We start from the raw sequence: 288,358 nt of genomic DNA on the forward strand, positions 1-288,358 counted from the left end.
TTGACATATCCTAATGTCATCCCTCGTTAGGACAAAAAAGTCCTTCCCTTCTGTTTGATTTGAATCTCTCGGATCCGCACACTTCCCTGTGTTCTCCACTATCCCGCCATAGACAGTTCCCGCTCAGGATAAGGGTTAAACCTGAACTTTCTGCAAAAGGTCTTTTATTGTTAAAAGCTATTTCAGTCTCAGCAATGAGGTGCCCCATATCAACCAATTTTCAAGCTTCAGTGAACCCCCATTTTCATCCTTTTGCAAACCCCTGTTGGACTTATTGTGCGTAGTCTAGAGGTCCCATCACAGTTTCCTCGCTCTTCGAGGATTTCGTATACATTCAGGCTAAAGATTAAACCTGTTACCTCGCTCCTCAAGGTATCACCCAAGCTTTCTGCAAGAGGTCGTTTGTTTTTAAAAGCTAATTTAGTCTCAACAATGAGACGCCCCAGATCATCCATTTTCCAAGCTTTAGGGAACCCCATCTTTCTCCTCTCGCAAACCCTTTTCAGATTTGTTCGTCTAAACTCCGAAGGTCCCATCATGGTTTCTTCATTCGAGGATTTCATATGGTTGCCCCTTTCAGGTTAAGGATTAAGCTTGAACCTCGCCTCATGAGGTATCTTCCGTTCAGGTTAGGGTTAAACCTGAATCTTGTTTCGGCTAGATGTTCTTTCTAGTTTCACCACAGTTTCTTCATTCAAGAATTTCGTATGGTATCACTCGCTCAGGTTAAAGGTCAAACCTGTACTTCTTGCGAAAGCTATTTAAAAAGCCAATTTAGCCTCAGCAATGAGGCGCCTAAGATCATCCCTTTTTTCAGCTTTAGGGAACCCCCATTTTCTCTCCTTTTGTAAAACCCCTTTTGGATTTGTTCGTCGAAATTTCAAAGGTTCCATCATGGTTTCTTCATTTGAGGATTCTGTATGGTCATCCCTTTCAGGTTAAGGGTTAAGCCTGAACCTCGCTCTACGAGGTATTTTCCCGTTCAGGTTAGGGTTAAACCCAAATCTCATTTTTGGCGATGTATTTCTATCGGTCCCATCATGGTTTCTTCATTCGAGGATTTCGTATGGTTGCCCCTTTCAGGTTAAGGGTTAAGCCTGTATCTTTCGTTCAGGTTTGGGTTAAACTTGAGCCTCATTTTCGATGAGGCAATCTTTCTAGTCCCATCATGGTTTTCCCCACAAAGGAATCCATGCTTTGTATATCCATCCAAGAAAGGATCATACTTGAGCTTCATCTCACGAGGCATGTCCCATCAAGGCTCTCATGTATTCCTTTCCTCATTTAAATCATCTTGATGTATCTTCGTCCCATCCAGGTTAAGGGTTAAACCTGAGTCATTCCAAAAAAAGTTGATCTTGTCTCACCCATGAGACTTGATCAAAAATTTCTATTTTCACCATTTTGAGATCTTTTTCCAAAAGTCCCATCACGATTTCCTCACTTTCTGTTATTTGGTCATATCATTTTCTAGGATTTTGTCTCTCCAAAGCCATTCAGGATAAGGTGTTAAGCCTGAAAGTGACAATTCTTCCACACCCAACTCAGATTTGCTGATTGGGGCATTTTTCAAAATTTGAAGTGTTTTCTTTGCCACTAAGCTCGGCTTTCAACCAACTTAGTAGCAAAGAGGGGCATCTGTGAACACCCCAAATTTTTCAAAATTTTGTAGATATTCTCTATTCGATTTATAGTGTCCTTCAGCAAATCATCATTCGACTTGCTACTTTCTTTAGCAAATTGCTATTTCGATTTGTGGTGTCCTTTGACAAATCACCATTGCAATTTGTAGTCCCCTTCAGTAAATTATTATTCGATTTGAAATATTCTTCAATAAATCGTAATTACGATTTATAGTGTCTTTCAGTAAATCGTTGTGTGATTTATAATTTTCTTCAGTAAATCCCTATTGTGATTTACAGTGTCTCTTAGTAAATCGTTGTGTGGTTTACAATTTTCTTCAGTAAATCGCTATTGTGATTTACAGTGTCTTCAGTAAATCGCTATTGTGATTTACAGTGTCTTCAGTAAATCGCTATTGTGATTTACAGTGTCTTCAGTAAATTGCTATTGCGATTTACAGTGTCTTCAGCAAATCGCTATTGCGATTTATGATGTTATTCAGTAGATCGTTGTGCGATTTGCATAAATCGCTACTCGAATTAGGACCATTTTGCTGGAGGCGTATCTCCCTAACCGGAGATCGTATTTTCAATCCCTAAAAAGTGGTATCTTTATAATTAAATCTAGTTTATTCATAACAATTTTTAGTGATTTTTATGATCATTTCATACCCCATTTTAATTGAAAATCAGACCTCTATCATTCTGCATTATTTGTATTGCACAGATTTTAGTCTATTTTGCCAAAGTCATATCTCCCCAACGGGAGATCATTTTCAGATCTGTAAAAAAGGTTTTCTTTCTTTATGAGTCTAGTTTATTTCTGTTAATTTTTATAAAGTTCTGTGTTGATTTGTCATTTTAATTCTGTTAAAAATCAAAACTGGTTACAGAACAGGTTCATTTCCTGAAACAGAATAGTGACTTCTCGGAGTCACCATTTCTAAAGGAAAACTGATTTTCCCATTCTGTAACTTGGAAAAGTTTTCTAATCATGTTAGAAAACTTTTCCCACAAATTTGGTACAAGTTGAATTCGTATGACCTCTGAAACATCTAAATTATAGAAGTTTGTTCAGTTTTCTCAAATTCCTGTTTTTGACAAAAAGCCTTCAATTTTGATTTTTCCTTCCATAATTTCTCAAAAATCTTCAATATTAAATGTTTTTTTAGATAAGCCCAGAGTCTTCATAATAATTCTGAGCATTTTAGTACATCATTTGTTTCATTTTTTTTTATTTTGGAGCTTGAAAGGCTTATTTTGGATGATTTCCTTCAATTTTCCAATATTGAAGGAAAATCCGACTAAGGCTACATTTATTACTAATATGTTTGCTCAATTTTGCAGGTATTTTATTTTTTTTGTTATTTTCCTTTTCAATTGTTGTATTCAATTCAAGGGTTGTAATTAAATACTTAATGCGAATTTTTACTTTATGCTTAGTTTAGGAATGAATAAGCATTTAGTTTAAGCTTAATTTCATGATTATCTTATTTCATTTTTTTATTTTATTTCAAATACACAATGGAAAAACATGAATGGCACGTGCACCATTTAATAGAGGATAAATAAAACTAAGTAAAGTTTATATTTACGGCCATAGTCGGAATATGAATAATACTTAAAATTATTATTCTTTATTAAAATACAAAAATTTACTTACATACATAAGTCAATTTCAAAATCATCATATTTTCAAAAATACATTTTCTTTCTTTATTAGAATTCAAAATAAAGATTAAATCAAAATATATTTGTGGTCATAGTCATGAATATATGAAAATTTAATCTTGTTTTAATTCTATAAAGGCAAAAAAATTTATTTTATTCTTTATTGGAATTTAAATAAAGATTAAATTAGAATATGTTTGTGACTATAGTCATGAATATATTAAAATTTAATCTTGTTTTTAATTCTATTAAAGATTGAAATTTGCTTTTAATTCAAATTTCAAATAAATTCTTTTAATGCATTCATCATTTAGGATAGAATTACATCATCATTTTATATTTTCTTTTAAATTATTCAAGTTATTTTCAAGTTTCCAAGTGATTTTTGAAATAATTTTCAAAAACAATTTTCATTAAAAATATTCAAAGTCATTTTCAATTTTCATTATCAAATTCAAAGTTAAATTTAAAATTTCATTTTCAATTTTGTCAAATTTTAAATGCTATTTCAAATATCTATTTTTAATTTCCAATTTTTTTATTTTATTTCGAAGTTTCTTATTTTCAAATTTCACATTCCAATTTTGAATTTCATTTTCAAATAATAAATTAAATTCTTTATTTCTTTCAAAATTCAAACTCTATTTTCATTTCAAATCCAATTTTAAAATTTCAAATTTAAATTCTGAATTTAATTCTAAAATTCAATTTCGAATTTCACTTTGAATTTCAAATTCCAAATTCAATATCATTTTTGAATCTCAATTATGATTTTTGATTTCCAATTTAATTTTAAAAGTTCAATTCCATTTTCAATTCTAAATTTTCATTTCAAATTTCTAAATTAATTCCAAATTCTGTTTCAAATTCAAGTTTCAATTTCAAAAATTCATTTCAATTTTCAGATTTCAATTCCAAATTCCATTTAATTTTTTATTTTAGATTTTAACTTCAAATTTCAAAACAATTTCAAAATTCAAAATAAAAATCAAATTCAATTCAGTATTAAATTACAATTTCAATTCTAAATTTCAAATTCTATTTTCAAACTTCAATTCTGATTTCAAGTCAATTTCAACTCTGATTTCGAGTTTCAAATTCAATTCTAATTTTTAAAATTCAAGATTTCCATCCTAAATTCAAAATTCAAACTTCAAATTCTAAGCTTGAAGTTTAAGTTCAATTTCACATTTTAAACCCAATTCTGATTTTCAACTTTAAAATCCTAAAAATTCTAAATATAATTTTAAAATTCCTAGTCTGATTTTTTAATTCAATTCTCAACTAAGCTCCAATTTTAATTTTCCTATTTCGAATCTATTCAGATTTCAAAATTTCAAAACTTAACTTTGAATTCAATCTTCAATTTCAAACTTTCAACTCAAATTCATTTCAAGTTCCGATTTTTCAATTCAAAATTGATTTCTGATGTCATTTCTTAAAAAAATATTCTCAAAACCATTTCAGAATCACTTGAAAAAATCTAAATTTTTGAAGCATTTCCAAAAGCATACATATTTTCAAGTTCAAAATCATAGCACAAGCCTGATTCTATGTGCATTTAGGACTTAAAATAATTTCTTAGACAAATTTATGGAAAGGAAAGGAATACATGTGATCCTTGGTTCAATTACCCTTGGTAAAGGCGCCAGGAACGATTGAACCTCGTATCAGCTTTTAGGGAGTTTTGTTTCTGCATCCTTGTTTGTATAACTTCGATTCTGTAATACTTACGTATTTTCTTACCTTTTTCAGAATAATTTTTCTCAAACCCTGGGTATTTCTTTCAAAATTTCCTTGCTATTTTCAAAACCCAGGTGTATATTTCTTCTTTCCTCATTTCTTCAGATTAGTTTTCTAAAAACCCTCGAAATTCTTTTTTTTTTAAATTCTCCTTTATTTTCCAAAACTCTAGGTGATTTTCTTCTTCCTTTCTTCTGGATCTCAAATTTCCAAACTTATTTTGATCCTGCTTGCTACTTTTCTCAAAAATCATGTGTTTTTCCCAGATTTTTCAATCTCTATATTTCAATCATATTTTCAAATCTCTTTATCTTACTTTCTTCGTATTTTCCAATAAATCCCCAGATTATTTCAGCAAAAAATTGTCAGCCCAAAATCTTCTATTTTTCTTTCATCATGGTTGGCGACCCCGCTTGGGTAACAAGGTATATTTTAGTTGTTTACTTTTTTCATGAGAGCGATAACGCAATTGTCACAACTTTCATGACGACTCAATCCCTGGTAATAGAATATTCTCTTCAATTGTCAACCTGATTCCAACTCTTGCTTATTTGTCATTTTTTTTACCAAACTCACTTTTTTGAAATCTTCTATCAGTTTACAACCATCACCTTTTTTTCTGTAGAAGGTATTTTGCATTGTCACGTGATTCAGACCAGATCTGGGAAGATAATAGTGCCACCTCGATAGAACATCAACAGAAGCAAAGAAGAGATGTATTCTCCAAAATCGGCCAGAGGTCAGGGTCAGACAGGCGACATCGATCCTGTCATGTATGATTTATTTCAAAAGATGGTGATCAAGATGCAATCAGATCAGGCCACAACAGATTCAGGAAAGAGGTCATCTAAGAAGAAATCTAAGGAAAATCTCATGAGGAAACCTGTCAAAGTTACCAAGAAAAAGGTTCAGCTTGACAGCAACTCAGAAGGGACAAATTTCAGAGAAGAAGCCTCAGATGAATAGCAGGAGGCATTTTTCTGAACTACAAAGCTTGAGTCTACCAAACAGTTGGGACCACAGCCAGTAATTGATGATTCGATCCAGCTGCAATTGAAAGATATGACCCGCATGGTCAAAGATCTGCAGGCTCGAGACAAAGGCAAAAGAGTCTACACCAGCGAGGATTTCTATGACGGCCTAGAAGGAGGTGACAACCTAGAGGACCTTATTTATAAATCATTAAGTTTGATGGAACTGCTAATCCAAAAGCTATTATCGTCGCGAAATTTTTCCCGTCTTCCCTTCTCTTGCGTGAGAGAAAGAGGAAAATGCTTTCGCGAGTCAAACTTGACCAGAGTTTTGAAAAATTGTTTTGAAATACTCGCCTACGTTTTGAAAATAGCGGGAAAATCTATGGGATGAGGCTCGACCTGTCGGTACGAGGTTCGACCGTTCCTGCCGCCTTTAACAAAGGTAATCGTACCAAGGACCAAAAATGTGCTTGACTTAGTGAAATCATCGAAATTGTGTTCTATCCTAAATGCACAGAGAATTCAGGCATGCGCTATGAGATTTTGTAAAATATAGGTTGGAAAAACATGATGTATGCTTAGAAAACATTTGGAGTTGAAAAACATTTCTTAGAAAAAAGATGGAAATCAATCTCTCAGGAAACTCATATGAAAGTATTTGGAAATCACCAGAAAGTTTATGAAGATGTGAGAAAATCCTGAGAAAATGGAAAGAATTCTTGAGAAAAGGGTGAACCTTTGAAGGGAAAATGTTTGTCAGAAAACTTCAAGTTTCGAAAGCTTTCTTTGGAAAATGGTTGAGATTCATTGGAAAATTCTTTGGAAATGGAAAATCAAAACTCGGGAAACTGAAATCCTGAGAATCTTATCCTTGAAATACTGGAAAATCGATTTTGATCTTTTGAGAAAGATGAGACTCTTTTTAAAAATCTTGAGAAAATAACCTTTTCCATGGAAAACTGTGGAAAACTTGACTTGGGAAAACCGATTTTGAATATTTCTCAGAGTTTCTTGAGAAATCGATTTTCTTGAAATGAAAGTTTCTTGAGAAAATCATGGGAAAATCAGATGATTTCATGATGCAAATGATATGAATGAATGTCACTTTGTAAAAACCTCTTTTCAGAAAATATGCTATTTTAGAATTAAACTAAGTAGAATTGTCACATATTCCGACTATGGTCGTGAATATGTTTATAATTTCCTTAGTCCATTCTAAAATATTTTGTAGAATTGGAAATATGCAGTGGAATTTTGGAAGATAGCCTAAGAGTGTAGGCTCGGTGTGGCTGGTAGAAAGATGATGGATCTGGGTCTCGTCCATATTCCGACTAGGGCCGTAAATATGGACTCTACCGAGTTCATCAACTCCCTAAGAGTTGGTGCACATGTCATTCGTGTACATCCATAGTGCTTTTGAAATAAAATGCATGAATTACATAAACTTGATATTGCATGAATTCAAACTATATGATATGCATCCTAATCTAAGCAGAAAATTAAATCTCTTATTCCAAAATTTACATTATTACATCACTAATTAAATGAAATAAAGAGAAATTGCAGACTTCAGCTCCTTCTTTTGAATGTCCCTACCAAGCTTGAAATAGGGTTAGCTCAAATATGTGGGTTTTTCCAAGATTTCCAAGAATATTCTGAAATTATTGGATTTAATTGGATATAAACCCTATTCTCATGCTTTCTTGATATTTGAAATGATGTAAATGCAAGAAATTCAATAAGAAATAGTTTAAAATTCTAAATTTTGGTCAAAATGATCAAAATACCCCTAATATTGAAGTTACACCTTTAAAATCAGGGTTTTTTGAAGGAAATTTTGGTAAAATTGAGATTTTTGAAATTCGAATTAAACCAAATGATGGCGAAATGCAATATGAGGCATGATGACATGCTGCTAAACACATTAAAACTATAAAATCAGAATTTTGACATGCTACTATCCATCAAAAATAACAAATTTCGCTTGTTTTTCGCTTGGATCAGGGTCTCGCGGGGCCCTGTTTTGATGATATGGCTAAACCGAGCCTCAAATGAATTCCAAATCACACCAAATTCGGTATGAAGCATCTCTCTATCCTGATAAACAGCCTAGAATGCTAAAACTCACAGAATGACATGATTTAGATGCAAAAATTTACAGAAAATCCTAAAATGGGCGAATTTCGCCTGCGGACCCGAACCAAATGTAACACTTAATGCAGTAATACGAGAATTCCACCATAGAAACATATGAGATTTTTCAGACTGCTAAATGACATGAAAATAGGCAATTTTTCCTCTTACAGTCCTGGGATTTGAACTACGGTGAGTTCGGTAACGAGAATTTGGTTCTGACGAAGGCAAAATCAACCTGATCCGATGTAAAATTGCATAAAAAATAGCATCTGACCATAGAAATTTCTGATATTTAATTGAGGAACTAACGACACAACAGAAACAACTTTCATTTTTATGATTTCGGCATTTGATCAACAGGAACAGAGATAAAAATGTGACATTACTTGCGTAAATCAACAGAACAGACGAATATGACAAAACAAGATACTAACAAAAAAAATCCGAAACTACTATTAAGACTGTTCTAAAAATAAAAAAATTTCAGATGCAAACAGATGACACCTCGGACATGACATTCACTTTTTACAAATTCGGATTTGGAGCAACACCCAAAGAGAACCCATCGACTTAAGTCGATCCTGAGTCTCAGAGGCCCAAATCAGGCTCTGACACGTGTCCCGAACTCTCGGATTTTTGTCCGACATAAAAAAAATTCATAAGAATCTAAGAAAATCAGATTAAAAACTAGACCTTATTCTGAGTTCAGAACATCTTTCGGATCGAAAATCGGACCTCATATGAGAGAGCTCGATTTTACAAGTCGGGGATAAATTTTCAAAACGTATCCCAGATAACAAAATCTGACCTACCATTTTGAACTTTTACCATAGTAAACAAATTCAAATCATTCTGAATTTTTGGCAGATTGTTAGGGACACCTGATGGCGCATACTATGATTTTCTCAGCATTTTTAATGAAAAATAAATGCATGAAATGACATGTGGACTGACAGACAAAAACAGGGAGTTACCTAAATGAAGCTGAATGCATGAAATATTAATAAAATTCATGGAACGTGCTATTTTAATGAAATAAAACGTAAATCTAACTTATTTTAATTCATGAACATGATGGAATACAGAAATTTAATCAAGAAAGCATGAAAAACATCCTTTGATATGTGTCATTTTATGAGAATAGCTCGATCCATCACTCGGATGAGTTCTTTCTTCAAAACGACAATACGAATCTAGTAAGGCTATTACTATAATGAAATTAATAGGAATAGAAGTGCACCTTGCATTTTCCTGCAGCTTTGGAACTCCCAAGGTGAGTGGGTATGAATGGCTGCTCTCGTTCTTCAATCCGAGCTTCAAAAGGTTCACAAAATTCGATTCACACGCCTAGATTGAGTTGGAATCGATGCGAGCAAGCTTGGTACTTCAATGCACCCTCTCCACTGAACCAAGGGGGGGGGGGGCGTGAATTCAAAACCTCAAAATCGGGTAGTAGAGGAAGTCTAAGTTGAAATGCCAAATCCAAAAGGAGCTCCTTAAGCTGGGAGTGAGACCTTGTATTTGTAGCATTTTTTGAGATTTTTGAATTTCAAACAGGCTTAATCTGAGCCTTCCATGTGGCGCCATCTCATAGCATGCCACTTGAATTTTTGAAATAAATAAAATAAGAATTTTGTAGGTGAGACACCTCAGCAGGGGAATTTGAAATTTTTTAAAAAGCTTGCTTGATTTTCTCTGCAGGAGTCTCCCAAATGGCGCCACCTCAGAGGGGGTTGCTTGGGGTTTTTGAAATTCAAACTCTGCTTTTCTGAGGCTTCTCATATGGTGCCACCTCATGGGGCTACCTTTATTAAAAAATAAAATAAATAAATAAAAAATGAAGCCAAGTGGGGTTCTGGAATGGCGCCACCTCAAAAGGGAGTTTGAGGTTTGAATCTAGAAGCAGTAGGAGCAGGCCATGTGGCTCCAGCTCTGAGGAGTTTTGAACATTCAAATTTCTGCTTTTTCTGGAGGGAGCAGAGGCTGACATGTGGCAGCACTTCTGGGAGCTCCTGCAGAGACACATGGCGGAAGGGGAGAGAAGGAAAAGAACCATGTGGCACCACCTAGGCCTTGTTTGAATTTTTTTGAATGGTTGCTTTTTCTGAAGAGAGCATAAAATGACATGTGTCATTTGCTTTTTCTGAGAAGAGCAGAGAATGACATGTGTCATTTGCTTTTTCTGAAGGAAGCTAAGAGTGACATGTGTCACTTACTTTTCTGAGAAAAGTAAGGAGAGACATGTGTCAGTCTGCTTTTTCTGAAGAAGGGAGAGAGTGACACGTGTCTCTTACAGAAGACATACTTCAAATGGCGCCACCTCAGAGGAGACAAGCTCTACTTTTTCTGAACAGGGCAGCACATGACACGTGGCATCTTCTGGTGGCATTGGAATGGCACATGGCACAGGGTGAAGATGGTGGATACTGACACGTGGCATAGAATGAAGAGAATGTCTAATGACATGTGGCAGCATCTTAAGGTGTCCCCCACATTGACACGTGTCAGAGGATGGAAGGAGAGAGAAAATGATATGTGGCGCTACCTCTAGGTGAACCCCACGCTGACACATGGCAGGGAAATGGGAGGAGAGAGAAAAAGACAAGTGGCGCCAATCTAGGGACAAGGCTCCTATATTTTTGGTTTTTTCAAAATTCAGTTTTTTCAAAAGAAAAGCCTATGTGACACCACCTCAGGGTGGGCCCCACATTGCTTCTTTATTGAAATAAGGACAAGACAGTAAAACCTCTTTTTGGAATTTTCATAAAATCTGGACTAATTGGCAAAACAGAAATTTTGAAAAGATTTGGCCCTTGTAGGGCGATTTTGTAAAAGGAAGATATTTGAAATTGTTGAAAAAAGGGCAAAATCTGAGATAAGGTGGCTGAAATCCATATTGAAAACTATCCAGATCATTTTCTTGAGAAAATATTTTGAAATTCAGAGTCCTTGGGGTAAAATGGGAAGAATTGAGAATTTTAAAGACCCATGGTTTTGAAATCGATTTTGAAAATAGTTGAAATTCGAATCTGGATTGAAAATTTTGAAATCGAGAGTTCTGGACCTCGAAATGACATGTTGTGCAGTGCAGTGATATGAAATGTTCATGCAATGCTATGCAATGACATGTCTTATGAAATGTAATCCTGAACCAGGATTTGGAGATTCCCGTCTCCTGTCAGGAGTAGAATTTTGAACATCTGAGCTAAAATAGAGAAATTTTGAGAGTTGGAGATGCAATTTGGACTTTTGCAAGTTCCAAGCTCAGAAAATGACCATTTTGCCCTTCGGCGATTTCAGAGGCTGGATGATGATGCTTGGTGGAAATGTCGGAGAGGTGAATGAAAATTTGGGGTGTTTACAGATGCCCCTCTTTGCTACTAAGCCGGCTTGTGGCCGAGTTTAGTGGCAAAGAAAAACACACCAAATTTGGGCTATATATAAAAAAATGCCCTAGTTAGAAGGATCTGACTGGGTGTGAGGAAAATAGCCCGACGAAGATGGTAGATATGGAATGGAGAATGAAGAGAAAAGATTCACTCTATAAGAGTGAAATTCAGATTTTTGCCCTTAACCTGGATGGGACAGAGATACCTCATATGGAACGAAGCTCAGGTTCGAACCCTTGACCTGATTGGGCAGAAAATGAAATACCTCTTTGAATGAGGCTCAAGTTTATACCCTTATCCTGATTGAGCGGAAAATGAAATACCTCTTTGAATGAGGCTCAGGTTTATACCCTTATCCTGATCGGGCGGAAAATGAAATACCTCTTTGAATGAGGCTCAGGTTTATACCCTTATCCTGATCGGGCGGAAAATGAAATACATCTTTGAATGAGGCTCAGGTTTATACCCTTATCCTGATCGGGCGGAAAATGAATGGAATCCCCAAAAGAAGAGACGATGATGGAACCTTCGGATTTTGCACAATAAATCCGACAGGGGTTTTGCAAAAGGAAGAAAAATGGGGTCCCTAAAGCTTGAAAAGGGGTTGATTTTGGGGCGTCTAATTGCTGAGACTAAATAGCTTTTGAAATTGCCTTTTGCAAGAAATGATTGGTGGTTCGACCTCGAACCGAAATGGGACTGTCTACGATGGGACAGTGGGGACACAGGGAAGTATGCGAATCTAAGAGTTCATGTTCTCAAAGAAGGGAATGACTCAAGTCCTTAAGAGGGATTTAAAATTTGGTGTCAGGACGTATCAAAGACGGACACCAAGCTCTCACTTCACGTCAGGATAGCTAGAAAATATTGTCAAAATATTGAGAATTCTGTTGTTGAGTCAAAGTATTTGAAAATGATGCATATTGTTGCAAAACATTCTTTCTTTTCTACCTGAAGCATTACCTCCAAACGGGCTTCATTTTGTAGAATCAAGACTGGGAATCCAAATTGCTTGCGATTGACCTTCGTTAAGGAAGCCATCAATTTCCTTGATATGAACAAGAAAGAGAATTTGATATTATGAAAGCAATTGATGAAAGGATATTAATAATAGAGTTTCATAAGTTTAAAGAGGATTCTTGATAGATTTGGCAGTTTGATATCCTGGGAGCTTCTCTCATGATAATCTTTCTGCACTCTTTTGGGTTCTCTCGGGTTCTGACTACATTCTTCTTCCTTTTGGAGATGTCTTGACTTTTTCTCTCTTTCTTTTTCCTCTCTTGCTCTCTTTTGGGTTTCGGTTACATTCTCCTTCATTTTGAAGCTGTTCTGACTTTTTCTCTCTTTTTTTTCCCTCTCTTGCTCTCTTTTGTGAAGGGTACGTCACAAACTCTTTCAACTTGGAGATGTTTTGATTCTTCTTTGACGATATTGGCTCCTGGGTTAGAGATCTTTGGATGATAGTTGAAATTAAATATCTTTTAGGGATTGTCGGAAGGTTCATCGCATCTACCTTCATCTCGACAGTGCTTTGAACTTTCCTTGGAAGGATCCGTCACAAACTCCGTCATCTTGGAGATGCTTCAAATCTTCTTTGGCCCCGGGGGTCTACTCGCTTAATTTGCCTTCATCTTGACGACAATTGCGAGATCCCTTTTGCGGATATTTAATTACAACTTAGGTGATTTTGAGGAGACAGGGCTTGGGTGAATTCTCTCTTTTTCTAGCGCTCAGGATATTTTCACTGCATCATTTTCACAAGAATGGTTTTTAAAAATGTGCCATTGACTGCGATCAATATCAATCATTTGTGGCTTTGCAATAACATTGAATCTTCTTTTCTGGCCATATCAAGGATTTATCCTTCATCCTTTTGGTTAGCCAATAGAAAGAATTTGAATTTTGGATCTCTTTTCGCAAAATCTTCACTCTTTTGGAAGTAATACTGAAGGTATTCTGAGGTAAAATTTTATGTAATTAAGATTTTGAAATCAACAAGTAATTGATTTGACAAATTGACAACATGTTCTTGAAATCCTTGGTGAAAGAGAGCATTTGAAATCCGTCTTAATGCATATGTGACGAAGACTATCATCTCCTTTCCAAAGTAGATGACTATCAGTTCACTGGGAACAATATCAGTTTGATTAAGAACGACCATCTTTAGGAATAATATCAGTTCAATTAAGAACGATCATTGGTTTGCTGGGAACTATATCAGTTCAAGGGAGAACGACCATCGGTGAGAATAATATCAATTCAATTATGAATGACTATCAGTTCTTTGGAAAACTATCATTTCGATGAAGAACGGCTATCAGTTCGATAAAGAACGACTATCAGTTCACTTGGAACACTATCAGTTCAATGAAGAACGATTATCAGTTCGCTTGGGAACACTATCAGTTCGATGAAGAACGATTATCAGTTCGCTTGGAACACTTATCAGTTCACTTGGAACACTATCAGTTCAATGAAGAACGACTATCAGTTCACTTGGAACACTATCAGTTCGATGAAGAACGACTATCAGTTCGCTTGGAACACTATCAGTTCACTTGGAACACTATCAGTTCAATGAAGAACGACTATTAGTTCGATGAAGAACGACTATCAGTTCGATGAAGAACGATTATCAATTCACTTGGAACACTATCAGTCCAATAAAGAACGATTATCAGTTCGCTTGAAACACTATCAGTTCGATGAAGAACGACTATCAGTTCGCTTGAAACACTATCAGTTCACTTGAAACACTATCAGTTCAATGAAGAACAGGGACCATTATAGAGAGTTGGATCGCTTCTATGAATGGTTTCAGGATTATTCCCTTATCCTGAACGGGGAATAGAAATTGGATGACCTGGCGGTCGAAATTGAGAATTGGTTGACCCAAAGGTTGAAATGGTGTGATTCGGAAGTCAAAATTGAGAATTGAGTGTCCCGAAGGTCGAAATTGGAAATTGGATGACCTGATGGTCTAAATTGGTAATTGGAATTGAAAATTGGAAATGGGGTGACCCGAAGGTCAAAATTGGATAATTGAATGACCCGAGGGTCGAAATTGAAGAATTGAATGATCCAAAGATTTAAATTGAAAATTGGTGGGCACAAGATCAAATTTGAGGAATTGACTGACCCTGAGAATTGAGTTGATTTGGATCAACAAAGGAGAATAAAGAGCTCGGGTTAGAGCATCAAATAAAGTAAAGGGTTCACGAGTCGGAACTTGGAACAACAAAGGAAAATGAAGAGCTCAAGTCGCAGCTCGAATAGAGTAAAGAGATCACGAGTCTGAACTCGGATCAATAAAAGAGAATGAAGAGCTCGGGTCAGAGCTCGAACAAAGTAATGAGATCACGAGTCAGAACTCGGATCAAAAAAGAAAAATAAAGAGCTCGAGCCAGAGCTCGAATAAAGTAAAGAGATCTTGAGTCGAAACTCGAATCAACAAAGAAAATGAAGAGCTCGAGCCAGAGCTCGAATAAAGTAAAGAGATCTCGAGTCGAAACTCGGATCAACAAAGAAAAATAAAGAGCTCGAATCTGAGCTCGAATAAGATAAAGAGATCACGAGTCGAAACTCGGATCAACAGAGGAAAATGAAGAGCTCGAATAAGATAAAGAGATCACGAGTCGGAACTCGGATCAACAGAGAAAAATAAAGAGCTCGAATAAGATAAAGAGATCACGAGTCGGAACCCGGATCAACAAAATAGAATGAAGAGCTCGGGTCAGAGTTCGAACAAAGTAATGAGATCACGAGTCGGAACTCGAATCAACAAAGAAAAATGAAGAGCTCAAGCCAGAGCTTGAATAAGATAAAGAGATCACGAGTCGAAACTCAGATCAACAAAGGAAAATGATTTAAAGGAAAACCTGAGTCGGAACTCAGATCTTCAAAGGAGAATGATTTAAAGGAAAACCTGAGTCGAAACTCAGATCTTCAAAGGAGAACCCGGTTAGGGGATCAAAATTTTGCAAATCGCCATTGTGGGGACTGAATTTCGGGAAAGAGGATTATATCTGAAGAATTTTTGAGGAAAATCAACAGAGATTGCAAACTGAAGTTAGGGATTGATGATTAGGATGAGACATCATTCATGGCCTCAGGATTTATCTCTTCTTCTGAATGGGAAGTGAATTGGGTGCATAATTAATGCAAATGAAATACACATGCACATGAAAATGCAAATGAAGTGCAAATGAATGGTGAGGGATTTTATTTGATCCTGCTTGCATAGAGCCCCAGTGTAATGGGGAAGAGACAATAATATTAAAAGAGGGCTCTTGAGAAGAAACAGAATCAACAAAAGAAGAACATCATAGTTAAATGAGAAAAGTTGATGATTTTATTGATGCCTTAAAAGGGATGACAACTTAAAAAAAAGGAAAACAACTAGGGCTATATCGTCCTGACAAAAATAAATATGACAAAAATGAGAAGGCATTGGCATTGTCATTCTTCCGAGTAATCTGGGAAAGGCTTGGTCAGGACTGCAACTCGTCCCTCTCTTTCTTCCGGCACCAAAATCTCTTTATCGATGTAGTCCTGCACAATATTTTTTAGAACGAAGCAACATCCAGTATCATGCCCCATTGCCCGATGGAATTTGCAGAAACAATCTTTCCATTTTCCCATGGTGACGGGAGGATCCACAATCCTTGGAAGTTTGATCATATTCTTCGTGAGCAGATATCCAAGAATTTCTTCGATTGGCTGACCTAAAGGAGTAAACTTGTGATCATAACTCCAACCATCATGCTTTATCTTCTTCGGATTGCTGGATTTCTGTTGAGTGTTGACTTCTTTCTGGGAACTGGACTGAACTTGCTTGGCTAGGGCTACTGGATGTTCTTCTTCTCTGTCTTCAACAAAGAGGTTCTTATCAATGCAGTCTTGCATAATATTTTTGAAGACAAAGCAATGATCAGTGTCATGCCCTACTGCTCGATGAAACTTGCAGAACTGGTTTAAAAATTTTCCCATGATGGTAGGAGGATCTGTGGCTTTTGGGAGCCTGACTAATCCCTTGATCAGCATGTATTCAAAGACTTTGTCGAGTGGCTCGTCTATAGGAGTGAAATCTCGATCCTTGCTCCAGTTTTCGCGCTTTTGTTTTTCTTTATTTTTTTCCTTTTGCTGAGGGCTGGATTTAAAAGGTCTATCCTGAATTTTGGAATACTTTCCCTTCCGACCCTTAGGCTCTTCTAAATTGCTGCTTTGATTGCCTCTGTTTTTGTTGTTGCTGGGTTTAGAACTGGTTGCACTGTTGTGGTCGCCAATGATGCTCATAGGGATGGTGATATATGCCTTTTCTTTAACAGGAACTTTTCTGAAATTGGCTTCAGCTTGCTTGGATAATATCTCGATCATCATTTTTTTGAACAACTGATATATAGCGGGATCAATCTCCTCCTTGATGGTCTGAGCTCCCTCTTTGACAGACTTTATGGAATCCATTCCTCACTCACTGTCTGTAACTAATTTGCTGAAGTAGCGCGGTCTTTGATCGCTTTTGGATCACACAACCATGCCAATGCCCTCTGCAAAACCACATGGGATGTTTAGCATGATGGAAAAAAGAATTTTGAAAGCAACAATCTTGAGAGAAAAACAAATGATGGGATCAGGCTGGCAATCTTGGAAGGAGATGATAAACAAAAATTTTGGATAAAATTTGGAAGATATACCGAAAGATATGGGAAAGTTTTTGAAGATATAAGCAAAACTTGAGATTTCAAAAATTTGCAGGCAGGATTGGAATGAGGCTGGAAATCCGAGATCCAGTAGAACGGGAGAATGTAAAATCACCTGGAGTTTTGAAAGAAATAGGATATTTGGAAAAGTCATCCAGGGTTTGAGAAAATAAAGGAAAAGGTGAAAAATTTGAAGAAATATTTTGGAGAAAAAAAAATGTGAGAGAAATAGAGGTAACATACAATCAATCACATCCTGCACAAACATTTATGCACATACAACACTCCCTAAAAGGCTGACTCTAAATGCATCATTTTGAAAACAGTTGTAGGACCCTAATCCTAACTCTAGGTTCAGATAATCTTTGTCCAATCCAGTTATGCCGATATACCCGAATTAAAATCCGAGGTACGTGGCATATAATCTCAACTCTGGTTCTAAGGTAAGGTTTTCCAACATCCTTGAGCACCTACCGATATACTTTGGACTGTGGCCCACGGTACGTGGTAGGGGGCATTAACCCAAATAAGTGGCCCAGTTGTGAGGCTCTGTCCTGAACTAGGGTTTTGGAAGAGAGCCCAGCAACGTGAAGACCGGGTAAAGATAGGTAAGGGAGGTTTGAAAAAAATGATCACATGAAAGAAATAGAGGGCTCTAAGTCCTAGAGAGATAGATTTTGCAAATCTTTGAAGAAGCATACATTGTTTGCATTCAGATCTTAAATTGAGGAGAGTTGTGTTTAGACCTAAGTCTATGTGAGCAAGAAAATTTCTCCTCAATCTGGTCTTACCAAACCATGCCTAGTCTATATGCAATCAATGTCAGCTAGGTCAGAATCTAGGCTCCTAGGTTCGCATGATATCAAAAGTAAAAGAGCTGATATTTTGTGAACACAGTTTCGATAATTGAACTAAGTCAAGCACAATTTAGGTCAGACAAGGACAGGTCCCATCACGGTCGCCAAACCTATTATTGTTGCAAAATTTTTCTCGTCTTCTCTTCCCTTGTGGGAGAGAAAGAGGAAAATGCTTTCGCGAGTCAAACTTGACCAGAGTTTTAAAAAATTGTTTTGAAATACTCGCCTCCGTTTTGAAAATAGCGGGAAACTCCATGGGATGGGGCTCGATCTGTCGGTACGAGGTTCGACCGTTCCTGCCGCCTTCAACAGTGGTAATCGAACCAAGGATCAAAAATGTGTTTGACTTAGTGAAATCATCGAAATTGTGTTCTATCCTAAATGCACAGAGAATTCAGGCATGTGCTATGAGATTTTGTAAAATATAGGTTGGAAAAACATGATGTATGCTTAGAAAATATTTGGAGTTGAAAAGCATTTCTCAGAAAAAAGATGGAAATCAATCTCTCAGGAAACTCAGATGAAAGTATTTGGAAATCACCAGAAAGTTTATGAAGATGTGAGAAAATCCTAAGAAAATGGAAAGAATTCTTGAGAAAAGGGTGAACCTTTGAAGGGAAAATGTTTGTCAGAAAACTTCAAGTTTCGAAAGCTTTCTTTGGAAAATGGTTGAGATTCATTGGAAAATTCTTTGGAAATGGAAAATCAAAACTCGGGAAACTGAAATCCTGAGAATCTTATCCTTGAAATACTGGAAAATCGATTTTGATCTTTTGAGAAAGATGAGACTCTTTTTAAAAATCTTGAGAAAATAACCTTTTCCATGGAAAACTGTGGAAAACTTGACTTGGGAAAACCGATTTTGAATATTTCTCAGAGTTTCTTGAGAAATCGATTTTCTTGAAATGAAAGTTTCTTGAGAAAATCATGGGAAAATCAGATGATTTCATGATGCAAATGATATGAATGAATGTCACTTTGTAAAAACCTCTTTTCAGAAAATATGCTATTTTAGAATTAAACTAAGTAGAATTGTCACATATTCCGACTATGGTCGTGAATATGTTTATAATTTCCTTAGTCCATTCTAAAATATTTTGTAGAATTGGAAATATGCAGTGGAATTTTGGAAGATAGCCTAAGAGTGTAGGCTCGGTGTGGCTGGTAGAAAGATGATGGATCTGGGTCTCGTCCATATTCCGACTAGGGCCGTAAATATGGACTCTACCGAGTTCATCAACTCCCTAAGAGTTGGTGCACATGTCATTCGTGTACATCCATAGTGCTTTTGAAATAAAATGCATGAATTACATAAACTTGATATTGCATGAATTCAAACTATATGATATGCATCCTAATCTAAGCAGAAAATTAAATCTCTTATTCCAAAATTTACATTATTACATCACTAATTAAATGAAATAAAGAGAAATTGCAGACTTCAGCTCCTTCTTTTGAATGTCCCTACCAATCTTGAAATAGGGTTAGCTCAAATATGTGGGTTTTTCCAAGATTTCCAAGAATATTCTGAAATTATTGGATTTAATTGGATATAAACCCTATTCTCATGCTTTCTTGATATTTGAAATGATGTAAATGCAAGAAATTCAATAAGAAATAGTTTAAAATTCTAAATTTTGGTCAAAATGATCAAAATACCCCTAATATTGAAGTTACACCTTTAAAATTAGGGTTTTTTGAAGGAAATTTTGGTAAAATTGAGATTTTTGAAATTCGAATTAAACCAAATGATGGCGAAATGCAATATGAGGCATGATGACATGCTGTTAAACACATTAAAACTATAAAATCAGAATTTTGACATGCTACTATCCATCAAAAATAACAAATTTCGCTTGTTTTTCGCTTGGATCAGGGTCTCGCGGGGCCCTGTTTTGATGATATGGCTAAACCGAGCCTCAAATGAATTCCAAATCACACCAAATTCGGTATGAAGCATCTCTCTATCCTGATAAACAGCCTAGAATGCTAAAACTCATAGAATGACATGATTTAGATGCAAAAATTTACAGAAAATCCTAAAATGGGCGAATTTCGCCTGCGGACCCGAACCAAATGTAACACTTAATGCAGTAATACGAGAATTCCACCATAGAAACATATGAGATTTTTCAGACTGCTAAATGACATGAAAATAGGCAATTTTTCCTCTTACAGTCCTGGGATTTGAACTACGGTGAGTTCGGTAACGAGAATTTGGTTCTGACGAAGGCAAAATCAACCTGATCCGATGTAAAATTGCATAAAAAATAGCATCTGACCATAGAAATTTTTGATATTTAACTGAGGAACTAACGACACAACAGGAACAACTTTCATTTTTATGATTTCGGCATTTGATCAACAGGAACAGAGATAAAAATGTGACATTACTTGCCTAAATCAACAGAACAGACGAATATGACAAAACAAGATACTAACAAAAAAAATCCGAAACTACTATTAAGACTGTTCTAAAAATAAAAAAATTTCAGATGCAAACAGATGACACCTCGGACATGACATTCACTTTTTACAGATTCGGATTTGGAGCAACACCCAAAGAGAACCCATCGACTTAAGTCGATCCTGAGTCTCAGAGGCCCAAATCAGGCTCTCACACGTGTCCCGAACTCTCGGATTTTTGTCAGACATCAAAAAAATTCATAAGAATCTGAGAAAATCAGATTAAAAACTAGACATTATTCCGAGTTCAGAACATCTTTCGGATCGAAAATTGGACCTCATATGAGAGATCTCAATTTTACAAGTCGGGGATAAATTTTCAAAATGTATCCCGGATAACAAAACCCGACCTACCATTTTGAACTTTTACCATAGTAAACAAATTCAAATCATTCCGAATTTTTGGCAAATTGTTAGGGACACCTGATGGCGCATACTATGATTTTCTCAGCATTTTTAACGAAAAATAAATCCATGAAATGACGTGTGGACTGACAGACAAAAACAGGGAGTTACCTAAATGAAGCTGAATGCATGAAATATTAAATAAATTCATGGAACGTGCTATTTTAATGAAATAAAACGTAAATCTAACTTATTTTAATGCATGAACATGATGGAATACAGAAATTTAATCAAGAAAGCATGAAAAACATCCTTTGATATGTGTCATTTTATGAGAATAGCTCGATCCATCACTCGAATGAGCTCTTTCTTCAAAACGACAATACAAATCTAGTAAGGCTATTACTATAATGAAATTAATAGGAATAGAAGTGCACCTTGCATTTTCCTGCATCTTAGGAACTCTCGAGGTGAGTGGGTATGAATGGCTTCTCTCGTCCTTCAATCCGAGCTTCGGAAGGTTCACGAAATTTGATCCACACACCTAGATTGAGTTGGAATCGATGCGGGCAAGCTTGGTACTTCGATGCACCCTCTCCACTGAGCCAAGGAGGGGCATGAATTCAGAACCTCAAAATCGTGTAGTAGAGGAAGTCTAAGTTGAAATGCCAAATCCAAAAGGAGCTCCTTAAGCTGGGCGTGGGATCTTGTATTTCTAGCATTTTTTGAGATTTTTGAATTTCAAACAGGCTTAATCTGAGCCCTCCATGTGGTGCCATCTCAGGGCATGCCACTTGGATTTTTGAAATAAATAAAATAAGAATTTTGTAGGTGAGACACCTCAGCAGGGGAATTTGAAATTTTTTAAAAAGCTTGCTTGATTTTCTCTGCAGGAGTCTCCCAAATGGCGCCACCTCAGAGGGGGTTGCTTGGGGTTTTTGAAATTCAAACTCTGCTTTTCTGAAGCTTCTCATATGGCACCACCTCATGGGGCTACCTTTATTAAAAAATAAAATAAATAAATAAAAAATGAAGCCAAGTGGGGTTCTGGAATGGTGCCACCTCAAAAGGGAGTTTGAGGTTTAAATCTAGAAGCAGTAGGAGCAGGCCATGTGGCGCCACCTCTGAGGTGTTTTGAACATTCAAATTTCTACTTTTTTTGAAGAGAGCAGAGGCTGACATGTGGCAGCACTTCTGGGAGCTCCTGCAGTGACACGTGGCAGAAGGGGAGAGAAGGAGAAGAACCATGTGGCGCCACCTAGGACTTGTTTGAATTTTTTTGAATGGTTGCTTTTTCTGAAGAGAGCAGAAAATGATATGTGTCATTTTCTTTTTCTGAGAAGAGCAGATAATGACATGTGTCATTTGCTTTTTCTGAAGGAAGCTAAGAGTGACATGTGTCACTTACTTTTCTGAGAAAAGTAAGGAGAGACATGTGTCAGTCTGCTTTTTCTGAAGAAGAGAGAGAGTGACACGTGTCTCTTGCAGGAGACATACTTCAAATGGCGTCACCTCAGAGGAGACAAGCTCTACTTTTTTCTGAACAAGGCAACACATGACACGTGACATCTTCTGGTGGCATTGGAATGGCACATGGCACAGGGTGAAGATGGTGGATACTGACATGTGGCATAGAATGAAGAGAATGTCTAATGACATGTGGTGACATCTTAAGGTGTCCCCACATTGACACGTGTCGGAGGATGGAAGGAGAGAGAAAATGATATGTGGCGCTACCTCTAGGTGAACCCCACGCTGACACATGGCAGGGAAATGGGAGGACAGAGAAAAAGACAAGTGGCGCCAATCCAGGGACAAGGCTCCTATATTTTTGGTTTTTTCAAAATTCAGTTTTTTTAAAAGAAAAGCCTATGTGACACCACCTCAGGGTGGGCCCCACATTGCTTCTTTATTGAAATAAGGACAAGACAGTAAAACCTCTTTTTGGAATTTTCATAAAATCTGGACTAATTGGCAAAACAGAAATTTTGAAAAGATTTGGCCCTTGTAGGGCGATTTTGTAAAAGGAAGATATTTGAAATTGTTGAAAAAAGGGCAAAATCTGAGATAAAGTGGCTGAAATCCATATTGAAAACTATCCAGATCATTTTCTTGAGAAAATATTTTGAAATTCAGAGTCCTTGGGGTAAAATGGGAAGAATTGAGAATTTTAAAGACCCATGGTTTTGAAATCGATTTTGAAAATAGTTGAAATTCGAATCTGGATTGAAAATTTTGAAATCGAGAGTTCTGGACCTCGAAATGACATGCTGTGCAGTGCAGTGATATGAAATGTTCATGCAATGCTATGCAATGACATGTCTTATGAAATATAATCCTGAACCAGGATTTGAAGATTCTCGTCTCCTGTCAGGAGTAGAATTTTGAATATCTGAGCTAAAATAGAGAAATTTTGAGAGTTGCAGATGCAATTTGGACTTTTGCAAGTTCCAAGCTCAAAAAATGACCATTTTGCCCTTCGGCGATTTCAGAGGTTGGATGATGATGCTTGGTGGAAATGTTAGAGAGGTGAATAAAAATTTGGGGTGTTTACAAAAGCCCATTTGACCATGTTCTTCATAGAGTGCAGTCAGTTCAAAAGGGACAACAGGGCCTTATTCATATGCTTTCTGCGCAGTCTGGAAGGCACAACAACAAAATGGCATGCAGAGCATATCAATTCTATAGAGCTGCAAGAGTTTAACAAAGTTGTCAACTTGTTCATCGAGCGATTTCTCTTTAACACTGAAGCTCTACCTACACTAAACCATCTCTGCAACCTCAGGCAGAAGGAAAATGAAAATGCCAGAGACTTTATTCACAGGTGAAGATCCATTTGCAATCGAATAAGGGATCCGATATTGAAAGGGCATGCATTGTCAGTGATCCTAAATAATTTCTCTCAACCTCTAAGGGGCCTAATCTCTATTTCCCCGACGCAATCCTTTATCGAACTGATAGAACGAGCTGAATGGTTCTAAATGGGGATAGAAAATGGTGTATATGAGAGCCTCACACTCTCAAAGAGCAGCACAGACACCAAGAAGAAGTCACACTACACCTTCTCCGCCAACTCTGGCAATAATAACAACAACAGTAGCAAGAACAACTGTGCAGCTCAAGGGGAAAAGTCTTCCAATCAGAGCAACAAGTCGGTTCAATCCAACTTTCAACAAAAAGAAAAGATAAAGCATGATGGTTGGGGTAGCGACCACAAGTTTACTCCCTTAGAGCAGTCACTTAAAGAAGTCCTTAAATACATCTTGACCAAGGGATTGGTGAAACTCCCAAGAGCCACGGACCCTCCCACGATCATGGAAAGATTCATGAATCAGTTCTGCAAATTCTATCGAGCAGTAGGGCACGACACCGACCACTGCTTTATTTTCAAAAATATCGTTCAAGATTGCATTGACAAGAATCTCCTTATTGAAGATAAAGAAGGGAACCAGCCAGCCGTCCTGACCAAGCCTTTCTCTGATCATTCAAACTGACAATGCCAGAGCTTTCTCATTTCTCAATTTTTGCTTTTGTTCTTTTAAAGGGACAATATAGTATTGTTTATTTCCTTTGTCACTCTTTCTTTAATGCATCAATAAAATTATCAATTTCCCTCATAGCTTGGTGCCATCTTCTTTGCTTCTTTTTCTTTCCGCAAAATGTCTTTTTGCGAGGAGTGACCTTATTCAGAGTATCTTCCGAATCAATCAAAAAGCTCATCGCCTTGTTATCTTCAAAATGCATTTGTCAATATCTCTTTTCCCCTGTTACACTGGGGCATCTTTTGAAAATTTGTCTTTATTTCAAAATGTCTTGTATACAGGCAGGACCAAGCAAAATCTTTCATTATCAATTTTATCAATTTCTATCAATTACCCATTCAGAATAAGGGATAATCCTGAGGTCGTCTATGACAATCATGAAGGCAAAGATAAAAAATATCCCATCACAACCACTAAGCATTTGTAGAGTATTGGTCTTCTTAAAATCAACCCTCGGGTTAAGTCTCCTTTCAAAAATTACCTTCACCAATCTTTTCTTAGAGATGAGTATTTTCTTAAAAGCCAGGCTTACCGGTTTCCTCGCTATTAATTTCCTTTTAAAAACTGGTCTCTTTTTCAAACTTCAACCCTGGAGTTGATTTTCTTTTTCCAAAATGGTCATTTTCCTTAACCAATTTTCAAACTAGGCCCTTTTCAAGAAAGAGTTGGCTTCTTCTTCCAATTTTCAAACTAATCCTCTTTTCAAAATACTATTTTCGAACTGGCCTTTTTCAAACTAAATTTCAGGACCAAAAATCTCTTTTTTGTGCTGGACTTCCCCTCCAAACCCAGCTTTGTGCTGGAATTCCCTTCAAAATACGGATTTATGCTGGAATTTCCTTCAAAATTTTGCTTTGTACTGGAATTTCCTTTCAAATCTAGCTTTGTGATGGAATTTCCTTCAAAATCTAGCTTTATGCTGGAATTTCCTTCCAAATCCAACTTTGTGCTGGAATTTTCTTCAAAATCTGGCTCTATGCTAGAAATTTCTTCCAAATCCAACTTTGTGCTAGAATTTCCTTCTAAATCTAGCTTTGTGCTGGAATTTTCTTCAAAATCCAGCTTTGTGCTGGAATTTCCTTCAAAATCTAGCTTTGTGCAGGAATTTCCTTCCAATTTCAGTCTTGAGCTAGACATTCTTTCAAATCCAACTTTCGAGTTGAAATTTCTTTCAAAGTCCAACTTTCAAGTTGACCTAACCTTCCTTCAAAACCTCTGCTAAGGATTCCATCGATTTAAATATCAAGTAAATTCTTTCACCAAGAATTCTAGGATATTTTGCTAATTTGCTACCAAAGCTATTTGTTGATCTCAAAATTTCATTGCACAAGAAGATCACCTTAAATTACCTCTAGTATTCATTTCAAAAGGGTGAAACTCTTTGTGAAAAGAGCAAAATTCAATTCTTTTTCTGTTGGTCAACCGAAAGGATGAAGGAAAAGTCCCTGATATGACCGCAAAGGAGCATTCAATGATTTTGAAAATCCAAAAGTGAATTGATATTGATCTTAGCTATGACACATTTCAAAAACAATTCTTCTGGCAATAAGGCAGTGAAGATATTCTGAGCGCTAAAGAATCCACTCAATTTTCTCAATAATGCAAACATAATTGATTATCCGCAAAAGGGATCTCTCCACTATCATCAAGTTGAAGATCGATAGGCGAGTTAGACCCCTGGGGACAAAGAAGATTCGGATAATCTCCAAGTTGAAGGAGCATGTCACGGATCCTTTCAAGGAAAAGTTCAGATCATCGCCAAGTTGAAGGTTGATGCGATGAACCTCCCGAAAAACCCTAAAAGATATTTGATTATCATCAAGAGATTTCAATTAAGAGACAATATCATCAGTGTAATTCCTGAGACAAAGAAGGCTCGGACCACCTCCAAGTTGAAGGAGCGTGTGATGTACCCTTCCAAAGAAAATCAAATCGCCTCCAAGTTAAAGGAGCGAGTGATATACCCTTTCAGAGAAAATCATAACATCTTTGAGATGAAGGATTTGATGTGATGAACTTCTCGCCAAAACCCAAGAAAGCTCAATGTCTCAAAAAGGAGTGCAAAAAGATCATCATGGGAAAATCCCGGATATCAAACTACCGAAGTTGCCAGAAATTATCCTTTCTTATGCAAATTCTTTCATCAATGTCCTTTCATCATTTGCTTTTATGAAACTGAGAATAATTCTTTTCTTTTCATATCAAGGAGATGGATAACGTCCTTGAAGAGTCTCAATAGCAAAAACAATTGAATTTAACCCTTGAATCAATGGAGTTAACCTCGTTGGAGGAAATACTCTAGGTAAAAGAGGGAATATCTTCTGCACATACGTGCACATTTTCAACACTTGAATCAGTTACAATTTTACTTTATTGGCCAAATTTTCCTGGCTTTCCTGATATGGAATAAGAACTTGATGTCCATTTTGATATATCCTAGTGTTGCCTTTTCATTCTTTTGCATAGTCGAAAAAATTTTCTTTCTCTCTTTCATAGAGTTGCCTTATTCATCTTTTGCATTGTCGAAAGAATCACCCCGCTCCTCTGGATTGCCTTATTTGTCTTTCGCGTTGTCAAAAGGATTACCTCATATTACCTTATTTGTCTTTCGCATTGTCAAAAAAATTGCCTCATATTACCTTATTCGTCTTTCGCGTTGTTGAAAGAATTACCTCATATTGCCTTATTTGTCTTTCTTATTGTCTAAAGAATTGCCTCATATCGCCTTATTCATCTTTCACATTGTCGAAAAGATTGCCTCATATTACCTTATTCATCTTTCGCGTTATTGAAAGAATTGCCTCATATTACCTTATTCGTCTTTCGCGTTGTCGAAAGAATTGCCTCACATTGCCTTATTCGTCTTTCACATTGTCGAAAGAATTACCTTGCATTGCCATATTCATCTTTCACTTTGACCGAAAGAGTTGCCATTTTCCTCTCCGAAAGGATTGTCATATTCATCTTTTGCTTTGACCGAAAGATTCGCCATGCTCCTCTTTGAAAGGATTGCCTTACTCATCTTTCGCGTTGTCAAAAGAATCGCCTGCTCCTTTTCGGAAGGATTTCCTTATTCGTCTTTTATGCTATCGAAAGAATCACCCTGCTCCTAGGATCACCTTACTCGTCTTTTGCGTTGTCGAAAGAGTCACCCTACTCCTCTTCAAAAGGATCACCTTACTCATCTTTCACATTGTCGAAAGAATCACCCTGATCCTCTTCAAAAGGATCACCTTATTCGTCTTTTGCGTTGTTGAAAGAATCGCTCTGCTCCTCTTCGAAAGGATCACCTTGTTCGTCCTTCGTATTATCAAAAGAATCACCTTACTTCGCTTTGAGAGGGTTGCCTTATTCATCTATTCACACTGATAATTTTTTGCCTTATACTTCTTCAAAGGAATTGCCTTATTCATCTTCCAAGTTGCCTCATGCTATCTCAATTTTCTTTCCTTTTTGCATCTCCTTTCAGATTCTTTGTGTAAAATCTGAAAGTCCCATCACGGTTTCTTTATTCGAAGATTCTGTATTTTTCATTCCCGTTCAGGTAAGGGATAAACCTGAGCCTCATTCCGATGAGGTATTTCATTTCTCATCCAGGTAAGGGTTAAACTTGAACCTCATTCTGATGAGGTATTTTTTTTTCGTTCAGGTAAAGGATAAACCTGAGCCTCATTCCAATGAGGTATTTCATTTCCCATTCAGGTAAGGGTTAAACCTGAACCTCATTCTGATGAGGTATTTTTCATTCCCGTTCAGATAAGGGATAAACCTGAGCCTCATTCAGATGAGGTATTTCATTTCCCATTCAAGTAAGGGTTAAACCTGAACCTCATTTTGACGAGGTATTTTTTTTCTCGTTCAGGTAAGGGATAAACCTGCGCCTCATTCCAATGAGGTATTTCATTTCCCATTCAGGTAAGGGTTAAACCTAAACCTCATTCTGACGAGGTATTTTTATTTCCCATTCAGGTAAGGGATAAACCTGAGCCTCATTCCGCTGAGGTATTTCATTTCTCATTCAGGTAAGAATTAAACCTGAACATCAGCTTTTCGAGGTATTTTTGTCTCATCCAGGTCAAGTGCTAAACCCGAATCTTTTAAAAAAAAACTCATTTTGTCTCTGTCATGAGACCTCTTTCTGGTCAAAATCTCTCTTTTCATAATTTTGGGATCCTCATCCAAAAGTCCCATCATGATTTTCTCATTTTCTTTTATCCAATTAGTTTATTCTTAAGGATTTTGTCCTTCTCAAAGCCATTCAGGATAAGGTGCAAAACCTTAACCTCATTTCGTAAGGTTCATTTTCACAATCAATTCTTCCACACTCAGTTCAAATTTTCTGACTGGGCATTTTAATTTTAAAATTTGGTATGTTTTTCTTTGCTACTAAGCTCGGCATTCAACCGGCTTAGCAGCAAAGAGGGGCAGTTGTAAACACCCCAAATTTTTCAAAGTTTTAAAATTTTCCTTTTTGCCCCTAGGACCCACCTTCTGAGTCATTCATAAGGACAATTGGATTAATTTTGATTATTTCTGAACTCGACCTCAGATCCATTTCATCATCTGATATCCGAGATCCGATTTCATTCTTGTTTTCCAATTTAATTTTCTTCTCTAAGCCTAATCCAAATCCAAATCCAAATCCAAATCCCAATTTTCATCACGAATTTGGGTTTTTCATTTTAATTTTCAGAAATCCATATTCAGGGTTCGATTGCCATTTCGGACCAATTTCCCTCAATTGAGATCCAGATCCAATTTTTATTCAAAACCTCAAATCCAGATCCTTTTTAAGATTCAAAACTAATCCTCTTATTCCAAAAATAAATCTAGTATTTTCCCCATTTCAAAATCGATATTTCAAAACTGGATCCATTTTGAAACCTTGATTTGAATTTTTAAATATCAAACTGGATCCATATCCAAAATTTATCCTAATTTCAAAACCAATTCTTGGATTTTAAAAGGCAACATTTTGTGAAATCTTTTGAAAAATATCTTGGATCCAATTTATAATTTAACCTGGATTTCGAAAATCAAAATGAATCTTGGATCCAGTCCAGATCCATTTCAAAATTCAGATTTTCCCTTTTTTATTTCTTTCATTTTCATATCTTTGTTAGTTTTGAAAAGAAAAAAAAAAGAAAAAATTCTATTTTATAAAGGGGGCACCACTTGTCATTTTTTTAAAATTTTAAAGTAGGTTTTCATTTTAAACTTTGCTCTAGCTTTAAAAAGCTCATTTTTTACTTGATTTTAACTTCCCCCTTTGTTTTTAAAAAAACCCACATGTGCCCACTTGGAAATGGTGCCATGTGTCAGTATTTTATCAAAATACCCACTTTACCCATCTCAAAAAAATTTAAAATACCCACATGAGGAGGTTGACCCCTCTTGTATCCTTTTTGAATGACATGTGGCAAGAGCCTTCTAGAGGCCTTGCCACATCGGTTTTACGCTAACCGTTTTTCAATGTTTAATGCCTAAACAACCCCCACTTTAGGCTATAAATAGAAGCCAAAAGGGAGGGGTCGATCAAAACCTCGATCATCTTGAATCCACCTCTCATTCTCATCTTTACTGTAATTTTCTATTGGTGGCTGAAGTGGCGAAAAAGGAAGCTCAGTCAAGGTGAGCTCTCTTCCTTTCTTCCAATTAGGTTTTTTTCTTTTTTTTTTCTCTAAGCATCGCTCCCCTCCTTTCTTCTTCTTCTTTCAATCTCTTTATGATTTCATAAGTAGCAATATAGATTTACTTCATTTCTGTATTAATTTTGATTCTATGCTTTTTGATCCATTGAATTTGCTATTTGATTCATGCATTTTTGTTTTAACTATTAGAATTATGAGATTTGATCTTCTATAGATCAAATCTCGTATTTGATCGGCCAAATGAATCTCAATTTATGCTCCAGTACTTTGATTATGTTTATGAATGCATTTTATTTTAAATTTTCATCATCCATGCATTTATTCATGATCTGAAACATCAAATCTCACATTTGAGCATCTACGCATGTGTAATTTGCTTTTATCATATTCTACTATCTTTAGATTGCATTTTCAATTCTGGTGCATTTTAGATCTGGTGATTCATCTGTAATTAGAGCTCATTTTGATCTAAATTTTTTACTTCAACTTTATGCATATGTTTTCAAAATCTCTACCAAAAATCAAATCATTCTTAGTTTGTTTGACCCACTTTAAAAATCGAAACTCAAAACCTGTTGTTCTGTACCATCAGGATTTTAGCAGAATCAGGACAGACTTGCTCGAGTAATATCTCTCTAACCAGAGATGACCTCTTCAATTCGTAAAAAGTAGAGTGTTCGATATTGAATCTAATTTGTTCATGCCAAAATTCAGAAAATTCTAGGGTGTTTTAATACCTGTTTTGGGTCAAAAACCACAACCCTATCACCCTATGTCATTTTAATGGCTCAAATTTTCATTCATTTTGTCAGAGTCATATCTCTCTGATGGGAGATCATTTTTTAATTCCGTAAAAAAGGTTCTCTTTATTTATATGTCTAGTTTAACTCTGCCAATTTTTAGCCATTTATATGGTCAATTTATATTTTATTTTGATTAAATACTAGAACCCTATATTTTGATTCTGTAGGAATAATTTTGTATGTATTTTAATTATGGCCCTATATTATAACTGTTAGTCTCCTTCAGCAAATCGTCATTCGATTTGCAATATCCTTCAAAAAATTATGGTTCAATTTATAATGTTTTTCAGTAAATCGTCATTTGATTTACAATATCCTTCAGCAAATCGTTGTTTGATTTGTAGTGTCCTTCAGCAAATAGTCGTTCAACATGCTACTTTCTTTAGCAAATCGCTATTTCGATTTGTGGTGTCCTTTGACAAATCACCATTGTGATTTGTTGTACACTTCAGCAAATCGTCATTCGATTTACGATATTCTTTAATAAATTGCAATTGCGATTTACAGTGTCTTTCAATAAATTGTTGTGCGATTTATAATTTTCTTCAGTAAATCGCTATTGCGATTTACAATGTCTCTTAGTAAATCGTTGTGTGATTTATAATTTTCTTTAGTAAACCACTATTGTGATTTACAGTGTCTTTAGTAAATCACTATTGTGATTTACAGTGTCTTCAGCAAATCGCTATTGCGATTTATGGTGTTATTCAGCAGATCGTTATGTGATTTGCGTAAATCCCTACTCGAATCAGGACCATTTTGTCGGAGACATATCTCCCTAACCTGAGATTGTATTTCTGATCCGTAAAATATGGTGTCTTTATAATTGAATCTAGTTTATTCTTGACAATTTTTAGTGATTTATATGGTCATTTAATGCCCCATTTTGATTAAAAACCAGACCCCTATCATTCTACATTATTTATATTACACAGATTTTATTCCATTTTGTCAGAGTCATATCTCCTCAACGGAAAATCATTTTTCAGATCTTAAAAAAGGTTTTTTTTTTTATATGTCTAGTTTATTCTTGTCAATTTTTTTAAGATTTTATGCTCATTTGTTATTTTAATTTTGTTAAAATCAAAACTGGTTACAAAACTTCAGGTTCTGTAATAGGTTCATTTTCTGAAACAGAACAGTGACTTCTCGAAGTCACCATTTCTAAACCAAAATTGATTTCCCCATTCTGTAACTTGAAAAAGTTTTTTAATCATGTTAGAAAACTTCTCCCACAAATTTGGTACAAGTTGAATTTGTATGGCCTCTGAAACATCTAAATTACAGAAGTCTGTTCACTTTTCTTAAATTCCTGCTTTTGACAAAAAGCCTTCAATTTTGATTTTTCCTTCCATAATTTCTCAAAAACATTTAATATTAAATGTTTTTTTAGATAAGTCCAGAGTCTTCATAATAATCGTAAGCATTTTAGTACATCATTTGTTTCATTTTTTTTATTTTGGAGCTTGAAAGGCTTATTTTGGATGATTTCCTTCAATTTTTCCATATTGAAGGAAAATCCGACTAAGCCTACATTTATTACTAATATGTTTGCTCAATTTTACAGGTATTTTATTTTCATTGTTATTTTCCTTTTCAATTATTGTATTCAATTCAATGATTGTAATTAAATACTTAATGAGAATTTTTACTTTATGCTTATTTAGGAATGAGTGAACATTTAGTTTAAACTTAATTTCATGATTATCTTGTTTGAGTTCTTTTTATTTTATTTCAAATATACAATGAAAAAACACGAATGACATGTGTGTCATTTAATAGAGGATAAATAAAACTAAGTAAAGTTCGTATTTACGGCCATAGTCGAAATATGAATAATACTTAAAATTATTATTCTTTATTAAAATACAAAAATCGACTTACACACTTAAGTTTATTTCAAAATCATCATATTTTCAAAAATACATTTTCTTCCTTTATTAGAATTCAAAATAAAGATTAAATTAAAATATATTTGTGGCCATAGTCATGAATATATAAAAATTTAATCTTGTTTTAATTCTATAAAGGCACAAAAATTTATTTTATTCTTTATTAGAATTTAAATAAAGATTAAATTAAAATATGTTTGTGACCATAGTCATGAATATATTAAAATTTAATCTTGTTTTTAATTCTATTAAAGAATAAAATTTGCTTTTAATTCCTATTTTAAATAAATTCTTTTAATGCATTCATCATTTAAGATAGAATTACATCATCATTTTATATTTTCTTTTAAATCATTCAAGTTATTTTCAAGTTTCCAAGTGATTTTTGAAATAATTTTCAAAAACAATTTTCATTAAAAATATTCAAAGTCATTTTCGATTTCCATTGTCAAATTCAAAGCTAATTTTCAAATTTCATTTTCAATCTCGTCCAATTTTAAATCCTATTTCAAATATCTATTTTTAATTTCCAAAATTTTTATTTTATTTCTAAATTTTGTATTTTTGAATTTCACATTCTAATTTTGAATTTTATTTTCAAATATTAAATTCAATTCTTTATTTCTTTCAAAATTCGAACTCTATTTTCATTTCAAATCCAATTTTAAAATTTCAAATTTAAATTATGAATTTAATTCTAAAATTAAATTTTTAATTTTACTTTAAATTTCAAATTCCAAATTCAATATCATTTTTGAATCTCAATTATGATTTTTGATTTCCAATTTAATTTTAAAAGTTCAATTCCATTTTCAATTCTAAATTTTCATTTCAAATTTCTAAATTAATTCCAAATTCTGTTTCAAATTCAAGTTTCAATTTCAAAAATTCATTTCAATTTTCAGATTTCAATTCCAAATTCCATTTAATTTTTTATTTTAGATTTTAACTTCAAATTTCAAAACAATTTCAAAATTCAAAATAAAAATCAAATTCAATTCAGTATTAAATTACAATTTCAATTCTAAATTTCAAATTCTATTTTCAAACTTCAATTCTGATTTCAATTCAATTTCAACTCTGATTTCGAGTTTCAAATTCAATTCTAATTTTTAAAATTCAAGATTTCCATCCTAAATTCAAAATTCAAACTTCAAATTCTAAGCTTGAAGTTTAAGTTCAATTTCACATTTCAAACCCAATTCTGATTTTCAACTTTAAAATCCTAAAAATTCTAAATATAATTTTAAAATTCCTAGTCTGATTTTTTAATTCAATTCTCAACTAAACTCCAATTTTAATTTTCCTATTTCGAATCTATTCAGATTTCAAATTTTCAAAACTTAACTTTGAATTCAATCTTCAATTTCAAACTTTCAACTCAAATTCATTTCAAGTTCCGATTTTTCAATTCAAAATTGATTTCTGATGTCATTTCTTAAAAAAATATTCTCAAAACCATTTCAGAATCACTTGAAAAAATCTAAATTTTTGAAGCATTTTCAAAAGCATACATATTTTCAAGTTCAAAATCATAGCACAAGCCTGATTCTATGTGCATTTAGGACTTAGAATAATTTTTTAGACAAATGTAGACAAAGCAAAGGCATACGTTCGATCCTTGGTTCAATTACCCCTGGTAAATGCACCAGGAACGGTTGAACCTTGTACCAACGAGCGTGCCACAGCACATGGCACCATGCACCTGCACTACGCACCACACGCAGTGCGTGCAAGGTGTTGTCCCTCATGCACCTGATGCAGTCATGCAGGTGCCCAACACGCGCAACAATGGCCCACATCACACGCAGCACCACTGTTGTGTGTGCCCAACGTGCGCAACAATGGTTCATGCATGCGCGTGACACTGTTGTGCACATCTGGCACATGCATGCTACTGCGCACAACAAGCCCTGCTTGCTACGAGGCTATACTGACGGCCCCATGCACGCCGTGGCCAACCAATTCATCTTCCCTAAAGGCATTTTCACCACACTTTACACACACAAGTACTTGTTGCTTCCTCTGCACTGCAAAACACCTGTGCACATGCCACACACTCTGCAAAGCTCATGCCAAACTCAGGCACAAGGCACACTCCATGGCATGCACACCCCTCTTCTGCACTATGCACCATGTCAAATCCCATACTGTGGCACACTACAAGACTCTCCGAGACTTTGTGTGCAACAGAGAGACTGCTATAGCGCATGAAAAGAGTGCAACCTTATCCATTTCCAACTCAACCTAAAGGTAAAACCTGGGGAGATGCCTAGCATGCCCTATTTTGGGCCAAGGCTCATGCATGGCCATGCTTAGCCAAGTCCAAAATTAGCTAAGCTAATTTTAGGCCAAGGTTTACTTGGGGTCTGAGTAATGCAATCTATACTCATTTGCAAAGCACCTTGAGCTTGAATGGATTTGACTTGGACCTAGTATAGTTAATCAAAACGATGTAAGGCTATCGTGAGGTATCATTTCTTTAACAAGATAATCAACTACGAACCGCCTCTGAAGACGAAGAAAGTAATCTGGAAACAAACCTTTCCTTCCAAAAATCATTTTGTGCTTTATAATTGATACAATTTACATAGAAAAATATCTTCATTAACATTTGAAATTAGAGAGTAACAGTTAATGAGCACGATTCTGTTTCTCTTATAAACATCATCCACCTCTAAAAAATGACATAAATTGATGAATTTTTGAGTGATCAACCTTCATATCCTTTTGTTCATTGTTAAGGTAATTGTTCCACCAGCTTTCAAGTTATAGAATAAATCCAGTTCTAAGGGCAACAACTTAGGTTTCAAAAAATTGAGGTTTGCCCCTATTAGCATACATTTAATGAGAAGAGTTTTTATCTTTAAAGATCTAAGAAGTCTCTTCAAACAAATTATTAACCAATTCAGCAGTGGGCTTGAAACAAGATTCATTTATTGTTCACTTCGAGATTCTAGATAAGAATTCAGAACTTAACTCCTCTAGATACTTCATTTCCAATTTTATTTAAAGATATAATTCTTGTAGCTTGAACATAGAAGTAGTTTTCTTTGAACTTGGGGTTTTAATCTGAACGAACAAGTTGAATAGGATATGCTTATCAGCAAATCATATGAAAAAATTGGAAGGTGGAGGTGGAAAATGGTAAAGTTGCTAAACATTTATCTCCATTACTCTTCCCAAAAGTAATATATAGTCACATAAAAATTTCCTACCCTTGAAATAGGGTTGCTATTATCAGGTTATATGAAAGTTTTGATCACAAAAAAAGAAAAGAAAAAGATTAAACCGACATCTTGCGGATGGAAAACACCCTCCGAATTATGCGTAAGCTTATTGTCAAAATTATACCCCAACCACAAGGTCATATACCATATGTGAAGGTGTTGCTGTGGCGCTGACAAACTTATGTCCCTTCTGTCAATCATATAGATGAGGTGAACCAAGCCAACCGAATTGACTTTTCTCCCATGAGGAAGACATTCACATTTCCCATTCAATCATTCATGTTTGCATCTCAAGGCAGTTTCATCTTTTACATCCAATATGCCATAATGGGGATCCTTCAAAGTCGACATGAACAGGATCTCATCAGAACTAGCAAGAGACCTTTATAGTAAAATAGGTGGGCAATTGAACATGCACAAGAATGCCCACTGAGAATGGCGGAAACCCTGCTCACCTATCCACTTCTTCTGGCAGCTTAGCCTTTCCCAAATAAACTAGCTGCATTTCTTCTCTCCAAATCTGTAAAGCAACATCCATTAAAATTCATCATCAGTACTTGGCATGCAAAAAAAGAGGCATAATTAGGAATCAGTGGCATACCATGTCACGAAATTCTACTCGGATGTGAGGGACGTTGGTCTTGTGAATATCGTTCCCATCAGGGCCTCGCTTATAATACTTCTTTCCGATCCAATGAGACTAATAAAGAAGTAATAGGTCACTGCTTCAACAAGTTATTAAAGATGCAGTGCAGCAAAATGGTACCATGGTTTATGGAAGCAATGAAGATCCCGACCATAGAAATGAGATTATAGCAAGATATGTAAAAAGAAAACACACACACACACACACACTCCAACTCATCATTTTGCTTGAGAGCCAATTAGACTACTTATAACAGCTCCAATCAGTATGAAGCACCAAGTACACACTCTCTTCTTACAACCCATTATTACTAGTTCGCCAAAAGTTAAAAAGTTAACTAAAAACAATATAGTAAATAATTGCTGTTTCAAAAAGAAATATATCTGGCATTTGCTAGTTACTTATTCCACCACCTACTCCGAGGAAAAGTTGCCTTTTTTCGTGATAACACTTATAAGAAAGAGATCATTATATAGTTTTTTTTTCTTATGTTTTAATCTTTCAGAAAACTGGTCAAGAGTTTCCATTAATTAATGCATGAACAAGTAAACTGTTCACGGCTGAAAGATGAAATATAAAAATATTAGATAATTAAAAAACGACCCAAATTTCCAAATTTCATTTAGTTACCTTTAAAGCATGTGAAAACCCTGATTGATAGACAGAGTTCCGTGCAATCTCACATAAATCACATGAACTTAGTTTCCACACCTGCAAAAGAGTCAGATTATTCAAATTTTATCTCGTTTTTGCTTCCATTCACTTGCTAATCCAGTTTTGCTATGAGAAAACAGCAATTCATACCGAAGCTGCTATACTGTATTCCTCGACCAAAGGTTCTTTTGTTAGGTGGATTTGCAAGGGATCATCTGTTGAGAGTGAGACATTGAGCCCACGTAAGAAAAAACTAGGGAAAGGATTCCGATGATAGTCAAGAAATAAGGAGTTGTTGCTCAGAGGGGACATTGCCAAGCCAATCTGACCAAAGAGAAATACAGACAAATGGATCAATTATTATTGGACAAATCATAACCACCAAATTTATTATAATTTTACACAAAACTGAGTCAAGCTTTTTCCAGTGAGCAAAAGACAAGCAACCTAAGCACTAACATGGTAATTCAAATCAGAACCAAAGAAAAGGAATGTAGCAGTCATAGAATCAAACTATTACTGGAAAATAGGAATCATTAAAATTGAAGCACTTACAAAAAGAATGAGAATCACATTCATTTTTCATGGAAAGATGGGATGATTAGATGCTCTTAATGGGCATTGCACATACTGAAACTAAAACCCAAACAGGAGAAAAACAAACAAGTATATGAGGGAAGAAGAGAACACATCAAAACATCATGGATGAAAGAATATAAGTAGCCATCTGCACACAAGATTTAGGAAACAAAACAGGTACACTATTAGTAGGTTGCTGAATAAGGTGTAGGTTATGAACCATATCAAGAGAAATTCTGGATTAAAAATTACGAACTTGGCAAAGTAGACAACGCAAGATGAAGTGAAATTTCCCTGGATAAACGGACATTGTAATTTTGTTGCCCTTAGAAAAAAAAAATCCAGAATGACAGACTTGGTGATCAACCATTGAACCAATAATAATTTTCTCTGTATCCAAGCAACAATTCACCAAGTACCTGTGCAAGATAATATAGGTACTGAAGGACTGGAGATTTTCTTAGATTGATTCCATGAGCAATGCTGTGTGCAACGAGAAATGTAGCAGCAAGATGGTCAATGTCCCCTGCCTGCAAAATTATATTAAAATAACCAAGTTAATACCCAAAAAATAAAAAGAATAATTTTCTATAAAAAACAAACAAGTTACTTGGATGCCTCACCTCGCCTGAATGTGGCCGGAATTTGATGGTTGTCATCCCTTTAGACTCTCGAAGCTGAAAAAGTTAACCAGAGACAAACCTTTAAAGGTAAAATATAAACACCGCAAAGGTTTCACAGTTTGTCTCATTATAATGGGGTGTGCAAAACATTTCAGATGCAAAAGGATTTGGAGAAAAGAAAACATCAAATTGATAAATTAGAGAGGAGAAGGCAACAAGAAGCCACCTTATTGAGAGTGTAAAGATTTGCATAACAATAATATACATAGTATGAAAAGGCAGGATTGAAAATGTTTGTCCATTCAGCTGGACTTGGCATGTGCTTTGTTGGGCGCCTTTCTGGCTTGCTTTCATCATCAACTAAATCGAAACCGACAACCTGGAAAACAAATAATCAAGTAAACAAAAATAACACACTCTAAAAAAAAACTGAGAGTTTCAGACACACACACACAGAGATATAGTAAATAAATGATGCCCTAACAGATGATATGCAGGACTCAGATCCTAAATGAATCATCAAATCTAGAACTCACAGGACAGAGTTTTATCTTTTTTTGAAAGAATATAAAATTTTAAAATTAATAGCTTCCATTGACAGAAAAATCATGACTGCATGAAACATGATTCACATCCTGACCATTGTGCATCAGATGGGATATCCCAGCCATTTATATATACATTATTACAAATTAGGCAGAATCGCGTTTATTTGCATGAACAGAAAAACTGAAATCTGTCATCTACATCTAAAGATACCCCAAAGCTGTGCAAGAGACAATATCATGTGCAGCTTGCACTTACAAGAGAATATGAAGTAAAACCTCAGTGAACTAGCAGTGCGACTTTCACTGTTAATCATAGTTATAAAAATAAAAATAGAAACTAAATTCCAGTGAGATTTTCAAACTAAGCATTTTCAGGATCATTGCAGAGAGCAAGGTTGTCTGTATTGTGTATCGTACGATATGGTACGTATTGTTGCTATGAAGGAAAACGATACGATACACAATGGTATCACGATACGAGTACGTATCGTATGTATTGTACGATACGGGGTGTATCGTACGATACAGGCTTGGCATACTTAAAAAAGGTCGAAAAGTAACTTTTTCATTTTTGGGTTTTAAAGACCTCTTGGGGCCGACTCCCTCATTTGTGTAAAGGCCATTAGAGAGGTATCCATACACCCTAAGACTCGTGAGAGCGATTTGTTAAAATGTATTAAATATAATTATAATTATAGTATTTAGGGATATGGACAGGGGTATTTTGGTCATTTCACATGTAATAGAGGCTGCCAAACAGTTTAGCTTTTTTTATAGGATTTATTTTCATGTCTTTTATATAAAAGTGTAAGGGCACTATGGCCATCGTGACCATAGAGTCGTTGGGATAGCTCCCAACGACTCTTGGGAGCTCCCCAAGGCCATCTTGAGTTGTATACAAAGAGGGCCTTCCCTCTCTTTTGGTTTAATGCTTCCTTAAGCATTTTGAAAATAATATTTATTTTTATAATGGTGCTCTTCCTCTCTTTTGAGAGGTTTATGTTCTTAGCCCTTTTGAAGCTTTGGTGTATTTAGCCCATTGGTGGCATTTGTATTTGTGTATGCACATTTGTAGCCCTTTGTGGCATTGTTGTAGTCCATTTGTTGTTGCATTACATGATATCAGAGCTTGGAAGCTCTTTAAAGCGTGTGGACTCATAAAGAAAAGGTGTTGAAGGAGGTGTTGAAAGCTTGGAAAGTGCAAAAAAGCCTATGGCATATCTACATCCACAATGGGCATCACCTCTTCTTATCTCTCTCTCTCTCTCCACTTCTTTTCTTCTTTTTCACTATAGTTGATAGAGAAGTTGTAATGGTTGTTCCCATCAAATTTGATGAGAAAAACTACAATATGTGGGCCACGACGGTCAAGAGAATACTTATGGGCAAAGATATGTGGCAATTTGTTGATGGTTTTGCATTGGAACCCCAACCAATTCTCACAAAATTAGTTGTTGGAGAAGATGGTGAGTCTAAAGAAGAGAGCCTTAAGGGAATTGATAGAGAAAAGGTTATGGTTGAACATAAAAAAGCCTATAAAGAGTAGGACCATGCCAAAGTCCTCTCCCTCTTCATGGGTAGTATGCATGAGAAGCTTTGCTCTGACATACTTAAATTTGAAAGAGCCGATGAGGCTTGAGAATATGTTAGACAAACATATACCCAAAAAGATGTGGCTCACAAGTGGGATTTCAAGGATAAAATACATAGTTTCAAGCAAGGTGATAAAACCGTGAGGGAATACTATAGTACCCTCAAAAGGATTTGAGATCAACTTGTCAAACTTGAGCCTACATGGGAAACTCCCAATGATGCTCAAGAATGGAAGAAATACAAACACGAGGAACAATTGTTCTAATTCTTTAGAGGTCTTAGACACGAATTTGAACAAGTTTGGGTCAATGTTATTCATAAGAAAAAACCTCTTCCCTTACATGAAGTCTTGGATCAAGTATGTAGGGAAGGAACAAGATTAAGATCTATGTTTGAATCTAAGAAGACTAAAGATAATGTGTTAGCCATCTCAAGACCGGGTGTCATTAACAACACTTACAAACCACCACATTTTTCAAAACCTTAATATGGAAAGCCTAGATATGATGATAAAAAAATGAGAAAATTAATGTTATAATTATGGAGAATCAGGTCAGATTAAGCCCTATTGTCTCAAGTTCAAAGAAAGAGAAAACAAAAAGGTGGCATCCATGAGAGCGTCTCACGAAGAAAGAAGTGGAACCAATGAAGATTCAAAATTCATTGGAACCATGTTCTCTCAAATCATAGAAGCCCTTCATCCACTAATAAAGAACTCTTCTTCCTCTCTTTCCTGAGTTGCGGTCTCTACATCTTCGACTCCAAGTAAGGTCTCTTGGCTTTTGGATTTCAGAGCTTCATTTCATATGACTCCACATTCCTCTTTGCTTTTTGAGTGTTGCACTAATTCTACGCCAACCAATGTTTTTACTGTCAATGGGTCCTCTCTTAACATAAAAAGCAATGAAAATTTTAAAAGTTCTTCAAAATTTTCCATTTCAAAAGTTAAACTTGTCCCAAAACTAAATTTAAACTTTTCTTTTGTTTCACAAATCACTGACCATGGGTATAATGTCTTCTCATCTAAAAAGTATTTTGTACAGGATTTTCAGTCCGGAAAGCAGATTAGGGAAGGACATAGAGAAGGGGACCTTTACTACTTGTTTGGTTGCGAATATTACTTGAAGACATGAGCATTCATCTTCGGACATCCTCCTGACTATGTTGTGACAATAAGAGTGCAATATACATAGGTTGCAACCATATATTTTATGAAAGAACCAAACATATAAAAATGGATTGTCACTATGTGCGTGAAGAATTCTAAAAAAGACCATTACCCTACTATATGTTACTTCAGAGTATCAACTAGCAGACTTCTTCACCAAGGCACTTCTGTCACCTAGATTTTATTTTTTTGTTTTTGACAAACTTTTTGTTATCACACCGTAAGTTTGAGGGGGGGTGTTAAAATGTATTAAATATAATTATATATATACTCAAATATATATATTTCTCTTATTTATTTCTTGTAATTATTTCAGCCAATATGGGTATTTAGAGAATAAAGTAGGGAGTCATTGGACCCTACCCAACGGCTAGAATTCTAGCCGTTGGGTAGGTCCCAACAGCTCTCAATGTGCCTCCTTGTATATAAAGGGGTATGTCCCCTCCCTCTTTTAATGTATTGTTTAAGGGTTGTTCCCTAATAAAATTCCATAATTTTTTATGTGTTCTCAGCCCTTAAGTGGCTTATTCTTGTGTTTTCTTGTGTTGACCCATAAGAGGTCATTCTCTCAAAGTATTTTCTAGCTCATAAGTGGCTCTTTAAAGCATGACATCAATTCGTGAGAGTACCTCCCGTCAGCCTGTGCACTTGTATTGTCCATGAGAAGCTTGGCTTAAAAACATACTCTAATTCCTTTTCTGAAGTTATTACAAAAGGATTAACTTTTGATACATCACATCCCAATATTATAAAATTTTAGTGTCTTCCCTAATCACCTATATTCTTTAAATTTGGACCATCATTGGGGGTGGGGGTTCTTTTTCTGAATTAAGTTGATAAAAGAAACTCATTTTAGGTCAAGTGGGATATTTCAAAATGACTGGGTCATGCCAACCATAGAGCATGGTTAGAACAGGACATTAGATAGACAAATTACCAAGTTTACTAAGCTCACCAAGGTTACACGAAATTGAAAAAACAATGCCTCATAATAGCTGAAAAGAAATCAATGTCTCCCGTAAAAACACGCTTCCATATTTGAGCAATTTCTACAAAATATCCAACCACTTTTCCATGTACCTAGGGCATGCATTCAACCATCAAGTCAACTGTTTACTATCAGTTCTGCTCTCCACTAAACTAACAGGGAGATACATGTGTCAAAATTATATGTTTTGTTTTCCTTTCCTAGGTAAAATTTGATTTGAATCCAATGTAAAACCATGCCACCAACACATAATTTGAGTATGTATTTTACTTGGATCCAACAACTTACCTGAGTCCTAACCAAGGATAAAATCAATTCATCCAGTAGGTCTAAACCTCATAAAAATCCACGTTTTAGATAAACCACACCTATTAGGTCTATTTAGATTTGAAGACAGTTGAGATATCCACAACCAAACCTGGTTCCAACCTAATGGTAAAGTTTCAAATAGTAAAAGAAATTTTCTTTTATTTCTAAATGTAGGTTGATTTGCAAACTAGGTTCCTAAATTTCAGTCAATAGCCAGAAGGGCATAAACTTTTTCTTCCCCAAAACAGATCTAAATAGATCCAATGGTTAAGCTAAATGTATAGATGCATATCCATGCACTCAACCTGTATGTAATGATATTCACTCAAGTTGAAATTCACGCAAACACAGATGAGAAAGGACCCACTGTGACTCTTAACCAAGCCCATTTTGGTCCAAGCCTAAGCAGCAAATTCCAATCCTTCTGGGTATAATATAATACACATGTCCAATGCAGATTCAACCTACATCAAATTATTTTAATAATATATAATATTTATAAAACCAACCAAATCCACGTTAAAACGTAAATTTTGCATCAATCAAAATTAGCAAAAACTCATTGGTTATGCATCAATGAATCCTACAGAAACCAACTTGGAAGATTTTGAAGTATGTTTTCACAAAAAGTTGGATCGAAGTACATTATGAAAAATCTACCATTTCACCAAAGAAAAAGAGCTACAATTCCAGCAAAGGAAGAACATTTAATGTTCTCAAAAGCAGTATCAGTAGGCATAATGCCAAAATAAGAGCAATGTGTTACCACTTGAAATGTTAAAAAGATAAAAAGAAAAAGTCAGATAAATTCACGAAAGAGCATGACTTTTCATAAAGTTGACAATATTCACAAAGCATATGAAGTCCTATTTAAGCAAAAAGATGAAAAACAAACCTGCTTCAAGAAGACATGCAACTGAGGATGCGAATCTGGATCCACAGTAACTTCAAACAAGGGGAGGAAAATATTGTCTAAGATGTTCTGAAAAGAGGTTACAATTCCCATCTCTTTGTATACATTATATAACCTTGGAAGCTACATAAAAACAAAGAAAAAACTAATGTCATGATGTTAAAGAAGAAATTTCCATTTATTCAAGTGTCAAAAGCCAGATGTCCAAAGAGGAAGCTTTAAGTGCAAAACATCAAGCTATCTATATGAAATTCCATAGCAACCATAAGTGCTACATGACAAAGCCCATGATCAGAATCTATATGAGAATTGAGAACTACACCTTCGTTCAAGCTCGGCTCATTTATTTTACGAACGAACTTGAGCCGAGCCCGAGCTAGCTCGGCTCATTGTGCATCCCTATGTATGCATGCATGTATGTGTGCATGAATGGTTTTTTCAGTCCAATGCAAGATCTATTTATGTACAAGTAAGAAAATGGTGTTATTAATGTTTTTAGTAAAAGAAGGGTTTGTGGGCTGACATTTTGAATAAAGAGGAGGGGGTGAGGGCAAAATGATATTTTTTAAAAAAGGAATGCATAAAAGAGGGAAAAGGGTGTGAGGAGATGAGGGGCCCCACGATAAAAAGAAAAGGGGAGGGGAGGGGAGATGAAAATGAGGTTTTTCATCTCTCTCTCTCTCTCTCTCTCTGTATTGGTGGAAAGTAGAATGAAAAAGGACAAGGAGCAGGAGGAAGAAGAGGAAGAAAAAGAGGAGCTACCCTTTGTGTGTGTGTGTTGCCGAAGATCAAGGTTAAAAAAAAGCATGTTCCTGACAGGTCCTTGTTGGACCCGCCACGGCCGGTATCTGCACCCATACCTGGGTGTGCCGATATGGGTTTTTTTTTTTTTTTTTTTTGGGGGGGGGGGGGGTCAGCCATGTGCCTATTGCATGACTTGCAACCCATCATTTTTGAGGTTGGCCTAGGTGCTCTGCCTCCAAAATGAAACAATGTGTGGCACCTCCAGTGAAGATGAGTGGGTTGTTTCTTACAGTGTAAGCCTAACAACAGAACAAATGTAGATTCACTCTGTATCTTATCTAATCTGAAAATTTTAAGCAAATTTTTCTTGTTTCATATTTCCTTTTTGTGTTCGGCTGATTTGACTCTGACTTGATTCACATTCCATTAGTTGAATTTGATAAATACCAAAATCCAACCCAAATATGATCATTTATGGGGAGATTGTTTTACTTATTTGTTAGAAGGGTTCTAACTTGATGTGTAAAGTACTCGCCTAAAACCTAACGGCCACAACATTTTGGACTACTTTTAACCTGTTCTAATGATCTTTGTAGGCCCGTAACGTATCATTATTACTTAGATATGTTCTCATTCCTGTAGACAACATTGTAGTAAGTAGTATCATCCTTATTCAAGCTCATTTACAAACACCAGCTTCTTACAATATTCTTAGTAAGGTTATGACATGTATTTCTTGCTCAAAAGGTATGTGGTTGTATTTCATTCTGCGATTGGAACTGAAAGTACAACTTTACTCTTTTCTAAAATATATTTGAGTGATTTAGAGTCACATGCCTGCCTAGTTGAACCATGACTTGTTATTAATTATCTTGATTCTCTAGTTCTCAATTCTCATATATTGTGTACAAATGGCTCGTAAACCCGATTAAGCTCAATTCACATAGTTATATAAAGAAATTGAATCTTATATGTATATTATTTTTCTTTACACAAATACAAAAAGAGGTGTTACCTTAGTGGGTAAGTCTTTGGACTCTTTTGAAAGTCGCTTGGGTTCAAATCCCACCACTCACGTTTCTTTCAAAAAGTGCTTTTGACACAAATTTTAAAAAAAACTTTGAATTTTTTTTATAAATGTGTTCAGCTCAAGCTGAGCAAAGCGTTGCTCGAGCTCAACTCAAGCCGATCGTGGGCATAGGCTTTTCAAGCTAGAGCCAGCTCGTGCGCATCTACATACATACATACATACATACATACATATAGAGTTGTACCCTCGTACCCATATTCTTAGAAATTGTTCTGTCTTACCTCCCATACCCTCACCCAAACCCACACGCATACCCATACCCATGTGATGTAGGTGGTAAGTAAACCTTTTGAAAAGTTGTTATTGATACTCACATCTGAAGTTCAAACTTCCTGAACAGCTATTTCTAATGTCTTAAAAGAAACTGCTCTGAATGCAATAAGAAATCTAACCCTGATCTGAATCTGATTGGATTCTACCTTCTAAACACAACATGATTATGTAAGTAGATCAATTTTTCTTCATCATCACGCCTTTTCTCAATTACATGAGATCAGCTTTATGAGTCCTATTTTTCCATTCTTTTCTATCTAGAACTATAACTTCGGCCACTTTACAATCTTTTATATTGCCTCTTACTGCCTCCTTCCAAGTCTGAATATCTTTATGTAATCCAAGGTTGTCGATTTTAGTATCCATGCATCTGAATATATAAAGATACATGTATGTTCAGATTTGTTGATTTTATTAATCATGCAAGGATATACATAACATCGATTTTTCTGTTCTTGCATTTGAACATATGAATGTGTTTCAGATTTGCTTATTTCCCATGATCATGCATATTGAATATATATATATATATATATATATATATATATATATATGTCGACTATTTGATCATGCTTTTGAAAGATATATGTGTTTCCTGATTTGCCGATTTAATATTCATATGTGTTTTATTTTTTCGATTCTATTGCTTCTGAAATATGTGCATGAATATTTAGTTCTGATCATGATACTTTTAGCAACTGTTTACATGTGTCCGGCAGACCCATGTACATGATTATGATCATTACATGGATCAGACCAGCGGTGTACATGTTTATTTATGGTTGGCCGATCAGGTACATGAATGAAGCAGCCCAGCTGAAATAAACTCAAGTCTGGTCGATCCATGTACATGAATCAGACCAGCCGATGTATTTTATTTATCTGTTCAGCTGTGAATATGTTATCTTATAACAGACCGATCCATGTACATAAATCTGAACATGTACATGGATTAGACCAACTGTTTATGAATTATTTTTTAGTAGTTAGTTTTTTTTTCTCCTGTTCAGCTGAATAGTATAAGTTTCTGGCCAATTCATGTACATGAATCTGTTCAGGTACATGAACCAGACCATATGCATTATATATATGTTTAGCTGAACCACGTACATGAACTTGTTTATGTACATGAATCAGCTCAGCTGAATTTAATACATGAATGCAACTGTTTACTTTTTTTTCTGTTCAACTGATTGTTAACATGCTTATTCATCCTTGGCCGATCCATGTACATGAATCAGCCTAGCTGATTGCTAACATGTTTATTCATGTCTGGTCGACCCATGTTCATGATTATGATTATGTACATGGATCATCCCAGATGTGGATATGTTAACTTATAAACCAGCCTAGCTGAATTTAGTTCAGGTTTGGCCGACCCATGTACATGGATCAGACCAGCAGTTGAGATGTAGACACGAGTGGCCGATCCATGTACATGAATCTGATCATGTACATGGATCAAACCAGCTATGGTCATGTTGTGATTGGTCAATCCATGTACATGAATCTGAATCGTGGGTTGTATTACCTATTGTGGCCGATCCATGTACATGATTCTGATCATGTACATTGTTGAGACATGCCTATAAGGGCATTTTGGGGTTTACGTATTATTATATATTGTGAGAGGGTTATTTTGTAATTTGGTGCTCACGTTTAATCTCTATTTAAGTAGAGATTAAACCCTAATATCAGATGTGACTTCCCCCCCCCCCCCCTCTCTCTCTCTCTCTCTGTGTGTGTGTGCTCCTGTGTGCTCCATTAAAGTTGTAACATGGTATCAAAGCAGCGTGCGACCTTGGGTGTCTGAGTTTCAGCATCATCTTCCTTCGAGCAACATCTCATCGGATAATCGGAGGAGATCGACATCATTCTCTGCTAATCAGAGTTCGGTCCTTCTGTGTGAAGATCAGACCTGGCGACAGATCTGCAGTCAAACCTAGTCACGACTATTGACTAGAGGTCGTGACTCAGATCTGAAGCCAAATCTGGGAGCAGTTTGGAAATCTATTGAAGATGGATTGTTGTGATTTGGCAAGCTGAAGCAGCTGGTTGATATCTGGGTGTTGAAGTCTTGGCGTTGACGATGTTGCAGTTGGTGGTGATTTAGAGCCTGTCGCATGGTGTGGACCAGATCTGTCTCCATTGTAGGCGTGTTAAAGATGTTGTGATCAGATCTGATATGTTGTGGTCGTGAGTTGTTGCTGTTAATATCGTTGTAGTGCTAGCGATCAACGGTCTCTGTGTTGACGTGGGTTGTTGTTCATGTGGGTTGACTTGGTGATGTTAAATCAGATCATATTCAGATCTGATATTTGTTTTTGGTGTAGTTGAAGTCGTCTATTGCAGATCTGCACCTTGGTTCCCAACTTGATGTGCTTGCGTCTATCAAATATTGATTTGCTGGAGTGTAAGCATCTCAATAGTTTTGTTGGGATCATCCAGAAAGTGGTTTATTTGTCTGCGTCTTCTGGTTGTTGTTGGTTTTACATTGGACTTTGGAACTCTTTGGCATGTCTACTGGAGATCGTATTCTTATCTGACATTTTCTGTCTAAGTTAGATCATATCTATGGTGGTAGCGTGGATGTCGAATAAGTCTGCTAAGTCCAGCATGAACCAGTCGCGTCACGGTCTTGGTATTGTCTAAGGTAGCAGTTGCTGAGTAGATCAGTTCTAATTCGTATTATTCAGATATGAAATGGGTCGTGATATTCAGTTTATTGTTGTGGATCTGATCTGAGTTTATATCAGATTGACTGTTGTGGTAGAGAGGTTAATCTACCATTGTGAGCTGGAAGTTTTGGCAGTTTCAGGTATGAACCAAATACATCTTTATCGTGTTGGATGTGTGGTATTGATATACATCCTATAGCAATCCTTTGTTGAGGTGGAAGGTTTTGGTCAAGTTCCTTTAAAATTATATTTGAAGTGTGGATCCAAACAGGCGGAAGTCATGTATCTCAGATTTCATTGGTAAAATCCAATTCAGATATAGTCGGTTTCATAGTTGGTTGTTGGTGTGCGCATGTAATTGTACCTTTTTTTTCCAAGCCCATTACTTTTCCTTATGGATGCAGATTACTCCAATGATTATGAAACTTTAGGCCGGGCAAAATATAACAAGCTCCTTACCTTAGGCTCATCCACATCAAAGTCTTCTGTGGCGACGGTTGCGTGCTCGACAGGTGATGGCCTATCTGTCCAAGGTGGTAGGTGGATCATTGATTCTGGAGCATCCAATCACTTGTGCGGAAATTTGAGTAACTTTTTAAGTTTAAAACCTGTGACTGATAAAAAAGGGGTAGTTCTTGCTGATGACAGCTCTTCCCCAATTGTAGGGCAGGGAAACATGTATATTTCCCCTACTCTTCAATTGTAGCATGTTCTTCATGCTCCTTCGTTTCCACATAATTTATTATCCGTCAGTCGAATGACAAAGAGTTGAATTGTAGAGTGATTTTTTATCCTATGGGGTGCACTTTTCAAGACTTGTTGACAGGGAGAAGGATTAGTGGCGGCTATGAGGAAGGTGGTATGTATTACCTACATCAACCAGAGGTTTCGGCTTATTCTGCTGTTACATCATCCTCAAGTCCTCTATTGTGGCATCATCGTCTGGGTCACCTTCCAGTGACAAAACTTCGTCGTGTCATTCTTCATATACCTCCTTCAGTTTCCTTTCAGTGTGAAGCATGTCAATTGGAAAAACATTGTCGAAGCTCTTTTCCCTCCAGTCAGAGTCCGTCAAGTCAAGGATTATGTGATCATCTTCATGTCGATGTGTGGGGTCCGAGTAGGATTCCTAATAGGACTTAGTGTCGTTATTATCTAGTTATTGTTGATGACTTCTCAAGGTTATCATAGGTGTTCATATTAAAAGATCGGTCTCAAGGTCCTGTCATTCTTAAATCTTTAATTGCTGAGATAAAAACTCAATTTGACGTATGTGTTAAAATTGTTCGCACTGATAATGCTATTGAGTTCAAATCCAAAGACTTACTTCAATTCTATTTTGCTAATGGGATTCAACCTCAAATTACATGTCTCCATACCTCCCAGCAAAATGGTGTGGCTGAGAGGAAAGATAGACAAATCCTTAATGTTGCTCGGTGCCTTATGATTCAATCCAATATGCCTGCTTCATACTGGGGTGATGCGGTTTTGACTGTCGGCTTTCTTATAAATTGCATGCCTTCAAACACTGCAGAAGATCAGATCCCAATTCAAATTCTCCATTCGGAGGCTCCTCTCTTCCCTATCCCCCCTAAAGTTTTTGGATGTGTGTGTTTTGTGCATAAGCTGGGTCTTGATCGAGATAAACTTGTTGCTTAGTCTATTAAATGTGTTTTCCTTGGGTATCCTAAAAACCAAAAAGGATACCGTTGCTACGACCCTATATCTCATAAAGAGTATGTCAGTGCAGACGTTACCTTCTTTGAGTCTATTCCTTATTTTTCGAGTACTACTCCAAGATTATAGGAGAGCCTTGGTGATATCCTTCCTCTGCCGATTCCTCCCTTTCCGTTAGAGTCGCTTTCTCCTCAGTCTTTGGCTCCATCCTCTGGTGTGTCTCGCTACCGAAACCCTCCCATAGTATACACTCACAGGGTACCACCTACCTCCATGCCACCATTATCTCCTTCTCCTGAGGTAAGTATTTCTGAGCATACTGCAGTCTCTGCTTCTGATGATGATCTTCTCATTGCTCTACGCAAGGGAAAGAGACAGTGCACTCTTCATCCCATCTCGCAATTTGTTTCAAAAGTTAATCTTGGGGCATCTATAAAGAATTTTATTTCAGCTTTGTTTGCCTCCTTTGTTCCGCTTCATCACAGTCAAGCTCTATTCAACTCCAACTGGATGCAGGCTATGCGTGATGAGATGGATGCCCTATGGTCTCGAGGCACTTGGGACTTGGTTGATCCTCCCACTGATGCAGATATTGTAGGCTGCAAATGGGTATATAGCATTAAATATAACTTAGATGGGTCGATTGAACGGTACAAAGCCCGGTTGGTTGCAAAAGGCTATACTCAGACTTATGGTGTTGACTTTTTTGAAACTTTTTCCCCAGTTGCTCGTCTTGACACTATTTGTCTTGTTCTTTCTGTGGCTGTGCACCATGGATGGCCCCTGTTTCAGTTGGATGTCAAGAATGCCTTTTTGTATGGGGATTTGCATGAAACTGTCTACATGCAACAACCCCCAGGCTTCGAGGTTAGGGGGGAGTGTCAGAAGGTGTGCAAGTTGAAGAAGGCTATTTATGGACTGAAGCAAAGCCCTCAGGCATGGTTTCACAAATTATTTGAGGTAATGTCGAGTCTTGGATTTGTCAAGTCAGCTTCAGATCACTCCTTGTTTTTCAAGAAAACCAGTGATGGAATTGTAGTTATGATGGTATATGTCAATGACATCATATTAACAGGGAGCAGTGCCCAAGATATTTCTGCAACAAAAGATCATCTTCAGAAACACTTTGTTACTAAAGATCTTGGTCACCTTCGATATTTTCAGGGTATCGAGGTTGCAAGAAACAAAGAGGGCTTAGTGTTGTCTCAAAGAAAGTATGTGTTGGATTTATTAAAAGAGGCTGGAATGCTAGGAGCTAAGCTAGCTAACATTCCAATGGATCCCAAAACTCACATGTTCGATGAGAAGTCTGACTATGTGGATAGTGCCAACCTTAGATCCTTGGTGGGTAAGTTGTTATATATGACTGTTACTAGACCTAACATTTCATTAGTCGTGAGTAAAATCAGTCAGTTCATGGACAAACCTACAAAAGTTCACTGGGATGCAGCTATGATGGTTCTTCGGTACTTAAAGTCATCTCCTAGTAAAGGTTTGTTGTTTAAACGAAATCCCTCCTTGGACGTTGTTGCTTACACTGACGCAGATTATGCGGGGTCTGTTGAAGATAGGAAGTCAAAATCTAGATTTTGTGTGTTTGTGGGAGGAAATCTTGTTACCTGGAGGAATAAGAAACAAACCGTTGTAGCCAAGTCGAGTGTTGAATCTGAATACCGAGCGATGGCCCAGACCGCAGCTGAGATTATGTGGGTAAAATCAGTTTTAACCGAGCTTTAGAAGAAAGTATCCCTACCTATGTTGATGATGTGTGACAATAGGGTTGCTACATATATTGCCAACAACCCAGTGTTTCATGAAAGGACTAAACATATTGAAGTTGACTGTCACTATGTTCGCGACTTGGTTCAGGCTGGGTATATCTGCACCGATCATGTATCTTCCGAAGATCAAGTAGTTGATGTCTTTACCAAAGCCCTGGCGAGGCCGAGTTTCTCTCACTGTTGTGACAAGCTGAGCATGATTGATATCTATGCTCCAGCTTGAGGGGGAGTGTTTGAGACATGCCTATAAGGGCATTTTGGGGTTTACGTATTATTATATATTGTGTGAGGGTTATTTTGTAATTTGGTGTTCACGTTTAATCTCTATTTAAGTAGAGATTAAACCCTAATATCAGATGCGACTCTCTCTCTCTCTCTCTCTCTCGCTCTTTGTTCCTGTGTGCTCCATTAAAGTTTTAACATATATGAATCTCAGTTATGGTAAATTTGATGCATAGTCGATTTGAGTACATGAAATTGAGCATGTACATGAATCTGATCGGCTCTTGAAAAATTTCTGCAGAGCCAATTGACGTACATGAAGATAGTCATGTACATGATTATGATTGGAATACGTATTTTCTGAATTGATACATAAATCAGATCCTAAATTGATCAGTTTGCAATTGTGCATATCACACACATGAATCTGAAAATAATTTGATGTTTGCATGACTTTGATCATATGCATGTTTGGTTTATTATATGCATGAAATTGATCATGAATGGTATGGTCTACGAGCATTGTATTCGCATGTGCATGTACTTGACTTAATGTGCATTCTTTTGTGTTGCGAATGTGTATTGTGAAGATATTTGGAAATTGTGTGTGAGTTTCATGTTCAATGAAATTTTCAATTGGCATAAATTACTTTTTGATATATGTTAGTGGTAATGTGTGAACCAATGTGGGCCGTATAGGCTAGAAGCATGTGTTGCTCTAATGCTGTTGATTTTATTTATGCATTGCAAAATCATTTCTGGAAATTATTGTTTTTCCAAACTTAATTATAATGTTAAATTGTGAGTGTCAGGGCCTGAAATTGTTTTTGCATGTGGATTTGCAAAATGGTTCTTGTGTAAAGAACTTAGAATTGATTTGAAATAATAAAAGAGACCAAAACAGTGTAATTAATCTCTCCCTTGATGTCCCTTCCACAGTGTGAGAATCTTGGATGGCGATCATGGAGGACCGTGAGGATACTAAAACTTCGTGTGCAATTGTGCTTAAGAACCCGATGTGTGGTTCACCTCCCGGTCACGGTTTTAGTGAACTTTCAACCACTTTGCCTGAAGTTGGTATTGTTGACTCAGTTGTAGTTATTTATCAAGAAAGTGAGGTCAATGGTTAAGGTTTTTCATTTATGTCCCGACATTAGGTGAATTCCTATTGTTTAAATGGAAGGTGATAATTCTTGATATTGATCAAGGAACAAGTGTGGAACCCAGTAATTAAAATACAAATTGTGTGTTAAGTTATGACTGAAAACCTAACTTGAGCTTCGAAAGTTTGTACCCGTTTTAAATATTTTCAAATTTAAGAAAAAGTGAAAATTAATAGGGATGTGCATACAAAAGCAACTCTGATAAATAACTTAATAAGTTATTCATGCAATTGCATTGAATCATGCATATTTTATTGTTCGGCATTAGTTCATACATCTATGTATATTTGGTTTTACATGATATTTGGTTCTACATGATATTTGGTTGAATGTTTGAATGGTCAAGTATTTGTTGTAAGTTAATGCTTGTGATTTCCGCTGAAATTTATGCATGAATTAGTTTATGCTATTTCCTTTATTGTTTGGATTTTTAAAGGAATTCGTACGAGGACTTCGGCTCTTACCTGTTTTCTTAAAATTGTTTTCCAGACATAGATGCTTACTAATGTCTTGGATTGGCTAGTTGGAGGCTACGAGACTTGTGATGGTGTTTGGGTTCTGACCGGATGACATGATTTGATATATAGTTGATTTTTATATTTTGAGACTTTTCGACTTTTGATTTAATTAATGAAGTTGATTTATTATTTCAAGTCGATTCAATTCATGGAATGGTTTGCGGTTTGGTTATATTAAATCTGTGATGTGCCCCGAATCCTTGGGAGAGTTTCCAGAATTATTTTAAAAAAAAATCCACTAATTTTCACGGGTCAGTTGGGGTCATTACAAAGTTGGTATCATAGCCATGCATTGGAATTACTTGGGGATACTAATTTGTCTTTAGATAAGACAAAGTTTGTATCAGAGCCATGTTTAGAATTACTTGAGATTTGTCAGAACTATCACCATTAAAGTCACAAACTTGTACTCCAGAAGCAGTCTCTACATCATTGGTAAGAGCTAACTTGTGAAATTTTGTTTGCTTATTATCTTGAAATTTAAGATTTTTTATATTTTGACTTTAAGGATGAGTATATTTAAATCAATGTGTTGTGATCGTTGTTTTGTATCAATCCTAAGGGTGTATGCTTGATCAGTTTTGTTGAATTTGTATTATAGATGTATTGCTCGTACTTGTGCTTCTTCTAGTGCTCCAGCAGACTGGCAAGAGCAAAGGGACTTCCTGATGAATGCCCTCAACACTCTGGCTGTGACTGTTACCACACATGTCCAGAGGCAGACGGCAGCCCACGACATGTGTTCATCCTGCATCAGTTACGGCAAACACTAGTGTGATCACGTACGAGAAGTTTCTAAGGTTGGATCCGCCAACTTTTTCAGGGAAGGCTGACCCAGAGGTTAATGAGAGGTGGGTTAAGGAGATCGAGAGGGTGTTTTGTGTCATACCTGTGCCCGAGGATAGATAGACAGATTTTGGCACGTATCGGCTGAAGGGCGATGCCAAAAAGTAGTAGGACACCCTGCACCGGGTGAAGTTTGCAGACGTCGAGACTATCGCCTGGAAGACCTTTAGAGAGGAGTTCCTGGAGGCGTATTTTCCCTCATTTGCCGGAGAGTATATGCAGCAGCAGTTCCTCAAGCTCATGTAGGAGAACATGAGTTTGGTGGACTACACCACCAAATTCAGGAGCTTGAAGAGGTACTGCCCCAACCTGTTCGCAAATGACAAGACGAGGGCAGCAAAATACGTGTGCAGGCTAAAGGACGGGTGATTCAAGTCTACTTCCATCCTGAATGAGGAGTGAGAGTGATTCAAGAGTGAACAACCGAAGAAAGGAGGCAATGGCAATGGCGGGGCGTGGAAGAACCCACCTGCGGGCAGCAAGACGCAGGGGGTTAAGAAAAAAAAACAGAAGACCTAGAAGGAGAACTAGCAGGAGACCCAATAGAGTCGACCCCAGTAGAGACAGCAGCAGGAGAAGGCTCAGTTCAGTTGCAGGAGATGTAACAAGAGTCATCCCATCGGCTATTGCCCTCTCTTTAAGGGGGTGTGCTACCAATGCCAGCAGTCGGGACACGTGGCATAGTATTGTCCTAACAAGTCAGCGGCTCAACAGCAGTAGCAGTAGAGACCTCAGCAGCAGCAAGCGTAGAGAAAGACGAATGGGTGAGTCTATGCTGTCACGGCCACCGAGCAAGGTGATCAGGCCAACTTGATCGAAGGTCTAAGTCACACCGACTCGGCTAAAAGGTCGACGCACCCCGTCGACACGCCCCAACACGGGTGCGACTTCGAACACGGGGCGGACACGGACAACTAAGTGTCAGACTCGATCAATGCACCGGGGCCGAGTCCGTCCACATTTTGGACTTGGTCAACTTTGACCAAGTCTATTTTTGTCCATTTATTTTGGTGAGTTTGTGTTACTTCAATAGAATTACTTTTTTATTTTTGCTTATAGTCGTGTCCCCGTGTCCAAAATTTTTGAAATTGCTTTGCACCCGTGTTGCACCCGCACCCGTACCGCACCCATGTGACATAGTCGAAGGTATTCTCGTAGTTGCTGACCATCTTGCTCGTGTAATGTTTGATTCGGGGACAACGCATTCTTTTATATCCTAGTCTTTTATTAGACTGCTTGGCCTTGTATCGTCTAGCATAGAGAAGACTCTTGATGTAATGCCTCCGATGGACGTGTCTACTCGATGTAGGAAGTATCTTCCTTTTGTCCGAGTAGTTATCGATAGACACGAGTTGTCTTCTGACCTAGTCATACTCGACATGACATTCTACGATGTCATTCTAGGTACGGACTGGTTGTCCAAAAATAATGTGACTCTTCAGTGTTGGGGTAAGAAGGTTTTGCTGGAGCGCCCTGATTTATCAGCACTGGTATTTCGAGCGACTAGGCATGAGAGTGAGGTGAAGATCATCTCGGCTATGAACATCTCGAAGTACTGCAGGCAGGGATGTGCGGTGTTCTTGGCCAATGTGTCCGCCACGGACAATCAAGAGACACCCTTAGAGCAGTTGGACATGATCTGTGAGTTTTCAAATGTCTTTTCAGAGGATTTACCGGGTTTTCCACCTCAAAGGAAGATCGAGTTAGTGACTGGCACGACACCAGTGTCGCGTGCACCATATCACATGGCACCTGTAGAGCTTGTTGAGTTGAAGAAGCAGCTGCAGGAACTTCTTGATAAGGGTTTCATCATGCCGAGTGTGTCACCGTAGGGTGCACCAGTTCTATTTGTCAAGAAAGATGGATTCATGCAACTCTGCATAGACTATCGCATGCTGAATCAAGTCACCGTAAAGAACAAGTACCTTTTGCCCGAGATTGATGATTTGTTTGACCAGTTATGCACAACAAAGGTGTTCTCCAAGATTGATCTTCGTTCAGGGTACCATCAGTTGCGGATCATGGTAGAGGATATCCCGAAAACGATGTTCAGGTTCAGATACGGGCACTATGAGTTCTTGGTGATGTCTTTTGGACTCACCAATGCCCCTGCAGCGTTTATAGACTTGATAAATCGAGTCTTCAGGTTGTGGCTGGATCAGTTTGTCATCATGTTCATTGATGACATCCTGATATATTCAAAGAGCGTGGAGGAGCACAGAGAAAACTTAAGGATCGTGTTGTAAACACTGAGAAAACATAAGTTGTATGCTAAGTTCTCTAAGTGTGAGTTTTGGCTCGACAGAGTGATGTTTCTCGATCACGTTATATCAGAAAAGGGAGTAGAGGTGGATTCAGCCAAGATAGAGGGAGTGTTGTCTTGGGAGCAGTCGAGGACTGTGTCCGAGATCATGAGTTTCTTGGGGTGGGCAAGCTACTATCGTTGATTCATATAGGACTTCTCGTGTATAACTGCTCCGATGACGAGGTTACTGCAAAAAGGGGTGAAGTTTGTGTGGTCACCTCGTTGCAAGGAGAGCTTTCAAGAGCTGAAGATAAGTTTGACCTCGACCCCAGTTTTGTCCTTGTCTTCTGAGATGGGAGGGTTCGCAGTGTATGGCAATGCCTCGGGGACCGACATGGATTGTGTCTTGATGCAGCACTGGAAGGTCATCGCTTACGCTTCTTGACAGCTGAAGGTGCACGAGAAGAACTATCCCATGCACGACTTGGAGTTAGCAGTTGATGTCTTAGTACTAAAGATTTGGTGTCACTACTTATATGAAGAGCAGTTCGAGGTTCTGTCAGACCACAAGAGCTTTAAGTATATTTTCATGCAGCGAAATCTGAACATGAGGCAACGCAGGTGGTTAGAGTTACTCAAGGACTACGAGTTTACCAGAGCTTGTATGAAGAGCAGTTTGAGGTTCTATCAGGCCACAAGAGCTTTAAGTATATTTTCACGCAGCGAAATCTAAACATGAGACAATGCAGGTGGTTAGAGTTACTCAAGGACTACGAGTTTACCATCGTTTACTACCCTAGTAAAGTGAATGTAGTGACAAATGCGCTTAGCGGGAAGACAAGTGATAGACTTGATTGGTCGGAGTTGGGACTTGCTTGAGGAGTTCGTCAAGTGATAGTCGTTTGCAGACGAATCCAGACGCATCTTTTGTGCAGGGATGAAGGCGCGACCAGAGATTATTAATTGTATTGAGGAGCTTCAATCGGCTGATCCAGACTTCGAAAGGTTGTTGATGAGTTCCCAGAAGCCAAGTGCACAGTTCCATCATGAGGAGGATGACACCATTATATTTGGGGACAGATGGTGGGTTCCGAAGGCACGACAGGAAGAGCTGATGAGCGATGCCCACAAGTCGAAGTATTCATTTCATCCGGGATCTACAAAGATGTTCAAGGATCTTTAGAGGACATATTGGTGGAACAGGATGAAGTGGGACGTTGTAGAGTTTGTGTCTCAATGTCTCACTTGTTAGCAAGTGAAGATCGAGCACTAGAGATCTAGTAGACTACTTCAGCCTTTGGACATCCCCGAGTAGAAGTGGGACATCTTGATGACCTTCATTGTGGGTTTCTCGAGGACCCATCATGAGCACGATGCCATTTGAGCGATAGTGGACCGATTGACGAAGAGTGCTCATTTTTTATCGATCAGGGTGAGTCAGAGCTTAGAGAGTCTAATAGATTTGTATGTGGATGAGATTGTTAGATTTCACATGGTACCACATTCCATCGTGTCAGACTGAGATCCTTGCTTCACGTCTCGTTTCTGGCACCAATTGCAGAAGGCTCTAGGTACCACATTGAAGTTTAGCACGGTTTTTCGCCCACAAACTGACGGGCAAACAGAGCGCACGATCCAAACACTCGAGGACATGCTTAGAGCGTGCACACTGGATTGGGCAGGAGATTGGGACAGGCATGTGAAACTTGCAAAGTTTTCATACAACAGTTACCATGACAGTATTGGCATGGCCCCGTATGAAGCTCTTTATGGTAGACCACGCAGATCCCCGGTGTGCTGGGATAAGGTTGGAGTGAGAGCAGTGGAGTGTCTAGAGGCGATCTAGCATAACTTAGATCAAGTGTGGATGATTCATAAGTGTTTGGTTGCAACGCAAATCAAACAAAAGAGCTACACTGACCAGTGTTTTAAAACTCGCCGAGTCAACTCGTTGACTCGGCTGACTCTGCTTGGCTCGACCCTCCAGCAAGTCAACCCGGCAAGGCAAACTCGGTTTGCCAAAACTCGGGCTTGACTCGACCTGACTCGGGCGAGTTCTGGGATGCTTGAAATTTGATTTTTTGGGTATTTCAGAATAAAAAAAAAATGTTTCTTGCATCAATAGGGAATAATTAATTGGCTTGTATAATTTGATCAGTTGTCTTGAGAATTTCTTCGTTGATTTTGTTATGGATTTTCTCACACATAGTATGTAACCCATACTTTCTCTCAAATATCTTTCTATTTTTCAAATTACTAAAATGGCAATAATGTTAATTTATTTTTTATGACTGAATAGGATCATGACTTTGAAAAGAACTTGTCTTTAGCTATGTGTAGTTAGAAGTGTACACTACATGAGCAAGTTTCATGTGCTTGTTATGACAGTGATTCTTGAGCCTATAGTATGGCTGAATTTCTCTTACAAAGCACATTGGATATCCTTCATAGTTTCATCTCAAAAACTATAAGACTCGGCCCCTCATTCTACTGTTCAATATTGTCTTTTATTAGATGATTTCCTTGTGAGTCTATTCTGCATAATCAGATATTGTGGCCAATTTTTTCTGGCAGTCATCCTAGTGCAGCTTAAAAGTGTAATTCTATATTATACATGGTTACTTTTGATATGTGGGCATGTTTCATAAAGCACAAGTCCAAAATTTTCTGAGCCAGGATCAAACTCTGATTTTGAAGTGGATTGGGCCAACAAAAGGTTGAACCTGGTGAACTGGCCATTACAACATTTATGAGTTGGTCAGGTCTCATCAACTTCAATACAGACCAAGCATGAACCATTTTAAAAAGTCCCAACTACAGACATATTTTGTTTAACATGAGCCCCTGTATATGAGTTTATCATCTCTTGTTTACTGAAAAACATGGTTTGAGACAAATTATATATTATTTTCTTTTAAAATCAAAAGTTAACAAAACCTGGTTCGAGTCACCGAGTTGACCCACCGAGTCACGAGTCAATAAAGAATGAGTCGAGTCCTGAGTCACGGGTTTTAAAACCTTGACACCGACCAACGATGCAGGGAGCTTAGCTTTGTTGTGGGCGATCACGTGTTCGGATATCGCCTACGAAGAGCGTGTTTAGGTTTGGGAAAAAGGGAAAGCTTAGTCCTCGGTACATTGGACCTTTTGAGATCCTCGAACGTGTTGGTGAGTCAACTTACAGAGTGGTGCTTCCTCCTCAGTTTTCCCAGATCCACAATGTGTTCCACGCAGTGTTATCAAAAAAATGCCTTGAGGCGCAAAAGGCGTGCCTTGCCTTGAGGCACGGCCCTCTGTACCTCAAGGCGAAAAAAAGTATCTTATTTTTTTTACAATAAGATTTCTGAGACAATCAACAAAGTTTTTGTAGGTTAATCTCATATATTTTCCAATTATTTCAGTTATGTAATAAGTTTCTTAGTATATTACTATATTTTAACTTTTGTTGGTTAATCTCGTATATTTTTCAGTTATTACAGTCATGTAATTAGTTTTTTAATATATTTTAACTTTTGCTGGTTAATCTCATATATTTTTCAGTTATGAAATCAATTTTTTAGTTACTTTTATATGTTAATTTCATATTTTTTAGAATAAGCTCATATATTTTAACTTTTGTAGGTTAATCTCATATATTTTTCAGTTATTTCAGTTATGTAATCAGTTTCTTAGAATATTTTAACTTTTCTTGGTTAATCTCATATATTTTCCAGTTATGTAATCAGTTTTTAGTTACTTTTATATGTTAATCTCACATTTTTTAGAATAATCTCATATGTTTTAACTTTTGTAGGTTAATCTTATATATTTTCCAGTTATTTCAGTTATGTAATCAGTTTCTTAGTATATTTTAACTTTTTTTGGTTAATCTCATATATTTTCCAGTTATATAATCAATTTTTTAATTACTTTTACATGTTAATCTCATATTTTTTAGAATAATCTCATATATTTTAACTTTTGTTGATTAATCTCATATATTTTCCAGTTATGTAATCGGTTTCTTAGTATATTTTATCTTTTGTTGGTTAATCTCATATTTTCCAGTTATGTAATCATTTTTTTAGTTACTTTTATATGTTAATCTCATATTTTTTAGAATAATCTCATATATTTTAACTTTTGTAGGTTAATCTCATATATTTTCCAGTTATTTCAGTTATGTAATCAATTTCTTAGTATATTTTAACTTTTTTCGGTTAATCTCATATATTTTCCAGTTATATAATCAGTTTTTAGTTACTTTTATATGTTAATCTCATATTTTTTAGTACTTATTTGAGATTTTCTATTTCTTATTGGTTGTTATTTCATCAATAAAGCATTTTTTATTTGTATTTTTATATATATTTTATAATTTTTTTAAAATTTTCAAAAAAAAAATTGAGGCTTACGATTTACGCCTCGCCTCGGTTTTTGGTGGAGCGCCTTGCTACACCTCAACACTTTTCACAACACTGGTTCCACGTCTCGATGTTGAGGAAGTATGTATCCGACCCTTCACAGGTGATTCACTATGAAGCAATCAAGGTACAACCTGATATGACGACAGAGGAGAGACCTGTGAAGATTGTGGATCGACAGGAGAGGACACTTCAGAGTAGGACGATTCCGTTCGTGATAGTGCGTTGGCAACATCACGGACTGGACGAGTGCACTAAGGAGCCTGAGACCAATATGCGTGAACACAATCCACATTTATTCGGTACGTTATAATTTCATGTATGAAATTCTTTTAATGGGCTAGGGATATAATATCTCATGATTTTTTTCATGATTTTTAAAGTATAAAATATATTTTTCAAATTTTATATTTATATTTATATTTATATTTAATATGATAAAATCATGAGAAATGTTTAAAATAGAGGTCATGTCAACTAAGTTTGGTCGTGTCCTAGAGCCCACTAACAAGAGATAATTAACTAAAGAATAATTTAAGAAATTTATTGTTTTTAACCTTTAAATTTGAGCGAAATTAAAGTTAAATTCAGGCAAAATTCGAAAGCAAAATTTAGCTAAGACTACCGTTAGATCCGCCTCGGAACGTAGATCTCGTAGGAGATATGCTTTTCCGAAATCGAATTACGGTTGGCCCGAAAATGCATTTTTCAAAAATGACTGGCTTTTATTTTAGAGCTTTTTTTAGATTGGATCGGACTGGATCCGCTCCATTTGATCCAAGTTAATATGGATTTGTACCCAATCCAAGATCCATATTGACTAGGATCTGGTCAAGGTTGGAATCCATATGTGTTTTGATATGGATTTAGATCTTGGATCCAATCTGGATCCGAAATCTATCCATGGCAATTTTAAAATTAAGGTAAATTTAATTAACTTTAAATTAAAATAAGGATGAGGTAGAGCCCATGAGGAATTTCTAGAAGGGGTGTTCCACTTGGAATATTAATTAAAATAAAATAATAAAAATATAAATATAAAAGAGATAAGATCAAGATAGATAAGAGAGTAGATTTCTACACATAGTAGAACTCTACTCTTATAGAACCATCTAGAAGGGAGGTTATCTCCCCTCTCTAGAACATTTAGAAGGCTTTAACATCATATAAAAAGGGGACTAGAATGCCTCTCTCTAGAACTCGTGTTCTAGAGAGAGAGAGTTGAGAAAAAAGTGAGAATGAAAATCATGGGAGGAAAAAAAAAGAAAAGAAAGAAAAGGGAAAAGAAAAAGGAGAAAAAGAAAATCCAATCCATCGATTTTTTTCTAATCTTTTGATCTTCGATTCAAGGTACAGGTATTTCTTTTAATTCGCATGGGAAAGGGAATCGTATAAATTGATTTGCGCATAGGATTAGAGGGCAAAAAGAGAAATCTGAATTTCAAGGCTATATATATATATATATATATATATATATATATATATATATATATATATATATATATATATATATATATATATACCAGGTTTGTCGAGTTTCATGCTCATGCATCTGAATATCTTTTTGTAATCCAGACTTGACGATTTTAGTATTCATGCATCTGAATATATAAAGATATATGTATGTTCAGATTTGTTGATTTTATTAATCATGCAAGGATATACATAACATCGATTTTTATGTTTGTGCATCTGAACATATGCATGTGTTTTAGATTTGCTTATTTCCCATGATCATGCAAACAACAACTGAAAGTATCATGATCAGAAGTGAATATTCATATGCATATTTCAGAAGCAATAAAATCGGCAAAATAAAAAACACATATGAATATGAAATGGGCAAATCAAGAAACACATCTTTCAAAAGAATGATCAAATAATCGACAAAACTGAATATATATATATATATATATGATTCTTATTATTTTAGTTTTGTCGATTATTTGATCATGCTTTTGAAAGATATGTGTTTCTTGATTTGCCGATTTCATATTCATGTGTTTTTTATTTTGCCGATTTTATTGATTTTGAAATATGCATATGAATATTCAGTTCTGATCATGATACTTTCAGTTGTTGTTTACATGTTTACGTGAGTCTGGCCAACCCATGTATATGATTCTGTTCATGTACATATCAGACCAGCGGTGTACATGTCTACATGAACCTGTTCATGTACCTGAACCAGTCCAGCTGAAATAAACTCAAGTCTGGCCGATCCATATATATGAATTTATTCATGTACATGAACCAGACCAGTCGATGTATTTTATTTATCTGTTAAGTTGTGAATATGTTATCTTATGACAGGCTGATCCATGTCCATGAATCGAAACATATACATGAATCAGACCAACTGTTTATGAATTATTTTTAAGCAGTTAGTTTTTTTTCCTGTTCAGCTGAATGGTATAAGTGTCTTGCCGACACATGTACATCAATCTGTTACCAGCTGAATGCTATATATGTTTAGTCCATCAGCTCAGCTGAATTTAATACATGAATGCAACTATTTACTTTTTTCTTTGTTCAGCTGATTGGTAACATGCTTATTCATGCTTGGCTGATCCATGAACATGAACCTGTTCATGTACAAGAATTAGCCCAGCTGCATGTACATGATTATGATTATGTACATGGATCAACCCCACAATAGATATGATAATGTATGGCTGACGACCCATGTACATGGATCAGCCCAAATGTGGATATGTTAACTTAGGAATCAGCCCAGCTGAATTTAGTTCAGGTCTGGCCGACCCATGTACAATCTGATCATGTACATGAATCAAACCAGCTATGGTCACGTTGTGATTAGTCAATCCATGCACATGAATTTGACTCGCGGGTTGCATTACCTGTGTGGCTGATCCATGTGCATGATTCTGATCATGTATATGAATCTGATCAACTGTACTAAATTTGATGCATAATCGATTTGAGTACATGAAATTGAGCATGTACATGAATCTGATAGGCTCTTCAAAAATTTCTGCATAGCCAATTTACGTACATGAAGATAGTCATGTACATGATTATGATTGGAATATGTATTTTTTAAGTTGATATATAAATCTAAACCTAAATTAATCAGTTTGCAATTGTGTATATCATACGCATGAATCTGAAAATAATTTGATGTTTGCATGATTTTGATCATATGCATGTTCGGTTTGATTATATGCATGAAATTGATCGTGAATGGTGTGGTCTGCGAGTACTATATTCGCATGCGTATGTACTTGGTTTAATGTGCATTCTTTTGTGTTGCGAATGTATATTGTAAACATGTTTGAAAATTGTGTGAGTTTCACTTAAATTTTCAATTGGCAAAAATTACTTTTGATATATGTTAGTGGTAACGTGTGAACCAATGCGGGCCGTGTAGGTTAGAAGCATGTGTTGCTCTAATGCTGTTGATTTTATTTATGCATTGCAAAATAATTTTTGAAAATTATTGTTTTTTCAAACTTAATTATACTGTTAAATTGTGAGGGTCAGGGCCTGAAATTGTTTTTGCATGTGGATTTGCAAAATGGTTCTTGTGTAAAGAACTTGGAATTGATTTGAAATAGTAAAAGAGACCAAACAGTGTAATTAATTTCTTTCTTGATGTCCTTTCTATAGTGTGGGAATCTTGGATGGAGGTCATGGAGGACTGTGAGGCTATTAAAACTTTGTGTGCAATTGCACCTAAGAACCCGATGTGTGGTTCATGTCCTGGCCACGGTTTTAGGGAGCATTCAACTACTTTGCTTGGGGCTGGTGGTGTTGACTCAGTTGTAGTTATTGGTATACCAAGAAAGTGGCGTCAATGGTTGAGGATTTTTATTGATGTCCCGACATTAGGTAGGGATTCCTATTGTTCAGATGAAAGGTGAAGATTTTTTATATCAGTCAAAGAACAAGTGTAGAACCCAGTAATTAAAATACAAATTGTGTGTTATGACTGGAAACCTAACTTGAACTTCGAGAATTTGTGCATGTTTTAAGTATCTGTAGGTATAAGAAAAAATGAAAATTAATAGACATGCATACAAAAGCAACTCTGATAAATAACTTAATAAGTTATTCATGCATGTGCATTGAATCATGCATATTTTACTGTTCAGCAATAGTTCATGAATCTATGCATATTTGGTTTTGCATGATATTTGGTTGAATGCTTGAATGATAAAGTATTTGTGGTAAGTTAATGCTTGTGATTTCAACTGAAATTTATGCATGAATTAGTTTATGCTATTTTCTTTACTGTTTTAATTTTTAGAGGAATTCTTACGAGGACTTTGGTTCTTACCCATTTTCTTAAAACTGTTTTACAGCACAAATGCTCATTGATGTCTTGGATTGGCTAGTTGGAGACTTGTGATGGTGTTTGGGTTCTGACCAGATGACATGATTAGATATAGAGTCGATTTTTATATTCTGAAACTTTTTGACTTTTGATTTAATTAATGAAGTTGATTTATTACTTCAAGTCAATTCAATGCATGGAATGGTTTGCGGTTTGGTTATATTAAATCTGTGATATGCCTCGGATCCTTGGGAGAGTTTTCAGAATTGTTTTAAAAAGAAAATTACACTATTTTTCATGGGTCAGTTGGGGTTGTTACAGCAAGTGTTGTTTGGTATTATAGCTGGACTGCATGTACTAGTGGATTTGGTAGCAACTTATGTCAGCTTTGCTTCGTTAACAAATGACAACCTGGATTTTCTCTCATTTGCTATTTTTTATCAAACAGGGTTCAAGACTATTGGAGGCTTCAAAAGGCAACGATCATCTAAGCCCATAGAAAATGACTGTTGTGTATTTACAGATGAGCTCCCTAGAGAAGTGCACATGCATGTGAGGACCAATAGCAAGAGATGGTTCAGATTGCTTCTTGTCGCTAAGGAAGGCAGACCGTCTTCCTCTTTAGCCGCGACTCTGTCCTCTTCACTTTTCTTTGATTTTATGTCTTGTTCATAGCCATTATTGGCTATGAGTTACATCATATTCTTGTTGTGGTCACGTAACGATCTTCTTTGGAAGGACAAGCCACCAGATTGGCTCCCCGATGTCGGCCATCAGATGTAATTGGCTCATTTAATTAATTAATAGAATCTGGGGCAACCCCCCAGCGTTATCCTTTCAAAAAAAAAGGTAATGGATTGAGTTTGCATTGTGTTGGATCTGAAATTGATCTGACCCATACTCGTGAAGTACCAGTACCAATGTCGACATGGGTTGACACAGGTACTAGGGGTGTCAATGAAAGTTAGAATCCATTGTAATGAAATGATGGTCTTCCATAAATGCCCTTGAAACACTCCAAGGGAAGTGTCTAAAAGACACTTTCAGCAAAGCCCCTTAAAAAGGGTAAAATAGGAACACACATAAATAAATATTTGTATTTATGTAGAAAAATGCTTAAAAAGCAATACAAATGAGTGAGTTTACAAGATAATATAAATTATATTAAAAAATAAAAATAAAAAATAAGAAAAATATATATAATAATAATATTATTATTATATATATGTTACATTTTAACACTCCCCCTCAAACTTACGGTACAATGAGCGAAAGTTTGTCTAAAAGGAAGTGGAATCTAGGAGCTGCAAGAGGTTTGGTAAAGAAATCTGCTAATTGGTATTCTGATGTAACATATGGCAGATCAATGGTGTCGTACAGGCACTCCTCTCTGACATAGTGACAATCCATCTCTATGTGTTTGGTGCGTTCGTGAAAAGTCTGGTTGCTTGCGATGTAGATTGCACTCTTGTTGTCACAGCACATGCACGAGGCTTGTGTTGCTTCAGCTCCCATATCAGCAAGCAGTCGCCTGAACCAAACAACTTTCATTGCGGTGGTCGTCATGGCTCTATATTCAACTTCAGTGGAGGAAAGAGAAGCCTTCTGCTGCTTCTTATACCTCCACGATATGAGAGATTCACCTAAAAACACACAAAAACCAGTGGTTGAGTGCCTATTATTAGAATCACCTCCCCAGTCAGCATCATTATAAGCAATCAAATCTAAAGATGACGATGCTGACAAGAAGAGTCCACGTGAAAGAGAGCTCTTTAAATATCTAATAATGCGTAAAACTACTCCCATGTGAACAGAGGTAGGAGCATGTTGAAATTGGCTACCTGTGTGTACAGCATGTGTGGTGTCTGGTCGAGTAATGGAAAGACAGGAGAGTGCTCCAACAAGTTGTCTAAATGGAATAAGATCCTCTAGTCATTCTCCATCATCTATGTCACATGGGGGCGGGTGCAGGTGCGACACGGGTGCGGCACGATTTTAAAATTTTTGGACACGGGGACTCTGTTATATATATATATATATATATATATATATATTTAAAAAAAAGTGCAAAGACACAGCACAGTCACAGTATGTGATTGTGCTGTGTGCACAGTCTGTGACTGTGGACAACACAGTCCATTGTGCACAACCCCCCAAGAATTTTTTTTTTAATTCTGTAGCCCAGAAATTAAAAAAAAAAATGGACCAAAATGACCCTGAGTGAGTTGACCGCACCTACGGTCGGGTTGACTAAGTCCGAGCCGCACCCGTGTCGGTGTGTGTCGACGCGGGTGTGTGTCGACGCGGGTGCGTGTGCGTCGACCTTAGAGTCTAGTCTGTGTGACATAGTCCATCATCAATTTTCATCTTAACATTAACTACTTCTGGAGTAACTACTTTCTTTTCATCTGTAATGTCAGAATTGCAAACAATATTAGAAGCAAATTTAGATTGAGATATCAAATACCTTCTAGGAGAATAAGCAACTTTTATTCGTAGGAAATATCGTAATAGTCCTAGATCAGACATTTCAGAATGAGTTTTAAGAAGAGTTTTGATATTGGCAACTCCCTGTTTGTCACCTCCAGTGATGATCATATCTTCCATATAAAGAAGAAGAATGATGATACCTGCATCAGATTGCTTGATAAGCAAGGCAGTGTCAGTTAAACAAGAATGAAAACCAATATCAATCATAACATGACTAAACATGTCATACCAGGCTTTTGGTGCCTGTTTGAGACCATAAAGAGCTTTCTCAAGACGAAGAATTTTACCCTTAGGAAGACTGATACCAGGCGGAGCTTCCATGTATACTTCTTCAACAAGACTTCCATTTAAAAAGGCATTTTTGGCGTCCATTTGAAATATAGGCTATTTTTTAATAGAGGCTAAAGCAATTAAAGTTTGAACTGTGGTCATTCGGGCCACAGGAGCAAAGGTTTCGTCATAGTCAATGCCATACTCTTGAGCATAGCCTTTGGCCATGAGCCGTGCCTTATATCTTTCAAGGGTCCCATCGCTTTTGGTTTTGACTTTATAGACCCATCTTCATCCTATAGGTTTATTTCCAAGAGGAAAGTCTTGATGGACCAAGTGTTGGCCTTTTCTAATGTATCTAACTCTTTTTTCATAGCTTCAATCCATTCTTCATGATTTTTGGGTTCAAAGTATGAGGAAGGTTCAACATAGGATTGAATTAATGCAAGGGTTGTGCCCTATACGAGGGTGAAAAAGATTCATAAGAGACAAATTTTTTGGCAGGTCTAGAGATTCTAGAAGTCCTGCGAGGAGGAACTTCAAAAAATCTTTCTAGCGCACATGGGGGTCGTTGCTCTCCAATTCTTCGTCTTGAATATTGTAAACTAACATCCCTACTGGTTTGGTCTCCACTATCATTTTCATAGATAGTAGGACTTTGATCATTATCAAAGTTACATTCAAAATCCTCTTCATTGGATTTTGAAGTTAAATCAATTAAAAAGGAATATTCAGTAATATCCTTGGACTTTTCGCTTTCAAAAAACAATTCTTTTTCAAGAAAGGTCACATTTCTTGACACATACAATTTGCTCTTTTGAAGATCGTAGCATTTGTACCCTTTTTTATTTTCAGCATATCCTAAAAAGGCACATGGGATTGCACGAAGAGAGAATTTATCGTTCTTGTCTGTAAATACAAAACATTTGCATCCAAACACTCTTAGTCTGGAGTAGTTTGGAGTTAAATCATAAAGTTTTTAAATCGGAGAGATGTTTTCTAAAGAAGAAGATGACATTTTATTTATGAGATAAGTGGCAGTTAAAGTTGATTCAGCCCAAAACCCTTTTGGCACTTGACTTACTATTAGCAAAGTCCGAGTGGTCTCCATAATGTGGCGATGTTTGCGTTAAGCAAGATCATTCTGTTGAGGGGTATTTAAACAAGATCGTTGATGAATAATGTCATATGAGTTAAGATAATTTTTAAAGTCTCCAGACATAAATTCTCCTCCTGAATCAGTGCGAAAAATGGAGATATTGTTTTAAAATTTGTTTGTGATCATTTTATGAAATATTTGAAAGTGAGCAAAAACTTCAGATTTATGTTTAAGAAAATAAATCCAAGTATGTCTAGAAAAATCATCAACAAAGATGACATAATATACAAAATCGCCTTTAGAAATAACTGGTGCGGGTCCCCAAACATCAGAATGTATTAACTCAAGAGATTTTATAGAGACAAAAGTTCTACTAGAAAACGGTAATCTTTTCATTTTACCAAGAATGCAGTCTTTACAAGCAAAATTTTCATATTTACAAAATTTTCCCAAACTTGAAAAAAAATGGATTTTAGACATATGAGGATGGCTAAGTCTTTTGTGCCACAAGTCTGTTTCCAATTTCTTAACATTTAAGCAAAATACATTTTTTGGTAGTTTCAAAAAGTCCATGTAATATAACCATCTTTCTCTATGGTCTTCCCCAATCAGCTTCCGTAACTGGCGATCATGTACCCAACAACCATCAGAAGAGAAGGATATATTACATCCATAATCAGAAATTTGAGAAACAAACAAGAGATTTAAATTTAATTTTGGGATATATCTAATTTCGGGAATACAAAAAGTTTTGGATTTTTTAAAACACCCAATTCCTTTTATTTCAAGAGATGTTTCATCTGCTGTAAAGACTTTTGAAATATTTGAGTTATTTTTAAGACATTCGGATAAACATTTATAATTTGGAGTCGAAATGAGGCACCAGAATCTAAAAGTCAAGGAAAGTTACCTGGACCGAATACAGATGCAACTGCTACTCCAGTTGAGGCTTCAACGGATGATGAGACCCCTTGAAGAAGGGGCTGAAGAATGTCCATAAGTTGAGCCATAGAAACTGGTGCATCTTGATCTTTTGGCTCAGCTTCAACTGATGCAACCTTCTTTTCATCTCTTCTCTTTAACTTTGGATATTAAGGACTGTAGTGCCCCGGTTCATGACAGTGATGACAAATAACTTTTCTTTTGTCAAACTCGTCATTATGCCTCCCAAAATGAGGTGGCCTATAGGTGCGAGTGTGATTCCCAGGCCTAGATACTGATAGGACGGAATCATGATCAACTTTAGAGGAACTCTTTCGAAGACGATTTTCCTCCATTAATTCTTCAATAGTTTCAACAATAAAAGGAATTTTTTCCCGGTGAAGAAGGGCTGATTTGGTGGACTCAAATTTCGGCCTTAAGCCAGTTATAAATTGGTAGAAACGTTTAGTATCGAGTTGCTTTTGGCAAAGCTCGATGTCTTTTGCACAGTGCCATTTAGGTTCCAAAAGGGAGAGCTCTTCCCAGAGTTCAGACAACTCATTGTAATATTCGTGAATTGATTTATCACCTTGAGTCATTATTCGAACCTTCTCTTGAAGATTGCACACATGTGCAATGTCTTTTAGGGAATACATATTCTTAAGGTATTCTCATGCCTTATCGGCATGTTCGAATTTGGCAAGACTAAAACATTTTTTAATGTCAACGCTATTAATAAGTCATGACATTATTTTCACATGTCTCATTCTCCACTCTTTCCATCTTTTTTCATAAGAGGCCAGAGCCTTGATTTTCTCCTCTTCTAATAATGGAACCTCTTTATCTCCCTCTTTTTTAGTAAGAGATAGTTTAGGTTCCGAATCAGAACCATCCACAATCCCCCATAAGCCTTTCCCCCATATATGATGCTTCATGATTGAAGCCCATGTTACATAATTTGTGGCGCTCAATTTCATAAGGATGATGGTGACTTTATCATTGTCATCCATCGATTCCAATGGGAGAAAAGAAAAAAAGAAAAGAAAAGGATAAACGAAAAAGAATGTGAAAAGAGAAAGAGATACAATACAAAGATGTAGAAGCCCTTTCAATGAAGTGATAAAACCCTTCTCTCCAAATGACGAAACACTTTTGCACAAGAGGCACGAAAACTGAAGCGACCTTTTTCCAAGATCTAATAATCTCGTAGCTCTGATACCATGTAATGAAATGATGGTCTTCCACGAATGCCCTTGAAACACTCAAAGGGAAGTGTCTAAAAGACACTTTAAGCAAAGCCCTTAAAAAGGGTAAAATAGGAACAACACACACATAAATAAATATTTTTATTTATGTAGAAAATGCTTAAAAAGCATTACAAAGGAGTGAGTTTACAAGAGGGGGCTGCACCCCTATATATACAAGAGCAAAGGGGAGAGCTCATAAGGAGCTCTCCCTTCTAGGGCTAGAAATCTAGTTGTTGGACTAGTTCCAACGACTAGACTGGTTGGTTAAGTTCTGGTTGGAACTTAACCAAACTATATTATCTAGTTCAATATGAACTAGATAATATAAATTACATATAAAAATAAAAAATATATATAATAATAATAATATTATTATATATATATATATGTTACATTTTAACATCCATGAGAGAGGTACTAGGGGTGTCAATGAAAGTTTGCTTTCATGGATGCACACAAGAGAAGGAAGGAGATGTGGAGAGGAGCAAGCCATCCAACCTCTCTAGGATTCTCTCTAGGGGTCGGCTACTCATATTAATGAATATAGGTGTTAGAGATACATAGGGTGATGCAGAGCACAGACGTCCCAGATCCAGCGGCAAACAGGAGTCGACTCGGGTCCAGGGCCAAACCCGGATCCAGCTGCACACGTTAAATACCCATCTTAGGGTTGTGTGCAACACAGACGATGAAGATTGGAATTAACGCAGCTCTTTTCTTTTTTGGGGTTCCCTGCAGTTTTTCTTTCTTTTCAGCAGCCTTTGTCATTCCTTTTGGTTTTCTTTATTACTTTTATGTCAGTCCATTATTGCTTTTGTCATTACTTCCCTATTGGTTATTATTTCCACTGTTTCTTTTCAGTTTCACGTCAGTCTTTGCAGCCTTTATTCACTTTGTTTATTTGGTATTCCAGTTGCAAGTTTCAGTTTTACTTATTACTTGTCATATTAATTGTGCTCCCTTACCGATCTCATAAATAAGTATTGCTCGGATTGATTGATCCGATTATGTTTTTTTTCTGGTTCACGTTTCCTGTGAATACTCATGGCTGATCGACTGGTTGTGGGTTGGAAGACCAACATCACGTCAACTCCTCGCTGCGTTGGATCGTGCCCCTACTTGTTGCACCCAAGTGCATCCCAGAACCCGATCTCCCACTAGAGTCGTGATTCTCACCCTCTGCTCCAGGGTGCCTCGCTGGAGTCCGGTCTTCTCACTGCAGCACATCGGCACCCATTAACGTGGGTTGTGTGCTAATCGAGTAGAATCAACGTCAGCCCATTAGTGTATTAGTGTTGGCCCCTTTGTTGCACCGAAAGCGTGTCCGGTACCCATTACGTGAAGGCTGACCTCGGGTTTTCCCCTCCGCTGCATCATAGGGTTTTGGTATTTTACCAAAAAACCCTTTACAACTAATGTAAATGAAATACATAAAATAGAAACATATCCCCTCTTAGTCCAATGTGTTTTCTTAACAGTCAATGTGTGTTTGACCTGGATCCAACCCGTACCAAACCCTATAGGGTCATGGTTTGGTAATAAAGGAGGCCCGATTAGAATCTGGGTCGGACTCAAAGGGTCAAATTAGTATATGGAGCCGGGTATGGTTTATGAAATTTCATATCAAACCCGGGTCTGACCAGAGTTCCGATTAAGCTCCATGTTTTTCCCATGTAAAAAACTTAAAAAATATTATTTTAGCGGGTATGATTTTTCTTATGTTAGACTCGATTGGACTTGGCTCCAAATTTGGTACCAGCACCTCAAAGCCAGATCCGGGTTTGAACCTACCTGGCTCAGAACTAGATCTGGCCTGTTGACACCCCTAACAGGTACAGCACCCTTCTGGAAGTACTCATGTCACATAGCTTTTGTTATTTGTTATGGTCTGGTTATTTTGTATGATTTGTACGCACGTAATATTGTCCTTTAATTATTTATTAATAATATACCTTTTAGGTAATTGAATATAAATAGAATTCCTTAGGAGCCATCATTCTCTTAAGCGCAATATTAGGGTCCATGACTCTTGTTCCATCAGTTTGTGCTTCTGCTGGATGTTTAACACTGTTGCAGGTATGGACTCAAATTTATAACTGAGATACAAAGTGATCAGATGGTTTTAACCTCCAAGTGAAAAATAAATTCCATCTGGATAGTCAAAGCGTAAGCACAAGCCGCATACAGAAAAAGAGCCCAAAAAAATCATAGAAGCAAAGCATCAGTTTCACTGTTTTAGAATGGCAAAGCAATGAAATCAATTGGGATATTCCAGATTAGGGAGTTCAATGCCCACAAACACGGCAAACAGACACAAGAAGGTTCCCGTTGCATAGGTTACATGAAACAGGTTGAATCTTAAACAAGAAGCATGTTGCTTTCACATTGCCTGAAATAAAAGTTAGCAAAGATATTGCATATACCTGGATCAGCCACACCACATTTTCACTGTACAATTCATTGTTCACGATCCAACTGGCAAGCTGGTCCCACTCACTTTTCTTTCTTCCATAAATGGATATTCTATATTCTGCCATCTACAATAAGACAAAAATAGATCAGTGGTATAGAACATGCAATGGAGCTGCGCAAACAAAAAGTTTCTTGTTTAATAGGCATGTCAGCGAAAATAGTTAAAAAAAAATGCATCAACCTTTGTTTAACATTGCATTGCGTATTTGTTACAAGTATCAACAAATTATATATAATCTAGTTATTAAAGCGTAAATCCTGACTTCAAAACATGCAATCCTGATATGATGGACACTAAATGAATTAATCAAAATCCATGATCACAATGACCAGACAAACAAAAAGATGCCAATGGAGACAAGCCTGCATGCAAACAACCAATGCAAGGTAAAACTTCAGCAAGTGCAATTTCAGTGATATAATAGATGACAAGTGTAAGAAAGGTAGAATTTAGCACATTATAAAAGGAAAATAAAGAAAAGATATAACATCAGAGTAGTCTAGACAATGTCGAAATGAGGATCTCAGCAACAAAAGATAAACATTACGCCTACATACTGTCACACGCACATGTGCATGCAACACGTAACACACGCATGCACATGCATATGCACACACATGCTCATGCCCAACGCCCACGCCCATGCCCACACAAAACACGCATGTGCACACACGCATGCAAGCAGCATGCCACACACGCACACGCCGGTTCACGCGCACACACACACACACACGGGCACACAGCACACAAAAGCACCTTCAATTTTCTTTCAGATTTCTAAAAATGCATATAAAGCAAAAGGCTTCACGCAGGCTGCAACTGGTTTTTCTTTATTCATCTACTAAAAGAAAGCAAGTATGCAATAACCTATATCACATGGATACAAGGAGAAGACAGGACATAATTTGGATACGCTTGGCATGATACGGAAATTCAAAAAGTTTAGGACATGCTGTAACGCCCCAAAATCTTGGACTTGAAACCTTTTATGAAAAAGGTTGAAAGTTTTGAAATCGATTATTTATCAGAGTTTGAAACAAGTTCAGCGGAAAATCATGTTTGAAATAACAAGTCCCTAGACCTTGAGCACATTACAGCGCAAACTTCCCGATACAAACCGATTTGCAACTCAAAAATATTTATTGAAAAGAGGAAACGGAGTTTTGGTAACACAGTTTTATAATTCAAGGTTTAAACAAAAGAGAGGCTTTCAAAGAAGCTTTATACCATATTTTTACCAAAATGTCCTCAAGAGCGAAACGTCAAGAAAAGGGTCTTATCTTGAACTCATCACGTCATCGTGCCATCGCAAGTGTAATGAAAGACGTGGAAACACCAACATGTGAATAGAGGAGAAGCAAGGAAGCCAACAACACAAGCACACAATGTGCAAAAGAGAAAACAAGCACAATACAAGTGCAAATAACCCACTAAGGGGTAAAAAGCCTTCAAAGGCAAAAATAACTTTATTGAAAGAGACAAAAGGAGAGGCTAAAAGCCATACATGAATGAGGGAGGAGCCCTCAATTTATAGAGAAGGGAGGACCCAAGGGACCACATAGAGGGGCTCCCTTCTAGCCGTTGGGAGACCCAAACGGTCATATTTATGACTGTTTGGGGCCCCAACGACTAGAAGGTGGGGCCCCTTTATGTGGTCCAAAAGAAATAAATAAAAGGAAAAAATAAAAAGAAAAAATATTTAAAAGTAAAATACATAGTGATATTACAAAAATAACCCTATCGGGTATTTTGGAAATACAACAGAAATATATACTTAAATATATATATTTAAGTATATAATTTAACACCCCCCCTCAAACTTTACGGGGAGAAGACAGAAAGTTTGTCAAGAAGGAATATAAATCTTGGAGTTGGTAGAGCTTTGGTGAAGAAGTTTGCTAATTGAAACTTTGAAGTAACATATGGCAACAAAATGGTCCCTTTGAGGTATTCGTCTCGAACATAGTGACAATCCATCTCAATATGCTTTGTACGCTCGTGAAAAGTGTGGTTGCTAGCAATATAAATGGCACTCTTGTTGTCACAACACATCTTGGTAGAAGTAGAAATGAAGATGCCCATGTCACTGAGGAGACTTCTAATTCATACTATTTTCATAGTTGTCATTGTCATCGCCCGATATTCGGCTTTAGTGGAAGAGAGAGAAACTTTTTGTTGCTTCTTACACCACCAAGAGATAAGTGATTTCCCTAAGAAAACACAAAAACCAGTGACTGAGATTCGATCATTGGTATTTCCTCCCCAATCAGCATCAGTATAAGCAATTAAGTCAAGAGATGAAGAAGAGGATAAGAAAATCCCTTTAGAGATTGTGTTCTTGATGTAGCGCACAATCCTCATCACAACCGCCATATGTACAGAAGTAGGAGCATGCTGAAACTGGCTTGCAGCATGAACCGCATGAGCTATATCCGGACGAGTGATGGATAGGTAGGTGAGAGAGCCAATCAGTTGGCGATAAGGCGTAGGATCTTCAAGGAGAACACCATCTTCAAGTCTGAGTTTTACATTTATAACTTTCAGGGTCTCGACAGTTTTGGCATCTGAAATTCTTGACTTAGTGCAAATATCAACTGCCAATTTTATTTGAGACAAGATATATCCACGAGGAAAATACGCCACTTCAATACCTAAAAAATATCTCAGATAACCCAAGTCAGACATATCAAAAGTTTTCTTTAGAACGAATTTAACCTCATCTACTCCCTTTTTATCATTTCCTGTGATGATCATGTCATCAACATACAGAAGAAGAATGATTATAAGATCACATGTTTTCTTGACAAAGAGAGCAGTGTCACTATAACAAGATATAAAACCCAAATTAATCAACACATTGCTAAATTTGTCATACCAAGCTTTAGGAGCTTGTTTTAGACCATATAATGCCTTTTTTAATTTTAAGACTTCTCCATTTAGATTCATAACCGGAAGAGGTTCCATATAAACCTCTTCGTTAAAGTCACCATTTAAGAATGCATTTTTCACGTCAAGTTAAAAAATGTTTCATTTCTTAATATAAGCAACAGCAATAAGAGCTCGAACACTAGTCATTCTAGCAACAGGGGGTAAATGTTTCATCATAATCTACCCCGTATTCTTGAGAAAATCCTTTTGCAACCAATCGAGCCTTATATCTTTCCAGAGACCCATCATTTTTTGTTTTAACTTTAAAAACCCATCTACACCCGATGGGTTTCTTCCCGCTATGAAAATCAACAATTTCCCATGTTTGTGCCCTTTTAAGAGCATCTAGTTCAAGTTCCATAGCCTTAACCCAATGATCATATTGTTTAGCTTCATGATAATGAGTCGGTTCATGAAAGGAATGCAAAGCTAATAAGCATGCCCTAAAATTTGGTGAAAAATATTCGTAGGATACAAATCTATTTGGTGCTCTAATTATAAGACTTGGCCTTCTTTAAGATGATTCTTCCATTGTGTTGTTTTGAAAGTATCTCTCAAGAGCACAAGGAGGATTTGCCTCTTCTCTTCTGCAATAAACTTGAATTTGTCTAGATATAGGTTCATTTACATTATCTTGTTGTTCAGAACCCAAATCATCTATATGTATTTCCTGTTGTTCATTAAAAGTTTCTTCATCACTATTATCACGCGGTAATAAATCAAACAGCAAAGAGTGATCAACATTTTCATTTGATTTGTGTGAAAATCCATTTTCATCTTCTAAGAATGTAACATCCTTTGAGACAAACAATTTGTTATTTGCTACATCAAAGCACCTATAACCTTTTTGTTTTTCACCGTACCCTAAAAATATACATACAATCGCCCTTGGAGAAAGTTTATCATTTTTGCAAGGCAAAACATTTACACCCAAAAATCCTTAGCCATTGGTAATCAGGAGTCATGTCGTAAATCTTTTCAAATGGAGACATATTCTTTAGAGAAGATGAGGGAGTTTGATTAATTAAATACACGAAAGTTAGAACCGCCTCAGCCCAAAAAGATTTTTGAATGTTTTTTGAAATCAACAAGGTTCTAGTCGTTTCAATTATGTGCCTATGTTTTTTTTCCGCAAGACTGTTTTGTTGCGGGGTGTTTGGACCAGAGTTACCAGTCGAGGAAGCGAGAGCGGGAAGCGATACGGGAAGCGGGAGTGGGAAGCGAGGCACTTTCAAAAATTTAGGAAGCGTGGGACCACTTAGAAGAAAATTCTGAACCGTCTCGGAAGCGACCTAGGAAGCGAACCGGAAGCGAAGGGGAATCGAAAAAAATGGAAAAATGGGGAAGCGAGGGGGAAGTGTGGGGGAAGCGCGCTTCCCAAAAAAGGGGGACGCTTCCCCTCACGCTTCGGAAGCGCGGCGTTTCGCGCTTCCGAAGCGCGCTTCCCCTTTTGCTTAGGCTCTTCCGGTAACTCTGGTTTGAACAAGAACGTTGATGACAAATCCCATTTTCTTTTAAGTAATTTTGAAATTCATTTGGCATAAATTTGCCTCCTGAGTCGGATCTAAGGATGGACAAGTTACCTAAGAATTGATTTTTTATCATTACATGAAATTCTCTAAAAAATGAGAAAACTTCAGATTTCTTACTTAAAAAATAGATCCATGTGAATCTAGAAAAAGCATCAATACACAAAACATAATATGAAAAACCTCCTTTGGATACAACCGGAGAGGGACCCCATAAATCAGAAGGAATTAATTCAAATGGCCTAGTAGAGACAAAATTTCTTTGAGGAAAGGGAATAGCTTTAGATTTTCCAAAGATACAATCTTTACAAGACATGTGATTGTTTTTACAAGAATTGCTCAAAAAAGAAAAGAGAGACATCTTTAAAAATTTAGGGTGGCCAAGTCTCTTATGCCAAATATCGATACTTTTGGCATTTACAAAATTACTTGGTTGGAAGAGACAAAAAATCCATATAGTAAAGATCACCCCTTCTATGGCCGCGCCCAATCAGCTTCTCTGATTGGAGATCCTGCACGGTGCAACCTTTGGATGAAAAAGAGACTTGGCAACCGTGATCGGTAATTTGAGAAACTGAGAGAAGATCTAGATTGATTTTTGGAACAACTCTTTTGAAATAAAATTTTGATTAAAATCAAGTGTCCCAATACAATCAATTTTTAAAGATGTCACATCAGCCGTTGAAACATATGAAGGTATTGTAATGAAAAGAGGCGGAAGCACCAATAGAGCAAAAAGCACTCTTTAAGAGTGACCACTAGAACCAAGAGCACAAACACTAAATGTGCACACACAAAACTCTCAAAAGTAGAAAATGACTTAAAGTCATAAGTTGGATATTATTGAAGAAAAGGAAGAGAAGGGTGAAAACCCAATACATTTACAAGGAAGAGCCTCCTCTATATATAAAGGAGGAGAGCTTAAAGGAAGACCATAAAGGGGGCTCCCTTCTAGTCGTTGGGAGCCCCAACGACTAGCTAGATGGGGCCCCTTATGGTCCTTTAAAACAAAAATTGAAAAAGTAAAAAGAAAAAGGAAAAAGGGGAAAAAGAAAGAAAAAGAAAAAAAGCAAAAAAAGAAAAGGTACATGTGGATTTACCAAAACACCCCTATCAGGTTTTTGGTTTGTACAGAAAAATAAAAAGAGATATATTATGTATATATACATATATACATATATATACTTATATATATACGAATGTATATATATAAGTATATGTATATATATATATATTTATATATACATAATTTAACATGCCCCCTCAAACTTTACGGGGAGAAGACCGAAAATTCGCCAAGAAGAAACATGAATCGTGGAGTTGGGAGCGCCTTGGTGAAGAAGTCAGCCAGTTGATATTCTGAAGTGACATATGGTAATGTGATGGTCCCTTTGAGATATTCGTCTCAAACATAATGGCAATCCATTTCGATATGCTTGGTCCACTCATGAAAGGTGTGATTGCTGACAATGTATATCGCACTTTTGTTATCACAACAGAGCTTGGTGGGAGTGGAAATGGGAACGCCCATGTCACCAAGGAGACTTCTGAGCCATACGATTTCCATAATTGTCATTGCCATAGCCCGATATTCAACTTCAGTAGATGATAGTGAGACCTTCTGCTGCTTCTTGCACCTCCACGAAATGAGAGATTCACCTAAAAAAATGCAAAGACCCGTAATTGAGATACGATCATTGGGATTTCCTCCCCAGTCAGCATCAGTAAAAGCAGTCAATTCAAGATATGAGGAAGAGGATAAGAAGAGCCCCTTGGAGATGGTATTTTTGATATATCGCACAATTCTCATTACGGCCGCCATATGAACCGAAGTAGGTACATGCTGAAACTGGCCTGCTGCATGAACCGCATGAGCTATATTTGGACGTGTGATGGATAGATAGGTGAGGGATCTGATTAATTGTCGGTAGGGGGTTGGATCCTCTAGAAGAACACAATCTTCAAGTCTCAGTTTCGCATTAATAACTTCGGGAGTCTCAACTTTCTTTTCATCAGATATTTCTGATTTGGTACAAATTTCTACAACTATTTTCATTTGAGATAAGATGTATCCTCGCGCAGAATAAGCCACTTCAATTCCTAAAAAATATCTCAAATATCCAAGATCAGACATATCAAAAGTTTCTTTTAACATAGACTTAACATCATTTACTCCCTTTTTGTCATTCCCAGTGATGATCATATCATCAACATACAGCAGAAGCATAATAATGGAGTCACCTGTCCTTTTAACAAAAAGAGCAGTGTCAGTATAGCAAGACGAAAAACCTAAATTGATTAATACATTACTAAACCTGTCATACCAAGCTTTAGGAGCTTGCTTAAGTCCATATAAGGCTTTTTTTAATTTCAAAATTTTTCCATTTAAATTCATACCTGGAGGCGGTTCCATATAAACTTCTTCATTCAAATTACCATTCAAAAAGGCATTTTTGACATCAAGTTGAAAGATTGACCATTTTTTAACCGAGGCTATAGCAATAAGCGCTCGAACACTAGTCATTCGAGCAACTGGGGCAAAAGTTTCATCATAATCTACCCCATACTCTTGGGCATATCCTTTGGCTAGCAACCTAGCCTTATACCTTTTCCAATGAACCATCACTCTTAGTTTTTACTTTAAAACCCCATCTACATCCAATGGGTTTTTTGCCAATGGGAAGATCAATGATTTCCCAAGTTTGCGCCCTTTTAAGAGCATTAAGTTCTAGTTTCATAGCTTCATTCCAATGAGCATATTGTTTAGCATCATTGTAATGAGATGGTTCATAAAAGGAGTGAAGAGCAAGTAGGCATGCTCGAAAGTTAGGGGAAAAAGAATCATAAGAAAAAAATCTATTTGGTACTTTGAAAATACGATTTGATTTTCTTTGGGAGGTTTCTTCGATTGACTCACTTTGAGAGAATTTTTCAAGGGCACAAGGAGGATTCCTTTCATTTCTTCTAGAGTAGACTTGTATTTGACTTGAAACATTTTCTTCTAAGTTTTGATCATCATTTGGATGTTCAAAATGATCTTCGCTAAGGGATTCACTAGGATCAATATGATCATCTATGATGTTTTCTTGAGGCAACAAGTCAAATAGAAAGGAATAATCAATATTTTCATTTGGTTGGTGCGAAAAAACATTTTCCTCTTCAAGGAATGTGACATCTTTTGAGATATAAAGTTTGTTCTTAAGCATGTCAAAACATCGATAACCTTTTTGTTTTTCGCCATATCCCAAAAAAATACATTCAATAGCCCTAGGAGAAAGGTTATCATTTTTGTGAGTTAGAACAAAGCATTTACATCCAAAAATTCTTAGTCTTTTATAATGTAACGCCCCAAAATTTCGACTTGTGATTTCGAAAACCTTATCGAAAAACCTTTCAAAGATTTAAAGTTTAATATTTAAAAAACAACAGCGGAAGACATTTAAAAAGGGACACAAGTCAACAATCCTGGGTACGTTAGCTGAAAAATCATCATTCACATGTACAACATCTTAAAGGAATTTAGGAAATAAGGCAATCGATTAAAATCTGCAGTTTATTACAAAATGGGTCTTTTATTCCAAAGTTCAATAAATCTAAGAAAACTCCAAAAAGTCCCAGAGCCAAGCCGCCAGCAGAAAGAAAATGAATCTTGATCCACGTTGCACCACGCCATCGGCCGCCAGTGAAGTCCTACTCCTCACCTGCCCATGAAATGGGTCAGTTTCATAACAAACTAGTAGGTGCACGAAAGATAAGTAGAATGAAAATAAAACAGGACATTCATGAGATAAGCAATTATGATATTTAAGCAATTAAAGCATTTGTAGTCTATTCTAGCAAATGTAATAAGTGCAAAGAGAAGCAGTGTAAGTCTCAGTCATCTATATCTATTCCTGAATATATTCTTTAAGTTCTGATATTAACTGGCCTGTGGGTACGCACAGACGCGAAACGTAGAAACAGCCGAGACCGATCCGGGGGTTTATTATGTCAGGTGTTTTCATTAACCCGGATGGCTGACTGAGTCCGCTCCTAAGGGGACGGTCAGTGACCAAGAGAGTAAATCCCCAAAGGCATTCGTGGCCCATGGATGCATCCAACTTCTGCAGAAGTGCCTGGGAGTTACCACCTAGGATAATTTATGGTAATCCCAATTCCCCTAACTCCGATGACTGGGGAAAACCGAGTCTTTTGCTCGTGGGGTGGTTGTTAACAACCTGTCCATCGGAGTCTTTGTACCATCCATCCTCTCCCTTGATGAACCGTGAAGATCGGATGGGTACGACGGGGGTTTCTTAACCGCCGCCCCATCCTACATGCTCTGGTCTATTAGACCCACTCGAGCATCTTGATTGTGAAGGCGAATGGTCACCTTTTTATGTGATCTCAGCCTTTTGCTAATTTCACTCATCGAGGTTGCCACAACCTCATCATCCCACCATCGTAACCCACATGGGACGTACTTGTCCAAAAGTACGATCGTACCTTCCCAGAAGTACAACTACGATGAGAGGGCAGCATAATGGTTTATGATTCTTTTGGTTCATACATAACATGAATTGCTCTCTGAGCAGAGGGGCCTGGGGAGGCCGGTATCATCTAATGGATATCAATAAGGAATTTCTTAATCACTTTGAGGTACTGAATGACCTCCCGTACTATTGTATCATACTTTTCTTCAGGTCTAATTACCAAAGTAAATTTGTGGGTTCTTGATTGATAGCCTATCACAAGGTTTTATAAATGTCTGTATTATGCTTGGCATGCTCGAATACTAAGAATCAAGAAGTCACCTCCAAGATTCATCAGGCAATAATCAATAAGGCATTTATAGTAACTTATAACAGTGAGCCAGGCGAACATACAGGAATAAGGTCTTTCTAGCAATGAGTTTACTCGTAGAGCTTCAACAATAAGTATGAAATTTCAAAAGAATACAGATGCAGAAACACAACACAGACAATCACCAGTTAGGAATTTCTACGAGTGAGAATGCATGCCAAATAAACTATTCTATCACAAAATCCTTATAATTTTAATTCATTCTTACAAACCCATCGTGCGACTTTCCCCTACCTCGGGATGTCGTGCAGCTGCGTGCGTCTACGCGTGTAGATGATACGAGGCTCGGGCCGTGGAGCCAGAGCGAGGGGTCCGATGCGAGGTCTGGGAATGGTGGCTGGCGTCAGCGACAGGGCGCAGCGAGGGAGGTGACCGGCGCGGAGGGGGGGGAGCGAGGGCTGCGAGAGGGAGGCGTGACTCCCCTCGCCCTCCAACCTCTCTCTCTTAAAGTCGCAGGGGGAAATCGGAAGGGGAAAGAAAAAGGGGGGGGGTTGCGGCGCCCGAACGCTCAGGTTTCTTAAAACCCTAAATAAAAAGGGGCCCGGGTCGGGTCGGGTCCGGACCCGACCCGGCCCGGGTCCAAACAGAGATTTTTTTTTTTTTAAATGGGGTTTTACATATAATCGGAAGACATATTGTAAAGTTTTTCAAATGGAGAAAGATTTTTCAAAGAGGATGAAGGAGTTCTATTGATAAGATATGTTGGGTTAGAACCACTTCGGCCCAAAAGGATTTTGGGATATTTTTTGAAATTAATAACGTTCTTGTAGTTTCTATTATGTGTCTATGCTTTCTTTCCGCAAGACCATTTTGTTGCGGAGTATTGGGACAAGAGTGTTGGTGACAAATTCCATTTTCTTTTAAATAGCTTTGAAAATCATTGGACATATATTCGCCTCCCAAATCGGACCTAAGAATAGATAGATTTCCCAAAAATTGATTTTTAACCATTGCATGAAATTCTTTAAAGGAGAAAACTTCGGATTTGCAACTTAAAAAGTAAATCCATGTAAATCGAGTGAAGTCATCAATAAAGACCACATAATACGAAAATCCTCCTTTAGACAAAATAGGGGAAGGTCCCCACACATCGGAATGAACAAGTTCAAATGGCCGAGTGGTAAAGTAACTTCTTTGAGAAAATGGAGTAGCTTTAGATTTCCCAAAAATGCAATCTTTACAAGTCATGTGATTGTCTTTACAAGTATTGTTCAAAAACGGAAAAAGAGACATTTTTACAAAATTTGGATGGCCAAGTCTCTCATACCAAATTCCAATACTTTTGTCTTTTACAAGATTACAAGATGACTTAGATGGAAGAGTCAAAAAGTCCATAAAATAGAGATCACACCTTCTATGGCCTTGCCCAATCAGCTTCCCTGACTGGAGATCCTGTACGGTGCAATCTTTAGGTGAGAAAGAGACTTGGCATCCATGATCGGTGATTTGAGAAATGGAAAAAAGATTTAAATTAATTTTTGGAACGATTCTTACTTTAGGAACGAAAAAGTTTTTAAAATCAAGTGTTCCAATACTTTCAATTTTCAATGATGTTCCATCGGCCGTTAAAACACAAGAGGATATTGGTTCGGAAAAAACATTTGAAAGAGAGTTTTTATGAGATGTCATATGAAAAGAAGCACCAGAGTCTAGTATCCACATACCTGGAGGTGATGAAGAATAGGCGATGGCGGCTCCGGAAGTTGAAGAAGACGTCTTGAGAAGATGTTGGAGAACTTCGGAGATATGATTAAGAGTTTGTTTGATATCTCCCTCTTTGGCACTTTCTTCTTCCTTCTTTGGAGAATTTTCTCCAACCGCGGCTACTTTTCCCTTAAGTTTGGGACAAACCGGTCTAATGTGCCCCAGTTCATTACAATAATGGCATATTATTCCCTTTCTAGGCCTATTGCTGTTTTTGTTAAAGTGAGGACGTCTATATGCTTTAACATTTGATCCGGGCCTAGTAACGGCCAAAACTTCATCACTCTTAACACTTAAGCCAAGTCGAGTTTCCTCTTGGCATATTTCGGCAAGGGCGTCTTCAATAGGTAGAGCTTTGCTTTTATGGAGAAGAGATGCCCTAACTTGTTCAAATTCCGGGCGAAGACCATGAAGAAATTGACAAAAGTGCTCATTTTCAATTTGTTCCCTTCTTAACTCAATATCTTCCGGAGCCACCCACTTAGGCTCAAGAAGAGCAAGTTCATCCCAAAGAGGGGTTAGAGAGCTAAAATAGTCCCGAACACTCATATCCATTTGTTTGGTGGAACGGATTTTTTCTTGACAAAAAAATTGTCGAGCAAGATCCTTTTGGGTATACATACCCTTAAGGAAAAACCAAGCCTCATTGGCCCTTCTAAATTTGGCAATATTAGCACAATTTTTAAGGTCTACATTGTTCATAAACCATGCCAAAATTTTGGCATGGTTACTTTCCCAATCCTCAATTTTGGATTGATGGTCATTAATAGCTTTGATGCGCTCATCGCCATCTAAAGCTTTTTCAACCTCATTTTCGATTTTGGTGAGAACAAGAGAAAGTTCGGGAGTAGTTCCCATAACAAAACCCCAAAGTTTCTTACCTCTTAGATGATTTTCCATAGCGGAGGCCCACATGAGATAGTTGGACCCATTTAGCTTAAAAGAAAGCTCCACTTTAGAGTCACGTTCCATCGGCACCAAATATCCTTCCTTTCTTCAAAATTTTGAGAGGCACACATTCCAAGATAACAAAGAAAAGCCCAACCACCAACCGAGCTCTGATACCATGTAATGAAAAGAGGCGGAAGCACCAATAGAGCAAAAAGCACTCTTTAAGAGTGACCACTAGAACCAAGAGCACAAACACTAAATGTGCACACACAAAACTCTCAAAAGTGGAAAATGACTTAAAGTCATAAGTTGGATATTATTGAAGAAAAGGAAGAGAAGGGTGAAAACCCAATACATTTACAAGGGGGAGCCTCCTCTATATATAGAGGAGGAGAGCTTAAAGGAAGACCATAAAGGGGGCTCCCTTCTAGTCGTTGGGAGCCCCAACGGTCATAAATATGACTGTTGGGGCCCCAATGACTAGCTAGGTGGGGCCCCTTATGGTCCTTTAAAACAAAAACTGAAAAAGTAAAAAGAAAAAGGAAAAAGGGGAAAAAGAAAGAAAAAGAAAAAAAGCAAAAAAAGAAAAGGTACATGTGGATTTACCAAAACACCCCTATCGGGTTTTTGGTTTGTACAGAAAAATAAAAAGAGATATATTATGTATATATACATATATACATATATATATACGAATATATATAAGTATATGTATATATATATATATATATTTATATATACATAATTTAACAGGTATGGGGTCGGTAAACACATTTGATAAAATATTTTTATGAGATGTCATATGAAAGGATGTGCCAGAGTCAAGAATCCACATACCTCGGGTTGACGAAGAGCAGGCAACCACGGCACTCGAGGTAGAGGAAGATGAATTTTTGAGAAGGTGTTGGAGAACTTCGAAGATTTGATTGAGAGCTACTTTAAAATCACCTCCATCTTCTTCCCTTTTTTAAGCATTTTCTTCAACGGCGGCAACCTTAGCTTTAAGCTTGGGACAAACAGGCTTAATGTGCCCCGATTTATTACAAAAGTGACATATGATACCTCTTTTATTGTTCTTTCCAAAATGAGGAGGTCTATAGGTTTTAACATTATTTTCGGGCCTAGTAACGGCCAATACATCATCATTCTTTAGGGAAATGCCAAGACGAGTTTCAGCTTGGCATATTTCGGCAAGAGCATCTTCGATAGATAGAGCTTTGCTATGATGAAAAAGAGATGCCCGAACTTGCTCAAACTCCGGTCTAAGGCCATGGAGGAATTGAAAAAAAATGCTCTTTTTCAACTTGTTCCCTTCTTAATTCAATATCTTCTGGAGCCACCCATTTAGGTTCAAGGAGGGCAAGCTCATCCCAAAAGGAGAGTAAGAGCACTAAAATAATCCTGGACACTCATGTCCCCTTGTTTGGTAGATATAATTTTTTCTTGACAAAAGAATTGCCTAGCAAGGTCCTTTTGAGTATACATACCCTTAAGAAAGAACCATGCCTCATTGGTTCTTCTAAATTTCGCAATATTGGCACAATTCTTTAGATCAACATTGTTCATGTTGGCATGGTTACTTTCCCAATCCTCTAATTTGGATTGGTGATCATTGATTGCCTTGATGCGCTCATCGCCATCCAAAGCTTTTTCAGCATCCCCTTCCATTTTAGTGAGATTAAGAGAAGGTTCGGGAGAGGTTCCCATAACAAAACCCCAAAGTTTCTTACCTCTTAAGTGATTCTCCATAGCGGAAGCCCACATGAGATAATTGGATTCATTGAGCTTAAAAGAGAGCTCTACCTTTGATTCGGACCCCATAGATACCAAAGAGGATTTCGTTATTCAAATAAGTTAAGAGGCACGCTTCCCAAAGGCTTCAACAAGAATGCAAGATCACCAACCTTGCTCTGATACCATGTAATGAAAGACGCGGAAGCACCAACATGTGAATAGATGAGAAGCAAGGAAGCCAACAACACAAGCACACAATGTGCAAAAGAGAACACAGGCACAATACAAGTGCAAATAACCCACTAAGGGGTGAAAAGCCTTCAAAGGCAAAAATAACTTTATTGAAAGAGAGAAAAGGAGAGGCTAAAAGCCATACATGAATGAGGGAGGAGCCCTCAATTTATAGAGAAGGGAGGACCCAAGGGACCACATAGAGGAGCTCCCTTCTAGCCGTTGGGAGCCTGCAAACGGTCATATTTATGATCGTTTGGAGCCCCAACGAAAGGTGGGGCCCCTTTATGTGGTCCAAAACAAATAAATAAAAGGAAAAAGGAAAAAAGAAGAAAAAGAAAAAATATTTAAAAGTAAAATACATAGTGATATTACCAAAATACCCATATCGGGTATTTTGGTAATACAACAGAATTATATACTTAAATATATATATTTAAGTATATAATTTAACAGTAAGCTGCCTCAATCTGTCCACCACCTGTCAATGAAATGGGTCAGTTTCGCGAAAAACTAATAGGGGTGCAAAAGACAAGGAGGGACAAATACTGCAATAAGTAAGATAATTTCTCAACTAAACAGGAGAAGTAAAACTAGGAGAGTTATCCATACATGCTTTCCAGTATGGCAAACAAAACTCCAGTAAAGCAAAGTAGTAACGGACAAAGTGCTAAACAAGTAAAGTAAGCAACTGTAGTAGTCTAACAGGTAGGGAGTAACTAACTCTACCAAGCAGTCAAGCATTGTAAGCCGAGTAATAGAATAAGATAGCAATCATAACAAGGTTTACAATGCATGCAATAACCGTTGAATTCTTTAGTTCACCGACAAGTAATTATATTAATCATAAGGTGCAAGCTATTGCACAAGTAGTTTATAAGCTACATGTGATAAGCAATCACATGGCAACAATTATATATAAACCACAAGGTGTAGGCAGCTTATAAGACAAGCAGCTACATTAGTTCTAGTTGTAGACAGCTCGTAGATTACGAGCCGTGAGTAGTTACATTTGTCGTAAGAGACGCAAGCCAACAAGTGTTATATTACAACAAGCACAAACAATTTCACCAAATAGTAAAGCAAGTCATATGCTAATATATTACAACTAGCGTAATGTTATTATCATAAGCATTTAACTAGTACAAACAGCTAGTTATTACTAGCAAGAAACTGCATAAGCAGTTTAACCAACAAGAACAGTGTCACAACAGGCGTGCATAGTTCAACGAGTGGTATACGCTGAACTACAGGGCAAACAAGTAAGTCATGTCACAGTACGCACATCTCAATAATACTATGAGTAGTTTACATTTTGTTCTGATTATTAGCTGGCCATTGTGGGTACGCACAAGGCACGAAATGTAGAAACAGCCGAGATCGATCAGGGGGTTTATTATGTTATGTATTTTATGATACCCCGAATGACTGACTGAGTCCGCTCCTAAAGAGACGGCCAGTGACCAAGAGAATAAATCCCCAAAGGCATAAGTGGCCCGTGGATGCATCCAACATTCTCCATAAGTGGCCTGAAAACTATCTTTGTAGCATTTCCCCTAACTCCGATGATTGGGGAAGTCGAGTCTTTTGCTCGTAACTGCCATTAATATCTTGTCTATCCTCTCTCTTGATCAACCATGTCGAACGAGCACGACGGGGGTTTCTTAACCGCCGCCCCATTGTACATGCTAGAGACCATTATGCCCGCTCGAGCAACTTGCCTACAAAGGCGCATAGTCATCATTTAGTGAATTATATATGCCAATGCACGTTTGAGGCAACCACACACCTCTCATCCTACTCACTGAAGTACACAACATACATGTTCAAAAGTACAACCGCGATGAGAGGGTTCAACTCATAGTGAGGGTAACAACATCACCATTTGTAATTTCAAACACGTGCCATTGCACGTTCGAGGTAAACAGAGACATCTCATCCTACTCATCGTAGTACGCAACGTACCTGTTTAAAAGTACAACTATGATAAGAGGGGCATGGGTTTCTCACAAGGAATCCCCACAACATTACTTTGCCGATAAGATATGGTGTAACCATTCAAGTTCAAACTTGTCATGCTCAGGTCCTTTAGACCGTCACGAGCCTCTTGCCTAATAGGCAAACATCGACAATACATGATTAACAGAAAGTGTCAAAACACGCCTCAAGGTTATTACAGACCTCTCGTCCTACTCCTCGCAGTCCAAACATATCGTACATGACTAAGGATACGACGATGAGGAGAGGGACATGGATTTCTCAGAAGAAATCCATCAGCAATAATCTCGTAAATGGAGAAAAAATGCCAACTATCTTAGTTTGGCCAGAAAACCCAATAACTAGGTCTCGCATCGGGGGTGATGCAACACTAGTCTAGCGATGGCACAGATTCCACAGTAGAGAACCTTCACCCATCTTATGCATATGCCCTTAAACAGGGTTATCCGAGTTGTATCGGATACGCAAACTGAAATTGTAGAACACTTCTCCTAAATGCATCGATTTGGGAGATCCAGCCGCTATCTCGCAAAAGGCTTTCGAAATCTGCTTTACAAAACTATATGTTTCGAAAATAGGTTGGTGCTTAAAAGTCATCCTTTGGAGAACCAAGTGCATAAGTATGCATCGTGTCTTTTAAGACAAATGAACAAGTTGAAATACGCTCGAAGCTGCACTCAGTGAGTGCAAGCTAACAAGGAGCAACCACATGCACGTTACAGTGCAGCGGTAAAGTAAAGTACGATCGATCCGCAAAGTACAAAATTGTGTCGAGTGCAAAACCTCGCAAGTAGTGCACAAGGTACGAAATCATACATCGACTAAACAACCATATAAGCAAGCGAATAAATACATAGGGCAGTGCACCAGGTACGCAACTGCACCTTAGCTAAACAACCAAGCAGGTACGTAAATACTCAAAAGAATGCGTGAAGTACGAAACCACACCTTGGTCAAACAAACACGCAAGCAAGTAAAGACATAAAGCAGCGCACGAGGTACGAAACCGTACCTCAGCTAGAAAGATATGCAAGCAAGTAACAAGCAAAATAAGGGCATACAGAAAAGAAAGCCTTGGCGCATAAAGTGCGGAGCAACAAAAAGGAAAGTGTAGAAAGTAAATGTGAAACAGAATCTTGGGCACATAAAACGTGACGGCAAAGTAAAGACAAGTAAAAAGCCATGGCGCATAAAGCGCTAGGCAGCAGGAAAGTAAAGTGCAGAAAAGCAAAGAAGACAAGGATCGCGAAACAGCGTCCTTGAATTAAAAGACATAAAATGTAAAGACAAGAATTAAAAGTCTTGGCACATATAGCGCGGCGGCAACAGAAAAGAAAAGTGCAAGGAAAGTAAAGAGGACAAGGGTCGTGAAACCGCATCCTTGAGTTAAAAGACATGCGTATATATTTTATACATATACATATATCATCGTCCTCTTTCATTTTTTATTATCTTTTCTTATTTTAGAATTTATTCGTTCATTGTCCTTTTATGCAAGAATCTCCTACCCTGAGGGGTTGCGGTGCAGCATACACTTGCGAGCGTAGGTAAGTACGAGCTCGAGCCACAAAAAGGGTGAACCGGATTCGTCGTTCAACCTGTGAGCGTAAAAGCGTTAGCATGCCAAAATACAAACGAGAAGCGGGTCCGGTAAGACTTGCAGCAGTACCGGACCCCGATACGAGGGTAGGCAGAGAGCTCAGCTCCCTGCAGAAGGACAGCAAAGGCAGCAATGCAGGGTGTCCTAGGTTCCCTGCCTGCTCGAACAGCAAAGGCCCCCTAACAGGGCCTTGCAGACCACCGACAGCAAGCAGCGGCAGAGGCAGGGAGCCTTGCTCCCTGCCTGACCGAACAGCCGAGAGGGCTAGGGGGCTAAGAGGTACAGGGAGTGGCAAGGGCAAGGGGGGTTCCGCTCCTACCGACCTGCTGAGAAAGGCAGAAGACGGCAGGGGATCGACCCTCGTCGGCTTGCCAGCAAGAAGAACAGGCGGCAGGGAGCTTGGCCCCTATCGATCCGCCGAAACCACATGGAGGAAGGGGGCTCTGCCCCTACCTGCCTGACAAGAAGAACACAGAGGCAGGGGCTCTGCCCCCTGCCTACTGGAAAGGAGCAGAGACAGGGGTCGAGCCCCTGTTTGCCCGACAACAGCAGAGAGAGAGAGAAGGGGGGAACAGGGAGGGCTCGACCACTCCCCGCCAACCAAAACGCAGGGAGGCGGCAGGGGTTGGCCCCTGCCGACCCATCCGAACATAGGGAGGTGGCAGGGGCTCGACTCCTGCCCACCCAACGAGAAAAAGAGAGGGAGACGACGACAGGGCTCGGCCCTTGCCAACCTACCGAGAACCATAAGGGAGGTTGGCAGGGGCTCGACCCTTGCCAACCTACCGAGAACCATAAGGGAGGTTGGCAGGGGCTCGGACCCTACCAACCTGCCTGAACAAGAGGCAGGCAGAGGGGGCCCTGTCACCCTGTCGACCAAGGCACAAGGGCCACCCGGGAGCCCTCCCCTGGGAGCCCTCTGCCAAACAAAGGAGGCGACGCAGGGGGCAGCCCTGTCACCTACCAGAAGGGAAAGGGGGAGACGACCGAGGGGAGGTGCTCAGCACCTCCCTCCCTGGCAGACCCAGAGCCACCATGATGGTGGCTCTGGTCCACCGACACGAGAACAGGAGGGTCGAGGGAGACGAAGAAGAGAGGAGACAGCGAGGAGGGGTGCTCGGCACCACCCTCCTGGTAGACCCAAAGTGATGCAGGGCAGGACCCGATTGGGCCCATCGTGCCACTCGATCCACCACACAGGGCAGATGAAAGACCCCGTGACTATGACTCACCTGCAGGGACGGAGCCACGACGCAGGGAGGTACCCCTGCGCACCTACGTCAGGCGTGGTGGAACTCACGCGCCCCAGAACCAGCTGCAAAGAAGGACTGAACCGGATCGTGGGTCGGATCCAAATCTGGACCCACGACCCGATCCAGTAGACAGTCTTTAAAAGGACTGTCTAGGGTTGCGTGAAGGATTATTGAAGACTCAAAAGCCCCAACCGACTTTTCTTTTCCTGCAGTTTTCCTTTTCTTTTATTTGTTTACTGTTTTCCATTGCATTCTTCCCTGTTTATTGCATTTTCCCATTGCCTATTGAGACATTTCTGAGTTTAATAAAGAAGTTCAGCCCCACCGATTTACGGTGGACCATTATTTCTCTCCTCCTTCTACGTGAACTGCATCAAAGTGGTATCAAAGCAGTGGGCGTTCCAACTTCATCAGCGGTATGGCTCTTGAGGAGGGAACCGATCTTGTACAAAGCGAAGTGCGTGAGGAGGCGAGCAGCGAAGATCCCATGCTGCGTGTCATGGAGGTGTTGACGAAAATCCAGGAGAATGTGTTGCGCGTGACCCGAGATGTGGCAGGCCTATCGAAGAGGCTGGATGGGATGGACGATCGGTTGACAGCACTTGAGGCGCGCAAGGGAACGTGCGCAATACCAGGTGCTGACATCGATGAGGGCGTGTTTGCAAATCTGAACCTCCAAGGGGCTGATTCACACCAGCTGATACCTCTACAGCGAGTGACCGCGCCTGTTTCAGCATCCACGAAGGGTCCAGACACCTCGCGACAGCACCAGGGGATCCCGCCGAACAACGATGCCCTAGTAAGAGCACCCCACTCCCGACAAAGGCTGACTGCGCCTGTTTCACAGGTGGACCTGAGCCTGCAGGGGCCCAGCGGTACGCTGGGTCCACCTGCAGGCCAGGGTGCGTGGCCAGGCGCAACAGCAAGTGCGCTGAGGGTCGGCCCAAGCCTGCAGGGCCCCAGTGTTGCGCTGGGCCCACCTGCGGGAGCAGGATCGTGGCAGGGACTCGCTCGGGCTGTGTCGCAGGGTGAGCTGAGTCGGTCGGGGCCCAGCGTCCCGCTGGACCCTGCTGCTGGCCCGGTCCTATCAGTCCCGTTTGGGAGAGACGAGCATTCCTTCCCCGACCCCACACGGGGAGGCTCCGTAGCCGCATCCCTGCGAGCTGGAATGGGCGAACCTTTGTTGATGGATCCAGATCCAAGAAGACCCAATCCAATTTGTAATGCAACAGGACCCAGGCCTGTGTCACTGGGACCAGCCATTGGGTCTCAGGGAACGGGTTTGGGTCTAGACACCCCTTACCCAGCCTACCTAGTTGGTTCCGGTTCGCGGGCAGCCCCGAGCCAGAACCAACCCACTAGTCCCGACCCTCAACAGATACCTCAGACCGACCCTAACCCATATCGGACTCGGACGGAGCTCCAGTTTGGATTTGAGCCGGGTCAAAACCAGACCCATAATGCTATGGATCGGGGATCGAGTTCAAACCAAGCTTCTTATCCCCACAACTCGAACCTCGATCCAACCCACTCATATCTGGGTCCGACGAGTAGTGTAGGAGTGGGCCCGATTCACATCCCATCGGGCGAGTCAACCCATCCATATACCCACCAACCCCCATACCCATACCCATACCCATACCCATACCCATACCCAAACCCAAACCCAAACCAACCTGTTTACCCAAACCTGACCCAAACCCCAACCCAATATCCGGCCCCATACCATACTCCTAACCCACAACCATGTTATACCAATCCTACCCGTCCGGCACCAGAACCTCAACCGAACCCTCCCCCGAACCTTGGACTTCCCGTCATTCCAGTACCACCATACCGGCCGCAGATGGTGCCCGCCCACGGGCAAACCCGACCGAGGCAATGTCAGCAGGAACCGGCGCGCCCCGACCGCCGACCCCCCATCGGGAGAGTTCGACAGCACCAGCATCCCGGCGAACAATACCACCATATGGGCAATGAAGCAGCTTGGGACGACGACATTTTCTGGAACGAGCATCCTGCAGGGATAGTGGAGCCGCGACAACAGAGACCACCAGACCACTCTTCCACCTATGGCGTGAAATTGGATCTTCCGGAGTTTGCGGGGCGATTCGACGCGGAGCAGTTTTTCGACTGGTCTTATGCAGTGCAGTTTTTCTTCGATTATCACACAGTTGCTGAACATCGTCGTGTCTCGTTAGCTTCTACACGATTGAGAGGCCTGGCACAGACATGGTGGGTGGAGCTACAACGATCAAGGGAGCGGCAGGGATTAGAGCGCGTACAGTCGTGGGAGGAAATGCAAAGACTGATGCAGTCAAAGTTCGTGCCTTCGGATCACGCCGAGCGAGCCTACAAGGAATACCTGACCCTGCGCCAAGGTTCCCGAACTGTAGCAGAGTACACCGCGGAGTTCCATCGTCTTTCCCTACGTGTGCAGATCGAGGAAACAGCTCGTCAGCAGGTCACGAGGTACATTTCGGGTCTCTGCCCTGCTATCTCTGATGATTTTAGTTGTGTCACAGTCGAAACATTAGATCAAGCCAGCAGTTATGCCATGAAGATCGAGGACAAGCTGAAGCGGAGGCAGGAATATCGAACGACCCGTAGTGAGCCCTCCAACCGACCCAAGCCGAGTTTCCCAACCAGGGGAGCAAGCTCCCCTAGTGACTCAAAACCTAGGACCGACCTTAGCAAATCTGACCAGTCAGGTCCAGCTTTCCACACCCGGTCCAAAACCAAACCTACTGAGTCGACCCTTCGTTGCTTTAGGTGTCAAGAGTTAGGACATGTCGCGTCCAAGTGTCCGACCGTGAGCAAGAACACCCATCTGGTTGAAGGGATTGTCGAGTCCGCAAGTGAGAGTGATAGTGAGGACAATTCATTAGTTGAGGTTGAGGATGAGCGGGGAGTTATAGAGTTCGACGGCAACGTCGAAAGTTTGTTGTCCATCCGTCATGTGTTGACTACACCCCGAGAATTGACCCCATCGAAATGGCTAAGGAATAACATTTTTAGGACTCGATGCAACTGTGAAGGTCACGCTTGTGATGTCATCATTGACACCGGAGCATGTGAGAACATGGTATCTGAGAGTGTGGTGTCTACCTTGAAACTCAACACCGAAAAGTTATCCCAACCCTATAAGATGGCCTGGTTCAAGAAAGGAAATGAGGTTCCCATCACTCAGCGTTGCCTAGTCCGGTTTTCCATGGGGGAACACTACCACGATGAGGTGTGGTGTGATGTGGCCCCTATGCATGCGTGTCACATTCTTTTGGGACGTCCCTGGCAGTTTGATCGCCAGACCACTCACGATGGCCGCAAGAACACTTACTCTTTTATCTTTAATGGCCATAAGATCGTCCTTCTACCAATCCGGGAGACGGGTTTCCCCACAGTTGACAAACCCGAGCGAGTCCCCCGACTCGCAGGCCTCTCGTACCGGCTTTTCCTGGACCACTGCCAGGAAGATGGCTATTGTTATGCCCTGGTGGCTAAGCCAGTGATGAGTTCACCTGTGTCCATTCCCGCGGATGTTGCCCCTCTTCTCGAGGAATTCTGCGACGTTATGCCGGATGACCTTCTTGATGGATTACCTTCGACAAGGGTGGTTCAGCATGCCATTGATTTTGTACCCGGGTCGAGTCTACCCAACCTTCCCGCTTATCGCATGAACCCCTCCGAACACACGGAGTTGTTAAGACAGGTTCAGGAATTACTGCAAAAGGGTTTCATTCGAGAGAGTGTTAGTCCTTGTGCCGTGCCTGCCTTACTCACTCCCAAGAAAGATGGGTCCATGCGCATGTGTGTCGATAGCCGTGCGATCAATCGCATCACCGTCAAATACCGTTTTCCCATTCCTCGTCTAGATGATATGTTTGATATGTTATCCGGTGCCTCCATTTTCTCTAAAATTGATTTAAAAAGCGGATATCATCAGATTCGTATACGCGAGGGAGACGAGTGGAAAACAGCATTTAAGACACGTGATGGATTGTACGAGTGGTTAGTCATGCCGTTTGGGTTGTCTAATGCCCCCAGTACCTTCATGAATATGATGACCCAAGTTTTGCGTCCGTGTCTTGGGAAGTTTGTTGTTGTCTACTTTGACGACATCTTGGTCTATAGCTCTTCTTTGTCTGATCATTTGAGTCACCTGCGTCAAGTCTTAGATATTTTGAGAAAGGAAAAATTGTATGCCAATGCCAAGAAGTGTGAGTTTATGACATCCAGTGTCGTGTTCTTAGGGCTTATTGTGTCTTCTGATGGCGTCAAGGCCGACCCTGCTAAAGTCCGCGCGATTGTCGATAGGCCTACCCCAAAGACTATAGGAGAGATCCGTAGTTTCCACGGGTTAGCCACCTTTTACCGACGTTTCGTGAGAAATTTTAGTACCCTTATGGCCCCCATCACGGAGTGCTTAAAAGGTACTAGTTTTCATTGGACGCCAGCGGCTAACAAAGCCTTTACGATCATCACGGACAAAATGACCAGTGCCCCTGTCTTAGCCCTCCCCGATTTTAGTGCAGTCTTTGAGGTTGAATGTGATGCCTCTAAAGTGGGGATTGGCGCCGTCTTGAGTCAGAATCGTAGGCCTGTCGCCTTCTTTAGCGAGAAGCTGACTCAGGCCAGGTGCCAATACTCCACTTACGATGTTGAGTTTTATGCCGTTGTACAAGCCCTTCGTTATTGGAGGCATTATCTCATTTACAAGGAATTTGTCTTGTACACGGATCATGAGGCATTGAAGTACCTGAATAGTCAGAAAAAGTTGAGTGTTCGTCATGCCAAGTGGGTCAGCTTCTTACAAGAGTACACCTTTTCGCTTCGGCATCAATCGGGTATCCTGAACAAGGTGGCTGACGCTCTTAGTAGGAAGAACAGCATGTTGATGACTATGTCGGTGCAGGTCATAGGTTTTGAACAATGCAAAGAGTTATACCCTACGGACCCTGATTTTCACAAAGTCTGGGAAGGATGCACCTCCTCCGCTCATAACCTTGACCCCCGTTTTTGTATTCATAATGGTTACCTCTTCCGTGGCAACCAATTATGTGTACCCAATTTCTCCCTCAGGCTTCAGTTGATTTCTGAATTACATGAAGGTGGGTTAGCAGGGCATTTCGGGCATGATAAGACGTTCGCTCTCTTAGATGAACGATACTTTTGGCCCAAAATGCGCAAAGATGTTGTCAAGTTTATCCAAGGTTGTCATGTGTGTCAAGTGTCCAAGGGTCATCGTCAGAATAGTGGTTTGTACACCCCGTTGCCCATTCCTGAACGACCGTGGGAGCATGTGTCCATGGATTTTATCGTGGGCCTTCCCCGCACACCACGTCGTTTTGATTCAATTTTAGTAGTTGTTGACCGGTTCTCCAAAATGGCTATCTTTATTCCGTGCAAACGCACCACCGATGCCTCTTTAGTCGCTTCATATTATTTCAAAGATGTTGCCCATTTCCACGGTCTACCTCACACAATCACTTCCGATCGCGACACGCGTTTTATGAGCCACTTTTGGAAATCGTTATGGACCCTGTTAAAAACTAAGCTCCAGTTCAGTAGCGCGTATCACCCCCAGACTGATGGTCAAACCGAAGTTGTGAACCGCACCTTGGGAAATTTGTTACGAAGCTTAGTGGGCGAAAATGTCAAAACTTGGGATCTCGTTCTGCCTCAAGCCGAGTTTGCCTATAACAACTCCATTAACCGGTCAACTGGTAAATCTCCGTTCCAAGTAGTGTATGGTCGGTCTCCCACCCATGTCGTTGACCTCGCCCCTGTGTCAGATCTCTCAGCTCCAGCTCCGGATGCCTTTGATGCCGTTGAATATATGCGTGACATTCACAGACAAGTCCGGACCAAACTTGTTGAAAGCTACGAGACCTACAAAGCTTTCGTGGATCAGGGTCGTCGTGATGTCCATTTCGAGGTCGGTCAACTTGTCTGGGTGTACCTGCGCCCAGAGCGTTTTCCCGTCGGAACCTATAGCAAATTAAGTCCTAAGAAGTATGGCCCCTTTAGGATCCTCCAGCGGTTAGGTTCAAATGCTTACCACCTTGAGTTGCCCGATGATTGGCATATTTCCCCTATTTTTAACGTGGCTGATCTATATGCTTACTGTGGCAACAACAAGTCGACAGAGCCGACTTCTTCCCAACCAGGGGAGTATGATGCAGGGCAGGACCCGATTGGGCCCATCGTGCCACTCGATCCACCACACAGGGCAGATGAAAGACCCCGTGACTATGACTCACCTGCAGGGACGGAGCCACGACGCAGGGAGGTACCCCTGCGCACCTACGTCAGGCGTGGTGGAGCTCACGCGCCCCAGAACCAGCTACAAAGAAGGACTGAACCGGATCGTGGGTCGGATCCAAATCTGGACCCACGACTCGATCCAGTAGACAATCTTTAAAAGGACTGTCTAGGGTTGCGTGAAGGATTATTGAAGACTCAAAAGCCCCAGCCGACTTTTCTTTTCCTGCAGTTTTCCTTTTCTTTTATTTGTTTACTGTTTTCCATTGCATTCTTCCCTGTTTATTGCATTTTCCCATTGCCTATTGAGACATTTCTGAGTTTAATAAAGAAGTTCAGCCCCACCGATTTACGGTGGACCATTATTTCTCTCCTCCTTCTACGTGAACTGCATCACAAAGCCACCCACGATGGTGGTTCTGGTCCACCACCACCAAACGGAAAAAGGGGTGGGGTTTACCTGGGGAGACTGCGGCGACGAGGGATGTCGCTGGTGAGCGATGTCGAAACGCGAGCACGAAGGAGGAGAGCAAAAGCAGCATCGGGGACGTCGGGCGAGCTGCCCGAGCAAGGGTGGCGATGGTCGGGGGTCGCTCGCAGGAGGTTGTCTGCCAGACACAAGGAGTTAGAGGGTGACAGAAAGGTTTTGAGGGTTTGCCAGGGGAGATTGGCGGTTGTCTACATCGTCCCGGCAAACAAAAGAAGAGGATGAAGGAGAGGTGGCGCGAATCGGGGTTGCCGGCGAGGCTGTCGAAGAAGGGGACGTTTGTCAACAGGGGAGCCCGGTCGTGGGTTGTCGGTGTTTGCAAGGAAGGCGACGAAGGAAAGAGAGGAGGCAGCCGACGAGGTCAGGAACGGAGGGTGTCAGCCGAGAAGGCGTCGACGAACGTGGAGGGTCGTCGGCGGCTCTAGTCACCGGTGGCCGCAGAGGAAGGGGATGTGAGACGGGAGGCAGAGAGGCAGAGAGGAGAAAGGTGGTGACAGGGGTGGCTCACCGCAGTTCCAGTGAGGGTTACCGCGGGTGAAGGTCGTCGGTACGATCACCGACAGCTATCGACGGTAGGTGGTTGGACACGAGGGGAGATAAAGAGAAGAGGAAGGGGGACTGTGACGTTGTCGTTGGCGTCTTCCTGCCGCCGGTCACGGGTGGTCGCTGAGGTGGATGCCGGTGGACACCGAGAGAGGGGAGCGACGGGGACAGGGGGTCGTTGACGCTCGAAGGTCGTCGACGCTCGGAGGTCGTTGACGACTCCGATCGTCGACGTCTGCAAGGAAGGGGCCGGAGACGGGAGGTGGAGCAAAGGAGAGAGAAGGGGCGAGGGTTTTGCCCCTCGTCTCACAGCCTGCGTCTTTTAAAAGGCGCAGGCTCTCAATACTTCGAGAAGTCGGGTCGCAGGTCCGGGTTGGGCTCGTATCCGATCCGGGTCCAACACGGCATACAGACGTCGGCACGTGTCCGACACGTGTCTAACGCGTGCCCGACATGATTTTTTTTTGTTTGTTTGTTTTTTTTGCAGGCTGTACACATGGTCACACACACACATGCGCACGCACATGCACATATACATACATACATATATTGGCATATATATGGTCATGTTTGCTATCCTCATGGGTAACGAACCCCCCTATTGAAGAAATGTAATATTGTTATTTTTTCCAGTTTTTTTGTACATCTGACCATCCAAATGTGATCTACATATTAAGTTTAGTAGAAACTAACCCTTGAATTGTGTTTGTTTGACGTATATGTCTGATTTTACGAAGGTGGAAAAATCAACGACGTTATAATGTACCAAATTTTCAAACCTCAAAAAAGCATATTTTTACGTCGAAGAACTATGATCCAAACGTTGATTCCTACTATTTTGAACATGCTGAGTACATCCATGATGTCAGATTTGGTCAAAACAATTTCCCCTTATTGAGTTCCATCTAAGGGGTTCCTTACGAGGGTAGCAAATAATAATAGCAATTCTAAGTCCCTATATTTAAAAACATCAAATAATAAGTAATGCAGATTACAAAAAGAAAAGGTAACATTAATGATACAATGTTGACTGTGTCAGACATCGGTTTGGCTCTGGCTATAAAGTATCCTGGAGTTCCCGATTGTTGTATCATGCCAACAAAGGATACACATAAGCAAAGTGTTCATGTGACATAGACAATAATATTGATGCATGTTGATGATATTATAGTTACTAGAAATTCAAAATTGTTAATTAAAAATTTTCAATTAAAATTTTCTTATTAAAGATCTTGGTGAACTAAAGTATTTTCTTGCTATTAAGATTGATAGAAGCAATAAAAAGATCAAATTCTAATGACAAAAATATGCACTTGATGTTTCATACAAGTTCAACAATGACATAAAGCCAATAAATGTGCCCTGTGCTATGAACAGAAAGTTATCAAAAAAAGAACTCCAACAAAAAGATGTAAAAGCATGGCTCATGCACTGCACCGTCTACCGATTACTAGGTCAGATACTTCCTATGCAAAACATCATGTAGCACAATTTATGAATTTCCTTGTCCCGCTACATGAACTTTTAAAAGAATAATGATATGTGTGAAATGTACTTTGGCACATGGCAATAGTCTATTAGAAGAACAATCCCTATCACAAGAGGAAAATGAAGAAACACTAGGAGAGAAGCAGAAGGGACAAGACAAAAGAAACTTCATTGAGATTCAAAACAGATGGTTACAACAATATATGAGGGTCTACCTTCTATGGCACTACAGGACAAAAATAGTTGACTCTACAGCCCTACAACTAATTGAGGCAAAAATACAATAGTACCGCTATAAATAATGGCATGTACATAAGAAGGGGTAGCACATTGAATAGTACAGATCATATTAGACTTCATAACACTCCCCCTCAAACTTGAGATGATGCAAGCATAATCATCCCAAGTTTGGAAAGGAATGACTGAAAGTGTAAAGGGGCAAGACTCTTAGTGAAAATGTATGGAGTTTCTCTTTTGAGCTCACGTGCTCCAAAGCTATAATTTCATCCTCATATGCCCTCCTAGTAAAGTGACAATCTATCTCAATGTATTTTACCCTCATGGAACTCTAGATTCTTTGCAATGTAAATAGCACTCATATTATCACAATACAAGGAGGTTCTTCCACAAACTGAAACACCTAGCTCCCCCAGAAACCATCTAATACATATAATCTTTGCAGTAACCTGAGTCACAGCCATGCACTCTGCCTGTGTAGTGGATAATGTGATCACTATTGCTTTTTGTGCTTCCTCAGAAAACTTCCAATGAAAACATAGAATCCCGTAGTGGAGCGTGGATCTCATGTAAATCCTTCAAAGTTAACATCACAAAAGGTTTTAAGAGTCTTTCTATCTCGTCCTTCAGGGAATGTGTATTCAGGTATGGTCTAACACTAGTGGGTCCCGCACCTGAAATGAGGGTGATATGGTGATCTTGGGACCTTTAGGAGGCAAGGATCTTGATTCCACGAACACATCCTCGAATTCTACAAGGACTTCTTACATCCCGGGATGGACCTCTTCTACTTTGTTGTTTCCCGATTGCTTTGTGGCTTGGACCAAGCAAAGCAAGGCTACCCGAGTGGCTCTAGAGATTTTGAGATCCTCTTCAGAGCCTATCTCATCACCGCCCTCAAGCCTATGGGCCTTGAGGCATACAACCTTCTTGCCTTTTCTCGAAGCCCATCTTCATCTTGCCAAAGTTCCACTGGACTCTTCTTAGGAATTGGAGTCAACTCATCCCTAGCACTACATCGGCATCCTTCATTGGTAGCACATAGAGGTTTACCTTGAACTTGGATCCTTGGAGATCCAAATACACTTCGAGGCAAACATTAGCAAACGCAAGGTGGCTGCCATCCCCAGCCATTACACTGAACATGGGTTGCTCCTTCATGTGGCATTCAAGGATTGGCACAAAATTGTGGGTCGATCCGATGTCGACTAGCACCTCAACTTGATGTCGGTACATCCTTCCTTTGACACGCATGGAGTTTGAAACGGACACTCCGACAAGGGCATGGAAGGAGATTCCAAGTCCTTGGTCCAATTCCTCTTTCTTTTCTCCCAAGGTTTGGACTGGTTCATCCTCACTTTCTTCTTCTTCACTCTCAAAGACTATGTACATCTTAAGGGCCTTGCACTCGTGCCCTAGACTCCATTTTTCATCGTAGTTATAACACAGTCCCTTGTTGCTTTCAGCCGCCATTTGAGACTTGCTCACAAATTCGGTCTTGATGGAAAGGGTCTGAATTTGGGCTTGGCACCCTCTTCCTTGACTTGGGTGTGCGTTTTCGGCCTATCGAGGGGTCGAGTTGTAACGCCCCAAAAATCCAGGACTTGTAACTTTTAGAATAGTTTAAAAAGGTTTGAAATCATACGATTATCAGAGTTTAAATAGTACTTCAGCGGAAAATGATATTTTTAAAACCACAAGTCAATGGACCTTGAGCGCATTACAGCGTAAACTTTCCTTTGTCGAATCCCGCACAACTATTGAAATCAAATGGTTTTGAAATGCAGTTTCAATAATTGAGAATTTGTTCATGGGATTTTGCAACTCATTATATTTGTTGAAACCAAAAAGAAGTTTACTAAAACAGTTTTAGTAACTCAATGTTTAATTAAAACAGAATTTTTGAAATACACTTCATACCAAATTTACCAACATGTCCTCAAGAGCAAAACGTCAGGGAAAGAGCTCTATCTTGATCTCATCGCGTCATCGTGTCATCGCAGAGTGTATCACCTATACATCACCTGCCCATAAAATGGGTCAGTTTCACTAAAAACTGGTAGGTGCACATACAGGACGATATAGAACATAGTTAAGCAAAATAATTTAATATGTCAAGTAGACAGGCAATTATATAGCAATTTAATTTCAACAGATTCATGGAGCAACTATCATGAGCAAAATGCTAAAACTATTACAAGCATTTCACTGGCACAAGTAGGCTAATTATTATAAGCAAAGCACTGCATAAGCAAGCAAAATATGATGCTACATCAACCACACACACAATTCCATAAGTATTGAAACTTGTTGCATACTATAGCTTTCATACGTGCATAACTCAACAAATTGTGTGATCGGATTTAAATTATGTTTTGATATTAACTGGCCAAGCGGGTACGCACAAGGCACGACTCTAGAAAAAGCCTAGACTGATCTGGGGGTTTATTATGCTATGTATTTTAAGATAACCCGAATAGCTGACTGAGTCCGCACCTAAGGGGACGGTCAGTGACCAAGAGAGAAATCTCCAAAGCAGCATAAACAATGGATGCATCCCGAACATGGAGAGCTACCACCTAGGATAATTATGGTAGTCTCTTTCCCCTAACTCCGATGACTGGGGAAGCCGAGTCATTTGCTCGTAACGGCCATTAATGGCATGTCCATCGAAGCTTTTGTACCTTCTCGTCCTCTCTCTTGACAGGAGTCAGCGGTTCGAATGAGTACATCAGGGGTAGTTAACTGAAGACCCATTCTACATACTCTGGTCTTTCGACCCAACTCGAGTATCTTGCCAGTGAAGGCGGAAATCATCACTTATTTAGGTGATCTCAGCATTTTGTTATTTGCACTCATCAAGGTTGCCACAACCTACTCATTCAATCATCGCAACGTAAGAAAACGTACTTGTCAAAAAGTACGAACGTACTTGTCAAAAGTACGACTACGATAAAAAGGATATGGTTTCACCAAAGAAACCCCAACAGATATTATCTGCATAAGAAGTAACACAACACAATTTGACAAGATAAGTCTTGAATTCATTTCAACAATATTTTGCATATTTCATGATACAAGGTCGTCTCGGATCTTTCGTCCGATCAACAAAGTACTTAACATGTTGTGCATGTCTAAAAGTACGCTACACTGAAAAAGGGAGGTGCATAGGCTTCTCAAAAGGAACACCCAACACACAACTTCATAACGATCCAAAGAATATAGGAGTGCTCATTTGGTACGATTTATCCTTAAAAGCCACAATGCCACATTGAGTCATTCACACAAGGCACATCACTATCAATCTTGCATCCCAAAATTTATCTTAGTATCGACATGCGACACTAGATTGATAAATGAAGAATGGGTCCTTCAACAGAACCCCACTCATTCATAGGTTCATGCCCCTGAACGGGGTTATTCGAATTGGGTCGCAATTCGAATCGGGGTTATAAAATATTTATCCCAAGTGTGTGGACCTGGGAGGGCCCAAATGTGAGTTCGCAATCCGACAAAACTTAAAATTTAACTTTGCAAAAGTTGTGCATTTTGAAGAGCACTGGGTTTGCAGAAGGAAATCCTCTTTAAAAGAACTATAGTGCACAAGCGCAACTTCTAGTGTTTTGAAAACAACTGAAATCAGGTTAGGCACAAGACTACATTTATGTAAGTACATATTTACCATAAGTGTGAGCATATGCAGTTTATAACATGACAACAAGCAACTCTCGACTTGCAATGCCGCACATCGAGCGAAAAGCACATAAGTAACACACGAGATACCAAAACCATACCTTGACCACTTAGATAGGCAAACACATAAGGTCATAAGTAATACACGATACACGAAGTTGTACCTCACTCAAAGGAAATGTGCAAGCAAAAATGGATGCAAGCAAACAAGGGCATATGTATTTCAAGAAATACGAAACCACACTTAAACTCATAAGCAACTATGCAAAATAATGATCGAACAATGAAATTGTGCATCGACCCATAGGAACGTACAGGCAAGTATATATGCAAGCAATTAAGGGCATAAGTATTGCAAAAAGTACGAAACCACCTTCAACCACATAAGCAAATACGCAAATTAATACTCAAAGAGTAAAATCATACCTCGACTTATAAATATGCAGACAAGAAAATATGCAATGCAGAAGCAATATAAATTTAAGTATATCTAGCATGGGCATCTTAATTATTTCAACTTAAATAGGTTCATTTATTGCCCTTTGTGCGACTTTACCCTACCTTAGGGAGTTGTGAGGTGGTGATCGTCTCCGAGCGTGGGTGATGACGACTTAGGATATGGGGGCAAGCGTGAGGTGTTGCACAAACTGTGAAAAAGAATAGTTAGCATTTTATAAAAGAAACGAGAGGGGCAAGGCTCCAGCCCCTGCTGGAACAACCAAGGGGCGTAGAGAGATAGGGTTCCCTGACGAACAAGCCATCGCAGGACAGGAGTTGTGCCCTCCTGTAGAAAGGAAAAGTCGAGGCAGAACTGAGGTAAGCCCCCTGCTGGAGAACTGCCACAAAGGCAGGGAAACCCAAACAGAGGCAGGGACATAGCCCCCTGCAGGAAGAATGATCTGAGGCAGGAGGGTGCTACCCTACGGCAAAAACCCCCAAAGGAGACGGAGTAGCGAATGGCAGGGGCTACGGCCCCTGCCTGCCAAAACAACAAACGGCAAGGGCCACAGCCCCTGCCAGACGAAAGCAATGAATGGCAAGGGCCTTGGCCCCTGCCTGACAAACACCCAATGGCAAGGGCCTCGGCCCTTGCCTGACAAAACAACCAACGGCAGGGCCTCCTGCTGACAAGACAAGAAGGACAGGGGGGAACGGAGCCCCTTGTCGACACCACGAACGGCAGGGGGCTCTACCCCCCTGCCGGCAAGGAAAGAGGGACAGGGGGAACGGAGTGCCCTGTCGACACCACGAACAGCAGGGGGCTCTGCCCCCCTGCCGGCAAGGAAAGAGGGACAGGGGGAACGGAGCCCCCTGTCGACACCACGAACAGCAGGGGGCTCTGCCCCCCTACCGGCAAGGAAAGAGGGACAGGGGGAACAGAGCCCCCTGTCGACACCACGAACAGCAGAGGGCTCTGCCCCCCTGCCGACAAGGAAAGAGGGACACGGGGAACGGAGCCCCCCGTCGACAAAATGATCGGCAAGGGCTCCGCTCCCCTGTCGGCAAAGAAGATGGACAGGGGGAACGGAGCCCCCTATCGACACAATAAACAACAATGGGGGGCGGGGTTTACCTAAGGAGAAGAAAGGCGGGTGGCGGCCGTGAGCGCGGTAGCCGGAGGTCGCTGCTCGCAACAAAGAGGAGGGAGAAGAAGGTGGTGGTCGGCGGGGTGCCTCGACAGAGAGGAGCTCGTCGGCGTCGGCGTCGGTGTCGGCAACGAGAGAGAGATGGAGTCGGGGAGAGAAGAGAGATGGAGGTGGCGTCGCGGTTGCAGGCGAGGTTGTCGCCCGTAGGGAACGAGAAGGGGGGGCAGTGCATTGATCCTCCTCCCGCAACGCTCTTAAAGAGCTCAGGGAGGGGCGAGATCCGGGGAAACCCTCAAGGGGTTTCCTTATCCTACCTAAAGGGTGGAGCGGCGCGGGTGAGGAGCGGCGCACAGGGGAGGGCTTTGCCCTCACCCTGCGTCGGGTTTTAAAACCCTAACGAGGGCAGGCCTGGGTCGGGTCCCGACCTGACCCGGGTCCGGTAATTTTTTTTTTTACGTGGATTTTACACGAGTAGGCCTCTTTATATAACCGGATCTTTTCAATTGTTCCTCCACAATCCATGTCTTCACATAACACTCTTCCAAAGTCTGTGAGTCAAGAGTCATAAACTCAACCCTAATCTCATCCATGAGTTCGCTCATGAAGGCGCCGACCAAGGTGGGTTTGGACCAATTACTACACATAGTGCTTAGATCCTCAAACTCTACTTGGGAGTGCTAGATCCAACCTTGGAAACTCGCATAAAAGACACATCTGCAATGTGGAATAAGTCACTGCAAGGACGACAGTTGGTTAAAATAGACACTTGTGTAGTCATATGACATGATGCACCTAAATCTATTAACCAACCTGAGAAAGCACTCGAAAAACCAACAAAAGTAGTACCAAAAGAGGTAGATGAAAAAGAAGAAGTTGAACCATTAGTCTGAGCAAGAAGTTGCTTAAAAGTAATGAGTTGGGTAGCATGCAAAGGATATGAAGAGCTCCCTACATCAAGAATACAATGCACACTAGTCATAAAAGACAAAGTATCCTTAGGCTTTCCAGCATGTCCAGCACAAGGAATTGTGAAAGCTCGATGCTTCTTTCTCTCCAGCACAGGGCATGACTTCATGTGACCAAGCCTTTTACAAAAGTAACAACAGATGAGGCTCATGTCACTTTTGAATCCTTCAAAACTACCTCCTCTGAGTGCATCACGCCTTGCATCTATCTACCTTTCCCATTGTTCAAAATTTGTATTGTAGTTCACATCACTCTTCTTCTCCATAACTCACCAATCCCAAACTACAATTCAAAGTTCTACAGAAAGCAAAAAATATAGCAAAACAAGGTCCAATATAACCCAACACCAAGTATTGTTTCTTCACCAATGATGAATTGATACAAATAGTGAGCAAGACCACTCACGAAACAACTCATGATAAGACAATCTCAGTTTCAACAGCCACATGCTAACAATCAGCATTCAAATTTCAAATCTTTCAAATATTCAAATATCAGGATTGACAACTCGATATAGTCAATACCCTCAAAACACTATCACCGCCTGAAATAGGAGTCCGAACAACTTCCAACAACAGAACAAACACAATGTAGCAGAACCAGCCTCCACTATGCAGTTCCCAACACAAGATTGGTGAGTAAACCCCAAGAATCCCAATAAAAGTCTACAGCAACTTTTTACCCTTCACAATAAGTGAAAAGAAGCCAATAACAAGCAAGAACAATACCAAAATACCTCACAATAGGGAAAACCGAGACGCAACAAACTAAATCTCACAATTAACACTTGAGATGAATAATATATCAGAGAACCATAACCAATATAGCAGTCCAATAAGGTCGATACCCTTCAAACTCAAATGTCGCCAGAAATAAGCACCCAAAACCTCAAACTCAACAACAGTCACAGATAGTAAAATACCACACTGATAAGCCTTTTATCACAAGCCAATTAAATCAAAACTCCAAAAATACTATTACCGCCTGTAATAGTACCCTCAAAAGCACATCAAAACTCACTCAAATCACACTATAGAATGCACCCAAATAGCATCCAAAGGCTTTAATACTGAAAAACGACCAGAATACGTCCAATCCAAACCAACAAAAGCTACCGATAAGGTTGATCTGAGCAGATTTCTCAAATCTGACCCCACTTCAACCTATTGTCCAGAAAATATTCAAAAATCCGTAGAAAATCCAATACTGATCTGATTGACACAATTCTTGGTTTGTTAGACTCTTAAAATCATCATCTACCAAATATCCATGTCAAATAATGCAGAATCAGAACTTCTCCTGGGTGTGATGACGTCATCACCTCGAAAAACGAGCCTAGTTTTGAGCAAAGCTAAGAATGAAGCCTCTGACAACCTTCTGCTACACTTTGATGACCTCTCCCTAGTGTGAATATGGCTTTGATACCATATCACAAGAGAAAAAAGAAGAAACACTACTAGAGAAGTAGAAGGCACAAAGCAGAAAAAAAACTTCATTGAGATTCAAAATGAATGGTTACAACGATATATGACCTCTATGGCACTATAGGACAAAAATAGTTGACTCTACAGCCCTACAACTAATTGAGGCAAAATTACAATAGTAAATTAGTAACCCTATAAATGATGACATGTACATAGGAAGGGGTAGCAGTAGCACACTGAATAGTAAAGCTCATATTACACTTTTTAACAATCACTAACAGTAATTAATTCAGTCCATAGTGGCACACTCAATGTTGAACGTGTACATAACCCAAAGAGACAATTTCTGGCTGCTCTATATTTTTATGCGACAAAGTGTTTCAAAGCTCAGTACAAAAGCTGAATATCTAATGTTGGCAGGCATAATACCTAAACTACTTTATGGATGCACAATTTAATGGAAAAGCTGGATACATAATTTAACTCATGCATTAGTGTGAAGGCAAAGCATTTGTCGCATCAGAAAAATGGCAAGTCCATCATCCTTTCCGAGATTCTTTTATTTTTTGGGATGAAAATGATATAGCCAGCAACCAGAGCAAGCGCAGAAACAACAGATGCAACAGCATGTGCTGAAATGAGTAGATTGGAGTGGAGTCACATATGAAAACCCTAAAACTGTTTCTACATCTTTCTAATACAGTGATAGCTCAACAACACAACACTAGAGAGTAAAACTAGTTTCCATTTTAAGAACTACGTATACATTTGTAAACAGCCTACAATGGACAATAAGTTCGAGCTTCTTTTGCCCTAAAAGTTTTGGTAACTTATCTTAATTGGGACCTGAAAGAGTAAATTAAAAATTTAGTAGAGTACAAGATATTTATGTGATCAGTTCTTTTTTATTCTATGAGTCTTTCATGTGTCTATGCATGTATGTATGTCTTCAACAAAATGTACCTATATACATTTTTAAGTACATAGACAGATACATATACACCTTCACGTGTAATAAAGACTCAGGCCTATCCTTCTCCTAGTTTCTCCAAAACAATCAAAGCAAACAATAGAAATTTTCTCAAGAACCTTTAGTGTCAGGACATACCCAAGGACCTACCTTGACCAGGATACCAAAACCAATCTTAAACTCCAACAGACTTCCGATTAAGAGATTTCAAGTTTTTGATGTTAAAAGACACATCCTAAAAGAACCCCTCCTTGATCATGACAACACATGTCAGTTGCAACATAACTATGAAATGTGTAGCCATAATGCTGTATTACAGAAGAAATACGGGATTACAAATTCAATTCTCACATGAAATAATTAATCATCACATAAGATGAAACACTTTCTTAGGAAAACAATGTCACATAAGATAACAATATGAAGGAAAAGGAAAATATGGCAGAGGAATCATTGAGAAACTATTCCCACCAAAGGCACATGAACATCTATCAAAAGATACCTGATATTTACTTGATGCAAGATCAGAAAAGACTTGTTTAGTCAGTTCACCAAGAAAACGCCCTGTTGCACAGGAAGCAAGGTCAACATACACTTAAAAGAATCCGGCACAAAAGGTTGCTAGTTGTTATTCACTTACGAGAGACATAAGAATCAGAATATGCATGTTGGCATATCAAAGATGAAATCCATAAATAAGAAAAACAAAAATTGAAATACATAAATAGGAAAAACAAAACAGTGGAAAAATATTTGCCTAAGTCCATATTTAACAAGAATAAACAATTATGTCCTACAAGTGCCATGCAAGCTGCAACTGCAAGTTATAGAGTCTTAGAAATGGCAGCACTACGCCAGCATTGAAAGCTACATTTTCCTATGTTTGAGTAATAACACCTGTATTACAACAGCAGTGACTTTCATTGCAAACCAATAAGGTCATTAAGACCATCTGTCCCTAACCATTATTTAAATCTCAGGCTAATGTTTAACATTGTCATCAAATGATTTTCTTTGAAATGTATGTGGGCGCCCTTTACTAAGAAATATTTTGCATTTCCACTTTAACATTATTATACAGCTTGGACCTTTTTATAGAATATGGAGACGCCCTTGGTAGGGAACATTAATAGACAGATATAAGATGAATAGATAAGCATATAAATAAACAGATAAAGCAAATAAAATGACCAAAATTATCGACTTTGAAGGATGCAAGCAAGAAGGATCCAAGATGGTTATAAACATGGATATTTTGTGAGAAACTCTCCATAAGATTTAATACAAAGGCAAAATGCATTAACAAGTTTTCATGATTGAGAAAGCACAACACATGGATCTTGACCATGTTTGGTTGATGCGGAGCAAATCTAATGTTCAGAGATATATCACAGAGGATGAACAAATTGGATCAGTTCAGTTCCAATAACATCCAGTGTTGCAACATATATTCAGCCAACACACAGATTTGATAATTAATAGCCACATTAAATTAGTTCTGATCCCAGCAGATCCGATGGTCTAATGTGCGTTAAGTGCGAAACCACGTCTGATAGTCCAATGGTAAAAATGACAGACGCTTTCAGGTAAAGACCTATTGCAGTTGCTTTAGATAAAAACAGATACTTTTCCTGGATGCTTAGTAAAAATGTTAGTGTGCAACACAACAAGAATGTCTTGTTCTAGGCACACGGACGAGTAGGAGCAAGCAAAGGAATAGGGTCATAGAAAAAGCAGGAGAAACAAGGGAAGCGTAAAGGATAGCAAGAGATATATGAAGAGGAAAAAGAATATTTTTAAGAAACAAAATTAAGGAATGGGATTACCTGAAAATGTGATTAATTTTGTTACCATCTAAAGTTTTGAAAAGCAGGAATGGAGAGGAGAAAAAATTACAATCCGAACAAACTTATTACCTTCCTCTAACGATCACTAGGAGCTCTCCTAATGTGTTTATAATCAGACCCTTATTAGGGTAATATAACACAGACCCCTTTCACAACAAAATAACAGATTTGACGCCTATAGGTTGTGTCCCCTATTATATACATGTCTGCGACACATAGGTGGCATCTATATAGTGTAACTTCTTACAATAATGCCAATTATTAAGTGGCCTCCCTTAATCTATACAAAAAATTCTATCATGGCTTACAGATCAGCTCCTCTCAACTCGAATTGTTCATTTTTTTTATTCAAGAATGCAATGATTTCCTTCTCGAATTCAATCACTTCAGCTTAGACATCATACTTTGAAAAGCATTGAAGTCTCTCCTCCCTTTATGATTATGATCACATCAGTCTCAAGTTATCCTACTCTTTGCACAAAATGTGCATCAGAGTTTGTCATTTGTCTTTATTGCTACCATGGCTTCCTCTACCTACATTCGTGTTCATTTTACACCCTCTATTAAAAAAAAATACTAGTGCTTGAGCTACCCTCACCAACAGGCACTAATCTCTCCACACTTCCATCTAGGGATGAGAAGATTTTTTCGATATTCTTCTTCTTACAAGAGTTTACAAAAAGGAGGGCCTTATTGGCATAACATTTGAGCCTTAATAGATTCATACTCAAAATATTTACACCTAGTACTCTTTTTTCAATTTCTTCATTCCTTTGCTTCATACTCAAAATGTTTACACCTAGTACATCGTGCGTTAAAAAAAAACGAAGTTAAGTATGGGGGCACTATGCAGGCCCGATAAAAGGAGTGTTAGGGTTCAGAACCCTAACACAGGCCAAATCACAAGAGGAGGAGGAGGGGGCAATGCGCAGCCGACGGGTGAAGGGGAGGATAACGGATCCCCTTTTGATTTTCGTGGCATCCTTCCTCTCCCATTTAGCCGAACCCTCCCTCTCGGTCTTCCTCAACTCTCTCCCATTTCCTTTCCGACCACCAACCGCCGGCAACGCTGTTGCTGCTCCTCCTTCCCTCACATACTCCCTCGACTTCCTCGGCTCGTTAGAGGAGACCCCGCGCCGGCAAACCTTTCGTCTCTCGCTCGCTCGCTCGCTCCCATCCCTGTCGACAACCCCGACCATCGGCAGCTGCCGATGTCGCCGGCAACCCTCCACCCGTGACAGCAACCTCTGAGCGCCGGAACAGGTAGGGTTCTGTATATTTTCTTTTGGGTATTGAGTGTGTTGGTGTGTGTGTGGGAGTCCAAGAAATCCCAAGTCGAAAAAAAAAAGGGGGCTTTTGTGTAGATGCAAAAGAATACGATTTCAGTGAAACTAATCGGTCAATATCTTGGGTATCACTGATCGGCGGGAAATCAGGCGGCAGATGTGTGGGCTTGCCTATTTTGCCTTAGATTTTGCATGTGGAATACTGAAGTGAAAGGTCTGGCCTGCGGGTGGGGCATTGGAGAACATGTTCTAGACGTGGGGGTTATGTATATTTTCTGGAATTTGTTAAGATCATGTATGCATGCTTTAAATTTTGAAATGTATGCATACTGTAACTCTTGAACTGCATGCTCGGACTTTATATTCGATATTAGGACCCCTGATCTGCATCTTTCGCTTGGACATTATGGGATGGTGTTAGTCTAATTTTAGTTTTGGTACTGAAAATTTTGGGTGATTAATCCTGTCAAGTGGCATCAATTATGGAACAATTACTCAAAGTCATTCTCTGTTAAAATGTGATTCATATGTTCTGAAGAGTAGGTATTATGATGGGAGATCGAAGTGCTTATTAGGATTATAAATCGATATTGTATGCCCTTATGTTTATATATATAAGATTGCTAGTGATTTCAAGAATGGATGCTTGCATAGCTTGATTGATGCCCGTATCATAGATATCTGAGTAAATTTCTTTGTAGATATGTGTGTGTGTTTCACGACGAAATAATCAAATGTGATATGAGATAAGAATTATCAAGGGTCATGAAATGATCTGGATGTTTTAGATACATATAGGATTTGAGTCCTGCGTGCATAACTCGAACTACGTAGAAGTTACGTATCTTGAGGTTTAGTTGGTTCTTGATATATACATGATCTCATTGTATAGAACTCATGCTTTGGTTACGCATGCTTCGAGGTTAGATTTGAAAAATGCAATGTTCCTGGTGGCAATGATATGATACATAGGATAATAGGCTTTTGCATGATATGATTGAAATGCCACGTGATCTGAAATTTTGAAAGCATGCAATATATGCTTAAGTTCAATAGTGAACTATGATTCATGGAACCATAATAGTGAAAGGTGTTTATGTGCCAAATGAAGTAATGATGCATATTGATGATATATATGCTTGTGCCCATATTGGTGGCTACCGACCTTGAGAGCGGTAATTTGTATTATCACTATTTTGGCATCTGTTGAGGATTTGTTTCTAAAGGATTATCTGTGAGGGTGTGTATGACCAAGACCAGCTAATCCGACTAGAGCGGTAGATCTCCGTGAGGTAGTACATTATCCAAGAACGGGCAGCCGCAAAGACGGTAAATTCCTGTGAGGAAGTCTATTGTCTAAGATCGGGTATACCATCTAGGGCGATAATTCCGTGTGAGGTTGTACATTTCTCAGACCAGGTGATTCTACGAGGATCTTGTGATTTTTGTTTTCATAGAGGATTTTTTGTGAGGGTATATATGATCAAGATCAGGTAGTCCAGTTAAAGCGATGGATCTCTGTGAAGTAGTACACTGTCCAAGGATGGGTAGCCGCAAAGACGATGAATTCATGTGAGAGTGTATTGTACAAGACCAGTTATACCCTCTAGGGCGGTAATTTCTTTTGAGGTCGTGCATTTTCTAAACCAGGTGATCCAGCGTGAATCTTGATAATCTTTAATTAATAAAGAGTTATGATAAATTGAGAGAATTTGACGAAATTGATTAATATAGCCAATTAGAGATCAATAGATTTGACTTTAGTTATAACAGAATTGAATCATTATTGATTTTAAATCTTGATATAATGACATGTTTGTGTCTTTTGTGAATAGAAAGGCCACTCTTTGAGAGATTCTAGACCTTGATTTGAGGATATGTTTGGGTCTTCTGTGAAAAGATGGTATCATTTTGAGAATAACATCTTGAGCGAGGTTATGACATGTGACAACTAGCCACACAAAACCTTGAGAATTAGGAATAAGTGGAGGTTATTCAGGACAAAAAGTCTGTTAGAAATAGCGAGGACAACAAACAACGTCGTGATTATGATAAAATAAAGAAAACTCCATCCAATAATCAAGAACAAGCTAAAGGAATAGCACGTTGTGTCTATCATTTGTGACTAAACAAGTATGAAGTAGTGAACATACACTCTAATTGTCTTAGGTTAAGACTTTCCTGTTATTTAGTACGTTTTCGCTATCAAAAGAATCATGTATGAATTTTGAAGAGACCAACTTTCAATTCCAAACTTTTCTTAGAAACTCATTGTGTGTTGTCATGATCCTTATATGTTAGAATATATATTGGGAGCCTGAAGCTAATATAGGAGAGAAGTACCCCAATCTTTTCGAGAAAAACTTTTACAGGTAATTTCGAGGACGAAATTCTTTTTAGGAGGAAATAATGTAATACCCGTGAATTTTATTAGACAAATAAACTTGAATCTTGGTCGTTAAGCTGGTGCGAGGTTATTTTTATTGTTTTAATTGTTTATTCGTAATTGGATCTTGGATCACCTATTTGGATCTTCAATGTTGGATTCCTAATATCCTGTTTAGAACTCCGATATCCCATTTAGATCTTAGATATTGGATCGCAAACCCTAAATTGAATATTTAATAATAGATTGGATCCTTGAAATAAATCGGATTGTAATGAGAAAATTTCTACAACACTTTAGTGGGAATTGGTATAGCTTAAGGCGATGTTCGGATCCACAATATTGCATTTGGATCTTCGATATCAGAACTTCAATATTAATCTGGATCCTTGTATCGAAATCATAAGGATCCATAAAGGAACCATATATATATATATATATATATATATATATATATATATATATATATATATATATATATATATATATATACGTATAATAGTATATATATATAACTATACAAATATATATATATATATATCATAAAATAAACATATCACGTGGATCTATAGTTGGATCTATTTGGATCCGATCTTCAGATCCACTCCACAAAACTATCGCGGATCCACATCGCTTGAGAAACATGGATCCAACACGCGGTTGGATCTCGTGTCTCGGATTCGGACCCAGGCCACGCCCGTGTACTAAGGTAAGCAGTGAAAAAAAAATGGTTAAGTTAAAAGGGCAGGGCCTGCCCGATAAAAGCTGTTAGGGTTCCCACGCAAACCGAAAGCGATGGGAAGGGGCGGTGCGCAGCCCTCGGAGAAAAAGGGTGGATACCCATCTCCTCCTCCCTTTCTGGAGGCCACCCTCCCTATTAACTCCCCTCCCACACCTCTCTTCTTCTCACTCACCTCTTCTTTCTCCTTCCACACTCTGTGTCTCCCTGTCCCTTCTCGAACCCTTGCTCGACAATGGAGAAATCGAGGTCGGCGGACTCACCTCTCACAGCAGCAACTTGTTTGTCTTCCCCTACCCTCAGTCTCTCGCTCCTCTCTCGATTTCTCCCTCGACGATGGAGCAATCGACACCGGCGACCTTCCCAACCGCGGCAGCCACCTTCTCCCTCTCGCCGAAACAGGTAGGATGTTGTGATTTCTTTTTGTGGGCTATGGAATGTGATTGGGTGTGTGCGTGGGAAACAAAAAGGAAAATCCCCAAATTGGAGGTTTTTCTGTCAACCCTAAACTGGAAACCCAAAATCTACGATTTGGGGGTTTCGGATTGTTATTAGGAAGGGAGTTATGGATTTCGGATTGCCGAGAGTAGGGATTTGTAAATCTTCCGTATAATGTGTTCAAGAATGCAAGGGTACCTCACTGTTTCTTTTTTTCTCTTCACATTACGGTTATGTTAGCTGTCATTTTAGTGCTTCATGGTAAACGAGTAATGAAATTTGGTTGTTAGCATACCTATTTCATATTAGCCCTCCCCTTCATGTTATCGCTAAGCAATATAGTTGTATGTATGGAACCAACGATACACGTTAAGAAGGTCATGAATTAACATTTATATTTTTTTCCTTTTCATCAGACTATGTAGTTGATCAGATATATAGTATCATTCTGTATTGTTCAACTATTCCTCCTTCTTTGGGTAGAGACCAAACACAATATAAAACTGCTTAATACTACTGAGGGCAAATGGTCGTGTGTTGATCTGGTGGATAGTTTATTGGCAGAAAATGAAGCATGGTTTGGAAAAAAAATGTTAGATCAAAGTTTGCAACTGACTTTATCATAGTTGACATGACTCAAAGTTAATTATTTCCTAATTCTATAAGTCTGTGTTGATTGGGTCTTCAGTTGTATCATTGACTACCCTGTATCATTATGACTGAGTTGGCTATCTGTTTTGGAGTTTGTGCTAGGATGCTTGGTTAGTTATTTGCCTAAGTCAAATGTAGATTTATAGTTTACGGCGGGGGGGGGTCATAAACTGAATATAATGTCAATTTCTGTTCATGGGTGTTTATATATATGTTGGCAATATGAGAAGTGTGTCTTCATTTTTAACATACATAGTCTCAGTAAACCTGCATACTTAAAAACATGTACAAGGTATTATCTGAAGTATTCAATGGCATTAGGTATGTTTAGTTTTTCTGCATTTGATGAAGCACCAAATATGTTCGGATAACGAGTGAGAACTTGGGCTTAGTTGCTAAATGGCCATACAGACTCTTTAAATGTTTTTAGCAAACCTATTATTTCATAGGATGGCCTCCTCACATTGTTTCCTTCCTCATTCGATTAAGTAGTGACTCTTGGTTCTCATTGATTAATTATGTGTTTGTCTTCCCTATGGAATTTCTGAATTTCTCATTAGTAAAGAAGTGATGTTTTAGATGTAGAGGTAAGAAGTTCTTTCTTTCTTTGTTGTGCATGTAAGATTTATAATAAATGTCGGTTGCGGTTTGTGTTCTAGAAAGGGGGTTGCACAATCCCCTCAATATCATGATGTTGTAATAGCAAAGAAATAGTTGCATTTATATCCTATGTGGTTCTTGATAATATAGACAATATATAGATGTATCAGCATTATGACTTAATTGAGATTTCCTTTTCATTTGAGTTCTGAAAATCAGTCTTGACTGACCCTGTTAGAGGATGTCAAGCACCCGGTTACAATATACATAATTTGAGTATTGGTCCGAATAGTAGACCTCGTTGGCTGAATGAAAACTATTGTGCAGGTTCTAATATGGTATGACACAGGTCATTATTCCGACTTCTTAAATTTTTATACTTGTCACGTGTTCTGAAAGTGTTAATACTCAGAGTTTGTACGATTATTTCTTCGTTTAAGTACCACAAATTATGAAATTGTAATAGTCAAATTGTGGCATGTTCTGAATAGTTTCCCCATGATTAATTCAGTTGCATATTATGATGCTATTCTGTTTTATATGAAATTGCATAATAACCTGATGCTCATTGCTTAGTTAGCTGCCTAATTGATGATAATATTCTGTTTCATAAGAAGTTGCTTACTAAGCTTATACTTAGTACCTTTTTATGCATATTAAATTGTTAGTCGAGTTGATATGTAACTGCATATGAAATTGATATATGTAAATAAGTTATAACACTTTTGAGATTACATGGCATGGTCCCTATATGAATCAGTCGGGTCTGCATAACTAAATGAATACCCGATGCGGGTACTTGGACTGTTAGCTTGTGTGTTATGGCAATGCAACCAATGAAAAACTTAATCTTAAGTGTTGTGTGCCCGACTGGTTTAAAGGTACCGGGGCATCGGTGCTTACCGGTTTAAAGGTACCGAAGCACTCTGGGTAATAACCATAAGACTGATGAAAAACTTAAATTTAAATTTTGTGCTTGACTGGTTTAAAGGTATCGGAGCACTTTGAGTGGGTTTGTGCAATCAATATGAAAAGAAAATTTGGAGAGGTGTATGCCTTGGTAAAATGATTAAGGTTGGGGACCTACTACTATGATAGTAGGAGGTAGTTTGGAGAAATGCCCATGTATTTTGGGTAATTTAAATAAATGAAAAGATTAACTCATTCAGATTCAGGCTTACCTTGAAGAGGGTAGGTAGTACAAAACTTTGGGGACATGTGTTGAACTGTTTCGAGCTAAAGTGACTTGTTGGTCCCCAGTCCTCGGAGTTGGGGGGAGGACCCGGACTACCAATATGTCCTAGGTGGTATCTCTTTGTTCTTTTGCAGAAGTTAGGGATGCATCCTGTTTTCTTTTGACCTTTGGGAGGTTCTCTCGGTCACTGACCGCTCCCTTGGGATTTCAGTCTCAGTTAGAATGTTCGGGTTAATAAAATAACCTTGAATAATATACCCTCGAATGTTCTCTACTGTGATGGTTGCTTCGGCCCGCGTGTACCCGTGGAATAAGATAAAATAATCACTATTTAGAACAGTTAGGTATCACAGTGAGTGAAGTCATTAAAGAGACATTTGCATATTCTTTCAGCATGCTTTATATTCTGAGCTTGTGATGAAACGAAATCCTAAAACGTGTAGATATGAAATAATGGAATTCATATTGTGGTTGTTACATGAATATTATGCATGTTACTGTTATTGTTGTTGCAGAATGTGTTTTATTTGCTTAATGCCTTACTTAATTGTTGTTGTTGCATAGTCTTCTTTACGCGATTCTGTATAGGCTGAAAATCACACACGGCACCCACATTACATACTTGACACATGATATACCTGCATTAAGAGTTACAGTTTTCCTACTTAGACATGGTAGTCTAATTCCAATCAATTTACTATTTTTCAGGTAAAGAATAGGGTTTATAAGCGGCTGAGGGATGAAGCATCGGATCGAGATTTTTGGATTTATTGTTCCAGGGATAGTTTGAGTTCCTTTTATGTTTTTAAAACTCTGATGGCATTACACTCATTGATAGCGAAATGAAATAAACGTTTTGGCTTTCTCTCCACTGTAATGTTCCAGAATGTTTAACCCCATAATATTACTTGTTTCCGTTGTTATAAAAAAAAAATCATCTTAAATTTGGGTTAAAATTTTGGGGCGTTACAGCTTGAGCTACCCTCACCAACAAGCATTAATCTCTCCACACTTCCATCTAGGGATGAGAAGATTTTTTCGATATTATTCTTCTTACAAGAGTTTACAAAAAGGAGGGCCTTATTGGCATAACATTTGAGCCTTAATAGATTCATACTCAAAATGTTTACACCTAGTACTCTTTTTTCAATTTCTTTATTCCTTTGCTTCATACATGATGAGCACTTCACCAACTTCATGATGTCTTAATTCATCCCACTTTCCCAACAATTTGGCATTAATACTCGTTCAGTGGCCTTCAAGCTTGTGTATGCCAGCAAATCTCATCCATGATCGCTTTTTCCGTTTTTTGAAAGAAAAGAAAATTTATCTGTAGTAGAGCCATGGTGACAACACTAGTTCAGGGACAAGCATTTACCCTAAAAATCTTAAGTTTAGATCTTGCACAGGATAAACCAAGGTTGCCATACTAGGAAGCGGAAGCGAAAAACGATACAGGAAGCGGAAGCTAGAAGCAATGCATTTTAAAATATATAGGAAGCAGGAAGCAAGGAATAAAAATAAAAGCAATATAAGAATTGAATGTGAATCGAAATGGAATGCAAATGAAAACTAAAATAAAAGTGATTATTGTTAAATTTCATGATTTTTTAGTGTAAGAATTAAATTTTTAACAAAAATTTAAAAACGGTGACTGCCAATTTAGATAAAGCACATGGAAGTGAGTGAGAAGTGAGAAGAAACACATAAAAAACAAGGTAGAGTAAGAGAACATATAAAAAGAATAGATGAAGTGCGTGGAAAACATAGGAGAAGCGTGGGAGAAACGAGATTCTCATCAAGTTTTGGAAGCAAGGAGTATTGTGCTTCTGAAGTGAGCTTCCCACTTATCTAAGAAGCTTCCGGTAACTCTGGGATAAACGCCATGATTGTGTAAGCCAAAGTCTAAGAATTAGTGTTTAACATATCCACTTCCTCAGTTTCCACTATTTCGATGAGCTCCCCAGGACCAACTTAATTGGAGGCAGTGAGTTAGATGTCGTACAAAGAACCAAAGTAGACTCTGACTGAGGCAATATCAGATGAAGGTGTCGCTGAAATATCTTCTTTCTTGAGAAGGCATTTGTGATAGCTTCCCAAAAATCTTTGCAGTATTATGAGACATGAAGGTTCTTCCCATGAATATATGCCTGTACTGCATTATCCACTTTATGATTAAAGAGAAATTATTCTTTAAATTCATTATATTTGGGATAGTTCTAAACTTCTAATTAGTCTGAAGAATACTTCCGTGTATTCGTCAATGCATTCCCAGAGCACATATGGCCAGCCAACTCACAGAAATGGTTTCTGTCACTTTAACCAAGTCACCCACACCACGCTCCTTAGGCTCTACGATTTTTTATAAAGTGCCTTTAAACAAACCACACATCTGTCCTATTTTTCAAACTAGATGGCTTTCTTTTGTGGGATTTTCTGCAGTTCATACTAACACCTCTAAAGGATAATAATCCAAACTGCTTAGTCTTTATTCTCTTTATTCTTCAAGAATCATTCAGCTAGCTACTATTCAGGGAAACTTGCATGAAAAACGATCATACCAGTACTGTTAAAATGTATGCATTTACATATTTTTGTATGCTATTATATACATATATATTTTGATATATATGTATATAGTTGTTTATTAACATAACCCTCAGGCGTATTTTGTCTTTTTATCATATGTACTTAGGACAGTCCATTAGGGACTTTTCTCCTTTTTATTTTTTTACTTTTTCATTTTTCATTTTTTGACTTTTGACCATGGACTAAACTGACCACTTTTTAGGACTGTTGGGACTCACCCCAACGGTCACATTTGTGACCGTTGGGGAGCTCCCAACAGCTCTATTGAGCTCCCCTTTGTGTATAAATAAAGGACCTTGCCCCCTCTTGAATGTATGGCACTTTAGAGCTTTTTCTCAATAAAATACATTTTTTTTATGTTCTTTTATGCTTTCTTGTGCTATTGTACACCTTGTGACTTTATGTATCTTGCCCATTAGTGGCTTGTTATTGCGTGTTTAGGGATATCCCTTGTGATCCCTCATTTCATTACATGGTATCAGAGCCCATTGGGTTCTCTTGATCGTGGAGGTCTTACTTGTGGTGATTGAAGATCGTCACAAAGGTGTGTTGCCCTTTCTTCCTCTTTACATATCTATTTTTCATCATGGAGCATGAATCAAGAGTGGAGCTCTCCAAACTCAATGGATCTAACTACTTGATGTGGGCTTCGGTTATGGAAAATCATCTTAGACGAAAGAAACTTTGGAGCTTTATGACGGAAACTTCTCTTAAACCATCATTAAAGCTCACCAAGGTCGAAGAAGGTATTGAGAAAGCTCTTGTTGAAGATGATTGTCTTAAAGTCATCAATGCACATCAAATAAAGGTAGAGAATCGAGAAATCAATCATGCAAAAATTTTGGCATGGTTTATGAGTAAAGTTGACATAAAAATATGTGCCAACATTGCTAAATTTAGAAGAGCGAATGAAGCTTGGTTCTTTCTTAAGGGTATGTATACCCAAAAAGATCTTGCTAGACAATATTGTTGTCAAGACAAGATTAGATCAGTAAGGAAGAGAAGCCCACAACAAAAATAGCTCTCAAATAATGCTCACTCAAGCACAAGAACCACCAGGGTTCATACAAAATACCCGAAAAAGGGTATGCACAAAGAAGAAAAATAAACTTCATTAAAATGGGAGAAATCCCAACTCAAAAGTATATATTACAAGGGGACAAAACCCCATATTTATAATGTTTGAAGAAGGGAGCCATAGAAAGAGTTGTTGGACTCTCCAACGGCTCTAATAGAGTCGTTGGAGTGTCCAACGACTCTTTCATGGACTTTGCTTTTTGACTTAGTCAAAAAGCAATGGTTTAAGAAAGTGTCCAAAGGTTTTTGCTTTATGCTTTTTGACTTGGTCAAAAAGCATAAGCTTATAATGGTCTAGACAAAAAAAAATAAAGTTAACTATGGTCCAAACCAAAAAAAAATAAAGTTAACTAGCTATTCCATTGTAACTAAACTAAAAGATTACATATGATGGGGTATTTACATATGAGATTGTCTATGAGATTACAACTTTTAACACTCCTCAAATTTACGGTTGAACAACTGAAAGTTTGTCCAAAAGAAAGTGGAATCGTGGAGCAGCAAGAGGTTTGGTAAAGAAGTCTGTCAGTTGATATTCTGAGGAGATATACAGAAGCTCAATGTTGCCTTGTAGAAATTTCTCACGCACGTAGTGGCAGTCCATTTCAATATGCTTGGTTCGTTCGTGAAATATCCAATTGCCAGTAAATGAAACTTTTATTATCACAACATAACTGTGATGCTTTGTGCTCTCAACACCCATATCTTGCAGCAATCGCCTCAACCAGACTACTTCCGTGGTGGTTGTAGTCATGGCTCTGTACTCGGCTTCGGTTGATGAAAGAGAGACTTTTGGTTGCTTCTTATATCTCCAAGAGATCAATGATTCTCCTAAAAACACACAAAGCCCAGTAGTTGAGTGTCGATCATTTGGATCATCTCCCCAATCTTCATCAGTATAAGCAGTTAGTTCTAATGAGGAAGAAGCAGACAAAAAAAGTCCTCTAAAAATAGAGGTTTTAAGATATCTAATAATTCGCAATACTGCTTCCATATGAACAGTAGTGGGTGCATGCTGAAATTGGCTTGTTGTGTAGACAGTGTTAAAATGTACTCATCAATTATTGTAATTAGATATATTTTATATATATAAGATGATACATATACATATATGGTATATATGTATATGTATCATCTTATTTATATATATAAAATATATATTTTCCTATATTAGCCATAGGGGTAGTTTAGTCATTTTACGCATATTCCATTTTGGAATATGAATGTATTTTCTCTTTTATTTTTATTTTTCATTTTATTTTTTCTAAATTTATTTTTTTTGTGATTTGCACCACATTGAAGGGCTCCCCAAAGAGTCGTTGAGGAGCCCCCAACGGTCACAAATGTGACCATTGGGGGCTCCCAACGACTCCTTTGGGAGCCCCCAATGTGGCTCCTCAAAGGCTTATAAATAGGGGCTTTCCCCCATGTATTTGTTACTTCTTGGAGGAGCTTTTGCTCCATTGTAATGGGTGTTACACCCTTCTTCTCTTCAATAATATTAACTTATGCCTTATAGGCATTTTTGCCCCTTTTGTGGGTTTATGTGTTAGCACATTATGTGCTTGTGTTTTCCCCTTTAATGGGTATATCCGCACTTCATGTGCATGTGTAATGGTTCATTATTGAACCTAATGTATTCAAAGTCGTTTTTTTACATGGTATTAGAGCAAGGTTGGGATCGAGTTGCTCTTTGTTGCATTGGGAAGCGTGTTATTCAAGAAATTTTAAAGAAGAATGGTGAAGTTCTCGTTTCTCTCTTTTGCTTCTTAAAATTATTTGGTATGCATTATATTTCTTTAAGTATTGTGCATTATGAAGAATTAGATATGTTTTTGCATATGTGTTTCTCTCTTTTGCTTCTTAAAATTATTTGGTATGCATTATATTTCTTTAAGTATTGTGCATTATAAAGAATTAGATATGTTTTGCATATGTGTTCTCCTTGTCATTATGAGTTTGGATTCTTAACATTCCATTGAACTTTTTATATTATTCTCTTTCATATGTCTTTTCTTGAAAAATAAGTTTTTTAAAGAAAGTTATGTTAGAAATAAAATGTTTGTGAGATATGTAGCATTGCTCATATACTCTCATCATAATTATTTCATATTAAAGATATGTGTTTACCCTCTAAAATGTCTTATATGAGGCTTTTCATAATATCATGTGTCTTTGAAAAATGATGTTTTATTTTCCTACCTAATGAGTTCTTTTTCATACGAGCAATGTTTGATTAAGAAGGCATTTTATAATACCGGTTGAATTAAGTTTTAAAAATGATCTCATAAAATATGGTTATTCTCTTTACATTCTTCAATTCAATTTCAAGAATATGCTTTATTATAAAATTTATGGTCTTCATTAATGTTGCATACTTATTACATTAGGAGTTGGCTATAATCTATTAAGTCATATAATATTATGAATTTTTGTTTATAGATTTATGCCATAACGCAATCCTATTATTCTTTTTGGGATTTTCTCCACTTTAATAAAGTTTTCCCTCTTCCTTTCGTATGTACCCTCATTTGGGGATTTGTTTTTTTGTGTTGGATCTTTCTTTGAGAGGCCTTTTGATCCTTGTGAATCTTCTTATGAGTATATACTCTTTGAGAAGATTTCATGATTGCTATAAGCTTCTTTTTAAATAATAATATTGGTTTTTATGAGACTTCTTAAATATTACCATCTTTATGAAAGCTTGAGAGACTCAAGCATTTGCTCTTTTTATGAAATACATGCACTAGTGCATGTTTGCTACTTTTTACGCTTTTTGCGTATTTTGTTCAAGTGTTGTGAGAGTATCTTCGTGCACTTCTTTTATAAAGTATTTATGCTTGTATGCGTATTGTCTCTTTATAGACATTTTCACATGGTACTCTCTTTTCAATAAAGAGATGTTTATATTGCCTTCTTTAGGGCTTGTTTTTTGTCCCTTAATGGACTTGTGAGATTGTTTCTTTTATCGTTATGAGTGCTTCCGCAATACCTTGTTACATGTTGTCCTAAATTTGCTCATTTAAGATTATTGTTGTTCTACATCTTGGTATGCATATAATTGCAATTTATAAAGGCTTGATTTGATTCTTGGATTATTCCAAATTCGTTCTCACACATAACATTGCTTATATATTTCACGTTGTGTTTATTAAGTTTTTTTTATAATGATCATGATTGAACATAATTTCGTGTTTATGCAAAATTATTGTTGTAAGGCATATTGTTGTGATTAATTATGTTGGACCTTTGAATCAGCCCTCATTGAAAAAATCACATATTTGGAAAATGATTTCCCTAAGAGTTCATTGTTTTTTTATGGCATTTATCTTCTATCTATCACAAGTTATATGATGCATCAATCATTTTTTATGGCCTTATTGTTATATTAGAGATGATTGTTGAGGTGAGTTATGGGCACCTTGTGTTATGTCATTTTAGATTGTCCATTTGCCATATTATAGATGGTTGTTGAGGTAAGTTATGGGCACCTTGAGACTCTAGAATGATTTGTTATATGATCTCTAATTATGAGTGTGTTACTCGTTTTCTTTTGGCCATTGATCTTATGGATGCTCTTATCTATACATAAATGTGATGGATATATGGTGTTCGGAACCTTAAATGTTTTAAGGTATATTAAATTCAAGGGTGTTGGGATTATTGGCCAACCTTTTATTGTTTATGAATCTTATGAGTGCATTTGTACATTTGTGACTTCGTGTTTTGTGCTTTTGTGCACAAGTGTTCTTGGTGTGTGTATGTTCACACATTTATTCTCAAGAATATCGTTCTATCGATTATAGTATCTTGTTGAAGATACTTTTACATGGTGTCGATTGTGCATATGTGCACGTATTGTCCAAGGTTTTATTTATATGTTTGTCATTACAAGTTTTATTGCCTCAAAAGTCTTCTCCTCTTATACCTCTTATCTAAGTGTCATCATATATAGACAAGAATTTTATTACACCTTTGTGTGTTGGTAGCCCTTTCTTGGTTTTGTTCTCTTGGTCTAGTAGCTGAACACACTTGTCTTGAGTGTTATTATATGTAGACAAGGCACGTTGATTCACACCATGGTGTGTGATTTTAGTCCATGTTGGCATTTGTGTCCTTGTTCTAGTCGCTGAGATGTATGCCCATGGTTGACTTCTTTCACTCATTTCAAGTGTCATTTTATGTAGACAATAGATGTATTGTGTTTTAGCCCATGGTTGGCTTGATACTCTTGTTATAGTAGCTGAACATACTTGATCTTGAGTGTATTTTTACGTAGACAAGAAATGCTTTTGGTTTATGTTGCCGTGTATTCTCTTGTTCTTGTCGTTGATGCACTCATTTCAAGTATTATTACATGTAGACAAAAGGTTCTTTTACACACCTTTGTGTGTGTCTTTGGCCTTTAAAGGCATTATATTTATGTTCTTGATCTACTAGCTTATACACTTGATTTATGGGTTTTGGAGGACTAATGAGGTAGTTGCTTATAGTGAATGAACTATTGTTGAAATTTGCAAAATTTTATTCATAACTTGTGTTTTAAGATATTCTAGTGAATCATATCATTGATATGCATATTTGAAAACCAATTTAATATTTTGGCATTTAATCTACATATTAAGTGCTTATGGTTTTGGTCACCTTTGTACTTAATATGCAAAATGAATTTTTATAATTGCAATCATTTGAGTGAGATGTTCCTAAATGTGTAAGGTTCCCTACTAAAATAGAGAAATGTGTAGATTATGCATTGCAAAATGCATATGGTTCCCTCAAAATGATTGAATTAATTCATACATCTTTATAAGCTTCTTAAGAAGCCTTTTACAAGTGAAATATATTTTTCCACCTCTCTTGTGTGTTTGACCACTTTTGTGGTCTATTTTGCCCATTAGTGGCCTCATGTATATGTGAGTTCTTCCTTGTTTACTCTTGGAGATTTCGTCTCTCTTGTTTGGCACTTCATTATGAGCTTTTTATGGGGTCTTATGGTGGACCATTGTTTTATTCCCCATTGTGGGGTTGTGTTTTGACCATTTTTAGAACTTGTGAAAGCATTATGCATTCTTGTAATTCATTTTCTCTCTCTCTTTAACATGATATATGTTTTTGAAATATTGGTTTTCTAAATTTTATTTTCATGCTAAAGTAATTATCCTATCATGTGCTTCAAATTACTATGCATAAGTTATATTTTTGCACCATTGTTTTATGGGTGAGTCATCCGATATTGTTTTGATTAATTCATCTTGTTAGGAATGCTCAATTTGAGTAAAGTGCAAAGATATTTTTTACTCGTTTTTTATTGTTATTCCACAGGATCTTGGAGATGGGATAAAAAGAAGCACCCTGGATAGATCGGAAAATGTGTTCACCATTAGAAGACAATTGGAGGAAGGCATTTGCAAATTTCAATGGCATCTTCACCGAAGCCTCTTGGAGTCTTGCGATTTTTTTCAATCTTTTTGTTTCCCCACGCAAAGTTTGAGGGGGGTGTTAAAATGTACTCATCAATTATTGTAATTAGATATATTTTATATATAAAAAAGATGATACATATACATATATGGTATATATGTATATGTATCTTCCTATTTATATATATAAAATATATATTTTCCTATATTAGCCATAGGAGTAGTTTAGTCATTTTACGCATATTCTATTTTGGAATATGATTGTATTTTCTCTTTTATTTTTATTTTTCATTTTATTTTTTCTAAATTTATTTTTTTGTGGTTTGCGCCACATTGGAGGGCTCCCCAAAGAGTCGTTGGGGGCTCCCAACGACTCCTTTGGGAGCCCCCAATGTGGCTCCTCAAAGGCTTATAAATAGGGGCTTTCCCCCATGTATTTATTACTTCTTGGAGAAGCTTTTGCTCCATTGTAATGGGTGTTACACCATTCTTCTCTTCAATAATATTAACTTATGCCTTATAGGCATTTTTGCCCCTTTTGTGGGTTTATGTGTTAGCACATTATGTGCTTGTGTTTTCCCCTTTAGTGGGTATATCTGCACTTCATGTGCATGTGTAATGGTTCATTATTGAACCTAATGTATTCAAAGTCGTTTCTTTACAGACAGCACGTGCAATGTCATGTCGAGTGATGGAAAGGTAAGACAATGCCCCAATAAGCTGTATGTAAGATGTTGGGTTCTCAAATGGTTCTCCATTATTCATCTTCATTTTGCTATTTACGATCTCAAAAGTGTCTATATGTCTTTCATCTGAAATACCTGACCTGACAATAATATATGAAGCAAATTTAAACTGAGTTAGTAAATATCCTCTAGAAGAGTATGCAACTTCTATATCAAGAAAGAATTTCAAAAATCCTAAATCACTCATTTCAAAATGCGTTTTAAGAAACTTTTTAATACTGTAAACTCATTGTTTATCACTTCCAATAATGATCATGTCGTCAACATAGAGGAGAAGGATAATAATACTTGTATCAGAGTTCTTAACAAACAAAATGATGTCAATAAGACAACATTGAAAACCAAAATCAAGCATAACCTTACTAAACTTATCATACCAAGCTTTCAGAGCTTGTTTAAGTCCATACAAAGCCTTATTTAAGCGAAGAGTTTTCCCTTCAGGGATATTAATTCCTGGTGATGGATCGATGTAAATTTCTTCAGTTAAACTTCCATTTAGAAATGCATTCTTAACATCCATTTAAAAAATATGTCATTTCTTTATAGAAGCAAGAGCTATCAAGATTCTAGCAGTGGTCGTTCTTGAAATTCCACTAGAGGGGGGTGAATAGTGAAATTCGATACAGATCGATAAAATAAAAATTAAAGACAATAAGGCACAACACAATAAACACAGGATTTATACTGGTTCGGTCGAGTTACTGACCTACATCCAGTCCCCAAGCAAAACACTTGAGTCTTTCACTATAAAATCCGTGTTACGGGATAAATAGTACAACACCCTTTTCCTCAGAGGTCTACTTCTCTTAACAGAGAATGGAAACTGTAAAACCCGAGATTTTTATTAGAAAATATTTCAAATTATTCAAGTTGGGCCTAGATCCATATTTCGGATCTAGGACCCATAAAGGGGGTAATTAGGGTTATTTGGTTTAAATCTTGAATTAATAATAATAATAACACTAAATAAATAAAAAAAATTAAGTTTTTAAAATTTATCCGAGGATCCACAGTGGATCCATTTGGATCCACTTGTGGATCCATATTATTTTGGGGGCCGGGTTACGGGTCCCGGGTTCGGACCCGAGCCCCACCCCATGTCAACCCTTTTAAGAGAAAAGGGCAACCCGATAAGGGTTGCCCGAAACTCCCGTAACAAAAAAGAAAAGGGGGGAAGGGGGGTTACGCAGGGCGTAACCGACCTCCCCCCATCTCTGCGTGAAGGGGGGGAGGGGTCTTGTCCGATAAGAGGGAGTGGAGAGGGGACCCTCTTCACTCAGCCTCATCTCTATCCCTCGCCTCTCTCTCCACTCAGCCTCGTCTCTCCCCCATCTCTCCCCGTCTCTCTCGCTCGCTCGGTGCGCACACGCCGGAGGAAAGAAGGTCGCCGACGAGCAACCAGCAGCCATCAGCGACTGCAGCGAGCTCCCTGTCACGACTGCAGCAAGGTGCAACCCCCAGCCGACCCTTCTCTTGCAGCCACGAAAGCCTCCGATCGCCGGAAATCTTCATTAAGGTACGGTTCTTCTTCGAACCTGGGTGAGGAATCGAACAGGGGTTCGATTCCATACGTTGATTTGGGGGTTTTCCTGATAAACCCTAAATACCCAAATCAAATTGATTTGGGGGTTTTCTTAATATGCCCTAAATCTTGAAATCGGAACAGTTTGGGGGTCTTTCCTTCCCTTAATTAAGTCATTATCTGGAGAACAGTAATCGTATATGCTTATGAAAAAAAAAAAGGAATGTTGTTTCATGTTGCTGGCCACCAGTGCATTGGTAGGAGGCGACAGGCCCAGCCGACCCAGCCGGCTGGGTGCTGTGTTAGCAGGGCCCCAGCCGACCCAGCCGGCTGGGTGCTCTACTTCTTTTGGACCGGGCCATAGCAGGCCCAGCCGACCCAGTCGGCTGGGTGCTGGCCTGTGACTCGTATGATTCAAAAAAAAAAATATGTATGCTGTGTACGTTAAATCCATAGGGGCTGAGTTTATTTTTTTATTTAGGTTGAAGGCTTAGATTAAGTTGCTGCATAAAAATTTGGGCATCACGAGCTCTTATGCAAGATTTGTTAGGGGTGCATTGCGCATGTTGTTCTATGAACATGAGGGAGTTTCAACAGTAGTACATGGTTTATGCATCCTATTGATTAGATCAAAGTGTGTTTTCTGTATTTCACAAGCCTATTCTTTTTCTTATATTGCGTAGTTTAAGTAACTGTTCCCTAGTGGTGTCCTGGAACAATTGCTTTTTGGCTATTACATTCATTTTAAAGGCTGAATCTACTATGCAAATGAAGTTTGCGTTTGACAGTATGAAGACGATGTGTGTTAAATAGTTCTTTGTGCTTTTTAAAACTTAGCAGGATTAACTTTATTGTAATAATTTACTTATTATGGTAGACTGTCCTGAAGAAGTCCAACTTAGGTTGCCTTCTTGGGTTTTGACACCAGTATATCCTGAACCAGATATCCTTTAGTATAACTGGAACTCTGACTGGGAAAAATACCTGTTAGGTGCCCACCTTCCATGGGCTATTCTAGTGCTGAACAGAAAATAAAATCCCTGTTATAAAATTGTATGTGTGTGCGTGGGTTGTTTTGACGCAGAATTGGTGAGGGTAATCAGCTTGAATACGTGTTGGTATACAGGCATTAAGCTAAATATGGTGGTTAAAGTTAGCGTTATCCATAATACTGATTTCATTCATGCATAATAGCTGAAGACATTGCTTATGCTTGAGATTTTTATTTTATGTTCCTGCAGCATATGTACATAGCTGGTTTGGTTAATCAGATTTATCATTTAAATTATGAGTGAGTCCCTATGAATGTACCTGTAATCATGGATTCTGAAAAATCAAATTGCTCATGATAGTCGGTTCTTATGTGTTTCCCACATGCTTTCCTTTTGGTATAGATCCTCAGCGATATGCGAACAAAATTTTGATGAAAGCTTATGTTGTGTCAGCATAATCAGTGGATTTGGTTGAACGACCCACTCCAGCTGATCCAGTCGGCTGGGATGGTTGACAGGCTCAGTCGATTGGACTGAATTGACTATTTAGTTAGGAGGATAGGGGCCCGGGATTAGTAAGCCCGACCACCTTCCCTAGCATGTGCAGAAATTTACATTTTGCCCGGTGAATATGTAAAATGTTATATTAGCATCTCATTGTACTGTTTGTGCAATCATGAATGTGATCATAGATTGGTTATTGATATTTTTGTGAGCACGTATGCTTGATGAGAATGTGTAATGTATGTGCATACTGACACACTCAAAAGAGGTGTGCATTGGTGAACACCCATATGTGATGTATGTAACACACACATATTGAAATTGCATATGAATGAATTATGACATGCATATGTTTGGGTTTATTATTTCATATGTGCATATGTTTTTGGCACTTTGGCTTAGTGTTATAAATAAAACACTACTTTTGTTTTGTGATGTGATGCATTGATGGCCTGGTTGGACCATCATCGGCCTAGAGAGTCGTGGGTTTGGTTTGCTTTCACATAAGTTTTAAATACATAACTTGAACCACATAAGATGGTTTGGCACTTTACTACACTGTTCTAGTGGCTTATACGGGCTGGAGTCCCGATTGGGTCCCCGCAAGGGAGGATGCGGGTTTTCACTTTTCTTTTGCATATGGTGTTGCAAACTTAAATAATGAACTTTAAATAAATGAATAAGAACAGTGTAATATACATTCTGGGATATCTCATCTGGAATATGAGAATTTTAGATATCCGGTCTTGGGGAGACTGTGAGGATACAAAAACTCTGTGTGCGTTGTTGCCCCTGAACCCGATATTGAGGTTCTTCTCCTGGACACGGTTTTAGGGAGAACCCTCCACTTTACCCGGGAGTGGTGTGTTAGTCACAGCTGTGAGTTTATGGTACCAAGGAAGTGGCACTTGTGGGCGTGGGGTGTCCCTTGTGTCCCCGACATTAGATGTGGAGGTCTAATGTTCCGATGGATGGTGCTGTTTCCTGATATCGGTCGAGGGCTAAGTGTGGAACCCGGTAATAAAATACAAATTGTGTGTGAAGCTACCCCGGGAACCATACTTGACCTCGGGGTTTGTACTCGTTTGGTGTATCCGCGGGCCACGGTAATTAAAAAGAGGAACTTAAGGATGTGTGCATCTAATAGGGCATGCATATGGAAAGATGGAACTTAAATAAAAGATAACCGAAGAAATCATACATTGCACATAATCATGCATTTTTCTATTATGCATTAGATCATGCATGTTTGAATCATTCTTGATATCATGACATCATTTGGTGGTAGCATATAAATTACTTTGTGAAATCATGCTGAAAGGTTTGATTATTTAGTTATTGACATATGACACTGTTTACTGTTCTTGACTGGTAAGTATATGCACTGTTGGTAGTTATAGATATTCAAATGTTGCAAATTTTATATCTGTACTCACTCAAATCACTGCATGAAATCTTATCCATGTTCTTTTTCTTACCTGGTTTCTTTAGAAGTAGCTGTGCTCAGAATTTCGGTTCTGACACCCTACTTTGTTGGTTTTTCACAGGAAATGGTGAACAGTGAAGTTGGACATGCATCTGGGGATGGATGAGTTATACTTGGGCTTGTCAGCTTCAGTAGAGGACATAATGACTCTTTCTTTTGTCTTTCAGTTCTTTTAATTTCTGCAAGTGTTACTTTACTTTCAGTTGAAGAAAACCTTGTCTTTGAAATTTACTTACTCATTAATAAAAGAGTTTTAGTTGGTTGATTTGGATGATAATTGCAACTTCGTTTGTGGTGGATGGGCTATCCAATGGAAAGTGGAACTGTGAGGACCCCAGATCTCTGGAAAGGTTTCCGCAACTCTTAGAAAAAAAAATATTCCGCATTTTTAAAAGGGTCTGGATTGGGGTCGTTACAGAAACACCCTCTTTCACAGAGGTCTACTTCTCTCAACAGAGAAGGGAAACACCCTCTTTCTCAGAGGTCTACTTCTATCAACAGATAAGAGAAACACCCTTTTTCACAGAGGTCTACTTCTCTCAGCAGAGAAGGGATACAGTAGTAAACAGAAAGTTACAACACTTTCCTATAGAACCTTTAGAATGATATGCAGAGTATGAATGCACGTATGAAGATTATCAGAATGCTCTCTCTTTTGAAAATAGGCAGAATAATCTCTTAGGAGAACAGAATGTTCTTTTTCTTCACACACACTTAATCCTTTTGTCAGAGAGCTTTTCTTGTCTTTTTCTCTTTCTTTTCTTTTCTTTTTTCTAAGCCCTTTTTCAGTGTGTCGAGTAGGAATTTTTCTCTTTGAAAGCTCACTTATATATTGATATTATTTTGTTTGTATATATAGGTCTTCAAAAATAGTCGTTGCTTTTTGAAATAATTGTCCTTTTGTGATGTGAGGTGTCACGTCATCTCAAAACAACTTTCTATGAGAAAAGGTGTGAAATGATATGTGTACTATATGTTGCTTTTTCAAAAAATCGTCATTACATAAATTAAAGAATTATTAAGTATTAAATGTTTGGTGTATTAAAAAATGATACTTTCTTCAAGTCGTCTGAATTTAAATATTTGAGGTACACTATACGTTGTTGTAATTAAAAATGAGATTTAATTTGTAATGGGTCTTTTCTCAAAATAAATGTTTTGTAGTACATTGAACGTTGAAGTATTTAGAAATGTAATTTATAATGTAATTTGTCTTTACTCAATTAAATGATTTGCAGTATATTAATTGTTTTCTTACAAATCGTCACTTCTTTGTTTAAATGTATGTAAGTACAATAAATGCTTGTTAAGTACTTTATTTTATAAATGGTCATTTCTTGAGTAAATGCTTTTGAAGTGTCATTTAATGTTTACAAAAAGAATGATGACTTTAAATATAAGTCTACATTTTTTAGTGTGGATTTTAGTATTAAATAAATAAATGGTCATTTCCTAAAATTTTTGTCTTGTTAAACAATAAGTAGTTGTGTATAAAATAATATTTGTTTTCTCAAATCGTCAATTCAAGATGAACGATTGTGTATTATGAATCAATGTATTTTGTCTTTTTCTTTCATGAATGCTTTTGAAATCATGAGCTTTTATATCTTTTCAAGTTGTCTTTTTCATAAATGTTTGTAGGAAGTACAATTAATGCTTTTGAAATCATGATGTATTATATTTTGTCAAAATGTTTTTTTCATAAATGTTTGTAGGAAGTACAATGATTTGTTTCAAAAAGGTGTTTTTGAAATGCTACAATATACATAACGTATCCTTTTATGAAAGCTTTAACTTTTTGTAAATAAATGACTTGTATGATTTCAAAGCATATAGTCTAATATGAAATATGCATGCTTCTGAAGGTTCTGTTACATATGACTCTAAAGAAGAAAAAATCTTCATCTTGAAGTAGCCGATCTTCTTGGATAATCTTTATGAATGTATGGCCCATCAAGCTTTTTCTTCAGAGTAGTATGATTGCATCAAATAGTTGCACTTGATCAGGTTGTCTTCATTCTTTTTAGATGAAATAACCTTGCATCAAATACTCGTTAAATACATGGCACATCATATCCAGTCATAATATAACATATTCAGTTTCATATATGAAAGCATATCATATTTATCATATCTCATGAAAGCATATCATGTATTTATCATGTATCATATATATATATATATATATATATATATATATATATATATATATATATATATATATATATGCATCATGAAAGCATATCATATTTATCATGTATCATATATATATGCATCATTAAAGCATATCATATTTATCATGTATCATCAAAACATAGTTTTTCAACAGTTCTAGCTACTGGGGCAAAGGTTTCTTCATAGTCTATTCCATATTCTTGGGAATAGCCTTTGGCAACTGACCGAGCTTTAAATCTCTCAAGAGTGGCATCGCTTTTGGTCTTAACTTTGTATACCCATCGACAACCAATAAGTTTTTTGATGGGTGGAATGTCTTGAACGGTCCAGGTATTTGTCTTTTCTAAGGCTTCTAATTCTATTGTCATAACTTTAACACAGTCGGGGTGATCTTTGGCTGTAGCATAACTAGAAGGTTCTTCATAAGAGTGTATTAAGGCAATGTAGGCTTCATACTTCGGTGAAAAAGACTCATATGACACAAATTTTGTAAGGAGTTTTTGAGATTCTAGTGGACTTTCTAGTTGATATTTGGTCTTGTTCTTTTGTATATTTTTCAAAGGCACATGGTCTTTCTAAGTTTCCTCGTCTAGAATATTGAATACCTATGTCACATGGGTGCGGGTGCGGGTGCAGGAGCGGGTGCGGGTGCGGGTGCGGGTGCGGGAATTCGGCACTTCCAAAAAACCCGGGTGTGGGGGTGCGGCAGGGGCAAAAATCTAAAAAAAAAAATTATATATATATATATATAATTTTGAAGTTTTAACAGTTTAACATTTAACAATAAACATTGTCATAAACTCATAATATGATTCATCATGCATGCAGTATATCAACTTAAATATCAAATTATCAATCAAATAAGTAAAGCAATTACATAAATCGACCTAAATATCAATCAAATAAGTATTGCATAAAAGAACTAAATTACATACCAAAGTATATCCTGATGAAGTAATGGATGCTAATAATTTTCTTCTTCATCATTAAATGCATCATTAGATAGAATACTGGGCTCAGCTAAATCCATGTTTGTTACGTTGAATTCATGTTCTCCCTCGAAGTCACACTCTTCTGGGTTTACATCTCAAAATTTGGATGTTTCTTGTCTGCATTATAAACCCAATTTGAAAATGATAAATACAATACAAGTATATTTAAATGAAAACTAAGAAATAATCAAATAACTAAAAGAGCAAATTAGTACCTGTATTCATCATTGCTTCGCGAAAGTAATCGAAGATTTGAATCAACATATACTAAATCCTCTGCACGCTTGCTGGTGAGTTTATTTCTCTTTATGTTGTGGATTTGAGAATATGTGCTCCAATTTCTTTCACAACAAGATGAACTAGCAGGCTGCGATAGCAATCTTAATGCAAGACGTTGTAGAAGAGGTGTTTCTGATCCAAATGTTGACCACCATGTGATAGGATCTATATTATTTTCTTCTCTCGCGAATAATGCCGGTGCATATAATCTCGAAGATGAAAATTTTCCAAACTCTTGTGTGACTTGATGTAGAAGATATGCTTCTGGAAAAAGTCTTGTCATACACATATTTCTATGTCTTGATAGCTCTGGGTCTAAATTTGGAGGGACATGACCAATACCACCAGCCCGCCACTTATTTGCATAATATTTTGGATTAAGAGAATGTGCCATGCAATGCAAAGTTGTGTTGCTCTTATCCCATCTTCTGACTAAAATTGAATGAATATGATTAAAAAAATCTGAATCATCCAATGCAGGATTTTTTTCTTCATGCATGAAAACTATAGCTTGTATTTTTTCAATCATATTATCCCACATTTCATAAACTCTGTGAAGCATGGGCTCATCCTTATCAACTTCTCTTAACATTTCCCAAATAGGTTCGTAAATTGAAGGAAGTATATCACTTTGTCCCAAAACTCATCATCAAGAATGAATTTCTTAATTTCTTGAGCCTTCATATCATCATCAACACGATAGAATGTCCAATTTTCATCAGTCACCATGTTAATCAAAGCATTCTTCACTCTTTTAATCATCTTCATCATCACAATGATGGACGCAAAACGTGTTTCAGCGACCTTCAACAATTTCAAATCAGAATGCCTATTAAATATAGCATTAGCACGATGGTGGTTAACAACAAAATTCCTAATGCTTTTGACATTTCTTTCTAAATCTTCAATCCATGAACATAAAGCATATGCTTGTAAATTTTCTTCTTCTTTGGGGTTGCATATGCTCTTTAGGGCTAGATTTAAGCTGTGTGCTACACAAGGAGTCCAAAAAATGAGGGTACTCACTCTCCAAACTCAACGCTGCACTTTTACAAACCGGAGCATTGTCTGTAATGATTTGTACCACTTTCTGATCACCCACTTCTTTTATCACTTCTATAAACAATCCCTTCAAATACTCTGCATTTTTATATTCCCCAGATGCATCAACTGTTTTCAAGAATATTGGGCCACTAAGCGAACAAGCAATGAAATTGATTAATGGACGCCTTTGAATATTTGTCCATCCATTAGACACAATGGAAACTCCATTTTGCTCCCATGAATATTTTTTAATTTTTAGCAACCTCTCCACGTTTGCCCTCTCTTCTGCAAGAAGTGTGGTTTGTATTTTTTCTGAACTTGGAGGCACATAACCACTCAAATTACAATTTGCCAAGGATGTTACTAAATCCTTCCAATAAGGATTTCTAGCCGCATTAAATGGGAGTGAACCAGAATAAAAATACCTCCCAACTTTTCTATGCAATTCTTCTCTTCTATATGTATTGAATGCTGCTTGTATCGTTCCTCTACCTCCTAGATTGACTTTTCTTTTTTTTTCAGCATCTTCTTGGTGGCTTGCAAATGGCACACTGAGTGCAGAAGAATCGGCCATTGCCTTTCTCTTCTCATATTCTTCTTGTATTTTCTTGTATTGCCTTCGCATTGCCTCATCAACTTTTCTGCAAGCTGAAATGCCATGTCCTGGTATCTTCAACAAATGAGCCTTCACTCTTGTGTAAGACCCAACAAAATCTTTTTCGCAGAGCTTGCATCGAAATCTTTTGTTTCCACCACCTCCTTCTCCAGTTTTTGCAAGTTTATCTACATGTATCCATAGTGGCCCCACATCATCAATCCCACTGCAACTATCAGCAAAACTAGCAGCAGAACTCACATGTTGGGATGAGGATGACGCAAGTCCTTTCCCTTTATCCGTCATTTTTATCCTGAAAACACAAAAAAAAATACATTACAATTTTCAAATCAATTCGAAAACACAGGGAGAAGGGGGGCTCAGCCCCTCCCCTGCCAACCCAACAAGAGAGCGAGAGCGAGGGGGGCTGAGCCCCTCCCCTGTCGACTCAAATAAAAAAACAAACAGATGGGGGAGGGGCTCGGCCCCTCCCCTATCGACCCAAAGAAAAAAACAGATGGGGGAGGGGCTCGGCCCCTCCCCTGTCGACCCAAAGAAAAAAACATATGGGGGAGGGGCTCGGCCCCTCCCCTGTCGACCCAAAGAAAAAAACATATGGGGGAGGGGCTCGGCCCCTCCCCTGTCGACCCAAAAAAAAAAAAAAACAGATGGGGGAGGGGCTCGGCCCCTCCCCTGTCGACCCAAAGAAAAAAAAAAAAGATGTCTCCCCTGTCGACCCAAAAACGAAAAACATAAAGGGGAGGGGCTCGGCCCCTCCCCTGTCGACCCAAAAAAGAAAAACATAAAAGGGAGGGGCTCGGCCCCTCCCCTGTCGACCCAATCGACCCAAAAAAAAGAGGTAGATGGGGGAGGGGCTCGGCCCCTCCTGTGCCGAAAAACGAGGGAGCAGGGGAGGCTCAGCCCCTCCCCTGCCGACCCAACAAGAGACTGAGAGAGGGGGGGGGGGGGTGCTCGCCCCCCCCCCCCCCCCAGCCGACCCAAGAAAGTGAGAGACATACCTGCGAGCCGAGAGGAGGAGTCTGGGAGGTGGAGCTGGGGGCGGCGGCGTTGGGGGCGGCGACGCTGGGGGCGGCGGAGCTGGGGCGGCGATGGGAGAGCTCGAGCTCAGGGGGAGAGAGAGGAGAGATTAGGGCAAAAAAAATTTTTGCCCTAATCCTCCTTTTCATCGGGGGAAAAAATTTTTTTTTTCGCCCAAAAATGTGGACAAAAATGACCCTGGGTGCGTTGACCGCACCCAGGGTCGTGTTGACTGCACCCGGTGCCGCACCCACACGCGATCCCGCGTCGCGTCGCGTCGACGCGGGTGCGGCATCTGTTTTGCCGAGTCCCTGTGACATAGTTGAATACACTCTTGATTGCTATTAATTAGTTTTGTGTTAGTCATATCGCTTTGATCATCTTGATCAATATCACTTTCATTACTCCTTGGAACTAGGTCCAATAAAAAGGAAAACTTGTCTATTTTCGTAGAATTTTTATTTTCAAAAGGACTTTCGTTTTCTAAAAATGATACATTTCTTGAAACATATATTTTGTTATTTTTACAATCAAAACACCTGTAACCTTTTTGATGACTTGCATATCCTAAAAAGGCACATGGAATAGCACGTGAAGAGAGTTTATCATTCTTATCTGTAAATACAAAGCATTTGCACCCAAAATACCCTCAACCTAGAATAATCTGGAGTTTGCTTATAAAGTTTTTCAGTGGGAGAAGTATTGTTTATCAAGAAAGAAGGCATCATATTAATAAGATAAATAGCAGTTAAAGTTGCTTCGGCCCAAAAAAGATTTGGTACTTGATGTGTAATGAGTAATGTTCTTCCTGTTTCTATAATATGCTTATGCTTTCTTTCAGCTAAGTCATTTTGTTGAGGGGCGTAGAGACATGATTTTTTATGTGAAATCCCGTATAAGTTCAAATAATCTTTAAATTCATTTGATAAGAATTCTCCCCTTGAATCGGTGTGAAATATCGAGATATCATTCTTAAATTGATTTTTGACCATATTGTAAAATATTTGAAAATACGAGAACACTTCGAATATATGTTTAAGAAAATAAATCCAAATGTATCGTGTAAAGTCATTTACAAAAATCACATAATACATAAAATCACCTTTTGATATAACCGGTGCGGGACCCCAAACATCAGAATGTATCAACTCAAGTGGTCGTGTAGTAACAAAGGTTCTTTCTTGAAAAAGTAGTCTTTTCATTTTTCCAAGAATACATTTTTCACATGTAAAAGCTTCAAAATTATAAAAAAAAATCATGTTTTGGAAAAAACTGAATCTTAGACATACAAGGATGACCAAACCTTTTGTGCCAAAGATCCAAGTCTAATTTTTTAACATTAGAACATAGTGTATTCTTGGGTATTTCCAAAAAATCCATATAGCACAAGCCTCCTTCTCTATGGCCTTCCCCAATCAGCTTCCCTGACTGATGATCCTGTTAAAATATATGTAATTCATATATATGTATATGTTTATATACATATATATATGTATTATCTAAAATACCCAATAGGGGTATTTTAGTCATTTCACAAGTACCTGATAGGGGTACTTGTTTCTTTTCTTTCTTTTTTTGTAAATTCTTTTTCCCTTTTTTACTTTTTATTTTTTATATTTTTGCCCACCTAAAAGGGGCCCCACCATGGAGTCGATGGGGCCCCCAACGGTCACATTGTGACCGTTGGGGGCTCCCAACGACTCCATGGGAGCCCCTAGGTGGCTCTTCTTTTAAGGCCATAAGGTCACTCCTCCTCTCCTCCTTTTTGTGTATAAATAGGGGTGAACCCCTCTTGTATTTTTCACTCTTGAGAGCTCTCTCTCTTTTCAATAAGAGACATTTATATTTTTATGTTGTGTTGTCTCTTGTGGGTTTGGGTGTTAGCCCTTTTGTTTGTTCATTAGTGGATGTTGTAAGTGCTTAATGCACTCTTTGCTTTTCCGCATATTTCATTACAGATCCTGTACTCGACAATCACGAGAAGAAAAGGAAACATTACACCCATGGTCAGTTAATTGAGACACATAAAAGATTTAGATTAAGTTTAAGAATGTATCTAATTTTTTGAATACAAAAGCCTTTTGAGTTTTGTGAAATATTTTCAAAACTTCTTATTCCTTTAATCTCAAGAGATGTTTCATCTGCAGTAAAAATATTTGATCTACTTGAGTTATGACATTCTGATAGCAATTTTATGTTGGGTGTCATATGAAAGGAAGCACCAGAGTCAAGGAGTCAAAGAGATTTACCGGGATCGCTGACGGAAGAGACAGCGGCTCCGGCAGATGAAGAAGCTCCTTTGAGAAGTGGTTGAAGTGCCTCCACCAATTGAGTTAGAGACATGTTTCCAATAGATGTCTCACTTGATTCTTGTGGAGATTCAACTATAGCTACTTTCTTTTCATAAGGCCTATTTAATTTTGGACAGTAAGTCTTGACATGTCTCGGTTCACGACAATAATAACAAATGACTTTTCTTCTTTCAAAGTCGCTTCTTTGTTTTTCATCATTAATTCTTCCAACGTGTGGAGGTTTATAGGAGCGAACATGATTTCCTGGTCTAGATACGGCTAGAACCAAATCATTATCAGTTTTGGAAATTCTTTTCTTGAGTCTATTCTCTTCCATACTCAATTCTTCTATTGTGTCTTCAATGGAAGGGACTTTTCCCCGGTGGAGAAGAGCGGATTTGGTTGATTCAAATTTGGATCTCAATCCATTAATGAATTGGAAAAAATGCTCCGCATTCACTTGATTTTGACGAGGCTCTATGTGTTGTAGACAATGCCACTTTGGTTCAAGGAGGGTCAATTATTCCCATAACTCGGACAAGCTATTGTCTCTAATACTCTTATCCCCTTGAACCATATTGCGAACATTTTCGTGAAGATTACATATGTGGGCAATATCCTTAAGAGAGTACATTCTTTTAAGATAATCCTAAGCATCATTGGCATGTTCAAATTTTGCAAAGCTTGAACACTTCTTTATGTCAACACATGATATGAGCCAAGACATGATTTTGGCATGTCTCATTCTCCTTTCTTTTCACTTTTTTTCGTAAGTGGAAATGGCTTTAACCTTTTCTACCTCCGAGAGAGGCATTTCTTTCTCTCCTTCTTTGGTGAGGATTAGTGTAGGTTCCACATCGGTTTCATCCACTAACCCCTATAATCCATTTCCCCAAACGAGATGCTTCATAATTGAAGCCCATGTGACATAATTAGAATCATTGAGTTTTATGGGCTTAATGGTGACATTATCATTGTCATCTATTTTACAATTTGGGAAAGAATGAATAGGAAAAAGAGAATGATAAAATATAAAAGAGATATTAGAGAAGAGGATATTCTACCACAAAACGGTGAATACAAGTAATCCTCTAAGCTTTCAAACCTTCACATGATTATACCTTCAAAGATACCACTTTTTTTAAAGAAACTTGAGTGACACGCTTCCCAATACACAAAAAACCTTGTTTTGATTGCTTTTACCGATGGCTCTGATACCATGTAAGGAAGAGAAGCCCACAACAAAAATAGCTCTCAAATAATGCTCACTCAAGCACAAGAACCACCAGGGTTCATACAAAATACCCGAAAAAGGGCATGCACAAAGAAGAAAAATAAACTTCATTAAAATGGGAGAAATCCCAACTCAAAAGTATATATTACAAGGGGAAAAAATCCCATATTTATAATGTTTGAAGAAGGGAGCCATAGAAAGAGTTGTTGGACTCTCCAACGGCTCTAATAGAGTCGTTGGAGTGTCCAACGACTCTAATAGAGCCGTTGGAGTGTCCAAGGACTCTTTCATGGACTTTGCTTTTTGACTTAGTCAAAAAGCAAAGGTCTAAGAAAGTGTCCAAAGGTTTTTGCTTTATGCTTTTTGACTTGGTCAAAAAGCATAAGTTGACAATGGTCCAAACCAAAAATAAATAAAGTTAACTATGGTCCAAACCAAAAAAAATAAAGTTAACTAGCTATCCTATTGTAACTAAACTAAAAGTTTACATATGATGGGGTATTTACATATGAGATATCTATGAGATTACAACTTCTACCAAGATCCACTAAGCAAGGGGACATGTGTGTCCGGTATTATTTTAGTATTTTGTTTCTTCTTTGGGATGAATTAACACTTCTTGATCCTAAATGAGTGGCCCCCAAATATGTTGAGATTAGAAGAGAGCAAATTGAGAATGAACACTTTTTTCAAATCCTTCATGGTCTAAGATCGAAATTTGAACAAGTGAGGTCCTCTCTCCTTCATAGAACTAAAGTTATGCCTCTTGAAGATGCTCTAGCAGAGGTATGTCAAGAAGAAATTCGTCTTGGCATGACCAATAAGAATGATGATGTTTTGGCCGTTACTAGGTCGGGTTCCAATGTAAAGGCCTATAAGTCCCCCCACTTTGTAAAGCAAAATAACTATAATACTGGTTCCAACCATAATAGTGGATATAGGAAGGGTGTTATTTGCCACTATTGTAATGAATCGGAACACATTAGACCAGTATACCCAAAGCTTAAAGGCAAAATTGTTTCCACTAAAGAAATCACACCCAAGAAAAAAGAAACAAGTAAAAATAGAAGAGATATTAAAGACAGGCTTAGCCAAGTATCGAAGGCACTTCAACAACTTTTCCAATCATCTTCTACTTTTGGTGCGACCATTGCATCTTCTTCATCTCCTCTAGGTATGTGGATTATTGACTCGGGTGCTTCCTTTCATATGACACCTCATAAGAATGCTCTCTCCGAAGTTTGCACTAATTCTACTCCATCCTATGTTTCAACGGCCGATGGAACTTCTTTAAAAATAAATAGTATTGGAACACTCGACTCAAAAATTTCTTGTTCCAAGAATAAGGGTGGTTCCAAAATCAAATTTAAATTTTTTTCCATTTCTTAAATTTTTTATCATGGTTACAAAATTTCTTTTTCATCTAAAGATTACACTGTGCAAGATCTCCAGTCAGGGACGCTGATTGGGAAAGGTCATAAGAGAGGCGATCTTTACTTTATGATTTTTTTATCCCTTCCATCCGAATCATTTTTTAATTATGTACAAGACAAAAGTATTGATACTTGGCATAAGAGACTTGGGCATCCTAATTTTTCAAAGATGTATCTCTTTCTCTTTTTGAAAAATATATGTAATGAAAATATATATCTTGTAAAGATTGCATTTTTGGAAAAATGAAAGTCATTCACTTTCCTCATAGAACTTTTATTTTTACTCGGCCTTTTGAATTAGTGCATTCGAATGTATGGGGTCCTTCACCGGACATATCAAAAGGAGGTTACTCTTATCATGTTATTTTTGTTGATGATTTTACTAGATACACATGGATTTATTTTTTAAATCATAAATCAGATATGTTCTCTTTTTTTAAGAAATTTTATATAATGGTTAAAAATCAATTTTTTAGCAACTTATCAATTCTTATATCGGATTTGAAAAGAGAGTACATGTCAAATAATTTTCAAAGCTACTTGAAACAAAATGGAATTAGCCATCAAAGATCTTATTCTAAAACTCTGCAACAAAATGGATAAGCGGAAAGAAAGCATAGACATATAATAAAAACCACTAAGACTCTTAATTTCAAGGGACATTCCATAAAAATTTGGGGCCGAAGCCGTTTTAACCTCAACTTAAATAAATAGAACTCTTTCGTCTTCGTTACAAAATGTTTCAACATTTGAAAAACATTTTAAAATGACTTCCAATTTTAAAAGACTAAGAATCTTTGGTTGTAAGTGTTATGTACTTGCTCATAAAAATGATAAATTATCTCCAAAAGCCATTGAATGTATTTTCTTAGGCTATGGTGAAAATTCAAAAAGGTATCAATGTTTTGAACTAATAAATAACAAGCTCTATGTTTCAAAAGATGTCACCCTTCTTGAAAATGAAAATGGGTTTGATAGCAAAGGATCTAAAGAAGAAATTGGTTACTCATTTATATTTGATCTATTACCAAGACATGATGAGTCTAACTCTATTGAGGTGTTTGATTCTTTTGACAATGACTTTAGTATTGATCATTGTTGATGAAGTTAATCATCAACATAAAAGTTTGAATGAAAATGTATCAAATGTATGCATGTGTATACTAGACGAGGGGAAGGTAATCACCCATATACCCTTGACAAGTTCTCTCAAAACATCCCTTTAGAAGAATCTCAACTTAGGATATCAAATCGAATCTCTAGTGCTCCAAGTAGATTTGTATCATATGACTCATTTTCTCCAAGCTTTAGAGCATGTTTAATAACTCTCCATTCTTATTATGAACCATCGCATTATAATGATGTCAAACAATACCCTCATTGAAATGAAGCAATGGAAATAGAACTTAATGCTCTTAGAGAAGTCAACACATAGAAAATAGTTGATCTTCCTTTAGGCAAGAAACCTATAGGATATAGATGGGTATTTAAAGTCAAAACCAAAACTGACAAATCATTAGAAGATATAAAGCAAGGTTAGTCGTCAAAGGGTATGACCGAGAATATGAAATATATTATGAAGATACCTTTGCTTTCGTCGCAAGAATGACTAGTGTTCGAACTCTTATTGTCATTGCCTCTATTAAAAAATAGCCCATTTTACAACTAGATGTTAAAAATGTCTTTTTAAATAAAAAACTTGGTGAAAAAGTTTATATAGAAGCCCCTCCAGGAGTTAATTTAAATGGAAAAGTTTTTAAACTTTGAAAAGGCCTTGTATGGTCTTAAACAAACTCTTAAGGCTTGGTGCGATAAATTTAGTAATGTTTTGATTAATTTAGGATTTATCACTTGTTATACTAACACTACTCTCCTTGTCAAGAAAATAGGTACTACAATTATGATTTTTCTTTTATATGTTGATGATATGATCATCACATGAAATGACAAAGGTGTTATTAATTTTAAAGAAAGCTTTTGATATGTCTGACTTGGAGTTCTTGAGCTACTTTTTAGGAATTGAGGTTGCCTACTCTCTCAGAGGATATATTCTCTCTCAAATGAGATTAGTTGCTGACATATTGCTAGGTCAGGAGTTTCGGATGAAAAGAAGGTGGAGACCCCAGAAGCCAAAAATGTAAAATTAAGACTTAAAGATGGTGTATTGCTTGAAGATCCTACTCCATATCGTCAATTGATTAGATCTCTCACTTACCTCTCCATCACCCGACAAATATCGCTCATGTCGTTCATGAAGCAAGTCAGTTTCAACATGCCCCTACCATAGTGTACATGGCGGTAGTTACGAGGATTATATGATAGATTAAAAATACCATTTCAAAAGAGCTTTTCTTATATTCTTCATCATCTTTAGATCTAACTACTTATACTGATGTTGACTGGGGTGGTAACCCAAATGATAGAATCTCAACTACTAATTTTTGTATTTTTTAAGAGATTCGTTAATCTCTTGAAGGTGTAAGAAATAACAAAAGTTCTCGGTATCTTCAACTAAGGCAGAATATCGCGCAATGGCAACGACAACAATGGAGCTTGTTTGGCTTAGGTCTCTTCTTCAAGACATGAGAGTTTTTATCTCCAAATTTTTGAAGATGTGTTGTGACAACAAAAGTGCAATCTACATAGCAAGCAATCACATATTCCATAAAAGAACCAAACATATTGAGATGGTCTGCCACTATGTTCGTGATGAATTTTTAAAAGAAACTATTAAGTATGTCACGTCGAAGTACCAACTTACGAATTTCTTCACTAAAGCAGGGTTACCGAAAACGTCTATGGACTAGGGGAAGTGCGATTCCTCGAGACGCGCTTCGAAAGCGCGAAACGCGACACTTCCGAAACGTGTGGGGAAGCGCATGTGCAATTTAGGAAGCGCGTCCCCCTTTAAAGGGAAATGTGTTTCCCTTTAAAGGGGTACGCGTCTCCCTTTAAAGGGGGATGTGTTTCGCTTTATAGGGGGATGTGTACCCCTTTAAAGGGGGACGCGTTTCGCTTTATAGGGGGACGCGTACCCCCTTTAAAGGGAACGTGTTTCAGACGCTTAACACATAAAAGATGAGTTTGCCCTTTTCTTTAAAAAAAATTTAACACTTGAAAAACAAAAAATTTAAAGGAAACATTTTCTTAATAAGGGCAAAATGGATATTGTACAAAACTCTTGAAAATACAAAACCAAAAGGGGCTTAGGGTTTTGTTTTTCACCTCCATCTGACTCCTCCCTCTCTCATTTTTGGCCACCGATTTCTAAGTTCCGATGACCTCCTCCACTGACGTCGAGCGATGAATCTGTTCAGGTACGCTCTCCACTCACTCTCTCTATCTCGATTCTCTCCATCTCTTCTCTCACGCTCTCTCGCACGATTGCAACCCCTTCACAAGCCAAGCATGGCGACTCTCGCTTAGAGTTTTTTTTTTCTTTTGTTTTTTTTTAAGGCAAGCTGGGGTTAGGCAGACCCTAACCATCTCTTAAGCCCCACGAGGCAGAGGGATTCCAGCTTTCAGCTTGGCACAGAACCCGCTTACTACATGGGATACCACATCGGTGGTAAGCCCTCAGAGTTTTATCTTGCCACGGTAGTGACTGCAAAACCTCTACGTCACATGCCATTTTTGTGAAATTTTTTATTACAAGGGGACATGATATGGGATTAAGTTGGAGTATCCCTGTGACATGTTGTAGCAGCAGGTACTGTAGATGGGTATCACGCCATCAACACATAATGAGGTTCTTGTTGTATTATGAAAATCGTGCTATGTTACATCTCCATCATTCTAATATAGCATGGAAAGAGCAAGCACATTGAAATTGTTTGTATTTAATTCTTGAAGAGTGAAAGGTGTGCATCGGTAAATGAATAGTATGGCTAAATTACATAGTGTTAGCATGGTAAAGTAAACATTTGCTCATGGTAATATCCTGAGTCAGGATTCTTGTAGGTTTTAAGTCATTTTGACGAGTGCCTGATCAGATTGACTGGATCACTTTTATTATTCTTTCACTGTTGGATATATAATTTCAAAGTCAATGAAAAACAAGTTCTGCCTACACAAGTTGTCTTATGGTTTCATTATGGTGTCTGATCTTGTAGTCTTCCATTCTCTCCTTGATCTCTTGAATTGACTTTGCTTTATGTGAATTCGGAACTTACATGTTGATCAAGTGTATACCGAGCAGAGTTACCAGTCGAGGAAGCGGGAGCGGGAAGCGATACAGGAAGCGGGAGCGAGAAGCGAGGCACTTTCAAAAATTTAGGAAGCGGGGAAGCGTGGGACCACTTAGAAGAAAATTCCGAACAGTCTCGGAAGCGACCTAGGAAGTGAACCGGAAGCGACCTAGGAAGCAAACCGGAAGTGAGGGGAAAGCGAAAAAAATGAAAAAAATGGGGAAGCGAGGGGGGAGCGTGGGGGAAGCGCGCTTCCCATTTATGGGAAGCGCGTTTCCCATAAAAGGGAAATGCGCTTCCCATAAAAGAGAAGTGCGCTTCCCAAAAAAGGGGGATGCTTCCCCTCACGCTTCAGAAGCACGACGTTTCGTGCTTCCGAAGCACGCTTCCCCTTTTACCTAGGCGCTTCCGGTAACTCTGATATCGAGCATGATAAAAGAAACAAGAGATACTTATAAGTATAATATATAAAAAATATATTATAGGAAAATTCTTGAATTCATATTATAAAAATACATAAGTTATAATATAAAAACATATTATACAAAATGTATACCGAGCATGATTGAGCTTATCATCCCTATTAAGTATGTTGCAGCTAGTTTAAAATTTTAAATAAATATCATTATTGCTAGAAACAGCCGACCAATATGAATTTTGTCTTTCTTCGTTGTTATGTTGTCTTTCTTTAACATTTTTTCATAAATGCAAACTTTTGATTCTTATTCGCTTTCTTTTCGCTTCTCACTCGAATCCTATGTCGCTTCCTTCTTCGCTTCTTAGGTCGCTTCCTAGGTCGCTTCCGAGACGCTTCCTAGGTCGCTTCCGAAACGCTTCCCGGTTCGCTCCTAAGTCGTCCCGCGCTTCCCGCTTCCTAAAATTTTAGAAGTGCCTCGCTTCCCGCTTCCCGCTTCCTGCTTCCTGCTTCCTGCTTCCCGCTTCCCGCTTCCTCGACTGGCAACTCTGCACTAAAGCCCTTCGCACTCCTCGTTTTATTTTTCTACTTAACAAACTTTTGGTGATCTCACTGTCCGTTTAAGGGGGGTGTTAAAATGTATACATTTATGCATTTATGCGTTACGCATTTATGTATGCTATTATATACATATATATTTTGATATACATGTATATAGTTGTATATTGACATAACCCTCAAGGGTATTTTTGTCTTTTTATCATATATACTTAGCACAGTCTATTAGGGATTTTTTTCTTTTTTATTTTTTTTATTTTTTTTTACTTTTTCCTTTTTCACTTTTTGACTTTTGACCATGGACTAAACCGTCCACCATTGAGGACGGTTGGGACTCTCCCCAACGGTCACAAATGAGCTACCAACAGCTCTAATGAGCTCCTCTTTATGTATAAATAAGGGACTTTGTCCCCTCTTGAATGTATGGCTCTTTAGAGCTTTTTCTCAATAAAATACATTATTTTTTTATGTTCTTTTGTGCTCTCTTGTGCTATTGTACACCTTGTGACTTTATGTATCTTGCCGATTAGTGGCTTGTTATAGCGTGTTTAGGGATATCCCTTGTGATCTCTCATTTCATTACAAGTCCAACTTCATCAAAACAATCAAAACATCACACGCCCCACACCCAATTAACTATGGCAGGTGTCAGTCTCAAAGTTGACATTAGGCACTATCCTTAGGTACCCTTAAATTAGCTTTTGTTGAAGTGGGACACCAAAATTTAGAGTGGTTAATGTACTAGGTTATCTTGTCAGGCAGAGGTTAGAAATATGCAGAATTAGAAGAGAGAGAGAGAGAGAGTCTACATGGTTGGAGCACAAAAGTATCACTTCATTATGGATATCGGAGAAAACTAAAGAAAAAATAAATAAAATAAGTGAACCTCCTAAAGTTTGAATCCTCGCACTAACACTATTGTTCTAGTTTTCATACATCTGAGGTAATTAAATTGAGAGAGGATGACTACATGCACATAAAAGATTCGGTAACATTTATATCTTGTATTTTATCTGGGTTAACAGTAAAATGGTAGCATTGCAGCCCTCACAAGCAGTTGCATAGAAAGGGGCAGGAAAAGATTATTACTTTTTGCATAAAAAATGCAATACTAGTACTATTCAGATAGATAGAAGAGCACCAATAGGAAGGAAGTTGAAATAATAAGGTATTACAGGATAGCATAATTACCTTGAATAAGATTATCTTGCTTCAAGAAAATTTCTCTAAGTCTACTTTGACCACAAGGATTGTACTTGAGATTGAACTTGTCAAATCGATGAAATGTACTCTTATCTGCATGAACATCTAGCAGATCCACGTTGAGGTCATACCTGGTAGATAAGGCAAAAAAATTTAAAAATAAACAAAAGTAATCTATTCAAGAAATGTAGTAAGAATGCCACCATCTATAAGTTGCAGCAGTACCCAGTCAAATCCAAACTTTCAAACACTTCTTGCAACGTTAGATATGTTCCGTCACGAAATATAACCACCTAAAAAAATAATGAATAAAACATGATGCATGACAGAAATATTATAACACATAAAAATCTGAGAAAGTTAGTTCCAAAACAAAATGTCTGCTCGTGTGGTACAAGTGCAATGTTATAAAACTTGGTAAATCAATAACAGTATATACCTCATCAGGCTCCTTCCTCAACTTTGATTTGATGAATCTTAGAAGGTGTTTCTGGTTCATGCATGCCGAGTGATGTACATGTGTATCAACTTTCCGGACATTATAGAAGTCACGATGAGGCGCACTCTTTTGTGCTAGGAATTCTCTATCGGCATTCAACATTAAGTGAAGATTAAATTTCTGAAATCAAATAAGTAGGTACAAATTTGTCAAATTTCAGTTTTTAACATACGTACTTAAGTCTGGAAAAATGCAAACATCTTAGACATGGTGGTGAGGCACGACACATGTAGGGGAAGAGAAATTTAGAAGAAAACACTAATATGCAATCTAGAACAAATAGCAATGTGTTAAGTACCTGAAACAGATACATGGCATACCTGCTGAAGTAGTTCAAGTCGTCTATGACATAAAGTTCGGATATTGCCTGCTGCAATAATTCGTAGTATTCGATGCAGATCAGTAAAAAACGTTGTTGCATCAGCAACAGGGAAAAGCTCTTCATTTGCTGAAAAAAAGGACAAATAAGTCTCCAGCAGAGATTTCTTGGCTACAAACTGAATAAAGGTCACCACACCTTGGCAATTATCAAGTGAAAGGATACATAGGCATGCGAAATAATCCAAGAAAAAAAGCAAAGGAAAATTCTTACAATCTTTATTTTCATAGACATGAACTACACCCTCGATCGTTTCAAAGTGATGCTGTAAGAATTTTTTATCAGTTAAGTAGTTATAGCTTGTGAAGAAATTATTAACAGGATGATGTATGCAGGAACTACTGCAGTGACTCACATCTGTTTTTCGCTCTGGTGAATATGCAAATGGATCAGGATTCGGCTTTGGTGTGCTGGGGTCTGTAAGTTCTTCCTTATCCCAAGGGGCAACCTTTTCCCTGAATAAATAACAATCCCGTAATTCAAGGCAATCTTGAAGCACAAGATAGGCCTCCTCTTCATCTGCTGATGGAACCTCTAAATACATATGGAAGGCAATAGTCAAGATCCAAGAACAGCAAGTGAAAGATTTCAATCAAATGGCAATTAATAATAATCCCCATCCTGTAAATTTTGACCTAAAAAATGAAGCAATTCTCAAGTATGAACAGATATTGAATTTCAAAAAACCAAGAAGGAACAGGATGTGAATATTTGAAATTATAAGAAAACTCATATACAACAACAACAAAACAAACAACAACTACGCCTTCATCCCAAAAAGAAAACTCATATAATAAAATATTTAAAAAGTTAAAAGGCTCCCAGAATACCTTCTATAAGCATATTAGATTATTCCAAGAGTACAAAAATTGCACCTAATATTGTAAAGTATCAGTTAAATTAAAACTTGACTGAAGTCATCTGTCACTGACTATAAGCAGAGTTACAAACGACAAATACAAAACAAGAATATCAACAAAAACATGATGAATACAACAAGAGGCCTACATAAAGCATATGAAAACAACAAACCTAACAAATCAAGAAAATTTTATGGACCATAATCACAGAAAACTGTAAGAAAGATTCAAAGTAGATCTTTTACAGCAGATATTCAATTGTAGTAAAAGAATTCAAATCCACACCAAATACCACTTTCACTCTTTCTCACAACTCGGACTCATGCCACTAAAATTTACCCCAGAAAATCTTTTTTGGAGCACAACATAAATGTCATTATGCAATTGAATGAATTTTCAAGCATAAAAAGCTGAGAAAACTAAACAAAATCAAAGCAACTAAAATTCAACCACAAGCCGATAATGATTAAAAAATGTGTTGAAATGATTCTTAATGCATTATTTTCAAATGCCCTCTGCTAAAAACATGCTTTGCAATTATGCACATTCTGAACCATTTTTAACATAAATTGTATAATCAATTGGTTTAACATGTAAACAACCTGATACATTCAAATTAAATCTTTTAGACTGTCAAAAGACTATTCGAATGAAGGGGCAAGCTAAAAGTACAAAGGAAATGAATCAAATTCAGAAAGGAGGGGGATACGAGAAAGAGAGAGAGAGAGGGAGAGATGTAATGAAATAGCAGAAAATATAAAAACAACGCCACCAAAGGCTTACAAGATCACAATCACAAAGGTACATAAGCACAAACCAATGCCACTAAGGGCATACAAGATCACAATCACAAAAGTGCATAAGCACAAACCAATGCCACTGACGGCTTACAAGATCACAATCACAATGTGCACAAGCACAAGTCCACTATGGGACAATACAATACCCAACAAGGGGCAACAACACAAGCACTAAGTGCATATAAAACATTAAAGAACTAAATAGAAAAACACAAAACATAAAAAATATTAGTCTTTATTGAGCATAATTATATGCTTAAGAGAAGCATTGCTTAAAATGGGGACAAGAAGTCCCTTATATACAAAAAGAAGAGCCAAAAGGGAGCTCCCATAGAGTCGTTAGGATGCTTCCTGTAATGCCCCAAAATTTCGAAGCTTATAAATTCCTTGAAATAGTTGGAAAATTCTTTTTCTTTACAGAGTTTATTTCTAAATCAGCGGAAACGATTTCTTTTAAAAGAAAAAGGACAGGTTTGACAACCTTGGGCACGTTAGCGAGAAAACAAAGATTTACCATGAACGATCTGCAATAATACTTAGGAAACCATTCCTTCTATTTAAAGAGAGTATCAAGTTTGTACAAAATTTGGGTTTCCTCAAGAGAAAACCGTATCAAAAACCAAAAATGTCCAGGAGAAGCACTACGAGCAGAAACAGTGGATCCTTAAATCATCTCGTAGTCGCGCCATTGCCTGATGCACCTAATCGCCACCTGTACCCATGAGATGGGTTAGTTTTGCGAAAAACTAGCAGGAGAGTACAAAGACAGAAAGAACTAAATTAGGCATAGATAATTAATGCAGCAGGTAGCAAGGAGCAAATTAAGCAGATAGACTGGAGGAATAAGCTAAGTACAACAAACTGAAAAGGGTGTGCATGCTCATTTTAGTTATTACTTGATAACCGGCCATGCGGGTACATACATGGCACGTGAGTCGAGACAGTCGAGTCCAAGCCGAGTGTTCATTATGTTAAGTATTTTAATATACCTCGGTTGTCTGACTGAATCCTATTCCTATGGAGACGACCGATGGTCGAGAGAGTAAGTCCCCAAGGCCTGATAGGGATGCATCCAACTTCTGCAGAAGTGTTAGGCTAACTTATGTAGCCCCTATCCCTCCCCCTAACCTCCGATGACTGGGGAAAAACGGGTCTTTTGCCCTTTTTGAAAGCCATAAATGGACTGTCCATCGGAGTTGGTACCCTTCATCCTCTCTCTTAACGAAGCAAGGTTGAATTGAGCGCGACGGGGTTTCTTAGCCGTTGCCTCATTCTTCATGCTCTGGTCCATTAGACCGAAACGAGCATCTTGCTTATGAAGGCGATCCCACTCTTATATGTGTTTTCAACAACCTGCACTAAGCATTAATCGAGGTCGTAAGACTCTCTCATTCAATCGTCGTAGTACTATCATGTCTCGCATGTTTAAGAAGTACACTTACGAGAAAAGGGATACAGGTCCTTAATAGGAGCCTCGGGAGTGTGTTTCGCAAAGATATAATGTTTTTAAAAACTATTTTAACATATCAAATCTTTCGAAACCACACACAATCTTGCCAACATAAGGCATGTGATTTTCTCGAATCTGACATCCGATGACGCAATGTCTGGGTGCTATGTAAGTCACGACACTGGTTTTGGTAAATGGGTTTCACAAAGGAACCTATCACCCAACAACTTGGTCTTGCCCCAGATCAAGGGTTTTCCCAAAACATATCGGGTGGAAAGAGGAATAGGTATTCCTCTCGAATACACTGAGTCTATGGCAAGGAAAATAAACAAAAGATAATAATGCGAAAAGGATGTGCCTGGGCGCGAAGCGCGACGGCAAACAGGAACTGCGAAAGCAAGGGACAAGGATCGCGAAACCGCGTCCTTGAATTAAAAGACAGTAAGTAGTAACTATGAAAGCAAAAGCCTGGGCGCAAAGCGCGACGGCAACAGAAACAGAAAGTGCGTAAGCAAAGGACAAGGACCGCGAAACTGCGTCCTTGAATTAAAAGACAATAAGCAGTAAATACGAAAGTAAAAGCCTCGGCGCAAAGCGCGACGGCAAACTGAAATGCGAAAGCAAAGGACAAGGATCACGAAACCGCGTCCTTGATTTAAAAGTATATAAGTATATAAATATATCATTAAGTCCTTTCGATTATCAATTATTTAAGCTTGATTTAATTATTTAAGTCCTTGTGCAACTTCTCCTACCTTGGAGTATTGCGAGAATGAAGCCGTCTACGAACGTAAGTGATCGTCGGTTTAGTTCGCGGGGCGCAAACGGGCTCCGTTGCGTAACACTGCAAAAGTACGTAGTTTAGCATGTATAAAATGAATATAGGTAGGGAGAAAGCTTGGTTTCTCCGCAACTCAATGCAGGGGTCATCGGCCCCTACCGTTACGAAAGAGAACGGGGTAGGGTCCAATGACCCATGCCATTTAAAGGAGATGGGTGCAGGGGCCATCGGCCCCTGCCGGATATCTAAAGGAGGGCAGGGGCCATCGGCCCCTGCCGTGATAATAGTAAGAGGGGCAGGGGCCTTTGGCCCCTGCTAAGTCTTCAAAAGGAGGGGCAAGGGCCTTCGAGGCCCTTGCTGGGTTTTTAAAAGGAGGGGCAGGAGCCTTCGGCTCCTGCCAGCCTTCTTAAAAGAAAGGGGCAGGGGCCGAAGGTCCCTGCCAAGGGAATGCATAGGGGGAGAGTGGAGGGGCCAAAGGCCCCTGCCGAGCCCTTGCTCGCCAGAAAAAGAGACAAGGGCCTCTGGCCCTTGTCGGTTAAAAGAGGGGCAGGGGCCAAATGGCCCCTGCTTTGTTTCCGAGGGGTGAGGTAGGAGCCTTTGGCTCCTACCTCCTCTCTTAAGGAAGAGGGTAGGGACCATCGGCCCCTACGTGGAAAGGGAAAAACAAAAGGGGGGGGGCAGGGGCCATTGGCCCCTGCGGGACTAAAAAGAGGGGCAGGGGCCGATGGCCCCTGCCGGAAGGTGAACAGGAGGGGGGGCAGGGGCCGAAGGCCCCTTGCCGAAAAGGTTAGCAGAGGGGGGAGGAGTCGCAGGGGCCCTTGGCCCCTGCCTGCCGCTATCGAGAGGGAGACACAGAGAGGGAGGAGGGGGTTACCTGGGCTGCCGTGAAGGGGGGTTGGCCGGCGTCGGCAAAGAGAGAGAGATGGAGTCGGGGGAAGAGAGAGCAGAGGGGAGAGAGACGAGAGATGAGAGAGAGAGTCGGGGGGGTCGGGGGAGGCTCGTAAGCCTTCCCCTCTCCCCTCTCGCCTTTTAATAGGGAGGGGGCGCACACAGGGCCCGCCCCCTGTGTCGCCGGAGGCTCCCATCCCCCTGCGGGCTGCCAGCCCCTCTGAAAAGGGTTTTCGAGGGGCTGGCACGGGTTGGATCCGGGTCGGGTCTGGACCCGGCCCGTGTCCGATCTTTTTTAATTTTTTTTTAACTGGTTTTTACACTTCCAATGACTCTAAGGATGAATAACCTCAATGTCATTGGTCTTTGGGATAAAGACAATACAAAATAAAGAATAAAGAAAAAGAAAAATATGTACCCAGAGGATAGAACCTATTACAGGAGAAAAAGATGAAAATACCCCTAGAGGGTATTTACCTATTACAGTGATAAATAAATATATATATATAACTATATATATATGCATACACCTTAACAAGAGAGACCCTTATTCTAACAAAGTAAATGACAATAAAACTAGAAGCCATTCTTAGAAGTTCACATATATCCTTAATCTAAGCAAAAACAAACCAAAAGTTTTTCATGTCATCTGCATTCTTAATAAGGTAAATCAATTTTGCATCAGACTACCTTCACATCAATATGTGTTAGATCCACCATTAATTTGTTAATTTTAAAACAAGAACTTCAGAAGGATAAATGTCATCAACTTCTCTGACATGACACTGCAATCTCTTTATGTTATTTGGCCAGTACAATTGTGAAAAGACCAGTAATTTGCATAAAGTTGCAACCATTATTGGTAGTACTGAGCTAGGTAATGATCAGAATGACAATAAAGGATGGATAGAAAAGCATATGGCATTTATACACAAATTTAAGAGAAAGCAAGAAAGAAAGAATAGAGAGTCCTGGATATACCAAGATAAAACACTCCAAATGAAACAGAGATCGCAGAATTGAGATTTTCATAGTCTCTTAATAGAGTTTTTTTTCAATTAAAAAAAACTCTCTTCAGAGACAATTAAAAGCAAGAATAATAAAATGGATAAGAATGTGGGAGGTGAGGCTACATGTCAAGTTGTATTTCCATCATCACACACAAGCTAATATTGCAGTGATGGCATGCTGGTACTCCATTGGTAGCACACCAGTATTACAGTGGTTAGAATTTCATAACATCAAATACACCTAGATGTAGACTGCTAAAACATGTTAAAAATGTAACTAAAGAAACAACTAATAGAACAACAAATACAAAAGAATGAATAACCAAATAATAGAATATGGGTAAATAAGCAAAGAATAACAATAAAATAAGATACAAAATTATCACATAACTATAAGACCATTGTAAAGAATCAAGGACTCTTCAATTTTGAACCAAGTGCACCAATAAACTTAGTGAATAACAAAAGTGTTCTCCAAGGAACACACTCACAAATCCCATAAAAGGAACCACACAAGTGACGGAAAGAACACACTCACAAATCCCACAAAGGGGATACACAACAAGGCACACAATATAAAAATATATTTTATTCAATGAATAGAATGTGCCAAAATGCATATCTTACAAAAAGGAGAACACTACTATTTATACACCAGAGGAGGAGGAGAGAGGAGTAGAAAACAGACAGAGAAAGAGAGCATTACTAAGTGGGAGAGAAGCTCAAAACGGCTAGAATTTCTAGCCGTTGGGGACAAAGTCAAAACAGTTTGACTCTCTCCACATAATATATTATATATATATTTATTTATATATGATAAATATATATATATAGTATATATTACAAAAGAAAAAGAAGTATATACATACAATATGTATATACAAGTACATATATACATATATGTACACACACACAGATATATATATATACAATTTAACACTCCCCCTCAAACTTCCGGTAGGATAACCGAAAGTTTGCCTAAAATGAGGTCAAACCTAGGAGCAGAGAGAGGTTTGGAAAAAAAGTCCGCCAAATGGTACTCTGATGTGACACAAAATTGATCAATAATTCTTTAAAGATATTCTTCTTGAACATAATGACAGTCCATCTCAATGTGCTTCGTCATTGCGTGAAAAATATTGTTGTTGACAATGTAGATAGCACTCTTATTGTCGCAGCACGTCTTTGAAGCTCCTAGAATCTTGATTCTCATATCAGCCAGCAATCTTCTCAGCTACATCACTTCCATTGTAATGGCCCAATACTCTGCTTCAGTTGAGGAAAGAGAGACCTTTTGTTACTTTTTGCACCTCCATGAGATCAATGATTCACCTAAGAAAACACAAAAACCAGTGGTTGAGTGTCTATTATTAGGATCCCCTCTCCAGTTTGCATCTGTATATACAAGTAAATCTAATGCAGAAGAGAACGACATAAACAAGCCTCTAGAAATTGAATTTTTAAAATATCTAATAGTATGCAAAATAGCTCACATGTGAACAGATGTGACAGCATGCTAAAACTGACTAGTTGTGGGTACAACGTGTGCTATATTAGGTCTAGTAATACTCAAGTAGGAAAGCGCTCTGATAAGTTGTCTATAGGGAGTTGAATCATTTAGAAGCTCCCCATCATCAATTTTCATCTTGACATTTGTTACTTCAAGAATGTCAACCTTCTTATAATCTGATATTCCAGACTTGAGAACAATATCAGAAGCAGGCTTAGACTGAGATAATAATTACCCTCTAAGGGAATAGGCAACTTCTATTCCTAGAAAGTAACGTAGAAAACCCAAATCAATTTCAAAACTAGTTTTAAGAATATTTTTAATATGTTGAACTCCCTGTGTATCTTCTCCCGTGATTATCATATCATCAACATAGAGAAGTAGAATGACAATACCTGTATCACAATTCTTAACAAATAAAGCAGTGTCGGTTACACAGGATCTCAAGCCAATATTAAGCATAACATTATTAAATCCATCATACCAATCTTTGGGAGCTTGTTTCAAACCATATAATGTCTTATGCAAGCGAAGAGTCTTTTCTTGAGGTATACACATACCTGGAGGTGCCTTCATGTACACTTCTTCTATAAGATTGTCATTCAAGAAGGCATTCTTGACATCCATTTGGTTATATGGACCAATTTTTAATTGAAGCAATTGCAATGAGGGTTCTAACTGTGGTCATGTAGGCAACAGGTACAAAGGTTTATTCATAATCTATATCATATTCTTGTGCATATCCTTTGGCAACTAGCCTAGCTTTATATCTCTCAAGAGTCCCATCACTCTTGGTTTTTATCTTGTATACCCATCTACAACCTATAGGTTTTCTTCCTTAAGAAAGATTTTGAATGGACCAAGTTTGAGCTTTTTCTTTATATTGCATCTAGTTCTATCTTCATGGCTTTAACCCATTCGGAGTACTCTTTGACTTGATTATAAGATAAGAGTTCAACATATGAGTGAATTAAAGCTATGCATGCTTGATATTTAGACGAAAAAGAATCATATGAAACAAATTTTGATAGAGGCTTCGAAACTCTAGATGATTTCCTAGTTTGCAGTTCTTTATTTAAATTAGAAAATTTTTCAAGTGCACATGGAGGTTTGGAACATTCTCGTCTAGAGTATTGTAAACAAGTTTGATCACCCTGAGGAGCTTGATTAAGAGACTCTTTATCTCTTGATTCAATGACATTTTCAAAATCATAGTGACAATCACAATCATTGAGATCTTGGTTGGAAACAAGATCAAATAAAAATGAATATTCAGTTACTTCCTTAGCTTGATCTCTATAAAGAAAAAAAATCAAAAAGGTTACATTTCTAGAAATGTACAATTTTTCAGTCTTAGGATCATAGCACATGTATCTCTTTTGGTTGTAGGCATAACCAAGAAAGGCAGAAAGAATAGCTCTAGGAGAAAACTTGTCACATTTGTTGGTTAATACAAAACATTTGCAACCAAAAATTTGTAATATAGTATAGTCAGGGGAGAGTTTAAGAAGTTTTTCAATAACAGAGTATAGTCAGGGGAGAGTCAGAGAATAGCTCTAGGAGAATCGTGTTTCATGATATTTTGAGCTTGGGATAGTTTTACCCTATGTCACAGGGATTCGGCTAGCAGGGTGCCGCACCCGCGTCGATACGACTCGACGCGGGTGCGGCACCGGGTGCGGTCAACCCGACCCTAGGTGCGTTGACCGCACCAAGGGTCATTTTTGTCCACTTTTTTTGAATTTTTTTCCCTATGAAATGGTCTGTGGAATTTAAAAAAAAAACTTTGGGGGGGGGGGGGGGGCGCTGCCCCCCTATAACCCCCCGCCAGGGGCGGCCCCCCTTGGACCCCCGTCCGCTGACCGCGCCGGGGGGAGCCCCCGGACCCCCCTTCCTGCAAGGCCAAAAACAATGAATCAGGCTCCACAACTCATCACTTTCATCTTTGGGGACAACCATATAAGATAAAAAATTGGTAAAAAGCAAGTTGGGCACACATTCAGATATACATCTAAAAAAAATCAATGCCTCTGCAAACATAAAACAAAAGGCTTCTCATGAAGAGGGATCAGTCTAGGAAGTTAATAAGGTGTTAACACATGACCATAAAATACACCCTTGAAGTTTAAAAATGACTTGGTGGTTCCATGCATTAATGGACACCAGTAGCTATTTTTGCAATTTTGTGTAAAAATAAGTTACACACTTATTAGTTGTGCATTCAAAATGCACAATTATTAATATGTTTTCCTAATAAAAATTACTAAAATGTCCATAATTGTGGCAATTAATACACCTAATCACCATATCTATTTTTAAATTTGTTAGGGGCATAAAATTGTGGTGAACGTGCTAACATGCATAAATGTCATGGACCTTAACAGCTACCATACATTCATACATATACACTATACATGATATATATATATATATATATATATTTTACATTTTTGCCCCTGCCGCACCCCCGCACCCGAGTTTTTTGTAAGTGCCGAATCCCCGCACCCGCACCCATATGACATAGGTTTTACCCCTTGATAAACTATTTTTTTACAAAAAAAATAAAAGAAACAATGTTTTCTAAATGAGCAAAATGGTCATTAAAAAAGTTTGTGAAAAAAACCCTAAATCGAGTAGGATCTCTCTCTCTCTCTCTCTCTCTCTCTCTCTCTCTCTCTCTCTCTCTCTCTCTCTCTCTCTCTCTCTCTCTCTCTCTCTCTCTCTCTCAACCACAAATAACAAGTCATTTGATTTATTGCTTGAAAAAGGCAATCTTCTTAATCAAATTTATTAGTTTTCTATAGCTTATACTTTTACTACCAATAATGTGATAATGTTTTCATTATTTTAGTAGTTCTTAAATTCTTGTTGTATGGATTATGGAGTATGGAATATGAATTATGAATTTTTATGATATATTATTTATTAAATGCTTGCCACAGGATGCATTTACTAAATGGTTGCACTTGTATATATTATACAGTTTTGAGATTAATAGATCAGCTTTAATGTTATCTACTCACATTTTATTTTGTCAATGATAACATAAATCTTATATTTTGGTAAATTAGAAAAAATATAACTACATTTTCGCTTCTTGTTCGATTCCTATTCGCTTCCCACTTGAATTCTAGGTCGCTTCCCTTTTTGTTTCCCCTTCGAATCCTAGTTCGGTTCCAATTCGATTATTAGGTTGTTTCTAGTTCGCTTCTCTTCTTACTTTCAAGACGATTCTTGGTTCGTTTCTAAGTCGTTTCATGTTTCCCGCTTCATAAAATTTTAGAAGTAACTCACTTCCCGCATCCTAAAACTTTAAAAGTCTCTCGCTTCCTGCTTCTATTTCCTGAATCGCTTCCTGCTTCTGCTTCCTGAATCACTTCCCACTCTCACTTTCTCGACTGGCAACTTTGGTATTAAACTTCCCTTAGAGGCTCAGGCCAAACTGAGAGTATGCAGCCAAAGAAAACAACATAGATGCCACTGCCACCTTCTTACTAAGACCTACCTCCTCAATCTTGTCTTTTGAGTTCCGCATGTTTTTCAGAGTTAGGCATCACATAAAAAGTGCGCACTTTATGAAGTCTTTTCTCTTGATTTAGGATTGGCATTACTGCTCTGGATGAAGAAAAGGAACCAAAATAAAATCAAATATGGGTGAAGGATATGAATAAAGAAATAAATGCACTTCACGACTGTGGCACTAGGCAAGTAGTGGAGAGCCCTATGTACAAAATGTTGTTAGATGCATGTGTACAAAATTATGCATGACAGACATAAACATCGAGTAGTACAAAGCCAAATTCGTAGCCAAGTTATACTCGGGATCATGGTTTGAATTTTGATAAGACAATCATCCCCATTTTTTATATGGGTATCATCTGGTCATCTTGTACTTGGCAGCCACCCATGAGTGAAAACTATATCAGCTAGACATTAAAAATGTATTTCTACATGGAAACTTATAAGAAAAGGTCGATATGGAGACTGTCCTTTGACTAAAGAAACCTATTTATGTCCTTCAAAGGCACCTTGTGCATAGTTAGATAGTTTCAGTGCAACTGTGCAATCACTTGGTTTTCACAAAAGTCAATGACACTACTCATTGTTCATTCATCTCGATGATCTTTGGATCACTATTGTTTTGATCTATGTATATAATATTCGTTTTACTAGTAACAAAGGAAGGTCTGAACACCTAAAATGTGTATTGCATCAAAAGTGTCAGATAAAGGCCTTGGGTCTTTCGTGATAGTTTCTTGGAGTGCAAATGGACTAGCAGATGTGTGATATTGACATAAATGAAATATATGCAAGATCTCTTAGATTGAAACGAAATGATGGGCTGCAAGTTGACCAATACACTTTTGCCTCTTAATGCAAATTTGGGCAAAGAACATGATAGTAATCCATCTCTAGAGAAAACAAAACAATACAGAATATTACTATATGCTATACAGTACCCCACATTTTAGGAGATAAAACTTGGTTTTTGTTGTTAACCATATTTCTTAGTTCATGCATGCACCAAACCAAAGCCACATCGAGGTGGTTAGGAGAATCCTGAGACATGTGAAAGGGGCAATCTCAGACATGTTGATTTATAAGAAGTCCAAGAAGAAAACATCAAATGTTTCAATGATTATTCCGGCACAAGCAGATGCCAATTGAGCCAATGATCCATTCACGAAACAAACAGTTACTTGCTATGATGTACTTTTGGAGTTCAGCTTCTGCCTTCATCATTAGAAGACAGAGGACTATGTCAAGGTCAAGGGAAAAGGTTAAATATAGAGTTGTGGCTGCAGTGACAAATGATATCCTATGGATATAACCCCTTTTCTTATATCAGTACATCCATGGACCAGTATTATATTGTGATGATAGGAGAGAGAGAGCCAAAAAAGATGGAGAGAAACAATAAAAATAGACATGAAGAACTGTGGTATCATACATTTTGGTCAGAGAATTGACAGCATTGCAGAAATCATTTGATAATATGACTCTTCTATATTATATAAGACATGTTTATGATTATGATGATAAAGAACCTTAGGGTGAAGGAATTGAATCAGCAATTGAACATAGGTTCTTCAAAAACCACATAAAAACATAGACACATTGGCACATCCATGCAGCTGCACACACAAATAAAGAAAATCAAGAACGCATGCAAGCCTAAATGCATAAACATGATATATGCACGGATGATGCCTGCATATAAATAAGTACAGTTAAATATATGTGTGTGTCTTCATGTGGTGTAAGAAACTAATGACAGATATACATCATGTATGTAGCCAAGTACTTTGATAGAAAGTCAAACATGATCTAGTTCGAAATAGTAGTCACACTTACCATTTGGACTGATTTTTAGCCTAACAAAGGTTTCTTGCTCTGGTTCTTTCCTTAAAATATCAGCTGCCACTGGATCAGGCTGTACACCATGAAGGTCTCCAGAAACACTGTGAGACCGAATCATGCTAGCTGCGACAATCGGCTTCTGGTCTTCGTTGGCAATAACAGGATCAGTCATAGCAGGAAACAATGTCCTGCCTTCTAATTCCTGTTCACAAAACTTACATATCACAAAAATGCTAGGTCATCCTAGCATAGCATTGAACACATTGGCAGATGTGGTTTTAGCAGAGAGACAGGATTTCAATTAATTAACCCATTGTCTGCAGCAACATACTGCATATAAAAGCATTTCAACAGAGAAAAGAAGTTTTGTCAATGTGTTTTTCTTATCCACATAACACGTGATATCTGTGAAATTTTGAGGTAAATAAATCTCATAATATTAAACTTATTTTGAGGTCTTTTCATGCATTAGCTGAATTTCTATGGTTCAACAACTCTGAACTAAAAAGCAGCACTGAATGTTCAAGAAAAGAGACCCCATTCCCATATAAAGTTACTGCATCGTCGTCATAGTGGGTAAAGTTCTTCACCATACAGCAACTTATGAGAAACAAAATCTCTGCAAAGAAAAATATGCATCCAAACCAGCGAAGAAACAAAGAGTCCCTACCACATTTCCATTATTGTGTCCATAATGATTTTCTAGCTTTCCATTTTCAGGCAAATCATTATCCTCATCAGAACCCTCTACACTCTCAAAGGCACTAGCACTAGCAACAGGAGACTTCGGAGATGAAGGCCTAATGACAGATCCAGCTCTTTTAGCAGAACCTGCATTGTTGAGAACTATGGGTTAGTAATGTAGGAGAGACCCACCATAAATATGCAACAAGGAGGACCACAATGTCATAAAGCTTACATGTTTAAGAAAAAGCCAATCATACGCATAAAATAGACAGATTAATTTTCTGATAAAACAAAATCATTAAAAATAGATACCACCTGTTCACATCATAGGCATATCAAGCTACAATCTGCCCAATATGTAAGTTGACCTTGATTACCTAGCTTAATGTTGGCAGTCTTTCGATTTGGCAAGCTGTGATTATTTTATTAAACAGCTCACCTTCCCAGATGCTTAGAGGTTTGAAAGACAGTTGATTGGGGATATGTTCCTACCCTTATATCCAATTTGTTGACAATGTGATCTCTTCTGATGAAGCGGACTCGACCCAACCATGGAAAGTATTCTTTACTACATAAATTTTTCATTTTCACATCAACTAAAATAAGCCGAGAAAAATGTGTAGTGAAATATCCATTGATCAGGGATGGAGAATTGCATATTGTGTCCTGGTTTCAAAATATCCATTTAAAGATGATAGGGTTGTTCTAAAAGGACGTGATCTATGCCTCCCATCTATTTTCTTTGGTTGTGAGGAGAGAAGGTTAGAAGTAATTTAGGTGATCATTAGAGTATTCAAAGGGTTTCTAGTGATAGGCCCGGAACTAAGAAGCGCAGCCCAGTAGGCAATTGTGTGGTTTGATTGGCAAGGGAATGGCTCCAAATGAGTACCCGAGTAAGGGATTGGTGTCGTAGATCTCAATTTGACACAAACCAAGGCCAATTGTGTCGGCATTTTTTAGATTCTCTGAGATAAGAGTCTCAAGCCTGATCTGAAGGGAAGGGCACCAAGAAGATAGGTCAGAGATGAGAAAATTCCGACAATGCGCTAGGAGTGGTCCAATAGAACTATTAGAGGCTCAATCTTGCTACATTACACAACTTGAGCTAGCACTTCGGCAGAGAAGACTCATATCGATAATTGACTGAGCAGAAATCAGAGCAGCCATGGAGCGCTGGCAAGAGTTGTCAGATCCTGGTAATCAAGTGAACAGAGGTTGGATCAGCCTATCAGCTGAACAGATGCGGATATGAGGCAGGCATGGGAGTGGGCGAAGCAGTGAAGCATCCGACCAATAAATGGAGTAATCGATCAGTGTTCTTATCACTGATCAAGACTCTGATGCTCCAGGGAAGGGTCTCTAGGATCTGAGTTGGAGAATTATGTCGAGGGCTACCAAATTGAAGTCGTGGGCGATTGGTGCTCGTCTAGGCAATGGGTTACAGTTAGGGGTATCAACGGGTCGGGTTTGGTTCAAACCAAGGGTGTAAGTATCGTATTGTTACCCATATCTGTTGGGCCCCAAATAAGATACATATTGTATAGTATTGTAAAAAATCATAAATTTTTAATAAAAAAAATTAAAAATCCTTAAAAACATGAAAAATCAGAAAAATAGCAAAAATTTTAAAAAACTCATAACACATGAAAAATGATAAATTGCACAAAATACAACCATAAAATCACATATGAAGCATTTATGTCTCTATGAGCTACATAAGACATCATCAAACATCAACTATCTCACAAGAACAATGCAAAATATTAAATATCTTACAATTAAGAACATATTACACAAATAAAAATATTATAGCAATAGTTGCACTCAATTTTCAATTGGTTTTCACTCATTACTTGAGTGCGCCAATGTCATACCGGATCATCTGATGTCATCTTTGTTGGAGTATAGGGAATGATTTATACCATGATATATAAATACCAAATTTTTGAGGATTTTTTACCTTAATCCACTTTCTTAAGTGGAAAATGGTGGAAATGCACTCTAATTAGAGTAAACCGCAAAATCCTTCTCCCATGCGGATGGATCAGCCCCCAAATCGTTCTCACGACTCCTAGGTGCATGGATATCCCTCTAATGACCTTTATACAAATGAGGGAGTTGGCCCTCAAGAGGTTTTTAAAACAAAAAAAAATTACAATTTGGCCCTTTTTAAACTGTGTTGAAGGTGTATCGTATAATACACCCTGTATTGCACGATACGGTACGATACAGGGTTGTGGCGTATGATACAGATACAATACACCCATATCATGATATGAGTGTGTATCCTATCATTATTTCTCATAATAATGATACTTACAACAGTGTTTCGAACCTAAGTGGAACCAGACCCAAACCTAACTTGAGATGATGGTACTGGGTCCGGACCCGAGTCTAATTGAACCCACCATAAGACAAACTATGCTTTGATCATATAAAGATTCCATGAACCAGACCCAGACCATACCCAGTAAAATAATATTTGTTATCATTTTTACATTGACAAATTGCGGATATTAATTCAAACTTGGGTTGGGTCTAGGTCTAGTATGAAATTTTACAAACCATACCTGGCTCCATATATTAATCGGACCCTTCGGGTTCAACCCAAATTCTAATCGGGCCTTCTTATTGATCACCAAACCCTGACCATATAGGATTTGGTACAGGTCAGGTCCAAGTCAAACTCGACCCATTGACAACCTTAGCTACAGTGAACAATTGGGGCTCCATCACTGATGTACAGTCTAAGAATACAACGATCAAAGGGCTCTACCAGAATTCACACAAGCAGAGTTGCTTTAAATTATCAATTTTCGTCTCAAGGAAGATGCCAGAGAGATGACCGTCGAAGAGAAGTGGTTAGACAGCTGATGATGGTGATGCAAAGGTGATGATCAGGTTGATTGTCGTGCATGATGAGAGTACCAAGTGGCACTTTGCAACAATGAGGGGAGAGAAAGAAGAGAGAAATGAGGGAGAAGGGAGGTGAGAGAAGATGGGAAAAGGGAAATTTGAGAGGAGGAGAATTTTAGATGGAAATTCAATTTGAAACTTCTCAATTTTGCACCAATTGCAAATTGAGCAGCCTTATATAGGCACTACCATTGAGCTTGAGTTTGAAAACCTTTACTACATCACATTTGGATCCATAGACCCACGTTTAATGCCTAAGGATCGAGCATACCTTATTAAGTGCTTGGCGCACCTTGGCTCAAACCACACTTGGTGAGCCCTTTGGTACATATGTAGTCTCATAAGGCATTTTTCATTAAATAATGATGGTTATTGCTTAGGGACAGATGTTGTGCAACACTAATAAAAGATAGATATAGGGTGACTTCAATCTCCCTATTAGCTGGTCTGTGAGAGGGTGTTTTGGATACAAGCCATGCAGCTCCTATCCTTGATCCTCAAGAGGTCAAATTTGATTGATGTTTTCAATTCAAATTTAAGCTAACGTGATTCAGTACAAAGGAGAATCATGCTCTGTAAGATTTGAACATACCACATCAAGTGAGCCTACCGAAGGGGTTGAGGTTGTGCATCAAAGCATGGCAACATTGTTAGGCAGTTTTGAGGATGATTTTAGATCCATAATCATCATATAGTTTAGTGCCCAGCATTGGACCGATTAATGCAGCCCTTATCGGTATGTGCATGCTCAAAAAGAGGAGATGAAAAGAATGGTCCATGAAGTGTTGGAAAGTTGTCATTAGACCTAGTTCCAGTCCATTCTCATCTTTTGTATTGCTTGTTAAGAAAAAGGACAATATTTGGAGGCCTTGTGTCGATTATCGTGCCCTAAATACCATAATCATGAGGGATAAACATCCAACCTTGATAATAAATGAATTGCATAAGGCTTGTTACTTCACTAAATTGACCTAAGAGTCAGCTACCATCAGATTAGAATGGCTGGAAATGGCATATACAAAATGGCATTTTGTACTAATGACGAACAATACGAGTTCATAGTGATGCTATTCGGCCTCACCATGTCGGCAACATTCTAAAGAAAAATTCATGATGTATTTTGCCCTTAGGAAATTTGTATTAGTTTTCTTTTATGACAAATTGGTGTAAAGAAACAAGAGTCTTCTAATCTCACACAATATGTCCTTCAAGGATTCAAGAGAACAAGTGTCCACAAAAGGGCACACTACCAAAACCCACACAAGGGGTATTCACAAGAACACTTAAAAAATAAATATTTTATTCATCAACTAAATGCAAGAAGCATACATCAAAGAGGGAGATCAACCCCTATTTATATACATGAGAGAAAAGGGAGATCAGAGGACTCAATAGAGTCGTTAGAGCTAGTCCAACGGCTCTATTTGTAGTTATTGGACTAGTTCCAACAGCTCTAAGACTAGTCAACATCTTGTTGACTAGTTAGAGCTCTAGTTCATTTTGAATTAGAGAAAAATACAAACAAATAAAAAAATAAAAAATAATAATAATATTTTATATATATACATATATGTATATTTTAACACTTCCTCAAACTTATGGTATAATAACTGAAAGTTTGTCTAAAAGAAAGATAGCGGTGAGAGGTTTGGTGAAAAAATATGTTAATTGATGTTTTGATATCACATATGGCATATCTATGGTCCCATGAAAATAGTCATATCAAACATAATGACAATCCATTTCAATATATTTAATCTGTTCATGAAAAGTATGATTGCTGACAATATAGATTGCACTCTTGTTGTCACGACACATGTGTGAGGCACTAGTTACTTGAACTCTATGTCAGCCAACAACCTTCTAAGCCACACCGCCTAAATCATTGTAGTTGCCATGGCCCGATATTCAGCTTTAGTTGAAGAAAGCGAAATATTTTGTTGCTTCTTGCACTGCCATGAAATCAGAGATTCACTTAAAAACACTCAAAAACCAATAGTTGAGTGTCCATTATTGAGATCACCTCCCCAATCAGCATCAGTGTAAGCAAGTAAATCTAATGAAGATGAAGCAGACAGAAAAAATCCTTTAAAATTTGAATTTTTAATATATCTAATAATATGCAGAACTGCTCCCATGTGAACAGAAGTGAGAATGTGTTGAAATTGACTAGTTGTGTGTACAGCGTGAGTTATATCAGGCCTACTAATTGAAAGATAAGAAAGTGTTTAAATAAGTTGTCTGTAAGGAGTAGGATCTTTAAGGGGTTCGCTATCATCAATTCGCATTTTGGAGTATCAACGTTATTATCATCTGTGGTTCCCGACCTGAAAATAATATCAAATGCAAACTTAAACTGACATAATAAATATCCTCTAGAAAAGTAAGCAACTTCAATTCCTAAAAAATATTTTAAAAAACGTAAATCAATCATTTCAAAATGTTGTTTGAGAAATTTTTTGATATTTTCAACTCCATGTTTGTCTCCTCCTGTGATGATCATGTCGCCTACATAGAGAAGTAGGACAATAATACATGCATCGGAAATCTTAACAAACAAAGGAGTGTAATTCAAACAAGATATGAATCCAAGATCAATCATAACATGACTAAACCTGCCATACCAAATCTTTGGTATTTAAGGTCATAGATAGAGAGCTTTTTTCAGACGAAGAGCTTTTCCCTTAGCAACATTTATATCACGAGGTGCCTCCATATAGACTTCTTCAACCAAGTTTCTACTAATAAAAGTATGTTTGACATCCATTTGAAATATACATCATTTTCTAACCGAAGTTAAGGTTACTAGAGTCTTAACAGTGGTTATTCTGGCAACTAGTGCAAAAGTTTTTTCGTAGTCTATATCATATTCCTGAGAATAGCCTTTGGCAACCAATCTGGCTTTATATTTTTCAAGAGTTCCATCACTCTTGGTTTGGTCTTGATTTTAAATACCCACCTGCAACCTATAGATTTCTTTTCTTGTGGAACATCTTGAATGATTCAAGTATTAGCTTTTTTAAAGCTTATAACTCTATCATCATGGCTTCGACCCACTCAGAATATTCTTTAGCTTGAACATAGGTTGAAGGTTCTACATATGAGTGAATTAATGCAATGAATGTTTTGTATTTTGGAGAAAAAGAGTCATAAGATATAAACTTCTCAAGTGGTTTAGAGATCCTAGATGACCTTCTGATTTGAATTTCAGATTGTTTAGCATATTTTTTTAGTGCACATGGGTGATTAGGATTCTTATGCCTAGAATATAGCAAATAGTTTTGGTTCCTATGAGAATGTTCTTCGTTAATTATAGGACCATTACCAAGGTTATGCCCATCCATTATATCAATACTACCAGCAAGATCATATTCATGATCATGAAAGTAAGTGGCTTGATGACTATGTCACATAGGTGCGGGTGTGGGTGCGGCGATGCAGCATTTTAAAAAACTTGGGTGCGGGGAGGGTATATACATATATATATATATATATATATATATATATATATATATATATATATATATATATATATATATATATATATATATATATATATATAATTTATGCATTTGTGTATTTATATATATAATATAGATAAAAATGGACTTGATTAGGGTTAACTAAATCTACTTTTGGATAGAAATGGACCTCAATATGGTTGACTTCACCTAACACAAAGGAAGTTGTGTCCAAGTGTCGCACCCGCTTGGTTGCGGGTGCGGTGCCCTGTTAGTAGAGTCTGTGTGACATAGCTTGATGAGGATAACTAAGCAAACACGTCGGACTGCAGGCATAATAGGGTGGTGCCTTACCGCACCGCAGGCGGACGCGCGATTGCGTTCATGGTGGTGCATCAAGATTCCAATGTACTGCGTCCAAGATCAGAACGAGCTTGTCGGCAAACCACTGTTGGCCATACTTGACGTATCAAGTGCTCTTTGAACCGAGCTAGGTAGTCTCTGAGTGCGGCGATGCAGCACTTTAAAAAAACTTGGGTGCGGGGAGGGTGTATATATATATATATATATATTATGTATTTATATATATATATTATAGATAAAAATGGACTTGATTAGGGTTAACTGAATCTACTTTTGGATAGAAATGGACCTCAATGTGGTTGACTTCACCTAACACAAAGGAAGTTGTGTCCAAGTATCGCACCCGCCTGGGTGTTGTGCCCTGTTAGAAGAGTCTGTGTGACATAGCTTGATGAGGATAACTAAGCAGACACGCCAGACTGCTGGCATAATAGGGTGGTGCCTTACCGCACCGCAGGCGGACGCGTGATTGCGTTCATGGTGGTGCATCAAGATTCCAATGTATTGCGTCCAAGATCAGAACGAGCTTGCCGGCAAACCACTGTTGTTCACACTTGACGTATCAAGTGCTCTTTGAACCGAGCTAGGTAGTCTCCTATCACTAGGCACACCAACCAACCTAGACTTTGATTCTTATTATTCCTACCATGTTCTATATATCCAAACCATAAGGCTTGTTTCTAGGCTGACTGAGGCTTTCAGCTCTTTCCAAGGTAGGTTCTATACCTTGTTCTCGTAACCGCACCTCTTCCCCTTTCTATCATCTGAGAAAGCAATTTGTTTGTGTTTTCCCCCACAGCAACAGAAGGTACCTAAGAGAACGGACCCACAAATGCAACGAGACACCCCTTGAATCAAGATCTTGTTCGTTGACTCGATTTGTCCGTTGGCTTTAGCATAAGACGAACTCCGCTTTTTTTCAATCAGGAAAGCTTGGTGCATTACTGTCTCCTTTTGACTCTTCCTTACTTTTGTCACTCTAGATGTCATTTGAGACTCTGCATCATTGCATCCATCTATGTTAAAAATCATGTCTTTTAGATCCTCTTTTTGATATTCCCAAATCTGACACTAAAACCAATATGTGTCAAAAACCCATATGTATCATACGTATGGTATCCTGAGCGGCGAGGGCTTATTTTCTTCTCCTTTATACGTCAAATAAAAATGTCCTCTCCCGCTGATCTTGCAGCTCATAGTGCGAGCTCCTGTATTGCGGAATACCCGCATATGCACCATGTCATACTTCGACGGGGAACTTGGAATCAAATCAGATAAAAACGACTACTCAGCCTTTTCAAAGTCAAAGAAACTTTTTTTTTCCTAAAAAAGGCACATTCCTTGAAACATACAACTTTTTACTTTTGGGATCAAAGCACTGATAGCCTTTTTGGTTATCTGCATAACATAAAAAAACACAGGGAATAGCCGACGAGGAGAGTTTATCATTTCTGTTAATAAAAACAAAACATTTGCATCCAAAAACTCTCAATCTAGAGTAATCAGAAGCTAATTTTAAAAAAAAAAATCAACCGGTGTTATGTTTTTAAGAGAAAATGGCATTCTATTAATAAGATATGTGGCAGTTAAAGTTGCTTCAACCCAAAAATTCTTTTGTACTTGGAATGTTATTAGTAAAGTTCTAGTTGTTTTTATAATGTGTTTGTGTTTTCGTTCAGCCATACCATTTTGTTGTGGTGTGTAAAGACAAGATTTTTGGTGTGTGATGCCATGTAAATTTAGATCATCTTTAAATTCTTTTGATAAGAATTTTCTCACTAAATCAGTGCGAAAAATAGAAATGTTATTTTTAAACTTGTTTTTGACTAAGTTGTGAAATATTTGAAAATGTAAAAAGACTTCTGACTTATACTTGAGGAAGTAGATTAAAGTATGCCTAGAAAAGTCATCAACAAAAATCGCATAATATGCATATCCACCTTTTGATACAATTGGTGTTGGACCCAGACATCCTAATGTATTCACTCAAGCGATCTAGAGGAAATAAAAGGTCTTTCATGGAATGGTAATCTCTTCATTTTACAAAGGATACAGTCTTTACACTTAAAAATTTTCAAAGTTACAAAACTTTTTCAGATTTGGAATGTATTGAATTTTTGATACATTAAGATGGTCAAGTTGTTTGTTTCATAAATCCAAGTCAATTGTATGAACATTGCAACTAAAGGTATCCTTAGAAATTTCCAAAAAATCTATATAGTAGAGGCCTCCTCTATGGCCTTCCCCAATCAGCTTCTCTGACTAGCGATCCTGCACCCAACAACCATTAGAAAAGAATGAGACGTTACATCCATGGTCAGATATTTGAGAAACTGACAAAAGATTTAAATTTAATTTAAGAATATACCTTACTTTTGGAATAATAAACCTTTTAAACAACAACTACGCCTTCATCCCAAAACAATTGGGGTCGGCGATATGAACCAAAAAAAGAAAATCATTCTGGGTCTTCCACATGAATCCTTCTCCTCCAATCATTTCTATCCAATGCCATGTCCTCGGTGAGGTTCAAAGCATTCATATCCTTTCCTATCATCTCCATCCAAGTCTTCCTAGGCCTACCCCGATCTCTTTTAACTAATATATTTTCCCATTTCTCCATCCTTCTAACTGGAGCATCATTAGGCCTTCGCCGAATATGTCCAAACCACCGTAAACGATTCTCTCTCATCTTATTTTCGAAAAATAAACCTTTTAAACTCTTGCAAAAAAAATTCAAAATTTTTTCAATGCTTTTTATTTCAAGAGATGTACCTATTAAGACTGTATCGGGTTTGGGTCTCTAATATGGATCGGGTTTTCTGGTTCTGATGTAATATGTAATCTTAACATATTCGGGTATGGATCCAAAACATAATTGATCCAACCCACTTTCTGTTTTTTGTATATAAATACACACATGGAATAGGGCACGACTTCTAAGAGAGAAGAAGTTCCCTTTGCTGCCGCAGCCCTCTTCTTTATTTTGTCTTCTTACTTTCTGCATTACATGTGTTCGGTGGTTCATTCTAATATGGTATCAGAGCACCAGGCCTATGTGTCTTGAATTGTCTCCAAGAAGGTGTCGAGTGAGATCCACGTTCCAGGTAAGTGTTTTCTTCCTTCTCTCCCTAACGTTATCTGCATCCCTTATGAATCCTGCCCCAATCTTTCTATCGATCATCAATAACTTTTGTTTAAGGTCTTGTTCTTCTCCTATCTCAATATAATTTTCTGTACTCTCGATCGGAACAGATCTGATCCCAGATCTGATCGTTAGATAAGAACTTGTGCGACTGCAGATCTGTTCACAGATCTAATCGTTATCTAATCCCAGATCTGGTCGTGAGATCAGATCTTGCGTGACCGCAGATCTGACTTCAGATCTGATCATTAGATCAGATCGTGCGTGATTTCCTTTATCTGTTTTGGATCTGATGATTCTCGAGGCTTAAATCTGTCCAGGCGTGTTTTCTTTTATCAGTGTTGGATATTTTGTTTGTTTAGATCTGAACCCAAATTCAGATCAGATTTCTTCTTCTAGTTTTATTTCTTCTACCTCTGTCACTATTCCCTTCCAAATTTCTCCTACATTCTTAATTTCATCTGTCAGATATAAGGCAAGACTTGTCGCTAAAGGCTTCACACAAGCATATGAAGAAGACTATGACGAGATTTTTAGTCCAGTTGTAAAAATGGGAACCATACGACTTGTGTTATCCTTAGCGGTTCAGCATGGATGGCCTCTAAGTCAACTTGATGTTAAAAATGCATTCTTACATGGTGATCTAAAAGAAGAAGTCTACATGGAGCAACCTCTTGGTTACGCAAAAAACAATCCTGAGACACATGTTTGTAGGTTGCGACGAGCCATCTATGGACTGAAGCAAGCATCACATTCATGGTTTGACAGTTTCTCCATTGAAGTACAGCGATATGGATTCATTCGATCTCAACTTGATCATTCATTGTTTATCCTTCGAGAACATCAGGTCAGCATCTTACTCCTCATATATGTAGATGACATTATTATTACAGGAAATTCTTGTAAGCATATAGAGATCACAAAGGCCCTATTGAGTCAGAAGTTTAAAATGAAGGATCTGGGTGTTCTACTATATTTCTTGGGGGTTGAAGTGGATCGACAAAATACTAGTCTTTTGTTAACCCAATACAAGTATGCACTGGACCTTTTGGAGAAATCAGGAATGAAGAATTGCAAGCCATTGAATACTCCTAGCGTGTTAAACCATAAACTCAGTGCTCAGGATGGGGAGGCATATAAAGATCCAAAGTATTATCGTTGATTAGTTGGGATGCTTCAATATCTTACTTTTACAAGGCCGGATATTGTGTAAGCAGTGAATCAAGTCTCTCAGTTCATGCATGATCCATATACAGAACACATGAATGTTGTTAAAAGAATTCTTAGGTACTTGAAGGGTACTCTTGGAGATGGACTTGTTTATCATCAATCAAAGACAAAAGTAGAACATAGACAGTTGGAAGTGTATACAGATGCAGACTGGGCAGGAGATCCAGACGATAGAAAATCAGTTTCCGGGTATTATGTTTATGTTGACGGAAACTTAATAGCATGGAGTAGTAGGAAGCAACGTGTTGTTGCACATTCCAGTACAGAAGCTGAGTACCGATCCATGGCATCCGCTACTGCTGAAGTTACATGGTTAAGACATTTATTAACCGAAATAGGAGAGAGGGTGAACACTGCAAATCTGTTTTGCGATAATCAAAGTGCCATACAAATTGCCTTCAATCCTATCCATCATGGTCAAACAAAACACATAGAGATCGATCAACATTTTGTTCGACAGAAAGTTGAGGACAAAGAAATTATTCCAACTTATGTACCAATAGGAGATCAGGTTGCTGACCTTCTGACCAAAGGACTTACGAGTGCGCGATTTTGGTATCTCAAAGGCAAGTTGTTCATGGTACTGGACCATGCACAACTTGAGAGAGGGTATTAAGACTGTATCGGGTCTGGGTCTCTAATATGGATCGGGTTTTCTGGTTCTGATGTAATATGTAATTTTAACATATTCGGGTATGGATCCAAAACATAATTGATCCAACCCACTTTTTGTTTTTTGTATATAAATACACACATGGAATAGGGCACGACTTCTAAGAGAGAAGAAGTTCCCTTTGTTGTCGTAGCCCTCTTCTTCATTTTGTCTTCTTACTTTCTGCACTATATGTATTCGGTGGTCCATTCTAATAGTACCATCGGCCGTGAAAACATTTGATACGCTTGAATTAATATGACATTCGGATAAAATGTTATGATTGGGGGTCATATGAAAAGAAGCACCAGAGTAAAAAAGCCAAAGAGTTTTACCGGGATCGAAAAAAAAAAAGAAACAACAACACAAGTAGATGCTTCATTTGAAGAAGATATTCATTTAAACTCAGGTTAAAGAATCCCCATAAGTTTTAACATAGATACGGGTGCATCAAGAGATTTGTTTGTTTCTTTTGTTTCTTGAGACGAAGCCACCTTATTTTCTTTTCTCTTTCTAAATCTAGGATATTGTGGTTTAGTGTGTCCCAGCTCATGACAATTATAACAAATAATCTTTTTATTGTCATATTCATTGCCTTGTTTTCAATAAGGCTTGTTATCATATTCGTTTCCTTGCTTTCAAGGAGGTGGCTTGTAAGGGCGCATGTAGTTTCTAGGTCTAGAGACAGCTAAAACTGAGTCGTCTTCATTTTTCAAGGAATGCCCTCTTAGCTTATTTTCTTCAATAGTGCCAACAATAGAAGAAATTTTTTCTCTATAGAAAAGAGCTGATTTGGTAGTTTCAAACTCTAATCTCAAACCATTTATAAATTGATAGAAATGTTTCGCATCAAGTTGTTTTTCTCGGAGTTCTATATCTTCCGAGCAATGCTACTTGGGCTCAAGAATGGATAATTCTTCCCAAAGTTTGGACAATTCATTGTAGTATTCTGTTATATTTTTTATGAAAATGTCTTCAAAGAGATGGTGTACAAAGACACTAAATGCTCAATACGTAATGTGTGAACAAAGGCACAAGATGAACACTTGAAATAAGTGTGCTCAAAGGCACAACACATAGAAGAGATCATAAATGCACAAAGGCATATAAATGAAATATAATCTTTATTGAATAGTGAAGAGCTTTTCCTAAAAGCTTAAGAATTTACAAAGGGGAAGACCCCTATTTATAACAAGAGAGGACCCTTGGAGGGGCTCCCTCATGTGAGCATTGGAGGGGCCCAACGTTCCTATGAGGTGGGCCCCTCCATGGCTACAAGACAAAAAAACGGGAAAAATAAAAAGAATAAAAAGAAAAAGAAAAATAAGGAAAAATAAAGAAAAGAAAAGTGTGTGAAAAAGGAAAAAAGATATGTTTACCCTTAGTGGATATTACTATAGAAAGAGTATATATATATATATATATAAGATACAATTTAACACCCCCACTCAAACTTAAGGCGAAATGACCGAAAGTTTGCCAAGGAGAAAGTTGAATCTAGGAGAACAGAGCGCCTTGGTGAAGAAGTCCGCCAATTGATATTCTGATATTACATAAGGAAACTCTATAACTCTCTTTAAATATTCTTCTCTAACATAGTGGCAGTCCATCTCGATATGCTCGGTGCGCTCATGAAATGTGTGATTTTTGGCAATATAGATTGCGCTCTTGTTATCACAGCACAGCTTTGTGGGCTCTTGAACATGAATCCCCATGTCTTACGAATCCAGACAATCTCCATGGTAGTAGTTGTCATGGCTCGGTATTCGGCTTCAGTAGATGATAAGAACACATTTTGTTGTTTCTTGCATCTCCATGAGATTAATGATTCTCTTAAAAACACACCAAAACTAGTGGTGGAGTGACGGTTATTTGGGTCACCTCCTCAGTCAGAGTCAGTATATGCTATTAAATTTAATTTAGAAGATGAAGATAGAAATACTCCCTTATTCAAAGAACCCATGATCCGAAGAATTGCACTCATATGAACTGATGTAGGCACATGTTGGAATTGGCTTGCAATATGAACAGCATGTGAAATATCAAGTCTAGTGATACCAAGATACATTAGAGATCCAACAAATTGCATGTAAGGAATGGGGTCTTTTAGAAGAATCCCATCATCAATTTTCATCTTTATTCCTACTACTTCAGGAGTTTCACAGATTTTATCATTTGTAATTCCTGACCTATCAATAATCTCAAATGCAAGTTTAGTTTGAGATAAAAAAATAACCTCTATGGGAATAAGCAACTTCAATTCCTAAGAAATATGTTAGGAATCTCAAGTTCGATGTTTCAAATTTATCTTTTAGAATAGATTTTATGCTCTTAATTCCTTTAGTATCGTCACTTGTTATTAACATATCCTCAACATACAATAATAAAATTACTATCCCTGCATTGGATTTTCTGACAAACAAGGTTGTGTCAGTAAAACATGAAGAAAAATTATTTTCCAACATTACATTATTAAATCTATCATACCAAGCCTTGGCAGCTTATTTCAAACCATATAGAGTTTTTCGTAGGCGAAGCACTTTATCTTTAGGAATCTCCATACCTGAAGGGGCATCCATATCCACTTCTTCATTAAGATCACCATTCAAAAAAGCATTTTTGACATCCATTTGATAAATGTTCTATTTTTTAATTGAAGCAATGGTAACGAGACATCTAACAGTAACCATATGCGCAACAGAGGCAAATGTCTCATCATAGTCTATTCTATATTCTTGACTATATCCTTTGGCAACTAAGCGGGCTTTGTATCTTTCAAGAGATTGATCACTCTTGGTCTTGACTTTGAAAACCCATCTACACCCTATAGTTTTCTTTTCACTAAGAAGATTTTGAAATTCTCATATCTCATTTTTCCTAAGAGCTCTAAGCTCATTATCCATAGCTTTTCTCCATTAAACACTCTTCTTAGCTTCTTCAAAGTTTTTAGGTTCCACATATGAGTGAATGGCGCTAAGAAAAACTCTACATCTAGGAGAAAATTAATCATAGGATATAAACCTAGAAGGAACTTTTCTAGTCCTTTCGGTTGTTCGAAGATTTATCTCTTGTGAAGAGGTAAATTCACTAGGTTCACTATATTTTTCAATTGCACTTTGAAAAAAGCTTTTATCTCTATGTGTATAAGTGATAGGATCACTAGATGCTCTTTCTTCAAATATGATGATCGGCAGATTGATGAGAAGAGTTGTTATTTTTTTCTACTTCATTATCACTAAGATCATTATATGTGAATTTATTATCACTAGAGACATCATCATTTCTAGGCAATAACTCAAACAAGAAAGAATGGTCAACATTCTCCTCATGAGGTTCACATTTTTCAAAACCACTAATGGTTTCTAAGAAGGTTACATTTTTAGACACATAATTTATCATTCTTAATATCATAACATCGAAACCCTTTTGAGTTTCAGAATATCCAAAAAATGCACGAGAGTTTGTCATTTTTATCCGTAAGAACAAAACATTTGCATCCAAAAAATCGCAATCTATTGTAGTCGGGTTCTTTTTTATATAATATTTCAAAAGGTGAAATTTTATTTAAATTTTCGAATGGAAGATGATTTATAAGATAAACGGATGCAAGGGCCGCCTCGACCCAAAATCCTTTTGGAATGTTTATGTTTTCTAGTGGTTTTGGAATGTTTATGTTTAGGTTCTAGTTGTTTCAATAATATGTCTATGGTTTCTTTCAGTTAAACCATTTTGTTGAAGTATTTTTGGACAAGACTTTTGATGAACAATTCTGTAATTTTCAAGATAATTTTTTAACTCATTTGAAAGATACACACCTCCGGAGTCGGTTCTAAGAATTTTTAAGTTTTCATTAAATTGATTATTAATCATCATGTGATATGCTTTAAATGATACAAAAACTTCATGTTTATGTTTAAGAAAGTATATTTAACAATATATAAGTAATCATCAACAAAATAACATAATACGTAAACCCTCCTTTTGATATAACAGGTGTCGGTCCCCATACATCCGAATGAACAAGTTCAAATGATTTGATTGTAAACATAGTTTTTTGTTCAAAAAGCAAGCTTCTCATTTTTTCAAGAATACAATCATTACAAGTGAAATTACTTTTACAAAGATCTTTAACAAAATGTAAATAAGAAAGCTTGATGACATTGGGATGCCCAAGTCGTTTGTGCTAAACATTTATATCTTTATGTTGGGCAATATTAAAAAAAAGTTCTTTGGTATTTGAAGAAAATCCACGTAGTATAGATCTCCCTTCCTAGAGTCTTCCCCAATCAACTCTCCGGACCGGTGATCCTGTATCCAACATTTGTTAGATGAAAATTTTATATCACTCCCATGGTCTGAGAGTTGAGAGACCGAAAGAAAATTTAAATTTAGTTTTGATATAAATCTAATTTTGGGAATAAAAAATTCAAATTTCAAAATTTTCAATCCCTTTGATTTCAAAAGAAGTGACATCTGCGGTTGAAACAAAAGATGGAGATACATTTTTTCAATATTCGAAAAGAGAGAAAATATTTAGAGTCATATGAAAGGAGGCACCCAAATCTAAAAGCCAAGAAGTCTTACCGGGAGAGGAGAATGTTGACAAGGCAACCCCGGAAGTTGCTCTGGTTGAAGAGCTTTCATGATTTGACTTAGAGATAGAGCTCCATTGGTGAAAGTAGATGGTCCTTCTTCTATACGTGGTTGAAATCTAGTAGACATAGCCACCATCTTCTTCCATTTTGGACACACTGGTTTGATGTGTCCCAGCGCTTTATAAAAATGACATATAATTTTGTTATAATCTCTTCTTTGAGACCTTCTGTTTTGACCATCATTTTCTCTCGCTCCTTGATTTTGATTTTTAAAATGAGGGAGTTTGTATGTTTTCAAGTTATTCCTCGGTTTAGAAATGGCTTATGTTCCTTTTTTTTCTTCTTGGTTTGAAGGTATTGCAAGAACACTCGGGTTGGTCTTTCTCATTCCCATACGAGTTTTGTAAAACCCATGTCAAAAAAAAAATATTGGACCCGAGCCGGGTCGGGTCAGGACCCGACCCGGGCCCGTTTTAGGCAGGGTTTTAAAACCCGACACAGAGGGAGGATTTGTTAAAACAAATCCTCTCCCCTATGCGCCGCGCCCCTCCCTGCCCACGCCGCTCCACCCTCCTCGACAAAATAAGGAAACCAGTTGAGGGCTTCCCCGATTGTCGCCTCCCCCGAGTCTTTAAGAGAAGGGCATGAGGGGAGGGGAGGCACACCTCCCTTCTCTCCTCCTCCTCCTCTCCTCCCGACGCTGCTGCCTCTTCCCTATCGCCGCCACCGACGACCTCGCAAGGGAGCCGACACCGACGGCGGCGGCCCCCCTTCCAGGTACGCCCTCTATCTCAGTCTCCTCCTCCCTCTTCTCCTCCTTCCCCCCCCCCCCTTCTCTGTCAACTCGCCGGGACGCCGGCAGGCGGCGCACGGCCCCTGCCGCGCCCTCCCACCTCCCTCCGTGCCCATCGGAGATCCGACAGGGGGCCTATAGGGCCCCTGTCGTCCCCTTCCCTCTTTTGGGGTGCGCCAGAGTGCCGGCAGGGGCCAATGGCCCCTGCGGACCCCCTTCTCTTCCCCGTGGGAGATCGAGGCGACCAACATGAGGTCGGTCGTCCCCCTGTCACCCTCCTCTCTTACCTTCCGGCAGGGGCCATCGGCCCTTGCCCCTCTTCTTTTAAAACCCAGCAGGGGTCGATGGCCCCTGCCATTTTTTTTTTAGACCGACAGGGGCCTTTGGCCCCTGCCCTCCTCCTCTTTTAAAGACCAGCAGGGGCCGATGGCCCCTGCCCTTTCTCTCCATGAACGACATTGGCCATTGGAACCCTGCCTCCTCTTTTGAAGCCGCAGGGGGCCTTTGCCCCTGCACTCCCCTCTCTCTGCTCATTTTTTTGGTAGGGGCCATCGGCCCCTGCCATTCCTCTTTTTGGTAGAGGCCTATGGCCCCTGCCCTTCCTTTCAAGCCAACAAGAGCCTTCGGCTCTTGCCTCCCGTTTCAGAAACCCAGCAGGGGCCGATGGCCCCTGCCCCTCTCTTAGTCGTCTTGGCCCCTGCCCCTCTTTAAATATCCGGCAGGGGCCGATGGCCCCTGCACCTGTTTCCTTTGCCGGCATGGGTCATTGGACCCTACCCCGCTCTGTTTCGAGTCGGCAGGAACCGTTGATACCTGCCTTGTTTTGCAGAGAAGCCGAAACCCCAGTCCTTTATTGCCGTTTTCCCTATTCATTTAAATGCATACTAATAACGTACCTTTGCAGCTTACGCAACAGGCTCCATTCGTGCTCCGTGGCCCGACCCTCGTATTATCCTCACGCATAGGCGTACGCAACTACACAACATTTTGAGGTAGGGTAAAGTCGCACAAAGGGCAATTGATGAACGTAATTAAGTTGAAATAATTAAGATGTTCATGCTAGTTGTACTTAGATTTATATTGCTTTTGCTTGGCGTATTATTCTTGTCTGCATTGCATGTTATCATGTTTGTATGCTCATGGGTCGAGGTACAATGTCATTCTTCGATTATTATTTTGTGTAGTTGTTTATGAATTTGAGGTGTGGTTTCGTATTTCTTAAAATACATACGCCCTTGTTTGCTTGCACATTTCCTTTGAGTGAGGTACGACTTCGTGTCTCGTGTATTACTTATGACCTTAGGTGGTTGCCTATCTAAGTGGTCAAGGTTTGGTTTTGGTACCTCGTGTGTTACTTATGTGTTTTCGTTCGATGTGTGGCATTGCAAGTCGAGAGTCGCTTGTTGTCATGTTATAATCTGCATATGCTCACACCTATGGTAAATATGTACTTACATAAATGTAGTCTTGCGTCTATCCTGATTTCACTTGTTTTCAAAACACTAGAAGTTGTGCTTGTGCATTTCAGTTCTCTAAAAATGAGTTTCCTTCTGCGAACTTGGTGCTCTTCAAAATGCACAACTTTTGCAAAGTATGATTAAGTCTTACAGGATTGCGAAGTCACATTTGGCCCCTCCCAAGTCCACACACTTGGGAGAAATGTTTTATAACCTTGATTCAAGTTGCGGCTCAATTTGAATAACCCCGATTGGGGGCAGGAGCCTATGATTGAGTGAGGTTCTGTTGAAGGACCCATTCTGTATTTATCAATCTAGTGTCACATGTCGATACTAAAATAAATTTTGGATGTAAGATTGATAGTGTTGTGCCTTGCGTGAATGACTTAATGTGGCATTATGACTTTTAAGGATGAATCGTGCCAAATGAGCACTCTTATATTCTTTGGATCGTTATGAAGTTGTGTGTTGGGTGTTCCTTTTGAGAAGCCCACACACCTTCCTTGTTCAGTATAGCGTACTTTTAGACATGCATAACATGTTAAGTACTTTGTTGATCGGACGAGAGATCCGAGATGACCTTGCATCATTGAAATATGAAAAATGTTGTTGAAGTGAATTCAAGACTTATCTTGCCATGCTGTGTTGTATTAATTCTTTTGCAGATAATATCTGTTGGGGTTTCTTTTGTGAAACCATATCCCTTTCATCGTAGTCGTACTTATGACATGTACGACCGTACTTTTTGACAAGTACGTCTTCTTACGTTGCGATGATTGGATGAGTAGGTTGTGGCAACCTCGATGAGTGCAAATAACAAAATGTTGTGATCACCTAAATAAGTGATGTTTTCGCCTTCACCGGCAAGATACTTGAGTGGGTCGAAAGACCAGAGTATGTAGAATGGGTCTTCAGTTAACTACCCCTGATGTACTCATTCGAATCGCTGACTCCTATCAGGAGAGAGGACAGAAAGGTACAAAACTTCGATGGACAGGCCATTAATGGCAGTTACGAGCAAAAGACTCGGCTTCCCCAGTCATCAGAGTTAGGGGAATGAGACTACTATAATTATCCTAGGTGGTAGCTCTCCATGTTTGGGATGCATCCATTGTTTATGCTGCTTTGGAGATTTCTCTCTTGGTCACCGACCGTCCCCTTAGGTGCGGACTCAGTCAGCTATCCGGGTTATCCTAAAATACATAGCATAATAAACCCCCGGATCAGTCTAGGTTGTTTCTAGAGTCGTGCTTTGTGCGTACCCGCTTGGCCAGTTAATATCAAAACATAATTTAAATCCGATCACACAATGTGTTCAATCATGCACGTGTGAAAGTTATAGTGTACAACAAGTTCAATACTTATGGAATTGTGTGTGTGGTTGATGAAGCATTGTATTTTGCTTGTTAACTTTCTTGTGCAGTGCTTTGCTTGTAATAGTTAGCCTACTTATGCCAATAAAATGCTTGTAATAATTTTAGCATTGTGCTCATGGTCGTTGCTCTGTGAATCTGTTGAAATTAAATTGCTATATAATTGCCTATCTACTTGACATATTAAATTATTCTGCTTAATTATGTTCAATATTGTCCTGTCTGTGCACCTACCAGTTTTTAGTGAAACTAACCCATTTTATGGGCAGGTTTTGGATAGGTAATACAGTCTGCGATGGCACGATGGCGTGATGAGGTCAAGATAGAGCTTTTTCCCTGACGTTTCGCTCCTGAGGACATGTTGGTAAATTTGGTATAAAGTGTGTTTCAAAATTTCTCTTTTATTAAACCGTGAGTTAATAAAATTGTTTTAGTAAGCTTCTTCTTGGTTTCAACAAACGAATTCTCAATTATTGAAACTCTGTTTCTAAACCATTTGATTTCAATGGTTGTGCGGGATTTGACAAAAGGAAAGTTTACGCTGTAATGTGCTCAAGATCCATTGACTTGTGGTTTTAAAAATATCATTTTCCGCTGAAGTATTATTTAAACTCTGATTATTGTATGATTTCAAAGCTTTCTAAACTTTTCTAAAAAGTTACAAATCCTGGATTTTTGGAGCGTTACAACTTGGTATCAGAGCGACAGGGAAAATAGTGATTCTTGACCATCCGACATCTGCATCGCACAGTAAGTACTATTGATTTGGTTGTTTTGTACTTAATTTGATTAAAATATGTTGCTTTGATTTAGATGTCATATAATGAGATGAGCGAGGCAATAAATGTCTTGACTGGAGCCGTTATGCATCTCCAATCTATGGTTCAGAACTTGAGTCATAGTGTGACTGGCGAAAACACCTTCCAGGGTCAGTGCGATAAACAGATGGATAACCATCAAGTTACCCCTAATCTATTGTACCCCCGAAATTCTATTGTATGCTCTTTCTGTGGTAAAGTGGATCATTCAGGGAAAGAATGCTGCCATAAGCGAAAGTACGATAGGTGGCATCTGGCCACACAAGGCTTGGAGCAACGTAAGCAAGTTAAAGATATTCAGAACAATAAGTCAGTTGGTAGTAAGGAAGTTAGCAAATGCCGACTTGCCAATGATGCAATGCAGAGATCCCCACTTAAGAAACAAAAGCAAGGCAAAGGAATCAAACTACATCGATCGTCTAGTCGTAAATGCTCGAAGTGTAATTATGGTCATCCGGGACAACTGTGCCCTCGAGACACTGGAGGTTGTTTCTATTGCGGAAAGATGGGGCATTTCGCCAAAGTTTGTCGCAAGAAGGAAGCAGATCTGAAGAAGCGAACCGCGAAGGAAAGCCAGCAACAACCCAAGCTGCCTCGCTAGTAGCAATGAAAGTAGAGAACCATATTTATTTTCGTCATGACGGGTTAGGTAGAGAATTAGCAAATAGACACTTTAATAAGTTCGAGTAAGACTTTATTTTCCAGTACGGATCTTGTAGTAAAAGTTTATTAATGAAATTACGTATGAATTTGGTTCAACCTAGATCCTTATGATTATGATGCTTATGCAGGTAAATGACATGTTACGCCTACAACTGATTAGTTTTTGAGTAGTTGACTTGTTACGCCTACAAATGATTAACTTTTAGGTGGTTGACTTATACGCCTACAAATCATTAGCTAGACTATTTAGAGGAATGACACCTCACGACTACAAACACTTAGTTTTTATGATACATCACGCCTACGTAGCGGTGTTGCAGGGAGTTGCATTATGATTGTTTGTGAGAATATATCATACCTGTACAACATGATTGATGGATATCATATTGGACTAAAATGTCTTGCAGATTTGTGCGTGTGTTTCACACTAATATGGTCGAATGCGGTGTGCTTTGAGGTAAAAATATGTATGCATATGATGGTGCCATGATTTGGATGTCTTAGATGCATATAGAATTTGAATTTTGTGTGCATAACTCGAACTGCGTAGAAGTTACGTATCTTGAGGTTTAGTAAGATTCTTGATATATACATGATCACATGGTATAGAACTCATGCTTTGAGGTTAGATTTGGATAATGAAATGCTCCTGGTGGCAATGATATAATGCATAGGATAATATGCTTTTTTTATAATATGATTGAAATGCATGTGACCTCAAATTTTGAAAGTATGCGATATATGTTTAAGTGAGCTATGGTTCATGGAACCTTATTGGTGAAATGGGTGATTTCATGAATTGAATACCAGATGAAGTGATGTGATGCTCATTGAGGATATATATATGCGTTTGCCCATTATTGGGGGCTATCGACCCTGAGAGCAGTGGTTTGTTTTGATGTATGCATCATTGATATGGGTATCAGTTGAGGACCTTGTCCGCAAAGGATTCTCTGTGAAGGGTATGTATGATCAAGATCAGGTAATCCGACTAGAGTGGTGAATCTCTGTGAGGAAGTACACTGTCCAAGATCGGGTAGCCGCAAAGATGGCGAATTCCTGTGAGGAAGTATATTGTCCAAGACCAGGTAAACCTTCTAGGGCGGTAATTCCTTGTGAGGTCGTACAATTTCCAGATCAGGTGATCCAGCGTGGAACTTGTAGATTTTGATTTCGTAGAGAATTATGATGTGTTTTGATGCTCTTCTGAGAGCATTTGATATAGCTAGTTATGAATCTTTAAATTTGGCTTTTTGTGTAGCATGATTATATAGTTGTTTTAGATTAGAAAGTTGGATCCTTGCTGATTCTAGATCTTGTTACGAGGTTATGTTTTTGTCTTCTATGAAAGTTAGGGTCATTCTACGAATGATAACTTAAGCGAAGATAAGACAACTGGCCATGTAAGGCCTTGGGTTATGGGGATAAGTTGAGGCTATTCCGGACATAGAATCTGTTAGAAATAGTAAGGGTAACGAACGACAACCTGATTATGATAAAGTACAGAAACCTCCGTTTAAGGAACGTAAACAACTAGAGCAATGTCTCGTCGCGTCTCTTCATTTGTATCGAATCTAGTAGAAGGTGACGAATAAACATTCTTACAATCTTCTGCCAAACCTTTTTCGTGACTCCGTATAAACTCTTGCGAAGACATAAATTATTAACAAAAGCACTCACATTTGTTCAATCGAGTTGACTTCGAACCTTTCTCAGGAATTTATTATGTGCTATCCTGATTACATTAATAGCATACGTGTTTCAGGTCACTCACACATATAGTGTATCCTCATTAACAACGATTAACTAAGAACCAGATTGTTGCAGATAATCTTTTAATGATATTTCGCGGACGAAATTCTTTTAAGAAGGGTAGGATGTAAAACCCACGTCAAAAAATAAATAAATAAATATTGGACCCGAGCCGGGTCGGGTGAGGACCCGACCCGGGCCCGTTTTCGACAGGGTTTTAAAACCCGACACAGAGGGAGGATTTGTTAAAACAAATCCTCTCCCCTGTGCGCCGCGCCCTGCCCACGCCGCTCCACCCTCCTCGACAAAATAAGGAAACCCCTTGAGGGTTTCCCCGATTGTCGCCTCCCCCGAGTCTTTAAGAGAAGGGCATGAGGGGAGGGGAGGCACACCTCCCTTCTCTCCTCCTCCTCCTCTCCTCCTGACGCTGCTGCCTCTTCCCTATCGCCGCCACCGACGACCTCGCAAGGGAGCCGACACCGACGGCGGCGCCCCCCCTTCCAGGTACACCCTCTATCTCAGTCTCCTCCTCCCTCTTCTCCTCCTTCCCCCCCCCCCTTCTCTGTCAACTCGCCGGGACGCCGGCAGGAGGCGCACGGCCCCTGTCGCGCCCTCCCACCTCCCTCCGTGCCCATCGGAGATCCGACAGGGGGCCTATAGGGCCCCTGTCGTCCCCTTCCCTCTTTTGGGGTGCGCCAGAGTGCCGGCAGGGGCCAATGGCCCCTGCGGACCCCCTTCTCTTCCCCGTGGGAGATCGGGGCGACCGACAGGAGGTCGGTCGTCCCCCTGTCACCCTCCTCTCTTACCTTCCGGCAGGGGCCATCGGCCCTTGCCCCTCTTCTTTTAAAACCCAGCGGGGGTCGATGGCCTCTGCCATTTTTTTTTTAGACCGACAGGGGCCTTTGGCCCCTGCCCTCCTCCTCTTTTAAATACCAGCAGGGGCCGATGGCCCCTACCCTTTCTCTCCATGAACGACAAGGGCCATTGACCCCTGCCTCCTCTTTTGAAGCCGCAGGGGGCCTTTTCCCCTGCACCCCCCTCTCTCTGCTCATTTTTTTGGCAGGGGCCATCGGCCCCTACCATTCCTCTTTTTGGTAGAGGTCTATGGCCCCTGCCCTTCCTTTCAAGCCAGCAAGAGCCTTCGGCTCTTGCCTCCCTTTTCAGAAACCCAGCAGGGGGCGATGGCCACTGCCCCTCTCTTAGTCGTCTTGGCCCCTGCCCCTCTCTTAGTCGTCTTGGCCCCTGCCCCTCTTTAAATATCCGGCAGGGGCCGATGGCCCCTGCACCTGTTTCCTTTGCCGGCATGGGTCATTAGACCCTACCCCGCTCTGTTTCGAGTCAGCAGGAACCGTTGATCCCTGCCTTGTTTTGCAGAGAAGCTGAAACCCCAGTCCTTTATTGTCGTTTTCCCTATTCATTTAAATGCATACTAATAACGTACCTTTGCAGCTTACGCAACATGCTCCGTGGCCCGACCCTCGTATTATCCTCACGCATAGGCGTACGCAACTACACAACATTTTGAGGTAGGGTAAAGTCGCACAAAGGGCAATTGATGAACGTAATTAAGTTGAAATAATTAAGATGTCCATGCTAGTTGTACTTAGATTTATATTGCTTTTGCTTGGTGTATTATTCTTGTCTGCATTGCATGTTATCATGTTTGTATGCTCATGGGTCGAGGTACAATGTCATTCTTCGATTATTATTTTGTGTAGTTGTTTATGAATTTGAGGTGTGGTTTCGTATTTCTTAAAATACATACGCCCTTGTTTGCTTGCATATTTCCTTTGAGTCAGGTACGACTTCGTGTCTCGTGTATTACTTATGACCTTAGGTGGTTGCCTATCTAAGTGGTCAAGGTATGGTTTTGGTACCTCGTGTGTTACTTATGTGTTTTCGCTCGATGTGTGGCATTGCAAGTCGAGAGTCGCTTGTTGTCATGTTATAATCTGCATATGCTCACACCTATGGTAAATATGTACTTACATAAATGTAGTCTTGCGTTTATCCTGATTTCACTTGTTTTCAAAACACTAGAAGTTGTGCTTGTGCATTTCAATTCTCTAAAAACGAGTTTCCTTCTGCGAACTTGGTTGTAACGCCCCAAAATTTCGACTTGTGATTTCGAAAACTTTATCGAAAAACCTTTCAAAGATTTAAAGTTTTAACTTTTACAAATGACAGCGGAAGACATTTAGAAAGGAACACAAGTCAACAATTCTTGGTACGTTAGCTGAAAAAAAACCATCATTCACATGTACAACATCTTAAAGGAATTTAAGGAATAAGGCAATTGATTAAAATCTGCAGTTTATTACAAAATGAACATTTTATTCCAAAGTTCAATAAATCTAAGAAAAACTCCAAAAAGTCCCAGAGCCAAGCCGCCAGCAGAAAGAAAATGAATCTTGATCCACGTTGCACCACGCCATCGGCCGCCAGTGAAGTCCTACTCCTCACCTGCCCATGAAATGGGTCAGTTTCATAACAAACCAGTAGGTGCACGAACAGATAAGTAGAAATGAAAATAAAAGAGGACATTCATGAGATAAGCAGTTATGATATTTAAGCAATTAAAGCAATTGTAGTCTATTCTAACAGATGTAATAAGTGCAAAGAGTTGTTAGTTGACGCAGTGTAAGTCTTAGTCATCTACAACTATTCATGAATATATTCTTTAAGTTCTGATATTAACTGGCCTGTGGGTACGCACAGACGCGAAACGTAGAAACAGCCGAGACCGATCCGGGGGTTTATTATGTCAGGTGTTTTCATTAACCCGGCTGGCTGACTGAGTCCGCTCCTAAGGGGACGGTCAGTGACCAAGAGAGTAAATCCCCAAAGGCATTCGTGGCCCATGGATGCATCCAACTTCTGCAGAAGTGCCTGGGAATTACCACCTAGGATAATTTATGGTAATCCCAATTCCCCTAACTCCGATGACTGGGGATAACCGAGTCTTTTGCCCGTGGGGTGGTTGTTAACAACCTGTCCATCGAAGTCTTTGTACCATCCATCCTCTCCCTTGATGAACCGTGAAGATCGGATGGGTACGACGGGGGTTTCTTAACCGCCGCCCCATCCTACATGCTCTGGTCCATTAGACCCACTCGAGCATCTTGCCTGTGAAGGCGAAATGGTCACCATTTATGTGATCTCAGCAATGTGCTAATTGCACTCATCGAGGTTGCTACAACCTCATCAACCCACCATCGTAACCCACATGGGACGTACTTGTCCAAAAGTACGATCATACCTTCCTAGAGGTACACCTACGATAATGTTTTATGATTTCTTTGGTTCCTACATGACATGTTTTGCTTTTCTGAGCAATTGGCCTGTGGAGGCCGATATTATCACATCATAATCAATAAAGTGTAAATTTCACACTTCAATACACTCCATGTTCTTACATAAAATTCATACCGTACCTGCCTTAAGGTTCGATTACAATAGCAATTGCAGTGCATTCTGAGTCTATTCACAAAATCTACCTTAAGTATGCGGTTTCAAAGGAATAGGCATGCAAAATAGACAATTATCAGTTAAGTAATCTTACACGTAAACAGGCATGCCAATTAAACTACTTGATGAGTCTACCCAGAGAATTTACATTATGCAATTTCAAAAGAATCACAAAGAGGGAACTTTGACCAGTCAATATTTCTTCAGATACGCAAGTATGCAAAATAACTATTCTATCTCAGAAGTCTTATTTTATTTTGTTCATACATACTATTCGTGCGACTTTCCCCTACCTCGGGATGTCGTGCAGCTGCGTGCGTCTACGCGTGTAGATGATACGAGGCTCAGGCCGCGGAGCCAGAGCGAGGGGTCCGATGCAAGGTCTGCAACAGTGCTACGTTAATTATCATGCGGAAAATAGAAGAAACAATCCTGCCTACTGGAAAAGAGAGAGGCAATAGGGGTGTGCCCCTACTGGCTGAAATCAGGAAAGCGACAGGGGGCGAACCCCTGCCTGCCGACAACAGTGGGGCGACTGGGAAAGAGCCCCTGTCGAAAAAACAGCGAGGCGACAGGGGGCCAGCCCCTGCCGACAGCAGTGAAGCGGCAGGGGCTGAGCTCCTGCCGCCAACACGAGACGGCAGGGGACCAGCCCCTGCCGGCAGCATCAATGCGGCCGAAGGGGAAGCCCCTGCCGACAACCAAGAAGCGGCAGGGGTTGAGCCCCTGCCGACAGCCAAAAGACGGCAGGGCTAGCCCCTGCCGACAGAGTGAGGGAGAAAGCTCGAGATGGGGGGGGTGACAGGGGGACAAGCCCCTGCGTGCCGAGAATCAAGGGGCAGCAGGGGAGTATCCCCTGCCCTCCCAAAAGCCAAGAGGCGGCAGGGGACGAGCCCCTGCCAGCCTAGCAAAACTAAGGGCAACAGGGGCATTGCCCCTGCTAGCCGAGTAAAATCAAGGGCGACAGGGGCATTGCCCCTGCCAGCCGAGCAAGACAAAGAGTGACAGGGGCATTGCCCCTGCCAGCCGAACAAGACAAAGGGTGACAGGGGCATTGCCCCTGCCAGCCGAAACAAGAAGGCGGCAGGGGCACTACCCCTGCGCGCCAAAACTTTAGAGGCAGCGGGGCTAGCCCCTGCCTGCTGGGAACCATGAAGCGGCAGGGGCACTGCCCCTGCCTACCTATGATCGAGGGGTGGCAGGGGGACTAACCCCTGCCAGAGAGAGTGAGGGCTTGGGACGGGGGTGACAGGGAGGGCAACCGACCTCCCGTCGGTTCCCTATCACCCACCGAGGAGAGGGAGTGTCGCAGGGGCCATAGGTCCCCTGCCGGCACTCCGGCGCACCCCCAGAGGGAAGAGGGGACGACAGGGGCCTTGCAGGCCACCTGTCGGCCCTCCGGTGAATACCGGAGAGGCAGGAGGGCACGGCAGGGCTGTGCGCCGCCTGCCGGCCTCCCGGCGAGGTGACAGCGAGGGGGGGTGAGGAAAAGAAGAGGGAGGAGAAGAGAAGAGGGAGGCTGAGCGTACCTGGGAGCGGGGGCCGGTGTCGGCGATGTGCGCAGCAAGGAGGAGACCGGCGCGGAGGGGGAGGGGCGAGTGCTGCGAGAGGGAGGCGAGACTCCCCTCGCCCTCCAACCTCTCTCTTAAAGGCGCAGGGGGGCACCTGAATGGGGAAACCCTCGATGGGTTTCCCTATCCAGCCCGGAAACGAAGGGGGGAGAAGGGGGGGTTGCGGCGCCCGACTGCTCGGGTTTTTTGAAAACCCTAAAATAAAAAAAAGGGGGGGGCGGGTCGTGTCCGGACCCGACCCGGCCCGGGTCCAAACAAATTTTTTTTTTATGGGGTTTTACATCCTACCCTATTAAAAGAATTTCGTCCGCGAAATATTTATTACCTTGAAGAATCAAAATACAGGTCAGGGTATTTTTCCCTAATATCGCTCTCAGATTCCCAAGTACATTCGTCAATTCCATGATGTTGCCACCGAACCTTTACAAAGGAAATGGTTTTTGATCTTAGCACTTGGTCACGACGGTCGACGTTCTCCACTGGTCTTTCTTCGAATGTCAAGTCACTTCTAATGTCCACATCATCATAATGAATGATATGCGATGGATCGTGAACATACTTCCTCAACATGGATACGTGAAAAACATTATGGATCTGAGCATGCTGCGGAGGTAACGCCACGCGATAAGCTGCTTCTCCAATTCGCTCCAGGATTTCGAACGGTCCGACGTACCTAGGACTTAGCTTTCCCTTCTTCCCGAACCGAAATACGCTCTTCGTCGGAGATACCTTAACAAAAACCATCTCACAAATATCGAAGGTAAGCTCTCGTCGACGTCTATCTGCATAGCTCTTCTGCCGACTCTGAGCGGAACGGAGTCGTTCTCGAATCATCTGCACTTGTTGAGTATAGTGTTGCAAAACTATAGGTGCCTCCAAACTTCGTTCGCCAACCTCGTCCCAGTAAACAGGTGATCGACATGGCCTCCCATATAAAGCTTCGTATGGGGCTATCCCGATGCTCGCATGATAGCTGTTGTTATACGCGAACTCCGCCAAACTGATGTGGGAATCCCACTCTCCCTTCCAGTCCATCATACAGGCTCGAAGCATGTCTTCTAAGGTCTGAATCGTACGTTCCGACTGCCCGTCAGTCTGAGGGTGAAACGCAGTGCTGAACTTCAACTTTGTGCCCAACGCCAACTGAAGTTGTCCCCAAAACCTAGAAGTGAATCTAGGATCACGATCGGAGATAATTGAGACTGGAACACCGTGCAATCTCACAATCTCTCTAACATAGAGATCAGCGAGACTATCTAACGATTGGTTGAGACGGATAGGTAGGAAGTGAGCCGACTTGGTGAGTCTATCGACGATCACCCAAATCGCGTCATGCTTCCTCCGCGTCCTCGGAAGACCGACTATAAAGCCCATGGTAACATCTTCTCACTTCCAAAGAGGGATTTCTATCTGCTGCATGACCCCACCGGGTCTCTGGTGCTCGATCTTGATTTGCTGACACGTTAAACACTTCGAGACATACTCAGTCACGTCTCGCTTCATACCGTTCCACCAATAACTGCGTTGTAGGTCCTTGAACATCTTCGTGCTACCCGGGTGAATTGTCTACCTAGACTTGTGGGCTATGTCACATGGGTGCGGGTGCGGGCGCGAGTGCGGGTGCGGGTGCGGGTGCGGGGATTTGGCACTTCCAAAAAACCCGGGTGCGGGGGTGCGGCAGGGGCAAAAATGTAATAAGTAATATATATATATATATATATAAAGGGGGTTGGGGAATAGGCGGGGTTTTTTTTTAAAAAGGGGGTTGGGGAATAGGCGGGGTTTTTTTTTAAACTTTGCAGCTGTCAGGCAGCAGCTGACAGACAGCTGCTGCAGCTGTGCTGACAGCTGCTGTCAGCAGCTGTGCTGACAGCTGCTGTCAGCAGCTGTGCGTGAAAACTGAAAAACTTACTTTATGCTAGTCTGTCAGCAGCTGACAGACTAGCATAAAGTTTTTTAAAAAAAAATTCGAAGCCCATTTGGGCAATTGTTTTTTTTTAAAATGGACATTAATGATCCTGGGTGCGGTCAACGCACCCAGGATCGAGTTGACCGCACCCGGTGCGGCACCCGCACCCGCACCCGCGTCGAGTCGACGCGGGTGCGGCACCCTCCTAGCCGAATCCCTGTGACATAGCTTGTGGGCTTCCGCAAGAATTTCATCTCGAAGAACGGGGTCATCAGGAACCCAAAGGCGCTCCCTCAACCATATACTTCCATCCTCTTTCAGACGAAAAGGGGTATCTGCCAGTATCGCCTGGGCCTTCAACTTTTCGTAGCGTGCATCCGTTTTCTGTCCATTGATGATCCTCGCAAGTAGCTCAGGTTGAGCAACAAGGTGGGATAAACCGATAGAACCATGAGTGATCGCGAAAGGTTCCCATAAGGCTAGGTCTTCGACTAACCTCCATCCAGCAAATAAAGCATTTATCGAAATTTCCGGTGCTTTGCGGCTGAGGGCGTCAGCCACGACGTTCGCCTTTCCTGGGTGGTAGGAGAGTGTGAAGTCGTAATCCTTGAGGAATTCAAGCCAACGTCGTTGTCTCATGTTCAATTCTTTCTGCGAGAAAAGATATTTAAGGCTCTTATGATCGGTGAATGCTTCAAACTGCTCCCCATACAAGTAATGTCGCCATATCTTTAATGCGAACACCACTGCAGCTAACTCTAAATCGTGAGTTGGGTAGTTCTTCTCCTGAATTTTAAGTTGTCGAGAAGCGTACGCGATCACTTTCCCATTCTGCATCAGCACAGCCCCTGGGCCTGACCCAGAGGCATCGGTATAAATCACGAATCTGCCTTTACCAGAAGGTAAGGTCAAAATAGGAGCACTGGTAAGTCGCTCCTTCAATAATTGAAAACTCGCCTCGCACTTCTCGTCCTATAAGAATTTAGCCTCTTTCTTCAGTAACTTTGTCAGGGGTAACGCAATTTTAGAAAAATCCTGAATGAATCTTTTGTAGTAACCCGCTAGTCCAAGGAAACTTCTGATATTACGCGCGTTCTTTGGTTGCTGCCAACCAAGTACAGCCTCCACCTTTGCAGGGTCCACGGACACTCCTTCTTTAGAAATAACGTGTCCCAGAAACATGACTTCCTCGAGCCAGAATTCACATTTAGAGAACTTGGCATACAAACGTTCCTTTCGCAAGGTCTGCAACACAACTGTTAGGTGCTCTCGATGTTGCTCTCGACTTTCTGAGTACACCAAGATGTCATCGATGAATACGATCACGAAGGTATCCAAAAATGGCTTGAACACCCTATTCATCAAGTCCATGAAAGCTGCGGGGGCATTGGTCAGTCCGAACGACATGACTGTGAACTCGTAATGTCCGTATCTCGTCTGAAAGGCCGTCTTAGGAATATCCTCATTCCTAATTCTGAGCTGATGGTATCCAGACCTAAGATCGATTTTCGAGAAAACCTAGGCCTTCTGCAACTGATCGAACAAGTCTTCGATACGCGGCAAAGGGTACTTGTTTTTTATTGTGGCCTGGTTGAGCATTCGATAGTCGATGCACAACCGCAAAGTCCCGTCCTTCTTCACGAAGAGCACAGGAGCTCCCCAAGGAGAAACGCTGGGGCGAATGAATCCCTGATCCAACAACTCCTGCAACTGCTTCTTCAGCTCCTCCAGCTCCTCCAGCTCAGCTGGCGCCATTCTGTAGGGTGCTTTGGAGATTGGTGTCGTACCTGGTAGCAATTCAATAATGAATTCTACCTCACGAGATGGTGGAAGTCCCGACAGCTCTTTAGGAAAAACGTCGGGGTAATCGCGAACAACATCTAGCTCACTGATGGGAATGGGCATTGCATCTGACTGGATAACACTAACCAAAAAGGCAGTGCAACCCTTCCGCAAGAAGTTCTGTGCCTTAAGCGCCGAGATCATCCGGCTTGCTCGAACAGGTCTGGGGATTCTGAATTCTACTCTCGAAGAGCCTGGAGGTGATAAAACGATCTTGCCATCACGGCAAAAGATCTTGGCATGATACTTGTGCAACCAATCCATGCCTAAGATGACGTCAAATTCGGTCATCTTCAACAGGATAGCACAAGCAGGCAAGTGCCTCTCTGCCACAACTACGTCCAATTCAGGTATGAAAGTGGTGCAAACTGTGTTCTTCCCAACGGGGTTATACACGTCTAAAGCATTATCAAGTGTTTTTACCGTTATATGCAATTGTTTTACGAATTTTTCTGACACAAACGAGTGTGTAGCACCACAATCAAAGAGTGCAAAAGCTGCTTGATCGGCAACAAGAATGGTACCTTGAACGAGATCCCCTTTGGTCAATTGATCGACCGTGGCTGCATAAACTCGACCCGGCTCTCTGCCACTGCTTGGTTGTGCTCGTTGTTGCTGCTGATGAGGTGGTCGAGGAGGCTGAGATACGTTGCTGGTTCGCTTGAGGTCATCTGCTGCTTTCTTCCGGCAGTCGCATATGAAATGGCCCATCTTGCCACAGTACAGGCATCTGCCGGTGTCCCGCGGACAAGATTGTCCCACATGAGGCCTCTTGCACCTGGGGCAGTTATCACCAGACGGCTGCCTGGACGGTGGGTTGCCCTGCTGTCGTTGGCACTTCGCCGGAGGAAACTGTTTCTTCCCTCCTTCAGTCTTCACTGGAAAAGGTGGTCGTTGCCCTGGGCCGCCAGAAAAGGTCTTCTTCTGCTCACCACTTGACGCGGTTGACTTCTTGGCTTGCACACTTTTTGAACGCTCCCAATCCTCGTTCAGTAGGGTGGCTGCTGCAACTGCCGCAGAAAAAGTCACGGGCATACTGGTGAGAACCCTATGCCTGAGTCCTTCCTTCAGTCCGCGAATGAACTTCCCGGCCCGCTCATGATCATCCTCGAATAGGTGAGGACAATAGCGCTCCAACCGTTGAAATTTGGCGATATATTCGTTCAAACTTAAGCTGCCCTGGCACAGCTCCAGAAATTCTACCTTCTTCTTCTCCCTCGCATGAGGAGGAAAATAATTTCCGAGAAAAACCCTTCGAAAGGCCTCCCACGGAATCACCTCAGCACCCGAAAACTGCACCTCCCGCGTAGTGTCCCACCATTCGCGAGCGTCGTCCTTCAAACGAAAGGACCCGAACATTGTCTTCTTATCATCAGGAACGGACAACACTTGGAACACCCGTTCCACCTCTTTAACCCAACTCTCCGCCAAGTCAGGATCAACCTTGCCAGAGAAAGTAGAAGGGTCTAGTTTTAGAAATTTTTCATATGTGGCGGTTGGTGCATTCCCAACAAGGGAACCCGGATCCTGATGGGGGCGACCCTGGTTACGAATCCCCTCAGCTAAAGAGTTGAGGGTATCCATCATGAATCTCCTCTGTTCACGCAACTCATCGGCCATGCTGTGGCTTGAGTTTCCCGCCATCCTGAAAAAGCAACCAAGATTAAAGTCAAAAATACTGAAGACGTACAAGTAGGCATAAGTATAGAAGCAAAGGCAAAAACATAAATCTTTATTACGAAAGTCAAATATTTAGAATCCAGCTGTGCTGATACATAAGCAAAAGTTATATTCCGCAATTATAAATGAGTTCACAGACTCCAACAAAACTGGGTGCGCTGCTACCTCCCCTTAGGGACGGTTAGAGTACTTCCTAAGATATTCCCTGCTATTGCCCGTGCGCCTGAATCTGCGCTTAGGGGTGAAGGGAAATGGCTCCTCGTAGGAGGGCTCCTGCCCGTAAAGGGGCGTCGCCGGAGTATATTCCGGTGAGCCAAGGCTAAAATCTGAAGAATCCGTCGCAGGTGTGTATGTGGGTGATACACTGCCAACTGGGTTTGCTGGAGGGGGCGGTTGCTCGCCTGCAGTCGAAATTGCGATCTTGCCGTCATGCTCAGCCTTGTGGAGGCAAGCATTCATGGTGTGGCCTGTTTCTCCGCAGAAACCACTCCTCTGCTAACTCAGGGGGAACAAAATCTCTCGATGACTCCTGTGGTGTCTGATGGTGCACCCGAACGTGTGAAGGCACGAAACCACCTTCTCGAGCATGCACCTCAGCCCACGCTGCTGCCAAGTGTATCTGGTAGGCGATCGGTAGTGGGAAGCCTTGCTCATCCGTAAAAATGGGTAGAGGAGGGCGGTTAGCCCAGTAACCAGCCCCGAACATCTCACGTCCGCCCCTCTCCCTTACGGAACGGCCACGTACACTACGCGTGCTCGTACCGCGACTACCACTAGCACCAGTAAACGGGTCCATATATCCAACAGTACTACGAATAAAACAAGAATATAATTTAGTCTAAACATGCTATGAAATATTAAAGACTTACTTACAGCGCGATGGGATGCTCAATAGTCAAGATTCACTTCTTTCTGATCTGGCTCTGATACCAAGTTGTAACGTCCCAAAATTTCGACTTGTGATTTCGAAAACTTTATCGAAAAACCTTTCAAAGATTTAAAGTTTTAACTTTTACAAATGACAGCGGAAGACATTTAGAAAGGAACACAAGTCAACAATTCTGGGTACGTTAGCTGAAAAAAAAACATCATTCACATGTACAACATCTTAAAGGAATTTAAGGAATAAGGCAATTTATTAAAATCCGCAGTTTATTACAAAATGAGCATTTTATTCCAAAGTTCAATAAATCTAAGAAAAACTCCAAAAAGTCCCAGAGCCAAGCCGCCAGCAGAAAGAAAATGAATCTTGATCCACGTTGCACCACGCCATCGGCCGCCAGTGAAGTCCTACTCCTCACCTGCCCATGAAATGGGTCAGTTTCATAACAAACCAGTAGGTGCACGAACAGATAAGTAGAAATGAAAATAAAAGAGGACATTCATGAGATAAGCAGTTATGATATTTAAGCAATTAAAGCAACTGTAGTCTATTCTAACAGATGTAATAAGTGCAAAGAGTTGTTAGTTGACGCAGTGTAAGTCTTAGTCATCTACAACTATTCATGAATATATTCTTTAAGTTCTGATATTAACTGGCCTGTGGGTACGCACAGACGCGAAACGTAGAAACAGCCGAGACCGATCCGGGGGTTTATTATGTCAGGTGTTTTCATTAACCCGGATGGCTGACTGAGTCCGCTCCTAAGGGGACGGTCAGTGACCAAGAGAGTAAATCCCCAAAGGCATTCGTGGCCCATGGATGCATCCAACTTCTGCAGAAGTGCCTGGGAATTACCACCTAGGATAATTTATGGTAATCCCAATTCCCCTAACTCCGATGACTGGGGAGAACCGAGTCTTTTGCCCGTGGGGTGGTTGTTAACAACCTGTCCATCGAAGTCTTTGTACCATCCATCCTCTCCCTTGATGAACCGTGAAGATCAGATGGGTACGACGGGGGTTTCTTAACCGCCGCCCCATCCTACATGCTCTGGTCCATTAGACCCACTCGAGCATCTTGCCTGTGAAGGCGAAATGGTCACCATTTATGTAATCTCAGCAATGTGCTAATTGCATTCATCGAGGTTGCTACAACCTCATCAACCCACCATCGTAACCCACATGGGACGTACTTGTCCAAAAGTACGATCATACCTTCCTAGAGGTACAACTACGATAATGTTTTATGATTTCTTTGATTCCTACATGACATGTTTTGCTTTTCTGAGCAATTGGCCTGTGGAGGCCGATATTATCACATCATAATCAATAAAGTGTAAATTTCACACTTCAATACACTCCATGTTCTTACATAAAATTCATACCGTACCTGCCTTAAGGTTCGATTACAATAGCAATTGCAATGCATTCTGAGTCTATTCACAAAATCTACCTTAAGTATGCGGTTTCAAAGGAATAGGCATGCAAAATAGACAATTATCAGTTAAGTAATCTTACACGTAAACAGGCATGCCAATTAAACTACTTGATGAGTCTACCCAGAGAATTTACATTATGCAATTTCAAAAGAATCACAAAGAGGGAACTTTGACCAGTCAATATTTCTTCAGATACGCAAGTATGCAAAATAACTATTCTATCTCAGAAGTCTTATTTTATTTTGTTCATACATACTATTCGTGCGACTTTCCCCTACCTCGGGATGTCGTGCAGCTGCGTGCGTCTACGCGTGTAGATGATACGAGGCTCAGGCCGCGGAGTCAGAGCGAGGGGTCCGATGCAAGGTCTGCAACAGTGCTACGTTAATTATCATGCGGAAAATAGAAGAAACAATCCTGCCTACTGGAAAAGAGAGAGGCAATAGGGGTGTGCCCCTACTGGCTGAAATCAGGAAAGCGACAGGGGGCGAACCCCTGCCTGCCGACAACAGTGGGGCGACTGGGAAAGAGCCCCTGTCGAAAAAACAGCGATGCGACAGGGGGCCAGCCCCTGCCGACAGCAGTGAAGCGGCAAGGGCTGAGCCCCTGCCGACAGCAGTGAGGCGGCAGGGGCTGAGCTCCTGCCGCCAGCACGAGACGGCAAGGGACCAGCCCCTGCCGGCAGCATCAATGCGGCCGAAGGGGAAGCCCCTGCCGACAACCAAGAAGCGGCAGGGGTTGAGCCCCTGCCGACAGCCAAAAGACGGCAGGGCTAGCCCCTGCCGACAGAGTGAGGGAGAAAGCTCGAGATGGGGGGGGTGACAGGGGGACAAGCCCCTGCGTGCCGAGAATCAAGGGGCAGCAGGGGAGTATCCCCTGCCCTCCCAGAAGCCAAGAGGCGGCAGGGGACGAGCCCCTGCCAGCCTAGCAAAACTAAGGGCAACAGGGGCATTGCCCCTGCTAGCCGAGTAAAATCAAGGGCGACAGGGGCATTGCCCCTGCCAGCCGAGCAAGACAAAGAGTGACAGGGGCATTGCCCCTGCCAGCCGAACAAGACAAAGGGTGACAGGGGCATTGCCCCTGCCAGCCGAAACAAGAAGGCGGCAGGGGCACTACCCCTGCGCGCCAAAACTTTAGAGGCAGCGGGGCTAGCCCCTGCCTGCTGGGAACCATGAAGCGGCAGGGGCACTGCCCCTGCCTACCTATGATCGAGGGGTGGCAGGGGGACTAACCCCTGCCAGAGAGAGTGAGGGCTTGGGACGGGGGTGACAGGGAGGGCAACCGACCTCCCGTCGTTTCCCTATCACCCACCGAGGAGAGGGAGTGTCGCAGGGGCCATAGGTCCCCTGCCGGCACTCCGGCGCACCCCCAGAGGGAAGAGGGACGACAGGGGCCTTGCAGGCCACCTGTCGGCCCTCCGGTGAATACCGGAGAGGCAGGAGGGCACGGCAGGGCTGTGCGCCGCCTGCCGGCCTCCCGGCGAGGTGACTGCGAGGGGGGGTGAGGAAAAGAAGAGGGAGGAGAAGAGAAGAGGGAGGCTGAGCGTACCTGGGAGCGGGGGCCGGTGTCGGCGATGTGCGCAGCAAGGAGGAGACCGGCGCATAGGGGGAGGGGCGAGTGCTGCGAGAGGGAGGCGAGACTCCCCTCGCCCTCTAACCTCTCTCTTAAAGGCGCAGGGGGGCACCTGAATGGGGAAACCCTCGATGGGTTTCCCTATCCAGCCCGAAAACGAAGGGGGGAGAAGGGGGGGTTGCGGCGCCCGACTGCTCGGGTTTTTTGAAAACCCTAAAATAAAAAAAGGGGGGCCCGGATCGGGTCCGGACCCGACCCGGCCCGGGTCCAAACAGATTTTTTTTTATGGGGTTTTACATTGGTGCTCTTCAAAATGCACAACTTTTGCAAAGTATGATTAAGTCTTGCAGGATTGCGAAGTCACATTTGGCCCCTCCCAAGTCCACACACTTGGGAGAAATGTTTTATAACCTTGATTCAAGTTGCGGCTCAATTTGAATAACCCCGATTGGGGGCAGGAGCCTATGATTGAGTGAGGTTCTGTTGAAGGACCCATTCTGTATTTATCAATCTAGTGTCACATGTCGATACTAAAATAAATTTTGGATGTAAGATTGATAGTGTTGTGCCTTGCGTGAATGACTTAATGTGGCATTATGACTTTTAAGGATGAATCGTGCCAAATGAGCACTCTTATATTCTTTGGATCGTTATGAAGTTGTGTGTTGGGTGTTCCTTTTGAGAAGCCCACACACCTTCCTTGTTCAGTATAGCGTACTTTTAGACATGCATAACATGTTAAGTACTTTGTTGATCGGACGAGAGATCCGAGATGACCTTGCATCATTGAAATATGAAAAATGTTGTTGAAGTGAATTCAAGACTTATCTTGCCATGCTGTGTTGTATTAATTCTTTTGCAGATAATATCTGTTGGGGTTTCTTTTGTGAAACCATATCCCTTTCATCGTAGTCGTACTTATGACATGTACGACCGTACTTTTTGACAAGTACGTCTTCTTACGTTGCGATGATTGGATGAGTAGGTTGTGGCAACCTCGATGAGTGCAAATAACAAAATGTTGTGATCACCTAAATAAGTGATGTTTTCGCCTTCACCGGCAAGATACTTGAGTGGGTCGAAAGACCAGAGTATGTAGAATGGGTCTTCAGTTAACTACCCCTGATGTACTCATTCGAATCGCTGACTCCTATCAGGAGAGAGGACAGAAAGGTACAAAACTTCGATGGACAGGCCATTAATGGCAGTTACGAGCAAAAGACTCGGCTTCCCCAGTCATCAGAGTTAGGGGAATGAGACTACTATAATTATCCTAGGTGGTAGCTCTCCATGTTTGGGATGCATCCATTGTTTATGCTGCTTTGGAGATTTCTCTCTTGGTCACCGACCGTCCCCTTAGGTGCGGACTCAGTCAGCTATCCGGGTTATCATAAAATACATAGCATAATAAACCCCCGGATCAGTCTAGGTTGTTTCTAGAGTCGTGCTTTGTGCGTACCCGCTTGGCCAGTTAATATCAAAACATAATTTAAATCCGATCACACAATGTGTTCAATCATGCACGTGTGAAAGTTATAGTGTACAACAGGTTCAATACTTATGGAATTGTGTGTGTGGTTGATGAAGCATTGTATTTTGCTTGTTAACTTTCTTGTGCAGTGCTTTGCTTGTAATAGTTAGCCTACTTGTGCCAATAAAATGCTTGTAATAATTTTAGCATTGTGCTCATGATCGTTGCTATGTGAATCTGTTGAAATTAAATTGCTATATAATTGCCTATCTACTTGACATATTAAATTATTCTGCTTAATTATGTTCAATATTGTCCTGTCTGTGCACGTACCAGTTTTTAGTGAAACTAACCCATTTTATGGGCAAGTTTTGGATAGGTAATACAGTCTGCGATGGCACGATGGCGTGATGAGGTCAAGATAGAGCTTTTTCTCTGACATTTCGCTCCTGAGGACATGTTGGTAAATTTGGTATAAAGTGTGTTTCAAAATTTCTCTTTTATTAAACCGTGAGTTAATAAAACTGTTTTAGTAAGCTTCTTCTTGGTTTCAACAAACGAATTCTTAATTATTGAAACTCTGTTTCTAAACCATTTGATTTCAATGGTTGTGCGGGATTTGACAAAAGGAAAGTTTACGCTGTAATGTGCTCAAGATCCATTGACTTGTGGTTTTAAAAATATCATTTTCCGCTGAAGTATTATTTAAACTCTGATTATTGTATGATTTCAAAGCTTTCTAAACTTTTCTAAAAAGTTACAAGTCCTGGATTTTTGGGGCGTTACAAGTTTCTTCTCCACTTCACTTAGTAAGAACATCTTCAAGTGATGGGGAAGTGAAAGAAGATAGAAGAGAAGATCTTATTTGTTCGAACTCGGGTCTAAGCTCGTTCAAAAAATTAAAAAACTGATATTCTTCCAATTGCTTGTGTCGAAACTCAATGGCTTCTCCACTGCATTTTGGTTCAAGCATAGCAAGCTCATCCCAAATAAAGGACAATTCGGCGAAATATTCTTTAATAGTTAATTCACCTTGTTAAAGGGTTAAAGCCCCTTTTTAAAGATAATATTTGTGAGACAAATCCCTTGATGTATACATCCTCTCAAGATATTCTTATACTTGAGACGCCTTCTTAAATTTCAAAATATTTGCATTGATTCGGGTCTCAACCGAAGAAAAAATCCATGAAAGAATTTTGTAATTCTTCATTTCCCACTCCTTATGCTTCTTATTATATTCTTCAAAAGCCTTCTCTCTTTCTTCCCCATCAAGAACCTTAATTTCACCTTTTTTAATAGTGGTGATTTTTTGTTCGGGTTCGGGAATAGTGCCTTTGACATAGCTTCAAAGGCCTTTTCCCTTAACATGGGCTTCCATATTGCCAGCCTAGACATGATAGTTTGAACCATTGAGTTTAAATCCTAGGAAAAAATAAGAATCCTTTTCTCCCATGGAAGTGCCTTTATGAGAAAAAAAGAGTCTTCAAGAATTTAAATCTTACCACAACGGGTCTTCTTTAAGCTTACTTGATGTATTGCGCTTTACTTAAAATGATTTGCAAGAGCTTTTTGTGCCAAAATAATGACAAAGAGAAATGGGCACGTTCTTCAAGGAGACCACCAAGATGACATAATACCTGAGCTCTTCTTCTAGAGACCAAGCTTTGATACCACGTGAAAATGTCTTCAAAGAGACCGTGTATAAAGACACTAAATGCTCAATATGTAATGTGTGCACAAAGGCACAAGATGAACACTTGAAATAAGTGTGCTCAAAGGCACAACACATAGAAGAGATCACAAATGCACAAAGGCATATAAATGAAATATAATCTTTATTGAATAATGAAGGGTTGTTCCTAAAAGCTTAAGAATTTACAAAGGGGAAGACCCCTATTTATAACAAGAGAGGACCCTTGAAGGGGCTCCCTCACGTGAACGTTGGAGGGGGGCAACGTTCCTATGAGGTGGGCCCCTCTCCATGGCTACAAGACAAAAAGAAAGAAAAAGAAAAAGAAAGGAAAAATAAAGAAAAAAAAAGTGTGTGAAAAGGGGGAAAAGGCATATTTACCCCTAGTGGGTATTACCAATAGAAAGAATATACATTTATATTTATATATATATATATATATATGTGTGTGTGTGTGTGTGAGATAGAATTTAACACTTGTCTTTTTGAGTCATTGTCCGAACTTTGTTTTTTAAGTTGCACACATGTGCAATATCTTTAAGGGAATACATATACTTAAGGTGTTCTCATGCTTTGTTTGCTTGAAATTTTACAAGACTAAAGCACGTTTTAATATCTACGCTATTGATTAGATAAGACATAATCATGGTGTGACCCATTCTCCACTCTTTTCACTTTTTCTCATAAGTAGCTAGTGCCTTAGCCTTCTGAGCATCCGTAAGAAATACTTCTTTTTCATTTTCTACCTTCGTGAGGACTAATCTAGGTTTCGGATCAGAACCACTAACTAATCCCCACAATCCCTTTCCCCATATATGGTGCTTCATTATTGAATACCATATTATAAAATTAGTATCATTAAATTTCATGGGTATGTTGGTGACTTTCTTGTTGTCATTCATTCTTACAAAAGAGAGAAAGAGATGAGAGAGAAAGAAATAGCATGAGCACACCACCATGATCACACGAGCCAATGAACCATGCTTGCACAATTTATACGAAGAAGTTCATTCTTTCTCCTATGAGCACAAAAAATGAGGCAACAAGCAATCCTCAAGAGTCAAGAGCAACCTCGCTCTAATACCATGTAAAGAAACAAGAGTCTTCTAATCTCACACAATATGTCCTTCAAGGATTCAAAAGAACAAGTACAACAAGTGTCCACAAAAGGGCACGCTACCAAAACCCACACAATCACAAGGACACTTAAAAAATAAATATCAAAGAGGAAACAAGAGTCTTCTAATCTCACACAATATGTCCTTCAAGGATTCAAAAGAACAAGTACAACAAGTGTCCACAAAAAGGGCACACTACCAAAACCCACACAAGGGGTATTCACAAGAACACTTAAAAAATAAATATTTTATTCTTCAACTAAATGCAAGAAGCATACATCAAAGAGGATAATCACTTGTACGCATTAACTTACTGAAGAGGCAATGGTCAAGCACCAACCTCCCAATTATTAAATAAAAAACAACATAACAAAGGAGATCGGTACATAAGATGCGAAATGAAAATAAGCACTATTATCCCATAAGAGTGTTTGGTTTCGCTTACATAGCAGTCGGTAGCTTTTACATAAGCATAGGTTCCTAGGTAATGCTTATCCAAAGAAGAAGAGCACCACCACCGAGAGTTCTTTTATCACTAGAAACTAGTCATATACACTGTTCGGTTCTAACTTATGCAACCACATATACCTACCCACTGATATACAAGAAGGAGCAGAGGCGATGGATGGCTGACAATGTACAGCTTGGTGGTGAGATTTACTCATTCAGGGGAGAAATCAGATAGTGGCATACCTTCTGGGAGCGTCTGCAGCCGAGGAAGGCCTGCCGGGATGGGCAAGAAGGCGGCAGAAGCGCCGTAAGACGAAGAGGACCTATGCTGCTGCTGCGTCAGAATCCCATCCTCAGCAGAGAAGGGCCCGTTGAGCTTCTTCTCCGCGCCGTCCTCCGGGCGGTAACCCCCGTCCCCCATGCTGCTAACATCCGGCAACGAAGCCGACGCGCGGCGGTAGGAAGCGGCTAGCTTCCGCGGCCGCCTCCGCTTCTCGGCCTTCCTGAAACTCTGTGCGTGGTCATCCCGCTCGCTGTCGCTGCCGCTTTCCTGTCCGACCTTGCGGGCAAACTCGAGAAGCTGAGAGAGGGTCCGTCGATGCATGTAGTAGGCGGAGACGGCGACGAACGATGCGCCGACGAGCGCCGCCATCGCCATGTGCAGCGCATAAGAATCCATCTCCTCCCTCCCTCAACCCCAAGACGCTGTTAAGGAGAGCAAAGAAATAGAGACAGAGAGGGGGCTCGTTTTGTGATGCTCCCCAACTTTTCTTTTCTTTTCTTTTCTTTTCTTTTCTTTGTTCTACAGTTATTGAGGGAGAAGAGGAGGGGATGGAACCGTGGAAGGAATGAAAGTATTTATGCGCGCGTTTTTGCTGAGACGGAAAGGCACTATGGGAGTGGGCTCTTCACAGCACCTTGGCGTCACTACTCACCCTTTATTAGTTTATTTTGGTGGGCATATTTTTGTGATAATTGCAGTAACGATTATACTCTTGCTCGCTTCTTCCTTTCTCTTGCAAAGCGGATATATCCTTAAGACGGTTGGGGGGAGAGGATCGGGTCCAAGCACCTTGGATGAAAAACTATGCAAGCCTCCTTGGATGCCGTTCATTAGGGGTGGCAAAACCTGACACGACCTGCCAACACGCTTCTTAGGCAGGTTCGGGTTTGGCTTAAACGGGTTTGTGTTGTAAATGAATCGACTTGTCTAACCCGTTTATTAAATGGGTCGGGTTCGTGTTAGGGGTATGCCAACCCGCCAACCTGGCTGACCCGTTTAATAAACGGGTTAGGCGGGTGGGTCAACCCGTTTACCCTAACCCGACCCACCAACCCGTTTATATGACCCGCCCGCTAACACGAACCCGACCTGCCAACCCGTTTACCCGACCCGGCCCGTTTATTAAACGGGTTAATCGTGTCGTGTCGGGTTACCTGCTTAATAAATGGGTCAGGTTCGTGTTTGCCACAGCCGACCCGTTTAATAAACGGGTCAGGTTCGTGTTGAGGTATGCTGACCTGCCAACCCACGACACAACCCTCCAACCCAACCCGATTGCCACCCCGACCGTTCATCATGGAATTCAACGGCACCCTTAACTCATCTAAAAGATTGGTCTTTTACTTAGCTAAGCCTCGAAAAAAAAATCCGATGCCGTTCACTTTGATTGATGATTAGAAGTAAAAGAAAATTGAACAACAAGTGCATTTGGTCGGTTGTTGGTGCCGTTCATTTTCATGATGAAGGTCCTCTTGGTGTCTTGCTTGAAAAGTTTTTCCCTTCAAGGCTCCTTGGACCTGTTCTGCTTTTCATTAAAATGATTAAGCATTGTAGCGCTACAATATTTTCTAATTGGACTGTCCACATGACAAATTGATCCATATGCGCATCTGCTTCTCCATCAACTGGTCATTATTCGTTTCTCAAGCCTTTTGCAGAATGGAGGGTCCTGCTTTATTCTGCCCAAGTTACGAGGCAGATTTACTTTATGTTGCCCAAAATTTGGGGACGAGATTGCACTTGCATTTGATCTATCTTTGCAATCTTTAACCTATTTCGTGCCTACTCCTAGGTTTGGACCTGAGCATATGCCCGGAATTTGTGCTCGTTTTTGCGGTCGTTTCTTTCTGATCTTGAATGTTGGCTGAACTTATATCCACGCTCAAACTTGGCCCTTAGCTCTTTGTAAAATTTTGTTAGTTTAAGAATATTATCGTAAGATTGTTCTTGGATTCCCTTATTTCTTTTTCTTTTTCTTTTTTTTGGATAATGTTTCCCCGGAAAATCATCGTAAGATTGTTCTTTTCCTTTTTTTTTCTTTTTAGATGTACACTAACTTACTAAGCTTGATTGGGAATGTACCACACTTTGTTCCCTCAGCGAATATGCATATCTCGGCTACATGTTAATGCCACAGTCGAGAATCTTTTATTTTATGCTGATTCTTATGTCACAGGGCCTATTTTGGTGGCGTATGCCCAATGTCACGATCGGACATGCTGAAACGAGAACATTGACTTGTGTTAGGATTCTTTGATAAAGTTTTTATTACTTTTAAATAGTATTTCACTAAAAATGCATTTTTGTGTATTAAAAAGTAAAAAAATAGCTTTTATGAATTTAAAAATTTATTTTAAGGTTGTTCAAATAAAAAACTTGTTTTTCAACAAGGGTTTAAATTGAGTGAATTTTTTATCATAAAAACTATAGAATTTTTTTCACTTAAAAGGATGAAAATTTGAGAATGTTAGATTTGCAACGCATTAAATCATGTCTCAATCTGACACCCAATTAGGGAGTTATGGTTAAAACATATTAACTTGTCATAATGGATTCAAAGTACAATTCAATTTAAAATATAGAGATTTGAAATTTATGTTTACAATTCATATAAAACTTCTAACCTAGATTCTTATCTTCTTAGAGAACATTACAAGCTTGCCCATTTCTCTTAAAGATAAGCTTCCTTAATCTCTTAGGGATTGTTCTTACCTTAGATTTATTGAACTTGGTCAGTTTTATGTTGCTAAGCTACTCAGCTAAGTAACTCCAACCAATAAGAGTCAACCTAAAAACCAAGAATCATTCATAAAGAGACCTTCAACCAATAGGATCTTACCATGTTATCCATGGGTAAATTTAGATCTCTAGATCTGGTATCCGTAGGATTGAGATCCACCTAGCCGCTTGAAACTTGTGTTTAGTTAAAGTGTTGCCCAAGTTCCACCACGCTCGTCATTGTCATAGAAAAAGGCTACCAAGCCCGAGGTATGATTCAACTCCTTTTATGTATTTATTGCATTTATTTCATTATTATAACTGTGGATTTTTTTTACTTTTGCATGCTTATTCATGTTTTTCTCAAGCCTTAACGGTGTCTCACACCATCACGCTCATTTCTTTCAAATGATCCATGTGTAAGGTACGACCACTCAGGAGCTAAAGCCTAACATTGAAAACTTTGAGCTCTTCCTGCGGTTGATCTTTACTCGGCAGAGGAGAAAAGGTGCACAACTTGAAGAGTGGTCCCCATATCTCTTGTTTCTAATATTGATATTTGATTTTATGACTCAAAAATCTTTTTTAAATAAAATTCACTTGTTGGTTTTCAAAATTTAAGGATCCACAAAATGGCAATCAGAGTGGGACCACTCTCTTAGTCGTTGAAATCGACATCTTCAGGATCTTAATGTTGCAAGGTTTGTTTTACTATTTTTGAATATTGGATCTTCCTCTCGGATCCAAAATCTAATTTTGTTTCATTTTCTTGTTTGATCTAGCCCTATTTGGCAGGCTCATATCTCTCTATTTGTAAGTCGTATTATTGTGTTCTAACAGTCATTGGAAAGCATATGATTAGAACTACAATTTTCATTTTTAATGCAAATTCAAATTTGACCCCTATGGCCTCTGAAAATGCATGAAAATCGAGAAAATAGAAAGTTTTTTGTTAGTCACTCAAATTTCAAAAATCAACATTTTCACAACCATTGAAAAGTTGAGATCCAATCTAAAACACTTGTGTTAAGTCATTTATGGGTTTCAAGATCGAGGCAAAATTATAGTCTACAGTCAATAGTCGCCAGATAGTTAGTTTTTTGGAAGTCATAGCTCCACAACTGTACATGAGATCAAGGTGATTTCTGTGGTGGTGGAAATCTGATTAACTGCTCTACTCCAACTCTTTTTTGTATTTTCCCTGATTTCCAATGTTGGTGCCTTGAAAATAGCCTAGATCAATTAGAACTGGTATCTTGACCCTTGTTTTTCTCTTAGTTTAAGTGTATTGTTGAGGTTGTATCTTAGCACCCGCTTGTTATTTTTGAGTGGGTAAGGTGTCTTTGGAATGGTCTCTAAGTCACCTTTTCTTTTTCTTTTGGGATCATTTCTAGATTTCATTATTCTCTGGGTCCAAAACTAGTATCAAAATCTAATATAGATCTTGGATTGCAATCCCCTGCTTTGGATCAGATCTTGATTTTCTGGTAATGAAATCTCATGATTCCACCACCCTTGAGCCTTTTATCATTATGATACTGTTATGTGGGTGCTCTTGTATCGTGTTTGGGCTCGAGAAAAATCCTTAGGTAAGGGTTTCTTTTGGATCCAATTTTCAATCATGTGATCTACATTCTCACAAATCAAATTATGTTAAAAAGTTGTTTCTCGTGAAAGTAGATTTTTAGTTTTTTAAAACTTTTGGTTGAAAAAAAAATGGTCTATTTCCTGCTTCCATAGATAGAAACCTTAGTTACAATTAGGCATTTGCTTACTTGTTTTATATTAAATTTTTTTATTAGAAACACTTATTGGAGAAAATCTTGTCGTGTAGGATTCTTAAAAAAATCAACATCTAATAAGTTAGTCATTCACTTTGTGTGGGACATTGTTTGCATCACTTGTGCTTCTCTCTCTTGATTTATTTATTTTCTTAGGACATTGATTATAGAGCCTTAATTTTTTGTTTGGATTTTTAAACTCCCCATATTGTCCTATATTTTTAATCTTCAAATCTTCCCACCAGTGCCAAAAGCTATTAGCTTGATTATATTGTTTGTGGTTCAACAAGGCCGAATACTCGCTTGCATATACCAGGAGTCATATCTAGGGTATATAGCAAAAAGTTTGGCAAGGTGCAAGCCATACCTATTAGAACCCTGTGAAGTGGTCTCGTAGTTTCATGGAGCATACATGGAGATCTAAGAAAACATGTTATACAAAATCTGATTTGTGTGGACTCTTGTGTGCTCATAGAACCTAGACCAATGCTTATCATACTAAAGCTTCTAAGAACCAGTCAAACCAGGGGCAGGGTTATGAGACCCCTAACCCGAGCTTGTGATATGAGTCCATAGGTCATAACCCACCTAGACAACCCAGTAAGAAGGCTAGAGGTATCATGGAACTACAAAGTCCACAAAAGGACAATCCGAATATGAGATTGGTCATGGACCATCTACACCAAATGAGTCCATTTAAATATATAGTTGAATGGAGAATGAATTGATTCTAATTTCGATGATGACAAAGATTAGTATACTCATGAGGTGTTGGACATGAAATAAGGATTTCCCAAGATGTCCCAAATAAGTCTATACTCAAAGAACTGGAAAGTTTTAGTGTTGCCTTAAGGCTAATGGTAAGCAAAATTCAATAGAAGTTTATAGAAAATGAGGCTAAGTTTCACACTTTTAAGCAGAAGCAGAAACATAAAAGTCAAAATATCATGGCTAAGCCAATTCAAACTATATACCATCCAGAAATTGTGCTACCAATTTGTAACGCCCAATTTTAACCTTAATTATTGTTCAAATATTGAAATTTTGAGACCATTTTTTTTATAAGTATAAGTAAATCAGATCTTATAATGAAAAAACAATTTTAAAAAATGGTTAAGACTTTTGGCGGGGTTACACTAAAGATAACAATCAAATGAAAATATACGAGATATACACATTCCAAACCACGTACAATATAAGACTGAAATATAAAGAGTTTTAATTTCATTTCAAATCAGAGTATAAAACATTAGTTCAGTCTCAACATGATCAAGTACTTAAAACAAAAATATCATGTCTACCAAGATTGCATGGTAAGAGTGGACCCTCGAGGATGCAGCTCGACCAATCCTTCGCTCCAACTACTCATCATATTTTACCTGCATTACTTGTCCTCCATAAAACGGAGTGAGACTCGCTAAAGTCTGATAAAGCAACTCAAACTCAAACTTAAAGAAAAAATATCAAGCATTTAAAGGTAAAGACATGATATATTATTCATCAATCGTCAAGTGATAGACAAGAGAATAACATCCTATGAGTCATTCATTTCAAGTATTCGAACATAAAGCATTCCATTACTTAATATTCTATTCAAGCTTAACTCACATAATAAAGCATAATACATATGCATTCAAGTCATACAAGTCAGTATATATATATATATATATATATATATATATATATATATATATATATATATATATATATATATATATATGCATCTAAGACATTCAGATCATTGCATTATTTTTATATGCATTCATAAGTTTTAAAAATAATAAGTCAAATTGCATTTGATCATTCCAACATAAAACACACACACATACCTTCTAAGTAATTTAGTTATATATTCATGATATACATCAATCTTGATACATAGGTATGATATATTCACTCAGACAATCATAATGCAATCATTTACAATAAAACTATGTAGGTGTGATATATCATTCACCTAGTAAGTCAAAACTAATCATTTGTAGGCATGATGCGTCATTCACATATATGCTAACATAAGCGCTACAATCATAAACTCATATCAAGATCTAAAATCATTAAAAATCTGATTCTCATATCTAAGTTCAGTATATAATAATGCTACAACAAAAAAGCCAAATCTATAAATTCATAACTGGATATCTCAATCAACTCAGAAAATCATCATAATGTATCATAACATTTCATTTAATCATATAAATATTCACAAGAACCATGCCAAATTTCCTAGTTCAGAAAATGTGCAACCTCACAAGGAGTTATCGCCCTAGATGGATGGTTTGTCCGCTCTTGAATAATGCACTTCCTCACAGAGACTTACTGTTTTAGCCGGATTACTTGAACTAGTCATGCACACCCTCACAGAGAATCCTTTGAGAACAGTTCCTCAACGGGTACCATATCCAAATAAAACTATTGTGATGCATGCATCAATATAATTGACCACTCTCAAGGTCTATAGCCACCAACACGGGCACAAGCATGTATGCAATCAAAATGCATCGCATTGTACATCACTTTATACAGCATCTAAAATCATAAAATCATACATTTAATCAATAAGGTTTCATGAATCATAGTTCACTATTGAACTTAAACATTTAGTGTATGCATTCATAATTTCAAATCACGTGGCATTTAAATCATATAATATTAAAGTGTATTATCCTACACATTATATCGTCGCCACAAGGAGCATTGTATTTTGTAAATTGAACCTCTAAGCATGCATAAACAAAACATGAGTTCTATGCATGCATACGTGAACATGCATATTTCATAATACGAAGCAACTAAACCTCAACATACATAACTCCTATGTAGTTCGAGTTATGCACACAAGATTCAAGTCATATATGCATTATTTCACCACATGAATCAATATACAAAGCAAGCATTTCATGCATAATGTCTTACACATAGTATGTATATATATAACATTCACACAAATCTTGGTTCGTTCATGAGAGTATGGAATGTATCAGTTCATGCATAATGGTATTTGCCTAATCCTATCATGAACATGATTATATCACTCATGCTTTTGTGCATGATTACACAATTATTATTTCACACTAGTATTCAATATGGTCATATCAAACACATTAATTTATGCAACATTCACACAAATGCATGCTTAAACATGTACCTACAATAAATACACTCCATATTTCGCTATCAAAAATCATAACGAGCATGATCTCCGAACTACAACAAGAAAATCACTTTTATTCTCATACATTCAAATCATGCTCAACATGATTTCCGAACTACAATCACAACAATCCTAGATATCCACAACTAAGTAGTGTGTGTGAGAAGGAAAGTGTTGCATACAATAAAAATAAATTTATTGGGTGATACATTTGCACCACGTACTTACCATTTTTCATTTTGCATTGCATTGCATTCAATGCACATTAGCTTATAGTTGTTTTGATACTTAGCGTAAGTATCACATTTTTAGTATATCCTCTACTCAAATTAGTTAAACATATAGGCAACCATAGCCCCCCTAGATATCCACAACTATGTGCGGTGTGTGCGCATAACTTGTATTTGCAATTCAGTGGAGCATTTAGCACAACAACATCATGCTTACACAATTAGTGCCTAAACATGCCCTCTACAAGTTCAGTTAAGGAAACTTACTTTAATAATGTGAAAAACAATAAATTGAAACCCAAAAGATCGAGGGGTTTCAAAATTCGTAAAGATAGCTCAAGCAATGATGCACCGAACACTTGGTGTGAGGTCGAAAATGCCAAAAGCTCTAAAAATATGAAATTCCCAAAAATCCAGGAAGATAGGGTGAATAACCAATAAATATTAACTACTGAGCAGAAAATGCTGCATACACCAACATCTCTATCTCACCAAATTTGGTTATTGCAAAACATAGATTAAATACTTTAAATAGTATTTTTGATTAAAATAACCAAAATGCTCTTTGGTTAAAATTAGGATTTTTAACTTGTTAAATTCATTTAGTAAATTTCAAAATTCAATGATATCATACTAATATTTTACAAAACTCTTAAAAACATGTTTTTGATCAAAAGTAATATAATTGATTGTTAAATATCTAAAATAATTTTAAAAATATCAAATTTATCCTTGTTAACCAGAAATGAGCAATTGAGCATTTAAACACCAATGAATAATATTTAAATGATAGAAACACATTTCTAACTCAAAGATAAAGATGAATTATTTATTTATTAATGATATCCAAAATTTACAGGTTTTACACAACAACCCAGACTTTGTCTCTGTAGCTCACTCAGTATGAAGAGAGGGTCATAAATCTTGAGAAGGAGCTTCATAATGTGAACAGACAAATGCGGTATGCCAAGGGTGGTCGGCCTATGAAATTTTCGACTTCATTTTGGGCTAGGACAATGAGCCTTATAGAGTACTTTTCAAAAGTTCATGAAGTTCAATAGGACAGGAAACCCAGAGACCCACGTGACCTTGTTTTCAGATGACAACTCTGATTGCCTAAAGAATGACCATACTCTGATCCATTGGTTCTCAAACAGTTGGCAAGTGGAGACCTTGTCATGGTTCTTTACCTTGAAAATCCATTAGATCAACAAATTTCAAATCCTAATGAATTTATTCATAGAAAGGTTTTAATATGAGATTAATGCATTGCTAACAATCAACTAGCTCTATGATCTTAGGTAGAAGAAAGATAAAGATGCTCAAAACTTTATCAACCAATGAAGATTTGCATACCATGAGATGAATTATCCAATACATGAATCTTATGCTCTCACCATGATCTTAGACAACTTCAACCAGTCGCTTAAGGTCCTCTTGGCTACTTAGAGGGGTGAGACCATTTTAGATCTAATTGTTGTTGTCACCTGGATGGAAGGAAACCATAAAAGAGGCATGTGTGACAGAATTCTAGTTAATATTGGATTTGAAAAGGATATGTCTAATAATAGACAATCATCCAAGAGCCAAGTTAATGTGGCTACTTCTAAAAGTAAAAATAAAAAGTTTGAGTTTCTCAAACAAAACCAGGGGCAAACTCAAAATCATAAATTTCCTAATGGCAAAGAGTTCACTAAGATGCAACATACTCAATCTCAAGTCCTAGATATTTTGTTGCAAAATGAGGATTTCAATTTGTCTGAAGTGTCAAAACCGTCTTAAATTAAATGAAGGAACACAACAATTTCTTGCAGATATCATTAGGCTCTTGGCCATGATACTGAAAGCACATAATTCAGGATCATATTGACAAAGGTGAACTGATCTTAGAAAATAAAGAAGCTTAGGAGGAACTAAGTTGTATTCAAAATGAGAAAGTCCACATGATTAACAAAGTTGAACCAATATTGAAAAATTTTGTTATAATTCCTAAAGTTTATATTGACATTGTTGATTAGAAAGGAACCACACAATTGTCTAAATCACCATAGTTTGCTTGTACTCTGGCCGACCAACTAATTTGAGACTCAATTCAAGGAGAAAACTAAGAATGATGCCTTAGTCATCCATCGATGTTGTCATTATAAAATATAATGAGAAAGGCCCTCTGAAGGCTCCATAAAAGGAAAGTCTTGTTACGGTTCCAAAAGAAAAAACTCATACTCTGTTGGAATCAATCACTAGTGCTCTCATTTTAGAGAAATAAGAGGTGTTTAAAATTCTCATTGAAGAGGGAGATTTTGAATTTACTGATGTAATGGAAGACTTTGACTCATCTTATTCGGCAGATATAGGCAATCATGCTCAGATGAACTGTCATGGAGAATTCAAAAGTTGAAATTCTTCTTGTCTCTTTAAATAAATAAGAAAGTTCTGCATATGAGATTCTTTATGATACTTCAAAATTTGTCCAAGAAAGATACAACATCGTTGAGCTTATTCTATTGGTGGTTCACAATCTTGTGATCTCAGCGTGGACGATGGATAGCATATAGGGAAAAGCCAACATCTTTGCAAGTTCAATACGAGCTTCTGCCTCTTTTATTCAATATGGTGTTGGAGACCTCTGCAATTTTCATAATATAAAGTGAATCTATATTGAGTTAAGAGCGCCAAATGGTCAACAATTTTTTTTAATAGTATGAAAGATCAATATCATTTACCATTTTACAGAGCCACATTTGGGAAAACAATGAAACAAGGCCAAATCCTAATCTTTTAAAATATTGAAGTTGGGAAGGAGGAGGATAAAATTGAAATATAGGTCACATTATACCTGAAAAAGAAAATTTCATGGACCTATCCTCATAACATTTGTAGTCTACTGCTAGGACAGATCCAAAATCGGCTTTGTTATCCACATTGGGTTAGAGAGTCACATGAGGTAAACCTACTCCATATGGATCATGTTTGCTTTCAACCTCTTATAGTCTAAAGTCATGCATTCATTATTCTCACATATTTTGGAAATATGAATAATTTATTTTGATAATCTTTTGTAAATAGTTATTTAAAAAATCTAAAATAAAATACTGAAAATAAAAAATCTAAAAAATTAGAAACTTTTGAAAATCTAAAAAAATAAAAAAAATTTAAATTTTAAAATTGCCTTTTTCTTAAAAGAGTCTTGTCATCTGAATGGATTTTGCCTAAAAGTTGTTGCCTTTATGAAAAGTTCACATGCACTTTATGGCAATCCTTGTATCATTAACACTAGTTACTTTTCTTTCATTATTACGAAGAGAAAATTTGAAAGTAGAGATCTTTATAAGATTGAAGCATATAATGAAGAAGCTTGCAGTGAAATAAAATGATAAATCTTTTTGTGAAGCTTGAAAATTATAAAGGATGAATCATACATAGACATGTTGACTCTCATATTCTATAGTTTAAGACCACGATGACCCACTTAGAGAAAAAACTCTTAAAGTTGAAAGATGTCAAGGCTATTTTCTACTTTGACTTTGCTTTTGATCCCCTTTCTTTTGTGAGTCTTGTAGACTTGTCTATTTTATGCTATGGTATATTATGCTTTAAGTCTTGTTTTCAACATCTTTGAAAAGGAATAAGTTGGTTATCTCATTGTACAAAGCAAAACCTACCAATTCAAGCATTATCCTGGGACATTTTTTTATGTTATAAAGGGGAGCATCAAGAAGAAGAATAAAAGTTCTCACAAATAAAGGGTGAAAAAATGTCAAAATATAAAAAATGCCTGTAAAAAAATGCCAAAAAACAATAATGAGTCTTGTCATCTCCTAGGCTTGGTGGTTTCTCTTAAAGTCAGTCATTCATTCTTAGGTCCTAGTGGCAGAGACAAAACGGAAATTATTGAAAAGAAAAAAAGGGTATAGTTCCAAAATTTGCAATGCTTCCTTTGTAATTGAAGATTTGATGCAAGAGATGCTCATGATCCCTTATCCACTTGCTTTTCTTTGAGCCTCACATTCAAGAATATTGTGTAACTTTCTTTGTTACCCATTTTGAGTCTCGTGATACCCAAAGTTCAACAAAAGAGAGTCTATCTACCTAAAAAAAAGTATCACTGTTATTACCATTTATCCATGTTATTTTAAATCCATTAACCCATCTCTTATTATTTTTTTAATGTCTTTGAAAAATGGTTCACCACTTGAAAATATTCAATATGAATAAGTTTGATGCATGCTTTGAGTGAAAAGGTTAAAGTGCATCAGAATGAAAAGTCTCAAGCTTTGATGCACTTAAAACTCTCAATTTCGGGTTTACATGGCCAATGAATCTTGCTTATTTAAATGTTTCTAGTCTCAATTTTTGTGAGATTAAATTGATAGCTATTGAAGCATGAATTTATACATGTGCTTCTATGACTAGTTGTTTTGAAATTTAAAGGTCAGACAAAATATTTATTTTTAGTAAAAAAGTGTGAGTTTGTTTATTCTATGATGACTTCAATTAGGGGCAAAAACTTGAAAGTGAAGTCAGATCAACTTTGGTAAATAATCAAATTGTTGTTGAGTAATGCAAGTTATATACGCTCACTTATACTCACTATTCTCATGCCTACAACACTTTCTATGGCAATTATCCAATCATCTAAAACTTTTTATTTTTAAAATTTGTTCCCAAAATTTTTAGCAAGGGACAATTCCTTTTTCTTTTGAAAAGAAAAATTGGACCATCATTTTTAAATTTAGGTCGTCGTTCACAATGCATTTCATACATCCCACCATGGCACTGAGCATTATGTCATGTACCCTTGTCAGTCATAAATATCATCTTTGTCTTGTTATTTTTTTGTCATGAAGTTTTTTAACATTATAATTTGACTGTCTCATCAATATCATTTATATTGTAATCATTCATTCAAGTTGCCCCATTTGACCCATAAAGGTCTACAAAGATCATGTAACAAGAATTATTTTGGATTTTTTTTTTTATAATCTTTTATTGATTTTATCCAAATTGAGTTTTTTACAATGCACATATCATTGTTGTAGCTTTTGTAAAAAGTGTCATTTGAACCAAATTTTAAAAACATGCTTTTGTTTTACTGCATTTCATCTTGCTAGTCACGTCCTAAGGTCGATGATTGGTCATTGGCAAGACATCCCACCCTGAATGGCTATTTATTATACCAGATAGACCCTCATGTGAAACAAAATTTCTTCTTTGTCTTGAGACTCATGGATGGCCATCGACAAGGCTGTCCTACCTTGAATGAATGATCATTAAGCCAGGGAGTGAGAAACATTTGACAATACATTATATCAGTATTCATTTATTTGATCAGATATGTCTTAAAGAAAGCTAATCTCATGTATCTTTTGCATTATTTTCTAAAAAAGTAGATCTTTCATGAGTAAAAAAAATTGTCTTAAGAACTTGCTTTGTGATCACCTTGATAAAAATAGGTCTAATCAAATTATTTCATCATGTGTCATCATGTCATATCATATGTATTTTTCTGCATATTACTAACCCACTTTTTTACAACTGATATAGTTCTTAAGAATTCAATTATTCCATTAGGAAAAGTCTACTCAGTCCTATCTTAGGATCACTCTATTTGGTCCATAAGTTGTCTCAAAGATTGATGGAGCAATCTAATACCCATTTGATGAGTGCATTAACTGTCTTTTATCTCTAAACATGTCTAGACCAAATGTATCTTTGTCATATCTTGATATCCTTGTCAAAAAATTTGTATCTATCTATTTTTTCAAGAAGTTATTATATTTTGAAAAAACTTGTTAGGACTTCTCGCTCGACTTACTGAGTTTATAGAAAATCCCTCATGTGAGACAAGGTACTAACTTAGTCTTTGGTTTAACCTCATTTGTCAAAATCTCCTTATATAAATAAGTATCACAAAGATACTCTCATATTGAGCTATGTACATGCCTTTAGATATCTCCTTATATAAATAAGCATCACAAAGATACTCTCATATTGAGTTGTGTACAAGCCTTTAGATATGGTGCACACAACTTGCCATCAATGTTATTGTCTTTTAGAGAACTTTCTCAAAAAGCCTAGTGCCAGAGTCAATCTTTTACCCTTTAAAATTTGGTGTGTTTACTTTCTTTATTACTGACTGAGCTTCGCACACTCAACAACAAAGAGGGACATCTATAAACACCCATTTTTGACCCATTTATCACGTTATGAGTCATGCCAAAATCCAGTGTTTTTGATTTATTTCAAAGTTATGCTAACTCCAACTTTATTATTTTGCCTTCAAAATGTTATCAACAATTTTTTTTTCAAAAGATAAATTAAACTAGATGACCTTAGTTGTCTAGTGTGACAAAAATTAGGCCAATCAAACATTAGAGGCAAAAGTTATAACCAAAATAAGGACTTATTTGGGTAAAAATCTTGTTGAGTTTGGGCCCACTTTGAGTATATTTAAAAAAAAAACTACAAAAATTTAATTTTCACTTAAAAAATTAAAATTTGAAAATTTTAGCTTTTCTATTCATTAAGTTGTGTCAATCTAACACCCCAATAAAGAGTTATGGTCAAAACAATTTATCCTGTTATAATAGATCCAAAGTACAACCTGATTTAAAATATGGAGATTTAAAATTCATATATCAAATATGTAGGAAACTTATAGAAGCTCCATCCATGCTCTTAAATTCTTATCTTCTTAAAAAACTGAGAAGCCACCTAGAAGCTTCCCTTCTTGCCACATCATCCATGGGCACTCTACAAGAAAAAGCTTTTTTATTGGTGTGGCCCCCTGGCATGCCAATAAAAGTGCATTTCTATTAGTTATATTTTTCTTGGCGCTAATGAAAAAGAGACTTATACTGGTGCACTACAAATTTATGCCAGTGAAGAAACTTTTTTCTGGTGCAACACACAAGTGCACCAATAAAAAAATTCTGAGTAAAAACTACTTTTCACTGGCACGTTATTGGAGTGCATCGGAAAAAACTTTTGTGGGCTCATGCTTTAAAATCCAGAAATTTTAAGAACTTTTCAGATAAATAAAAGTGAGACTTTTTGCAAATAGACATGATAACATCAAGTCTAATGAATTTCCACTCGATCCAAATTGGACCACGTGGGTCCAATAAAGGAAATATGGTTTGGGAATCGGATTCAGACTCCAAAGAGATCCAAAAATCCAACCCAATTTGTAAGGGAATCACAATAGATTCGAATATCCCGTGATCCTTGCATGAGATCTGAAACGTAATAAATGAAATCTAGTAGGCAGGTAAGAAGAATCAGGAGAACCCAATTAGAAACGGGGAAGCCGCCAAGAAGGGAAACGTTGAACGAAGGCTTATATAAATTAATTCTGACAAAACAAGCAGTAAAAGAGAGAGTGGTGTAGTGATGAGGCTTGTTACCTCTTGGGGTTTGACGCATGATCAAAACCCATCGGGCGCACACGTGTGTTGTGGAGAAACACGTTTTTCCCTTTTTGACAAAGAAACCAGAATAAGTCTAGACGGGTTTAAAGAGAATTAAAATCACACCAATTTCAATGAAATGAGAATTTATGTAGTGGTGGGGTTCGTTGCCCCTTTGGGGACCGACCTTGGTTAGAAACCCCTAGTGAATATAGTTTTTTGCACTATGATTTCAAAAAAAAAGAGAGAGGAAAAATGTGGAGACTAAAATCTGTACATTTTTGCTAAACCAAAAAGTAGGTGGTAAAGTAGGGAGTTAAAACTTACCAAAAAAAAACTCTAAACAACAAAGATCTCTCCCCTTTTCCCCATGATTTTAGGAGAGCCCTCACCACAACCTTGGCAGGAGGCAGTCAGAATGTGAAAAAAAAAAACCAACTTCACCTTTTCTATCAGTTCCTCCAAAAACAACAATGGCAAAAACAAAAGGGGTGGTAGAAAGAACCACACCGGCAGATCAGGCAGAGATGATTGCTCTAGTCAAAAGAATAGGATCAGCAGGCAGAATGACAACCCTCCCTTGATCATCCAATTAGAGTCAAAACCCCAAGGAAGACCAAAGCACGACGGTTGAGGATACGACCGTGAGTTTACCTCCTTAGAGCAACCGCTTGAACAAGTTCTTGAGTACATGATAACCAAGGAGATGGTTAAACTCCCCAAGGTAGCAGATCCTCCTATGACTATGGGAAGGTTTAATGATCAGTTTTGTAAATTCCATTGAACAATGGGTCATGGCACCGAACACTGCTTTGTCTTCAAAAACATCATCCAAGACTGTATTGATAAAAAGCTTCTGGTAGAAGACGAAGAAGAAGATTAGCCAGTCGTCCTGACCTAGCCTTCCCCGAACCATGCCAAAGTTTTATGCTTTCTTTCTTTTCAATCGTCTTATAGGGGCAAGTCAGTCCCCGTCTTTTGTGATCTTTGGTCAAAAACTTGTAAATATTTCAGTGTTTGTTATCAATTCAGCTTATCAATGCAATGTCAATTTTCTTCATATCTTTGATATCAAATACTTTTCTCTTTTGCCACACTGGGGCATTTATTTTGAAAAATTGTATTTCATTTAAAAAATATTCTTCATCAGCTTTTATTAAGTCGCATTAAATTTTTATTCTTTTCAGGATGAGGGACAATCCCGACATCATTCATGAGAGAAATGATATTACCTATGAGGGTTTTTCAAAATCGTGAAATTCTGCAAATTTCTGCAAAATATTTGTCATGATCACCAAAAGTTCAAAACTTTGGTCCAATCTTTTTCAAAATCAACCCTCATGTTGATCTTCTTTTCCAAAATTGGTTTCGAACCATTGTTTTCAAAAATCAACCCTCGTGTTGATCTTCTTTTCTAAAATTGATTTCGAACCATTGTCTTCAAAAATCAACCCTCATGTTGATCTCTCTTCAAAATCAACCCTCGTGTTAATTCTTCTTCAAAGATCAGCTTTTGTGTTGATCATTCTTCAAAAATCAACCTCGCAGTTGATCCTCTTCCCAAAAATAATTTTCTCATTTGTTTTTCGAATGAACATTATCCTCTCACTTTAAAGATCTCACATGTAGGCAGGATCAAATAAACTCTTTTCTTTTCTCAATTTTTATCAATTTTCATTAATCTTTTGTCAATCTTTATCAGTCTTATCAAATTTTATTCATCTTTATCAATTTTATTGATTTTTCATTAATTTTATTAAATCTTTTGATCAATTCTATTCTTTCTATTACCCTTTTAGGTTAAGGGATAAACCTAATGCCTCTTTCCCATGAGGTATTCTTTTTCTTCTTCTTTTTCCCGCTCAGGTTAAGGGATAAACCTGACCCTCGTTCTTCGAGGTGTTCCCATTCAGGATAAGGGATAATCCTGAGACCCCTCATAGGAGCGATATTGCTACCTATGAGAATTCTTTTGCAAAACAATTTTTATCAATCTCTCTTTATTTTTGTAAATTTCTATCAATTTCTCTTTGTTAAGTTTTCCCAAATTCTATTCTTTCTTTTACCCTTTCAGGTTAAGGGATAAACCTGATGCCTCTTTTTAATGAGGTATTCCTTTATTTTTTTTTCCCTCAGGTTAAGGGATAAACTTGACCCTCGTTCTCCGAGGTGTTCCCATTCAGGATAAGGGATAATCCTTAGACCCCTCACAGGAGCAACAAGGCTACCTATGAGAATTCTTTTAAAAAACAAATTTTCATAAATTTATTCAATTTTTTTCCACTTTTATAAATTTTATTCTTTTACCCTTTTAGGCTAAGGGATAAAACCTGAACCTCGACATTCGAGGTATTCTTTCTTTCCCTCTCAGGTTAAGGGATAAACCTAAACCTCGACCTTCGAGGTATTTCCTTCTTCCCCTTCAGGATAAGGGATAATCCTGAAACCCCGACAATCATTCCTGCTTCGATTTCCAAACATCTTAAGAATGTTGGTCTCCTTTTCAACTTCCAGTTGAAAAATCCAGTGCTCGTACTGATATGCCTAGCGCTCGTGCTAGCGTCTGGCTGGGTGATCAGTTGGTCCCCCAGGTTCAGTCTTTGCACTAACCATTCATCGAAATTCAAAGTGTTAATTCTAATTTTGACCTTTGGGTCATCTAATTCTCAAATTTCAAGCCTTTGGGTTACAATTTCATCAAAGTATGTCATTTCAAGCCTCTGGGTTACAATTTCATCAAAATATATCATTTTCAAGCCTTCGAGTCACAATTTTATCAAAGTATATCATTTTCAAGCCTTCGGGTTACAACTTCATCAATGTCTATCATTTTCATGCCTTCGGGTTACAACTTCATCAATGTCTGTCATTTCCAAGTCTTCGGGTCACAACTCTATCAATGTCAATCATTTTAACCATTTAAAGAATCAAAATCCTACTTTCGAGCTAGTCGGTTAAACAAATCCTGCTTTCGAGCTGGTCGGTCAAACAAAATTCTGCTTTCGAGCTTAGTCGGTCAAACAAATCATGCTTTCGAGCTGGTCGGTCAATCAAAGTCCTGCTTTCAAGCTGATCGGTCAAACAAAATCCTGCTTTCGAGCTGGTCGGTCAAACAAATCCTGCTTTTGAGCTGGTCGGTCAATCAAAATCATGCTTTCGAGCTGGTCGGTCAAACAAAATCCTACTTTCGAGCTAGTCGGTCAAACAAAATCCTTCTTTCAAGCTGGTCGGTCAAACAAATCCTGCTTTCGAGCTGGTTGAACAATCAAAATCCTACTTTCGAGCTGGTCGGTCAAACAAAATCCTGCTTTCGAGTTGGTCGATCAATCAAAATCCTGCTTTCGAGCTGGTTGGTCAAACAAAATCCTGCTTTCGAGCTAGTCGGTCAAACAAAATCCTGATTTCGAGCTGGTCGGTCAAACAAACCCTGCTTTTGAGCTGGTCTATCAAAATAAAATCCTGTTTTTACTGGTAAGGATTTCTAAAACCTCATTTTATATTATTTATTCCAAATTTCAGCTAGAGGTCCTATCAAAATCTATATTGAGTGATTATTTCACAAAGGATTCTCGAAAGCTTTGCCAATTTGCTAAAATATTTGTTGATTCCAATATTCTACTACACAAAAGAATCACCTCAGATTACCTCTAGTATTCTTTCCAAAAGGTGAAACTTTTTGTGAAAAAGGGATAAAATTCAAATCTTTTCTCTGTTGATCAACCAAAAAAATGTAAGAAATATCCTCGGTATGATTAGCGAAAGAAATATTCAATGATGTCAAAAAACCAGAAGCGAATCAATATTGATCATAGCTATGCCGCATGTTTTGAGACGACTTTCTCGCAATCAGGCAGTGGAAATATCCTGAGCTATAAAAAGAATTCACTTAATCCACATCTCCTTATTCATTTAAGTTGCAATCAAATAACTGCAAAAGGGATTTCTCAATTGTCGTCAAGATGAAGATGAATATGCGAGCTAGACCCCCGGGGCTAAACAAGATTTAAATCATCTCCGAGATGAAGGAGTTTGTGATAGATCCTTCTAGAAAAAGTTCAGATCACCGTCAAGATGAAGGTGAATGTGATGAACCTCCCGACAAACCCTAAAAGATATTTGATTTCTGCTATCATTAAAAGATTTTTTGAGCCAATGTCATCAAGTATAATTTATGAGACAAAGAAGGATCAGAGCATCTCAAAGATGAAGGAGTTTGTGACGTACCCTTCCCAGAAAAAGCAGAAAAGGTCAGGACATATCCAAAATGAAGAATGATATAAAAATCCAAGAAAGCTCAATGACTAAAAAAGGAGTGCAAAAAGATCATCATGGGAAAACACCCTGATATCATACTGCCAAAATTGCTAGAAGTCATCTTTTCTTATGCGAAATTCTTTTATCAATATCTTTTCACTAGTTGCTTTTATAAAATTAAGAATATTTCTTCTCTTCTCATATCAAGAAAATGGATAGCTTCCTTGAAGAAAATCATCAGCGCTAAAAATTTGAATTTGACTCTTAAGACCGAGGAGTTAACATCTTTGAAGGAAATACTCTAGGTAAAAGAGAGAATATCTTTTGCACATATGTGCACATTTTTCAAGCGTTTTAGTCAACTACAAATTATATCTTATTGGAAAAATTTTCTAGCTATTCAAAAATAGAATAAATGCTCAATATCTATTTTGTTGTAACCTGGCGTTGTTTTCAAAAAGGGTTGCTTCGTTCAGGAGAGGTATCTCTTCATGTCCTATCACAGTTTCTTTATTCGAAAATTTTGTATGGTCGCACCCGCTCAGGTTAAGGGTCAAACCTGTACTTATTGCGAAAGCCATTTCAAAAGCTAATTTAGTCTCAACAATGAGGCGCCCAAGATCATCCCTTTTCTCAGCTTTAGGGAACCCCATTTTTTTCTTTCTTTCGGAAAACCCTTTCGAATTTGTTCATCCAACTCTGGAGGTCCCATCATGGCCTCTTCATTTCGAGGATTTTGTATGGTCGTCCCTCTCAGACTAAGGGATAAACTTGTTGCCTCGTGTTTTCACGAGGTATCTTCCTTTTCAGGTTTAGGTAAAACCTGAGCCTCGTTTCGACGAGGTTCCTCGTTTCGATGAGGTGTGTTCTTCCAGTCCCATCATGGTTTTTTTCCACCAAGGAATCCATGCTTTATATATCCATCTAGGAAAGGATCATACTTAAACTTCATCTCACAAGGCATTTTTTTTAAGAATGTCCCATCAAGGTCCTCATGTATTCATTTCCTCATTCGATTCATCTTGATATATTTTCGTCCCATCTAGGTTACGGGCTAAAACCCGAGTCATTCCAAAAAGCTGATCTTGTCTCACCCATGAGACTTGATCAAAATTTTCTATTTTCACCATTTTCGGGATCTTTTTCCCAAAGTCCCATCACAATTTCCTCATGTCTATTATCCAATCATGTCATTCTCGAGGATTTCGTCTCTCCAAAACCATTCAGGATAAGGTGTTAAGCCTGAGAAAACCATGTTTTTCAAAATAAATTCTTCCACACCCCGTTTAGATTTTCTGACTGTGGCATTTTTCAAAATTTGGAGTGTTTTCTTTGCCACTAAGCTCAACTTTCAACCGGCTTAATAGCAAAGAGGGGCATCTGTGAACACCCCAAAATTTTCAAAATTTTCAAAATTTTCAAATATTTCCTTTTTGCCCTTGGCCCCATTTTCTGAGTAAATTGAGTAATTTCTCACTCAAAATTCCAGTTTATTTCTCGAATTTACTGGAATCAAATCCATTTTCTATATCTAACTTGATTTTGGATCCGAACTCTGTATCAAAATCCAAATCTGAGCCTTGTTATCCAATTTTTAAAACCAAATTCGCAAAAATATCAAAAAGACTTTCTAAAAAGCTCAAACAATTGATCCAATGTCCATTTAGATTCGAGGCTCTATCTTTCTTGATTCAAGGTTAAAAACTCAAATATTTTCTCAAAATCTGGATATGAACCCATTTTCTGAAGAATTCAAACCCGAATTCTCAGAAAACCCCTCTTTTGTAGATATTCCTAAAAAATACAAAAATATAATAATTTTAGATCTCTTATTTTTCTGTAGTTTTAGAATTTTATTTTCAAAAAAAAAAATGGAAAATGCCAAAGAAAACAACAAAAAATTCAAAACACCAAAAAATTACAAAAAATGGTTTAAAAACCCTTTTTGAGAAAAACTTTTGAGAAGAGCTCTTTTATGGAAAATTTTGTGAAAAGCCTTCGAGGGCAAAACCCGCAGAAGCCCGTCAATGCCCTACCCTCTCTCTCCATCTCTCTCGAGGCTGGCCTCCACCCTTGATCCCCAACGGCTTCTCTCATCTTCCATGGCTCTTTTTCTCTCACTCGATGGCCATCCGTCGATCACCCCCCACGATTGATCTCTCTCGATCACCGATCTCCAACCGTCTTCATCTTTTTTCGCTGCGTTCTCTCCCGTTCATCTGCAACAGAAGACGCTTCCAGACCCTTCCTCCCCTCTCTATAAAAGGGGCGCAAGGGGGGAAAACAATGGTATCGATGAACCACAAGGCCATTCAGCATCAAATTTCTTTTATTGCTCTTCTCCTTCGGATCGATCAAAGAGGTTTCAATCCCAGCCACAATAGCGGAAGCTGAAGAAGAAGGTCTCCACAGTAGAATGAAGAGAAGATCCCCTCACTTCAGTCCTGCAAAAACCACAGTGAGTATCCCTCTTCCTTCTCGGATTTCTCTGAATTTTTTTTGTTTTCTTTTGATTTTTCTGTTTTCAATCCCCATTAATGCACCCTTGAGGGAGTTGGGTTGCTTGTAGCAATACCAATCCCTCTCTTGTGCAACAACAAATGGAACAATCACGTTCCAACATTTTTTTTTTGTTATATCGCGTGGATATCTTTTGGTCATCATGCTTCCCCTGCATCTTCTGTTAATACCATCCGAGCCATCTGTATTCTCTACATTTGCACCTATGGATTTGGATATACGTCTGGTTATGTCTCGGCCGTGGCTTTGGGTAGCATCATTTCATTAGCTAAATCAATCCTACATCTAGAGTCGATTTTTATGGTAACATCTGATCTGATCTAGTATTAGATCGGGTTTACCTTAGCGGTGGCCTTCCATTAATCACGTGTGCTATCCATGGTTAGAATCATCTTGCTTGTCAATTTTACCTTTTCTTTCCATCTTTCTCGATGCAAAGCATTCTGTATTCACTCATAATTTGTTTGCCGTGCATTTCTCTTCATCATTGAATTTCATTGTTCATAAGATATTTTAATCCATTACATATGCTTCAGTAGTCGATTTCATTTGTTTTATCATTATGGGTTTTAGTTTCATTTCATTCCATTTTCCTTTGGTTTATCCTGGACGTTGTTACTTGCTACCAAAGTTATTCAGAACAAATTTGATTGAAAGTTTTTGTTTTTCTACTTGCTGCAAAACCGTGCCATGAAGCCTTTGACTCTAAAGTAGCAGATAGCTTTGATTGTTGGTTTTGCCATAAACCGTGTTGAGCATAGCCTCAATAAGGATTTACCCGATGCACTTCAGTTTCTCGCTCATCCATCAGATCCGAGTTTTGTAAGAGGTGATTCATGTCCAAACCCACCTCACTTTCATTCATTTTCTCCTAATGCAGGGCTAAAGTATTTACCACAAATAGCTTTCTCTGTTCCATGAGCATCTGAATATCAACCACTAACGCTTTCATAGTCCATGCACACCTCATCCTCAAATGCACACAATGCACAACATTTATACTCTGCATTTGTTCACTTTCAATTTTGATCTGTCATCGACTCATTATCTTTGCACCCATTACATTCAAACATAGCTCCCCATCCTGGGGAACAACGGAATACGCTGGGTCATTGATTCATTCATCAGATTTGTTTTACTGAAAACACATAGGTGTCTTGGCTGAAGCTCAATCCTCAATTTTCTATACATTCACATATTCACAACCCCTTTTGCACTTTGACAATGCATTTGCCTATCAATAATACCTTTGTATCTTACATTTGCACATTAGTAGTGTATTAGCATAACTATTGTGGTTCGTTCATATTTTTTTTTATCATGCGCCATCCACCATGTTTATTCCATTCCCTACAATCATAATTGTTCATCCTATCACTTGATGTGTTCATTATGCATCACGTGGGTTTTCACATCATAATGTACCTACAATACATCAATCGATGTATTCATAGCATGATACACTTGTAATATATCCTCTGATGTGTTCACATTCCATTAGCTGACATGTTCTGTAACATAGCATCCCGCTGATGGGCATACCAGATGTACAGGTAAGGATCAATTTTTATAACAAGAATGGTCCAGCCAACAGATTCTATCTAAAGAAGAGATAGGTCTGGAATGGGTTTGGTTTGGCAATTTCATTTCAGTTTGATTTGATTTGTTTTGAGTTTGCAACAAATGTGATATAGAAAATATCCAGTGAGAGTTCGGTTTCGCAGCTCTATTTCCAAATTCGGTTTATATTTACAGCAAAGTGGCCCTAAAAAAAAAACCCAGAAGCTCTCTTGTTTAATCACCACTTCATCACCATCAGAAAGGTAAGTTCAGTAAAGGGACGTACAACGATAGACAGGATGCTGAAAGTATATTGCTTATTTCCATTGACCATATATTAGTGCTTGATCTTGCTCATCACATGATGTACAAAATTTCTTTCAAGTCTTTAATTTCTGCCTTCAAATTATTCTGGATCAGCTGTATATTTGCATGTTTACGTGCATAGCACTTTCACTGCACCCTCCATCATCTCACCCTCCATCAAGTCTTTAATTTCTGCCAAAGAATGCACATGCAGGGTATGGAAGAGGCATTAGTCCTTCAAGTAACAGTAAATGCTCAAATTTGAACACAGGGATGTAGAATTACCTTCCTGCTCTTTGTATTAATAGTTGACAAATAAAGAGATGTATTGATCAGTATTCAGCATCAACTATCCTGAGATTTCCCTCAAAAGACTTGCTTGAACCAACCCAACCACGTTTACAAGCCTAATCGAATTGGTCATATATTTTCTGGGTAGAAATTATGATCTTATACATGCTTTCTTAGGCCAAATCCAAGGATATTCAAATTTCTTAAGTCATATCGCTGGGCGTTGCTCGCTCTAAATAGATCATGTTAGAGTTCAGAATGATTAGTTGTGGATTCAGTATGCTATTAGCTTCTGGTACTGCCCAAACACCTGTTATTGAGAGGGCAAGAGCATCAAAACCCAATTGTGAAACAAGATAGTTGCTCTATTAAGGAAAGCTTCTCCAGCTGGTCTATAGTTACAATTTGCCTTTTGTGTTCCAGGATCAAAACTGTTAACTACACTTTCTTTTCTTCTTGCTGTGTCTCCCAGTACATTGTGGCATACATACACACTTCTTCATATACCATCTTCATACCCACATTACTTGTTCCCTGCTGCCACGATCTATCATTGTACTTGACACTGCAACATCCGCTATTTTCACCTCCACCCACATTCAACAATATTACCTTGCTTACAAACACCCGTATGACTTCACCATCAACCTGAAAAGCAGCATATTCATGTTGTATCACCTCACTTCCATTTCATGTGCACCTATGTTACCACTCTCACAACACAGTAGTTGTTCACATTTACCATACAACTCCATTTCCAGCATCCCCGGCACATGGCCCTTTCATTACATCAAACACACAACTACTCCATTTCGCTCCCTATATGTCCTACCTACTTGCATGAGTCACCATGTGTTCATTAGTGTAAGGACCAACCCGTATATACCTTCAGTAGCAGTTTATGTTTTATCATTAGCTTAGCTTATCATGCAGGCATCATCAGCCCCATTTAAAAAAAAAAACTTAGGAGATTATTTATGTGTTCTAGATATGTATACTCTCACTTAGCTATTAGGCCTTTACATATGCATGTTAAATTGTCAACATAATATTTCCTTTTGCTTGTGCTAAACTTGAGATTTTGCAGGAATTAGGTAGAAATTGCATCTTCCTTCTTAGTTTAGGAGTTTGATCTCAATTCAATCCAAAAATTATAATAGCTAGATATTAATGAGAATTTTAATTTCTAGCATTAGCTTAGAATGTATAAGCATTTATATATTTTAGAAATTGCTTGTTTCATCTCATTTTACCTTTTATTTCAAAAATTCATGAATGAAAACACGAATGACACGTCCACCATTCTAATAAGAGGTGATTAAATCCTAAGTTGACGATTCACATCAATGGCCATAGTCAGGATGTGAACAAAACTTATGGTTTTCATCTTTTAAGGAATAACACTGGATCCACAGTGGATCTTTTTCAAAAATCATCATATTTTCAAATATTTTTTTATCAGGGTTTAACTTAAAATTAACTCAAGATATATATCAATAACTATAGTCAGGATATATTGAGTGTTAATTTCATTTTAAACTCTATAAAGGCACCAAAATATGTTTTATTCTTTATTTGAATTTAAATATGATTATTATATAATATATTTTATGACCATAGTCAGAAATGTATTATATCTTCAATCTTATTTCAATTCATTCAAAGAATGAAATATGCTTTTCAAAATCCAATTTCAAAATTTTCAATTCATTTCATCATTTATGATAGAATTACATCATATTTTCAAATTTTCTTTTTCAAAATCCAAGTGATCTTGAACATCTTCTTCATTTTTCAAACCAATCTTCAATTTCTATTCATCTTTTCCATCTCACTTCAAAATTCAAAAATTCATTTTCAAAGTCCCATTTTGACTTTGAAAAATCGAATTCACTCCTATATTTCAAATTCAAAGTTCAACTTAATTTTGAAAATTCAAATGCATTCCCATTCTCAAGATTTGATTTTGAATTCAATATCTCAGATCAAATTTTAAAGTTCAATTTAAACTTTGAAATTCCTGATTCATCTTCTTATTTCAAACTCAAGCTTTAAATCAAAGTTTATCCTTTATTTTTTCAAAATCTTCAAAGTTCTACCCCAAGATTGAGCCTTGATCCTCAATTCAAAACCAAGGTTTTGAGATTGATTCTGAGTCACAAAACCTGATTTTCCCTAAGTTTTAAATCCCACTTTTAAATTCAAAATCTAGATTTCCAAAATCCAGATCCATCTTTAAAGTCTCATTTGGATTTTTCAAAATCCAATCTCATTTCGGATTCCAGACTTCAAATCTAATTTCATCTTGGATTCCAGACTTCGGATCCAATTTCATTTAGGATTCCAGATTCCGGATTCAATTCCATCCTGGATCCTAGACTTCAGATCCAATTCCATTTAGGATTCCAGACTTCAAATCTAATTTCATCTTGAATTCCAGACTTCAGATCTAATTCCATTTAGGATTCCAGATTCCAGATTCAATTCCATCCTGGATCACAGACTTTGGATCTAATTCCATTTAGGATTCCAGACTCTAGATCCAGTTCCATCTAGGATTCCAGACTTCGAATCCAATTCTATTTAGGATTCCAGATTTCGGATTCAACTCCATCTTGGATTCCAGACTTTGGATCTAATTCCATCTAGGATTCCAGATTTTCAAATCCAATCTTATCTTGGATTTCGAATCCAATTCCATTTAGCATTCCAGATTTCGGATCCAATTTCATTTAGAATTCCAGACTTCGAATCAAATTTCATTTAGGATTCCGGACTTCGAATCCAATTCCATTTAAGATTCTGGATTCCAGATTCAGTTCCATCTTCGATGCCAGATTTCAGATCAAAAACCCATTCCAAATTTCAGATCAAAATTCCATTCTAGATTTCAAATCTAATTCCATTTCCAATTTTCATTTATAATTTTAAATCTATTTCTCAAAAATTTGAATTCAAATTCAATTCATGTTTTAGGTCTTGAAATTCAAAATTTCATAAAATCGATTCTTGAAAATCGATCCAAATTCAAAGTTCATTATGACTTTGAAAATTCATTCTTATTTCAAAATTCCAATTCTAAATTCCTTTTTTCTGCATCTAAAGACTTATCTTCGCAAATTCTGATCATTCCGAGACTTGGGAATTTCAAGTCTCTTCTTCCAGATCTATTTCAAATTCTAAGTTAGATTCAAAATCTAACTTTTTCAAATCAATTTCAAGCCTTTGAATCATTTTTTACTATATTATCAAAATTTATTTCAGAATCACTTGAAAAATCCTAAATTTCTAAACTATTTTCTCAAAAGCATACATTTCTGCATTTGCATTGCACAGACATGATTCTTTGTGCATTTTAGACTTAGAATAAATTCTTATATAATATTTTAGCAAAGCAAAAAGGCATAAATTCGATCCTTGGTTCGATGACCCCTGGTAAAGGCACCAGGAACGGTCGAACCTCGTACTGACGAGCGAATCCCGTCTCTCCATTTTCCCTCAAATTTTCAAAACAGAGGCGAGTAATTTCAAAACATTTTTAAAATTAAGGTCAAGTGAGACCTTCAGAAAAGAGTTCCTCCCTCTCTTCTTTCTTTTTTCTTCTCTCTTCTTTTTTGTCTTTTATTTCCCCTTTAAAAAGAGAAATAGAGGTTAGAAAGAAAAAGAGAAGGAAGAGAGAGAAATCAAGAGAAAAATTTTTGTGATGATCACACAAGTCTGAGTTTGATAGTGTATATATGAAGAATCTTGATGATAGCATGGGTGATGAGAAACTTTGTGAGTTATTCTCTGAGTTTGGAACAGTTACCTCATGGGATGATATACGTGGAATGCAACCGATCTGGAGTGAAAAGGGTGATATGGATGATGAAGATGTGGGGTTGGATGCACACAATATTCACATAGATCACTGTTGAAATCAATATGTATTGTTGTATCAAATCAGCATTGCTGGATTGAATCAGCACTGTTGGATTGAATCAGCACTACTGGATGTTCAAATTGATATGATGCACAAAATGAAAATTGGATGAAAAGTGTCCAAACATCATCATTCAACAAATTTTAGAAAGAAGAGAATCCGATGCTGGTTAAATATAAACAATGCAATATACAAAATGAAACAAGGAATCAAATGTAAATCAGAAATCAAAATAAACATGGAAAATCAAAATGCAAATAAGAAATCACATGTAACAGACAATTAAAATGAAATCAGGAAATCATATACAAATAGGTATTCAAAACATGCGAAAATCAAAGAGATTCAGAAATAATTTGCAAAAGGGAAGAAGAAAAAATGTTGGAATATGAATATTCCGACGATATTGCAATGTGTAGGCCGATGCTTCTATATGCAGATCGACACTACAATGATGCTTGCCTTTAAACAGTGAAGAGCAGAAAAAAAGCAATTCGTGAAAGAAAATAGAAAGGAGGAAAGAAGGAGAATAGGATGAGAAATTCTTACCGTGATGGAGCTCTGGAGGAAGGAGACACCTCTTCTGAAGGCTGAGTGGATTGAGGTTCATGGGTTTGAGGAAATGAGAGAGAAGGCTTCTCTCCTTGCGTTTTTGCTGGGTAAAACTCCTTCGGTCGATCAAAATAGTAAAAACTAGAGGGAAGAGGAGAGAAAGGGAAAAAGGAAGAGGGAGAAGGAGAAGAGGGTATGTGAGAGAAGCTTGGTGGGGTGAGAACGGATGAACATGGTCGACCTCTGTGGCTTCTTTTATAACAAGAAGCCGTTAGGGATTTTTTCAAAAGTGGTCCCTTCTTTTTTCAAAATATTTCAAAAAGGTGGTTGTAACAAGGATTTTTTCAAAAGGAGGGTTATAATAAGATTTTTTTTTCAAGAAGAGGGCCAAACTACTTTCTGAATTTTTTTCTTTTTTTAAGTTTTTGAAGGAAAATCTTAAAATTTGAAAGAGAGGATCCAGATGAGGCTTTTGAGAAATTTTATAAAATATTTTTGTTTTAAAATTTAAGGATTTTTTGAAAAAGAGTTTTCTGAAATAACAAAAATAATTTTAGAAATTGAGTTTTAAAAACGGATCTGGATCTGAGATTTTGAATAGATATTCGAGTTTTGATCTCAAATTGAGGAAAAGAGAGGAGTGGATCCAAATGGATATCAGATCTGGATGAAATATTTGAGCTATTCAGAAAATTGATTATGTATTTTTAAAATTTTGAAAACAGGGAGAATCTAGCTCAGAATTGGATTTGGATATTTGATCCGATCTGAGGTTGAATTAAGCACCGAAGATGAAATTGGATTTCAGATCTCCAAATGAATCCGAGAAATGATTAGAATTTGATCAGAAGTTGACCCAATTATTCAGAAGATGGGGGTTAGGGGTAGAAAGAGAATTTTTGAAATTTTGAAAATTTTAGGGTGTTCACATGTGACTCTGCTTTTTTGATATTTTTATATGCTTTTTCATTGCCCGACCCTTAGCCTTTTTCTTGGCTTTGCCTGAACTAGCTTCTGATTGCTCAGTCAACATCTTTTTCATCATCTTCTGGATCAAAGCATACATCTGGGGATCAACATCATCATTGCCCTGCTAGCTCTGACCCCTAGGAGATCATAAAGATGACATTTCTTTTTCAGATGCAGAGGACTGATCAATATGTTGAATGAATGTGGTTTTCTTGCTGGACCTTGTCTGAACCATGTAGAGTTGCAAATGCTCTCTGCAGAATAATATGGGCGATTAGTTTTGAAGGATAGCTTTAGGATAAAACAAATAGAGGGAAAATATTTGGTGAGAGTTAGGCTGACAATTTGAAGGATATCCCATTACCAGGGATTGGGTCGTCGCGAGAATTTGCGTTGTTATTCTTGTAAAGGAAATAAACAACTAAAATATGCCTTGTTACCTAGGCGAGGTCGTCAAAACCATAAAAAAATATTATTTATTAAAAAAGAATAATTTTATTAATAGTAGACTTGATAGAGAGGGGGCAGACAAACAATTTGCCACCACTCATGGTAATCAGAAGACACTCAAAGACCAGAAAAAATAGTGAGAGTAACAAAAGAATCTCAACTATGCTTGGCAGAATGGTATGTTCTGGATCACTGAGCAAACTTTAGATCAAATTCTGGCACAATGTCTGACAATAATCGAGCTTCAATGCGCTTCTATCTCTGCGAGAACTGTCTGACATATCGCTTTGGCTGATAATAAACTAAGAAGAAAGGCCCGAGTAACTTGAATCGCTTGCCATATGCATAAGTGTACCGAGGGGGTGACTCTTGACGGTCGAAGTAGTCCCACACGATTTCCTCTTCATGAAGGTTCTTGATCAAGAATCTATACAGAGAAGTGGGTAATGACTTCTTGCTATTATATCTGAATGAGCTGGCTCGAGTTGGTACATGCCGAAGGAACCAAGATTCTAGTGCGTAGATGCACCCTTCTACTAAGATAAAATCCTTAAGCACGAAACGGGTCAATCCACGATATAAGAAAGCAAGTGCGACCATGACAATTGAGAGACGGTTGGTCTGCCGACTTCCCCATCTTCTTAAAAGTTGTACTATTCTGATATCAACGTAGTTCTGTCAATCCTGGAAGAAGTCTAGTCCTATGTTGCACAAGATCATCGCATGTTGTACTCTCTTTTGAGTTGCTCGGGATAAAGAATCAACTTCTGCAAATGTCTTATGCTGTTGATAGAGCTCAAACAAGTCAACATATTGGTTCTTATATGCCTCTATCAGTGGTCAGGATCTACGTCATCCAGTCATACGGGATAAAGTGTCACGAGGGTCAAGTCCCTTGATGTTGATCAGAAACTGTTGTTCTATCGGATCCTCTGGATGACCAGCTGGCTCAGATAGACCCATAATGTCTGAGAATTCGTCCAGTAGTAGAGTCATCTCTCCCCATGGGAACCAAAAGGTACAGATACGCAGATTCCACCGCTCTGCTAGAGCTTGAATCAAATTACTGTTGTTAATCTGCTCTCCCACTGACGATGCCAGTTTCAACCTGCAGTCACTCAGATGGTCCGGGAACATACGAAAGAAGTTCTTGAGCCAAGAATAGTATCATCCGGAAATGAAAGGTCTGGTGTTTAGAGTTTGATGATTGAGGAGACCTTGCCACACCTCATAAGAGATATGGCCCTCAGGAAAGACTAAATCAAGCTGGCGGGATGCCATGAGGGTAGACTGAAAAATAAAGAAGTAAGGACAAGACTTGAGGAAAACCACTTGTTTTTTGAAAAAATTATAGGCAGAATAAAAACAAGGCTGGAAATTCGAGATCCAGAGAAAAAGAAGGATGGAAATCACCCGAAGTTTTAAAGAAAAACATAGGAGTTTTATGAAAAATCGTCCAAGGTTTGAAAAGTAGAAAGGGGGTGTTAGGCAGTACGTGAAAAATAGGGGATTTTGAAAATCATCCAGTATTTTTGGAAAAATTATGAAAAATATGAGAAAATAGAGAGAATAAAGAGAAATAACCAAGGTACATTCAATCACATCCTGTACAAACAAGTGTGCACATACAACATTCTCTAAAGGTTGACTCTAGATGCATAAATTTTGAAATAGCTGTAGGACCGTAACCCTAACTCTAAGTCTTAGATCATCTGTGTCCAATCATGCTATGCCTATATACTCGAGCCGAGGCCCGATGTACGTGGCATAAAATCAATTTCTCCAGTTTTAGGCTCATATTTTCTAACATCTTTGAGCGCCTGCCGATATACTTTGGACTATGGCCCTCGGTACGTGGCAGGGGGATCAACCCAAATAGGCAGCCCAGTTGTGAGGCTTTGTCCCGAACTATGGTTCTGGAAGAAAGCCTAGCAACATGGTGGCAAGGTAAAAATAGGTGGGGTTGTTTTTGAAATATGATCAACATGCAAGAAAACAGAAGGCTCTAATGACCTAAAGAAGTGGATTTTAAAATTTTTTATGAGAAACAAACATTGTTTTCAACCAAATCCTAGATTGAGGAGGATTGTATTAGACCTACGTCTAAGTGAGCATGAATAATGCTTCCTCAATTGGACCTACCAAACCATGCCTAAGTCTACATGCAATCCATGTCAGCTGGGTTTGATTCTTGGCTCCTAGGTTTACATGAAATAAAGTTGACATTGTAGAACACAATTTTGACAAGTTGAATGGAATACAACACAAGGTTGATCAGGCAAAGACAGGTCCCATCACGATCACCAAACCTGTTATCATTGCAAAATTTTACTTTTGCAAGTCAAACTGACATTTGAAAAAGTTTTTGAAAATAACTCGCCTTCATTTTAAAATGCAGGATAATTTTGAAGAATGGGACTCGCCTGTCGATATGAGGTTCAACCGTTCCTAACACCATAACCAGAGGTAATCAAACCAAGGATCAATCTGGTGCTTTGCTTTTCTCAACTTATCTAAATCAGTGTTCTATTTCTAAATGCATAAAGAATCGGGCATGTGCTATGAATTTCAGAAAATGCAGATTGAAAACATGATGTATGCTTTAAAGATAAAAAAATACTTTGGAAAAAGATACTTTGAAAATTATGAATTGTATTTGGAAAACATTTCTGAAGAAAAGAAAAATTGATTTCTGAAGAAATCCTGAGGTTTTGAGAAAATCGAGTTCTGAGGAAATACAAATGACTTTGAGAAAAGTTGAATTCTTTGAATTCTGAAATTGAGATTTAAGAAATCGATTTTCTGAGATTGGATTAATCAAAAGACTGGGCGTGTGGCCTTATGAAATATTTTTATGTTGCAATCTAACCTAGATGAATGAATGAATGTAATTTGCCAAAATATTTTCTGAAGAATCTATGAAAAACATTTGAAAAAGAGATTTTTTTGCTTTATAGAACTTAGATGAGATAAATTTTTTACATATCCCTGACTATGGCCACGAATATGTATTAAATATATCTCATTTGGTTCTAAAAGGAGAAAGTACTTAGAAAAACTTTCAAATATGCAATAATTTTTTAAAATGCCTAAGAGTGTTGGCCATTTATGGCTTAGAAAAAGACGATAAATTTGGGTTTCCTTCGTATTCTGACAATGGTCACAAATACGAAACCCACCGAGTTTATCAACTCCTTAGAAGCTAGTGCACGTGCCATTCGTGTAGACCATGGTAGGTTTGAATATGCATGAATCATCATCCATCACACATTAACATTTATATAAAGAAATAAACTATATGCAATGCAATCCTATTCTAAACAGGAAAGTAAACTCTTATTCCAAATTTACATTACTAATAAAAGGAAATAAAAGAAAATATAATCTTGAATATCCCCGCAAAACTAAAAAAGCTTGTTAGTAAAAATATGTCAGCTTTTCTGGATTTATCCAATAATATCTGAAAATTATTGGATTTATCCAAATATAAAGCCTTTTTCCATGTTTCTCTAAGATAAACATAATGAAAGATAATATAAAATTGAATAAATAATAAAGATAAACAAATTTGAAATTCAGAATTTTGAGAAAATGGACTAAAACACCCCTAAAAATAAGACTATGGCCTTGAAATCAGGGTTTTCAGAAAAGATTTTTGTAAAACATTGGATTTAGAGCTCAAATGAATTCCAATAAATACCAAATCAGATATAAAGCACCCTAGAATGATTATAAACATGATCAAACATTAAAAACATAAAGCGTTTTATAAAAAAATCGAAATATCATAAAAAACAATGATTTTTGCCAGTGTTTTACTCGAATTAGGACTCTGTGGGCACCCTGTTTTCATGATTTAATCAAATAATATATCAAATGAACTAAAAAATTAACAAAAATCGACATGGATAGTTTTGATAACCCTAAAATTAAAATAGAATAAAAAAATACATTTTTGACATTATTTCAATATGAAAATTGAATAAAACCCTAAAATACGCAATTTTGCCCGCGGGCACATATTGGTCATAGTGTCAGACCCAAATCAGGCATCAAATCACTATGAAAATTCATAAAAATTTACAGATATATACTAGACAGAAAACAAAGATTTTATTTTTACAGATCAGAAAAATCATCTCCGGTTAGGGAGATATCATTCCGACAATATATGCTCAATTCCGACGAATATATAACAAGTTGAAATAAGTATATCCGATTCTGGGTATAGGGAAATATAGCAAATCATATTAAAAGATCAAAATATTTTAGATCTAAACATAAGATACATAGAGTAATATTTTCTTTTTTTGTGGATCATCGATCGAATCTCCGGTTAGGGAGATACGATTGACACAATTCAATCTAGAGTTTTAACAAACTATAACAATCTCTGAAAAACTGATTATACTTTATGACAGAGGAAAAATAGCAAACAGATGCATAAAAATATGAAACATTTACAGTAAATACTAGACATCAATACAAAACCACTTCAACTTACAGATCATTGATAAGATCTCTGCCGAAAGAGATATTGCCTCAACAAGTTGTTCCTGAATCCCCGTAGCGATTTTACGGTTTAAAAAATAAAGTTTGGTTTTCTATTTTTTTGACATGGTTATAAAATCCAAAATAATCTGATTTTTTTATGAGAAGTCACTGACAAAACCTTGGACAAATCCTAAAAAAATCATATTTTTTTGACAGAAACTTAAACATGAAATAACATGATTTCTGTGTGCTTGGGATTGAAAATCACGTATTATCGATAAAGCTTGCAAAACCCTAATCCAAACATGAAAACTAATAAGAAAATCATGCAAATAATATCATGAAATTGGATTTGATGCTTTAATGATCAAAATAAACATTAATATGATAAAAAAATAAAAAAATTAGGGAATACACGGTTGGATTTGATCAAAATAAACATAAAAAAGAAGGATTCGACCCATTAAACGGGTGAATCTCATCTTTTATTTGGAAAAAACAAAAAAATTATTATTCTAAACTATTCTAATGGATTAAAAATGTAAAATAAGCCATGAAGCTGCATTAGATCATGTTCTTGATTTTACTTTGGGGTTCTTGAAGGTAGACCATGCTTGAAATCCATAAGCAAGGGGGCGGCAATGGTGGAAATCATGAAAAAATATAAAAAAATAATAAAACTAATAAAATAAAGCTAAAGAAAACTCACCTTGGATGTTGCTGCAATAATGGAAGAGGGAGAGGTTGTTGGGAGGAGAGAGAGGCAGCAAGAAAGGGAGAGAGAAAGCCTAGGGGTTGACCCCTCCTTTTGCCCCTTTTTATAGTTTTTTTTGAAAAAACTATTAATTAGGGCTAATTAATGCCCTTTTGACTTTTCAAAGTTTTATCTAAATCCACTAAGGGGGGGGGGGATTTTTACGAGGACTCTTAACCTAATATAACTCTAGTTAATTAAAATAATTGACCTAATGAAACTCTAAATGACTTAGGAGACCCCAAATGTGGCGCCACTTGGCCTTTTCAAAACCCTAATTTTTAAAACTTGAAAATCAAGGTTAAAATCTAAAGTAAAAATGTAACTTTTCAAATCAAGTTTGGACTCTTCTAGACTCCTAACCTAACTAAGACACTAGCTAACCCCAACTTCTTCAAGTGTGGCACCACCCAGAGTGGACTATACTTGATTTTTCAAAAATGTTTTTAAAACTTGAAAATGAAAGGTTTTCAAAAAAAGTTTAGAATTGGAATAAAAATTGAAAGTTTTTAAATCAATACGGAGTTCTGACTCGATCAAAACTCTTTCAAATGTTCCACCAACTGAGTGGGCCCCACTCCAGGGTTTTGAAAAAGTTGAAATAAAGACTGAAAATGATTTTTTTTTTAAATAGAGTTAAAATCACCAGATGAAAATCAGAAGTTTTGAAAAAAGAGTCCTAATCAAACTAAAACTCTAGGCTAGAGTCCTAAACCAACTAAAACTCTAAAATTTAGGTTTTTGAAAGCCAAACGAAAAAGTTTTTGAAGAATTTGCTCAAAACTAGTGAAAATAAGTCAGAAAATGCAGTCAGGGTTAGAGTTCTAACTAAAGCGAAACTCTGAAAATAGAGGTAGAAACAATAATGAGGATAGAATCCTAACTGGATTAGGTCTCTAGGACAGAGTCCTGATCGGACTGCAACTCTAGATTTTTTTTTGTTTTTTCTGAAAATAATCGAGAGAGTTTTTAGAAAACAAGTGGAAATAGGATGAAATTTAAAATCAGGATTAGAGTCCTGATCCAATTGGGACTCTGGACCGAGTCCTAATTCGACCAAAACTCTTAAAATTTTGGATTTTCTAGAAAATAAATGAGAGGGTTTCAGAAAACAGGTGAAAATAAGATAGAAATTGAAGTCTGGTTCAGAGTCCTGATCTGGCTAGGACTTTGGAGAAGTGTCCTAATTCGACTAGAACTCTAAGAGTTTTTGGTTTTCTGAGAAACAAATGATGAGATTTTAAAAAGGATTTTTGAAAACAAGTAAAAATGAAATAAGAAAATGAAATCAGGTTAGAGTGTTGATTCGATTAGGACTCTGAGAGAGAGTGCTGAAATTTTGTAACTCTTATTTTTTTTTTTTGGGGGGGGGGGGGGTTTGAAAGAAAATAAAAGGATTTTGAAAGGTCTGTTCTTAAACTGGTGAAGATGAGCAAAATACGAGACCGGGGTCAGAGTCCTGATCAACTGGGACTCTATAATAGAGTCCCAAAATTTTAAAACTCTGTGATAATAATTGTAACAATTTTGAAATTTGGTTTCTGAAAAGATAAATGAAGAGATTTTTGAAAGATTCTCTCAAAATTGAAGTCAAGATTAGAGTCCTGATCCAACTAAGACTCTGGAATACAGTCCTGGTTCAACTAAAACTCTGAGTTTTTGACTTCTTTCGAAAGATTTTAGAAAGTTTCCTAAAAAATTGGTGAAAACATTAATGAAAGATAGAGTCCTAATCCGACTGAAACTCTGACGTAGAGTCCCAGTCTAACTAAAACTCTAAAATTTTAAAAGATTTTGACATATTTTATTGAAAACAATTAAAAATAGAGATAAAAGATAGAGTCCTAATCTGACTAAAACTCTAAAGTAGAGTCCCAGTCCAACTAAAACTCTAGAATTTTGGCCAAAATGAAAGGTTTTCTCGAAAAGAGATAAAAATAGAAGTGAAAAGTAGAGTACTGATCTGACTGAAACTCTGGAAAAGAGTCCTAATCTGACTGGGACTTTGAGATTTTGGCCAAAATGACAAAAATAGACAAGGGATAAGACTATCTTTGTCTTAAAACCAAAATAGAATTTTGAAAAAGGTTTAAAAAGTAAAAAGATAGAGTCTTGATCCAACTAGGAATCTGAAAATTTGAGAAATTTGAGGAATGAAGAAATCGAGAAGCGACACCACCTAGATGGGTCTCATCTGAGAATTGAGATGAGTTAAAAATTAATTTTAAAATGAATCTAGATAATTTTGTTAAGAAAATATTTTGAAATAAAAGAATATAAGATCTTGGGGGTTAACAAATGGCAAAATGTCAATTTAAAACCCAGGTTTTGAAATTGATTTCAAAAGAAAATTTTAAAAACTCGAATCTAGATTAAATATTTTGAAAAATAGGAGTGTTGGATCTCGAGAATGAGATGCAATGCAATAAAGTTACGTGCAATGACATACAATGATGTGAAACAATATGAAATAATATGTAATGAGATGAAAAAGGCAAACCATATTTGAAATTTTGAACCCCTAGTAGAGATAAAGGTTTGAACATTTCTGTTTGCAAGGCAAGAATTGATGATTGAAATTGAGACAAAATAGATATTAAATCTTGATTGCAAGACGAAGTATTAAAATTTATTGTAAAGTTTGGGCTATGAACAACCCTGACTTAGATATTTGACCAGCTAGTTTCCTGAAGGATGCAGAGAATGGGTCCCAGTGGCAAAGGAAAGGGCTTGTGAATGAAGATGGAAAATTTGGGGTGTTTACAATGCCCCATACTTGTGGTAGAGCCCGAATAGATCGATGAACTGACTTCCATTCATTTCAGTAAGTGGCCAAGATCTACTTCTGGTTGCTCTGGCTAAGGCATCTCGAATATCCACTCCTTTGACATTGATCAGAAACTACTGCTCGACCGGACCATCTGGCTGACCAACTGGCTCTGGTAATCCCATGATGTCGTTGAACTCATCCATCAATAAAGTCATCTCTCCCCATGAAAACCAAAATGTGCAGGTACATGGATTTCATCATTCTGCCATAGCTTGAATTAGATTTCCATTGATGGTTTGCATGCCTACTGTCGATGCCAGCTTCAATCCACAGTCATCCAAATGGTCCAGGAATATACGCGAGAAGGTGGCAAAGCAAGAATAATACCATCGAGGGAAGAAGAGAAGAGTATGAATGGCCCGATGATATGAGAATCCCCGTCTTATCTCATATGAGATATGATCCTTTGGGAAGATAGTATCAAGTGAATTGGACACCATCGAATAATATTGGGGCAGAAAAAAATGAAGAGAATCAGATGAAATGCAGGACTTTTATAAAATAGAAGATAAGATTTGAGAAAAATTGAGATCCAGAAGGAAGAAGAGATATATGCCTGGAATTTTGAAAATCAAAGGAATTTTAGAAAAGGATTTTCAAGGTTTTGAGAAAAATTGACCTAGAGAGAATGGAGAAAAGAAGAAGAAAATATATACCTGGGTTTTGAAAGTAGAGAAGAAATTTTGAAAGAAATATCCAGGGTTTTAGAAAAAATTAGCCTGAAAAATACAAGAAAATATAAGAAATAAGTGAGCATCACAAAAACAAAGTTGTACAAACAAGGATGCACAAACAACACTCCCTAAAAAGCTGACTCTAAATGCAATATTTGAAAAAGCTTGTAGGACCTTAACTCTAACTCTAAGGTTTAGATCATCTGAATCCAATCAAGATACACCGATATACTCAAGCCGAAGCTTGAAGTACATGACATAAGAATAATTCTCTGGTTCTAAAGTAATAGTTTTCCCAACATCCTTGAGCGTCTGCCGATATACTTTGGACTATGACCCTTAATACGTGGTAGGGTTTTTTTTAGCCCAAATAAGTGGCCCAAGTGTGAGGCTCTTTCCTGAACTATGGTTCAGTGAGACAACCCAACAACGTGAAGACTAAGACAATATAGGTGAGGGATGTTTTTTTTAAAATATGATCAACATGCAGGAAATCAGATGTCTCTAATGCAAAGTCCTAAAGACATAGAATTTTGAAAATCATAAAGGAGCACAGACTTGCATACATTGTTTGTATTCAATCCCTAGATTGAGGAGGGTTATATTTTAGACCTAAGTCTAAGTGAACATGAATAAATCTTCTCAATTTGGTCCTACCAAACCATACTTAATCCTATATACATTAATGTCAGTTGGGTGTGATTCTTGGTCTCTAAGGTTGCATGAAAATGAAGCTGACATTTAAAAAATAATAACTCAATCAAATTTAAACAAAGCAAAGGCAATAATTTGGTCAAATAAAAGACGAGTCTCATCACGGTCGCCAAACCTGTGATCATTGCAAATTTTTTTACTTTCTTTTCATTTCCTTTTAAGGGAAAGAAAAAGAAGAAAAACTCTTTTCAAGGTCTCACTTGACCTTTAGAAAAAGATTTATTTTGAAAAATTACTCGCATTTGTTTTAAAATTTTGTGGAAAAATGAAGAGATGGGATTCGCTCGTCGATACGAGGTTCAACCGTTCCTGACACCTTTACCAGGGGTAATTAAACCAAGGATTGAATTCATGTCTTTTGCTTTGCCTAAATTTATCTAAGGGATTATTCTAAAATCCTAAATGCACATGGAATCATGTTTGTGCTGTGATATATGTTTTTGGAAATATTTCTGAAATCTGGGTTTTCCAAGTGATTCTGAAATGGATTTGAAAACTATCTTTTTAGAAATGGCTTTGAAATTCAGGAATTGATTTTGAATTGAAAGGTTGAAACTTGAAATGGACTTGGATTGAAAGCTTGAATTTGGAGATTTTGAAATTGGACTCAAAGTTGAGAACTTTAAAATCAAAATTTGAATTTAAACTTAAAATAAGAATTGAAGTTATGGAATTCTGAAAGATTGAGTTTTGAAGAAAATGAACTTGTAAATCGAAACTGAATTGGAATTTAAAAGTTGAAATGAGAATTTGATTGAGACTTGAATCTGAACTTCTGAATTTTGAAAATGAAATTTTAAATTAGAGTAAAGAGTTTGAATTTGAAAGTTTGAAATTGAAATGGAACTTGAAATCGAATAAGAATTTGAAATTGAAACTTTGAAGTAATTCTGAAATTTGATTTGATATTTGAAATCAAATTGAATTTAGAAATGGAGTTAGGAATTTGAAATGAAATATAGAAATTTGAACTTAATAACTAAAATCGAAATGGAATTCCAAGTTAAAAGTAAAAAAAATGGGAAGTTTTAGAAAATCGAATTTGGAAATTTGAAACAAGTTTTAAAAAGAAGAAAAATAAAAAAAGTCTGAATTTATAAATGGAAATCGAAAATGGCTTTTGAATTTAGAAATAAAATTTATTTTTGAAAATTTATTTCAAAAATCACTTAGAATTTTGAAAATGACTTGAAATAATTTGAAAAGATGGCAAATAATGATGCATCTCTATCTTAAATGATGAATGCATTGAAAGAATTTGTTTAAAATTAGAATTTAAAAGCAAATTTCATTCTTTAATAGAATTAAAATAAGATTAAATTTTAATACATTTATGACTATGGTCACAAACATATTTTAATCTAATCTTTATTTGAATTCTAATAAAAAATAAAATAAATTTTTATGCCTTTATAGGATTTAAAACAAAATTAATTTTTCATATATTCATGACTATGACCACAAATATATCTCAAATTAATTTATATCTTAAATTCTGATAGAGGAAGAAAATGATATCCATTTTTAGAAAATATGATATTTTTCAGAAGGGACCTAAAGTGTAGGTCAAATTTTATTTCATAAAAGATAAAAATCCTAAATATTGTTTGCATTTAACTATGACCATAAATGTGAATCATTTACTTAGGGTCATTTACCTCTTATTAGAATGGTGCACATGTCATTCGTGTTATACCATAATGCTCTTTGAAGAATAAAATAAAATGAAATGTCATATGTAATTACGAGAATTTAAAGTGCAAGTATATGCTCACACATTCTAATCTAAACAAAAAAATAGAAATTTTCATTAATATGAATTATTACAATCTTAAATTGAAATTGAATATTGAAATTCCCTAATCTAGGAAAAAAAATCAGGGTCTTCCATGCTTTCCTGCAAATATAAGATATCACAAGGCAACAAAAATGCAAAATATAGAAAGAAATTGAAAATGTTATGTTAAAACTAACATACATATGATTATGCCTATGCTTTAATGAAAATGCATATGCATATCTGAAGATGCAATGCTTATGCATGAATGAAATGCATATGCATTTGCCTAAGTGCAATTCTTATGCTAATGAAGAAATGCATATGCATTCGCCTAAGTGCAATGCTTATGCTAATGAAGAAATGCATATGCATTCGCCTAAGTGCAATGCTTATGCTAATGAAGGAATGTTTATGCTTATGAAGAAATGCATATGCATTTGCTTAAGTGCAATGCTTATGCTCATGAAGAAATGCATATGCATTTGCCTAAGTGTAATGCTTATGCTAATGAAGAGATGCATATGCTAAAGTGAAGATGCACATACTGCTAAAATGGAAAATGCCTAGGCCGCTGGAAAAAAAAATGTTTGTATTCCTCATTAATAGGATTATAAAGAGTTGGGTGACTCTTCAACTGAAATACTAGATAACTGGCATATGCCAGCAACATGATACAACTACTAAACCTCGAAAGTGCCAACTCTGACTTCCCAAAGTGCACCTTTGTGTGTGTAAAGTGAAGAACAACCGGAAAAAGAATGCTCATAATAGCCATCAACAATAGGCTTGAGTTGACCACAACAGCTTCATTGCTGAAGCACTGATCCTTTTTACAGTATTTAATTCTACCACTGAAAAAAAAAGCACAACCAAGAACTAATAGCATATTTGATAAAATAGAGCCAACTAGTGATTGTTGGACAACACGTATCATCCCACTTTTCAAAGCATATATGGAAATAATCATTTCAGCTGCATTGCCAAATATGGCATTTAAGAGTCCTCTAACTGTAGGCCAGTATAGAAGGAAAGTTGCTCTGTAGCATAGCCCAAACGTTCAGCTAATGGTGTTATGCCCACCAAACTTAAGAAGAAAATCCATCCATGTTTCCTGGTTAGATAATAAAGCAGGATGGCAAGTGGTCCAAAAGGTAATAGCACATTGATTTTGGCTTTAATCAAAACTTTGTAAATGTTATAGAGCATCCTACTCCTTATTCTCTTGGGAGACCATCGATGTGTGACATCTAAAAATCCATAGTCAGGTGATCCATGGGACTTTCTGATTATTGAAGATGAGATAATCAAGTCTCCTCTAATAGGCCCATTTCAACAGATGGATGCACAATCCTCATCTTATGAGCTCTGCCTCCACTTTCAGTCATCTCTCAACAAACAAAAAAACAAACAGATGATGCATCGTTGTAGATGACAATAAGATCACTACCTATTGAGATCTCTCCCTTCACGTGTATTTTGTGAGGATATGCTGAGACCAATGCCACTTCGAGAGAAAGAGAGAGAGAGAGAGAGAGAGAGAGAGAGAGAGAGAGAGAGAGAGAGAGAGAGATGATTGTGTTGGGGTATTACACAAGCAAATAGTGTGAAGTGCACGGTGGAAGTGTACAGGAGATGCAATGCATTAAGATGCGCAGATGCAAACTACAATGCTGATATGAACCTAAACCACTACAATGCAAAGTAGCAAAAAAACAAACATGCAGATGGACTGATATTATACCAAACTAACACTAATTCACACAGTAACTCGGTGGATGTTAATATGATGTTGCAATGCTGTTAATGTTGTGCAAGTGAAATGAGAAATGAAGAAGAGTGATAATATACAGGAAGAATGCAGTGATTTAAACGTAGCATGCAGTGGTTTATTCACTCAGCGTCAGACTAGATGTTGTTCCTGGATCTAACTCCTCTACTACGGATGCAATGGATGATGCAGATACATATATTCTAAATGCATATGCACGGAAATAACAAAAGGGGATTGATGATGCTACTGAAAAATAGAAACAAACAAACACAAATATGTACAGAGGATGTAAAAGAGGAGACTACATATGTCGATGATTGAAAATGATGCAGCAAGGGATAATGGCATCAAAGACTTGAAATCAATGCTAAATTAGTCTTTAATGTTGTGCCTAAGTTAATGGCACTAATTGTTGTGCAACAGATCGCTATAGACGTTGGTTGATGCAATGAAATGCAAACGTCCAACCGAGGTTAATGCGATGAAGCATATGCACAAGAATCAGTAGAGTGCAACAGAGCCAGATGATGCAGATGCTGAATTGATGAAGATGCAGAAAAGAACAAAAGCAAAGGAAAATATAGAAGAAGAGGAAGTATGCAAGAAAACAACAAATGACATGCGAAAATAGCAGGATCAAAGAAAGGATTTCGATGAAATATAATGTTGCGCTTAGATGAAATCAAATACATATAGAAAATAAATGAAATCACATCAGTTGTATTCGCAACAGACATCAAAACATCGATGAAATCAGTGTTTCTTTCAGGCATGAACTTCAAATATGCAGATGATGTTGATGATATGCAATGCTGAATGATAGAGACATAAGAATGAGCAAACAAACAACAAATGAAATGGAGATATCGCAAATGCAAACAAATGATGCTGAAACAACATAAAAACAAAAAAAAATATGATGTGAGATCAAGGATGATGATTCAGTTGGAATGCAATGTTCTAATGAACCAATGATGTCATTGCAGGACATCACTGATTACCAATACACGATGCAGATATAGGTGCAAACCACATCAACCAATGCAATGGATTTGCAACAGACAACATGAATATGATACAGAATCGTCAAAATCGCAGATGTATGTGACAAAATAGCTATATGATGTGATAAAACCATTGAATCAGGGAAAATGAAACATATGCAATGAGATGTAACGAATGAGACAAGAATTAACATGAGTGAGCCATAATGAAATCAATAGAGTATTAAAACATAAATCCGCAGAAGATAAAAGAAGAGAAGAGTAGCTTCTTACCAGGTTGCTTGAACCGATCAGAGAAGAGGACACCAACTCTTTGGAGTTGCTTGTAGAGGAAGATGAATCCTGCGTCTTTGAGTAGGAAGAGTGAAGAAGGAGGGGTCAAGGAAAAGGGGGAAATGAAGAAGGATCGAGAAACAGAAGGAAGAGGGAGGTTTCTTGCAATGCTCGATGCCCCTTGCAATGCTCGATGGTCCCTCCTTCCTCCTTCGCAAGTGGTTATAAAGGAGGAGGTCGTTACACTCTTTTCAAAAATATTCCCTCAAAGTTTTAAAAAATTACAAAAAGAAGGTTTTAATTACAAGAATTTTCAAAAAGGGGGGTAAAGCTACTTTTTGAAATTCTTTTTCTTTTATATTTTTGAAAGAAAAACCTAAAAATACGAAGGAGGGGATCCAGATGAAGTTTTTAAGAGGTTTTGTAAAATATTTGCTTTAAAATTTGAGGTTTTTACAAAAAAGAGCTTTTGAAATAACAAAGTTAATTTAAAAAAGAATGAATTTTCAAAATAGATCTGGATCCAAGTTTTTTGAATAAATATCAAGTTTGGATCTTGAACTGAGGAAAAATGAGAAGAGTGGATCCAAATAGAGATTGGATCTAGATGAAATACCTGAGCCATATAGAGAATTGATTTTAGATTTTTAGATTTTGAATTGAAAATAGAAGATTCGGGCTTAGAATTTGATCTGGATCTGAGGTTGAATCAAGTACAAAAAATGAAATTGGATTTTGGATCTTTAGCAAGTGAATCCGAGAAATGATTAGAAATTGACCCAATTACCCATCTAAATAACTCATAAGGTGGGTGCTAGGGGCAAAAATGTAAATTTTAAAATTTTGAAAAGTTTAAGGTATTTACAGGTGGGTCAAAATTGGGGTAGTTTCGCCATCTCAGGTTATATGTAGGTGCAAAAGGATCGTGCACGGGTTTAGTGAAACCTTGGGCAGCCTTCACCTGCTCCTGAACGAATTTAGGATATAGCGGTATTGTCGGACACTCTAAAACAAAGTGTGCAGGGCTAGCACATAGCTCACACACTTTTCCTACTGGACTTCTTGAAGATGAATTGGCTAGAAATTAATCTAACTTCCTAGTCAATAGGTCAACTTTGGTTTGCAATTCGCGCTCGAACCCTAGTTCAGAAATCCCAACTTCCCTAGGACCACTAGGCACAAATGTCGTCCTATCGAGCCGTGAAGATAAGGCACGATGCATGACATTTTCACTCAAAGTCTCTAATAAAGTCCATGCCTCATCCCCACTCTTGACCATGAATGTGCCTCCACATGATGAATCAACCATTTGCATGTCCTTCTCGGTCAGGCCATCATAAAAATACTGCACCAGTTGCCAACGGGGCACTTGGTGGTGGGGGCACTTGCGAAGAAGATCTTTTTATCCTCTCCCAAGTTTTGTGGAATTGTTCTCCCTCAATCTGAGAGAAACTGGTTATAGCTTTACAAAACTAATTCGTTTTGCCAATTAAAAAGTATTTTTTGAGGAACGCGCGCTGCATTCCTTCCCAAGTGGTAATCTGAATCGTATCGAGTCTTTAGACAGTGCTTGGCTTTATCCTTTAGGGAGAACAGAAACAATGTCAATCTCAACGCGTCATCTCCAAAATTGTTGATCCGCACTGTGGAGCAGATCTTGATAAACTCATCGAGATGACAATAGGGGTGTTCGTTGCTAAGGCCATAGAAAGATTGTAACATTTGGATTACAGTGGCCTTGATCTCAAACTGGTTTGCTCCTACATCAGGTCTCGTGATGCAAGAGGCGAGAGTGTACTGATTTGGCATGAAATACTCCCTAAGAGGATGAATCAAAGGTTGATCATCGAGCATGGTGATGGGATGATGGGCTCCCCTAACGAGAGACTCAGGATCCTTAATAAATTCAACAAGCTCGGGGTTGAGCGATCGTCGCCCTTGCATGCACCAACGGAGTAGATCGGTGCGACAAACGTCCTAAATTTGGGTTTTCTACCTAACTAACGCACTAAGCGGCCAAACCACGCAAACCACAAAGCGAGTAAAACAAAAAGCAATAATGAAAAACTAGAAATAAACAAAACACTACACACTTGCACTCAACAAGGAATTTGTGAAAAGCAAACTATGAGTACAGTACCAATCGTGCACAGTCACCTCTAAGGGTATCCTATTAGGTGGGTTGTGCAGGAAAAGTAAACTGGTCTCTACATTGTGTAAAGACGTGGTTCTAAACCTAAGTATAAAAAGCAAACTAAGCAATCCTAATTAATGAACTGAAAGTAAACTAACAACCTAAAATAGGAGAACAAATACAAGGCAATAAAGTGAATACTCGTATTTCACCGTTCCCCAGCAACGGCGCCAAAATTTGATGTCTTTGTTTTGTTTAAAACAATTTTGAAAGGGTTTTTAATTTGAAAGTATATGAAATCCATACACCAAAAATAAAACCGGCTCGCATGAGTGGTGGAGTCTGGGTTTTTAATTTGAAAGTATATGAAATCCATACACCAAAAATAAAACCGGCTCGCATGAGTGGTGGAGTCCGGGTCGATCTCAGAGAACGGGGAATACTTCGTATTCAAACACGCAACTAAACTATGCTTTATTGCCAAAATAGAAAAGTATGAAAAAATAAACTACTTATCTATTACATCAATATTACCCTACGGAGAGGGTTTAAATTTGTTTTATTACAAACCCAAAACTAAATGAAATTAAAAACTTCCTATTCTAAAAGAAAAGAAAAACACCTTCAACGCTTACGTCTTCTTGTCCCGTCTCAAGGGCGTGCTTGAAAGTGTCGCTTGCTCGTCTCCATGCTTCCCTGTAAAACACAAAACAACACAATAACAATGACGAATAGCACTACACTATAGAAACGAAAATGCGAATATGAAATGAGTGCTAAAACAGGATAAAACTTAAGCAAAGTAAAATACGCTAAATGAGAATGAAAATGAAATTGCGAAATTGAAAATACAATGAAATGAATGCATAAATGACAAAACAAAATGCGGAATGAAATGCGAAATGCAAAAGCCAAAAATGCATAAAACTAAAATGTAGACAATGATACAAATGCAACAACTACCAAACGTGCATAGAAATTGTGTAAAACGTAGGAATGAAACGTGAAAGGGACTATGCAGAACTAAAGATGAAATGCACAGGTGAGAAATCAGTGAAACACAAGTTGAAAACTAAATGTGATGTAGAACTAAAGATGAAATGCATAGGTAGAAACAATAAATCAAACTATAATTGAAACAATAAAATGCAGAGAATTAGCAAATGATATGATGCAAAGTAAGGAGAATTGCAATGAAGATTGTGAATGTTGTATGGGTTCACTGCACAAATGATGGAATGCGATGAAGCTTTAGACGCAATGCAATGAAAAATGCACAAATGGACATGTGAGTTGCATAATGAAGCAATACAAAACGAAAATGATGTTGTGCAGATGCAGATGCAAATGAAAATGCAAGTATGTGCAGGTCAAACTCATAGATGCAACTTGCGGGTGCAAAATGAACGCTATGTAGGAAAAGGCAAAATGCAAGTGAAACAGAGAAATGCGCAGAGATGCAGATGTGAGAAACAAGAAACTAGTTAAAATGCACAGATGACAAAATGCAATGTGGATGTCGATGCAAATGAAAATGCAGATTCAAAACAAGCAACTGTAGATGGAAAACAATGAAACACACACAAAATCAAAACAAAATAGAAGGATGAGTATATATGCCAGATCAGAACAATGTAAAACACAGATGCAAATGATATGCGATGTAATTATATGCAGACACATAAATGAGAATGAAATTCAGATGCAAATACAGAACAGAATGAAAGGCGATACACCCAGAAATGCCATGAACAAGATGCTATGTGATGCGGTGAAATTGATGAAGCACGATGCAGATGATATGCAACGTGAATAAAAAAGAAAATTGCAAAAAGGGAAAATAAGATGTAGATAAAAATGAAATCGCAAAATGCAGCAAACGCAGATGCAGATGCTAAGGTGCGATGCTGGATCAGAGGATGTCAATGCAATAGGAATGCTAATGATGCAGAGTAAGGGGAGAAAAAAAAATGAAAATATGTTGGATCTAAAAACACACAAACCACAAATTACAATTACGACTACAGGAAACAAAATTTCAATGAGCACAAATCTAAAATTACAAATTAGAAACAAAAAAAAATGCAGAAATAAAAGAACTGTAATCTATGATTTTTTTTCGTTTTTACTTCAATTTCAAGCAATCAAATCATTAATCTAACAAAGAAAAACTAATGAAAGGAGGATCTTACTAGATTAACTAGAGTAGGCTGGGAATAGAGGAGAAGCGGAAGCTTACCGGATGTTGGAGTAGGTTGGGAAGAGAATGGCCTCTCCCTTGCATCGACTTTCTTTATTGTAGGAGACTTCCACCGGCGAAAGAAGGGTTGAGAGAAAGAGGAGGAAGGAAGAAGGGAGAGGAAGCTCCGGTGGAGAAGAAGGGTTGAGAAGAGAGGGAGAAACATTTTCTTCAAAGGCGGACCCCTTCTCTCTTCTCAACGTGGGGTTTTTAAAGAGGAGAAAGGTTTGTTATTTTTTTACAAAGCACTCCTACTAATTTTAAGAAATTCTAAAAAGAGATCTTAGCTAAAACATTTTCCCTAAAGTGCAAAATCCTATACTATTTAACCTAAACTGTTTTTATTAAACTTTCTAAACAATGTTGCCTCTTTATTTTCCGAACTAAATCTACTTAAAATCTAACTACTAAAAGGAATACAAGTGACTAACTTCTAAAAAAATTATTAACTCGCAAAATAAAACTTGTAATTCATGTTTTTTTTTTCGATATTTATCTTTTTCGTGCATTTTCTTGAAACTAGCGATAAACTTGAGATTTTAATGTGATTCTTTATTGGATCATGCATGAATTAATATGACTTAAATGCTAAAATGAATGCATGATCAGGGAGACCACATGCCGAGTAGAGCTACCCTCTCAGTTTGCTCGTATTCATAATATATTCCATGTATCGATGTTGAGGAAATACATACAGGATCCTTCGCATGTGATTCAGTTCGAAGACGTAAGTGTGCAAGAGGACTTGATAGTGGAAGAAAGACCGATCGAGATCGTGGATCATCAAGAGCGAGTAATGCGGAACAAGATCATCTTGTTAGTCAAGGTGAGATGGAGACATCACAGTCTACAAGAATGGATGTGGGAACCCTAGGCAGCAATGAAAGATAAGAACCCCAAGTTATTTGATTGATATGTATCATGAATTTCGAGGACGAAATTCTATTTTTATGGAGGAGGATGTAAGATCCAGAAATTTTAAGAACTTTTCAAATAAATAAAAGTGAGACTTTTTGCAAATAGAAATGATAATATTAAGTCTGATGAATTTCCACGGGATCCGAATTGGGCCACATTGGTCCAATGCACAAAATACGGTTTGGAAATTAGATTTGGACTCTAGAGGGATCCGAAAATCCAACCCGATTTGTAAGGGAATCACAATAGATTCGAATATCCCGTGATCCTTGTGTGAGATCCGAAATGTAATAAATGAAATCTAGTAGGTAGGTAAGAAGAATTGGGAGAATCCACTTGGAAACGGGGAAGCCGCCAAGAAGGGAAACGACAGTGTGGTGTAGTGGTGAGGTGCGTTACCTCTTGGGGTTTGACACAAGATCAAAACCCACCGGGCGCACACTCGTGTTGTGGAGAAACATGTTTTTCCCTTTTTGACAATGAAACTGAAATAAGTCTAGACAGGTTTAAAGAGAATTAAAATCACACCAATTTCAACAAAATGAGAATTTGTGCAGTTGTGGGGTTCGTTGTTCCTTTGGGGACCAACCTCGATTCGAAATCCCCAGTGCACACGCCTTTTTGCACTATGATGCCTTAAACCCTTTCAAAAAAAAGAGAGAGGAAAAACGTGAAGACTAAAATCCCTACATTTTTGCTAAACCAAAAAGTAGGTGGTAACGTGGGGAGTTACCACTTACCAAAAAAAATTTGATTCATAGTGTAGCCTGTAAAAAAAAAAAAGTATATATGTATTGGACTCCCCCATTAGCAGATGACAAAATTGGAAACAGGCAAGGGTCGGCGGGACCCCAGCCTCCATTGTTGGCAAACTCAAAACTTCAGACGTAGCCGACCTGCTCCCGGCCTAGTTTGGGTGATTTCGGACCCAAAGAAGGCTGGCCAAGTTTTGGCGTGAGCTCCACAGCAGGGGCTGTGGGCGTTGCTGGTCGGAGTGAACTTCACGTTCAGAAAGTGTTGTGGAAGTGTAGCCAAGAAAAAAATATATAATATTGTTATGTCAACGAACCACTAGAATAGTTGCAACCAATGAAATCTCTCGTTTCGAGTGATAGTTGGGGCCACACACGTGCAAGTGTGGCAGGCGGGACCGATGGGTCCAGCTCCTCACTGACCATGGGCATCGGGTAGGACACTACCCTGGTCACGTACCTTCGTGGTGGCAGCCACGAGGCCACGACACAAAAAGGCTCAAAGCAGCCCGAGTACATGTTATAATTATCCGAGACCATAGTAAGAGCACACATGAAAAGAAATTGTAGCAAGTGAAGCATGCCATGTGGAGTACAATGGCGTACACCCAAACTAAAAGAAAATGAGTGCCTACATAATGAAGTGCTTGGCTTCGGGCCGAGCCAAATTCTGGAAAAAAAATATTATCGGTGCATATTAGGCACCCTGACTGTAAGATGCATACACTGTAAGGAAACTCAGGAATGGGTTTGGGATTTTGGAAATCCCTTGTAGTGTGATGACTCACACAAAGAAATAAATAAATGAAAGATTAATGTATGCACATATATCAAGTTGTGAGACTCTGGGTACACCTGAAAGAGGGTATATGTTACCGGATTCTTTGGGTTCGGGGTACACCTGAAAGACGGTGTATGTTACCGAACCCATGTTCTACCTTGGAGAGGATAGATGGTACAAGCTCCTGTGGGACAATTGTGTTTTTGTGAGAGCTAGGCGTTTCACCCAATCCTCAGTCCTGAGAGTTAGGGGGTCAGTACTACCAATGTGTCCTAGGTGGTAGATCCAAGTCATCTACAGAAGTTATAGGGTGCATCCTAATTCTAGTTCTAGCCACTGGGGAGTATTCTCTCGGTCACGGACCGTCCTCTTTGGATATCCATATGGCTAGTCATATGGGTTATTAAATTAAAAAGACATAATAGACCCCGTATGATCTTGGTCAGATACGATGTTGAATGCCTGTGTGTACCCATGAGGTAAGTAAAAAGAAAAAAAACTTAAGACTTTTCCTTTTTTTTCTTATGTAGTCTTCTTAGTACCCTTCTTATAGTTTTTGTAATAATTATTAGAAATTACAATAGCAAGTGATTCCTGTTGAAATGTGACCATATCAAGGATATTTTATTATTGGTTATCGAAGTAGTAATCATGCATTTAGTGGACTTATCTTAGAAATAGTTTCCTTCTTAGCAAGTGGTATTACTTGAAATATTAAATTCATGACACTTGAAAAATGTTGCACATATCTGTACACAGGACACTGAGCACAACACATGGATATAATGCTTCTTACGCAGACATGGTAATCTGATCCTTTCTGCATTAACATTTTTCAGGTAGCGAATAAGTGGAGCGATTGAGGGTGTCACTGCAGGAATAGCCATGGGATCTCATTCTTCGATGATCTTGCTTAGAGCTCTGAACAATTTAATTTTTTTTGCATTTATGAGTTGTAATAAATGAACATAATGCTATTGTTAATGTATTGAATGTTTCTTTAGTGCTTCTTTATTTTACCTTGTAATTCACCCAACTCTTGGACTCATTGTTTCCGCTGTTTAAAAAAAAAATACCAAAATTTTTGTCCAAATTGTTGGGGTGTTGCACATGCATAAACTGACAAACCCTATTTACCGCAAACGATAAATCAGGTTGTGTTACCATTGCATACTAAAGCATACCAAAAACACTCCGATATAAGGTAAGATCACAAAATTTTGGTCCATTTTCCATAGAGAGACTTAATGGTAATTGCATAGATAGGCTTAGCCCCTTCCATGGATGCACATATTAAAATATCCAACATATATTTCCTTTGTAATAATAGTAGCCCTTTAGGTACATGTGTCACCTTAATGCCCAAGAAGTGAAGATCTCCAAGATCTTTGAGGGTGAATTTTGTTCCCAATGTTGAGATCAACTTATCAACTTGGATTTTATTGTTCCCGGTTACTTTAATATCATCAACATAAATCAATATATATATATATATATATATATATATATATATATATATATATATATATATATATATATATATATATATATATATATATATATATATATATATATATATGATTGAATCCTTATTGTGTGTTGGTTTTGGATCTCACAAAGCCCAGTGAACGCAAGAAATTAATCAGACAGGAAAACCAAGCACATGGGGCCTACTTTAGGTCATACATTGCCTTCTGCAATTGACATACATATTGTGGGTTGGTTGAGTTTTCAAAGTTTTGACATTGAAGTATAAACATCAATTCATTGAGATAGCTGTGTAAGAATGCACCGTGCACATCTAACTGTTTTATAGTTCAATCATTCCAAGAGCAATAGAAAAGACTTCGAAAAGTTGTGGTTTTTACTGCCAGACTAAAAGTTGTGAAATAGTTGAGTCCTTGCTGATTGTACCCTTTCACAACTAGACGAGCCTTGTACTGTTTTAAACTCCCATCTGCCTTCCCCTTAATTTTAAAAATCAACTTGCATCTTATGACATGCTGATTTGGATTTGGTGAAACCAACTTCCAGGTTTGATTTTTCATCAATACTGCATATTCACTATTTGTTGCCTCCCGATACTATGGATCTTTATAGGCTTCCTTAAATTACATGGGTTCATGATCTTTAAGAGTGATTAAGAGAGCTACACAAATAGGATGTTTAGTGGCTATAAAGGTTTAGGCTTCACAGTTCCATCTTGGAACCTTGTTATTATACGATGGATTTTGAGGTGTGGGATTTGGATGATATGGTCTTGAGAAGGTTGTTCATTGGTAGGTTGACTCACAATATTGGCTGTGGAGCTTGGTGATATGGTTCCTATTGGATGTTCATGATTGGACCCTACATTGTCATTGGATTGGGTTGGATTATCAACTCTTGGAGTTAATGAAATCGGATCAGGTTCATTTCCTATTGGATCTTCATTGTGGTTGTTTGGAGAGGTAATAAGGTAGGAAAAATAAGTGTGACTATGAACTGTTTTGGTTCATGATTGGGTCTCATGGTAAGACTAGGCTCAGCTTGATCTTTAGATGAACTTAGACAAGGAAATTTACCTTCATCAAACACAACACGTCGATCAGGAGGTGAATATTTTTCCTGTTGAGATTTGAAAGCATTAGTAGCCACGATGATTTTCAGCATATCTGAGGAATATACATTGATAGATTAGATACACATTGAATGATAGTCAAGTTTGTGTTTTCGGTGGGTAACATGCACACCCAAACACTTTTGAAAAACAGTAATTAGGATTAACTTTAAAAATAAGTTCAATATGACTTTGAGAGCCAGGACCTTTCTTTGGTGATCGGGGTTGATTAGATACACAATGGCATTAAACACATGTCCAATAATTGGAGTGAACCCCTTATTAGAGCCATCAAGGTTGGTTTGACTATTCGTCGATGCTTTCCTTTTGCCATACTGTTTTCCTCAAGTATATTCTCATGTATATGGGGTAGGGATGGCAGTGGGGCGGGGGACAAGGTCTCCACCCCCGCCCCGCCTCAAGATTAGAACCTCCATTCTGTGAACACCCCAAAATTTTCAAAATCTTATCAATATTTCCTTTTTGCCCCTGATTCCATTTTCTGAGTAATTAAATTAGTTTTAAATCTAAATTCCAGTCTATTTCTCAGATTCTTCTGAAATTAAATTCATTCTATATATCTGGCTCATTTTCGGATCCAGATTCATTGTCAAAATCCAAATCTGAGCTTCGTTGCCTAATTTTCAAATTAAAATTACAGAAATACCAAAATAACCTTTTAAAGGGCTCAGACAGTTTGTCTGGTATCCGTTTAATCCATCACGTTATATTGCTCAATTCGAGGTTCAAAACTCGAATATTTGCTCAAAAACTGGATCCAAATCAATCTTTTGAAGAAATTTTCCAAAAATAAACTCAAATTCTTAATAAAGCCTTCTTTTGTAAATATTTGTAAAATTTTTATAAATGGTTTAGAAATCCCATAGTTTTAGAGTTTTGTTTTTAAAAAAAAATACAAAAAATGTAGAAAATTTCAAGAAAAAGAACAAAAAAATATAAATGGAAAAAGAAAAACACAAAAACGGCCTTTTGAAAGCACCTTTTTGAAAATCAAGTTTTGAAAACACCTTTTTAGAGAAAATTTTTGTCAGAGCCTCTTTTTTAGAAAATCTCATAAAACATGGGGACCCGATCTGAGAGGGGCCTAACGTCCACCTCTTATAAAACCGACCCTCAGGGGGGTCGAGAGAGGGGCGATGGTCAATATCATCCATTCCATTCCATCCGGTTACAATCGATTCCACCCCTCTCGATCGTTTCCCATCCATCTTCTTCTCCTCTTCTTCCCCCTTCTTCTTCTTCTTGGCATCACTGAAGGAAGATCGCCCTTCCTGAGATCCATTAACGCCAACAATCATCCATTCCATCACGTTTTCATCCTGCGTCTTCTTCTCCTCGATCAAGTCTCCTTCCTCCTTCAAGATTTCCTTTGCTAAGCAAGGTAAGAAAATCCATCCTTCATCACTTCTTTATGAATTTTCCTTTTTTTTTTCTTTACATAGATGAATTGATTTCTACATTTTGATTTCCCGTACTTGCTTCTGTTTCCAGTCTTATGATGGATTCTCTGTTTTGCTTGATATATTCCCCTTCATACTGGTAATCGGCAATGCCTCACAACGGCATTGTCGATTCATCCAGACTCTGAATTTCAGTTTACATCTGAATTTACTCTATTTCTTTGTTTCCCTTTTAGTTTTAGTTTCTTTATGATCTTCAATCCCCTTTTAAGTTTCGATTTTTTTTTTCTCTCCCTTCGCTGGAAGCACCCATGTAATGTCGGCTTGCTTATAGCAAAAACCGACTTACATAGTGCGAGATTGATGGAATTTCTATATTCCCACATTAAAATTTCCTTCCCTTTGATTTTTTTTTATCTTTTGCGATTGTCATTTTTCCTGTTTCATTACCTTTTGATTTTAGTTGTCGGCTGCTATTACCGATTCACAATTTATCTTTAATTTTTTTTACTTCAATAATATACCTTATCATCGTGCATTACTATCATATGAATCGATTTGGTAGCTCATCGTGGATCCAACATGAAAGGACGGTAGCGCTATTTCAAATTTGGAAAAACATAGAGAACAGCCTGCGGTCTCTTTGCAATTTCTGGTCTATGATTGATACCTGATTAGTATGAGTCTTTGTCAATGTTTAATTTCCTATGTTGTTTCCTTTTCTCTATTTACACATTGATTCTGTTATTTTATTTTGTGTTTTCCTGTTTTCCATCTCCTGTACCATCTGTAGCATCCGATCGTTTAGATCATCGCATCAGATTCAGTTCATCATATCACTTTTCTTTATTTTTTTATTTCACATTTTACATTCCAATATATCACTCTCTGTTATGCTTTTTTTTACAAACTGCGATTTGAAATGGCTAATTCATTTTAGTGACTTGTCTTTCCTGAGATTATATTTCTACAATTGGTGATCCGAAGAGGGCATGCATCGTGGCGACTTTTTTTTTTGGAATTATACTTTAGTAATAGGTGATTTGGAGTTATGCATTTTTGGTGATCTTCTGGGATTATATCTCTGCAATCTGAGATTTACAAATATTTTTCATTTGGGTAATTTACATTTCCTGGGATGATATCTTTGTAAGTTGTTATTTTCTCATCCCTGTTAAATCCTAACCTTATTTTGTATTTTCAGCTATACGCTTTTATCTCAACCAGATTTTCATATCCAGTGAGTCGGTTCTGTAAAAAACCCCCACACACCAGCACATCACCATCACAATGTATACCTTGTTTCATCTAATGTGCAGGTCATGCATTTTTTTTTATATATTAGTTATTGCACAATTGATTGAGGTCCTTGTATCCTCTCAAACCTTCTGCAATACACTCTCTTCGTCTTTTGAACCTGCAGCACAATAAACTATACAGTTGCCAACAAATACCTTCTTGGATACATTGTAACATGAAAAGAAGTGGCGGGGAAGCTACACTGAGCAAAGTGGTGAGTTCTATCAGTAAGGTGGGTGTACCTAATGTTGTTGATAGTGTTAAGGAAAGTCATTCTATTGGATGTCAGGGAATATCTTCAATTATATCCTCTAAAACTGTATCAAACAGTAGATCTAGTTCTTGGTGAATGAGGAAAGGGGTGGAAATATAGTGACTGTCAACAAGAAAAGGCTCATCATGAGCGTTTGAACCATAATAGAAAACTGAAATCTAGGAAGCATGATGAGCTGTTGAGTATGAAAGTAACTTCAAGCTTTAAGCCAAATAGTGTATGAAGAGTGATGAATGCCAAATGGCAATCATCACTGTAGCATCACAACAGCCCTCATCTACAAGCACTACACTCCCACCTAAACCCTCACTATGATGTATTCACTGTCATTCATTATCCTAAGACATTACCAGTCATGCACCTTCAGCCCTTTTCCTTATATAGTGCATCTTCATCCTTACCACTCTGTATCCTCCAACACAGCCACCTACCACTGTGTTGAACCTTGTTGTAGCCAGTTATCTCTCCAACACCAATACTTCACCAAGTCATAAACAGTACAGCTCCACCGAACCCCACAGTGGCTTCAAATTTTCTGCCAATCCAACTATTCATCCAGCCACACACCTACCCCATTTCCTGCAAATGCAACTGTACTAGCACTTTCACTATCACATGGCTTCACCTGTTGTTGCTCATAGTATTATTTCCCACAGCACATTATGGGGTTAAGTGTCTGTACATGAGCAGCCACCTGCTGCTTCACCCCATCAATTTATTGCACTTACAGCAAATACCTTGTTTTGCTGTAAGCACTTACAGCCAATACCCTGTTTTGCTGTAAACATCTACAACAAAACCCTCTGTTGCTGTAAATACTCGCAACAAGTGCTTTATGTGGCTGTAAGTGTTCCCAGCATATACTTTCACACCATTTTAAAAGCACCTTGCTACACTCATTTTTTTTTTACTAATAGCCATGGTGGACATTGCATTTCTCCCAATAATAGCCATTGTCCAGTCATCATCTGTGTCTATATCTCTTATTTCACAAGCTATTGTATATGCCCTATATATATGTATATATATACATATATATATACATATATATATACATATATATATATATATACATATATATATGCCTATAGGTATATGGATATACATGCATGTATATATATGTATGCATATAGGCGTATATTTTCCATCTTTCCATCATCTATATCTTGGCATATGAGCATTTTTACCATTGACATACATATGACATGTGTAAATCTCTTCTATTTTCATACTAACCAAGTGTTTTGCAGGAAATATGTGGAAAATGTCATTTCCTAGGAGTTGTATTTTCAATTTTAAACATTGTAATAAGTTAGGCCTTAATGAGAATTTACATTTCTAGCTTTTAGATAGAATGAATGAGCATTGTAAATATCATAAATTGCTTATTTTCATGCTTTTTACCTTCATTTCCCAAAATCTCATAATGGTGAAACACGAATGGCACGTGCACCATTTTGTAAAAGGTAAATTAATCCTAAGTTGATAATTTACATCAATGGATATAGTTAGGATGTAAACAAAACTTAGGATTTTTATTTTTTATAAAATAACACTGGATCCACACTGAACCCTTTCCAAAATTCATCATATTTTCTTTAAATAGTTTTCTCTTTTATCAGAGTTTTATTTAAAATTAATTCAATATATATACCAATGGCCATAGTCAGGGTATATTGAGAGTTAATTTCATTTTAAACTCTATAAAAGCACCAAAATATGTTTTATTCTTCACCTGAATTTAAATATAGATTATTATATAATACATTCAATGACCATAGTCAAGGATGTATTATATTTTCAATCTTATTTGAATTCATTTAAAGAATGAGATATGCTTTTCAAAATCCAATTTTAAATTCTTTAAATTCACTCATCATTTAGGATAGAATTGCATCATATTTTCAATTTTTTTTTCAAGAATCCAAGTGATTTCCTTGAGATATCTTCTTCACTTCTCAAATCAATTTTCAACTCTTGTAAATTCAAATATCATTTTCAGATTTCAACTTTAAATTCGAAGTCCAATTTGACTTTGAAAGTCATTTGTATATCCAAAATTTAAATTCTAATTCAAATCAAATTTCAAAGTTCAATTTAACTTTGAAATTTCTGATTCATCTTCAGATTTTAAATTCAAAATTAAGTTTTCTTATCTTCAAAATCCAAGTTTTGAGATTGATTCCAAATTCAAGTCTTTTTCTAAGTTTTAAATTTAAAATCTGGGTTTTGAAAACCCAGATCCATCTTTAAAAGTCCCATAGGGACTTTCAAAGCCCAAATCCATTTTAGGATCCAGAATCCAATTCTACTTTGGATCTCAGACTTCAGATCCAAATTCCATTTTAGGATCCAGAATTCAACTTTCACTTTGGATCTCAGACTTCAGATCCATAATCCATTTAGGATCTAGAATTCCAATTCCACTTTGGATCTCAAACTTCAGATCCAAATTCCTTTTAGAATCCATAATCCAATTCTACTTTGGATCTCAGATTTCAGATCCAAATCCATTTTAGGATCCAGATCCCAATTTCACCTTGGATCTCAGACTTCAGATCCAAATCCATTTTAGGATCCAGAACCCAGTTCCACTTTGGATCTCAGACTTCAGATCTAAATTCCCTTTGGGATCCAGAGTCCAACTCTATCTTGGATCTCAGATTTCAGATCCTAAATCCATTTTAAGATCCAAAATCCATTTTAGGATTCATAATCCAATTCCATCTTGGATTCCAGATCTTGGATTCCAGATCTTGGATCCAATTCTATTCAGGATCCAGAATCCAATTCCAATCCCAATTCTAGATTTCAAATCCAATTCCATTTTCAGATCTCATCTGAGTTTCCTAAATCCATTTCTATTTTTTAATACCATTTGGATTTCTCAAATCCATCCTGATTTCAAATCTTAAATTCAATTCCATTTCAAATTTTATCTCTTCTTCTAAATCTAAGTTTAAAATCCATCTTCTGACTTTGAAATTTCCTTCCTTCTCCCTTTTTTTTCTCATCTTCAAACCATTCTTTCCAAATTCAAAGATTTATTTTTCCAGCTCTGATTATTTCAAAGACTTAGAACTTCAAATCCCTGATTTATCTCAAGTTCTAAGTTAGACTCAATCATCAAGTTCATCTCAGAACACTTGGAGATTTTCAAATCAATTTTCAAAAAGAGCATACATCCTTGCATTGCACAAACATGATTCTTTGTGCACTTAGACTTAGAATAAATTCTTAGATACTATTTAGGCAAAAGCAAAAGACATAAATTCGATCCTTGGTTCGATTACCCCTGGTAAAGGTGCCAAGAACGGTCGAACCTCGTACCGACGAGCGAATCCCGTCTCTCTATTTTCCCGCAATATATTTCAAAACGAAGGTGAGTAATTTTCTAAATATTTTCAAATCAAGGTCAAGTGAGACCCCACAAAAGAGTTCCTTTCTCTTCTTTTCTCTTCTCTCTTCTTCTTTTTCTATCTTTTATTTTCCTCCCTTCAAAAAGGAGGAAAATATATGTTAGAAAAGGAAAAGAGAAGGAAGAGAGAGAAACCACAAGAGAGGAAAATTTTTGCAATGATCACAGTTTTGGCGACCGAGATGGGACTCCTCTTCGTCCGATTGAATCTATGTCTTTGCTTTGCTTTAAATGTTATCTAAGTCTTTATTCTTGAAATGTCAGCTTCATTTCCATGCAAACCTTAGGAGCCTAGACTCTGTCCTAAGTTGACATCTTTGCATATAGGATCTAAGTATGGTTTGGTAGAACCATATTGAGGAGATTATTTCATGTTCACATTAGATTTAGGTTTGAAATACAACTCTCCTTAATTCTAGGGATTGAATGCAAACAATGTATGCAAGTGTATGCTTCTATTCATTTAAATCTATCTCTTTAGGACTTGCATTAGAGCTTTCTGGTTTTATCAGCATGTTGATCATGTTTTTGAAAACATCCCTACCTATATTGTCCCGGTCTTCACGTTGCTAGGTTGTCTCACTGAACCATAGTTTGGGAGAGAGCCTCACAACTGGACAACTTATTTGGGTTCGCGCCCCCCCTACCACATACCTAAGGGCCATAGTCCGAGGTATATCGGTAGGTGCTCAAGGATGTTGGGAAACCATTACATTAGAACCAGAGAAATATTTTTATGCCACGTACTTCGAGTTTCGGCTTGAGTATATCGACATACCTTGATTGGAATCAGATGATATAAATCTTAGAGTTAGGATTACGGTCCTATCAGCCATTTCAAATATTGTATTTAGAATCAACTTTAGGGAGTGTTGTTTGTGCATCCCTGCTTGTATATCTGTGATTGTATGATATTTTATATCTTCCTTATATTTTCTAAAACCCTGGGTGTATATTATTCAAAATTTCCTCTTTGTTTTAAAAACCCAGGTGTATTTTCCTTTTATCTTTTCTTATTTCTTCAAAATTCTTCTGATCCTGCCTGCAAGTTCTTCAAATTTTAAATCTTTACCATTTATTCTCAAATTCCATTTTTTTCTCTTATTTTTCTTCTTCAGATTTTTCTTGTTTATATTTTCATAAATAAAATCTCTTTCCGTCAAGAGATATCCTTTTCTTCGTGTTTTAGTTGGTTACTCTCCCTCGTAGAGTAAACAACGCAATTTTTTTGTGGCGGCTCAATCCCTAGTAATGGGATACAATTTTTTACAGATTTCAACTTAATCCTTCCTCTTGTCAAAACTTCTCCAAAAGTTTCTTCGGTCTAAAAACCTCCACTTTCCTCTACAGAGAGCGCTGATATTCAAACATGGTTCAGACAAGAGCGGGAAAAGAAACAGTTCCTCTACACAGCGACAATGAGGTGGAAGGGATAAACTCTCCGAAATCGGTTAGGGGACAGGGTCAGAACAAAGGAGATGACATTGACCCCGCTATGTATGGTATGTTCCAAAAGATGATGGCGAGGATGATGTCGGAGCAAGCCAAGGCCAATCTGAAAGAGACAGTTCCTAAAAGCAAACTGAGAAAGAAGCCTGTAAAAAAGCAAGTCAGAGTCATTAGAAAGAAGGTATAGCCAGCCGCTACTTCTGAGGAATCAGAGTCAGTCGAGGAAGAATCAAAAGAAGAAGAGCAGATTGTCTACAAACAGAATCCTCCGAGGCAGTTCGTAAAAATAGATGCAGAAGAGTCCGAATCCGTCAACAAGCCTAAGTTTGGGGCTCCAACAGAGGACCCGATGAGTAAGCAAATGAAGGAGATGAATCAATCAATCAAGGACATTCAAGCCAAGGGTAAGGGCAAGCAGACCTACATTGGCGAAGATTTTTACGATGGTCTAGATGGGGATGATAACCTGGAGAATCTTCCTCGTAAATTTCTCAAGTTTGACGGGACTGGCAACCCTAAAGCCCATTTAGCCACCTTTTATGCAGAATGTTTCCGTTTCAGAAAAGATAACAAGGCTCTGTTTATCTGTTTTCCCCACAGTCTAGAGGGTGTAGCAGCCAGGTGGTATGTTGACCACATCAATCTTATCGAACTACGAGAGTTCGATAAGGTAGTAAATTTGTTCATCGAGCGCTTCTTATTCAACACTGAAGCCTCACCTACATTAAATCATCTTTACAACCCGAAGCAAGGCGAAACTTGTGAACACCCCAAATTTTCCAAAAAATCCAAAAATGACCTTTTTGCCCCTGACCTCCGTCCTCTGAATAATCGGGTAAATTTTTAACCAAAAATTTCATTCATCCCTTGAATTCGTTAGAATTCGGACCCAAAGTCTTAGCTCTTACCCAATTTTGATCCAAATCGGATCCGATCTCCTCTTTGAGAAAAATTTCAAAAATAAAAACCCGAATTCTCAGAAAACTCTCTTTTGTAAATATTTTTGCAAAAATACAAAAAATCAGTTTTAAATCTTTATTTCTCGTAAATCTTAGGATTTTATTCTAAAAATACAAAAAATAGAAGAATAACACAAAAAAAACCAAAAAAATGGAAAAAGCTACGAGAAAATCAAAAAATTTTAAAGCTTTTTTTTTAAGGGGAGTCCCTTTTTGTAAAATCTTGAAAATTCAAGGGGGCTCCTCTGTAAAAATGGGTTTTAGGGTTTTGAAAACCCTTCGTAAATGAGGAAGGGGCGAAAGAACGCCGCCCCCTCACTCTCGCCTATATCCCCTTCTCGGCTTCCCTTCCACGAAACACCGGAACCCCCATGTGCTCTCCTCCCTAAGCCCTCCATCACCAACGAATTCACCTCTGGCCACCCATCTCCAACAAATTTCTCCCGAATCATCCTCTCCCTCTTTAAAAGAGGCACACAAAAATCCATTCGTTTCATCCGCCTTTCACCCCACCATCTTCACGCTTCACCCGATTCTTCCCTCTTCTTCCCTCTTCTTCTTTCTTTTTCTGGGCATTACTGCAGCAAAAGCCTTCTCCATCCGCAACAACCCTCCTCTTCAGCCATCCATCCACGATTCACCTCTCCACTCGGCATTCTCTTCTTCGATTTTCTTCCCTCCTATTTTCCTCTTTTGGGTTTCCTCTGGATTGATTGAAGGAAGCATTCTCCACAGAGCAAAGCCACGGTATTATCAAGTTCTCAGCAATCTTCTTCCTCCCTTTCCTTCAGAATCACACAAAATAGAGCTAAGGATCGAAGGCGTCTGCAATCCCAAGTAAGTGATCTCTTTCTTCTTTGATCTTTTGTAAAATTTCTCCTTGCTTAATCACTGTTTTTTTTGTTTTTGTTTTGTTTTAAATTCATTCTTTGACCTCTCTCCTTCGTTTAAATGCACAAATGGTGAAGTAGACGTTGTTGTAGCAACGTCAACCCACCTACTGCTACATCCATGGAATGTACATTCCAACAAATCTTTGGTGTTTATTGAATTTCCATAAACTTTTTTTTTCTCTGATTGAATATATGATGATCGTCCTGTTTTATTCTCATCTGTTTATATGTGATTTTCCCTTCACGTTTTCTTTGCTCCTGCTTATCTCATTCTCTGATTTGCCACGAATCTTTGTTCTGCTCTGATTATCTGTTAAGTCTTAAATTTCCTTTTTCATATGGGTCAACTGCTGATTTTAATAGTCATAAATTTTTTTCTCAGATGTCTCATCTTTGCTGCTGCTTTATCACATTTCTTTCAGGAGTTCTTATCCTTTTTGATTTTCAGTAGAATTCTTCTTTTCACCTTATTGTTTTTTTTTAGTTTCGCTTATGTTTTATTTCCCTGAAGCATTGCAGGTGGGATCGACCTGCAGGTAGCAGGATCGGCCCACCTGCTGCAATAGCAAAAGGAATTCTTTGATTCCAATATTTAGTTATTTACTTACTTTTTTTTCCCTTCTTTTCTTCTCCTTCTATTCTTCTTACCATTTTCGAATCTCTGTTCTTATTCTGGCTATCTGTCGATTTCCATTGTCATAGCAGTCGTGACTTTCTCGTTGATTGTCCTAATGATTTCTTGTCAAGGTAGATTATCTATGGTATATCGAGTACGTTTGCCGCATCCCCTATAATCAAATGGCAGTCCAGCATCACCTTGTACTATCTGCTTCATTCCTATAGCATCAGCATCATCATATTATGGCTCCTAAATCAAGCTATGCTCTTCCTTCATTTGGGTTATGCTGTATATTTTACATCTCATAAATAGTTCCCCTTATTTAATTTTATGATATGCTTCATCATATCTCATATTCCTAGGTATGTCTGTGCATCCTCATATCTTTATATATTTTCTTTTTTTTTATATAGCCACTTCCTCACCTAGCATCAGTTTTACAACAAACTTTTGCATCTTGTACAATGTTCTTTTACCTTCCTGCAGAATGTCTATTTGTTCCTGCAAAATCATTGTTATTATATTTTCACAGATGCTGATTAAATTGGTAGTGGAATGTCTCATTTCTGCTTGTAAAATCGATGTGTGCTTGAGTATGTAGATTAGATGAAGTAACATTGTTATTATCTCTGCATATGTATGATAAAGTAACCTGTAGCTGACGCAATTCATGTACAGTCTCATGGCCATCACCAATACCTTAATATCCATTTTCATTTACACATAGTTGCATCCTATAACCCAGACTATTTGCACATTTACCCTTGTCTTTTCCAGCATCACATCCATCTATCACCTGCACATTGTCCATATGCTGTATTTTCTACTTCAGATCTACCACATTTTGAATCCCACACTGTCTTCCCCACTTGCATCCCCTGCTTCAAGCAAGATCACCAGAATCGCTCTTTATTTGCCAAAGCTCCATTGTGCTGTCGTGAATCCCTCTAATTGATTCAAAAATTTGCTAAGAATTGCTGGCACCAATACTGCAATCACATGGTTTAGCCATCTATGCCATTCAGCCGACAGAGAGATCACCTCTTTAGATCTCGCTACCCTCTGAATCCAAGGGTAATGACTGCAAATTTTCACATGATGCTGTTCCCCTGACAAAATCCCAGGTATGATATTTTTTTTAGCACAAATATGATCAATCTTAGATTTGATTTTTCACTACACTGTATATTTTGTTAAATAGACTTTGACTATTGCATTTGCTTAGCCATAAGAGTAAGTATAGTTTGTGTGGTTTTAAATAGTTGTATGATTGTATCCTTGTGTAAACTTGTTCTTTCTACCCTGTAAGGATAACATCGTGTTTTCTGGTCTGGTGCCTTGCGGAAGTCACACAGCTTTGAAACTAATTCTTAGAAATTATTTCATAACATCAGATTTTGTGGTTATATTTTATTATTTTGTCAATGGGGACCCCATCATCCATTGAGTTGTGGCTCAGCAAGAACTGGATTGTCCCCATTCTCAGATAGTTTGTCTAAGTCAATTGCGTAAATCTATACTCATCAATGTGTTATTCTTGATTGAAGATCATACCAGCTGTTTGATATTGGTCATCTGGATTCTACTTATATGATGCCTTGAAATCTGTGTATCTCAGGTATTTCACATTTTACCACCACCATATATGATTCTTAGCAAGAACTCCAGAAAAATGTCCATACCATAAGTTGTAGCTGTATTGTGTGTACCCAGAAATTCTATCACTGTACAAGATCTCTTGAATTAGTTCACCTTGTTCCTTGTATCATGATTAATGTTTCCTCTGTAAATTGCAATAGCTCTTGCTGGTTACCTCCAAATTAATTGTTGTCATAGAAACTTATTTTTGGCACATATTATTCTTTAATTAGCTGCAAAAGAAACTTGTACTTCTATGGAGAAAGATCTAAGGTAGTGTATCTGAAACTCGTGCTTTTCCTTGAAAAGAATTTTACTTAAAGTTCTACACATTTTATGGTCCATGTCATAATCTAGGGTGATGCTAGTGGCATGGTTACCAATAGATGCCTTCCCTTTTAGGTAAGAAAACTAAATAACACAATTAACTACATGCTAGCATCCAGTTGTAATACATTACTGCGAGCATGCATGTGCCTCTCTCTCTCTCTCACCCTCTCTCTCCATATATATACATTTCTATATATGTATATATATATATCTATATATGTATATATATGAGTATATATATAGATATATGTATATACCTATATATACGTATGTATGCATATATATGTATATATGTATGTATATACATTGCCTACGTAGATATATATCAATTCTTAATGTAACATCTGCTTATTATATACTCATTATCCCGTGCTGACTTTATTTTGCAGGAAGATATAAGAAGTTTGAATTTCTCTTTTTGACTAGAAATTTTATTTGCAAATTGTAATAAATTAGGTATAAATGAGAAATTTACATTTCCTTGTTTTAGATAGAATGGATAAGCATATAAATATCATAGATTGTCTGTTTCATATCATTTTTCATCTTATTTATCAAAATTTTCACAAATGGGAACACAAATGACACGTGCACCATTTCGTAAGAGGTAACTAATCCTAAGTTGATGATTTACATCAATGGCCATAGTCAGGATGTAAACAAAACTTAGGATTTTTATCTTTTATAAAATAACATTTGGATCCGCACTGGATCCTCTTCAAAAATCATCATATTTTCAAATATTTCCTTCTTTTATTAGAGTTTAACTTAAAATTAACTCAAAATATATACCAATGGCCATAGTCAGGGTATATTGAGAGTTAATTTCATTTTAAATTCTATAAAAGCACCAAATGTGTTTCATTCTTCACCTGAATTTAAATATAGATTATTATATAATACATTCAATGACCATATTCAAGAATGTATTATATCTTCAATCTTGTTTTAATTCAGTTAAAGAATGGAATAGCTTTTCAAACAACCAATTCAAATTCTTTAAATTCATTCATCATTTAGGACAAAATTGCATCATATTTTCAAAATTCTTTTTCATAAATCCAAGTAATTCTTTTCTTCATTTCTCAGATCAAATCCTATTCACAAAATTCAAATTCAACTCTATTTCTCAAAAGGATTCAAGAATTCAATTTCAAGGTCCCATTTGACTTTGAAACTTCAGAATCATCTTGTATTTCAAATTCCACATTCAGTTTATATTCAAAACTCCAATCAAATTCAAAGTTCAATTTAACTTTGAGATTCTTTTTCATCTTCTAAATTCCAAATTCAAAGCTCCAAAAATCAAAGTCTAATTTGACTTTGAAATTCATTTTCTCAAGTCAAGTCTGGAATTCCAAAGTTAGATCCAAATTACATCTTGGATTCCAGTTTTTGGATCCAATTCCCATTTAGGATTCTAAATCCAGAATCCAACTTCACATTGGATCTTAGACTCAGATTCAAACCCATTTTAGGATCCAGAATTCAATTCCATCTTGGTTCTTAGATCCAAATCCCTTTTAGGATCCAGAACCCAATTCTACTTTTGGATCTCAGACCTCAGATCCAATTAGGATCCAGAATCCAATTTCACCTTAGATCTCAAACTTCAGATCCAAATCCATCTTAGAATCCAGAGTCCAACTCTACAATGGATCTCAGACTTCAGATCCAAATCCATCTTAGGATCCAGAATCCAATTCTACTTTTGATCTTAGACCTCAAATCCAACTCCATTTTAGGATCCAGAACCCAAAGTCCATCTTGGATTCTAAAATCTCGGATCCCATTCTGCTTAGGATCCGGAATCCAATTCCAATTCTAGATTTCAATTCCGTTTTCGGATCTAATCTCAATCTCTTAAATCCATTTCCATTCTTAAATACCATTTGATTTTCCCAGGTTCATTCTAAGATTCAAATTCAATATCACTTCAAAAACTTCATCTTCTTCTCCTAAATCCATTCAAAATCCATTTCTGACTTTGAAACTCTATTTCCTTTCATTTCAAAGCTTTAGATCATTCTTTCTCCAAGTCAAGATTTATTCTTCCAAACTCTGATTTATTTCAAAAACTTGGAACTTATCTGATCTATCTCAAGTTCTAAGTTAGATTCAATCATTTCTTCACTCCTTTACCAAGTTCATCTCAGAATACTTGGAAATTTCTAAAAACATTCTTTTCAAAAGAGCATACATCCTTGCATTGCACAAGTATGATTCTTTGTGCATTTAGAGTTAGAATAAATTCTTAGATCATATTTAGGCAAAGCAAAAGGCATAAATTCGATCCTTGGTTCGATTACCACTGGTAAAGGCGCCAGGAACGGTCGAACCTCGTACCGACGAGCGGATCCCGTCTCCCAGTTTTTCCGCAAATATTTCAAAAATGGAGGCGAGTTATTTTTCATTTTCAAAAATTAAGGTCAAGTGAGACCCCGCAAAAGAATTCCTCTTCTCTCCTTCTTTCTTTCTTTTCTCTTCTCTCTTTCTTTTATTTTGATCCCTTCAAAAAGGAGGAAAATAGAGGTTAGAAAAGGAAAAGAGAAGGAAGAGAGAGAAACAACGAAAGAGGAAAAATTTTGCGATCACAAAACTGAAAGAGCATGGGATTTCATTCACAGGTGGAGAAGCACCTGTAATAAGATGAAAGTACCCATTCCAGAGGAACACGCATTGCAGGTAATCCTCAACAATTTCTCTCAGCCCATAAGAAGCCTCATCGCCACTTCCCCGGCGAAATTCTTCATCAAGTTGATTGAGCGAGCCGAATGGCTCGAAGCAGGAATATAAAGCAGACTTTACGAGGGCACACCTCTGGTCAAGAATATCCAAGACCAGAAAAAGAAGGTGCAGTTCGCTCATTCAGTTGAGGCCTCCAGCAATAGTCTTGGCAGTAGCAGCAAAGGAAACAAGAACAACAGTGGCAGTGGCCCGAGAATAGATCAGAGTAAGGGGCAGAAGGAGAGATCCTATAAGAATAATGATAAACCGCTTCCAATTGGCCTTCAGCAAAAGGGTGATCTTCAAGAGAAGCCCAAGTATATCAAGTGGGAGAAATATCGAGTCTTCACTCCGTTAGCTCAAAGTTTAGAAGTGATTATGGATTACCTTTTAAAGCATGGGATGATCAAACTCCCTAAAATCGCAGATCCTCCCATAATGTTGGGAAAATTCAAGGACCAATTATGCAAGTACCATAGGGCAACAGGGCACGACACCGAGCACTGCTTCGTCCTCAAGCATATGATACAAGACTGCATTGACAGAAGTGAGCTGATAGAGGACGAGGAAGAAGGGCAGCCAGCAGTCCTGACAGAGCCATTTCCGGATCACTCAAAGAATTGAGGATGCCCTAGTTTTTTATTTTATTTTATGCACTATCATTTCCTTTTGTTAGTCGTCTTGTAGGGGCAAGTCAGCCCAGTCTTTATGAATCTTTTTCTTTCAAAGTTCTTGTAAATATTCAGTTCTGTTATCAAACCTTTGCTTATCAAATGAAATGTCAATTTTTCTTTATATCTTTGATATTCAAAATACTTCCTTCTTTTGCCATACTGGGGCATTTAAATTCCTGTTTCTTTTCAGAATGCGGGACGAATCCTGACATCATTCATGAGAGAAATGATATTACCTATGAGGGTTCTTTTCAAAAAATCATGAAATTTTGAAAGTCTTCGTTATGATAACCAAAGAGTTCAAATATTCTTTGGTCCAACCTTTGTCAAAAATCAACCCTCGTGTTGATCATGTTTCCAAAATCGATTTCGAAACATTATATTGAAAGATCAACCCCTGTGTTGGTCTTGTCTTCCAAAATGGATTTCAAATCATTATATCCAAAGATCAACCCCTGTGTTGGTCTTATCTTCCAAGATTGGTTTTTAAACATTATATTCAAAAGATCAACCCTCGTGTTGATCTTATCTTACAAAAATTGGGTTTCAAATCATTATATTTAAAAATCAACTCTTGTGTTGACCATATTCTTCCAAAAATGGGTTTCAAAACATTATATTCAAAAATCAACCCTCGTGTTGATCTTATTATCAGTTTCGAACTGTTATTTTTAGAAATCAGATCTATTATTGATCTTCTTCAAAAATAGGTTTTCAAACCATTACCTTCAAAAACTTAACCCTCATGATGATCTCTCATGTTTTGATTTGAAGGATCAGATCTGGCACTGATCATTCTTCTTGCGGTGGATTTCCTTCCCAAAAATAATTTCTCACATATCTGTTAAATAAACATTTTTTCCTTTCAAGATCCCATATGCAGGCAGGATAAAAAAAACTCATTTTTTTCTCAAATCTTATAAATTTTCAGTTAATTTTGTTATCTTTATCAGTTTCATTCATTTTATTCATATTTTTATCAAGTTTACATCAATTTATCAAGTTTTATCAGGTTTTATCAATTTTTCCTTAATTTTATTTTATCAAATCTTTTGTCCTCTCAGGTTAAGGGATAAACCTAACCCTCGTTGTCCGAGGTGTTCCCATTCAGGATAAGGGATAATCCAGAGACCTCTCGTAGGAGCAATAATGCTAACTATGAGGATTCTTTTGCAAATACAAGTTTTATCAATCTTTATTTTCTAAATTTATATGAATTTCTCTTCATTAAATTTTCCTTAAATTCTATTCTTTTCCCATTCAGGATAAGGGATAATCCTGAGACCCCTCGTAGGAGCAATAATGCTACCTACGAGAATTCTTTTGCAAATACAAGTGTCCTCAATCTTTATTTTCTAAATTTATATCAATTTCTCTTCATTAATTTTCCTTAAATTCTATTCTTTTCCCATTCAGGATAAGGGATAATCCTGAGACCTCTCGTAGGAGCAATAATGCTACCTATGAGAATTCTTTTGCAAATACAAATTTTATCAATCTTTATTTTCTAAATTTATATCAATTTCTCTTCATTAATTTTCCTTAAATTCTATTCTTTTTCCCATTCAAGATAAGGGATAATCCTGAAACCCCTCGTAAGAGCAATAATGCTACCTACGAGAATTCTTTTGTAACACAAAGTTTTATCAATCTTTATCGATTTTTTAAATTTATATCAATTTCTCTTCATTAATATCTCCTCAAATTTTATTCTTTCCCCTTTCAGGTTAAGGGATAAAACCTGAACCTCAACATTCGAGGTATTCTTTTTCCACTCAAGATAAGGGATAATCCTGAGATCACTCACAGGAGCAACAATGCTGCTTGTGAGAATTCTTTTTACAAAATAAATCAATTTCCTCAAATTTTCTCCATTTTTTTATCAAATCTTCCATCAAATTCTATCTCCTCCTATCTTCTCAAAAATTTTATTCTTTCTTTCCCCGTTCAGGATAAGGGGTTAATCCTGAAAATTGGACCACATACCTGGTCCATCTAAATCATAGATCATAAATTCTAAATCTTGTCATATCCCTTCTAAATTCCAGTCTCCGGTGATCTCCTCACCAAATCTTCTATTTCCCCTTCAGGTTAAGGGATAAACCTAAATCATTTTTCCTAAATTCTCTTCAAATGTCTATTCTATTTTTCCATCAGGATAAGGGATAATCCTGAAAACCCGGCAATCATTCCTGCTTCAATCTCTAAATATCTTAAAAATGCCGGTCTCCTTCCCGACTCTCAGTTGGAGAACCCGGTGCTCGCACTGGTTATTTTGCTAAATTTTCAAATCTAAATACCAAGTTTATTTGAAAGACCCAGTCCTCGCACGGGTTACTTCTCAAAATCTTTAAAATCTAAAGACCAAGTTCAATCACTCAGTCCTCGTGCTGTTTGTCTCTCAAAAGGTCTCAAATCTTAGATCAAATCATTAAATCAAAGGTCGTTAAATAAAAAGTCCCAGCTACTTCGCTGGTCGTTAAATGAAATGTCCCAGCTACTTCGTTGGTCGTTAAATGAAATGTCTCAGCTACTTCGCTGGTCGTTAAAAGAAATGTCCCAGTTTTCACTGGTCGTTAAATAAAATATTTAGTTTCCACTGGTCATTAAATGAAAGGTCACAGCTCCTTCGTTGGCCGTTAAATAAAAAGTCACAGTTTTACTGTTCGAAATCTCCAAAACCATACGATGCAATTCAAGGTCTCATCAAAATCTATATTGAGTGATTATTTCACAAAGAATTCATAAAAACTTTGCCAATTTGCTAAAAGCATTTGTTGATTCTAAATATTCTTACTACACAAAAGATTTACCTCAGATTATCTCTAGTATTCTTTCCAAAAAGGTGAAACTTTTTGCGAAAAAAGAGGTAAAATTCAAATCTTTTCCTGTTGATCAACCAAAAGGATGTAAGAAATATCCTCGGTATGATTAGCGACAGAAATATTCAATGATGTTGAAAAGTCAGAAGCGAATTGATACTGATCATGGCTATAGCGCATGTTTTAAAGATGACTTTCTGGCAATTAAGCAGTAGAAATATCCTGAGCTATAAAAAGAATCCACTCAATCCAAGTCTCTTCCATTCATTTAAAGCTGCAATCAAATATCTGCAAAAGGGATCTCTCAATTGTCATCAAGATGAAGACGAATATGCGAGCTAGACCCCCGGAGCCAAAGAAGATTTGGATCATCTCCGAGATGAAGGAGTTTGTGAAGGATCCTTCCAGGGAAAGTTTAGATCACCGTCGAGATGAAGGCGAGTGCGATGAACCTACCGACAAACCCTAAAAGATATTTGATTTCTGCTATCATCTAAAGACCTTTTGAGCCAATATCATCAATATAATTCCTCAGAGAAATGAAGGATCAGAACATCTCCAAGGTGAAGGAGTTTGTGACGTACCCTTCCCCGAAAAAGAGAGAAAAGTCAGAACATCTCTAAAATGAAGGATGATGTAAAAAACCCGAAAAAGCTCAATGACTCAAAAATAGTGCAATAAAGATCATCATGGGAAAACACCTAGATATCAGACTGCCAAAATTGCCAGAAGTCATCTTTTCTTATGCAAAATTCTTTTATCAATATCCTTTCACTACTTGCTTTTATGAAACTAAGAATATTTCTTCTCTTCTCATATCAAGGAAATGGATAGCTTCCTTGAAGAAAGTCATCAGCGCTAAAATTTTGAATTTGACTCTTAAAACTGAGGAGTTAACCTCGTTGGAAGGAATACTCTAGGTAAAAGAGGGAATGTCTTTTTCACATACGTACACATTTTAAAGCGTTGTGAGTCAACTATAAATTTATCTTATTGGCAAAATTTTCTAGATATTTCAAGAATGAAATAAATATTCATTTTGATGCTACCTAGCTTTGTTTTCTTCCAGAAGAGTCGCCTTATTGAGTTGAAGTATCTCTTCTGTCCCATCACGGTTCCTTCATTCGAGAAATCCGTATGGTCGTTCCCACTCAGGTTAAAGGTCAAAACCTGAATTTTCTGGGAGAGGTCATCCATTTCAAAAAGCTATTTCAGTCTCAGCAAATGAGACGCCTAAAATCATTCCTTTTTCCAAGATTTAGGGAACCCTATCATCTTCCTCCTTTCGCAAACCCCTTTCGGATTTGTTCATTCAAATTCCGAATGTCCCATCATGTTTTCTTCACTCGAGGATTTCATTTGGTCGTCCCCTTCAGGTTAAGGGTTAAGCCTGAACCTCGCCCATCGAGGTATCTTCCTTTTTCAGGTTTCGGTTAAACCTGAATCTTGTTCCAACAAGTTTCCCTTGTCTCGACGAGATGTTTTCTTCCAAGTCCCATCATGGTTCTTCCCATCGAGGAATCCATGCTTTGTATAACCATCTAGGACAGGATCCTACTTGAACTTCAACTCATGGGGCATTTCGCAAAAATGTCCCATCAAGGTTCTTATATATTTCTTTCCCCATTTCAGGTTATCTTGAGATATCTTCGTCCCATCCAGGTTAAGGGCTAAACCTGAATCATTCCAAAAAGCTGATCTTGTCTCACTCATGAGACTTGATCAAAATTCTTATCTTTTATCATTTCAGGATCTTCGCCCAAAGTCCCATCACGATTTCCTCATTTCTATTATTCGGTCATATCATTTTTTTGAGAATTTTGTGTCCCCCAAGCCATTCAGGATAATGTTTTAAGAAATAAAAAGCCGTGTCTTTCAAATAAATTCTTCCACACCCAGTTCAGATCTGCTGACTGGGGCATTTTTAAAATTTGGAGTGTTATCTTTGCCACTAAGCTCGACTTTCAACCGGCTTAGTAGCAAAGATGGGCATCTGTGAACACCCCAAAATTTTCGAAATCTTATAAATATTCGCTTTTTGCCCCTGATTCCATTTTCTGAGTAATTAAATTAGTTTTAAATCTAAATTCCAGTCTATTTCTCAGATTCTTCTGAAATTAAATTCATTCTATATATCTGGCTCATTTTCGGATCTGGATTCATTGTCAAAATCCAAATCTGAGCTTCGTTGCCTAATTTTCAAATTAAAATTATAGAAATACCAAAATAACCTTTTGAAGGGCTGTGATCATCGCAAAATTTTTTCTCTCGTAATATTCTCTCTCTTCTTTCTCTTTTCCTTTCCAACCTTTTATTTCCTCCTTTTTGAAGGGATAAAATAAAAGACAGAAAGAAGGAGAGAAGTGAAAAGAAAAGAAAAGAAGAAAAGAGGAACTCTTTTGCGGGGTCTCACTTGACCTTAATTTTGAAAATATTTGAGAAAATAACTCACCTCCGTTTTTGAAATATTCGCAAAAAAACTGGGAGACGGGATTCGATCGTCGGTACGAGGTTCGATTGTTCCTGGCGCCTTTACCAGGGGTAATCGAACCAAGGGTCGAATTCATGCCTTTTGCTTTGCTAAGAAATTATCTAAGAATTTATCTTAAGTCTAAATGCACAAAGAATCATGCTTGTGCAAATGCAAAGATGTATGCTCTTTTCGAAAATGATTTGGAAATCTCCAAGTATTCCTAAGATGAATCTGATAAAGTGAAGAAATGGTTTCTAACTTAGAACTTAAGATTTAAAGTTTTAAGTTTTTGGGACAATCAGAGTTTGGAAAAATAAATCTGGATCTTGAGGGAAAGGATCTTGAAATTGAGATAAAAGGAGAAGAAGGAAATCCCAAAGTCATAAATGGACTTTAAATCAAAATAGAGATGAAATGGAATTGAATTCTAACTTTGAAGTTTGAAATCAAAATGAAATGTGGGAAATCTAAATAGAATTTGAGAAATGGGATTGATTTGAAAGTTAGAATTCAAGATGGAATTTGAATCCAAAGTCTGGATTCTAAATTAAGATCAAAATTGAATTCTGGATTTAGAATCCGAAAATGGGAATTGGATTTAAAATCTGGGATGAAATGGAATTGGATTTAAGAATTGGAATTGAGAATAGAAGTTGATTTTGAAATCTGGAATTCAAAATGGGATTTGAATTCAAAGTCTGGATTCTAAATAGAGTTTGAGATTTAAAATTGAATTCTGGATTTAGAATCCGAAATGGGAGTTGAACCTGAAATTTGAGATCTGAGATGGAATTGGATACTATATCCTAAATGGAATTGGATTTGAAGTCTGAGATCCAAAGTAGAATTGGGTTCTGGATCCTAAATGGATTTGAATCTGAAGTCTGAGATCCAAAGTAGAATTGGGTTCTGGATCCTAAATGGATTTGGATCTGAAGTCTGAGATCCAAGATGGAATTGAACTCTGGATCCTAAAATGGATTTTGGATCTGAAGTTTGAGATCTGAAAAGGTGGAGATTTATACTTGGAAATCTGGATCCAAGATTAGGATCTAACTTTGGATTTTGGAATTTCAAAATTGATTTGAGAATTTAAACTTTGAATATATAAATGCATTTCAAAGTCAAATTGGACTTTGAATCTGAAACTTGAAAAATGAATCAAGAATTTCAAAGTAAAATTGAACTTTGAATTTGATTGGAGTTTTAAATATAAAATGAATTTGGAATTTCAAAGTCAAATTGAACTTTGAAATCTAATTTGAATTGAAAATTTTGAAATGAATTTGAAATTTCAAAGTCAAATTTGAACTTTGAAATTTGATTTGAATTAAAAATTTTTGAATATAAAATGAATTTGAAGTCTCAAGGTTAAATTGGACTTTGAGATTTGAAAAATGAAATAGAATTGAAAATGAAAAGCTGAATTTGATTTTACAAGAATTGAAGATTGATTGAAGAAGATATCAACATCACTTGGAGTTTTTGAAAAAGGAAATTTGAAAATATGATGTAGTTCCATCCTAAATGACGAACGAATTTAAATAACTTTGAAATTGTATTTGAAAAGCATATTTTCATTCTTTAAGTGAATTAAGAATGAGGTTGAAGATATAATATATCCCTGACTATGGTCATTGAATATATTATACAATAACCACATTTAAATTCAAGTGAAGAATAAAATACATTTTGGTGCTTTTATAGAATTTAAAATAAAATTAACTCTCAATATACCCTGACTATGGCCATTGGTATATATATTGAATTAATTTTAAATTAAATTCTAATAAAAGAGGAAAATATTTAAAGAAAATATGATGATTTTTGAAAAGGATCCAGTGTGGATCCAGTGTTTATTTTATAAAAGATAAAAATACTAAGTTTTGTTTACATCCTGACTATGGCCATTGATGTAAATCATCAACTTAGGATTAATTTACCTCTTACGAAATGGTGCACGTGCCATTCGTGTTCCCATTCGTGAGAATTTGAAGTAAAAGGGAAGAATGATATGACAATGGATAATTCATGATATTTACATGCTCATTCATTCTAATCTAATGCAGAAAGGAAAAATAAAGTTTCTCGTTAGTATCTAGCTATTACATATTTTTAATGGAATTGAAATTACATAATCTCTAGTCTCAAAGAAAAAGCCACATCCTTTACACATTTCCTGCAAATATCAAGTTAGCATAAGATAAACTTGCAAAGCACAAAGAAAATAGCATGGACTATGCTCAAGATCAACGTATAAGTGATCATATGCCTAGACTAGTGATAAGATGTGAATGAATCTATCTAACTATAGGGTTCATGGAGAATGCATGTATATGAGCCTAAGCATGATGTGTAGGCTAATGCAAGAAAGCATATATAAAACTCTAGACTAGTAAAAATATATTGATGGAAATGGGTGTGAGAAAGCAACAACCAATGAGCCATGATGCTATGAATACACCAAAAGTTGTGGCAGTAGATGTCTGCTATAAATACACCTCATGTCATGGAGACATGTGATATGTTACAAAACTGGGAGTTCGGACATCGTGCCAGTTCAACGATGGAATTGCATATGTTGATGTAAATGCATCGTTAAGACTAGATTTTGCTCATGTATAGATTGAGCTTATTACAGGAAATGCATGGAATGAATGACAGCACCATCGGATGACCCCAGTCAGTACCTTATTTCAGCAAAATCAGATTTGTGAGATTGTAACTTAATGAAGGATATATCTAAATAAGACCCTTGAAATAGAGCTTGAGAGCATGAAAGAATGCTGATATGAATGGGACTCACAGCCATGGCTGGAGACCATGAATCAAAATGCCCAATCCACAAAAAGAAAGAAAAACAAAATCTACATATGCTTTCACCAGATTACAAAATTCAAGAAAACAACTCACGAAACACCAAATTGTACATGACTCCGATTCCAGAAATTCAAAAGCCGTGGTCCCACTAAAGAGAGAATGCAGATCATCATTATAGTTAACGATATATCGGAATGTGCAGGTGGGAAAAGAATGCTAATTAGTGCCGATGGTGAGTACGTAGCCATGGAGATGGTGACAGGAAGGTGTTGTATGGATGCAGGCATGGCGTTATACAGTGGGCAGTAGTGTGGGTGAAATGTACAGGTGAAGGTGCAGAGGTGATTAAGTGGTGTGCTTGCAAGATGGACATTTCGCAGCATCTTGTCAAGAAGAGTATAAGCAAAAAACTGGAATTAACTGCAAAATTTTAGCTGCAGAAGAACACATACAGGGGACATATGGATCCTAATACTAAGGTTTAAGGAAGCAAATGTTTTCACCAAATGCATGAGCTAAAAAAAAAAGTATCTTAGATGCTGGGTGAAGAGACCAAAGGAACAAGATGCATAGCAGAGGTTTGAACCGTCATTAGTGAAAAGGGGAAAAGGCTTAATGCATAGATGATGTGCAGTGGGGTATGATATGGATGCAATAAATGAAACATGTATATGTGACTAAAACTTCAACAAGGCATGTTCTCAGCAGGCTCAAAACGCACATTCTACTACTGAGGCTTCAGCATAATCATGTTGTTTGTAAACTGGCGTGGCATTTGCACATCTAGATTACCAATCTTGCTCAACTTACGCACGAGGCTGACATAGGCACCTTTAGCTTACCACCAGCACTCACATTCTTGAAATCAGGGCCATGTTTCCCTGGGGATCTATGTGCAGAGAATTGGTGCTGCTTCACAATGGGAGAAACCAATAATTCAAGAACAATATCTTTGGAATGACTCAATATTTTCAACCGACTTCTGAGTTTCCAAAGTGCTCCATCTCTTGGATGGTGTTAATGTGGTTATGTTGTGTGATAGGCATGAAATCACCATAATTTGGTAGACTGTCGTGAATGCCAAAGAATCACAATATTGCTTCAGAAAATATAACGATGCTAGATCATGATATCTCAATGTTATTGTGCAGCAAACCATAAAGTGGCTATTGTGCATTTATGAAATATAAGATGGACAGGATAGGAGATGGACGCAGCCAGCAGTGAGCCACCATGCATAATGTGATTTTTTTTTAGTGTTACAGCAACATGTCCAATTATTTTAAACAAATCAACAAAACTAAACTAAAGGGGTTTGAATTATACATACAGTTTTGCTTGGTCCTTCTGGTATCTTGATTGCACCATGAATTCCTACCAAAGTGGTTGGTATTGTGGAGTATGATTATGCAGAGGATCACAATTCAATGTTAAAACTCTCCAGCAAACTCAGATATCACTGCAGACATTTCAAGTGTCAGCTCAGCACCATCATTATCTAAAATGTAGCAAGCAAATTTTTGAATAGGGTAGCCCATAGCAAGAATGAACAGAACGGTGTTTGCAGCAACCAATGGGGATCCCTCCATGATACCCACCATACTGATAAAAATATCAGGTACCAGCAAACCTGGAGAATCAGTTGTATAACAGTAACAGGATCATGTTTTTGAGCTTTAATAAAATCTAACTTTACATTTCATTAAAAGAAAAACAGCAAAAAATAAAGTAAAGGAGACATGAAAATCAAACCAGATAATTAGGTTGAATGGGAAAGATCCTTTAATTATACTTCCCTTCTGAAATATTTCTTCAAATGTTATGAGGTTATAATTCTCCTTCAGTAAAATATGACTGCTATTTTCCAGGCCACTCGTCCATCGAAGCCCTCGCACATATTCCCATATGGTCACCAAAGGCGTATTTATGATGGGCATCAGACCCGAGTTGCTTCTCTTCCTCATTGAATCCCAATAAACTTCTTATGGCTGTGAGGGATGTTAAGTCCACCATCGAATGCACTCTTTCGAGTACCAAATACACGATTCTCAGTAATGGTTTTTGCGAGACCGACACCCAACAGGGCAAGAAATGGCCTTGAATTCTCAACAGGTCATAACAGAGAA

General features: G+C 37.9%; 1 protein-coding gene across 2 annotated transcripts; it reads right to left on the bottom strand.

Moving 5' to 3' along the window:
• Positions 1–35,928: 35,928 nt before the first annotated feature.
• On the bottom strand, positions 35,929–209,301 carry FAC1 (AMP deaminase, putative / myoadenylate deaminase). Of its 2 annotated transcripts, XM_089983371.1 has the most exons (20): positions 208,544–209,301; positions 165,974–166,134; positions 165,298–165,505; positions 152,999–153,177; positions 152,857–152,908; positions 152,585–152,712; positions 152,205–152,384; positions 151,991–152,058; positions 151,754–151,896; positions 111,346–111,407; positions 74,429–74,542; positions 44,024–44,164; positions 38,749–38,901; positions 38,523–38,576; positions 38,319–38,429; positions 37,471–37,644; positions 37,297–37,377; positions 36,622–36,720; positions 36,476–36,540; positions 35,929–36,356 (listed from the first exon to the last, which is right to left on the bottom strand). In XM_089983371.1, the coding sequence occupies exons 1-20, from the start codon at positions 208,977–208,979 to the stop codon at positions 36,329–36,331; spliced, it is 2,637 nt and encodes an 878-aa protein (XP_089839497.1). In that variant the 5' UTR covers positions 208,980–209,301; the 3' UTR covers positions 35,929–36,328. The 2 variants fall into 2 exon arrangements, with proteins under 2 accessions (XP_089839497.1, XP_089839496.1); XM_089983370.1 differs by having other exon boundaries at positions 35,929–36,540; positions 208,544–209,172.
• Positions 209,302–288,358: the final 79,057 nt, after the last annotated feature.

Source organism: Nuphar pumila, chromosome 12, assembly GCF_984573655.1.
Source record: "Nuphar pumila chromosome 12, dmNupPumi1.hap1.1, whole genome shotgun sequence".
Taxonomy (NCBI): domain Eukaryota; kingdom Viridiplantae; phylum Streptophyta; class Magnoliopsida; order Nymphaeales; family Nymphaeaceae; genus Nuphar; species Nuphar pumila.

Coding starts and splice junctions, on each gene's coding strand:
- FAC1 (XM_089983371.1), bottom strand. CDS start 208,979: ATGGATTCTTATGCGCTGCACATGGCGATGGCGGCGCTCGTCGGCGCA. Junction 152,909..152,998: donor CACCAGAGCGAAAAACAGAT/GTGAGTCACTGC, acceptor AAATTCTTACAG/CATCACTTTGAAACGATCGA. Junction 111,408..151,753: donor GCAAGATAATCTTATTCAAG/GTAATTATGCTA, acceptor CCTGTGCAACAG/GGCGTTTTCTTGGTGAACTG.